General features: G+C 38.7%; 5 protein-coding genes and 2 pseudogenes across 10 annotated transcripts; 2 read left to right on the top strand and 5 right to left on the bottom strand.

Annotated features, from left to right (window-relative positions):
- Positions 1 to 71,863: 71,863 nt before the first annotated feature.
- Nln (neurolysin) lies at positions 71,864 to 156,678 on the bottom strand. Of its 2 annotated transcripts, none has more exons than XM_090331749.1 (13): positions 156,462 to 156,678; positions 131,552 to 131,811; positions 126,416 to 126,564; positions 117,878 to 117,985; positions 114,844 to 114,952; positions 114,038 to 114,198; positions 109,273 to 109,408; positions 106,872 to 107,238; positions 101,119 to 101,320; positions 87,620 to 87,806; positions 87,166 to 87,294; positions 85,605 to 85,741; positions 71,864 to 73,719 (listed from the first exon to the last, which is right to left on the bottom strand). In XM_090331749.1, exons 1-13 carry the CDS (start codon positions 156,503 to 156,505, stop codon positions 73,570 to 73,572), a joined length of 2,139 nt encoding a protein of 712 aa, XP_090187875.1. In that variant the 5' UTR covers positions 156,506 to 156,678; the 3' UTR covers positions 71,864 to 73,569. The 2 variants fall into 2 exon arrangements, with proteins under 2 accessions (XP_090187875.1, XP_090187876.1); XM_090331750.1 differs by lacking the exon at positions 71,864 to 73,719 and adding an exon at positions 80,166 to 80,743.
- Positions 156,679 to 156,910: 232 nt separating this feature from the next.
- Sgtb (small glutamine rich tetratricopeptide repeat co-chaperone beta) lies at positions 156,911 to 185,319 on the top strand. 2 transcript variants are annotated; one of them, XM_090331748.1, is made up of 11 exons: positions 156,911 to 157,055; positions 158,673 to 158,792; positions 164,341 to 164,444; positions 168,204 to 168,273; positions 172,198 to 172,297; positions 175,395 to 175,499; positions 178,950 to 179,076; positions 179,188 to 179,250; positions 181,025 to 181,062; positions 181,319 to 181,402; positions 184,409 to 185,319. In XM_090331748.1, exons 2-11 carry the CDS (start codon positions 158,693 to 158,695, stop codon positions 184,518 to 184,520), a joined length of 903 nt encoding a protein of 300 aa, XP_090187874.1. In that variant the 5' UTR covers positions 156,911 to 157,055; positions 158,673 to 158,692; the 3' UTR covers positions 184,521 to 185,319. The 2 variants fall into 2 exon arrangements, with proteins under 2 accessions (XP_090187874.1, XP_090187873.1); XM_090331747.1 differs by having other exon boundaries at positions 178,950 to 179,088.
- LOC150064331 (large ribosomal subunit protein eL39-like) lies at positions 179,522 to 179,805 on the bottom strand (annotated as a pseudogene).
- A 5,913-nt stretch (positions 185,320 to 191,232) lies between the features above and the next one.
- Positions 191,233 to 222,999, bottom strand: Trappc13 (trafficking protein particle complex subunit 13). 4 transcript variants are annotated; one of them, XM_090331742.1, is made up of 13 exons: positions 222,644 to 222,999; positions 214,053 to 214,121; positions 213,040 to 213,139; positions 210,390 to 210,474; positions 206,305 to 206,432; positions 204,194 to 204,266; positions 202,624 to 202,668; positions 199,441 to 199,458; positions 197,455 to 197,588; positions 196,128 to 196,326; positions 193,735 to 193,835; positions 191,579 to 191,729; positions 191,233 to 191,494 (listed from the first exon to the last, which is right to left on the bottom strand). In XM_090331742.1, the coding sequence occupies exons 1-13, from the start codon at positions 222,687 to 222,689 to the stop codon at positions 191,387 to 191,389; spliced, it is 1,257 nt and encodes a 418-aa protein (XP_090187868.1). In that variant the 5' UTR covers positions 222,690 to 222,999; the 3' UTR covers positions 191,233 to 191,386. The 4 variants fall into 4 exon arrangements, with proteins under 4 accessions (XP_090187868.1, XP_090187870.1, XP_090187869.1 ...); XM_090331743.1 differs by having other exon boundaries at positions 191,234 to 191,494; positions 191,579 to 191,726; XM_090331744.1 differs by lacking the exon at positions 199,441 to 199,458.
- Positions 204,984 to 205,854, bottom strand: LOC150064329 (cytochrome c, somatic pseudogene; annotated as a pseudogene).
- Positions 219,283 to 220,402, bottom strand: Shld3 (shieldin complex subunit 3). The gene has a single exon (XM_090331746.1). The coding sequence runs from the start codon at positions 220,318 to 220,320 to the stop codon at positions 219,568 to 219,570; it is 753 nt and encodes a 250-aa protein (XP_090187872.1). The 5' UTR covers positions 220,321 to 220,402; the 3' UTR covers positions 219,283 to 219,567.
- Positions 223,000 to 223,256: 257 nt separating the features above from the next.
- On the top strand, positions 223,257 to 252,383 carry Trim23 (tripartite motif containing 23). The gene is made up of 11 exons (XM_090331741.1): positions 223,257 to 223,529; positions 229,849 to 230,011; positions 234,598 to 234,719; positions 236,371 to 236,649; positions 237,345 to 237,527; positions 238,745 to 238,960; positions 242,552 to 242,686; positions 246,984 to 247,113; positions 247,603 to 247,713; positions 248,836 to 248,960; positions 250,208 to 252,383. Exons 1-11 carry the CDS (start codon positions 223,449 to 223,451, stop codon positions 250,385 to 250,387), a joined length of 1,725 nt encoding a protein of 574 aa, XP_090187867.1. The 5' UTR covers positions 223,257 to 223,448; the 3' UTR covers positions 250,388 to 252,383.
- The last annotated feature ends 2,444 nt before the right edge of the window (positions 252,384 to 254,827 follow it).

Genomic DNA, 254,827 nt, shown 5'->3' with positions numbered 1-254,827 from the left:
AAACAAGTTTTCAGATTTCTAGGTATTTTGTTTCATAATTTTCAACATGCTTTTTCCTTTTCTCTCTCTCTTTTTAAAAAATGCAAGTCCTAATAGAGATTCCCCCCTTGAACACTTGTCTGTTGAACTTGTCATTTAAAATATGATGTAAAAATCAATGTTAATAAATTCTTTTAAAAAAATGCAAGTCCTGGGGCTTGAACTCATAACTTGGGTGCTGTCCTTGGGCTCTTGTGCTCAAGGCTACAACTCTACTTGTGCTTTTTGGTTTTTTTGCTGGTTAATTGGAGATAAGAATCTTATGAACTTTCCTGCCACAATCTTCAGATTTTAGCCTCCTGAGTAGCTAGCATGACAGATCTAAGCTACCAGCTCATCATTTACCCAGCAATTCTTGTTATTTTATTTCATTTACTTGCTTTCTACCACCTTCCTACTTTATACCTCATTGATAAAGAATATTTCATCTTTTGTAGTAATTGAGCCTAACCATTAAGTTTCTTCTCATCCATATGGTCATCTCCAGAAATGGCCCTTAGCGTTTGTTAATTGATGACTTTTGATAAATCATTTCATCTCTCCATGCAATAGTTCATGATCTATAAATGGAAAAATTAATCTTACCTTATTTATCTTATTTAGGGTTATTATATCACATGAAATGAATGGACATTAGAGGACACAATAAAAGCTATACAAATAAAATTTATCTCAGTGAAAGACCCCTTGCACAACTAATGTATGCTAATGAAAACTTCATGAAAGAAATGATCTTTTTAACAACACTAGGAATATGATTTATTACTATTATCAGTAAGATATATCAAACTGTCTTAAATGTCTGTTGACTTAGATGATCCACAATATGTGTTATGATCTGATCTTTTAAATGTCCTCTGAAATCTAGTGTAATAAAGGCTTGGGTACCAGCAGCTCGACTGTGATTAGATCATGGCAGCTCCAACTTCATCAATGAATTAACCTATTGAGAGTTCTTAGCCAAATGGACTATTAGGAAGAAGGTAAAGTCCAGTTGGAGGAAGTAGCATCTACAGGATACATCTTGTCCTGTGCTTCCTCCCTGTCTCTCTCTCTGCTTCCTAGTTACTGTGAGGCGAGCATCCACAGCCCTCTTCACCATGACTGGCCTTATCACAAGCCCAAAGCAATGGAGCCAGCCCACCATGAACCCAAATCTCTGAAACTAGAAGCCAAAATTTGCTCCTTTAAGTTGCACATCTCAAGTATTTTGTCACAGTGATGAAAAGAGACTGTTGCTTACATTTATTTAATTTTAAGTGCAGTGTCTATTCTTTAGAAAAGGTGGATATAAACTCATCACATTTTATATAAACTCATCACATTTTACATAAAAATTAATCCAGAGACCCCCAAAAAACCACCCCATGAGAAATGAACTTGAATTTACACTATGAAAATGATCATAGGCAAATAAGAATGGTAAGTTATTAATGGAGACTGTTTGGCTAATATCAAGAAAATAAACTTGAATAACTAGAATCTGGGAATTTTCAATAATGGTTAAAAAAAGCAAGAAAGGCGCCCGGGAGTTTGGCCTGGTGGTAGAGTGCTTAACTAGCATCCACAAAGACCCAGGGTTCAATTCCTCGGTACCACATACATAGAAAAAGCCAGAAGTGGTGATGAGGCTCAAGTGGTAGAGCTCTAGCCTTGAGAAAGTCCAGAGATAGTGCTCAGGCCCTGAGCTCAAGCCCAGGACTGGCCAAAACAAAAACAAAAACAAGAAAGGACTTTAGAGATCATCTTGCTTCAAGTTCAAAACGGCATTTTACCTATGAGGTTTAAAGATTTGTCCGAAGCCACACAACTAATTAGTGGAAAAACCAGTTTGAACTCAGTTCTCTTCCACTTCAGTATGTGTCAGCTTTACAAGTTGCTACCACATAGCAATCCAAGCATAGAACACATAAACCACCAAGGAGAAGTTTGACAGAACTAATTAAAAATGTTTAACTCCATGGCTGTAAACATTCCATCATGGGCCTAACTGAAAAGGCCCCCATCTCCCTAAACCTAATGGCTTTTTCATTAACCTCTGTCTCCTTGCTCAGATCTCATAAAAACCCAACTCTCATCCCACTTCTTTGCACAGTCTCCAAGCCCACAGCAAGACTGTGCCCCTTGCTACTATAGCTCAATAAACAGTCCTCGCCTGTGGAAGATGGAGTTGGATCTATTTTCTTCCTTCCTCCTCCATTTTCCTAACACCAAGCCTAAAGAATTACAGTGAGGGGCTGGAGTTATGGCAGAAGTAGTAAAGCATCTATTTAGTAAGCATAGGGCCATGAGTTCAATCCCTGACATTGCCAGAAATTTAAGTAAATAATATCTTCTAAAAGAAAAAACAAAAAGAATCCTAGTCAGTTTCAAGGTAAGTTCTTATGAGCTTGTGGGGAGGATTGGAGAGGGGAAGGAAGTAAACCAATGTGATGCCAAACATGTTGGAGTTAAAATAGTTAAACAGTAGCTGGATATGGTGGCCTGTAATCCTAGCTACACAGGAGGCTTAGATCTGAGGATCATGGTTCAAAGCCAGCCTGGCCACTACAAAGCCTTGAGACTCTTATCTCCAATTAATCATTAGAAAATGGGAAATAGTACTGTGGCTCTAGGGAAGGGCAGTAGCCTTGAGCTGAAGAGCTCAGGGACAGCACCCAGGCCTAGAGTTCAAGCCCCATGACACACACACACACAAAGTTAAATACTGGTCCTCAAAACCAGACATAGAGCTTTCTGCTGCCACTCTGAATGTATTCCTGTCAAGAAGTCATAGAGCACCACTCTAGCAGTCAGGCCTGGGTTTTTCCTAGTGAACTCCTGTTCGGGTATGTGCCTCGAGATTAGACTTCTAAACTTCAGGAAATGTATTTGTCATCATTTATACAAATGCCAATGATTATATATTTTGAAAAAATAATTTTTTTGATTGTGGGGTTTAAAATCAGGGTCTTGGTGTTGTTTTTGAGCTTTTCACTCAAAGCTAGTGGTATAACACTTGGGGCCATAGCACCACTTCCAGCTTTCTGGTGGTTAATTGGAGATAAGAGTTTTATGGGGGCTGGGAGTTTGGCCTAGTGGTAGAGGGCTTGCCTAGCATGCACAATGTCCTGGGTTCGATTCCTTGGTACCACGTACATAGAAAAAGCCAGAAGTGGTGCTGTGGCTCAAGTAGTAGAGCTCTAGCCTTGAGAAAGTCCAAGGACAGTGCTCAAGCCCTGAGCTCAAGTCCAGGACTGGCAAAAAAAAAAAAAAAAGAGTTTTATGGACTTTCCTTCCCAAGCTGGTTTTGAACTGCAATCCTCAGATAGCCTCCTGAATAGCTAGGATTACAGGAGTGAGCCACTGGCACCTAATGGGAAAAAAAAAATTTAAGATGAGCTTGTACCTTCATACTCGTGCATTCCTTTAGTATCTATGGGTTCAATCAAACATGGATAAAAAAAAACATTTGAGAGAAAAAAGTACATTTGTATTGAGCACATAAGACATTTTTTTCTTGTCATTAATTCCTAAACAATATTGTATAACAACCATTTATATAGAGTTTATATCTCATTAGATAGTGTAACTCATTTAGTGATTATTTTAAAATATACTGGAGTGTATGTTTAGATTATGAACAAATTCATCATTTCATATAAGGTATATGAGCAACTGTGGATTGGGGTATTAGCAGGGTATCCTACAATACATTAAGAGACAGTTGGTTTGAGCAAACCAAAAGTATTGACATGTAATATAATGAATTTAAAGCCCTGAAAGGGATTATTTCTCAAATTCCTTCTCATCTAAAGAATTATTTAGTGTATTTCCTGGGGTTGGAAGCATAGCTCAGTTGATAAAGTGCTAGCCAATGAAGGAAAATGTCAGGTACCAAGTTCAAGTCCTGGAATAGGGAAAAAAAAAAAAAGGATGCTACAACCTAAAAGAGAAAGTGAATGTCACCATACTTGATGTAAAAATTCAAGTTACTAATCCAGATGCCAAATACATTAGTACTAGTGGATTGGGGTTGTGATGGGACCAGAGACTCCTGTGGAAAGACTGGGTGCAGAAGCTCCTGAAGGAGTGGGTGAAGAGGAAGAAAGTCTCTGCAGTTTATTCCATAGACTTGCTCATATACAAATATCATCTTGGATTTTTTTCCTGACAATTATAAAGATGACGAATAATTTTTTAACAATGGGAGCAAGTATAAGAAGAGAGAGAGAAAAAATAAAGCTTAACTTTATTTTGTTAAAGACCAAAAGATATCTAAAATCAGGAACCGAAATAAAAGGTTTGTTAAAAGACAGTATGTAGGTGGGGTGTGGCTCAAGTCATAAAGCACTTGCCTGCCATATATATCTAAGGTCTTGAGTTTAAACCTCAGTTGCGGCAAAAAAAAAAATAATAAGCTAATAAATAAAATAAAAAGACTGAACTAAGTTTATAGAAAACAATGTAAGAGCCGTGGTTGAAAGAGTTAAAAATCACTAGAAAGAAAGATCAAGCATAAGAACATGTGCCAGGCACCGGTGGCTCACACTTGTGATCCTTACTGCTCAGGAGGCTGACATCTGAGGATTGAGGTTTAAAGCCGACCCAGGCAGGGAAGTTCAGGAAAACTCTTACTTTCAATTAACCACCAAAAAGCCAGAAGGAGAACTGTGGCTCAAATGGTGAGCAGTATCCTTTGTGTGTGTGTGTGTGTGTGTGTGTGTGTGTGTGTGTGTGTGTGTGTGAGAGAGAGAGAGACAGAGACAGAGAGGGACAGAGACAGAGAGACAGAGACAGAGAGAGAGAGAGAGAGACAGAGAGGGAGAAAGAGAGAGAGAGAGAGAGAGAGAGAAAACAAACATAAAAGCTAGAAAATGAGATTGGTTTCAATATACTGTACATATGATAAAAAATAAGTCAAAATATTAAAAGGAAAATGGCATGGCATTAATAGAAGTATGGATACTTTTAATCTGTAATACAAGAAATAAAACAGGGCTACAAATATAGCTCCATAGTAGAGCATTTGCCTAGCATACCTCAGGCCCTGGATTCTATCCAGAGTACCATTAAATAAATACCTATACACATAAATAAATAAAATAGTACAGCTTTAGTTTAAAAGAAAGAGAATTGCTAGAGGCCATTCAGTTCCTAAGCTGTCTGACTTCCCCGGGAAACAAAGGTCTTGCTGGCCCAGGGACATCTTGTGAGAGAATTAGTGAAGCAGAAGGCCACTCTGAAAGTCCCTAGGACTGTCAAGTTCATGGCTGTCAGTGTTCTTCACACCCTAGGCAAGCAAGCTTCTAACATCTAAGAGCTCAAACTTCTACAACTAGTACAAACAGCATGGGCTGCCTATGTACAGTTCTTCCAAACCTTTTATGTCTTCAACATATCCTTATCAGAATAATAAGTGATGGTGCCAGTTAATAGATAACCTGCTTGTTCAAGATCATGAAGTTAGGATGCAGCTGAGCTGAAATATGAACTCAATCACCTGAAAGCCAATCGTAAACACCAACTATTAAACTATACTCTATGTCTGTTACTCCTTTTAATACCTGCACAGCAGGGTTTTCACACCAGATGTAAATTCACATTTTCACTTCTTTTTTTGTGTGTGTGTCATTTATTTGCATGTATGGAAATGGAACAAGGGTAACTGGAAATTGTTTTAAGATGGGGATGAGGGAGTGATAGAGGTGGTGAGGTTGAATAGGGTATATTGGATGCAATATCACAATTAAATTCCCTTTGGACAACTAACATGCTCATAACCAAGGAAAGAAAGAGGAGAGAGAGAATGAGAGAGAGGGAGGAAGGAGGAAAAATACAAACAGAAAGAAAGAAAGAAAGAAAGAAAGAAAGAAAGAAAGAAAGAATCTTGAATGTGATCGAATAGTATTGTGTCTTTGCCTTTCAAGTTATTGGCCGTGAATGAAAGTTATTGGCAATGAATGAATGACTGGAGGGTAGAAGGGGACAGGCAAGAGGGAAAGAGGATGACTAAGGATTAATAGCCCTAAAATACACATCTATTGTATGGAGCGGCCTCAGGGACACTCACTGAAAGTTACTGAGCAGTTCAAGTTGGGGGATGGGGTAAGAGAGCAATAATTGAGATTAATCTGACTAAACTGTAATAGATGCATGTGGGAACTATTACAGTAAATGTACCTATGAAAAATGAACAATGAAACCTGTTGAAATTGTTTTAAGAAGGGGAGAGTTGAAGGGCACTGGGAGTTGACACCTTGAATTTTATCTATTCAGGTTGGAAATCTGGGCCTGGGCGTTGTCCCTGAGCTCTTCAGCTCAAGGCTACCGCCCTACCCCTTGACCCACAGCCCCACTTCCCGTTTTTCTAGTGGTTAATTAGAGATGAGTTTCATGTTCTTTAGTGCCTGGGCTGACTTTGAACCCTGATCCTCAGATCTCAGCCTCCTGAGTAGCTAGGATTACAGACATGAATCACCTTGCCTGGCTGCTAATAACTTTTTTAAGTAAGAGAAAATGCGTAGAGAAAATGCGTATCTTTATCTCAAGATAAGCTAATGAAGAACCAAATTGAAATGGCTCATTTTTCGTTTAATCTAATAAATACAGAGGACCTGGCTGGAACATGATGATTCATGTCCAGATACTCAGAGGACAGAGATCAGGAAGATAGAGGGTGAAGGCCAGCTCAGGCAAAACAAAACAACATTTTGTAACCTTAGGGCAATCAATTAGCTGAGATGAGATAGGGACATGACCCTGAGATCCCAACTGTTTATGTGGCTTAGGTAGGAGGATCATGATCTGAGGTTGGTGCAGCAAAATAACACAAGATCCTATCTGACTAAAGCAAAAATGGAGCCTAAGTGGAGGGTAGCCTGCCTAGCAAGTGCAAGACTCTGAGTTCAAACCCTAGCACATAAAAAAATAAAATCTGACCCTAGTTATAGATGTGGCACAATCAATGATTGTGGCAGTGTCATCTTTTCTATACCATTATACTGAGGTATTTCAGCAACACTATATTCAGGGTCCTATTCCTATCTTTGTACCTGATAGGATATTTTTGTTCATTTTTTATATATTTTGTAATCTTTTTATTCCCTACAATGTGTGTGTGTGTGTGTGTGTGTGTGTGTGTGAGTGTGTGTGTATTGTCTTTGTAATGGAAGTAAAGTAATAAGAAAGAACAGAAGAGAAAGAGACTACTTTGGTTTTAAAGAAGAGGAAGATGAAGAAACACGAACTATTTCAAGATGAAGTTAAAACCTTTTTTTGTTTTTATTTGACAGAGGACTGTGGACTATAAAAATCATCAATGATAAGATGATAATCATCATATTCAAATTCTTGTAGTTTTTTTTAAGTCTCTTTAGGAGCTGGAGGTGTGGTTCAGGAGTAGAGTAGCCCTCCTACCAAGCAAAGTGTCTGAGTTCAAACCCCAGAAGTATTTTGAAAAAAGAAGGAAAGAAGGAAATCATATATTTTGAAATGCAGATGATACTTTAAAATATTGTTTTATGAGTGTATGTATTGGGAAGGGCTCACTGTAGCATTTCTATACATATATATATATATAGTATACAGTATATCTTGATCAAACTCACCTCCTCCTCTTCTATTCCTCATTCCCTCCCCCTCCTTTTTTTGTCAGTTGTGGGGCTTGAACTCGGGGCCTGGGTGCTATCCCCCTTTTGGTAGTTAACTGGAGATATGAGCGTCTCACAGACTTTTCTACCCTGGTTGGCTTTGAACTACAAGCCAAACAAGAGCCTCTTTGTGCTCAAGGCTACCGCTCTACCACTTGATCTACAGTACCACTTCCAGACTTTTCTGAGTAATTGATTGTAAGTAAGGGTCTCACAGATTTTTCTGTTCAAGTTGTCTTCAGACAGCAGATCTTAGACTCCTGACTAGCTAGGATTACAGGTATGAGCCACTGGTACCTAGCTAACTCCATCCTATTTAACTAAAAAGTATTTGCAGATAACCCCTCTTCAGACATGTGAAATGTAATATAACAAAAACAGTGTACATAGATTACTCAGTGCTGATTTTCAAAACTGATATTCTTAAGACTTGATTTTCTTTGTTTCTGTTAATGTATGTACGTCTTATTGATGTATCTCAGACCAGAGTGTAAAATAATTACTGACATAAATTTCCATACACAGACTCTACCTTTTACTTTCAGACACCATCTCAGTGAGCATCTTTTGCACTTCAAACTATGTAATAGCCTTCAAAGAAGGTATTATGTGGCTCAGCTGTTGCTCCAAAAGAAGGGAAGAACTAGAGACTGTCAACCCGCTGTTTAATCTCTGCACGGACTACAACGGCTTTCAGTGGGAAGCCAGCCTCTGCCAAAAGCAAGGGAGGATAGCAGTTTAAACTCCACAGGGTCAAGTTCAACATTTGTTCCACTCACAGAGCTCCCACTGATATCAATGAGAATTGTGTGGAGAGTCAAATTTCTCCCTCAGTTGAGCGATTCCTGAGTTGTTTTCTAGTTGCTAGAACATACTGCACAAATAATAAATAAGGAAAGTATATGTAGTACTCCTTTTTCTTTTTTCTTGTTAAAAAGTCATTCTCAGCTGGGTACTGATGGCTCACACCTGTAATCCTACCTACTCAGGAAGCTGAGATCTGAGGACTGTGACTAAAAGCTAGCCTGGTGAGAACAGCCTGTGCGACTCTTATCTCCAATAACCTACCCCCCAAAAGCCAGAAGTGAAACGGTGGTTCAAGCCTTGAGCAAAAGAGCTCAGAGACAGCACCCGGGCACTAAATTGAAGACCTTCACACACACATATACAAAAGAAATAAACATTCTTGATTTCAATAAAATGTCATCTACATCTTTCTATAGTACGTAATGTATAAGGTAACTAAGCCATTTTGCAGATAAGACTTTCTCTATAAGACTTTATCATTCCCACATTTATCTGTTTGTAATTGTTGAGATGTTTACCTGTGACATAAAGAACACAACTGAATTCAGAAAACAGTCTTTGAGTCCCTGAAATTTTACCTGATACAATACTTCATAACACACAGTTCCTGGGCTTATTAGACCAAAATATGTGGCTCTTAATAGCAATACCTCAAGTATCCTTAGATAAGTAAAGGTGGCTAACTAGGAAAAGTGAAGACACTGACACATTTTGTAATTATTGGAATGTTAACCAAGCCATAATAGTGAAGTATTAGACATTATGATGTAGTTTTATTATTGTTAAGTAATATGAGAGCATCAAAGTATTTTAGTAAAGTCTTCATGGTTTACAATTTACCCATTGTTTATATGACTAATAATTTCTAAGGAACGCTGAGTTTGATGTTGTTTTCTTTGAATAGCTAGACATGATTTAATTAACATTATCACTTCAGGATATTACATATGAATTTATATCACAAGTGAATTACAGTATCTAATAACATATTTAAGGTCAGCTGTGAGTTTTATGATTTTAAAAGAAAATCTGAGCTTCTTAGAGCCAAGGATATGATCTAGATTCAAAAATCTGGTGAATGTTTTGCTCAATTTTCAGAAACATTTTAAAAACAGATTGGATTGAAACTTAATTAGTTTTCTCTGAAAAGCTTTGGCATGATGCACTCATACTTCACATAGGAAGATGTTCCAGTTTTTCTGTTGCTCAGGAAAGTTTGAAGAAAAACTCAATGTGGGAAGGAAGAAAGCCAACAAGATCTGAAACAAAATGGAAAATAGAATAGGCAAATAGGCACTTCCAGTCAGTGTAACAACTCATTCCTTGTTCTCAGCAAGTATTTCCCTGGTGCTTCTCTTTTCCAGAGAGTCTCCATTCATCTTTCTAATTGTAACTGTGTCCGTTCTTTCAGAGAAGCATAAAAATTATACCAATTACTATTTGTTAATAGTGTGTTCAGGGAAAATTCTGGGAAATTAAGCACCCGAGATCACCAATATGTGTGGAGTGTCTATTACAAACCTAGTACCAGGCTGAGTATTTCACATATGCTATCTCATCAAGAAATGTAAAGGACATCCAGTTACAAAGTTCAAGATAAGTCTGTAAGGTATATAAGATTACCACATACCATAATTCCAGGAGGACTCAGGTATTCTATGGGTTGATTCTGGGACCCAGAAAAGTCTCCACTGATTAGTAAACATAATGGGCTGCCCATTTTTGGTGGCCTTTATGTGTGTGTGTGTGTGTGTGTGTGTGTGTGTGTCATGGGGCTTGAACTCGGCCAGTGCGATGTCCCGGAGTTCTTCAGCTCAAGGCTACTGCCCTGTCCTTGAGCTAAGACCCACTTCCCGTTTTCTAGAGGTTAATTGGAGATAAGGGTCTCAGGCCCTTTTGTGCTCTGGCTGGCTTTGAACCTTGATCCTCAGATCTTAGCCTCCTGAGTAGTTAGGATTACAAGTGTGAGCCACCTTGCCTGGCTTTGGTGGCCATTTGAGATAAACACCAGATGTGGACACCAGATGTGTTCACAAATTTTCATTTTTCACACCAAGAATGACATCATGTGACTCCTCAGGCCAAAGCCTGACAGGCAATCCAGTTTCCACTCAGAGTGTTAGAAAACTTGCTCTTGAACAAGATAATAGCAGCCTTGAGCAATTCACCTGCCTTAAGGTCACTATGTGTGAGAAAGGCCAAAGTAACTCATATGGAAAGAGCACATGGAAAGAGCCCAAGACTTCCTGCAGACTAACATAGAACTGCCCACCAGCTCTAGCTGCTCCATCCTGTCCCCCTCTAGCCTCCCTTCCCCAGTCGCTTCAGCTATCTTCACACAACAGCTTTAACATCCAAATTTGACAAGCAAGGCCTTCTCACGTGTAAGTCTTCTTAGATTAAATATGAGATATAATGATGTGATTAAAGACATTTAATCCCGTAAGTTTTTAGTGTGATTTGTTACACAGTAATAATAAATGTAACATAACACGTTTCTGTTTTTTACATACAAATACTGCTGGGAGCCTTGAATCCTAGCTAATCAGCAGGCTGAAATCCAAGAATTGCAGTTCAAATCCCATGAAGCTCTTATCTCTGATTAATTACCAGAAAAGTTGGAAGTGAAGCTGTGGCTCAGGTGGTAGAGCACTAGCCTTGAGCAAAAAAAAAAAAAAAAAAAAAAAGTTCAGCAGTGCCCAGGCCCTGAGTTCAAGCCTATTAGTAAACCTAATACGTGGCACTTAATAAGTGGAACATGATACATTCCCTTGAGGGGATATTGGGACCCTAGCCCACCATCCTCTCTGTCTTCTCTGTCTGTCTGTCTGTCGGTCTGTCTGTTTCTCTCTCTCTCTCTCTGTCTGTCTGTCTCTGTCTCTCTCTCTCTGTTTCTGTTTCTGTGTCTATGTCTCTCTCTTTTTTTTTTAGGTGTCATTTTATTTTATTTTATTTTTAATTTTTTTATTGTAATTAGTAAAAGGGTTACATGATATTTGCCAGATAGAAGGTGCATTAATTCACATACATTGATACCCTTTCACATGTCTTGGTACCTGTTTCCCTCCCCCTCACACCCCCACCCGTCTTGGTTTTCCCCCCTTCCCTATCAAATTTCAAATATCCAAATACAAATAAATTCAATATATCAGATAACAAAGTGAGATACTATACCAATATGAGATAACCAAGGGACAGCAAAGGAGATGAGAGACAACATAGTACATTAAGGACAACAATCATTCATTATATGGCTTTTGTTTCACTATCCTGGAGGTCCTTTCAATTAGCTTCACATTATATGTCCTTATGTATCAAGATTTTGCTCTATTGCAAATCTCTGCTAGTAGAGCCCAAGGTTTCTACTGATTATGACGAATGAGGGAAACCATTGAGCCTAAGTTCCTTTGAGTCTGGCTTATTTCACTTAATATGATTTTTTCTAAGTCTTTCCATTTCCTAACAAATGGGGCGATGTCATTCTTTCTGACAGCAGCATAGAATTCCATTGTGTACAAATACCACAACTTGTTGATCCACTCATCAACTGAGGGGCATCTAGGTTGGTTCCATATCTTTGCTATGGTGAATAGTGCTGCAATGAACATTGTTGTGCTAGTGGGTTTAGTATGTCCTTGTTTCTGGGTGGTTGGGTAAATGCCAAGTAGTGGAATTGCTGGGTCATAGGGGAGTTCTATGTTTAGCCTTTTGAGGCACTGCCATACTGCTTTCCATAGTGGTTGAACAAGTTTGCACTCCCACCAACAGTGTAGTAGTGATCCCTCCTGGCCACATCCCCTCCAGCATCTGTTGTCATTCGTTTTCCTGATCCTGGCCATTCTAGCTGGAGTGAGGTGGAATCTTAGAGTTGTTTTGATTTGCATTTGTTTTATGACCAGGGATGTTGAGCATTTCTTCATGTGTCTATAGGCCATTTTTGTTTCTTCTTCAGAGAAGATTCTCTTTAAGTCTTTGGCCCATTTTTTAATGGGATGGTTGTTACTTTGGAGGTTAGTTTTGGAGTGATTCAATGCCTACCATGAGAAGTACCTCCTTTGCCACACAATCCCATCATCATATTCTGCCTCAATACAAGCTGCAAAGGAATCCATTATCCAACCACCGACTCCGACCTCCACAACTGTTAACCAAAGTAAAATTTTCTTCTTTAAGAGTAAATCTTGGGCCAGGAGTTTGGCCTAGTGGTAGAGTGCTTATCTAGCATGCACAAAGACCCGGATTCAATTCCTTGGTACCACATACATAGAAAAAAGCTGGAAGTGGTGCTGTGGCTCCAGTGGTAGAGCTCTAGCCTTGAGAAAAGTTCAAGGACAGTGCTCAGGCTCTGAGTTCAAGCCCTATGACTGACAAAAAAAAGTGGCCTGGAGCCCCACAACTGACTAAATCAATCAATCAATCAGTCAATGACAGTGCCCAGAATCTGAGTTCAAGCCCTGGGACTGACAAAAAAAAAAATAAATCCTACAATTTTTGCTGTTAGGTATTTCCCGATAGTGGAAAACTAACATAAGAAAGTAGAAAATACCTTGGCATTTACCCAAATGTCCAGAAACAAGGGCAGACTAAAGCTACTAGCTCATTGCAGCATTATTTACCATTGCTAAGATATGGAATCAACCCAGATGCCACTCAGTAGATGACTAGATCAAGAAGATGTGGTATTTATACACAATGGAATTCTATGCTGCCATCAGAAAGAATGACATCACCCCATTTGTAAGGAAATGGAAAGACTTGGAAAAAATCATATTAAGTAAGTAAGCCAGACCCAAAGGAACATTAGCTCAATGGTTTCCCTCATTTCTAATAATTAGTACACATCTAGGACTCTCCTAGCAGAGAATTACAATAGCTCAAAACCTATGTACATACAGAATAAGATTAATAAAATGAACTTTAGGTTATGGAAACAAGAGGTTTACTTTTGTGATTGTTCTTAATGTACTATGTGAAGTTATTTCTTTTCTCTTTTTTTCCCACTTGTGGTTAATCTCATGTGCTTACTGTATCTGACTTTGTTACCTGGTATTCTGTGTATACATATATTTGTTTACTTGAAATAGCAAAGGGAAGGGAAAAACAGGATGACTGGGAGGGAGGGGGAGAGAAGGGGGACAAAAACATGAGAAGAGGTATCAAGATTCGAGAGAAGTAACATACACACTATCTGACGATGTAACTGTAACCCCCTACAATAAAATACAATTTAAAAAACCAACCAAAAAAAGAAAATAGAAAATAATTACTGTAGGCTAGCTGGTGTTAAATGAGTTATTGAGTATTATGATCTTGCATTGCTTTGATTGTACTCTTTAGCTAGCTTTCAAAACATTGTTTCCTGCTTGGTATATATGTGTAATCAATACATAAGTGTGAGAATTTTGTTTAGCATGCTTGAGGCCTTGGATTTGGTCTATAGCATCATTAAACAAACAAATACAAAGAATAATAACTATAAACCATTTTTTTCTTGAGGAGTTAAATAAGTATTTTATGTACAATATGTCACTTTGTACTTTCAAAAGTCCATGAGATAAGTACCAGTATTATTTCCTTTTTAGACATGAAGGAACTAAAGTGAAGAATGTTTAAGCAATCTGTCAAGAACTACTTAGCAAGTGTCTAGCACAATCAGGCCTTGACCCAAGGTCTGTTTGACATAAAATCATTGCTGTTTGCCACCTAGGTTCTAACAGTCTGACCACACCAGTTCTATGCTGCCATGTAGGGATTATTACACAGTATTTCTATGTAACAAAATTCTTTCATAACTTTCCAGCTATGAGTTTACTTAAGGGGTCTATCATGTTTACTTTTAAGCTTTTGAGTTTCTGCTATGTTTTAAAAACTGATTAGTCAGAGCTCCATGGAAATTATTCACATTCTGATTATTCATTTTATAATCATGCTAAATAATGCACATTATGATCCATTTACTCCATCTTGGAGATCTTGTCAACAAGAAGTTGTACTTTATAATACAATTTAAACATGTTTTTCCAAGATGAAACCAGCAGATTTCTGGAAATATTGGAGAAAAGAGTCATCCAATTATCTTTGCAAACAGAATTTGCGAGTCTGCAGGGTCTGGAGAGAAGATTAGGGTTTGAATTGGGCCTGAGTTTTAAAAACATAGTTTACACATTTTTCTCCCAATTTGGAAGTTTATACTGGAACCTTTTAAAATATACTCTGGTTGTAAGTCCCACTGCTCCTCACACTCCATGTTTCTTAGGAATGTGTTTCTGTTTAAACGTTGGTAGCATTCAGACCCACTGGGTCTTTAGGCATTCCTTAGAGCTCCTATAAGGATCCTGGGGTCTTTCCACTCCCTGAGATACTAGTGTAAGTTGAAATCCTGCAACAGATGTGGCCACACATTTTCTCCCTTCTCCTCCTCCCTCCCCTTCCTCCTCTCTCCCAATCATGGTGGCTGTTTCCACTTACACATCCTAGTCAAGCCCTCTTTTGTCTTGGATAAATTTGTTTTGCTTTGATTTTTTGCTTTGGTTTTGCCTGAACTAGCATCAGCCTGGCATCCCTGTGCATGCTTCCTGTGTGGCCAAAAGGACAGCTAATTTGTTGAGATGGAGTCTCCTTAAGTTACAAACTTTCATCCTCAATAGGTTTCTTTGTTACATTTCAGTAATCATCAGGATATCCACCAGCTGGAGGTACAGGAAGCTATCTAGGGTTTGAAGTGCTGATGAACAGCCATGAAATGAAAAAGGGAAGAAAACAAACAAAACAAATAGTAAGTCTGTTCACAAACTGAAATGCATTGTGAAATCATTTAAAATAAGGAATGGTGTTTCTAGAATTATTACAACAAATGAAAATTGTGAGCATTGCAAGGTCACCACTGGAAGAAATATAAAAAGCAATTAAACTGCTCAATATTAACCACACTGTTAGTATGAGGATGAGGAAGTGAAAATTGGTGCCAAGAGTTTGTGCGGTCATGCAGCACTGAGCAAGCAAGTAACTCACTTCATCAGAGTCAAATGAGGGTAATGGAATTGGCCCTTGGGATATCCAAGGAATATATGAAAACTTGGATGAACACACAGAAACCAAAGCCTGGAAGCCTGACTTTCTTATACTCCAAAAGATTAGGCATGGAGAATATTTCCAATAGCCCAGAGGGATGTCCTTCACCAGTTTCTGTTGCCTATAAATGTACAACATAAGACATTTCCTGATCTTGGGCCGGGAGTTTGGCCTAGTGGTAGAGTGCTTGCCTAGCATGCATGAAGACCGGGGTTCGATTCCTTGGTACCACATACTTAGAAAAAGTCAGAAGTGGTGCTGAGGCTCAAGTGGTAGAGCTCTAGCCTTGAGAAAGTCCAAGGACAGTGCTCAGGCCCTGAGCCCAAGCCTAGGACTGGCAAAAAAAAAAAAAAAAAAAAGACATTTCCTGATCTGAAAAATAAACACTCATTAGAAATCATGAACAGGAATAAGTGTGTATAAGCCTGCTCCTTTTTCATGTGTGTGTGTGTGGGAGGGGAAACTATAGCATAGAGATTCTAAAAGAGAAGCCTACTTCCATGTTAGTCATACTTCACATTAAAAATACATTGGGCGGGGCCAGGAGTATGGCCTAGTGGTAGAGTGCTTGCCTAGCATGCACAAAGGCCGGGGTTTGATTCCTCGGTACCACACACACACACACACACACACACACACACACACACACATACACACACACACACACACACACACAAAAACCCGGAGTGGTGCTGAGGCTCAAGTGGTAGAGCTCTAGCCTTGAGAAAGTCCAAGGACAGTGCTCAGGCCCTGAGCTCAAGGCCAGGACTGGCAAAAAAAAAAATACATTGGGCACTGGTGGCTCATGCCTGTAAGTTGCTACTCAGGAAGATGAAATCTGAGGATTGCTGTTCAAACCAGCCTGGGCATAAAAGACTCTTGCTTTATGGGCTAAGTAGCAAAAAATCAGAAGTGTATCTGTGACTCAAGTGGTACAGCACCAGCCTTGAGTGAAAAACAACAAGCAATACATGAGGCCTTGTGTTCAAGCCTCATGTGCCCCAGGATTGGCACAAAAATTAATTAATGTAATTGTTCATTGTAAAGTACTTGGAGCTTGAACTCTTGGGTCTGAATACTGTCCCTTGGCTTTTTCACTCACAGCAGTAGCTCTAGCTTTTTGCTATTTCATTGGAGACAAGAATCTCACAGACTTTTATGCCCCAGGATGGTTTTGAACAGGAATCCTCAGATTTCAGCCTCCTGAATAGCTAGGGTTACAGACATGAGCCACTGGGACCCAGCCCCTTTTATCTTTATTAAAACTAGGGTTTTTTTTTTTACTTCAATTATTTACACGATGGCCTGGGTAATTCTCTGTGGTAGGGGTTGATGTTACCAGCATCTTTGTCTTCTAGCAAATGTCCAAAGTACGTCTCACTTGTGGCAAGAAAACATGTCCATAGTGATCACTACATGTTCCCTCTGGAGATCAAAGTGGTCCTAGTGGAAAAACACAGATTTACATCAATACCAACACAACCTTTCCTCTTCTGCTGTATAGACACCATCTGGACCATAAGAAAGCTATCCCAGCCGAGCACAAGAAGACACTGGCCCAGGACAAAGAACATTTTTACAGATAATCTACAGTGTGGATAATCAACAAATAATTCACAGGAATTAAATACACGGCTGAGAGCATCTCATTAGAGCCAATTGGTAGACAGTGAGTGATTGAGGTTGATATAAATACCGGACATAGTATAATCACCTTCCGGGCACCAGATCCAGGCCACTGAAGATCAAATCAAGTATTCCTTTTATAGAACACCATGACTTGATCCACATTGTGCAATGAGAGCTTGCTTGTTTTTCAGTCATCGGCAGCTGGTGTAGCAGAAAAGCTGCCAGACATTTGGGTCATATAACCAATCGCAAAAGGCAAACTGGGCCTGAGAAGGTAAAAAGATGATGACTGAAGATTTTATGAAGCAATCACTTTGAACATAAATATAGATTGATGATATTTCTGCCATACTTAGATAACATGCGTTTTCACTCCTTTTATATGTCCACATATATTTTATAGACAAACACCTTACTTCTATGAGAATCATTTTTTCTTTTTCCTTTTTGTCAGTCATGAGCTTGATCTTGGGGCCTGGTGCTGTCCTTGAGCTCTTTTTGCTTAAGGCTAGCGCTCTACCAATTTGAGCCACAGTGCCACTTCCAGGGTTCTGGTATTTAATTGGGGTTTTTACAGACTTTACTGCCTGAGCTGGCTTAGAATTGTGATTCTCAGATCTGAGCCTCCTGATGAGATTGCATTACAAGAGTAACCCATCAGTGCCTGACTTCCATTCAGTTTTCATAGGGTCTTATACTTTTGCCCATGACTAATCTAGGACTGCTTGATTCTCCAGTCATCATCTTCCACACAGCCAGGATTGTAGTGGTGAACCATCATGCCTCAGTTGTTTTCCATGTTAGGTTTCACTAATATTTTTGCCCAGAGTGGCCTTAAACTGTGATCTTCCTGTCTCAGCATCATGAGTAGCTAGGATTACATGTATATGTCCCCACACTCAGATCTCATTCACAGAGTTTTATGGATCCACTTAGAGAAAAGCCTAACACTAAGAGATATATCCTTGAATCTCCTTTATGTAACAACTTTATTAGTAGAGCTAGTAAAAATCCCAGAAAAGCCCATGAGTTTGGCCTAGTGGTAGAGTGCTTGCCTAGTATACACGAAGATCTGAGTTCAATTCCTCAGTACCACATACATAGAAAAAAACTGGAAGTGGTGCTGTGGCTCAAGTGGTAGAATTCTAGCTTTGAGAAAGCCCAAGGACAGTACTCAGTTCCTGAGTTGAAGCCCCAGGACTGGAAAAAAAAAGTCTAGAAATGATACTTACTGTATATATGACATAGTACTTGCCCTTAGAAAGTACATATTTGTTGAATGAATGAGTAAACGAGTGGATGGATGGAAAAAATGACTAAGTTTAGGGATAAGATCATTCTGACCGGGAAAAAATGTTTTTTTTCTTTGAATTTTTGCAAGACTGGGACTTGAACTTGGTATCTCATGATTTGCTCATTGGCTGACACCATTGGCAGGAGCCATGCTTTCAACCCTAAAAATAATGTTATTTAAAAATATTAAAAAGGAGCTGGGGGTGGTGGCTCATGCCTGTAATCCTAGCTCCTCACAAGGCTGAGATCTGTGGATCATGGTTCAAAGAAAGCCTGAGAAGTAAATAATGTGAGATTCTTTTCTCCAATTAATCACTAGGAAATGGGAAGAGGGGCTGTGGCTCAAGGGGTAAGGCAGTAGCCTTGAGCTGAAGTGTTCAGGGAAAACGCCCAGGCCCAGAGTTCAAGTCCCATGACCCACAAAAATAAATACATACATGCATACATACATACATAAATAAATAAATGTTAATAGTACTAAAAGCAAGCTCCTGACCTTCAGAGGACTCCATATATATATATAATATATATGTATATATATATGACCTATAAGCAGGCATTGATGCCTCACATCTGTAATCCTAGCTATACAGGAGGCTGAGATTTGAAGATTGAGGTTCAGAGCCAGCCTGGGGTTTGTCCATGAGATTCTCATCTCCAATTAACCACCAAAGAGCTGACAATGGAGCTGGAACTTAAATAGTAGAGCATTAGACTTGAGCAAGAGTGCAGAGACAGCACCCTGGCTCTGAGTTCTAGCCCCAAAACCAGCACACACACACACACATACACACACACACACACACACACACACACACACACACACACACACACACACACACGAGACCTGATGGCTTTGGCCTTTTGGCCAACCACAATCTCAGTCAAGCCCAAAGCATGACGCCCACAGGGGGATGAACTGCCTATGGCCACATAAATCTACATGGAGAGCAGTGAAATTCCTATTAACCCCGTACCTTTCACTTCTCTCTTTCACTCCACGAGAAAATCTTGGACAGGATGTTCAAAGATTCTGTTCCTCGCGCTCGGGGGCCTGTGTTTTACTATTACAAGTAGTTTTTAGGCTTCTTCTCAGATTAAAGCAGTAACCAAGATTTTCGAACTGGTGGCCTGTAATCCTAGCTACTCAGGAGGCTGAAATCTGAGGATCAAGGTTTGAAGTGGAAGTGTGGCCCAAGCGGCAGAATTCAATGTTTAAGCAAAAAAGCCAAGTGAGACTGTAAGAGGCTGGAATTCAAGCCACAGTATGGGGCAGTGTAGATTTTTTTTTTTATTACAAACCTTTGCTTCAGGCCCAATTTTTGTCCCCTGACTATTCCCTTTATTTGGCACTTTGGAGTATTTGTTGCTTGTATATCCTGACCAAATACATTCCTAAGACTATGTCAGTGGTTCTACAATCACCCTAAAAATTAGTAATCCAGAAAGAGTTTTGGGCCATCCTTAGCTTATTCTATAACTGAATATTTTACTTGGTTGTGGGAGTCTCATTAAGATGGCATGGAGAACCAGGAGTTGTCGAATCTGTTTGTAATCTTAGCTGCTTAGGGGGCAGAGGTAGAAGGATCACATTTAAGGCAGCCCAGAGGAAAGAAGTCTAAGGGCCTACCTCGAGGGGGAGAAAAAGGACTCCGAGTGTGACTCAAATGGTAGAATACTTACCTAGTAAGTATTCAACCCTGAATTCAATCCTTAACACCAAGCAACAAACAGACAACTATTGATAACCAAAATAATGGAATCTCTAGAAAACATGCCACATGCACAGAGCAACTTAGCCAACAGATTGAGAGCTAATGTTGTATCGGCATCTTTAACTCCCATTTCCTTCTAGAGGAGCGGGAAATGTTTTTCTATCTTTTTCTGTTCCTCTCTAGCCCTGTTAGAGAGAAATGAATCTTTGCAAAAATAATTTTTTAAAGAAAATGTTATATAAGGGACAGCTAAAAAAATTGAACTAGACAAGAAAGGGGGTGAGGGGAGAAATCATGTCCAGGTCAAAGAAGCAGAAGCCTGGCTGTGTTCTATATGGGAACATCTTCTTCACAAAAGATGGAATGATAGCCTTACAGCCTGGGAAATACAAAATGAATGAGAGCTCTAAAGGGGCAATGAGAGCTGATAGTAGGAAGAAGTTAATCATCAAAAACTCTTTATTAGTCATGCAATTGCAATTCAACTCGGACTACTTCACATACTGGAAAACAAGTACTGGACTGGACTGTTTTTTCTTTTTTAAATTTTACTTTGGTGCCAGTCTTGCAGCTCGAACTCAGGGCCTATATGCTATCCCATGAGCTTATTTGCTCAAGGCTAGTGTTCTACCACTTGAGCCCACTTCCAGCATTTTGGTGGTTATTTGGAGATAAGAATCTCACAGGCTTTCCTGCCTGGGCTGGCTTTGAACTGTGTTCCTCAGATTTCAGCCTTCTGAGTAGCGAGGACTGCAGATGTGAGAGAAGATTGGCTGTAGGCTTGAGGGGGAAATGGGACAAAGTACAGAGGGAAGGAATCTGTAGATATTTTTCAGTCATCCTAATCATCTCCAAAGGTTACAATGTTTTAGGGTCAGTCTCTTTAAAGATAGTGGTTTTAAAACATTTTTTTAAAGAATAGCTGGGAGCCAGTGTCTCAGACCTGTAATCCTAGCTACTTACAAGGCTGAGACCTGAGGACCAAGAGAAGGGAAGAGTATGAAGAGTAAGGCGTTCTCTGACTAGACCAGAACAAGAAATGTGTGAAAAGCAGGGGCACTGATGGCTCACACCTGTAATCCTAGCTACTCAGGAGGCTGAGGTCTAAGTAGCATGATTCCAAGCCAGACTAAGCAGGCAAGCTTTTGAGACTCTTATCTCCAATTAGCCAAGGCTCAAGTGATAGAGCATTAAACTCTACCAAAAACTCTCAGGGATTGCTTCCAAGCTGAGTTCAAGCTCCTGGACTAACACATGCACAATCTCCCAAAACACCACCACCACCACCACCAACACCAACACAAACACAACAACTAAGAAGTATATGACAAGCTGGGCACTGGTGACTCACTTCAGTAATCCTAGCTACTCAGGAGGCTGATCATGGTCTGATGCCAACCTGGGCAGGAAAATCTGTGAGACTTATCTCCATTTCGCCATTAGAAAACCGGAAGTGGCACTGTAGCTCAACTGGTAGAGTGCTAGCCTTGAACAAAAAGCTCAGGAACAGCAACCAGGCCTCAAGTTTAAGTCCCACAACTGACCAAACCAGGGAAAAATGTATATGACAGAAAGAATAGAAAATATGAGATAATGGTAGAACAATTGATGAGTTAGTCTTATTCTAGCTCTTATGATATTTATGAGAACACTTCAGGCCCCAAACATCTCAAATGTTCTTCAAATGTAGAATGATATCTGGAAAACAATTCATATTTATAAATCAGGTTAGCCTTTTATTAGACTATCTCATGCCATTGAACAATATTGTCTATGACAATATTTATGGACTTGATATCTCTAAAAAAAAAAATCAGTTGAGTATTGATGACTCATGCTGTGGCTCTAAAGTAGTAGAGTGCTAGCCTTGAGCTGAAGAGCTCAGGGACAGAGTCCAGGCCAGAGTTCAAGCCCCATGACTGACCAAAAAAAAAAAAAAAGAAAGAAAGAAAGAAAGAGGGAAATAAATAAATAAATCAGTTGTAGTGTCTCTAGGAAGTTGTAAAGGGCAGAGGCTAAGGTAGCAAGGAAAATTTTTTCTTTTCTTTCCTTTATCAATCCTGGGCTTGATCTCAGGGCCTGAGCACTGTCATTGGGCTTTCCTCAAAGATAGCGCTCTACCATTTGAGCCACAGCACCACTTCCAGCTTTTTTTTTTTCTTTTGCCAGTCCTGGGCCTTGAATTCAGGGCCTGAGCACTGTTCTTGGCTTCCTCAAGGCTAGAGCTCTTTCACTTGAGCCACAGCACCACTTCTGGCTTTTTTTCTATGTATGTGGTACCGAGGAATCAAACCCAGGTCTTCATGCATGCTAGGCAACACTCTACCATTAGGTCAAACTCCTGGCTGGAAATTTTTCATTTTATACCTTTTGGAATCATTTGATACTCAATGCGAGCCAAATAATTGATCAAAATGATAATATTTTATCCCTGATTCTTTCAATATTAACATTTTAAACTCTCATTTAAACACTCATTCAATTGATCTTACTGTTGCTTTTAATTGTTCTCATAATCTTACAAAAATTACAACTGATATCACCTTGTTTGAAAACAGTATCTTAAACCAGGGTTATCCTGTTTTATTTGGTCATTGTGATACCTTGGTAGAAAATTTCCTGAGACATAAATGGCTGCCAGTAATTTATTTATTGTCTGAATAATTTTATTATCTTCAACTAGCTGTACAAAAGGTGTTGTCATTCAACAAGCAGTCATTCCAGTCATTTCACTGATCATTTCTCAAATGTGTTCAATATTTTGCCATTCCCACTGTCACTAACTTGACCTGGGATTATCAAACATCCTCTTCTAGCTGCTTGCACAGACTCCTTACTAATCTCTCTGTAATCCTTTTTTCCCCTAATGCTTCTCAGCATTGTGTCCAGTAACCTAATCATGTCATTCTGACAGACCCCCCGGATGAGTTTCTTTTGTCTTCAAGGAGCAGTCAAGCAGTCAAGACTCCCTTACATGGCTTTCAGAACCACTCAGGATGTGGTTCCTGCTTCTTTATCATCTGTGGCCACCCACCCTCCCTTCTCTACCCCAGGTTTTCCATTTTTTTTTTTTGGTAGTCCTGGGACTTGAACTCAAGTTCTGACACTGTCCTTGGGCTTTCTCAAGGATAGAGCTTTACCACTTGAGCCACAGTACCACTTCCAGCTTTTTCTGTTTGTTGTTCGGAGATATCGAACCTAAGTCTTTGTACATGCTAGGCAAGACCTCTACCACTAGGCCAAACTCCTGGCCCCTAGCTTTTCCATTCTTAGGACTCACTATAGCTGCTCTTACTCCTGGATCAGTTGGCTACCCACTGGGTAACTGTTGATTATACTTTATTTCTTGTAGATTTGTGATCTCTGAGGTTTCTTACCAAGTTAAGGAAAAACTCTTATGTGCATCCAAAGTACCTTGTGCTTCCTTTCCTTCTCCATTATTTCACTGTACTATATTTTGCTCCCCTGATTCCAACAAGACCCTGAGTCCTGTGGAGACATGGAACATATCCATGCATTCACAGCTGCATCCCTAGATTTTATCACAGGTTTTAGAATAGGTAAGTGCTTAAATCAATTCAAAGTATACTCTGGAGAAAGGAGCTACTTTGTCTTATAAAAAAAACAAATAATAAAATAAGCTTGCCATATTGATAATGGAGACTTGCCTGTCAGGAACTATGGAAGATTGTATCATTTTAATTTATTAAAGTATGTTAATATAACTTTGCTTATGAATATCGTCTCTACTGAATTCCTGGAAGGAAATCATTAGGATGTTTCCTTTGGATGGAGAGTTTATTTATATTCAGGACACATTAATAAGGCTTGCTCTTACATTAGAAGAGTCTACTCTACAGACATTTTAACTAGAGTGAGGGGCTAGCACATTAGTGACTTTGACTTGTATTTCTTTTATTTATTTATTTATGTATTTATTTATTTATTTTGCCAGTCCTGAGCTTGAGCTCAGAGCCTGAGCTCTGTCCTTGAACTTTCTCAAGGCTAGAGCTCTACCACTTAATCCTCAGATCTTAGCCTCCTGAGTGGCTAGGATTACAGGTGTGAGCCACTGTGCCCAGCTATGATTGTTTTTCCTATGCTTCCTTCTAGAAATGTCATAGATTCAAATCTTATGATGAAGCCCTTAACTCATTTTGAGTTGACTTTATGTGCAGGGGAGCTAACACAGGGCCTTTGGCATGTTAAACACATTGTCTATTACCAAGCTTGGTCTCTACTCCCTAGACTTCCCTGTGGACTTATAGGGACCTAGGTTCATTCTTCTGAATGTGGGTATATCTAATTTTCTTTGTGTCCTTTAGTTAGACCATCCTTCCTTCTCTGTGTTCTCAGCACATTTGTTGAAAAATCAGTTGATTGTAGGTATGCTGTCAGGGACATAGAGAAGGAATAAAGTGTTGATAGGAATGTACACTATTACAGCCTTTATAGAAAAAAATAAGGAGGCTCTTCAAAATGTTTACATAGAACGTGATGGGCTGGGAGTGTGGTCTAATGATAGCACTTGCCTAGCATACACAAAGCCCTGGGTTCAATTCCTTGGTACCACATACACATGCAAAAAAAATATAGAAGTGGAGCTCAAGAGGTAGGGCACTAGCCTTGAGAAAGCTCAAGGACAATGCCCGGGCCCTGAGTTCAAGCCCCAGGATTGGCAAAAAAGAGAGGAAGGAAGGAAGGAAGGAAGGAAGGAAGGAAGGAAGGAAGGAAGGAAGGAAGGAAGGACAAATGAGCATGTGACCCAGCAATCCACCAACTAGATTATATAGCCAAACAAAGTAAAATCAGTATGTTAAAAAGATACATGCCTTCTCATTTTATTGCGGCACCCCATACAGTAGCCAAGATATACAATTAACCAAAGTGTCAAATGAATAGATACAGGAAATATGCTTCATATATATATATATATATTTCATATACATATGGATAAATATGTGGATATATGGATATAGATATGCAATGGAATACTATTTAGCCACTGGGCACTGATGTCTTATGCCTATAGTCCTAACTTCTCAGGCAGCTGAGATCTTTGGAATATGATTCAAAGCCAGCCTGGGCCAGAAAATCCATGAGAACTTTATCTCCAGTTAATCACTAAAAAGCCAGAAGTGGTTCTGTGGCTCAGGTGGTAGAGCTCTAGTCTTGAGAAAGTCCAAGGACAGTGCTCGGGCCCTGAGCTCAAGCCCAAGAGTGGCAAAAACAAAACAAAACAAAAACTAGAAGAAAAAAATCTGAATGTTTTAAACAAAGTAGTGATGGATTTGCTAATCAGACTGAATTGGTAATTATACAATGAATACATGCATCAAAACAAACCATTGTACCACCGAAATCTGTGTAATTATTATGTGCTAATTAAAAGTAAATTTAAATAAGCTAAAATGCTACAGTATAAGTATACAATGAATGTCTAATGCTATTTGATCAGGACTTTGGTTTTTTCTAAAGTCACATTTTGATTGACCCTATTCTTTCTCTTTTAGGTCTACCTCTGTACAAAGTGCTCCTGAATAACCTCTTTCTGATTTGTAGTATTTTATCTTAATATAGACACATTACTTTCACCTCCAAATAGCATCACATGAAATTATTTTTAAGAAAATCATACATTTGATTATTCAGTTATAACCAACCACAGATTAGGGTTTTTTTCAGTGAAAAAAAAAAACATGCAATTGAATAGAATCTACAGGTTAACATGTGACACACTCCAGCAATCCCAGCACTTGGGGGGCTAAAACAGAAGGATTATGAATTCAAAGCCAGCCTGGAATACATAGTAAGATATTGTCTCAGAAAAATAAAAACATTTAACCAAAAATGTATAGAAATTAAGTATATTTCAAGATGCAAAAATCTTGTTGGGCTTGGAGTTTGGCCTAGTGCTAGAGTGCCTAGCATGCACAAAGACCTGGGTTCCATTCCTCGGTACCACATACATAAACAAAGCTGGAAGGGATGCTGTGGCTCAAGTGGTAGAGATCTAGCCTTGAGAAAGCTCAAGGACAGTGCTCAGGCCCTGGAGTTCAAGCCCAGGCCTGGCAAAAATAAAAAATCTTGTTATAAGTACTCTCACACATACATATATTTGGATAAAATAAATCAGAAACTAGTTTTAAAAAGAAATGAGCCTAGATCGGCACAGTGGCTCACGCCTGTAATCCTAGCTACTCAGGAGGCTGAGATCTGAAGGTCAAGGTTCAAAGCTAGCCCAGGTACTAAAGTCTGTGAGACTCTTATCTCCAATTAGCCACCAGAAAACCAAAAGTGGTGTTGTGGCTCAAGGGGTAGGGCAGTAGCCTTGAGCTGAAGAGCTCAGGGACAGCACTCAGGCCAAGAGTTCAAGCCACATGACCAACAAAACAAACAAACAAACAAAAAGAAATGAGTCTGTACTGGCTACTTACTCTGTACTTCTTGCTACTTAGGAGGATTGACATCTTAACATCCTGTTCAATGCCAATTTGGACAGGAAAGTCTGTGAGACTCTTATCTCCAATTAACCATCAAAAAAGATGGGAATAGAGCTCAAATGGTAGAGCACTAACCTTGCCCCAAAAAGCTCAGTGACAATGCCCAGGCCCTGACTTCAGACTCTAGAACGAGAGAGAGAGAGAGAGAGAGAGAGAGAGAGAGAGAGAGAGAGAGAGAGAGAGAGAGAGAGAGAGAGAGAGAGGACAGGCAAACTCGAATATGGCATTATGATTCATTTTATTTAGATTTTTCTTGTTTCTTCTACATGCGGAATAGTTGGCATTTTGTGATTAACAAAAACAAATAGACTTGAGGTCTCTGAGTTTTCAGTTTATGAAATGAATGGACACATCTTGCATTTAGACTATGTTCTCTATTTCCTTGACTCTGTATGAAAACTTATTCTTTTATCTTTCCTGGTGTAGAAATACTGTCTTTCCTTCTGAATATAATTCCACAAAAGCATTTGTAATGATTCCTTGTGTAACTGCCAACTTTGGTCATCGGTACTTGTATGCTTTAGGATATTCAGAAAATTAATTAGGATCTCTTAGTTAACTATGCATGCTAATACAAATGGAGTATTATGGAAATCCATTTCCAAGAGCTTGCACAATCCCCTTTAAGAGTACACTAATGACCTAAAACTTGCCAAGCCCCCTTCTTAAAAGCTCTGCCATCTCCTTATTGCACAACCTTGGGAACTAAGCCTTGAATGCATGGCAGACACTTATCTAAACCATGCTGCTTTCCTTTAAAAATTAAAAAAAAAAACATGTTTAAAACATGGCATTTCCAATAAAGCAAAGTTAATGTCAGTTTTTTTTAACAGGTTGCTTGAGAGTTGCTACCCCAGGTTATAGAAGTATTACTTTGACAGGAAAAAATAGTATAGTCAGCATTTGTACTTCTCAAGGCACTCTTTAAAAAGTGCATTAGTATCTGTGTACCAGGGGCTCACACCTGTAATCCTAGCTACAGAGAAGAGGCTGAGATCCAGAGAATCATAGTTCTTCCTTTTTTAGTTGTTGTTGGTGGTGGTGGTGGTGAACTCTGGGCCTGGGCACTGTCCCTGAGCTCTTCAGCTCAAGGCTACTGCCCTACCCCTTGAGCCACAGCACCACTTCTGGTTTTCTGGTAGTTAACTGGAGATAAGAGTGTTATGAACTTTAGTGCCCTGGCTGGCTTTGAACCTTGATCCTCAGATCTCAGCCTCCTGAGTAGCTAGGATTACAGGTGTGAGCCCCTCAGGGCCTAGGCACTGTCCTTGGACACTTTTTGCTCAAGGCTAGCACTCTGCCACTTGAGCCATAGCTCTTGCTTCTTATGTGTATGTGGTACTGAGGAATCAAACCCAGGACTTCATACATGCTAGGCAAACTCTCTACACTAGACCACACTTCCAGCCCCATCCTTTCCTTTCTTTTCCTTGATTTAGTTTTCAAGACTGGGTTTTGCTGTGTAATCCAACCTGAGATCCTCCTGCCTCAGTTTCCTGAGTGCCAGGATTATATGCACGTACTACCTGGCTTTCCTTTTTATCTTTCTGAGTGTATTTCTATTACACTGCAGCTGATCTTATTGAAGACAATCAGTTCATTTTTTCGTTTTGCCAGTTCTGTGGCTTGAACTCAGGGCCTGGGCTCTGTCCTTGGGCTTTGTCAAGGCTAGTGCTCTACCACTTGAGCCACAACACCACTTCAGGCTTTTTTCTATGTATGTGGTACTGAGGAATCGAACCCAGGGCTTCGTGCATGCTAGGCAAGCACTCTACCACTAGGCCACACTCCCAGACCCTCAGTTCAATTAAAAAACCTCATGATTATTTAGTCCAGTGGGTTTCATGCAGTCCTGTTAGAACTCATCCACTTCCACAGCTTCACTTCCGCGTCTGCCAGTGACTCTGCATTCTATGTTTTTTGCTCTATCCTGAGCTCACATGACTAACTGCCAACTAGAGTCCTAACTTGTTTGTACCAGATTATATGCCATGAAACTATCTTCTTCCCATATCCTCTTTTTGTCTTTAATTTTTACCTAGACGAATTGCCTCACCATCTACCTGAGCCACTCCGCAAAGCTGTCATCTCTGACCCATCATTCTCTTCTTCCAATGCCAAGTCTTATACATTCTGCTCACTAAGCATATTTCAAATTATTCTCTCCCTCATTGCTAAGCATCCACACAAGTATCATTTCTTTTTTCTTTTCTGCTCAAGGCTAGAGTTCTATGACTTGATCCATGTCTCCAGTTTTGGCTTTTAGCTGGTTAATTGGAGATAAGAATCTCTCAGGTGAGTCTGTTTGGATGGCTTTGAATCAAGTTCCTCAGATCTCAGCATCCTGAGTAGTTAGGATTTTAGATGTGAGTCAACAGAACCTGGCTTATACCAGTATCATTTCTTTCCTGTCTCAGTCACTGAGAGTCCTAAATAAATTCTTTCACTTCAGTATCTGTCCTCAACGATCCAGACTATATACTGTAACTCAAATGATTGTTCTAAATCAAAACTATCCTGATACCCAATATGTGTGTGCATATATAGATATATAATATATGTTATATATACTAAAATTCACAGCCTGGCTTTATCTGACTTTCGTGATCTGACTTCTGTACTGGTGTTCATGTATGTGTATGTGTCGGGGAGAGTACTGACGATTGAACTCAGAGTTTTGAGCTTGCTATGCAGGTGCACTTTCTTTTTTTTTTCCATTTTATTTTTTATTATCGAGGTAATGTATAGAGGGGTTACAGTTACATTCCCCAGATAGTAGGTGCATTACTTCTCACACACTGATACCCCTGCTTATGTTTTTGTGCCCATTTTCCTCCCCGACAAGGTCACTTTCTCTTGAGCCATAACTCCAGCCCCTTTTTCCATTGCTATTTTCAAGCTATAGTCTTGATTTGTGCTGCAGGCAATCTGGGCTGTGATCCTCCTATTTATGGTTCCCTCTGTCACTTGGGGTTGACAGGCAGGCACTACCTCACCTAGCCATTCATTAGTTGAGATGGAGTCTCACAAACTTCTAGTTTTGTTCAGGCTAGCCTTGAACTATAATGCCCTTATCTTCACCTCCCAAGTAGTTTGGATTACAGGCTTCTGTCACCACATCCAGCCTCCTGTTCTTGCAGCTTCCTCCTCTCCCTTTTCCCCTTCCCCCAAACCTTGCCACACCCACAATAAGTTTCTTTCTTTGTGCTCTGTTATTTCCTGACCTTTTGTATATATTGTGCTACACTCACACCTGGAACACTGCCTTCTCTGCCTCACCTGATACTGGTTATCAGCTACACTCTGTTTCAGATCGCAGTGTAAATGCCATGTCCTCCTGGGCAGCCTTCCAGCCCAGGTTCCTCCTGAGACCCAGGAAGGTGCCCCCCCCCCCCCCCCCCCCCCGCCACACCTGTAACACCTCTGACTGACTCCTGTGAGAGCATGGGTGACGCCGTATTTTCATTTTTTTCTGTCTCCATTATGAGATCACTAGCTCCCTCAGGACAAATCCAGCCTCTTATTTCCTTTTATGTCTCTTGTAAAGTGATACTGTAAAGGTCCTGTAAAAGACCTAGTAAAGTCCTGGAACCAGTTGGTGCTCAGTTCCCATTGGTTGAGCTAATGAATGAAGTTACAGAAATGACAGGCTCCCTGGCTGCTAGAACCTTTGCAAATAAAGCTTAAGTTACTCCGGCTGGATTGACAAGTAAACCATCAGACCCAAGCCAGATTGGGGAAAATCAGGACTTCTAGCCTCTAGACTGAGCTGACTTTTCCTGGCTATTGTTCCTTACCAGCCTAACCAAGGCTTGACTTGTAAACATAAACAAACAAGGAAAAAAATCCTTAATCCCTAATTCTGATAGAAGCAACTTTATCCTCATAAATGGGTTTCAGACTAGAGAAAGTGAATTTTTCCCTTTATTTTCACTTTATGTTATTACAGGGGCTTGAACTCAGGGCCTGGGAACTGTCTCTTAGCTTTTCTCATTGGGGTGACATTCAAACACTTGAGCCAGAGCTCCACTTCTGGCTTTTTGGTGGTTACTTGGAAATGTGAATTTCACAGACTTTCTGGCCAGGACTGGCTTTGAACCAGGATCCTCAGATCTCAGCCTCCTGAGTTTCTAGGATTTACAGGGATAGGCCACCAGCATATACCTTGTCTACTTTTCTTAGAATATTCAGCTAAGGGTTATATGGTTTCAACCTGGAGAACCCAGGGACTGTTTGGATAAATGGGTTGAATAGTTGCAATGAATGAATGAATTTAGTTATTTATTGCCAGTCCTGTCTTGAACTTGGAGCCTGAGCACTGTCTTTGGGCTTCCTCAAGGATAGAGCTTTACCACTTGAGCCACAACACCACTTTCCATTTTTTCTATGTATGTGGTACTGAGGAATCAAACCTGGGTCTTCATGCATGCTAGGCAAGCTCTCTGCCACTAGGCCAAACTCCTGGCCAAAATAGTCGGAATATATATATGGGTAAACGGGTCTTGGAGCTTGAACTTGGCCTGGCACTGTACCTGAGCTCTTAAGCGCTCAAGGCTACTACCCTATCCTTGAGCCAAGCCCCACTTCCCATTTTCTAGAGGTTAATTGGAGATATGAGTCTCAGGCCCTTTTGTGTCCAGGCTGGCTTTGAACCTTGATCCTCAGATCTCAGTCTCCAGAGTAGCTAGGATTACAAGCCCAAGCCACAGCGCCCAGCTTAGTTGAAAATATGCCAGAAACTGAGGTGAACAAGAGGCAATGCCGCTGCTGTGACCCCTCTACACATTATCCCGACAATAGAACACAATTGTTAAAAAAAGCAAAGGAAGAAAGGAAGAGTTGGACAAAAGCAAACAAATGAATCAGCAAGCTAAAATCAGAAAGCGATAAATAGCTTGATGTCAAAAAGGTGATGTGGTGGAGAGGAGTGAGGAGGCTGTCATAACAAGGAAGTCTTTTTTGACAATGAAGAGACTCATCCTGTGGCAAGGAATAGCAGAGCATAACATTGCAAGTTCAAGGAACAGAGAAAAAGAGCCATCTAAAAAGGGTGGCCCTAATGCAGAGGGTTGGGGTGGACACTGAGAACCTGAAGAGAGTGATGGACTGAACACAGGTACTTTAAATATATGGACTGAGGTGTTAGGGGGTAAAAGTAAAAGAAGAATTTTTAGCCTTGCGCTTTTAGGACTCAGAATGAATGGCTGATATATTGAAATGTACTTATGAAAGTGCATTTGTGATACATTATATTTTCTTAAGTGAAGGAAAGCTTAGAAATATCATTGTCATTAGTGATTCTGGCTGAAGAATGAAGACTCCTTGCACATTTTCATTTTTATTGCTCATTCCCAATGGGAGAGCAGAAAGTAATTTGGTTTAAGACCTAAAATTAAAGCAATTTCTAATTTTAACTTGTTTTTCTCCCAGGTGGTTATTGCAATAATTAAAATCAGAACTTGTTATAGTCACATCCAACTATATTCAGGGATCTTAAGCCATTTACCCTAGACCTTCAAGCAAATTGTTGACATTTAAAAATTTTTTCTCCATTTAACTGGAGCTTATGTGGCTCTTCCATGAGATTTAAAGATGAGTTGAGCCAGGAGCTGTTGGCTCATGCCTGTAACCATAGGTATTCAGCAAACTGAGATCTGAGATCATGATTCTAGGCTGGCTGGGGCAGGAGAAAGACTGTGGGACTCTTGTCTCCAGTTAACCTCCCAAAAGCCAGAAGTGGAGCTGTGGTTCAAGTGGTAGAGGACCAGCCTTAAGCAAAAAAGGTAATAGCTAGATAAAAGCACTAGTCTTGAGCTGAAGAGCTCAGGAACAGCGCCCAGGCCCAGAGTTCAAGACCCACAACTGGAAAAAAAAAAAAAGAGTAAGGAACAGTGCCCAGTCCCTGAGTTCAAGTTCTTGTTAGTACTGTCAATCAGTCAATGTGAGTTGACTCTGAAATCAATTAAAAAGTCTTATGCATAGCTTTCCTTGCTGGGATATGCTATCTGCATGATGTTTGTTAATGATTATAAAGTTTGGTTTGCTGTTTGTAATTCAGAACTTTTATGAGGTTCTCTGTGAAGACAAGAACTTAATGTTCTGAAAAAAAAATTTCCCCCTAAGGACCTCAAAGAATTTCACTAGTATTTTCTCATTTGTCCTCAACATTTCCTCAAGGTGAGTGGATGGAAAGTATTATGCACAGGCAACAGGTGGAAGAACCAGGCCAAGAGAAATGAATGCACATGCCCAAGGCCATGTACTACATCATGCCAGGGGAGGGATCAATCTCAGGTTTTTCAATTCCCAGGGATCTGGCATTTGCTAATGTGAGGCAGGTACCAAACTAGTTCTTGTTTGGTCTTCATGTATACTACTACAGTGAACTAATAAGAAATCTGTTCCAAGGTACATCTCTGTGTTTGGTGTTTATGTTGGCAATGGCTCCTAACTTTATTTTTAGTTTCTTGTTTTTTTGTTTCAACCTGCTGTTTATAAATGATGACATTTGAGGGGTTTAAATATGCAATAATATTAAAATATTTATCTCATCTATTGCCTGTGAATTGTCTGTCTTAGATTCTGACTATAGCAACTTTATTGTTTTGCTAAAGTGCAAGATTTATTGTCTGTTATTTAAGGGATTAGAATTATAAACACACACATACACACACACACACACACACACACACACACACCTTTCATTGTATCATTTTTCTCATCCACTACTTTTTCTCCATTGTAGGGCATTTGAAGGATATGTGGAACCTGTGTGGATTTCTGTAAAAAGTAAAAGTTGGTCCTTAGATTTGTTTTATGTTTACATGTCTTTCATACTAATATATATATATATATATATATATTCTTACTGGGCTTTTAAAAATTTGCTTTTTGTTTGTTTGTAAGAGGGACAAAACATTTTAAATGTAGATATTTACTATTTACATGAACATAGGGCCAGGACGTTAATCTGCCTTCTAGAAGATAAGTGCCAGAGTTGATATCAAGAAGGTAGTCATCTTTACACAAAGTCCATATGCTACTCTTTGTCCAAAATCAGGATGTTAACTGGTCACAGTGGCTCACACCTGTAATCCTAACTACTCAGGAGGCTGAGATTTGAGGACTGCGGTTCAAAGCCAGTCTGGGCACTAAAGACTGTGAGACTCTTATCTCCAATTAACCACTAGAAAACCAGAAGTGACACTGTGGCTTATGGGGTAGGGTCGTAGCTTTGAGCTGAAGAGCTCAGGGACAGTGCCCAGGCCTAGAGTTCAAGTCCCACGACTGACAAAAAAAAAAAAAAAAAAAGATGCTGCAGCACCCCTTCTGTGGAACTGGCTTCTGAAGAGTAATAATGTGTTTGTTCTAAGACAGCTATCCTCTTTCATTGCTTGCTCAGGAGTGAGGAGAGTGGTCAAATTAAGAAGCAGCAGGATCACAGAAGATCATATGAACAGACAGGAATCTTGTCTAGGCAGGTGCCCTGTTCAGAGGAAAAGAACAGGGAAAATGCCAAAAGATAAGCAGAACTCAGTGTTAATCAGAGTACAATGCCAAAGCAGGCCACTATCTAGGTGCCTACTGCAACTCCAGTGAAGCTACCATGAAGCTTTGATCTTAAAACCAAGGTGGACCATTAACTCTTACAACAGGGCTGGGCGATGTGGGAGATAGAGAAATTGTCACTCTTCTAACTTAAGACCTTCGGTGAGAGCATGTCATGCTCTCCTCAAAGCTGAGGTAAATTATTGTTGTTGTTGTTAGTTAAAGTACTGGGGAATGAACACAGGGCCTTATCATGTTATGGTAGCATTCTCCCTCAAGTCATGCCTCTAGCCTTGTTTGTTTTAATCTTTGCAGTACTAGGGTTTGAACTCAGGGCCTCCTGTTTCCTAGACAGGTGTTCTGCTGCTGAACTATGCCTCTAGCCCTTGCAGTTTGTTTTTGAAATAAGGTTTCCCTAATTTTTCTCAAACTTGCAGACCTCCTGCCTCCACTATAGGCAAATGCCACGGACTCAGTTCTGAGAATCTTGATTCAACAGCTCCTATGAGGTCATGGCCAAGGAACGATGCATCCAAAGAAGATAAATCAACTTATTTGATAAGAACATAGACCAGGGCCAGAAGTTTCGCATAGTGGTACAGTGCTTGCCTAGGATGCAGGAAGACCTGGGTTCGATTCCTCGGTAGCACATACATAGAAAAAAGTCAGAAGTGGTGCTGAGGCTCAAGTAGTAGAGCTCTAACCTTGAGAAAGTGCAAGGACAGTGCTTAGGTCCTGAGCGCAAGCCCAGGACTGAACAACAACAACAAAAAAGAACATAGACCAACAACATGGGTGAGTTTCCTAGACATGACAATGAGCAAAGAAGAGACACAAAAAGGATATTCAGTATGATTCCATTTATTTGCAGCAAAGCTAATTAACAAAGCTAATAAATAACGCTAATGATGAAAGTCAGGCTAGTAGCTATCTTTGGGCTTGGGGTAGTGATTCACACCTATAATCTCAGCCACATAGGATATAGCACCCAGGATGGCATCAATGCTCATAATGCTCATAATCCTCTTGTCTCAGATTCCTAAATGCTGGGATTATAGACATACACCCCCACTCTTGGCAAAAATACATATTTAAAAACCCATTTAACTTCTCTTCCTCTCCTAACACACAGACACGAACACAGAAAGACACACAGACAGACAGACAGACAGACAGACAGACACACACACAATATATATATATATACATATATATATATACACATATATATATATGCCAAATGCCTTGGCCAAGTTATATCTGCATTCCTCTTCCGCAGGAAGTGAAGTGTCAGGAGGATGACCTCATGTTTCCCCTAGTGGCAGAAGTGTCACAAATGCAGCAGCACGTAGCATGGGTACATCCAAATGGAACTTGGTTTTCCCAAAGGAAGGACTGGAAGAAAAGTCTAGAACACCAAAGCCGAGGGGACAGACAACAGTATTTATGGGGACTAAAGAAATGAACACAAAAAACAATGCCTAGAGTCCCTTTCTGCCTGGAAGGTTCAAGAAAAGAAGAGGCCACAAACCACAAGGACTTCTCTAATACACCAGTTTGTAGTGACAGAGATGGTTGTGAAGCCCAGGTTTTTTGAGAGGAGCCAAAGTAATGAGAGGGGCTACAAAAAGCCAGGGGATGCAGCCCTGCTGGGGGAGTCAACCTGAAACCTTTGGACTCACTCATATTGTGTTTGAATCAAGTGTCCCCTAAGGAGATGACAGGCCCTTATAACAAAAGCAGTATTGAAAAGGAGACATGTCGGTTGCCTGCATGGCTTCCAGCTTTGTGGTATGTCACTGGCATAGCACTCATAGTGGAATGGTAGGGTGGGATCTTTCATCTCGATCAATGGGTCCATGAATACAAGTCTAGCTTGCTGGAGATCACACATAGATACTATTGTAATCAGAAGGCAGAGCGGCTCTCAGTGCAGTCATTTAAGGATAACATTAACCATTTTTGCATGCAAAAGATTGACAATGCTGTCAGAAACAACAGCTGCATCTGAGCATTCACTGTTGTCACCAGAGGCCAGTGTCAAGCTGAGCAATCAAAAGTCCACTAATTAAGTAGAGAGATTATTTCAAGCTAGCTGGTCCTCTTTACCAATGCCATTTATTACAAGTAATTTTTTATACTCTTTGCCTGACTTACAGAACTGCAACCCCTCTGCACATAACCTTTATTATAACAATAAACAATCAAAAAGATTTTTTTTTGCCAGTCCTGAGGCTTGAAGACAGAGCTTGAGTACAGTCCTTGGGCTTCCTCAACGCTAAAGCTCTACCTTTTGAGCCACAGTATCGCTTCTGGCTTTTATTACAGATGTGGTACCAAGAAATCAACCCTGGGTCTTCGTGCATGGGAGGCAAGCATTCTACCACTAGGCCAAACTCCCAGCCAATTAAAAGGATTTTTAAAGCAAATCCTCTTTGTTTCAGTCAGTTTGAAAGTATGTACTTATGAAACTATGGATACTCTCTGCAGGGTCGTGAATGGCTACTGAGTTCAACATTCTGAAACACACCTAGGCGAACTCTCTTCCAACTGAACCTGTCTTCCTTCCCAGGTATCAGGTATGCTTTATTAAAAATAGCTTTCCAAGTCTGGTCTTGGTGGCTTTACCTGTAATCCTAACTCAAAGCCAGCCCAGGCAGAAATGTCAGTGAGGCTCTTATTTACAATTAATCATAGAAAAAGCTAGCAGTGGAGCTGTGGCTCAAGTGGTAACTAGCCTTGAGCAAAAGAAACTCAGTGACAATGCCCAAGCCCTGAGTTCAAGTCCAGAACCAGCACCAAAAAACACTCCCAAAATCATCTTTTTTTGAGAGCCTGTATTATTAGGTCCCATATGTAGTGAAATTCCTTCTGACTTGAGTCTTTCTGCTTTGGCAAGTCTAGAGGGGCTTTACAGGTTGTGCTTCACTTATCTACCTGTCAAGTCCTCTATGCTAAGCAGGCCCATTTGTAGATTCTCCTATATGACTTTGATCCAAACCACCTTCCTTGAGCTTACTCGCTATCCTTCCCTGATCAGCCTCTCCCTAGACATGTTTGCCTCTCATTTTTACAGGAGCAATTATTATGCTCCTTGTTCTGGCTTGAGGTAATTTCATTTTTTTTTTTTTTTGCCAGTCCTGGGCTTGAGCTCAGGGCCTGAGCCCTGTCCTTGGACTTTCTCAAGGCTAGAGCTCTACCACTTGAGCCTCAGCACCACTTCCGGCTTTTTTGTATGTATGTGGTACCAAGGAATGGAACCCAGGTCTTTGTGCATGCTAGGCAAGCACTTTAACCACTAGGCCAAACTCCCGGCCCGGTAATTTCATTTCTTCCAATATCTTTGAAGTACTGACATCCTTACATCTTCATGACCTTCTCATCCTTCCATCAGAAGAACCTCTAGTGTGAGTCTTTCATAAGAAGTGCTCTAGAATATATATTCAGGAGTAGATTGGAAACTGTAACTTATCTTGAGCTTCAACTTTGCTGGGTAAACTTGACTGATTCATGAAGGGCTTATAACAGCTTCCATTCTCACTAGCCATGCAAGTATTGCAAGGAGAGTTGCCCCATGCAAGGACTCTGAGGCAGAGATTCGTGGGTAGAACGTTTACTGAAAAGTAGTTTTTGAATCAACAGCTGTGGAGGGGAAGGGAATGGAACAGGATTGGAGAGGGGGATAAGCAGGACTGTGAAGGAATGGAAAAATCTCAGCTTATAAGGAGTTCTGATGAAATGGCCCTTGTGTGTGATTGTCCTTGTGTGGCAAGGACACTACCTTGCAGCCACACAAAACCAGTCATTGGTGTATAACCTTGGGCAAAGCAATTCTCTTCAGATGATTTATGGCAATTTGTTTCCCTAAGTGTGGTTTTGTTTCTTGGCTCTCTGTTCTGTTCCATGGTTTATTTGTCTATGCTTCTGCCAACACTGCATGGTTATAATCCCCATGCCTGAATTGTAGCTATGAATCAATCCTGTAAATTGAATGTGTAAGAATTGTTTTAAAACATTGAGTCTATCTTAAACTATGGCTTACCTCTCCAGATATTGAAGTCTTCTTTAATGTTACTCGATAAGGTTAATCATAATATCTTTTCAGGTCTTGCATATGTTTTGATAAATTTACTCCCAGATACTTCATGGTTTTGCTGCTATTATAAGTGGTATGTATGGCCCAATAACTTGCTGCTGTTTAAAAATACAAGTTATTTGCTGTTTCAATAAGATGGCTCCAGCAGTTTTATTAGATAGATAGATAGATATTGCTAATTACAACAGTTTATCCGTCCGCGGATTGGGTGTATAACCTTGGGCAAGATATTTTGATTGTCAGTAACATTGCACATATTGAATGGATAGAAAACTGCTTTTATGATAATTCCACATAATACAACGATGTATAAAAACAAAACTAATATGCCAAATATGGTAGAGAATACCTGTAATCTTAGCCCTCAAGAGGGAGGTAGGATTGATAAAGTTCAAACCATCCTTGGCTATAGTCAGAGATACTCTGGCTCAAAAAACGATGTATATACTAGTATCCAGCAGTGTTGATTTGTTTGCTTCTCCTGTGCAGGATTACACCAAACGTATTGCTCTGCCACTTAAATTTTTTGGTTATGTCTTTAAGTTCTATAAATCTGTTTCTTAATATTCCATGCATTTTACATCAGTGAACTTTGCGATGCTGGCTGGATTTCTTAATTGATCAGGTTGAATGCCTCAACGCTTTAGGGGAAAAAAAAAAGACAACTAAAACAACTGAATAACCAAAAGGCCTTGATTCTTCCTCAAAGGACTAAATAACTAGGGCTACGATGATACAGCATGACCCAGCCCTAGATTTAATCCCCAGCACAAAAACAAACAAAAAATTTGCTGAATCACTTCTCTTTATCCTGTGTAAATTTAAATAAAATATATAAGGCACCGTTGTATCTTTTTTTCAGTGCTACATACTTCAACGGACGTTTTGTTATTAACTAAAGAGATTTTTGGCTCTAAAACAAAGTACTGAAGGACAGTCAAACAATTTACTAAGTGGTAGATGGACACACACCAAAGATACCTCCCAGCTCAGAAAAATACCAATTGACTTCCTTCACGGCAGGGTAAGCTCCTAGATCAGGTGACTCCAGTTGTTCCAGTGGCCCTAAACCATGCTCCCTGGCTTGTGTCTGTCCGGTGAGATTGAACAAGAACAGAAACTGTTCCAAATGGGCAGAAATGACCTTACTAAGACTTAACCCAGTGAGTTACTAGTGATTTTAAGCTAGAACAAGGTGAGGAACAAAATACAAGACACTCTAGCAAGCCATGGTCAGTCTTGCTATGTCTTCTAGAAGAATATTCAATATTCTTGGCATCATTTTAACTCCCATATGTCAAAACTTGAGAACACACGGAGCCTTCTATAAAAACATGATGTGTTATCTGCCAAAAAGATATTAAACAAACCAAATTCATCTGGTGTTTTCTGTAAATAATCCACTAGACTTCCCTCGCATCTTGTAAGTTTTGGCTGTATTTGTGCAAATAGAATTCTCAGGATGGTTTTACTTTCTGTGATTTCAGAAAAGAAAGAGCATAAATGAAAGGACCTCCAGGATATAGAAACAAAAGCCATATAATGAGTGATTATTGTCCTTAATGTACTATGTTATCTCTCATCTCTTTTGCTGTCCCTTGGTTATCTCCTATTGTTACAGTGTTATCTGATATATTGTATATATGTGTATTTGGTTATTTGAAGTTGGATGGGGAGGAAAACAAGATGAGGAGCTGGGGTGGGGGCAGGGAAATGGGGACCAAGACAGGACAAAGGATATCAATGTATGTGAAGTAATACACCGTCTATCTGACGAATATAATGTAACCCTTCTATTAATTACAATAAAAATATATGAAAAAAAGAAAAGAAAGAGCGTGTTTTATTGTGGATGGCAGTGTTTTGTTATTATAATTCTGCATACATCTTTTATTCTTGGCATCATGAAGTGATAATACTATCCTAATGAAGTGATTTATTACTTCTTTTTTTCTTTCATGTTTTTATTGTAATTAATAGAAGGGTTACATTATATTCACCAGATAAAAGGTGCATTACTTCACATATATTGATACCCTTTCTCGTGTCTTGGTCCCCATTTCCCTCCTCCCAGCCCCGCCCCGATTTATTATTTCTTTGAAAGTATTTTTTATAATCTCAATTCCATCTCCATTCCAAATATTAACCTGTATTCCAGAGAGGGCCGCATCATTGAGAGTTTAGGGATATACAAAATGCAGTCCAGACATTGACTACAGATGGGGAGATAACATGTCAATAGATTTTAAATGATAACCACAGCTTTTTATGAACTACGAGTTGCTCTGCACTGGTCTTGGGCCAAATGTGTTTTACATACATCTCACTTAACCCTCATGATGGCCAAGTGAGATACATTAGTATGTCATACGTTCTAAATGACAGCATTAAATTTGACAGGATCTTGAATTTTACTGTGACAATTTGCTCCATCTGACAATCATTTCTTGAGTGTAGGACATCCCAAAATGGAAGAATTCAAGGGAAAGCAAGCGCGTGACCTAAACTTCCTATCTCAGTTGGATTTTAGTGAGTGGGGAGAAAGAAGGAACATGTTCCAAGCAAATGAAAAGATGTTCCAAAAGGCAGAGCACAGTAAAGCCAGTGTGGGGAGAAGAGGTGGGCTTCAATGAGTGAACACAGCCTGGCGAAGAGGAAAGTCAGTTCAATCAGTTAATGCTTCTAAAACAGTAGCCAAATGTCTTTTGGGATATGCTGGGAGTATGGCTTAGTGGTAGAGAGCCTGCCTAACAAGTGCAAGTCCCTGAGTTCAAACCTCAGTACCACCAAAAACAAAAAAGAAAAGACCTTATTGGGTGTCAGTGGCTTACTCCTGCAATCCTAACTAGACAAGAGGTTAAAGCAGAAGATGAAGGTTTGAATTCAACCCAGGAAAGAAAGTCTGTGAAACTATCCTCTCCAATTAACCATCCCAAAACCAGAATGGAGCTGTGGCTTAAGTGATAGAACACCCATCTTGAGTGAACAAGTTAAGGGAGAGCGTCCAGCGAAACAGTATATAGAGAGAGTAACACAAAGTTTTACCTCACATGTGCCATTGTTTACTCCTCAGCCATAACTAATTAGTTTGAACACAATTTCCAACCTTTGGAAATTCTTAACAATATAGATGTGCTTTTCACACAAGTAGAATTCTACTTAGACATCTTTCTTTGTGCAGCCTTTATTTGTATCCTCAGTGATATACTGTAATCACCTTAGCATATCAATGTATACGCTAGAGGCTTTTGCACAGGTTTAAATATTTCAAAGTGCTAGATATTTAAACTTAAATATCTAGAAAACATATCACAATATACAAATACCTTTATGTATTGGTCCAACTATTTCTTTACGTTATTCTTTTAATAGAGTTGTGGGATAAATTGGATATCTACTTTCAAATGCTACCCTGAACAATTTATCTCAATGTATACTCTTCAAGTGGAGTCCTCAGTGCTTGTCTTTCTCTCTGCATATTTAGTAGCATCAGTTCCTAACCACAAAGAGTCTTTCTGAGCTAGGCTAACATGGTCATAGCTGTAACATGTCAGATCAAAGGCTTCCTTCAGATCATTATTTTTGATGCATGACTCATTGGCTATTTCAAGTCCTAAAATCAAGGACTGGGCAGTCAAACATTAAGAAAATGAAGATATACACTATACTAGGAAGAGTGACTACACATGAAATAAATTTCACCTATCAGGAACCAGTTTGGTTGCGTTGAGCCAGTGGTTCTCAAACACTGGTGCATCTTGAAATCCTCAGCGCAGCTTTAAAAAGGATCCGTGTCAAGGTACTACCTCCTAAACATTTTTCAGTTCTCTCAAAGCTAGAACTCTACCACCTCAGCACCACTTCTGGCTTTTTTCAATGTGTGTGGTACCGAGGAATTGAACCTGGATCTTTGTGCATGCTAGGCACTAGGCCAAACTCCGGGCCTACATGTTCTGTTTTAAAAGATCCTTAACTCTGTGTCCCCCTTGCTCAGAAGCCTGTTTGATATAGTTTTCTTCCCTCCCCACCCTTCACCCCTAGGCCTTCTTAACAGAATTGAGCAAAGTACAATATATCCATACAACATAATACCATTATGAAAATATTTTGTACCATTAATATACACTAATAAAAAGAGGAATGAAAATTGAAAATATGATATGGATACTAAAATTAGGGTAGATCTCAATAGATTCAAACCATGTGCTACATATTAATAACTGAAGTGATACATAGGTGTAGAATATAGAAATAGATGATATATCAATGAATCAATGATTATAGCTATAAATAGTAGAGATTATAGAGACAGAGATGCAAATAGAGAGAGAAAGAGAGAGAGAGAGAGAGGGAGAGAGAGAGAGAGAGAATCAGGATCTTGGCAAAGACCCTGTGTTGTTTTCCCAGACTTAATTTAATTTCTGTACTTTGAATCAAGAAGACTAGGGCTTGAGTCCGATATTGTGTTAGGTCTTGAGTGAATAAAATAGAAGCCTCATCAGTCTGTAGAAAACAAATGAAATAAACAAGATGGTTCTTAAAACATTCTCTGCAGGATGAAATCAGCCAGTTAGAACAAGTCTGGCCTGGCTGCCATGCAGAGCAACAAGGATTTACACAAGCAACCTGAGTAGGGATGAGTAACTACTCCTGCAGAGACTGTTCTTCAGGTATTTCAGCTGCATGCCGTCTAATTCCTCCCATCTTGTTACTATAAAATCTTCAAACATATTCACAGTGATTCATGATATCTGAAGGGAAACCCCATCACGTTTGGAGTAATAAATGTCCCTTCGCTCCACTGACTGGCACAATGAGTCATTCACTCTCCACAGGCCTTCCGATACTTTTGGTGTTCCATGCCAACTTCAATTGCTAAGTAGCAGCTGACACTGAAGAGAACTTCTGACCTTCACAGATGAAAACTGAGCCCTGAACATCAGGATTCTGAGTTTCAGATTTGCCCGAGTTGGTGACCAAGACTTCAAGGCCTGTTACTTTCTAGGCTTGCTCATCACAAGCAGCAGAGTATCTGGCCTGGATTCGTTTTGTTGTTCATTCCGGGCAGGATAGCTGTAGCCAGGAGTATGAAGGCTCACCGGTTCTCAGGGTGGGAAGTGTTAAAAACAGGAAGAGTTCAGTGTGAAGGGGACTGATTTGTAGCATTTGCTTTCTGTGCTCTAAATACATCTGATTCCAAGCTACCAAAGCTAGCAATCAACCCACAAAATTCCTGAACACGTAATAGTCAACTCTTTCCAGCCTGTAGAGCTGGCTCTGGCACACTGCGGCTGGCCCGGCCTCATTAAGAAATAACTATCTTAGTGATATGTGATTATTAAAGCTAAAGTCATGTTATTGCTCAAAAGTCACTCTAAGTGAGCAGCTAATGCCAGCTTATAACTAGACCACAAGTTTATCACACTTACTCTCAAAGACTTGAAGCATCTAATAATGGAAAAGCTCAGTGTTAACACCTCCAGGAAATGTATTCATGAAAATCAAGGGTCTGAATTAGTTTAACTGAAAAGTTTCAACAAATTGAACTAAAAAGACATTTGATGAAATAATTAAATTGATTTACCGACAGCAGTGGCTGTATGCTTGACCACTAATCTCTTCTGTCATAAAATTCAAATGATTTTTAAAGGAGAAAACAGCCATTTTTGAATCCCAATTCATTGAGCCAAATATAAAGTATAACCTCTTTGGAAACAACGACTCTCTCCCCCCCCCCTCTCTCTCTCTCTCTCATCTGTCTCTGCCTCTACCTCTGTCCTGGGGCTTGAACTTAGGGTCTGGGTGTTGTCCCTGAGCTTTTATGCTCAAGGTTAATGCTCTACCACTTAAGCCACAGCTCCACTTTTGGCTTTTTGGTGGTTACTTGGAGATAAGAACCTCACAGACTTTCCTACCGAGGCTCACTTTGAATTGTGATCCTCACATCTCAGCCTCCTAAGTAGCTAGAATTCTAGGCATGAGCAACTAGCGCCCAACAAGACTTCTCTTTTTTTCCTTCTAAATTTCTATATCCACTAGTTGGGTGTCTTCTAAAATAAATGAGGCATTAATTGACCTGACTTTTATTTTTAAAATGTAGCCAGTTTACCTTTCCGTAGGAAAATGGACAGTTTCTGTACATGTGTATATGTGTAGTTGTACTTAGCATTATTCCCTTACAAGTGTCAAAAATGTGAATAAAACATATCAGCAAGTTACAACTTGGAATCACCAACTGCATCTACTTTTATACCATCATGTTATAAGAACTGTTTGCTCTATTATTAGCATGTAAAAACAATAACCACTTATGTTTGTATAATAGGGAAGGTGAGAGTTATCTGGATACTGAACAGATGTCACGGCACAGAGTGTATACTGTGACTCTGGGCAAGTTATGCACTATTTCCAAGAGGTAGGCTCCTCCTTGAAATTAGCATTAAGATAGTACTACTTCAGGAGGCTATTGAGAGGGTTTAGTGAGATAATATAAATATGGCAGTTGGTATAAAATCATAAAATTACTGTTATATTGTTATGCTCTTGACTCTTTACAAAGCTTTTTAATCAACCCCGCCTAATAGAATCAAATATTATAATCATGAAAAATAAGTTAAATAACAAAGAAGAAAATGTGAAGCCAGGCATGGTGGCACATACCTATAATCTATCTCAGCTACTTGAAGTTAGAGGAAGGAGGTTTGGGAGTGTGAGGCCAGTTTGGGTGATACAGCAAGACTCTGTTGAGAGAGAGAGAGACAGAGAGAGACAGAGAGAGACACAGAGAGAGACACAGAGAGGTGAAAAATTAGAATTGGCCTAACAAGGTATAGTAGCTGAAAGGTGGCAAAACTTGGACTTGCTTTTCACTGTAATATATTTTATGTATAATTAACCAAAACAGTGCTTTGCTAACTTAAAACAAGTCCAATGTATTAAAATAGCAGTAAAACTGGTATTCTAATCAGAAGATATTTTTTATTCATGGATAAGGAAATTGTTGCTCACTACTAATTTTGTAATTATTATTTGTTAAAAACAACCACAAGACTTTTGTTTCTCTTAGCAGCAGCAGCTATTTTTAAATGTTTCCTGTATGTATTGTTATTTATACATATGTTCAATATTTTATGTCTTTTGATCTTCAGAACAACCCTTTGAGGTAGGCACTCACTCTAGTCTCTTTTTTTTTTATGCCAGTCCTCGGACTTGAACTCAGAGCCTGGGTACTGTCCTTGAGCTTTCTCAAGGCTAGCGCTCTACCATTTAAGCCACAGCACCACTTCCAGCATTTTCTGTGAATGTGGTAACCAAGAAATTGAACCCAGGGCTTCATGAATGCTAGGCAAGCACTCTACTGCTAGGTCAAACTCTCAGCCCAAGTCTCTTATTTGTTTGTTTGTTTGGGGGGTCATGAAGCTTGAACTCAGCCCAGGCATAGTCCCTGAGCTCTTCAGCTCAAGGCTACCACTCTACCTCAGGGCCTGGGCATTGTCCCTGAGCTCCTTACCTCAAGGCTATCGCCCTACCCTGGAGCCAAGCCTCACTTCTCCTTTCATTGAAGATAAGAGTCTCAAGTCCTTTTTCACTCCAGGTAGCTTGGAATCTTGATCCTCAGATCTCAGCCTCCTGAGTCGCTAGGACTACAGGTGTGAGCCTCCAATCCCTGCTCATCTCTTGTTTTTTAAGTGATACTGGGATTTGAACTTAGAGCCTTGTTCTTGGTAGACAAATGCTCTACCACTTGAGTTCTTTGTTGCTTTTTTAGTTATGATGATGATGATGATGATGATGATGATGATGATGATTACTGTCATTGGCAATATTGGGGTTTGAGCTCAGGGCCTCATGCTCATTCAGCAGGTACTCTAGCTTTCTAGGGGTTTGTTTTGTTTTTCAAATTTAGTGTCATGTATTTTTTCTGGGGTTGGCATTCTGTGTAGTTGGGATAGCTTGTATGTACCGCCAATCCCAGCTTGTTGGTTGAGACAGGGGTCTTGCTAACTTTTGCCCATCCTGGCCTCAAATCATGTTTCTTCCAATCTCTACCTCCTGAGAAATACAGAATTACAGGCAGGAGCCATCATGGCCAGAATCTTTTTCTAGGTAATAGTAATTGTGCAAACATTTATGTTCTTTTAGTCTGGGCCAAATATTATGCCACCTATATTACCTGCATTATCGCATTCTAATGAGCCAATAACCTCTGAGATAGGCAATTGCTATTATTATCTTGGTGTATTAAGGGAGATCATATATACCCCTTTTTAAAGTAGTGCTGGAGTTCAAACTCAAAATAGGTATTATATAGACACATTTGCTATCATTGTACAGTAGGACATTTTCATTAGAAAGTATCTTACTCTTTAATTACATAACTTAAAGTTCCTCACAGATCATCTTAACAGAGATAGCCCTATTAGGAATAATTATTGATTACTGAGATGGGCTTAACATTTTATAGATGCATAAGAAATCATGAAAATATTGTTACATTGCTATCCTTTTGTAAAGATTAGAGACTAATGGTTGTTGAGATAAAAGTTTGCTCAGTATATGTTTGTATATTCCTTTAAAACTATCATTGATCCCAGAGCTGTGGCATAAGAAGTCACACTGTATAAAATTTGAAAGCTGGGAGAGTCCTTATATTAACTAGGTCCAGTTGAATATGAGTAAAAATAGATTCCTTTTGGCAGCTACACACTGAAGAGTAAACTATTCTTAACACCCAGTAACATGTTCTACCCTTTCCAAAGATAAAAATGGTGATGGGGTCAAAGAAGTGGTTGTTTCAGGGCATTCGCTGCTATTAATAAAGCAGTCTCTCCACAGGAAGTGTATACAGACAGCTCACAAAAACAGGAAAGTCACTCAGGAACAGGCTCCAAGATGCCTGCTCTGGATGGGTGGAACTGCCCTACCTTCCAAAGGAATAAAGACCACAAATTAGAAGTGTAAGCAAGAACACGGGGTTCTCAGACTTTAAATCAGGCCATGCTATGTTTTTAATCCTGTGAAACTGAGCTAGGGAAACAAAGATGAGAATTTTCTATACTCACTCCTTCATTTTACATCGAAGGAAACAGATCAGGGTTGGAGGTACTACCATTCTAGTGTTTTGGCCCACTCAGAATCCATTTTCCCTTCTGCTAACAGGTACCCCAGGGACTCTCCTTTCAGGACCCTTTCTAACTCATGAATCTTTTGAGTCTGGAAATAGTTGATCTCCCCAGCTCAAAAGAAACTAAGTGGATGAGACATGGACACACATGCTCCCCTCCAAGTCTTCAGCGGGGCAAGAGGCAGAATTGGGATAGATTTATAATGGAAGGAAAAGTAAGCCCCAAGTCATACAGTCATGGCAAAACTGGGACTGTCTCCTAGTCTCCTGCCTCTTGGCCCGATGCTCCATCCATTTGTGACTATGTCAAAAACCCAATCAACGGTGTTCAACCAACTTACATAGTAGTTAAAGGTTCTATTTTCTATTGAGCCAGTCTGTCTCAGAGCCTGTGAATTTTTCTTGAATATGAAACACCAGGACCATATTCATACATGTCCTTGTATGGATTTCAAGAGAGCAACAGTTTCTTCAGGGCAAAGGGGAAACAATGATAATTTACCTTAAGACCATTTAAAGTATATCGTATGCTACTCAGGTACTACTATGGAGATTTAGACCATTAATGGCCACACTACCATTTATAGTCATGTGAAATGTAAACTAACCAGGTGTGGTGGCTCATGCCTGTAATCTTACCTACTTAGGAGGCTGAGATCTGATGACCGTAGTTCAAAACCAGCCTGGGCACTAAAGAACATGAGACTTTTACCTCAAAATAATCACTAGAAAATCGGAAGTGGGTTTTTTTTGGCTCTTGGGGTAGGGTGGTAGCTTTGAGCTGAAGAGCTCAGGGACAGCAGGGCTGGGAGTTTGGCCTAGTGGTAGAGTGCTTGCCTAGCAGGTACAAAGACCCAGGTTTAATTCCATAGTACCACATACATAGAAAAAGCCAGAAGTGGTGCTGTGGCTCAAATGGCAGAGCACTAGCCTTGAGAAAACCCAAGGTCCTGAGTTCAATCTCCAGGACTGGAAATAAAAGAAGAAAAAAAAGAAGCTAAGAATCGTTAGAGTCCAAGCCCCGTGACCCACAGAAAGAAAGAAAGAAAAAAGAAAGAAAGAAAGAAAGAAAGAAAGAAAGAAAGAAAGGAAAAAAGGAAAAGAAAAAAAGGAAACTAAGGAGTTTGGCCTAATGGTAGAGTGCTTGCCTAGCATGCACAAAGGCCTGGGTTCGATTCCTCAGTACCACATACATAGAAAAAAAGCTGGAAGTGGTGCTGTGGCTCAAGTAGTAGAGTTCTAGCCTTGAGAAAAGTTCAAGGATAGCACTCAGGCCCTGAGTTCAAGCCCCATGAATGGCAAAAAAAAGTAAACTAATAGGATTATAAATTTTAAAAAATGCAGAAGTTTAAAAAATTTCACTTAAATATGAAGGGATTTCTCTTTTATAATGGATGAAAAGTCAATACAATGAAGAAAACAAGTGATAGAAAAAATGCTAAGAATTTTCTTAACTGCTGATTGTCAAAACACAATATTAATGATGAAAAAGAAAACAAGATAACTCTCTGTAAAGATCTCAAATTTTCAAACACTTTAACATAATGTTTCTGCCCAAGGTCAGGAAAAATTCTTTTTACAAATTTGATAAGCAACTTAAAAAAATGTATAAAATGAAAGGCTCTGACATGTTTTCTTGGGATACCATAGTAGCTAGGAGATAGAGAATTCCATTGTGGACAAGTGGCAGGTAGAAAAGGAAGGGTCCAGGGCAGCACTATGTAAAACAGGTTTTTGTGGTTTCACTGCGAGCAAGGAAATGGTCATCTGTAAAGTAAGACTGAAGAGTGGCCCAGCACTGGTGGTTCATGCCTGTAATCCTAGCTACTCAGGAGGCTGAGATCATGGTTAGAAGCCAGCTAGGGCAAGAAAGTCCATGAGATTCTTATCTTCAATTAACCACCAGAAAACCAGAAGTAGACCTGGGGCTTGAAGTGGCAGAGCACTAGCCTTGAGCACAAAAGCTCAAGGACAGCACCTAGGCTTCAGAGCCCCATAACCCCCTCTCCCTCATCCCCCCAAAAGAGTTTAGGGTAGTGGATATGAGGAATTGTGTGCTAAGCTGAGTCAGAATCTCTCAGAAAGCTCTCCAATGGGAGTACTCAGGCAGAAGCAGCACCTGTTAACATCTAGAAAACTTTCTGCTCAGAAGAGGCAGGTGCGGCTGGCCTTCTGCACTGAAAGATCTGGGCTTCCTGACAGGGATTTGCTCTTTTGTTTGGTCAAGATGTTCTTCTTTCAAGAAGAAAACAAAATCCTGGAGGCAAGCCAGGTGGTATAGCTCACACCTGTAATCCTTCTGAGGATTGTGGTTCGAAGCCAGCCTGGGCAGGAAAAGTCCTTGAGACTCATTTGTAATTAACCACTAAAAAAAAACAAAAGTAGAGCTGTGGCTCAAGTGGTAGAACCCTAGCCTTGAACACTGGGTTTTTGCTCAGAAATAGTGCCCAGGCACTGAGTTCAAGACCCAGACCCAGGACTGGCACGCACACACACACGCACACACTATGCCCTGTGTGTATACTTTCATCAATATTAAATTGTCCTTGCTGTTGGTGTGAGTTTTGTGTTGCATGATGGTGTTGTGCAGTAGGATGAACACTCACTAAAGTGTGTCTAAGATTCAGGCTGGGATTGCTCTGTGCTGCAGTCTCAGTTCATAGGGTGATAATGTCCTCCCCAAGCAGACAGACCCCAGCTCCACAGATCTCCACGACCAGCAAGCCCAGGATGGGCTCCTCTCATCAACAGGAGGCCAGTGCCACCGTACTTGATTGTCCTCCCACTTGGAAAAGACGAAAGACCTATTAGGGTCCTGAAATATATTCTGTGGCTATAAAACTTCCAAAATGTCTCCATAGAGGTGCAGGTGCCGATCTGCTTGATAATTCAGTTTACTGCTGTGTGAGCTAGTGGGACCTCATGGTCCTCCAGGAAATGAAGTCAGTTGCACTGTCAGGGGATGCTCTTCAGGTCCAGGGACAGCAGCCTTCACCTCACTGCTGCTCAGAGCCTTGTCATTTCTGTGTGCTCTTTTCTTCATTCTGATTGGTCTTCACTGCCATCTTTTTCATTGGCTTATAACTGCTCTCACCAATGCTCCACTCTACTGGATTTCTCCACCAAGGGTCTGACCACCTGAACATACATTACTGCACTGTGCAGAAAGATCTTTTCCTCATCTTGTGATGATGAGAGATGATACAATATCTAGGTGATGAGATAACAGGAAATGATGTGACAGGCATCAGGTCTCTGCATCAGGTTTGACGTGAGGGTCATTTGAACACAGTCAACAGTGGAGACAGCAAGTGGGTCACAGGGGAAGGGGATATGCAAGGATGAGTCACATCCTGGGCTTGTGGAGCCTGGAGAAGTGAGTTCATCATGCTAATTCAGAGTGATGTGCTCTCGTCAACTTACTTTTTCCACCTGGAAGTTTTCCATTTAGCACTTTGGGACCATAGTTGACTACTACTAACTAAAATTAAAGAGAGTGAAAATTTGGAGGAGGGGGAGACACTGATGCTTCTTATTCTTTTCCCTTTCACAGCCAAATTATTTTGTCATTTTCATTTTGCATTTCATGACTTGGAGTGTGTGTGTGTGTGTGTGTGTGTGTGTGTGTGTGTGTGTGTGTGTGTGATGTTGGAGCTGGAGCTCAAGAGCCTCACACATGCTAAGCAAGCTTTCAGCCACTGAACTATACCCCTAGCTCTCAAGACTTTTCTTATTTATCAGATTGACCTAGTCTCAAGTAAACAGATTGTCCTAATCAGTAGAATGTGAAATGTCAAAGGTAAACACGCTCTTCAGGATGTATGTCGTATTCCATTGTTTCCTCTGCACTGTTTGTGAGCCCTGGATGGTCATACAAACAATTCCCTCCACACTGTATGTTCTTCTGTTGGCCACAGAACACATCAGATAGAACTGAAAAGCAGCTGTCTAAGTTGAAATCAATTTCACATCTAAGACATTAAAAAAATAGGCTGAATTTTTCTTTTAATGGATGCTTCAGTTTTAATTTGTTTTTCCTTATCAGACTTGTTCAAAGGAATGGTAAAAAAAACTATCAGGATGATTTTGTGTTATTTAGAGATCTAAGGAATAAAGTTAAGAATATTTAATATTCTCTGTGTCTGTGCACTCCACTACCATAGCTTGAATTCAACCACTTAGCTTTTCTTTCACAAGACTGGTCCTCTACCACTTGAGCCAAGTCACCAAATCTCCAGTCCAGCCAGTGTTTTACTTGTTAACTAAAGATGAAATCTCACAGACTTTCCTGCTCAGGCTGACTTCAAACCATGATTATCTAGTTCTCAATATCCTGAATTACTGGGATTACAGGCACTAGCACCTTGCTAAGAATACTGACTATTTTTGCAATACAGTTTTCAAGGAGGGCTCAGGGATTACATGGTTATTTATGGTGAACAACCAGAACAATCACATATTAAGCAAAGGTGAAGTCTACTGGTTCACAGAGCTGGAGAGGTGGAACTAATCTAGGCAGGGTAGTTCCCAAAGGCTGAAATGTGGTCTCAGGAAGGACTGTTTGCTGCTGGTTGGCTCATCTTATCCTTTGCTAGACTCAGAGGTTGAGATGTCTAAATTGGTAAGGACTAGGCCAGTTTGCAAAAGTCTAGTGAGATAAACATGGGGTTAAACTCACCACAGATGAGTAAGGTAGGTTTTCTACAAGAAAAGGAGATCTGATATTGCTTTAGGTAGGAAGGGGTTTGAGCCCTTTGCTGCCCTTTGCTAAGCCCTGGGCTTCTGGGAACCAATGAGGATCAAAAGCCCCACATCTTTTGTGTTCCAAGACATGCTTTCCCTGTCCCGGTATGACTAAACATAGCTTCACTGACCCTCCTATTGCCTACCTGTAACAAAGCCACCATACACCTTCTTCCTCTCAGAAATGACCAGCCCAGCTGTCCCCTAGACCAATTTGCACACAACTCCTACTCACTTGACTAAGCTTAGGGAGGGCCCTCTCCCTCCTCCAGGTGTAAGAAGGCAGGCAGCCTGTCTGACCTTCCGCACTAGGACCAAGAACAAGAACCCCCAAGCAGCCCCTTCTGAGACTCGGTGGACCTCAGGGAAAACTGCCTGGAAACTCCACCCTGTCATCCCAGGCCCTCTCACCTGCTGACTTCTCACCTGGTTTCCTCCTCCTCATAAAAGAAAAGTACTTTCTACCTGACATTTGAGATGACTGCAGAGTTTATGGGCTATTATCATATCAGTCTTGCTATTCTACCGTAGAGCTGCTTCCCCACACACACTGAAATAATTCTTTTGAATAAAGTTTCTCCTTATCTTGATTCCGAATTTTTTCTAAATTTTATCCCTGGACAGACAAGACAATAGTTGTCTACCACTATTGTCCTGTCTGATGGGGATTGAGGGGACTGAAAAGTAATTACATTTTCTGTTCCATTCCCAATTGCGAATCAATTGGGAAGCAGAAATAGGAATCAGCCAGGGTTTAAAATGTCAGTTTCATCAGCCTTAAAAAGGAAGCTTTAGTATCCCCTTTTTAAAGGAAATGGTCAATTCTATGAGTAAATCTTGAGGACATTGTGCCAAGTAAAATAAGCTGGCTGAGAACAGTAATATATATATATATATATATATATATATATATATATATATATATATCAGTTATATCAGGTTATATATAAAACGAGATATATCAGGTTTCTAGAATGCCAAATTCATAGAATCAGAATGTAGACCAGCAGTTGCCAAAGGAGGGAGAGAAGACAAAACTGGGAATTGTTGATTAAAGAGTACAGGGCTTGCGTTGGGGATTTTTATTTGTTTTGGCAATCCTGTGGATTGACAGACACAAATGCAGAAGCAGGTTAGCAACACAACAATGTGAACATCACTAACACTGCACAACTAGACACTTAGAGATGGGAAGAGGGTACATTTTATGTTATATGTTTTTATCATTTTATTGCTAATAAAGTTGGTTGGAGAATTGACATTGTGGCAATTAGTGAGTAGGACTGCTGCACTCCATTCCCAAACGCCAGCTTTTCTGCAGGGTGGGGCTGAGTCCTTGAGGACAGGCAACTGTGAAAGAAAGAAGGGCCGTCACACACACGGAGGTTTTCTTCTCAAGTATTCTTTCTTCAAGATGTATCAAGGAAGGTGATTTTGCTTCAAGATAGAGAGAAGGGGAGATGCTCAAGCGTAAACCCCAATCCCCCAGCTCACTTGGTTGGTCCCTTCTAGGCAGAATGAGAGCTAAGGGATTGAGCAAGCCAGTTTGTGAAATACAAAGAAAAGAGAAGGGAAGGGGAGAGGAAGAGGGGATGGAAAGGGGGGGGGGGAAAGAGGGGGAAGGGAGGAAGGGAAGGGAAAGGAAGGGAAGATAACAGAAGAAAATTCAAGGACATAGACTGGGAAGGAATTATACTCAATATTGCCAGAATTACAGGATTTAGAGTAATCCCCCCCAATGAAAACAAGTGTTTTTATTGTTATGCCATTTAATATCATTTTGTCAACACTGGAAGTACCAAATTTATTATAATTTGATTCACTCAATTTATTAAGTGGTTAAAGAGAAACATAAAGAATATTATTAGTACAGTTCATGTTTTTTAAGTATCTTAATGAATTCTGACTTTTTGTCATGTAAGGTTCATTAATATTATGAATGAGGCTAAATAGTTTGCTTTAGATACTAATGCCCAAACCAGAAAAGTTTTCTATGATGAAACATATATGAAAAAGAAAGAGACCCTCTCCTATACAAAAGTTTAAGATTAGACATAAGTAACTAAGATATAGTTGACTACATATACCTATTATCTAAAATGTGCAAATCTATTCACTGGTAGAGCATCTGCTCAGCAAGTGCAAGAGCATGACTTCAAACCCCAGCACTGCCCAAAACAAACAAAAAACTCTTGCATAGATTTTTAAGGGAAATCTTACACTGACTGTAAATTATGTCTCAAAACAAAACAAAAACAACAAAACCATAATTGACAGGCCCTGCTATTTTGGCTGGGCTGACCTTGAAACTGAAGCTCAAATGATTCTTTTTTTTTTTTCCCAGCATCCTGAGTAGTTGGAACTAGAAGGGTGTATCTATCTCTCTATCACATGACATATTTTCACTTAGAGAAAAAATTTAATCTGGGTGCTGGTGGCTCACGCCTGTAACCCTTACTACTCAGGATGCTGAGATCTAAGGATTGTGGTTCAAAGCCAGTCTGGGCAGGAAAGTCCACAAGACTCTAACCTCCAATTATCTACCAGAAAACCGAAAATGGTGCTGTGGCTCAAAGTGGTAGAGCCTTGAGTGAAAGAGCTCAGAGATGGTGCTCAGGCCCTGATGTCCAACAACAATAAAACTGGCTCACATTCGTAATCCCATCTACTCAGGAGGCTGAGATGTGAGGATTGCAGTTTGAAGCCAGCTGGAGCAGGAAAGTCTGGTAAACTCTTATCTCCACTAAATTACCAAAAACAAACAAACAAATCCAAAACAAAATAAACCCTAGGAAGTAGAACTCAAGTTGCTCAATGCTCAGGTCCTGAGTTCAAGGCCCAGCATTGGCACTAAATAAATGTATGCATGCATGAATGAATAAATAGATGTACAACAAAGCAGAGAAAAAATTCCTCTGTGAAAATTTCAGACATGAACAAATCATGCTGAATATTCTGTAGTATATTTTGATTTTACAAAGTAACATACTTTGTATCTCTAAGTAAGTACTTAGTGTTACATTTTAAAAAAACAACCCACCAAAAAACAAGTCATATCCCCTATCAGCTCAAAGCACATTTGGTTGGAATAATTCCTGCATCCTTAGAGACATTCTCTCTAAGGAATCAATCCACTTATGAAATTACTTCCTAGAACTTGTACTTATCCATCACATTTGCTTTGAGGGGAAAATGGTGCACTTCAGATAAAACATTATGGTGACCAAAATACATCCCATGTGTCAACTTTATATTCCTCACATTTAGTTTTGCATCATATACTTTGGCAGGACTCAGATGAGAAAAGCAGACATGTATTTATTTTTACCATCATGAAAGCAAGCCAATTTGGCAGGGCATGGGGCCACAGGCACTTCTCAGACACAGCAAGAGTATAAAGGTATTCAACCTTTCTTCGAGGCAATTTGGCAAGAAGCAGTACATCACAAAATTTTACATAGGGTTAATTTTTGGCCCAGGACTCCAACTTCTGGGAATTTATACTGGTGAATGAATTGGACAAATATGCATAAAGGGCATTCATGAAGTATTGATTATAATAAGGAAAAGCTAGAAACCACCCAAATCTCTATTACTAGGTGGGATTAATTAAAAAAACATTAGTGGAGTACTTTGAATAACTATGTCTTAAAAAAAAATCCTTAAAGGGCTGGGAATGTAGATTTACTGGTAGATTGTTTGCCTAGCATGCATGAAGACCTGGGTTCAATTCCTCAGTACCACATAAACAGAAAAAGCCAGAAGTAGAGCTGTGGCTCAAGTGGCAGACTGCTAGCCTTGTACAAAAGAAGCCCAGGGACACTGCTCAAGCCCTGAGTTCAAGCCCTGAGACCCTTATCTCCAACAAACTACCAAAAAAGCCAGATGTGAGCTGTGGCTCAAGTGGTAGAACACTAGGAAAACTCAGGGAGGTGTCAAGGCCCTGAGTTCAAACTCCAGGACTGATGTGTGCACACATGCACACATACATACACATATACACTTGAGAAGTTGGCTGAAATATCCAGGTACTTCTTGGGCTTCTTGTGGCAAGTTTGCACAATGAATGATGCCATTTTGCTTCTGAGGATCTCTTTGGTGGATGTTCAGTTGTTTTCCTAGACAAGGCAGAGTAGTCCAGTGCCCATCTGACTCTCTTTTGCTCTCATGCTGTCTTAATGGAATTCAACATCTGCAGTGGCTGCAGTGCCTAAGTCAGACTCAGTCTTCCTGCTCTGCTCTGAAGCCCTGATTCAGTTCTTACTTCCTGGCTTATAGCTCCTTTTCCTCTCACTGTGTTCTTACAGAGCACAGAGATTGAGTTTTGGTGTCTTGGCCTCATCTTATAAGGGCATTAACGCCATTGGATTAGAGATCCCATCTTTATGACCTCATCAGCCTTTATCATCTTCTTTCAAGTCCTGGCTTCAAATTGGGAGTGCCATCTTTAACAAGTGAGCTGGGAATAGGGAAGGACAAAAAAACATCCAGCTGTAAGAGAGTTTCCTATTTTGAAAAAAAATTAGACTTTAAAAAAAATGTTTTTTTTTGGCAGTACTGGAGTTTGTACTTAGGGCCTCCTTTTCAATCACTACTTTAAATACCTTTACTACAGAAGAAGCGAAAGGAAAAAAAAATCTTGTTAGTTATTCTCAATGGCCATAAATTAGATATTAGTTTTTGTGTTGGAGGAAGTTGAAATTCATGACTGAATAATTTTGTAAAATTCAATTTGCTAAACATGCTCCTATTCTCATGGACAAAGGAGCTTTGAGAATTAACCCTGCACTACAATTAGCTGCACAGAATGGTTAAGAATTGTAAGTAACTGCAGGTACAGTGGTACGCACCTTTATTCTCAGCTTTTGGGAGGCAGGAAGATTGAAAGTTCCAGGCCAATCTAGGTAACATAGTAAGTTCCAGGCTGCTGGCTTCTTAAAATACAAAAACCAAAGAATAGAGGTGGTTCTACAGCAAAATAGAAATTGCAAAGTGAATTCATTTTTTGTGAAAATATTCCAGCACATTATTAGAATCACACACATGCTGAATATTTTCAAATCAAACTTTCGAAAACTGGGTCCTTGCTTATGGAAAAGGCCCTTGTCTCTCTGACTGAGGCACTTGTGGCTCATTAGAATAGGTATTTCTGAGCACCCTAGATGCCACGCTCTGGTGACTTCATAGAGAGGTTAGTTGCAGTGGTTTAAGATCTGCCCAAGGTTAGACAGCAAGATGGACCTACTGGCAGGATGGAATGGCCAAGACTGGTTGGACAGGCATGGCATCCACTAACACCCACAGGTCACACTGATTTCAGATCCAGAAACTGTAGATAATGGGTTTCTAGTGAAGTGGCCTGGCAAGTAGAGCAAAGTCCTGATGGTACTTATGACTTAGCCTACCTCAAACTAAAGGCTGAGGGACCCAGCCAGGGTCAGAGCAGGGCTTGAATCTGGGATAACATGGGAATGGAGATTAATACACACAGCCCACAGCAACATAGGCAGAGAGAAACACAGGATTGTTGTAAGCCTCATAATCACTCAGGGCCCGTCCTTGCATCTAAGTCCAGTTAACAAAGTGAGGGATTCTCACCAGACATGAGCAGATTCAAGAATGCAGTGTCTTTTGTACTTCTGTGGCTTATTCATCACATTATACACCTGTATGCACAGGTGCACACAGTGGGTGGAGAAAGAAATGGAGAAAGGGAAGGAATGAAGGATGGAGGGAAGGAGAGAGGAAGAGGGGAGAGGAAAAGAGTGGAGGCAAGTAAAGGGGAGGGGAGAGGAAAGGATGGTAGAAGAGGGGAGTGGAGTGGATGGGGAAGGGAAGGGATTTGTTGCAAGGAGTTAGTTTGTGTGATTTTGGAGGCTAGGAAGGCAGGTCTAACTTGAGCTGACCAGGGAAAACAGGCAGAAATTGGCATTTAAGTCCAGAGGCAGAATTTGTCCCTTCAATTCTGAGCTACCTGGATGGGACTCGCTAGGCCTCTGAGGGATAACCTTTTCTTAAAGTCAAACGGATGTAGCTGTTTACTATGACACCTGGTTCAGTATGTGGGTGGATGATTAGGACACACATCAGCTACCCAGGGTGACAAACAAAAGCAACCATCACACCAATGAAGAGCTATTCACAGTTAAGTATCTGATTCTAGGTTTGGAAATGGGAATCTGTTATGGGGAATAACTCTTGTGCTAGAAAACAGACCAGGCTTATCAAGTCATATCAGTCCTCCCAGGGGAGATGGACACACTCCAGTCATCTCTCTGATTTCTGGGTCCCAAGCTCCTGAAAACAGAAGACAATAACTAAGAGCACATCATCTGTCCCAGAGATAGTATAGCAGACAATAGACATGGAACTCAGACACATTAGGGTTGACTTGTAGCTTTGTCACCTTGTAAAATGATGACAACTTTGATGCAATTTGCTAATGGTTAAAAAAAGAAAAAACTTCCCACCACTCAATTTTAATCTGAATGCAGCATAATATACCTATTTGAATATCTCAATGCATTTAAAAATCAATACACCTATCTGACCATACATGTAATAAAGATATAGAACAAGTTTTTCAAATTCCTTCTTAGTCACCAGCCCAAAGTGCCCAACTCTTTGCTCTCTATTACTGCACATGAATTTATTTATTTAAATATGCATGCATAATTGGTGAGGGCAAAAGGCTGGGGTGAGAAGAAGGCTATTTACCTGGTATAGAGTCTCAGTCTTGCAAGATGAAAATGTCCTGGAGAGGGCTGCGAGTCTGGCCTAATGGTAGAGTGCTTGCCTAGCATGTACAAAGACTGGGGTTTGATTCCTCAGTACCACATACATAGAAAAAGCTGGATATGGTACTGTGGCTCAGTGGCAGACCACTAGCCTTGAGGAAGCTCAAGGACAATGCTCAGGCCCTGAGTTCAAGCCCCTGGACTGGCAAAAAAAAAAAAGAAAAAAAAAGACAATGGCCTGAGATCTGAATACACTTAGGACTATTGAGTTATACACTCACCATAGTTAAGAAGGTCATTTTTAGGATTTTATTTTTTTACCACAACTAAAATAAAATTTAATGTCATAAAAAAGAGCTTGTTGGGGGAATAATATATAAACAATATGTTAGGTAAAGTAAATAACTATGAAGAAGAAAACTCAAAGCAAGGTAATATGTTCTGAAGGGCTACTTTAAATTTCAAAAAAATAATTAGAGAAAGTAGGGCCCTATTTATAGACAGATGTGTTCTGATGTCTGCTGGCTGGCTCAACCTTGACCACTTATGACAGCTAAAATAATAGGAAGCATCTCACTTCTTTTATAACTTAGGATGTAAACCATGTTTTAAAATTATATAAAATGCTTCAAGTACTTTTTAAAAAAGTCTGCTTACGTTTGTCATCTATGGATCAAAGTTTTAAAGAAAAAATACTGTAGTTATAAGTTGTAACTTTCTCTGGATTATTCCTGGATTATCTTTCCTTTTTCCCTCACCAGAGGAAATACAGTGTCAACACTGCTTTCCCATGCAAGTACCAGCTCTACTTAGCTTCTGATTAGGTGAGATGGGGTGTGTGCAGGGTGGTATGAATGTTTTTACATGGCATTGTTTGCATACATGTAACTTTAGATGAAGGGTAATCTGAACATATCCTTCTGTGAGAGTACTTTCTGGGCTATTTGGTCATAGCTCTAATGATTGATAAATGTAGTTTTAGTTCACTCATCCTCATTGTAACAAATCCCAATTGTTCAAATAGACTCCTTGCATGGGTACCTTGATAAATGGGTGCCTTGTTATGTTTCAGTCTTTCACTATTTGTTAGCATTCAAGTAGGCATCTCATGGTACATGTGTGAAAGTTTGGTGACCCATGGCATGGCATGGAATTGTGTCCATTTTCAGCCCTGACAGTTACCAATCTGACAGAGGTGGGATAGAATCATCTTGCTGGCTTCAAAACTATAGCTATCTTTTTCTTTTTATCTTTCCTATATAGCTAAAACTTTCCAGTCTTTCTTTCATTTCTCATGGAACAATCATAGTAGCTTTATCTTTTTTCAGGGGAAGGAGTACTGAGGATTGAAATTAGGGCTTCATATGTGTTAGAACCAGGCCCTACCCTATTTTTGCTTTAGATGTTTTTAGAGTCTTATGCTTTTGCCCAGGCTGGCATAGACACACAGTCCTCCTATCTACATCTCTGGCATAGTTGCTATTACAAAGGTAAAGCACTGGACCTGACTTGTTTGAGACAGGATCTCACTAACTTTTTGCCTAGGGTTAGACTCATATCACAATTCCATCCCTGCCTCCTGAGTAGCTGGAAAACAGGCGTGTACTACCACATATAGCCCTTACTCCTCTTGATATATCTTACGTGAGTCTATTTTTGTCCTTTGAAATATATTTGAATGTATATAAATGAAATAAATGCAAATATGTAGTCCTTTTTACTACAAATGGTTAAGAGACAAGTTAATGCTTTCTTATAATTTCTTGTTCACTTGGCAAATGTATAATCTGCTCAGAACTATTTATTCTATTTTGTTTAAAGCATGGAGTTTATCTTCTCATTGGAGAAATTTCAGCATCAGAAGATTCAATAGGAGCATAGATAACCAGTTAGTTTGAGCAGTCTTTGGCAGCTCTGGCTAGTAGAAACCTTGAACTAGCACTGAAATGCAGTGATGATACTGTGGGATGATATCACTTCCGCCTTCCAAACATTGCTATTTTTATAGTGTCTACCTGGGAGACTCAACCAGGCTTAGACAAGCTTACAGGGAACATCTTGAAGAAGCCTTTCCCTGTGTTTCAGGGGAAATGCTGCTTAACAAAATAAAAAATTGTACCCCATTAACCTAGGAAATGCACAGACAATATAACAAACAAACATGAGACCACATTTCCATTTTTTTTTCTTTTTGGCTAAGGACAAAAAGTAACTTTTAACTCTGTGCAAAGGGTGACTGGAGCATATAAACTACTCGGACTTTCTCTTGTAGTTTGCTTTGCAAACTCCAGATGGGAAAGAAAACAGCATGGTCTTACACTTCCCACCCTAGTTATTTATATTTAGAAGTGAAAGCATGAAACTACATTTTCTTTGCTCCAAGAATGTCAGCTTGTGAGCAGAGGTAAGAGAGTAAGCTTTATGGACATAAAGGAAGATTCAAAATAAAAATTCTGATTAAAATGATGATTGCCAAGATTGAAGACAGAGGCATTTGATCCAGAGAGTTATTTATATGTGTTATCGCTCAGAGAGGATTGAGGCCATAATTTGACTTTTTGGTTACTGATTAACTTGGTTGTTTGGAAATATTAAAAACTGCCTGTTAAATCTGCCAAAGGGTCCCCTCCTCCTTCTTCCACTAGGGGAGGGGAGTAATCTCATGGGGGCAGCTGGATTTATTTCTAGCTGGCACAATAAGATCAAATTAAAACATTAAAACATGACTCCAAAAGTCCTCATACATTAAGAAGTAATGAAGTTTTGAGGCATTTCTTGGAACTCACACCTGTTAAAATTTATGGTTAACAAGTTCCGGAAATGCTTTGGAAGAAGTTCAACATTTTCTTACAATATTGTTGCAAAGTAAAACTTCCCTCCTTCACCAGAAATGAAAATCATTGTTTGTGGAGAAGATCCTTGAAACTGAGTATGCATCCCCTTGAACATCCATGCTCCCCTTACATTCCTGCCATGGTCCTTGTTCATACTTTCTTGACTTCAAGCTCCAGGGCTTCCATGGTGGAATTTACCTATGTGGATTTCATCATAGGCATCCTGGAGCCTCAGTTTCCAAGGCAATCAGCAATATCTAAAACATCCAGGTTCCTTATGTGGCTCCTCTGTCTCTCTCCCTCCTGGCAGCTAGTTCTGTTTTATGACCTTTACCTGGGAGAGTCAGGGTGTTCAAGGTAAGAGAACTTTGTCCTGGACCCATGATTCACATTCTAAAGTATGATTTCATTTCTCCTGCCCCAGAGGCATGCAGAAGGCTTGTTGACATTTTATCCAGAGGCACCAAAGAAAACACTGTGTTGCTGCAGTTCTAACAAGCCCTGGTTGAATTCTGGGGTACTGGGAAATCTATCAGGTAAACAGAGGAACTAATCGGGTGTTTGTAGACTTTAACAGAAAGATGCATTCCACTAGCAAAACAAGTTAGCTTTAACTAGATTCTTCATACACTACCTTAACTTCAACCTCAATGGCTTAACATTGGCTATCCTGAAACAAATTCTTCTCTTTGTTGGGGAAAGAGAGTTTTGTTGGGGAAAGAGAGTTTTTTGTTTTTTTTTTCCTTTTGTGCTAGTCCTGAAGCTTAATCTCAGGCCTGGGTACTGCCCTTAAGCTTCTTTTACTCAAGGTTAGTTTTCTACCACTTGAGCCACAGCTCTACCTCTGGCTGTGTGTGTGTGTGTGTGTGTGTGTGTGTGTGTGTGTGTGTGTGTGTGTGTGATTAATTGGAGATAAGAGTCTCACAGACTTTCTTGCCTGGGCTGTCTTCAACCAAGATCCTCAGAACTCAGCCTAAGTAGCTAGGATTACAAGTATGAGCCACCAACATCCAGGCTGGAACAAGTTCTTATTCTTCCTTAAGATTAAATGGTGGACATTAGATGCACTGGCCTGTAATTCCAGCACGCAGGAGACTGAAGTAGGAAGAGTTGAAGTTTTTCACTAGCCTGAGCCACATAATAGGACCCTCTTTAAATAGATTAGTTGATGAGTTATGAAAAGAACCACGTCTGAAAGCTTCTCTTCACAATTTTGTGTATGTGTGTGCATGTGTGCACTGGTCTAGGGCTTGAAATCAGGGCATAGGCACTGTCCCTTAGTTTTTTGTTTGTTTTTTTGGCCAGTCCTAGGGCTTGAACTCAGGGCCTATGAGCTGTCCTTGGGCTTTCTCATGGCTAGAGCTCTACCACTTGAGTCACAGCACCATCTTCAGCTTTTTCTATATGTGTGGCACCAAGGAATTGAACCTGGGTCTTCGTGGATGCTAGGCAAGCACTCTATCACTAGGCCAAATGCCTGGTCCCTCCTTTAGGTTTTTGGTTCATGCTGAAGCTCTACCACTTGGGCCACAGCCTAACTTTTGACTGTTGTTTGTTTTCAAAGCCATGCTGAGCTTTAACGATCTAACCTTGGGCCTCAGTCATGTTAACCAGGCAAGCATTCTACCACTGACCTATATGCCCTTAGGCCCAGAACTAACATTTTAAGAGGGAATTTACTTTTAGGAATGGTTATACATAATTTACTCTTATCCTGCCTCTGCCACACTTCTCCCGTAGCCTGTGGAAGTTAGAACACTGTCGTTAGAATACTATGTAGAACCTCCCCTGTAAGTCTTTGTTCACAAATTTGAGAACACTGGCCACATTTGGATCCCTGGCCACACTTTCTGCCTCTAACTTCTGTTAGGGTCAGGCAGAGAATTTCCCAGGGCCATCTATTCACCAAAATGGGACTTTTGGAAGAAAAGAAAGAAAAGGAAAAAGGGTAGGAAAAAAAGATGCTCAGGTTGGGGCACAGTTCAAGTCATATAGTACTTGCTGAGATGGGGGGGAGAGACAGAGGAGAGAGGGAGGGAGGGAGGGAGGGAGAGAGAGAGAGACAGAGAGAGGGAGGGAGACAGAGACAGAGACAGAGAGACAGGGAGACAGAGAGACAGAGACAGAGTGACAGAGAAGGACAGAGTAGGAGGGTGAGAAAGAGGGGGAGGGGGAGGGTGGAGAAAAAGGGGGAGGGGAAAGAAAGGGAGGGGAAGGGAGAGGGAAAGAGAATAAATGGAGATGCTGCCTGTATTTGGTTATACAACACGATGAACCATCTGTGTACTGGAGAATCAGTAGCATGACCATAATGCAATACAAAGATGGAACTCAATACAGAGCTGCTGCCTTTTTGTTTGTTTGTTTTTTTAAAAGAAATAAAACATTGTTAGGGTATCTTTTCTTTTTCTCACTTCTGGCTTTTTTGGGTAGTCAGTTGGAGATAAGAGTCTTACTGACTTTGTGCCCTGGGCTGGCAGCAAACCTGGATCCTCTTATCTCAACCTCCTGAATAGCTAGGATTACAAGTGAGAGCCACTGACATCAGGCTACTCTTGATTCCCTCCTTCTCCTCCCACCTCACCTTTAACTAAGGTGGGGATAGGGAAGGCTATGCAAACTTGGTTACCTCTCAAATAACTTCCTGCCCAGGGACACTACCAAGAAAGGGATATAGACATACAGGGGTGCAGCTGTAAGCATTTAGTCTCATGCACCTGATCCCAGTTGGAAATTCACTAACTGCGCTGCTGCCTGAACAAAACAGAGGATAATGGCCTCTGACTGAAGATTTTTTCATTGAAGCTGAGACAGAGTAAGCCATGTGCATGTTTGGAACAGTGATGGCATTGTGAATCACAACACAAGTCCCACTTGTCAGGCACACAAATGCTCCAGACCATAGAAAGGCATCTGATTTGGGACAGAGAGGACAGAACAGATCTTCTGGTTTTCTCCACTTTGCCATGAATACAAAGGCACTGATGCCTCCTTTGTTCCTGCATTCCTAGCCAATCATTAGGAAAGGGAGAAAATTCCCATTTGGAATCACTCCTACTACTTTCTGAAAGAAATCTTCATTCTGTGTCACTCAATAGAAAAAGAAAGCAATATAAAGAATGGCTTGCCAGCATATTTTGCTTAACTTGCTCTTGTTACTTTTCCTAATTTATTTTTACTAATTTTCTCAATATTAAATTAGTGTCCTAAACAGTATTAAGACTATTTTGGACAATATTGGTCATTTTTTTATTATGCTTCTACCCTTTGGACTAGAAATTATATTTTTAAATGCATTTAGAAGTTATAGTGGCAGAATTTTAAAAAAAAAATCTATGAGGATAATCTTTTTTTTTTTTTTTTTTTTTTTGTGGATCATGGAACTTGAACTCGGCCTGGGCACTGTTCCTGAGCTCTTCAGCTCAAGGCTACTACCCTTGAGACATAGCCCCACTTCCCATTTTCTAGTGATTAATTAGAGATGAGTCTCTTAGTCTTTAGTGCCTGGGCTGCCTTTGAACCTCTATCCTCAGATCTCAGCCTCTTGAGTAGCTAAGGATTACAGGCATGAGCACAGCGCCCAGCCTATGAGGATAATCTTGACAGCAGTGTTAATATGCCTACACATCTCAGTAGTAGAACATTTGTTTAGCATGTAAGAACCCCTGGGCTCAATCCCTAGGGTACTAAGAGGGAAAATGGGGGCAAAAACCTAACCTAAATGTTTAATAGAAGATGGATTCCTACATTTATACAACAGAAAACCAAGCAATCATTAATTGAAATACATCAAGTAACTGGATAACAGAGACTCAAGCCTGTTATCCTGTAGCTATTCAGGAAGCTAAGATCTCGGAATTGTGGCAGGAAAGTCTATGAGATGAGTATCTCCAACCAAACACCAAAATTCTGGAAGCAGAGCTGTATATAAACCTGAGTATAAGCCCCAGGACACTCCCTCCCCACCCCCTCTCATACACACACACACACACACACACACACACACACCTTTATAAATAAAGACTACCGATAAAGAAGGTACAGAACAATAATGATGTCACTTTGGGGAGAGGGCAGAGTATATTTTTTTGTAAATATGTAAAATGTCACTAGAAAAACATAAGAAATTGGTTCTAGTGGTTGTCTCTTGGAGAGCTAAGTATGTAAGATACAATGGTAGAAGGGAAACTTAATTCGTACCATCTCCATTTTTATTTGTGTAAGCAGAAGAAATATATATACAATACCTCATTAAACTTTAAATTATGTTAGTAAATAAATTACAAAAAACAGGTATGACAGGAAAAAACAAGAAATTTTATGAAGCATGTTTAAAGAAATAAAAGAAACTGGAATATAAAGTCCAGCCTCTGCCCAGCCTTGTCAGTTCACTGCTGATCTGCCTAATCAGTTCCTATGTCTGTAAAAGGAAATCACAGATAATATATAGTCAAGGATTGAAGAGTTAGGGTACATATTTGTTAGCCTGCCATGGCAGTCAATATAAAACTTGAGAGAAATAAAACTTAATGGGAGGCATGGTTTTGTTCATGGTTTCATAGATTTCTGTTCTTTATAGTGGGTAGAGCTAAGGAGGAATAGCTCCCATTCTGATGGCCAGAACCAGGAATGGGCCAGGGAAAGCTATACCCTTCGAGTATGTATCTCCATTGACTGGCTTCTTTACCTTCTAGTTTCCACCATCTCCTAATAGTCTATTCACATCTGGAATAGACTACAGATTTTAAGTCAGAGCCCTCATGAGAGAAACCTTCTGGCAACACAGACAGACTCATCAGGTGGTTTGCTTTACTAATCGGATAGACATCTCTCAGTACAATCAAGTTGACAAGATAAACTGCCTTGGGGTGTTTTTTTCATTCTTTGACTTTTGGTTTTGAGACAAAATTATGCTAAGCATGCTTGCTTCAAACTTCAAATCATGCTTTTATGTCCAAGTACTAGGATTACAAATGTGCACTACCATGTTTTTTCTTAATCTCTTACTAGTAGTAATGGAAGTTAAAACCACTAACAGGAGAAGAGGGTCAGGAGTTTGGCCTAGTGGTAGAGTGCTTGTCTAGCATGCACGAAGACCTGGATTCGATTCCTTGTTACCACATACATAGAAAAAAGCTGGAAGTGGTTCTGAGGCTCAAGTGGTAGAGCTCTAGCCTTGGAAAAAGATCAAGGGCAATGCTCAGGCCCTGAGCTCAAGCCCAGGACTGGCAAAAAAAAAAAAAAAAAAAAAAAAGAAAAGAAAAGAAAAGAAAAACTAACAGGAAAAGAAAGTGAGGAAACTTAAGTCTGAACCATCTATATAAACACCTGCTGTCACCAAATACCTGAGAGAAATGACTTAAGGAAGAGCGGACTTATTTTGGCACCTGTTTTCAGAGGTTTCAGTCCATCATGGGTAGCCAGAGTGGGGAAGAGTAGTTCACATCACGGTAGCCAGGAAGCACAGTGAGAGAATGTTTATGTGCTCAAGGCTTCCTTCTCCTCCTTTGATTCCTTCTGGACTCCTAGCCTCTTGGGTGATACCACCCATATTCAGACAGGTTTCCCTCCTTCAGTTAATCATCTCTGAAATGCCTTCATGGACACACCCAGCAGTATATTTTACTAATCTCCAAGGTACTTCTCAATACAATAAAGTTGACTGCCAAGATTGTCACACTCCACAAGGAGACTGGGCTGACTCCAGATGAACAAGAGAACCCTTCACCCTAAACAGCCTCCCTGCAACACCAGATCACTGCAACCTTCTAAATGCCCAGCTAAGACCCAGCATGCTAATGTTTTGCTTGAGTGACGGTTTTCTGATTCCCCTCATCAAAGCTGATCTGGTACAAGTAGCACTCAAGGGAGGAATACTCCCTGAAGCACTTCTGCTCACCATAGGCTATTTCTGAGTATTTATTAAGGGCAGCAGGAGATGCTTTTAATCAACACTATTCAAAACTGCTTCTTCACACTGAACTAGACTTTTTCTAGCTGGGCTCAGTAGCTCATGCCTGTAATCCTAGCTACCTAGGAGGCTGAGATCTAAGGATCAAGATTCCAAGCCAGCCCCATGCACTAAAGTCTATGAGACTCTTATCTTCAATAAATCACCAGAAACTCAGAAGTGGTGCTGTGGCTCAAGAGGTAGGGTGGTAGCCTTGAGCTGAAGAGCTCAGGACAATGCCCAGGCCTGAAGTTCAAGCCCTACAACCAAAAATAAAAGACTATTTCTCCAACAGTATCTTCAAACTGTTCCTTTGAAGCCATGATTCTCTCTCCCAGATAATGCAAGTAGTTGAAAACAATGATATCTACTTCTGAATTCACCCTCTAGGCTGAACTTCCTAACTTGCATGCATCTCTGTGGATACACAATCTCAAGGCCATCACCATCTTGTCCCTGCTCCTCCAGAGTCTGCAAGACTTGGCCAGAATTTGTTTTAAAACATGACACCTAAAAGGACAGCATTCCAGTTGTGACTGATCGTGCCACAGTGGAGTCCTGAAGACTTCCTTTTCTTCATCTGAACCACATTTTTTTTGGGGGGGTGGGAGGGTCATGGGGAATAAACTTGGCCTGTGAGCTGTCCTTGAGCTCTTCAGCTCAAGGTTACCTCCCTACTCTTAAGCCAAGTCCCACTTCCAGTTTTCTAGAGGTTAATTGGAGATAAGAGTCTCAAGGCAGTCTAGCTCGGTGGCTCTCACCTGTAATCCTAGCTAGAGATCTGAGGATCAAGGTTCAAAGCCAGCCTGGGCAATTCAAAGCTGAGAGACTCTCATTTCCAACTAATCACTAGAAAATAGGAAGTGGGGCTGTGGCTCAAGGTTAGGGCGGTAGCCTTGAGCTGAAGAGCTGAGGGACAGTGCCCAGGCCAGAGTTCAAGCCCCATGACACACCCCTCCAAAGAAAAAAAAAGTCTTAGGTCCTTTTGTATGAATGCTGGCTTTGAACCTTGATCCTCAGATCTCAGCCTCCTGAGTAGCTAGGATTTCAGGCATGAGCCATTGCACCCGGCTTGGACCACATTCTTATCAAAGCATTCTTCAAAGGCTTTTGTGTTCACTGCCAGTTGTTCTACTCAGGTTTGCTCTATTTTTCAAATTTGACGGTCAAATCATTTTTCTTGAGTACCACTAACCAGTAACCCTTTACCTCCTTTTACCATTTTTTAAATTATGTATGTCCCAGGCTGGCCTGGAATTTATGATTCCCCTGCTTCAGTCTACTGAGTGCTGTAGTTAATAGCATGTGCCATCACACTTAGCTCTAATTACACATTTGTCTCAGCATTGGTATGATTTTAAATATTAGTACAACATCACATGTGATCATTCTAGCTGTTAGCCACAAAGTAGATAACATGAAACTTTTACTGTTTTCAGCCAAAGAAAATATAAGTCCCTCAGTTTAATATGAAGCATTATTCAATTCTCTTTAATCAGCAGCTAGGAATCCACTGGGCCGTGAGCCAATATGTTTGATGCATTGTTGAACTCAGTGAATATTTTCTTTAAGCCATCATTGGGCATGATTTAAGGACTTCAAATGCTACATTTTATCACGGGAGTAAAACTTTAGGCCAGCCTCTGGACTCGAGAAATAAGCAGCTGAGATTCTTCTATCCAACTAAGTTTCTCTCTCTCTCTTTCTCTCTCTCTCTCTCTCTCTCTCTCTCTCTCTCTCTCTCTCTCTCTCTCTCTCTCTCTCTCTCTCAAGTGGCACGTGACTCAAGTGGTAGAACACTAGCCTTAAGCAAAAAAGCTCAGGGACAACAACAAACAATTGTAGATCAACTCCATGAAGGAACTCCTACAAGGGACAGGGAACCAGAAATATATGGGTATAATGAAGGGTAAGGGGAGAAAGAAGAGAAAAGGGATGTATGGAGGAAAAGGAGTTGAGAAAAGCTAAGGCCTGAAATTGGGTAAAAGCAACAAAAATGAGCACTGAAACAATAATGGCAATAAAATTTATATAAAAAAAGTATATATATGTGTAGAAAAAGAAATCAATAAAAAATTTAAAAGGTATGCAGGTATAAAGAAGTAATACTAAAATTAAGTACTGAGATTGAGATGTTTGGGGCTGAAGAATCAAAAGAATAGTCTGAGTTAGATATGTACACGATTAATGATTTTGTTTTTCCTTGCCTCATCCTTTTTCCCCTTTCTTTCTCCTTTCTCTTCTTTCCTTTACTACTTCATCATGGCTCTCTTCATTCCTAAAAACATAGCCTTTTTCATTAATCGTGTACATATCTAGCATTTTGTTGCTTGAGCCACAGCACCACTTACGGCTTTTTCTGTGTATGTGGTTCCAGGGAATGGAACTCGGGGCTTGGTGCATGATAGGTGAGTACTCTACCACAGGGGCATGCTCCCAGCCCTAGCTACCTAATTTCTAACAGAAGTATAATAATTGTATCCAGAGGTGAAAGCAGCTTTAACCACTACCTCTATTCAGATAAGTCTGGTAACATTCAGTTAGACTCAAGTTGTATTACATTATCCACTGAGTACTTCTGTTCCCTCCCAACTTTGTAAATGGAAGCTGTGACCCTTCTTGTAATGGAATTAGGAGGTGGGGCCTTTGAGCGAGGCAATTAGTTTTAATGAAGTCACTAGGGAAGGGCGACAGGATAGGACTCAAGTCCTTATATAAGGGACTTATCTAGGGCTTGTTTCCCATGGCTGGTTGTGGCAGCAAGCCAGGAAGGGGCCCTCACAAGGACTGAGTTTACAGTACTTTAGACTAGGGGACTTCTCAGCTTCCAGACTGAGAAATATACGTGTGTGTGTGTGTGTGTGTGTGTGTGTGTGTGTGTCTGTATGTGTGTATGACAGTCTGATCTCAAACTTGTGAATTCTTTTGGCCTCAGCCTCCTGAACGCTGGGATTACAGGTATGAATCACCACACCAAACTACACATCTGTTTGGTTTTTTTTTTGCCAGTCCTGGGGCTTGAACTCAGGGCCTGAGCACTGTCCTTGGGCTTTCTCAAGGCTAGAGCTTTACCACTTGAGCCACAGCATCATTTCCAGCTTTTTCTATGTATGTGGTTGTCAGGAGTCAAACCCAGGTTTTCATGCATGCTACGCAAGCACTCTACCACTAGGCTAAACTCGCAGCCCCTACACATCTGTTTTGAAACCACTTAAGTCTATGATAGGTACACTTTGTTATAACAGTCCAAACTAAGGTAATATTGTAATTACCTTGTATGGACAATTCTACTTGTACATGGCAGATAAAGAAAAAAAAGTCATATGCAAATCAAACCAGTGATCCAGTGGGGGATTCAGAGGCTGATCCAAAAATAAAATGCAAAATGGCAAAGTAGAAAATTAAGCCATTCCCTGCAAGACATTTAGAAATACCCTTGAAGAGCTTTTCTCGTTTGGCCTCCACTCAGTTCAGTATGTTGTTACAGTGAGACAGATCTTCCAAAAGATCTTTATCTTTCGTCCTCTTAGCTTTAGAAAGGCAAGAAGCTGGTGAAAGAGCTCAGGTGGTAACCCTTCAAGAAAATTCTAGGTAACATGCAATGTTTATATTAGAAAGAAAATACATTCCAGCTGGCCTAGTAGCAAAACTTTTCTTTTTCTTCTTTAAAACCTTTAAATAGTCTAGGAGTTTGGCCTAGTGGAAAGAGTGCTTGACTATATGAAGACCTGGATTCAATTCCTTGGTAACAAATACATAGAAAAAAGCCAGAAGTGGTGTGGTAGCTCAAGTGGTAGAGCTCTAGTCTTGGAGAAAAAAGCCCAAAGACAGTGCTCAGGCCCTGAGTTTCAGCCCCAGGACAGGCAAAACAAACCAAAACTTTAGAAATCTTACTTACTATATAGATTATCCTCTATATAGGCATGTTTAATGAACTTGCCTGAGAGCCTGAAGCAGGCCATAAGTCTCCTGGATCAATCACTGAAAGAGACTTTACATGATTCAGCCAATGAATTTGAAGTATAAGTTTGCCTAATTACAATGTTCAGTCATCCTCTGGTGATGTGTCATACTCTGACGGGCAGATGTGGGGGGGGGGCGGGACTGGCAAGTGGTCACCTTTTATGAAGGTTTTAAAAAGTCCTTTCTTTGGAATTATGCAAGTAATTTTGATTTTGTTATGATTTACTGGTAGATCTTAAACATTAGAGGTAGATCTTTAAAAAGAAAAAGGATACCACTATGCTTTTGCAATGTTATAAATTTGTTTTGACATAAAAGTATGAAAGAAATGTGAGCTCATTCTTGTGGATAATATGTAACTTTATTGTGTGTGTCTTCCACACAGGATCAGCTTTTGCATGTGAAGATTTCAGTCAAAGTTTTTATGAAGGACATACATTGGGCACTGGAAAAAGCTGAAGAGAATTTTTTGCTGAAAGTGGAAAACAAAAGAAATCGGGGCAAGAAAGGTATGAGAAAACTTGCAGAGGCTACTAAGACTATCAAAAAGACAGCTTGGACCCAGAGCACTCACCTAGCATGTGAGGAGCCCAGGGGTTTGGGCCCCTAGCACTGGGGGGAAAAAAATCCTTCCAGTGCTAGAACTCTTGACATGCTCTGCCATTTATAATTTAGTTCTGAGAGACTGTGCAGTTCTAGGGACCGCAGCCCCTAGCCAGCACTCATTGCTCAGGTATGTACCGGGAAACAACTGGAAGACCTTTTTGTTTTTCATTATCCTGTCTTGGTTTCCTTATCAGTAGAATAGTAGAAGGAACAGAAGTACAGTGAGTTTACAGGACTGCTGTTGAATGGAATTTAGACCCAGAGTAAAGAGAGGTAAAGAGATCCAAGGTTCACTGAAAGTAAAACCATACAAAACAGGCTGTGGAAGAGTTGCTCAGGGTTGATGACAGGACTTATGTAACAGTGCTAATCAGTGTCCCCAAACACTCGGAGTCACCCCTCTTCTGGACATCACCACAAACAGGGGTCAGCTCGCTTCCCATGGGACTCCAAGGAGCCAAAAAATTGACTTCTCCCTGCCATTCTGAAGGAGGTGTCAGCAAATCACTATACCTTAGAAAACTTGAAAAAGATGTCTGGACTTCTTTAGTGTACTGGCTGGCAACTATTCCAAAAGACTGACAATTTTGTATGCTAAGGTGCACTAAGCCTCTCATATAAGATAGAAACAGTTGCAATATATACTAGGCCAGTTTTCAGTCAACTAAAAAGTTTCTGGTACTCTGAGCCTTAGAAAGAAAACCCAACCCAGGTGGAGGAACGCAATTTAAGTTGGCAGAGAGCGAGGAATCACATGGCCTGTTGGTGAAGATAAACAGATTACTGAGGCACATTCTCCTAGCCTTGAGGTATGCAGGAAAAGGCGAGGTCATACCTGACTGAGAAAGACAGGGTCCAGCTGATGTAGGATTCCAAGAAAATGTTTACCAGAGGCACATGATGATTCATTTATCAGTCCCAAGTACAAAACTTCAATATATAACAAGGATCAAATTATATGATGTATATGATCCAATTAAAAAATCCTTAGCCCTCTTACACTGCATTCTCTAGATTATAATAGTAGAAAAATCAAATTACATTCATATGAAACTTTTATCAAAAGAAATCAAATCCATTTTTATGAAATTGTATAGTACAATTATTTTCCAGTGGGTCTTTCCTTAGGTCACAGTATTTATAATTCCATTTACATTTGTGTTAAATTTTCTAAATTAGAAAGCGAAAGCAAGTCTAGGTTTTGATTTACAAATCTCCCTTCAGTTTCCAGGCTGGTACCACATGGCGCTGTTAACTTGTCCTTCAGAGGTGCGGTGCTTTCAAAGATCCCCAGTTTCTGGAGCCTGCAGGCCTCGACTCATTAGGAATGCTTTTTGGTTTGGCTCACGTTTCAAGAAATTCTGGAGCATGTCCATGCCGTCCAGGGATCCCCCAGGTTTCAGGATTAGGTTTCTGTATTTCATTCCAACCTAATAAAGCAAAACATCATGCCTAATAACTCACGGTCATAGCAGTTCTCCAAATCTCTAGACGCAAAAGAGAAAGGGGTGAGAGAAGCAAAGGCGACCTGAACTTCTTTCCGTTCACATGTTCTCTTCAGCTATTGCCTATGCAGAAGTTACCTTTGTGGCTCAAAGATTTTTTGGAACTAAAACTTCAGATTTTCTACATTGTCTTTCTACATTGTCACTCTCAGGGGTGAGATGACAAGTAGGCAAGCCACACAAAGCTAAAAGGCATCTATGGCATGGTTTAACCAGTTACTTCATTTCAATATGACTAGCAGTGCAAGTATTCCAGAGAGCTACAAATGGGTCCTGGAGTCTGGAAACAAGACCAGAAGTACTGTCTGTCAGAAGGCTTTGGCTGTTTTTATGAGGGGCTTCAAGAAAACCAACCCAAAAAAATCAACCCTACTCTCATCCCCATTACAGGCTAGGGCTCTTCTGAGGGGTCTGCATTGGAATGCGAATCTTTGTAGTTTTATCTGGGGATAGAGGTCTGGAATTTTGTCAAGACATACCACAGTTGTCCTGCCTTTATTTATATCAACACAGGAGCAGATAAACTGAAAGAAAACAGCTGGAACTCTTTATTAGCATTATGAGATATTTTCAGTTCCCTTTCAGAGTTTTCTTTAGAGAAACAAGGCAAGACAGTTAAATGAATCATGATTCCAAACAGTTCATGTTGGATCCCTAAAGTTTGACCAATCTCACCATCTTTGCAGACAAGACAAACTATGAGTTGTCAGAGATAAAGCAATCTAACTTAGGACTTACTACTAAGATTCAGCTTAGTGTAACAGTTGGAGATAAACTAGTAAGGAAATCAAAACATGAATTAAATCAGACAAGTTGGATGTAAAATGATTTAATGTCCCAATGGTCATTAAAGCAAGACTTCACAATCATCTTTGGCCTTTACTATCAGCGTGAAATTCTGTTAGGAGTAAATAGCTAAACAAAGTCACATTCTGTTAGAATTCTTGACAGAAATAGGAGGTACACACATAATTTCAAATTGTCTATTAGTCATATTTTTAAAAGTCAAAAAATTGAATTTTTTTTGTGCACATCTTGGAACTTGAACTCATGGCCTGGGTACTGTTCCTGGGCTTTTTCCATTCATGGCCTGCACTCTATCACTTGAGCCACCCACTACTTTAGACTTTTTGGTGGTTAACTGGAGATGAGAATCTCACTGACGTACCTGCCCTGGCTAGCCTTGAACCAAGATTCTTAGATTTTAGTCTTCCAAGTAGCTAGGCTTATAGGCATGAGCCTATAAATTAAAATTAAGTTTAAGAAAACATTTTATCAAAACCCCTTGAAGATGGACATTAAGCCCATAGTCCCAGTATCTCAGGAGGCTGAGGTACAAGGATCACTTCAACCTGTAAGTTGCATATGGCTTAGGCAATATAGAAACCTCAGCCTCCTCCCAGAAATCCAGTGTCATCGTTTCCACCCAGAAAGTATAGAAATTATTGAGAATTTTGTTGTCCTCTTAAGTCCTCAAAGTCCCAAGTGTCTTTTAAAGTTATGGCACATCTCTATTCAGTTCTTCTTCCTTTTTTTTTTTTTTTTTTTTTTTGATCGTGGAGCTTGAACTCTGGGCATGGTCATTGTCCCTGAGCTCTTCAGCTCAAGGCTACTGTCCTATCCTTTGAGCCACAGCACCACTTTGTTTGGTAGTGGTTAAGTGGAGATAAGAGTCTCATGGAGTTTAGTTCTGGGCAGGCTTTTAACTGTGATCCTCAGATCTCAGCCCCCTGAGTAGCTAGGATTACAGGTGTGAGTCACGGAGCCTGGCTCCATTCAGTTCTTGGGTTGCAACAGCTTTATTTCAAGTGGCCTTCCAAGACTTGTCAGATCTTGGGCCTGCAGTGTGATCATTTTCAGTACAGATTGTAGGTGGTTCTAATATTTCACTAAAAGGGCACAAAATGATCTTATTGCGGTATCTATAAGTTTCTTTAAAAAGAGAAGGTCTGAGCTCTCAGCCACTGACCCGAACCTCACGGATCTTGAGGTCACGTGTACCTGAGAGCCCGAGCATGCCTGAATAAAGCTCGCTCTTGCTTTTGCATAAAAAAAAAAAAAAGAGAAGGTCTGGGCCAGGAGTTTGGCCTAGTGGTAGAATGCTTGCCTAGCACGCACAAAGACCTGGGCTCGATTCCTCAGTACCACATTCAGAGAAAAAAAAAAAAAGCTGGAAGTAGTGCTGAGGCTCAAGTGGTAGAGCTCTAGCTTTGAGAAAGTCCAAGGGCAGTGCTCAGGCTCTGAGCTCAGCCCCAGGACTAGCAAAATAAATAAATAAATAAATAAAATAAAAAGAGAAGGTCTGTAATCACTGATATTGGTCTTTCTGAGTTTCTGGTGATAAGGAGTAGGAACTAGCTTTAGTTTGTTTTAGGAAAAATGCCAAAAATGATACTTCATTTCCTGCATGTTTTGCTAGCAGTATTACTGCTAACCTAGATTCTAAATCAGAAGTATGGTTCACCTTGTCATAAACTTTACTATTGTAAGCAGAAGCCTATCAGAGCTCTATTCCAACAGTGCTCTAACTCCTCCCTCCTTTTCATTGCCCAGTATGTCTAAACATGACTAGTGTTTCAAATTAGTGATGGAGCTCTCTGGGTTTAAGTTAAATAAAAATTAAGTTTAGGTACAATGTTACAAAAGTATTTTAAACCTTTTATGAAGGAAAACTTAAAATATGCACTAATAGAGCACATAACGGGATGAACTCTCATACACCCATTTACCCAACCTCAATAATTATTATTGTTTTCAAGACACTAGCCTCAAACTCTAATCCTCTTATTTTAACTTTCCGAATAGTGGGATTTTAGGCTATATTCAGCAAAAATTAATACTAATCTGCAGAAATTCTTCATGTTCAAGCTTTGTATATTTTGTTACTTTTATCTATTACAAGATATTTTTCAATTCACAAATATTTCAGAAATGGAAATGTAAATTTGAAAAAAGACCTCAAATGATGAACATCTGACAAAGTATTCTCATTTTGTGCAGAAAACTGTATGTAAGTTTGGGTGGTAAAACAAAGCAGGCATTGAGAGACCCCCACGGTACTGTGAAAGACTGTGCACGCCTCCTCGGTCTGGCAGAGTCATTTCAGAGCAGAGCACTGTTTAGTCTCTTAATATGTGGCTCAGCACAGTCTTAGCAGTCCTTCCTCTGCTTCTGCCTCCAAACAAGTTGATTCAATTTCCTGAATTACACAGCAATGGTCTTTTAATAGTTTCATTTCCTTTGCAATGAAGTTTTGAGAAGAGTTTAAGAGTCATTTTGGTAACATGATCTTACTTTTGTGAAGAAAAAAAAAAGGAGTGGAAGTGAATGTTTGGAAAGTATCAGGCCCTTGGGGTGAGATGTACAGAAGATATCTGCCACAGGGGCACTGAGTGTTTACCTTTAGTTGTTAAGTCTTATCTACACATAACAGAAATGTTAATGTCAAGGAAGGCAGGGAAAAAAACCTCATGACTGTAAAATTTTTCATATCCCCAATATTTGGAGGACCTGTACATAGTCAGAGCTCCTGTTCACCTCCTGTACAGGAAAATCTATGCCAGTCACCTCTGTTGTCTTGAATCCACTTTTCTGCCCAGATTTTGCTTCAGACTACAGTTCTACAGATTTTTTTTTTGCCAGTCTTGGTCTTGAGCTCAGGGCCTGGGCACTGTCCTTGGACCTTCTCAAAGCTAGAGATCTACCACTTGAGCCTCAGCACAAATTACAGCTTTTTCCTATGTATGTGGCACCGAGGAATTGAACCCGGGTCTTTGTGCATGCTGGGCAAGCATTCTACCAGTAGGCCAAACTCCCGGCCCAGTCCTACAGATTTGAGTCTCCTAACTAGCTAGGATTATAGGTATGTATATGCCTGGCACCTAACAAGCTTACTAGCCTGCTTAATAGAGACTTTTGAAATCGTTCCTTCCATGCCATTAATGCCCTCCCAGCAGCACATACTTTGGTTTTCCATGAGGGAGGAGAGATTGTGGGTGGAAAGAAAGTAAAATCTTTGACAACAAAAGAGTGTAGTCAGAGACTTGCAAACAAGCTGAGCAGGGGCAGCTGTGGTTGGAGTAGACAGCCTTAAACAGAACTCCAATTTGTGAAGGTACAAGCATAAGCCTTTAATTATGGGGAGAGAGGAGATCAGGAGAAAATGTGCCCTGGGTAGTAGTGTGGATTAGGTCGGCAGAGCAGTGGACTCAATGGGGGAAAACTACCAGTTAGGTTCAAAGAGGTACATGTATGTAAAATAATGATTAAATCAGTTCTGAAGTAGAGGACACAAAGACAAACAAAACAGTTCTTTTTATTAGGGCTTTATGACCTACAAGGAGACCTTAAAGGAATATATAATTAGGTGACAGATGTGGTGGTATCTCAGCCTTGGAGGCTCAGGCAGAAGGATCATGAGTTTGAGGCCAGCCTACACTACACCAAATGAGAGCTGTCTAAAAACTCAACAAAACAAAAATGTCCCATTCTCCCTTTGTGAGACATTATAGCAGGAACGGGGCCTAGGATTCTGCTTAAAAGAGCAGTGCCTTTGCACTATAACTGAGTCAGGCAATTCTTCATGTTACTTAATGTAAGCTATGGCTTTTTCCTAATGGATGGAAAGACTAAAATGTAACAGCTTAAAATGTAACAGCTATATTGAACTAGTTCTTCTGAAATGACATGTGGTTGTACTTCTCATTCATGGAAGAAAGAAACAAAGCTTAGCCATTTATCTAAGTGCAAAAGAGGAAGGTAATTCTGGCTTAACAATATAATTGCCTTTGAATCCACAGATCTATTACCTCTTAGGAAATTTTCCCACAATGATGTTGCCTTATTAAAAAAAATGGCCCTAGTTAAAAATGCTTCCATCTTTTCAACCCTGTGATTAGCTGCTGGATTTTGCAATGACATTTGGTGACCTTACAGATATCCTTAATGAGCACCTAGAGCTTGCTGGAAAAGCCTGACTCCCGGCAGGCCTTCCATCATCCTTGAGATGTAGACATTATATATAAATAACTTGTTATTATATATGTTCTCCATGCTGTACTACAAAGGCTTTAGTAATATTAAATAAATCTAGTGAACAGTTAAATGTGATATCTACTTACGTGACAGTAATACTTTTCTTAAAAAATCTACACACAGATCACAGGAAACAACTTTTTTGGGGCGTGGATAGGAAAGTGGCCAATTTAAACACTTAGATATAGGTCCTCCAAGGAGAATTAAAAAAAAAAAAAAAAAACTGGGCTGGGAGTTTGGCGTAGTGGTAGAGTGCTTGCCTAGCATGCACGAAGACCCGGGTTCAATTCCTCGGTACCACATACATAGAAAAAAGCCAAAAGTGGTGCTGAGGCTCAAGTGGTAGAGCTCTAGCTTTGAGAGAGTCCAAGGACAGTGCTCAGGCCCTGAGCTCAAGCCCAGCACTGGCAAAAAAAAAAAACAAAAACAAAAAACAAAACTACTGTAAAATATTCTACTGCTACCATTTGGGATTCAGAAGTCAGAAGGCCCTTTTGTTGTTTTCCCAGTAAGCAGCATACATTGCACAGTTCAGCTTGTCAGGATCTGAAATGGTTCTCAGGGAAGAGCCCTGGGCTTTGCAGGGTGGCAAGAAGTTGCAAGAGAAGGCCTGGAGGCTCCCATCTTGACTGTGAAATCAGTAATGTCCACAGCATGTGATCTCCCAGCCTCCTCTGGCTCTGGGCACTGGTGATTGGGGACAAACAAGCACTGACTTAAGGAAGAGCCATCCTGCTATCTTCTCAAAATGACCCAAACAACACCTCAGGGAGGTAGGGCCTGGAGACAGGAATGTGCATGAGCGACTGTCATGGCTCTGATTCCCAAGACTGCAGCCCAGAGCAAGCATTACTTTATGCCACAGAAATTCTTGTATTGTTCTGGTTATATAGTTGGGAAAGTAAGCAACCCTCACATGGAATCTAAAGAAAATCTTAACACTCTAGGGAAGTGGGGAAAACAAGACGAGGGGTAGGGGTGAGGGGAGGGAAATGGGGACCAAGACATGAGAAAGGGTATCGATGTTTGTGAAGTAATGCACCTTCTATTTGGTGAATACAATATAATCCTTCTATTTATCACAATAAAAAATATATGGAAAAAAAGAAAAAAAAGAAAAAAAAAACTAACACTCTGAAACAACTCAATGTAAAGCCATCTTTTCTTGTGTCAGCTAATGCTAAAACCTTGACCATGGCACAAAACAGCAGAGTTTCTTGGTCTGAAGAACAGTCATTTTTTTTCTTAATTATCACACACAGTTGTAATAACAATAACAGATTATTATCCCAAGGATCAATATTTAATAAGGGAATTCTTGAATTATATAAGGCAAATGTTAAGAGTAAATATTTATAAAACAAAACAAAAACTAACAGTTCACTACAGAAGGGAATACAAATTTTAAAGTCTGATTCTTACCAGGTATGATGGTATATGCCTGTAAGATCAGCTGTTAGGAGGCTAAGGCAGAAGAACTTGGGATTTAAGAGCTAATCTGGGCTATAATCATGAGACCTGTCTCCACCAGCCCCTAGTGAAGATCAAATGTGTGTGTGGGGGGCGGGGGGGGGGAAGTGGTGGTGCCAGACAGGGCATGGAGAAGCTTCTTGCTGACTTTTAGAGCCAGGTCTGGTATTACTGTGACAACAAGGGAACAGAAATGACATGATTTGACAGCATTTGACAGGAAACAAAAAAAAAGAAGAAAGGATTCAAGCTAGTCTGCTGGCCCCAAGATGTATAATACACATTGTCCAAATGAATCCAGAATTTTAAGGCAACTGCAAACTGACTTTTAGTATCATAGGAAGAGCTCCAAACTGCTGGGCTCTTTCTTTCTCCAAGTCCCTCCATCTCTTCTTTGTTTGAATGAAGAACAGTACGGCTGCCACGGGTGGAGCTTGGGAATAAGCTGCATGGAGAAATAGACAGTAGGGTTGCTTCTTTGGCCTTGCAAGGGCCCTGGGATCTACAGGGGTCAGTAACAGGCTGCTACCAGGACAACTGAGGAGGAGAGGGTCCTGGGGCTGTGGAGGTGAGGAACTCAGGCAAGAGAGGGAGTGACCTCCCCAGGGAGACCTGGGAGTGTGAGTTAGGAAGGCTATGCAATTGGACTTTTGCTTTTCATCTCTTTAAAGCATTGCTTTCCAATTTCTATAATAATCTATGCACCTTGTCAGGGATGGGGTACATACAGTTAAGGTCTATGTAAACCCTGTGAAATCTTGTGGTCAGGTCCTACCAAAGGCAATTCATTGCAGGCAAGACTTGAAATTCAATAAATCTAAAAGCTTTTTTTCAAAGTGAAATCCAAATAAATCTAGGCCCATGAAAGATGTAAGTATCCAAATGGGCCTTAGCAGAAGAAAAGGTTCTCTACGTGGATCCGATGTGAACATAACGACACCTGCACAGCCATGTTCACCTCTACACTATTCACAATAACCAAGCAATGCAAACAACCCAGATGTCCCACTACAGATGAATGGATACAAAAATATGTGGTACATCTATATAGTGGGATTCTACATAGCCACCAGACAAGATAAAATAATGGCTTTCGCAGGGAAGTAGATGAAACTAGAGCAAATCATGTTGAGTGAGATAAGCCAAGAACAAAGGAACAAAAGGTGCATGGCCTCCTTGATAAGTGGATATTAGATACAAACAGTACAAGAGTAATGACTCAATACTCAGGTAATCAAGATCATTGGCATGATCGTGGGGATATAAATATAACTATATAGCCATATAAATCTATGATGGGATATATATTCTACAGACATATTGATATTCTATATAGATTGATATATATCTATGACATACAAACTCTCAGCTTAATTTAAATTTTGTTCTTAAGTTTATGTGCCAATGATTGCATATAGAGATTCTCTTCTTGAATACTTGTTTGTTAAACTTGACACTTGAAATATGATATAAAAAAATTAGTGTTAATAAAATCTTGTAATAAAAAAATACAGAGAAAAGTTTTATCTTCCAAAGGACCATGGACAACACAGTATGCTTTCTCTAAAAATTTTAAAATCAAAATTTGTATCCTATTATATATATATATATATATACATATATTTTTTTTTTGTGGGTCATGGGGCTTGAACTCTGGGCCTGGGCACTATCCCTGAGCTCTTCAGCTCAAGGCTACTGCCCTACCCCAGGAGCCACAGCCCCACTTCCCATTTTCTAGTAGTTAATTGGAGATAAAAGTCTCATGGACTTTAGTGGCCGGGCTGGCTTTGAACTTGGATCCTCAGATCTCAGCCTCTTGAGTAGCTAGGATTACAGGCGTGAGCAACCGTGCCTGGCTATTATATTTTATAAAATGCTTTAAGATTTTATGTAGTCATTACATTCAATGTTCCAGACATAGGCAAAAGATTACTGAAGCCCTTTCTTATCACATGTCCTCATTCACTGTTCAGTTGAGAGAATGGAAAGATCCATTTTGGTTGCCTTTTTCTTCTCTCCACTTTACAAAACCCCTACCTTCACTTTCTTTTCTTTCTCTTTCTCTCTCTCTCTCTCTCTCTCTCTCTCTCTCTCTCTCTCTCTCTCTCTCTCTCTCTCTTTTTTTTTAAATCTAAAGCCTTGCTGTAGAGACAGTCCAGCCTTGAACTTCAGATCAGTCTCCCTTGGTATCCCAAGTACATACTAAAAGTATGTATCTCAATGTCCATCTTTAATGATCACTTTTGTTCGGATAATCTGGATTTCATAAATTAGTTTCTTTTTTTTCCCCCCTTAGGTGGGATCTTTAAGTATGGGAGGATTTTGAAATACCCAGAAAAAGAGCATACATTTTTAAGTAGAAGAAATAGAATGGAGATAGCGGCAAGTGATACAGGGCATACTGGGAAATAAGAAAGAGGCCTAACTGCTAAGCCAAGGGCTGTGAACAAAGACAGAAATGATAAGTCAGTAGTGAAGAAAAGCCCTTAAAAGGATGAGAGGGCTATGAGCTGGGCTGGTGGGGTAAAGTTAGGAAACTAAGGCTTTTTTGTTGTTGTTTTTTTTTTTTTTGTGGGTCATGTGGTTTGAACTCGGCCTGGGCACTGTCTCTGAGCATTTCAGCTCAAGACTACTGCCCTATCCTTGAGCCAAGCCCCACTTTCCATTTTCTAGAGGTTAACTGGAGGTAAGAGTCTCAGGTCCTTTTGTGCCCAGGCTGGCTTTGAACCTTGATCCTCAGATCTCAGCCTCCTGTGTAGCTAGGATTATAGGCATGAGCCACTGCACCTGGCTAGGACACTAAGTTTTGTGAGTACTGTTTCTCACAGGAAGAAATGAAGCTGTGAGGAGAGCCACCGTGTGTCAGAGTCTGTGGAAGCACTTTGCCCAGATGGTAAGCCAGTAAGGACTGGCATTATGGGAGCTTCTGTGATGGGAGAAAGGAAGACACATGTTTTGATGTGTAAAATACACATCTGCAAACTAAAAAAAAAAATCTCAAATCTAGGATGCTTCAAAATTTGAAACTTTAAGTGCCAACATGACACTCAAAGCATTTCAGATTTAGTATATTTTTGGATTTCAATGTTTTTTTAATTAAAAATATTCACTCAGCAGAGTCTATGAAAATATTCTGGAATCTAAAACAACAACTTTAAAATCTGAGCCAGGTGCTGGTGGCTCACACTGCAATCCTAGCTACTCAGGAGGCTGAGATCTGAGGCCAGGGAAGTCCATGAGACTCTTATCTCCAATTAATCATTCTCACACTCAGCCCCAGTCCCCATCTCAAAAAGCTGGAAGTGGAGCTATGGCTTACCGGGCAGACTGGTAGCCTTGAGTAAAAAGCTCAAGACAGCACCTAGACTCTGAGAGTTTAAGAACAGCAAAAATGTTTAAAATTTGAACCCTATTTCCCCCCTTCTTCTCTTCCTGAAGGTGCTCAGGACGAAAATCAAACCTTCATGCTTGCCAGGCAAGTGTTCTACCATGGAGCTCTATCACTACTCTAATTTTTCTTTTTTCTTTTTTTTTTTTTTGGTTGGTTGGTTGTGGGGCTTGAACACAGGACCTGGGCACTGTCGCTGGGCCTCTTTGTGCTCAAGGCTAGTGCTCTACCACTTGAGCCACAGTACCACTCCAGTTTTTGAGTTGTTAGAGGTAAGAGTCTCATGGGGACTTTTCTGCCCAGGCTAGCTTCCAACTACGATCCTCAGATCTTAGCCTCCTGAGTAGCTAGGATTATGCTACTGGCTCTTAGTATCTAATACTTTAATAAAAAGAGAGATTGAGCAGATGGATGATGGAAGGGATGATACTAGTCAAGATGCATTATAGTCATAACTGACATGCTGAGTTGAAACTCCAAATAAATTTATACATATTAAAAAAAACAAGAGAATATTGGCTAGCTATTACTATAATCCCAGAACACTGGGATATTAGGGAGTTTATCTCAATAAACAAAACAAAACAAAAAAACCCTCAAAGCAAAAACAAAAATGCCAATAATAGGAAAGAATGGAAGATGGAGGAAGAAGAGGTGGAGATTGCTGACTGAGAAGAAAGGGGAGAGTACTTAGGAAAAGAATCCCTAGGGGAAATGGAAGAGGACTCCAGTTCAGTTGGAGAGCATGACTGGGTAGGAAGGAATCCTACCAATCTTCCTCAGAACACTCTGGATTCCAAAAGTGCATCTCTACATGAGATGGTAGGGCTAGGGACTGGCTGAAGGTCATGTCACAGAAGAGACTTAAAGGGACCTACCCGTAGGGTTGGAAGATGGAATTCTTGGATTGTGTGCGTAGGATAGGGGTAGCTTGATGGTCTTCTGTAGTTGGGAAAGCAGGAGGGAAATGGTGGTCTGAATACATGGCTGGTCATGGTAGCAAATGTTTATAATCTCAGTACTTGGGGAAGTAGAGGAAAGACCACCTTGAGCTCTAGAACAGCTTGGCCTACCAAGCAAGTTCCAAGCTCGCTTGAGATATATCAAGACCTTGTCTCAAAAGCAAATAATAATCAAAACACAATAACAAAAGTCACACAAAGGTATTTCCCTAACATAGAAAAGGTAGTAAGCAACTGAGAACAAATCAGTTGGCTAAAGTAAATACATAAACCCTGACTCTAGCAATTTGTCCTATTTGTGAGTCAAACACAATTTAAAAACACACAGCAGTGTGAGAAATACTGTGACAGCTGAGTCTTCCTTGAGCATAGACACTGGGGTTGTAACACAGGATGTTTTGGCTGGCAGCCACCTGGCAGTCACCTTGATGTACATGGGAAGGAATGGCTCAGGTTAATGAAGCAGCTTAAGTTACCTAGAGGCTTTTACGTTACAAACTATGTAGTAGGTGGAATACATCAGTCACAGGGAACAGGGTACCTCCCACAGAACATGACAAAGAAAGTGTATGAAGAATAGCCAAACACAGGGAGGCCATTTACATCGAACGCAGTTTACCTCTCTCTCACTGTACGGCACATGTCAAAACTAGCAGCTATAAATTCTTGAATGTGTAAACAAGGCTTTGAATTTTTTAAATCATGTAATATACTGGAATGTTAATAGACAAGAAAATGCAGTAGGGTTTGTTTTATTTTAAATCTATAGAATTAGAGCTAATCACCTGTATACTTAACCTTAATGATGTATGGCAGTTTGAGAAGGAGCAAGGCCTTGAAGTTAAAAGCTGCTACCCACACCTCTTGCTCTAAATTCTACATGTCAAGAATATGTAACTTTAGAAGTAAAAGGAGAAAGAACAATTACAAAATTAATGAAAGGAAACACACAATACCTCTGGATTCATTATTCCTTCTTTCTTAAAACAGCTGTAAAACATGTCCATGGAAAATACTTCACTCCAAAGATATCCATAATATTGGCCATCATATCCCCCTGCCAAGTGTCCAAAAGTAGCTGGCATATTTGTGCCTTTAATCAAAAAAGAGAGTGAGATAAATACATTTCAATGTGAGAGAAGATGTTAATTATCAGGTCATCAGTTAGCTCAGGTTTTTCTGCCCTAGTCCTGCTGTGGGAAGAGGGAGTGAGATAGGATCTCACCTCTAGTGCTCATGGGATTATGTGAGCCTTTGGCCAAGATGTTTACAAACTTCTCTCCTGTCAGTGGCTCAACCTCTGAGCTGGTTTCGGCCCAAGCTCTGGAATGCCTAACAATAGTCCACACCCACAAGGTAGGCCAGCACTAGCACAGTCCTTTCATATCCCTTAGATATCAATGTCTTAAAAGTAACAAGAACTCTTTTTTTCCCCTTTTTGTGGTGGTGCTGGAGGTGGGTTGAACACTCAGGGTCTTAGACATGTCAGGCAAGTCCATGTTGTACCACTGAGCATTCCATCTGGCCTTCTGCCATACTCCAGAATATTTAAAATGCCTCAGAAGAAAATGACATTTGTTTTAGGTTGTATAATTTCTGAAAAAAAGAACTCTACTTGAAAAGTGAAAAAACATTTACCAAGTTAATCTTTGAGCCATCACTACCTTAAAAAGGATTCTGGGAAAATGTCTTGAGGCACAATGTTCCTGTATGGCTGACTATAAACAGATCACCAAAGGAAGTGAACAGAGTAAAATGACTCAAATGATAATTCTTATCTTTATTATATCTATAAATGTGGCTGATTCATGTTAGTAACAATTTCCTTGCTTACAAAAGTTCACCCTAGCAATTACATATGAATGCACATGTACATGTCGACTTAGAAAAGGTACATATGAAAGCATATACTCTAATAAACAGGCTTGTCGCCCAATGCTTTCTCTGAGCTCAAAGCCAGAATCAGAAACAAAAGCAAATAAAAATCATGGGGAAGTCATGGTGGTGAGTATGGGGAGGGAAGGAGCTGGCAGGTAGGCATATTTGCTTTCGTTCTGTGGCTCTGGTCAGAGCCAAGCATGGGCGACAAGCTGTTCATTAGCAGCTATACTGCTGTGAACCAGTGCCTACGTCAGACATGATACCATAGGGCATTCCTATGTATACTGATAGGGCAGAACTTTTGTAAGCATGGAAATGAAAAAAAAAATGAAATGAGGGGGCTGGGAGTTTAGCCTAGTGATAGAATGCTTGCCTAGCATGCACGAGGAACGGGTTTGATTCCTCAGTACCACATACATAGAAAAAAGGCAGAAACAGTGCTGTGGCTCAAGTGGTAGAGCTCTATCTAGCCTTGAGAAAGTCCAAGGACAGTGCCCAGGTCCTGAGTTCAAGGCCTAGGATTGGCCAAAAAAAAGAAGAAAGAAAGAAATGAGGTCTGAGTAGCTCCCCTTTCCCCTGCCCCCAGTGTGCCTTTGCATCACAGGTACAATAAACTCAAGTAATAGCATTCCATACCTGGAGTAGCGGCAACGCCTAAAATTTCTGTGCAGTATTTAGCATATTCACTTGCAGCATCAAGCGATGTGTTGGTGTGAAGAGACTGATCAACTTTGCTTAAAACAATCTGGCGTAGGGTCAGAAGACCTAATAACGTAAGAGTGAGCATGTTTTGGAGAACCGAGACAATGAGTTCTAACATCACAAGCTCACTGATGTCAAACACTCATTCGGTAAAACTCAGAACAAAACAAGGAGCAAGACATCTATTCCACATAAAATCTCAGGTCTTTTTTTCATAGACATAATCCTAGGGTTCCCCATTCCAATGTATTTTCCATGTTGCCACTTCTACATATCCACAGGAATATAGTACTATTAAAGGGAAATTAAGTCTCTGAGAAAAAGTAGCAAGCAATAATGCATTAAGCGATTAGTGTTGGTTTTTCTTTTCTAAAATTTTGCAGTGTACCTGTGTTGACGAGTCTAGAAGCAACAAGCTTTTCAAGCATGTCATCTGTGATAGGGCTTCCATCTCTGTAATGTTTGGACAATCTTCGCAGGGAATCAATGTCCCATACCCAGTTTTCAAGCATTTGCGATGGAACTTCTACAAAGTCAGTTTCCACATTTGTACCGCTAAATCGTGCAAAATCGGTCTAGAAAACAAGCAGGTATCTTTTAAGGCACTGAAGAAAAATTATCTATATGATAATTATGTAATTATCTATATTACAATTAAGACTGACCAAAAGTTAGGTGGACTCAGAGCCAACTGTACTTTTGAACAGATAACAGAATAACTCAAGTTTAACTAACAATAAAATTTGGCAACTAACATAAAACCCAACATTCAATTTTAAAATTTACTTCATTCTTCTTGAATTATAGACAAAGCAGGATCACCAAAAAAATCCTATTAAAAAAAAAAACAGCTAAGCTAAAAACGAGCCTTAAAAAAATAAAATAAAATTTCCACTAGCTATCACCTGTGCAATATGTCAAAGGCTCTAGATTTGATCCCCAGCACAACCCTTTCTCCCTCTTGGCCACTGCCCCCACAAAAAAAGAATTTTCCATTGAAAATGAAGAGCTCACTAAAACAAGCTATTTCTTTCTAGCTCCTCCTCCTTGCTTATTCTTGTTTACTCAATACATGCCTTTCTAGGACATTCATCCCTCTGTTGCTTAACTACTCAAGTTTAAATCAATTGAAGAGTTACATTACAACATTCCACACTGATACCCTGTGTGTGTGTGTGTGTGTGTGTGTGTGTGTTCTTTCTCATTCAACCAGTGATGAAAGCCTGTGTTTAATTTCTCAGATAGTACCTTCAAAGAAGGAAATTAATAGTGTAAATTAGTTGATAAATGGGGTAAGTAAATGTTATAAGAAAAACAAGATATATATATATATATATATGTATATATATAAAAGGACTTATTCTGAGAAGCTGGGAGAAGAGCTGGAAAAGAAAAAGTCTTAGCAGAGTTTTTTGGTGCTAGTCCTGGGGCTTGAACTCAGGACCTGAGTGCTGTCCTGAGCTTTGCTCAAAGGTAGTGCTCTATTATTTGAGCCACAGCTTTACATCCTGCTCTTTTGGTGCTTAACTCAGATATTCTTGCCTGAGTTGGCATTGGACTATGATACTCAGATCTCAGCTTTCTAAGTAAGCTGACTTAAGAGGCATGATGCCTGACCTAACAGAGTTTTGGGGTGAGGATGTGACTTAAATAGAGCACATGTCCATAGTTCGAATCCCAGTAATCATCAGGAAAAAAAACAAAAAGCAAAAGTTTGATAAACTCTTGAATCAGATGCTACAAAAGCTTTGGAGCAGAAAGATGGAGATTTCAGTTTTTAAAAAATTGTTCTGTGTGCTTTACGATTCACACCATCCACAGAACACATAAACCTGTCAAGTTCTATAGAGAAAACAGCAGGATGGTCATCGGTGGAGGAGGTCGTCATTGTGTGGAGCTTCCCTGCACCTTGGTCCTGTTTTCTGCAGATGCCTTACATTCCAACCTCCTCTCCCAGCTCTCCTCCTCCCAGGCTCTGCGGCTCTGCAGAGAGAGCGAGCTAAAAGGAACTGCTGCCACCAGGAAGGCAGCAGATGGGAAGCCAAATCAGCAGCAAATAACCATTGTGCTTTTGGCCCAGGGCAGAGGCACAGATGTAAAAAACGCCATCACACATTCTGCCTTCCTCTCTTTATGCAAAAACACGTTTTGCTTGACTTCTCATTATAATTGTGCTGATTCTAGATAGGAAGAGCTGCAAACACTGAAGGGCCAAGAGAAACTGAATTCAGCAGGCACTGGAATTAGGCCACCTTTGTGGAGGACATCCCAGAGTCAGAGGCAAGGATCTTAGAAATAGAATATTTTACCTCATTTTTGAACACAATATTTTAAGATTACATCTTACATCACAGATAAAACAATCTGATGCAATAATTTTAACAGCCAACATTCACTGAAACTTTATGTCAGGCATTAGGTCACATTCATTACATGAATTACCTGATTTAAATCACAGAACTATTGTATGTTTATGATGCAAGAATTGAGATAAAGAAACTGAGGCATACAGAGATTAATGGCACAGGTAGGATTTGAAATTAGGTAGCCTGATCCATGACCTATGACTTTCACTATGAATGCTGAAATGTCTTTACTTCACAGAAAAAGGGTTAAATTATGGGTATTTAATTTTTTTAACTAGTTTTTTTTTTTTTAAATCAGTCATGGGGCTTGAACTCAGGGCCTGAGCACTGTCCATGAGCTTTTCTGCTTAAAGCTAGTGCTCTACCACTTTGAACAAAAGCTTTACTTCTAGTTTTCTGGTGATTAATTGGAGAGAAAGTCTTAAGGACTTTTCTATCCAGACTAGCTTTGAACTGTAATCCTTAGATCTCAGCCTCTTAAGTAACCAGTATTACATGCGTGAGCTATCAGCACCCGTTTAAATTACGATGCTTTGCGACGATTAAATTCTCTTGAGAAAGAGCTAGTGCCAAAAGCTGTCTATCAGGCTTCATCTTTATGTGAAAATTAGATTTCACGTACTTCTGGAGAAATCTGACTTCCTCTCAAAATGAGAAGAATTTTCAAAGACCAAACATGATAATGAAGCCAGGTGCGATAAATCCTGGCTACTCAAGAAGCTGAGATTTGAGGATCACTGTTGGAAGCCATCGTGTTAAGTCTGTGAGACTTTCCACCAAAAAGCCTGAAATGAACTGTGGCTCAAGTGGTAGAGTGCTAGCCTGGAGCAAAAAAACTCTTAAGGTCAGCACCCAGGCCCTAGGTTCAGCACAAAAACAAAGAAAGAAAATCACCATCACCAATAACAAATGATAATCAGTTGTTAAAACTGACCTTTGTAATTGTCTATCTAGAACTTGGGGTTCTATAATACTAATTAAATAATGTTATAACATGTGGTTTCAAAATAGGTACTAACAGAGCAAATAAAGGCAAAAGTTATATACAAGTTACCACAACCTAAACTCAGGATATCCTTCATGTGAAGATTTGTTTTAGTATTTGCAGTGAGGAGAGGATCTAAATCACATCTAAACAACAACAAAATGTGCTAGAGGGAATGTCCAATGTCCAGAAAAAAAATGTGAACAAATGAGTAACCCATGAGTTAGAGCTGAAATGAGTAAAGTAACAGTTGTGGCTGGTAGTTAGAGAAGAGAGAGCATATTCTACCCCAAAGCTGTGCTGTAGCGGGTAGGAGGAGGGGAGCATAGCTAATGAATGAACAGATCAACAATGTCTTCTAAAGAACAAAAGGAAATGTTTGCTAGGAGTAAACACTAAAAATAGAACTGCTGCTGGTTGATTTCCCAGAAGTCAGTCATGTTGTTTCTCAGTGAACCCTTTGGGCAACATCATTTAAGGATTATCTTTTTTCAAATAAGAAAGGCAAAAGATCTAAAAAATTCAAAAGCTCAATTTGTAGCCAATGACTAATTTCTCAAGACAAAGGATTCCTCAGTCAGCTGCCCAGTGCATCTGAATATCTACAAAGAAGGCATATGAGAAGCCTTGCCAGCTCCCCACATAGCAGTAAGGCTGCTCCACAATTCTCTATGTCTTCCATAATAAAGAATCCTAAAAACTATTTCATATCGCTCTCAATACCATCAGGACACATTGAAAACAGTAGCTTCTGAGCCATGAGAGCTGTTGATGCCAATATATCACCTAGAAAAACCTGAGTATTGCAACCCCCCCTCCCAAATAATCCAATTAACAAATCATTTTACTGGTAATTCTTCAAAGTGTTTTAGAGCATTTTGCTGCTAGCAATGTTTTGATTATAAAGCCTAGAAAACAATGTGCACTTTATATTTGCTTGGTTACACATTCTTGAGGGAATAAAGTTGTCTAAGTAGGTGGTTTTTCTTTGAAACTATTCCATCATAGACTTACAACAAATGACTTGTCATACAAATTAACTTCTGAATTCATATATTGTATTGAGAGAAGGAACAAAATGATACAACTGAAGTAAAGTGTGCTATGATGATGATTATTATTATTACTATTATTTTGGTCTTTTCTTTTTTGGTACTGGGGATCGAGCCCAGGACGTTGTACTTGCTAGGCCAGTGCTTTGCCACTGAGTTACACCCTAGTCCTATGATTTTGTTTTTTTTTTTTTAATTAGGCAGTAATGGGGTTTGAATTCAGGGCCTCACACTTGCTCAGCTTGTTTTTCCAACTGGTGCTCTACCACTTGAGCCATACTTCCAGCCCGTTTGGAGATGGGTTTAGGGAAATTTTCTGCCTATGCTAGCCTTGAATAACAATCCTCTAGATCTCAATCTCTTGGGTAGCTAGGATTATAGGTGCCAGGCTTACTTTTACAGTTTTTAAAGGCTAAAGTATGACTAGTTATTAGCCTAATTAAGAAAACACTTTTTTTTAGTGGCCATAACTATCATTTTCATGATAGCAAATGCCAGTACAAAGGTAAGGCAACTGCTGAAATCAATTGTGCATTGTGTTCAGGAAAAAGTACAGCCCTCAAGAGAACTGACCCTGGGTCAGCTAAGGCAATCTACTATTCACAGCAGTCATTCCATAGCCTAATCTGTCTGATCTACCCTTAAATCAGGGTTAATGGAGAAGTGTATTTAGCAAGGCAAGGCATTTAAACTGGCCACTATCTATTAGACTTTGCCACACACAGATGGCAAAAAGGCTCTAATTTTCTCTTCCCATGCATCTAGTGATTACTGGAAATAACAATAGTAAAGTAGGTATGAATAACACTGTGCTGACTCCCTTGCTAATCTTCACTGTAGTTTAACCAGTCAGTGTCCCACCTGTAAGTTAAAGGACATGTGAAAAAAACATAATTTAGAGACTTCTTGAATACTGCAGATTAAGTCACAGGCTTGCCTCCAAACTAGTTGTACCTTCCTATGTATTTCCTATTTAAATCACTACTTTTTGGATAACAAATGAAAGGAATGAATTCCACTACTTTCCCAGAAAGCAAGAGCTGCTCAATAAATACTTATAAAACTAACAAGGGCCCATGACCCATTAAAAAAAAAAAGTAATGAACCCACTACCCGATGAATGTAATTGTAACCCCTCTATACATCACCCTGACAATAAAATACAATACAAATTTTTTTAAAGAATTTATTATTGTTGATTTTTACATCATATTTTAAATGACAAGTTTAACAAACAAGTGTTCAAGGAGGGAATCTCTATTTACAATCACTGGGACTTAGTATTTAGAACTTAATCAAAATTAGGCTAAGGGTTTGTATGTCATAGAAACATATTAATTGAAGAAATAAAACATTATGTCTATAGAATCATAGGTTTTTATGTCTATATAGTTATGTTTATATTTCCATTACCATGTCCATAGCTTTGGGTATGCAGTTATTGAGTCCTCGCTCTTGTACTCTTTGGATTTAATAGCCACATATTAAGGATACCATGCGCCTTTTGTTCCTTAGGTCTTGACTTGTCTCCCTCAACATGATTCGCTTAGATTCATCCATTTCCCTGTGAATGCCATTATTTTATCTTGTCTGTTGGCTATGTAGAATTCCATTGTGTATATATACCACATTTTCTGTATCCATTCATCTGCAGTAGGGCATTTGGCTTGTTTCCATCGCCTTAAAATTTTTTTTTGAAAGTGAAAAAAAAAAACCCAAAACAAACAAGGGATGTTTCTTGAGGAATCTTCTAGTTGGAATTGGTGGTTCATACTCGTAATCCTAACACTTGAGAAGCTGAGGCAAGAGGATCCATAATTCAAGGCCAGCCTATCAGACTGTCTCCCAAAACAAAACTAACTGAAAGGGGGAGGGGAACATCATTTGAACATTTCTCTTTTTTCTAATTATTTTAAAAATAATACCTACAAAAATTCTGTAGAAAATTCCTACAGCAAGCAACTAAAGGATGCTCCCAACAGAAAAAAACTCTGCAGGATCACACTGGGTTAGGACATTAGTTAGCATTTATTCTATGTATGCATTCATATCAGCTTGATATGCAGAAAACACAAAATAAAAACAAAAGGAGAAAACAACTGTGTCAAGTTAAAGTCACACACTTTATACTGGATGGTAACAGAGGCTATAAGATTGCTGGTAAGTAGTTCAATGTACCTCAGGACTGTAAGCTATTGATGGTCAAGCTGTACAGAGAACATTGTAACAAGATTCTTCCATGCATGGTACTCTTAGGATGCCATTTAATAACTGAGGAGAAAGAAGTTATCCATTAGGAATGAATACACAAGAGACGAAATTTGAAACACATGAAACAGCTGCTTCTGGTATAGAGAATAGGAAGACCAAGTAGACAACAGAGTGGTTATGGCTGACAGTAGATCTCAGACAAGTTCCACGAAGGTTCTCATTTTTTTTCAGTAGTAAAATGGGAAAAATTTAAGCACCTGTTTACTTCTCTGTGTCCTTAGAATAAAATGAATGAATGAATGAGTGCAAAGCATGCACTCCATGCTGCCTGGTAATGTACACAGTAAGTATTGGCTTCCGGTTTTATTCTTAGCCTGTCCAGTCAGCTTGTCTAAGTCTTAGTGAGTCTGATCATGCTTATCCTTGGCTTCCTTGGAGTATTTTATTCCTTAGTGGTAATGCTGAAGATAAATATTTACCCACATTTCTCTACAATTAATCCCCCACTGTAACCAAAATTCTAAGATGTTCTTTCTATTTTTTTCTTTGGGAATCAAAACTGCTTTAAATTGGTAGTAATCATCAAAAGAAAGCATGAAAAAAACACAGTTCAGATGGCTTCCAATCACCTCTAACAAATCTGTACTCAAAACTCATCGAGCGTAAGTTAGCATTTTTGTTTTGAATGAAAAGTGGCAGGGAAGAGAATCATGGTAACTGGTCTTTTTTCTGTTTTATTTTTAGTTCTGAATCTTAAAGTATTGAATTATATATTAAGATGGCTATAAAAATACTTGAAATCAACAGAGTACAATTTTCCAAGTGCTTTTCTCATATTTCATTTCTTCCACATGCCAGGATAGTTGATAAGAAAATTACTATTGTCCCATTTATGAAGCAGAAAAATGAGATAACTGAAAGAGGTCAAATAACTTGTCACAGTCACAAAGCCAAGGTCACTAAGCCACATATGAGCTTTCTTTCCCTTGTGGTATTGGGGATCACATATATGGCAGGCAAGTGCTCTGCCACTGACTTATACCCCTAATGCTACACAGATGAATTTTATTATCTTTTGGCAGCTTGAATTCCATGTCTTAAGTGATAAGCAGGCACTGTACCTCTGAAGCCATTTTTCTGGCCCTTTGTGCTTCAGTTTTCAGATAGGATCTCATGTTTTTGTCTGGGCTAGCCATGGGCTGTATTCCTCTTACTATGCTCCCCTCCTCGTGTAACTAGGATGACTAGTATGTACTATCATACCTGGCTTGTTTGTTGAGTCTGAGTTCACGGCCAGGGCCAATCACGAACTGTGACCCTTCCAATCTTTGCTTCCAGAATAGATGCGATTACAGATGTGAGCCACCATGACTGGCCCTCAGATAATTCTTAATCTTGGGTTTCTGTCATAATATCAGAGTGTCCCTTGACAGGGTTGGTTTGTTTATAGTCATATAGAATTCAAATATGTAGAGCAGACAAGATGCTCTATTAAGTCTTTTAACAAAATTAACAGATTACTGCTATCATCACATAACTGGAAAATTTTCTGACTGTATGTCCTTTTCACCTTTAATTTTGGAGGAAGGATTGTGATTCTAGTGTTTCCTTTGAATAATTACCTGTTTTTAATTCAAAACTACACTTTATGAATGACCCTACAAAGTCACCATGAATCAGGTTGCTGGGAGGCATGACTGCTGTAGTTTCCAGAACTCCAGAGGCCAGAGATTACTGAGAGCTCAAAACATAAGAAAGCCATGAGACAGAACAGATCTTAGAGATACTATGTCCTAACTGCTGTCTTCCAAATTACCTACTCTGCAGTACAAATACAAGGAAACATGAGTGAAACTCAACTTTGGAGTGATGACACAGTAGCCATATTGATCTAGTGCATCTACATGTTTGGAAACTGGAAGTTCCTGCCAACACATTAACATGCTTTTGTGACAAGCTCAAACAAGCTTTTCTGGTCTCCAGATCTGCAAACTGTCACAACACAGAACTCCAACGCTGAGCTCCTTTTTCTTAAAACCAATCTATGGCAAATTTTTCATGCACTATATGCTCCTTAGTTAAGTCAGAAGTATTACTGAATCTGGAAAGTATGAATGATCTTATTCTCCAACATCCACTATAGGTCAGTACTAAAGGTTTGACCTTAAAAACTTACAAATATGTGGCTCTGTGGCCTCAACAGACAAAGTAGTGATCACTGTTTCTAAATGCGAGTATCTAAAAACATTCTTAAGATAGTACATGACATTTGAAAAGATAAATGGACAATGAGATTTTTCAAAGACAATCTCATGAAGAGATGAGCAAGCCAAGGACATTCTAGCATACCACTCATTGAGATAACCACATTTTGTGCTCATGAATGTGGGTCCACAAAACTTTAAGAATTGAATATAGCAACTGGAAAAAGAAAAGGGGAGGAGAGGAGTGAATGCAGGATAGATGTGCAGTTTAGTTATGAGTCAGAGTACTAAAATGTCATAGTACCAAGAAATTTTTTCCAAGCTAAAGTGACCACCTCAAAGGATAAAAAAAAAAAAAAGTTAAATTGCTGGGCACCAGCAGTTCATGACCATAATCCTAGCTACTCAGAAAGCTGAGATCTAAGGATTGCTGTTCAATGCTAGCCAAGGTGGGAAAGTCTGTGAAACTCCTGTCTGAAATAATTAACCACAAAGCTGAAAGTGGTGCTGCTGTGGCTTACATGGCACAGTACTGTCTTGAGCATTTTTTTTTTTGAACTCAGGGCCTGAGTACTGTCCTTGGGCTTTCTCAAGGCTAGAGCTCTACCACTTGAACCACAGTACCATTTCTGGCTGTTTCTATATATATGTGGTACCCAGGAATCAAACCTGAGTCTTCGTGCATGCTAGGCAAGCACTCTACCACTAGGCCAAATTTCCTTGAGCATTTTTGCTCAAAAATATTCAAGGACAGTACCCAGGCCCTGAGTTCAGGCCCCAAAATCAGCACACACACACACACACGCACACACACACACACACATTAATCTTAATGAGAACCTGAAAAGTTACAGAGAGCTTCACTATACATACAAGATATGAAATTTAGTATGGTTATAGGAGTATACCTGAGAAAATTTTCATTGAGAACAAAGAAGTTGGGCATTGGTGGCTCAGACGTGTAATTCTAGCTATTCAGAAGGTTAAGATCTGAGCACTGAAGTTCAAAGCCAGGCCAGGAAGGAAAGTCTATGATGCTCTTATTTCTAATCAACAACCAAACAGCCAGAAGCGGAGCTGTAGCAGAGTGTAGGCCTTGAGTGGAAAAAACTCAGGGAAAGCACTCAGGCCCCCTAATTCAAGCCCCAGGACCAGAGCAAAACAAAAACAAATGAAAACCTCATTAGAAGATCAGTATTCTTATTGGGATTTGCTGGGATTTGAACTTAAGTTTCCTACTTGCTAGCCTGGTGCCCAACTAGTGGAGACATGTAAGCTTTTTGCTGGTTGGAATCTGGTGAATTTTTCTGACTGGTGTTGGCTTTGCATTGTAATCTGGAGATCAGCTTCCTAAATAGAAGAATGAGTCACTGGCACCAACTAAGATCACTAATACTTTAGTTAAGTGTCATATCAAATTGCTCTTCCCCACCTCCACCCTCCTTTGTGTCCAAGATTGGAACTCAAACTTGGTACCTGATGCTTTTGCTCACTGGCTGGTGCTCTACCAATTCCTACCAATTGGTGTGCCTCCAATTCCTATCGTGAAGTTGTTAGAAAGTAATCAAAACTGAGGAAATGGAACCGACTCAGATGCCTCTCAGTAGATGACTGGATCAACAAGATGAGATGTGGTGTTTTATACACAATGGAATTCTAGGCTGCCATCAGAAAGAATGACATTGCCCCATTTGTAAGGAAATGGAAAGACTTGGAAAAAATCATATTAAGTGAAGTAAGCCTAACCCGAAGGAACATAGGCTCAATGGTTTCCCTCATTTATAATAATTAGTACAAACCATGGACTCTCCTAGCAGAGGATTACAATAGCTCAAAACCTAGATACATAAGGCCATATAGGATGAGGCTAAATGAAAGGACCTCCAGGATATGACCTCTTTTATATGGCCTCCAAGAGCCATATAATGTGTGATTGTTGTTCTTAATGTACTATGTTATTTCTCATCTCTTTTGTTGTCCCTTGGTTATTCTCGTATTGTTATAGTATGTTACTTTGTTATCTGGTATGTTGTATATACAATTATTTGCTTATTTGGAATAGAAAAGGGAAGGGGGAAAACAAGATGAGGGGAGGAGGTAGGGGGAAGGAAATGGGGACAAAAATATGAGAAGGGGTATCAATGTATGGGAAGAGATGCACATTCTATCTGGGGAATATAACTGTAACCCTTCTATTAATTACAATTTAAAAAAAAAAGAAACTTTCATTAAAAGTTCTTGAGATTCATTATGGTCTGGGCCTTAGGGACCCTGTAAGCACCTGGAATTCCAGGTATAGGAGTATATGTTACTCTGGAAAAGGTATATAAATCTTAAATCAGATTTTCACTGGGTTTTCAGCTAAAAGAAAATGGGAGCACTGACTATTCTGTAGTCTAGTTGCTCATTTGTGTACAAATGCATACCAGGAACTTACTTATCTAACTGATATCCTACAACTCTAAAATTGAGACCAATTTATATTTTTCTAAATTACTTAAGAAATAGTTCAAAAAAACAGAAACTAAAGTTATCCTAATTAAAGGAACTGTCAAGCCACAGAATATACACTCTTGGAAGTTCCCCCATCAGAAATGATTTTTAGAACCCAGTGTTGACTGTAAAAGTAATTTGTAAAAAGGAAGTTTAGATTATTCTGGAAATGGCTATCTATAGATTTATCTGTTTGAATAGATTCCTATCCTATTTTCATTAATTTGTTCCCTCATTCACTTATGCATTCACTCAGTTATTTAAATTAACAAAAGCATTTTTGAGGCCTGGGATTGAATCCAGGACTCTGAGAACTAAGCACATACTTGAGAACTTCACTACACCAGCCCTGTTTTTAAAAGGGGTTTGCATCAGAATGAAAAGTGAAAAAGCTGAAAGAACAAACAAATTCTGAGACAAAAGTGACAGCAACACCTAGGAAACAAATAGCTATTGCTTAGATTAATAATTACAGGCTACTCTCAAGGCAGAGCAGGCTGGACAACCAGAAACTTATCCAACATACTCTAGGAAGGCAAAATGGATGAGTTGTTCTTAACTCTTTCTCATTCAACTATTTACTCATTCAAGTAAGTACTGCTAACTATTGCTAAGGTTAAAAATTAGCAAGTTTTGTAATCCTAGCTATTGGAGGCTGAGATCTGAGGATTGTGTTTCAAAGCCAGCCCAGACAGGAAAGTTCCTGAGACTTATATGCAATTAACCATCAAGGAAATGGAGGTTTGGCTCAAATGGCAGCGTGCCAGGCCTGAGCAAAAAGCTAAGCGAGAGTGACCGGTCCCCATACTAGTATATACACCCAAATAAGATAAATAAGCCAGACACTGGTGGCTCATACCTGTTACTCTAGCTACTCAGGAGGCTACGATCTGAGGATCCCAGTTCAAAGCCAGCCCAGGCATGAAAGACCACGAGACACTTATCTCCAATTAACTATCAGGAAAGCAGAGGTCGAGCTGTGGCTCAAAGTGGTAGAGTCCTCGCCTTGAGTAATAGAGCTCAGGGACAGCACCAGGCCCTGAGTCCAAGCCCCCAAAAAAAGACAACCTAATTAAAAATCAGTATAAAAAAGATCACAGAAGGGGCCAGGAGTTTGACCTAGTGGTAGAGTGCTTGTCTGGTATGCACAAAGGCCCAGTTTGATTCCTTAGTACCACATACATAGAAAACGCTGGAAGTGGTACTGTGGCTCAAGTGGCAGAGTATTAGCCTTGAGAAAGCCCAAGGACAGTGCTCAGGCCCTGACGTCTATCCCCAGGACTGATAAAAAAAAAAAAAAAAAAAAGCCCAGAAGACTTTTTTTAAGGGAGATATACAAATAAACAATTAGCACAAGAAAAGTTTCCCAGCATTAGCAACAAAATGCAAATCCAAACCACAATGAGATGTACCTTCATACCCACTATGACTACAATTACTAAGTGAGATAACAAGTACGAACAAGGATATGAAGAAATTGGAACCCTCATATACTGCTGGTGGTAATGTTAAGTGATACAGCCATTTTGGCAGAAGATTTCCTTCTTAGGTGGTGAAAATTCGTGATAGTTGCATGTGTCTATAAATATATGACCAAATGGGTGAATTTTATGGTATATGAATTGTGTAGTTCAATAAAGCTGCTTATGTATGCTGAGGATAAAAAAAATTAGCAAGTTCATGAGGTTCAGATCAGAATAGTTTGGGCCTAGTTAAGTGAACTTCATTACAAACTTGGAAATAAATGTGTGTGTGCTTGATGATATGGCTCGAGGACTTGAGATAAGTATACTTTACCCTTTCAGTAATAAATAGTTTCAATCCACTGCACACACTTATCTTTTCCCTGGAAAATTCTCCGCATGGATATATTATCTATGATTTTAATTGGAGGGTAGTAAAGGGAGGTGTTGTTACAAAGTATATATTATTAGAAAAGGAGAAAGGGTCTGACAAGGATGAAAAAAATCACTGAACTTAACAAGGTATTAACAACCAGAAGAGGTAAATGATAGCGCTTACCTGTGAGGCTTATACCAAATTCCTATGGAGAAGAATTAAATGCAAAGAGGACAGTACTGTAACCCTTCCTTAATGATAGTCTTACTTCCTCCTCCATAAACGGGTAGTCAACTAAGTTCTTTGATTAGTGGACTAAGCTCTGAGTAAAAAGAGGCCATGAAAGGAGCCATGAAAATGAAAACTTTGGGTCTCTGAAGGCATAGGAAATTCTTCAACACATTTAGTTTTTTTTGTTGTTTTTTGTTTTTTGGGTTTTTTTTTTGCCAGTCCTGGGCTTGAGCTCAGGGCCTGAGCACTGTCCTTGGACTTTCTCAAGGCTAGAGCTCTACCACTTGAGCCTCAGCACTACTTCTGGCTTTTTTTTATGTATGTGGTACTGAGGAATCGAACCTGGGTCTTTGTACAGGCTAGGCAAGCACGCAACCACTAGGCCAAACTCCTGGCCCCTAACACATTTAGTTTTTGGAAAGACATGTTAAGGGAAAAACCTAACATCGGCAAAAAATTTAAAAAATAAAAACGAAAATTTAAAAAATAAAAACGAAATCTCTTACCTGTGCACAGATCTGATGCATGACGTGGCCAAACTCATGAAAGTAAGTCCTCACCTCGTCATGTCTCAGGAGTGCGGGCCGACTGGCTGCTGGCTGTGAGAAGTTCACCACAAGGGCGGCCACAGACATCATACGGCTGCCATCAGGGAGAAGGCAGCCAGGCTGGAGACCAAAGCAGGCTGCGTGATTGTATTTTCCTTCCCTGAGAGGACACAGCAAGGAGAAATGATGATTCTTTTTCAGCAACAATATCGACATGGCCTCTCTCAGTCATTAAGTCATATTTGACATCAAACACACTGTAACATTTAATTTGCTTTTTAGAAAAAGTAAAAATAAGAACTAAGCAAACAGTAACCCTTCCTATCAGTTTGGTGAGTTCTATCTCCAAAGTTTCTTTTGTTGAAAAAAAAAATCTTAACATAAAAAGAATGCACACAATACCCAGGTAAAAACTGAATTTCAAACCAGTTTAAACTTTCCTATATTTAATTTTTTATTGCTATTGAAAAGGTGATGTGGGCCGGGAGTTTGGTCTAGTGGTTAAAGTGCTTGCCTACCATGCATGGAGACCCGGGTTCGATTCCTCGGTACCACATACATAGAAAAAAAGCTGGAAGTGGTGCTGAGGCTCAAGTGGTAGAGCTCTAGCTTTGAGAAAGTCCAAGGACAGTGCTCAGGCCCTGAGCTCAAGCCCAGAACTGGCAAAAAAAAAAAAGAAAAAAAAAAAAAAAGAAAAAGGTGATGTGCAGAGAAGTTACATAAATCAGGTAGAGTACATTTCTTTTCTTTCTTTTTTTTTTTTGATTTGTCAACATTTATTGAGCACTGTTTCTGGGCTAGGCACAGAGCCAGGCATTGATATAACAACCATTGCAACCAAGTCTCTCAAGGAGCTCACAGTCTAATGGTAAACTACTGAGTAAACTGAGGCACAGAGTGGTAAATGACTGACCCACTGAGGTAGAAAGAGCTAGGTGCTTGCAAATTTGGGACAAGAACTGGACAGAGGGTAGGAGGCAATTCACAAGAAGAGGACCCTTCTGCTGGAGGAGCGAGGCTGCACACACACACATTCCAAAATCTGTGGGCAAAAAGCTTCACCTTGTGCCCAACTGCACCATGATTGAAATTCACTGAATTAATCTGTTCCCTTGGGACATTTCTCTATTGGCCCTAAAAGTGTCAGGACAGGCCACCGCATTACTGAGACACAGTAACTCGCAGGCAGCTGGAAATCAAGAAGGATCAGATCTCAATTGCAGCACAGAAGCCACACAAATATTTGGATGAAATCCATGGACTTAAAGGTACCAGCACACTAAGAGTACATTTCTTTTGGACAATGTCACCCCACCTAGTTCTTCTTTTCAATCCCCATTCACAACTTATATAGTTCATTTTCAACACAGTGTCTAGTAGCACTGCTATTTGGTAACTTTTTTTTTTCCCTGCCAGGGCCTTGAATTTAGGGCCTGGGCACTGTCCTTGGGCTTTCTCAAGGCTAGCATTCTTACCACTTGAGCCAGTTCCGGCTTTTCTATGTATGTGATACTGAGGAATCAAATCCAGGGCTTCATGCATGTGAGGTAAGACCACTAGACCACATTCCCCGCCCCCTTTTTTTGTCGGTCCTGTGGCTTGAACTCAGGGCCAGGGACCTGTCCTTTGAGGGACACTTTTGCTCAAGGCTAGTGCTCTGCCACTTGAGCCACAGTGCCATTTCTGGCTTTTTCTGACAATGTGGTACCAAGGAATCAAACCTAGGGCTTCATCCATTCTAGGCAAGCACTCTACCACTAGACTATGCTCCAAGTCCGACTATTTAAAAATTTTTTTAAATTATTATCTGTGTGTAAGTATAGTGCTAAGAAAGGGAACCCTAGCTTTCAACATGCTGGGCTAGCACTCTACCATTGAGCTATATCTCTAGACTTGTCCAATTCATTTTCATGAGTAAATTTAAAATAAAAGACACATACTAGGTTCCTACCCTGTTCACATTAGAATCAATAAAAAACTAAACCCAGAAGGAAAGTTTTTCATTTAATTCAGGAAGGAAGACTCAGTACTCACAATTGTTTACTTAAAAACAAAACAAAGACAGGATCAATCTTTTAAGACTTTTGGTTTATCTAGGAAAAGATATAAATTATACTAGAAAGTCATTTATTTTGGGGATACATGGTATAAGTGATAATCTCCACAAAAGTGATATGATACTATATAATAGTCTAGGATTATACTTCCTTTATTTCCCCTTTAGATAACTAAACAGGTCATTTAGCTTTGGGCTGGATAATCTGAAAATGGCAACTTCTCTGAACCTATCACCTGACACTGAAGGGCAATCAGGCAACTCTGATCTAAGATGGGTCTTTTAGGAGAGGGGAAGGAAGCATACATACACATACACACACACACACACACACACACACACACACACACACACACACACACACATGTATGTCACTCTTGACATATTTATCTATCTACATTTACATGTGTATGTATATATGTATGTATGTATGTATGTATGTATGTATGTATGTATGTATGTATTTAAAACCCAAAATAGATACTGAAGGCATCAGTAAGAAGGGAGTTTACCAAGTTGCTCAAGGCTGATGGTGGGGTTGGAGAAGCATGAGGCAGTAAACAGGGAAAATGTGCATCCAATTCTAGGCTGGCTTTCAATACCTCATTGATACACAAAATATGAAAGGCAGGGTGAACAAAATCTGTGAAGGACAGCTGCTATGTAAGAGCTTAAAGTGTGCTTAGATGCTTTTTATTTGTCTTCTATAGAATGGAAGACTCACTCACATCCCGCCCTCTCCCCTAAGGGTAATACCCCTATTGTTCTTGCAACTTTGGAGAAAACACATTGTGATCTGGGGAAGGAAAAGAGAGAAAAAGCCTGTAGTTGCTAGAGGAGGGGCAGAGCTAAGGACTAACCTGAGGGAGGGTAAGGTAGGTCATGGAAAAGGCCCCATTCCTAAGACACAATGACACAGCCCATTCTCACACAGAATTTGCATGCCTTAAACACGCTAACAGGCATCCAGTAACATATTAGTAGTCCACGGCTGGGAAGAGCAAGAGCTACCACAGAGACTTGTTCAGAGTCAGAGAACAAAGAAAAAGACTAAACTAAGAGCAGAAACTGAGCAGAACTCTGAAGATCAGTTCATATCCTAAACAACAGAAGAGTCTGTAGCTTGTAGCTCACTAAATTTAACCACAGCAGCAGATCTCTCACCCATCTGATTATCAAATGAATTAAAAGTCTCACATTAAAAGTCTAACATAAAAACGTCTAACATAAGCAAAAGTGATCATTTTTAGGCACACAGCCCTTTACCTCAGTCTTTACTGTCCTATGCAAATGTCTGGATTATTTTTTGGTATTGTAATGTATAAAGGGCTTACAGTTTTATTTGCCAGATAGTAGGTGCAATACTTCTCAGACATGGATACCCCTTCTCATGCTTTTGTCCCCATATCCCCTCCCACCTCCTCCCAATCATCTTGTCTTGCCCCCTTCCCTTTCCTATTTCAAATAAACAAACATATATACAATATGCCAGGTAACAATGTCACATACTGTAACAATATGAGATTAACCAAAGGGCAACAAATGTCTAGCTTTATGTGAGGGACATAAAGATGTAAGGAGCAACAACAAATGGTCAAGAAGCAAAATAAGCAAGGTGACCAGGTTCAGATATGACAAAAATGCTGACACTAAAATAGTATTTACAACAACCAATACTCCTATGCTATTTTTTTTTTACTTTTTTTTTTTTTTTGCCATTCCTGGGTGTTGAACTCAGGCCTGAGCACTGTTCTTGGGCTTTGTCAAGGCTAGAGCTCTACCACTTGAGCCATAACACTATTTCTGGCTTTTTTTTCTATGTATGTGGTACCAAGGAATAGAACCCAGGTCTTCGTGCATGCTAGGCAAGCACTCTACCACTAGGCTAAACTCCCGGCCCTCCTACGCTAAAAGTTTTAAAGGAAACCGAGCACAGTGGTTCACACCTGTAATTCTAACTACTCAGGAGGCTGAGATCTGAGGATCAAGGCTCAAAGCCAGCCCGGGCACAAAAGGACCTGAGATTCTTATCTCCAATTAACTTCTAGAAAATGGCAAGTGAGGCTTAGTTCAAGGGTAGGGTGGTAGCCTTGAGCTGAAGAGCTCAGGGACAAGGTCCAGGTCCAGGGGTAGGGTGCTAGCCTTGAGCTGAAAATCTGAGGAACAGAATCCAAAACGAGTTCAAGCCCCATCACACACACACACACACACACACATAATAATAATAATAATAATAAAAGGTCTAAAGGAGAAGTAGATGCTCTGTATGGACAGACTGATAATTTAGGCAGCATTAGAAACTTTAAGAAACAAATCTAGATTAAAAGGCTAGGAATGAAAAACACAGTAGAAGATGCAGAATGTCTTCGACATAGCCCAGAAAAAAAAATCACTAAATCAAAAGAGAATAGAAATTATGTTCTTTGGTTGGACATGGAGCTTAGTGATATAGATATGCCTGAGTAAGGACCTCAAACTACTTAAAGAAAAATTATCCTTAAGCTGGGTGCTAGTGGCTCACACCTGTAATCAAAGCTACTCAGGGGCTCATATCCAAGGATTATGGTTCGAAGCTGGCCTGGGTAGGAAAGGCCATGAGACTTTATCTCCAATTAACCACCAGAAACCTGTAAGTGGTGCTATGGCTCAAAGTGGTAGAGCACTACCTTTCAGCAAAATGAACCTAGAGATAGTGTCCAGGCCTGGAGTTCAAGCTACAGCATTGGCAATAAGTGAATGAATGAATAAATAATCCTCTCTGGGCCCTGGTGGCTCATCCTGTAATCTCAGCGACTTAGGAGGCTGATCATAGTTTGATCTCAGCAATAAAGCCTGTGAGACTCTTATCTCCGTTTAACCAAAAAAGCCAGAAGTAGAACTGTGGCTCAAGTGGTAGAGCACCAACCTTGAAGGAAAAAGCTAAGGGATCAACTTCAATGAAGTAATTCAGACTCAGAAAAATATTGCATGTGTACTCTCATCTGTGGATTTCTTTTCCTTAAGAAAAAAAAAGAAATATATATGGAACTATTTGGAGAAAGAACCACTGACAAACAAGTGAGAAGGAGAAAAAAATGGCAAGGGAGAACAACACAATCCAAGTATATTGTATACATGAATGAAAAGGTTATAATGGAACACAGTAAACACTTCGCATGAGCCTGTAATCTTAGTTACTTGGAAGGTTGAGATTAGGAAGATCAAGGTTTGGGTCAGCCTGAGCAGAAAAGTTCACAAGACTCATATTTCCTCAGAAGGAAGTTGGAGATAGTAACATAAAAGTGTGATTGAAGAAATGATAGGAAGCCTAAAGTTGGCTCACTGTGGCATAAAGGCATGCTACAGTGAGATGCTGTTGCAAAAAGGTGAAACTCAACTGGTAAAGTGCCAACCCAGCAAGCATGAGGCCTTGGGCAAAAAAAAAAAAACAAAAAACTTAAAAGGAAGGGGAACAAGGAAGAGTAATTCAAGTGTATAAATACACAAGGACTCCCCCACACACACATACACTGCATATTTCATATATACTAATAAAATATACCCAAAATGCAGGTAAGGAAACTGTATTCCTTTACCAGAAACTATACATGGGAACACGTAAAGGAGGCATTTTAAACTGAGCAGGGGTCCCTTCTAACACCATGGTCCTCAGTACCTTGGATAGAGGTCCAAATAGAACTGTCCCAACACTTCTCCCGTAGCTTTATCCTTCACAGTGTAAAGTGTAACACTTTCATTCCAAACGTGAGCATCTGTCACTTGCTCAAATGAAAGTCCCAACAGCTCCTGGTAAATATTCAGCAAGCCTTCTGTGACCACCTCAATGGGGAAGTATTCCTTGAGGAACTCTTGATCTATGCAGTACTTGAGTTCCTCCGTCTGAGTCATGTAGTAGGGCAGATCCCAGGCATTGATTTTCCCATCATATTCAAAATCTTTCTCTTCACATTCTTTTTTTTTTAAATTCAAAATAAACTCTCGTTCTGCCTCACCCAACGGTTTTAATTTCTGGCTTAAATCATCTGTGAGGGAAGTAGAAAGAGTTATTGATCTGGCCTTGGATCAACCTCAGAGTATGCACAAATTATATAATACATATTTATGGGGCATTTGTTAAAAGTCTTAAGTGATTCACACGCACACAAACAACACATATATTTAAGTGTGGTCATTAAGAAAGCAGTGGAGTAAATTTTGAGCTAATGGCTGATTATAGCACACTATTAATTTTGTATAGCTTATATTAGTGAAAAATATCAACAGACTAAATATTTTGATGAATTGTTCAAAGTGAATTGAGTATGGAAGAGGTTAACAAGCAAAGTAAAAAATCATAATGTAATCAACTCTAATTAGAGGTGATTATATCAAAAATTAGTACTTTCACCAAGACTAAATTTTTCAGCCATCTTTTGCTAAGAAGCCTAAGTGACAATTGGAATAATTACTTGGATTGAGAGGGGAATGGGAAAAGAATGGCAGAGAACCAGTCACTCAATATTACAGACAAGAACCATGGCTTTGAAAAGATTCATAAAAGTAACTTCAAATAGATGTGAATATATATATATATATATATATATATATATATATATATATATAAAGTGATAGTTTTTGTTTTGTCTTGTTTTTTTTTTCTCTTTTGGTGCCAGTGCTAGAGCTTGAACTCAGGGCCTAGGTGCTGTCCCTTAGCTTTTTTGCTCAAGGCTGATAGTCTACCACTTGAGTCCCAGATCCACTTCTAGCTTTTTGGTAGATAACTGGAGATAAGTCTCATGGATTTTCTGCCTCAGGCTGGCTATACACTTCAATCCTCAGATCTCAGCCTCCTGAGTAGATAGGATTACAGGTGTAAGCTCCCAGTGCCTGTTTTTAAATCCTAGTTCAGATACATATATATACATATACATATATGTATAAATTTAAAAAATTTTTGTCCGTGTTGGGGCTTGAACTCTGGGTCTGGGGGTTGTCTTCAAGCTCTTCAGCTCAAGGCTACTGCCCTACCCCTGGAGCCACAGTGCTACTTCTAGTTTTCTAGTGGTTAATTGGAGATAAGAGTCTCACAGACTTTAGTGCCCCAGCTGGCTTTGAACCATTATCCTCAGATCTCAGCCTCCAGCATAGCTAGAATTACAGGCATGAGCCACTACTTCTGGCTTGTATATTGTTTTATACTACTTTTAAATACCATCAAGTGATTTCTGGAGGACAAAGTGTAGGATTTTTGTTAATACATATCCTGCTTTGGGCTGGAGTGTGGCCTGGCGGTAAAGTGCTTGCCTAGCATGCACGAAGACCAGGGTTCAATTCCTTGGCACCAAATACACAGAAAAAAGCTGGAAGTGGTACTGTGGTTCCAGTGGTAGCCTTGAAGAAAGCCCAAGGACAGTGCTCAGGTCTTTAGTTCAAGCCCCAGGACTGGCAAAAAAGAAAAAAAAGATATATAAACATACACACATACATATATATATATATATGTGTGTGTGTGTGTGTGTGTATGTGTGTACATATATATATATATATCCTGCTTCTATTTACATCATCTAGGTAAGCTTATTTCATAAAAATTCATAAGGAGACATTCTATAACTACCAAATATCTAGTGCCAGTGAATAAAGGTAATGGAATAGGCTAACACCCTGTTAGGACCCATGATGTCATATGAGGAATCAGTGTAAATATCCCCAACAATCACCACCAGCATAGTGGGGCACATGCTTGTAATCCCAGAACAAAGGAATCTGAAGAATTTTAGGTTCAAGGCTATCTTGGAGTACACAGAAAGACCCTATCTGAACCAAAAAAACAAAGACACACACACACACACACACACACACACACAAGAAAAATATAATATAGAATAAATGGAAGACTACAGTAATAATACAATAATAGAAGAGCCAATTCAGACTAACACAATAGGTAGTCAATAGATTTATCTCGAATGAATTTAGAGGAGAGTGATCTCAAGGATGTTGTTGTGACAGTCATAGGGAATAGTCACAGGAAACAAAGAGATAGAAACTATAAATCTATTAGCAAAAGAACTAACCTAGAAAGGCTGTCACATGGCTTGTGCTCTTGGCAGTGTTCAGTTCTAGGACAAAGTCAGCGTGAGTGTTGTACCCGAGCAGTTTGGCCACCTGGGCCCGCAATGGGAGTAGCTGTTGAAGAATTACTGTGTTTTCCTAGCAAGCAACAAGGAAAGCAAGTCATTAGTTGGGAACAAGCACTAATACATTGTTACATTTTTTAGGTGTGTAAAACTTCAATGTTTTCAGAACACCTTAACTATAATGTTAAGAGATTTTTTTTTTCCAGTCCTTGGGACTTGAACTCAGGGCCTGATCACTGACTGTTCTTGGGCTTTCCTCGAGGCTAGTGCTCTACCACTTGAGCCACAACACCACTTCCAGCTTTTTTTATGTATATGGTACCATGGAATAGAACCCAGGTCTTTGTGCATGCTAGGCAAGCACTCTACTACTAGGCTAAAATCCCAGCTTGTATTAAGAGATTTTTATTTATGATCTTATTCCTGAAATAATTCATAAAATTGATGTTTAGAAGGCAGTTGAGGTCAATGAATTTAGAGAACTAATTCAACCTTAGAGGAACTTTATTTATTTATTTATTTATTGCCAGTCCTAGGGTTTGAACTCAGGGCCTGGGCACTGCCCTTGGGCTTTCTCAAAACTAGTGCTCTGCCACTTGGTCCACTTCCAACTTCCAATTTCTTGGACCACTTCTAGGTGTATGTGGCACCTAGAAATCGAACCCAGGGCTTCCTGCATGCTAGGCAAATACTCTACCACTAGACCATGCTCCTGGTCAAGGAAGAATGCATTTTAAGGACTATAGTGATTCCTTTACTGCTTCTCACTGATAGAATCAACTATATTAAATGTTAGTAGTTTAATTTTTTTGATGTGCTTATTGTAGTAAAAAAATATACAATATAAAATTGACCATTTTAATTCGTACCCAGGTATATGGCTATTTATTCTACACACACATATATACACACATTCCAAAATAATGAGGTGGTAGAGATGTAAAGAAATTGGAACCTATGTTTTTTGCAGAAGAGAACATAAAATGGTATATATTCTGTAAAGCACAGTATACAGTAGCACTATTTGTAACATCCAAATGTGAGAAACGACCCAAGTGTTCGTTGACAGATGAATGGATCCATAAATATGACACAGATATACAGTGGATTATAATTTAACCTTTAAAAGAACACTGACTCAGGATACAAGGATGAACCTTTGAGACGTTTATGCTAAATAATATGTGCCAGTTACACAAGAATAGGCCTGAGCACCAATGGAATAGAAGATCCAGAAATGAACCCACAGACCTATAACCACCTAGTATTTGATAAGGGAGCCAAAAACACAGGATAGAAGATAGCTCTTCAACAAATGATGCTGGCAGAATTGGCAGAACTGTACATGCAGCAAGCTGAATCCAGATCCTTATAAATCACCCTGCACTAGAACCAACTCCAAATGGATCAAAGACCTCAACAGACCAGATGCCCTGAAAATATTACAGGAATGGATAGGGGAAACATTAGGGCTCCTTGGCACAGGTCAAAACTTCCTAAAAAGCAAATCATAACAAATCAAACAACAACTAGATGAGATTGTATTAAACTGAGCAGTTTCTGCATGGCAAAGGACATAGCTAACAAAATAAATAGAAAGCTCACAGAATGGAGGGCCTATGAGTTTGGCCTAGTGGTAGAGTGCTTGCCTGGCATACACAAAGACCCAGGCTTGATTCCTTGGTACCACAAACACAGAAAAGTCAGAAGTGGTGCTGTGGTTCAAGTAATAGAGTGCTAGCCTTGAGGAACTCACAAGAATAGTGCTCAGACCCTGAGTTAAAGCCCCAGGACTGGCAAAAAAAAAAAAAAAAGCTCACAGAATGGGAGAAAGTATATACTACCTATGCATCAGACAAGGGCTTCTCAGCTAACATATACTCAGAACTCAAAAAGTTAAACCTTCCAAAAAAAATCCTCAAAGTCACATCCCAATTAATAAATGGGCTAAAGACTTACAGAGACTTCTCCAAAGAAGAAATAAGAATGGACAATAGACACATGAAGAAATATCTGACATCTCTGGCCATAAAAAGAATGTAAATCAAATCAACATTGAGATTCCACTTTACTCCAGTTAGAATGGCCATTATCAAGAAAACTAACAATAACAGCTGCTGGTGGGTATGTGGACAAAAAGGAATGCTACTACACTGTTGGTAGGAATGTAAACTTGTTCAAACACTCTGGTAAACAATATGGAGGTTCCTCAAAAGACTAATACAGACCTTCCCTATGACCCAGCAATCCTATTCCTGGGCATTTACCAAATAACCACAAACCAGGCTCCACTAAAGCCACGAGGACAAGCATTCATTGCAGCATTGTTTACCATATCCAAGATATGGAACCAACCCAGATGGCCCTCAGTGGATCAAAACACGCAATCTATATACACAATGGAATTCTATGCTTCCATCAGAAAGAATGGTATTGCCATATTAGTTGGGAAATGGAAAGACTTGGTAAAAATTATACTAAGTGAAGTAAGACAGACCCAATAATAATAGTAACTCTTCAGGTTCCCTTATTTCCATTTCCTGGTAAACCTGTAACTTACTTCCTAAAAAAAAGTAATTATATTCGCTTTTTTTTTTGGGGGGGGGGGGCGGCAGTGCTAAGGATCAAACCCAAATCTCTTGGCAAGAGATCTAGAGCCAAATTAAATCCCAACCACAGAAATATTTTTTCTCTTATTTGTGCTTTTTGCCAACTTCTATAAAGTTGTTTGGCCTATACCTTGACATATGGAGACTAGAAGCAAGAAAAGGGTTCTGCTATAATAAAAACTAAACAAGGTACCAGAATAGAAGACAAGGACATTAACAGAGAGAGCCAGTTTGCAAGACAGCAAAGATGGAAGGATGGAAAATGCAAGGAAATAACTCTGTTGGGTGAGGTCCTGGGGCTTCAATTGGCTGAAAAAGCCAATTGCTCTAAATTTATAACATGAGGGTCAATAATGGCACAGAATAGTTTGAGATGCTACCTTCCTTCTCTGGTCTACTTTTTCAGAGGGCCCAAAGCAAACTCCATTCATTTGAAGACAAATGAAATGAGCAAAATACAGAGGTCAATGTTTTTGCTTATGTAAGAACTACTATGGACCAAAAGCAGTGTGCAGTTATTTAATCATGCAACTGGTCAGAAGCCAACAGACAGGAAACTTAAAGTTTTAAAGGAGTTTTATTACCAATAATGACATTGGCCTATAAAATCCTGTGACTAACTGATCTGTAAAAGAACCCTCTGACTTCACACTAGTACCCACAGGAATCCTACACGTCAGTAGTTCCCTAAGATACAGTCATGTATAGTGATAGTGAAGATATCTCTGCAGGCAAAATAAGGGTCATAAAGGTGCGACTGATAAAGGAACTCTTGACCTATTTAAGTCCCAAGGGGAGTTTCCTAGAACAAGAATCCTTGTAATTCCTGACCAACAGTTTTTCACAATTGTTATGTGCCCATTATTTTTCTTATTCTTTCCTTTCTAGACGGTAGGTTCATATCCATTCCCCAGAATGACTGTTAGAATTTTTCTGTTCCTATTCTACTCTAAGGTGAATTGAAGGTATGGAAGCTTTAATGTCTTTTAATAGGCTGCTTGATTGTAAGAAGCTATAACTGAGGAGGATTGTGTGTCATTCAGAGCTTGGTTTGAATACCTACCTGGGAACTGACAAATGTTTCTAGGGAAAAAGGGGTGCTCAGAGTTGTATAGATAGTAAGAAGCCTATGATGGAACAGTGAAGTCTATGAATCTAGTTCTAATTCCTTCTCTTTATAATAAAACCCTTTAAGCTGAGCAAATGGTTGCCAACTGAAGCTCACATTTCCTGCTTCCCTTGCAGCTAGACATATCCCTATGATGGAATCTGGGTCCATGGGATAAGAATAGAGCCTACATATGCAATTTCTAGGTCTTGTAAGTAAAGATGTGAGCTTGTTGCTCCATTTCATTCCTTCCTAATGGGCTAGGACATAGTGATCTCCAAAAATAACCTTGGAAGTCACTTGTTGAGGAGGAAGAGATACTTGCTAGTCCTGGACTGCTGATGTAAGGAGAGGAATACAATTTTTAGTTTAATCTATTATAGATTTTTTCTTACTTGAACAGTTTACTTTAGTGGCCATACCAAACAGAGTGCCAATGAATAATAAAAAGCTAAAAAGTCTCAAGATCTGAGGAATTATGAGGCATAGTACATATAGAAATGGGAATACCAGTCTCTGACCTGACTTTAATATTTGCTAAAAAAATAATAAAGCAAGTCATCATGTTGAGTGAGGTAAGTCAAGTCCAAAGGAACAAAAGGCACATGGTATCCTTAATATGTGGATATTAGATCCAAACAGTACAAGAGCAAGGACTCAATATTTGGGTACCCAAGGTTATGTACATGATCTTGGAGACAGAAACATAACTACATAGACATAAAAAATCTATGATGGGATATATATTCTATAGACATAATGTTTTATTATATAGATTAATATGTACATACAAACCCTCAGCTTAATTTTAATTATGCTCTAAAATCTATGTGCCAGTGATTATATATAGAAATTCTCTTCCTGGATACTGTTTAACATTACATTTGAAATATGATGTAAAAATCAATGTTAATAAAACCTTTTTTAATAAAGCAAGTCTTCTAAAATATCATCCATTAAGAACAAAGATAAATATTTCTAGTACCTCTTTGCACCTTGTATTAAAAGCCATTTCCATCTTCCTTCTTGTTTCAGGGATACAACATTTCTTCATGACAGGAAAATAGTGTGGATATTTTAAAGTTACCTTATACTTGTCATCATCTGTCTTTTCTAAAGTGTCAATGAAATCATAGGGAAGACCACCTGCAAAAAATCATTTTCTCATACATCAATTTTTCTATTCACTGTTGGTTCATTTAGAACTGTCATGGTTTCTTTAAGTAGGTCTAGGAACTCGGTAGAGTAACTGAAATTCAAGAAAAATAATAAAAGTGGAGGGTAGCAGTAAGAGGTCCCATGGCTCAGGAAATATTAATTCAAAGTATGACTATGTTTTAGTGGATCTATGAGGATGGTGTTTTGATAGAGTAGAGAAAAATAAGTGAGACAAAGAATCCAGAACTGAGTAAGAAGAGATCAATTTAAGTTATAATATAGGGGACAGTACAGGGTAGAAAAATTGTTAAACAGCTAAAGGATGTCAAACACCAACATAAGTTACCAAAACAGCTAAAGGATGTCAAACACCAACATAAGTTACCAAGAGAAATTATGGGGAAATTAAATGAAATCTCTTCTGGACTGAATCTAGAAATACTATACACTCTTATTAGCCTAAAATCTAATTCTGGCTGTTCTGCTTGTCTATGTTTAGCTGGAGTGATGAGCTTATTTTTTAAAGGATTCTTTGAACTCTGATTTAAGTTTTACATCTGGAAATCACAGCAACCTATGAGATAACATTATTTATCTAACTGACATGAAAATGTAGCAAAATAAAATTTTTACCAAGTTCAGCCTTAGAAAATACAAGGAAGGTATCAGTATAAGCCTCATTGAGGTTTTTGTTGAAGTCAATACATAGCTCACTTATTCTTTTCTTCTTTGATTTGATTTCCTGAAAAACAAAATATGTGCAAAGCATTAGTGGTAAGAAGACATACTCTTTTTTATTGCCAATAGTCAAGTAGATTTTATATGAAGATTGGGTCCTGTTTTTCTTGGCAAGTCATTTCTAGAGACAAGCTTAGCAAGCAAATGTCTCACTTTTAAACAACTTACAGAAAGGCAAACCTACTCATGTATTAGAAAACAAATTAAGGAGTTATAGTAAAAGCAGTATCTAGCATATTGTACACACACAATAGCCACTGAGAGAATAAACAAATACAGTAGCTCATTTCAAATCAGCATATTTCTAATTTTTAATTCAAAATTTAAATTTAGTAATTACTATCTGGTGCCGAAGTAAACAAAGAAAAACTGAAAGCAGTAATGCTTTCAGCACTTTGGAGACAAGGAAGATTCACAGACTCTAATATTTGCACAGTAATAAAGTGGCAGATTGGTGCCGGGAGTTTGGCCTAGTGGTTGAGTGCTTGCCTAGTATGCACGAAGACCTGGGTTTGATTCCTCGGTAACACATACATAGAAAAAAGCCAGAAGTGGTGCTGAGGCTCAAGTGGTAGAGCTCTAGCCTTGAGAAAGTCCAAGGACAATGCTCAGGCCTTGAGCTCAAGCCCAGGACTGGCAAAATAAATAAATAAATAAAAATAAAGTGGCAGATCAAATGAAGCAATAAAAGAAATCTACAAGAAAAAATTGCATTAATCTGTCCCTTTCTTCTAGCAATGTTATTTAATGACTTTTACTTAGTCCATATTGATTGTGAAAGTGTGGCTCTGCTCAAGAAGCATCACTTGCATTTATTATAAATGCAATTTCTCTTGGGCTGGTAGTGTTGCCTAGTGGTAGAGTTCTTGCCTAGCATGCATGAAGCCTTGGGTTTGATTCCTTGGTATCACATACACAGAAAAAGCTGGAAGTAGCATTGTGGCTCAAGTGGTAAAATGCTAGCTTTGGGCAAAAAGTGTCCAGGAACACTGCCAGGCCCTGACTTCAAGCCCCAGGACTGGCCAAAAAAAAAAAAAAAAAGGAAAGAAAAGAAAAAAAAAAGATGCGATTTCTTTTATCTATCAAAATATTATTTATTTAATTTATTGTAAAGGTGATATACAGAGGAGTTATAGTTTTATGTAAGTCAGGTAATTAGTGTAACTTTCTTTTAGAACAGTGTCACTCCTCCCTCATTTTCTCCTACTTTTTCCCTCCCTTACCCACTTCCTTGAAATGTAATTTCTTAAAAGATCCTGCGAGCGGTAAGAGGAAATCAAACTTCAGATGACACTAACAGCAAAGAAGACATAGTGGAAAGTCAGGTGGCCAAAGACATCCCTGTGCATATAGATCTGACCAATCCACAAAATCTGACAACATCTGCAACTAAACACCAGCAAGTAAATCTCGTTTATTTTCTAAAGGAGATTTTGTTGGCATCACTAACTAAAGTTTTCACATTTCCAAGAGCACTGAGGACTGAGCAGGCAGATAAAGGCTCAGGCAAGAGAGATTAAACCCCTTTCTTTGGTGGCAAAGGGTACTCAGATTGGAAAAGGATACCTATGTTTTAGTGGCAACTTCAGTTCTCATCTACATGATGATATAAAATAACCAAATTAGGGCCAGTTTGAGTTTCTTTTAACCTTACTTCAGTTCTTTTTTTTTGTTTGTTTTTTTGTGGGTCCTGGGACTTGAACTCGGCCTGGGTGCTGTCCCTGAGCTCTTCAGCTCAAGGCTACCATCCTACCCTTGAGCCAGGGCCCACTTCCCATTTTCTAGAGGTTAACTGGAGATAAGAGTCTCAGGTCCTTTTGTGCCCCAGCAGGCTTTGAACCTTGATCCTCAGATCTCAGTCTCCTGAGTAGCTAGTTTTACAGATGTAAGCCACCACACCTAGCTATTTTCAGTTCTTGAGTCTAGAAGAAAAACCTGAAAATAAGTTGTAGATTCTATTTCCTGTCAAAGAGTGAAGCTAATTCTATAATAATTCTTCTACTGAACTTGGAAGACTTGATTGGCCTTCAATGAAAGCAAAAGGGTGAGAGGTACTTTTCAACAGCTACTCTCTATTCATTTAAGGGACAAACATCAATGGCAGGGTGTCCCATTTTAAAGTGCTAGCTTTGAAATTCTCCATCAGTAAGGATATTTTTTTGCCAGTCCTGGGCCTTGAACTCAGAGCCTGGGCACTGTCCCTGAGCTTCTTTGGCTCAATGCTAGCACTGTATCACTTCAGCCACAATTCCACTTCTGGCTTTTTCTGTTTATGTGGTACTTCACGTCTGTTAGGCAAGTACTCTACCACGAAGCATTCCCAGCCCCATCAGTAAGGGTTTGTTGGGATTTTTTGTTTGTTTGTTTGTTTGTTGCCAGTCCTGGGCTTGAGCTCAGGGACTGAGCACTGTCCTTGGACTTTCTCAAGACTAGAGCACTACCACTTGAGCCTCAGCACCACTGGCTTTTCTATGTATGTGATACCATGGAATCAAAACCGGGTCTTCGTGCATGCTAGGCTAGCACTCTACCACTAGGCCAAACTCCTGGCCATCAGTAAGGATTTTATTGCCAATGTCCTATCTCTGGACTACCAAGGGAGGGAGAATACAAATCAACTATGAAGACCTGGAATCAACTCTTGAAGAATATAAATAGAGCAGGAGAAATAAGCCAAGCACAAAACAAAAACCAAAACAAAAAACCCAACTTGGACAGGATCAAAGCTTTGTCCATCAGCATGAGATAAAAGTAGTTGTAGGATTTAAAGCACTGAATATCAAATATGTTGGAAATAGATTTATATTATGGCTTATTTTTATTGCAATCCATCTGCTTCCCTATTTCTTTGGTGAGTGAGTGTGTGTGTGTGTGTGTGTGTGTGTGTGTTATTTATTTTTCCCTCAGAAAGAAAAAGAAGTAAACTTACATTTTGTACTTGTTCCGGAAGGTGAAGCCCATTCCGTTTTCCCATTTTAATTGACTTTTCCAAGTATCTCCTGGCTTCAGGCTTTATCTTCTCCAAATCACAGTTTTTCTAAAATCAATAAGCATGACATCCATTTCCACTGCAACAGTGCATGGGGAACCACAAACCATGAGGCCAAAGCAAATTTATTCATCACCTCCACTGCACTACAAAACACAGGTGATTATAAGGCAGGCTCTTTTGAAGACCTAATTTCTTTTATGCTTTGGTGAGCCTGTGTTCATTTACAACAGAAAAATTAAATAAATAAAAAGCATCTAGAATTGCCTTGGCTTGCCTCAGAATTCAGAGCACCTGTGCTATTGGAAGGCGTGATAATAGATGAATTTGCATAATCTCTTTCTGAACATTCTTTATGACTGAGTGGCCTTTTTCACAAAACACATTTCTTATCACAAGTCATCTGAATTTAATTTTCTATCATTTGCCAACCTGGTTCCACTTGAGTAGCAAGAATAGAAATAAAGGGGTAAATCTACAGATGCAGAGTGGGACTCTTTTGCCAAAATGCCAAATAAGGACAGCTGGATAAAACTTCAGCAAAGGCTTCCTGTCACTTGGCAAGGGAGATCAAGGGACTCCAGCAAGCTGCATATGAACAAGCATCCGGGGAAAATGAGTCAGCAATGCAGAAAGAGTAAAGCTGCTGGTGAGTGTGAATCTGTGCAGCAGTACCACACTCCCCCAAAGAACAAAGGAGAGTGGAAAATTCCCCAGCCACAGCAAGGGAATCAAAATGCACAGTCTCTCTAAAACAGGTGGCAAAATACCCACAGCACATCTGGGCAGCTGGTCAGTTAGTGGTCCCCAGGAAAAAATGAACTCCAGACAGGCTCAGCAGGTGTAATAGATTCAGTATGGCTGGAAGCCAATGAGTGCCTTCTGTCACTGGAGCCATACAGACCTTCTATCATTTGAACACTCCATCAAAGCTTTGGGCCATCCATCTCTGATTCTTCCTACTATCCCAACTAATTACTATTATGTTTAGCTTTACAAATGGCATTTTAGCTGCTAAGTGTAGTGATCCACACCTGCAATCAGGACGTGGGAGGTAGAAGTAGGAAGATCATGAGTTGTAGGGTGGCTTGGACTATATAACAAGATCCTGCTCCCCACCCCACTCCCAAAAAAGACCTTTTAGATTTCTGGTGCTAGGCACATGCTACAGTGATTTTTCAAATTTTTCTCATTTTCCAATGAAGCATCAAAAAAGTTATATTTTAATCTTGGCACCACTTTGAACAGCAAACTGGATTTCCCTTTAATATACCAATTAACGATCGGTGCTAGAGCACTAAGACACTGTTGTACCTACATTACTCAAAGTTTCCTCAGTGGAAGCAAACACAATTAGACTTTTTCCATAACCTTCTTTTGTGTCCCTGTGGAATTTGTGAGCATGCTGGCATGACTGAAGTTGGAATTTTAACTGGTCTTGGCATCTACAGGGTTCCTAGCAGCAGGTGCCTGCAGTGGGAACAAACTCAGAATGCCCAGAGAGGACTGGGCTAAGGGCTGGCTCCCTTAGGGACAGGCAGCAGTTCAAATCACCATGCTCATGTGGATGTGATAAACTTGGCTTTATCTAGGCTGATGTTAATTGTGGGGAACGTCACATTAGGAAACTGGGCCAACCTGCCTGTCGCCTTGTTGGGAGGTTTGGCTGTGGTTTGTGATGTAAAATAAGGCTCCCTCGAACCCATGGATTGGCCCGGCCACCCTCTCTGACAGCACCTACCTCCCCCTGTGATAGACTCCTGCTTCTTACTTTAGCCCCTTGTCCTTTCCCATTAAATGAGTTACTGCTGTGACAGTCTCCCTGGAGCTTCTGTGTCTTCCCTCTGGAGAGGGAGGGCTGGGTGAAGGCGGCCAGTCGGCCCTAACCTTTCTCGGTCTCGTCTTAGTGGGGGGAGTGTTCTTCTTGTTGCTCCTGCGGGTCAAGGGACAAGAAGCGCTAAAAACCCCGACAGTTAATAGTACCAAGAAGTCTGTTTTAAAAGTTAGGCATGGCAACAGGAGTTTCCAGATGGTATAATACTGCAGGTTGTAAGGCTGAGAGAATTCAGGAAGTTGGAATTGGGCAGCTGATTGGATAAGTTGTTAAGGACCCAGGTTGGAATTGGGCAGCTGATTGGATAAGTTGTTAAGGACCCAGGTAAGCAAGTAGAGATCCAGAACAGAGGGCCAGTCAGTGAGGAGCTGAAGCATATAGCTGGATATTTTCATAAGCACTGGGGTTCCAGGAACACATCTGACCCCAATCTAAGAATAAGACAGGCCCGAGCTGAGGACAAAGCTTCATCAGGTGACAAAAGCAGAGTTTCTAGTCCATGGCTGTGCTGGCTGTGGACAGAAGTAGACTTGCCAAACCTGTAGGTAGCAAAGCTATTTCAGAAAGCCCAGAAGTATACTCAGGATAGCAGAGTCAAAATTCATAGTGTAGATTAAAATTAAAACTATTTACTATCAAATTAGGTGATACAGGTAAACAGGTAGCAAGATATACATTCTGAGAAAAAAAATCAGCTCTGCATTGGGCCTCATTAAAACATTACTAATTAACATACTAAAATATTTAACTTGTCACAAAAAATGACAACAAAGCAGGTTACAATGTATGCATGTATAGAAAGGTAACACTAAATTAGTAGGCTAATAAAGAAAAAGTAAAACCCCAAATCTGACTCAGTTACAACCAGACAGTACTTGCTAGCCAGACTCTAAGGTCTCTGTGTACTCTGGAGGTCTGCAGTGGAGGAGAGTACTTCTAAAACATGCTTATTAAGCCTGTTGTAATATACTCCTTTATAATCACCAAACAGGGTCAGAACTACATAGTCCAAGGGTTTTCTAAGAGTGAAGCGCCAAATCTCTTAGCCAGCTTTGCTGTAATTACACCTTCCTTCCTGAACAAAAATTTCTCCCCTGGAGTGAACCAGGCCACCTGGGGTGAAGTTTCTCCTCTTTAAAGTGAGGAGGGTCAAAGTAATTCCTCAATTTATAGGATCTGGCAGTAGGCACCCTTATCTTAATCTCTGTGGTGACAAGATTTATTTTCTTTTTAACTTCCTCCTGGAACAAAGTGCTTTTATGTGAATATATTAATATGCTCCTTCCCTACCACAGGTATGCTTCTATAGAATAGAAACTTGGTTAAATGATCTTTCCAAGATTACATGGAATTGTCTGTGTAAAGTACCAAGAGAAATAAATTCTTTACTCTCAGTTTACTGTTCTTCCCTACTATATACCATTCTTAATGTATTATTGTTCTTTAAAATTTCTTACTACTAACAGGACTTTGTCCTTTCCTGTCCTATATCCCCTTATATTTCCAGTTTCTAATATACGTACGTTAAAATGTTTCTCAGTGGGATTTTGTGTTGTGTATACTACATATACAAAGTAGAAACCATCATGCCGATGAAAAAAACTTTGAAGATTGAGATTGTATCTTGCTTTAAATATCATTTACAAAGTAGATTTGCAAATTATGAATTTGCTAAGGAAGTACACAGAGTCATTAAAATGTGTTACTGGAACCCATTTTTTTTTTGGAGGGGGGAACTGGTCATGGGACTTGAACTCAGGGCCTTGAGTTCTACCACTCTACCACTTTGAGCCACAGCACCATTTCCAATTTTCTAAGGATTAAGATAAGAGTCTTACAGATTTTCTTGCTTGGGATTGCTTTAAACCATGATCCTCAGATCTCAGCCTCTTGAGTAGCTAGGATTACAGGCATGAGACACCAGCACCCAGCTACTAGAATCCATTTTACAAGCTAAAATAGAGAAAATAACATGGTGTACTTGCAGTTTAGTTTTCTTTTTCCTCATTCCCTACAACTCATGACCTATTGCTAGGTTTTCATCAAAGGCTGTTGAGGGTGCTCTAAAAGGCCTGTCCAAAGGATAACCGCTCAATATGCCAGCATAGGATGTGTGGCTTTTATAAGGCCATGGTATGAAGACACCACACTGAGCAAGGCATTTTTATGTGGGACTAGTTCAATTCCACTCAGCACACTTATGGAGGGAAATGGGGATGAAAATCCTTGAGAAGCTTTAAGTCCTCAGAGAGGAAAAAGTGAAGATCTATTAATAGATGTCAATATTACGTACTGTGAAGAGAAAGTCAAATAGTTGGACAAAAGAAAGGCACATATTGATGTCATTTTTTATGGAATAAAACAAATATGAAACTATTTTAAAAAAAAGGCACTTAAAGGGCTGTCTGGTCAACAAGGAAAATAAGCTACAGGAGATAATGTTTTATATATTTAGATCCCAAAGCTTTTCCCCCACTCTTTGTGAGCCTGGGTATCACTAAGTACTCCAGGCTGCCTTTCAACTCACAATCTTCCTACTTCAATCTCTCAAGTACTGGGATTACAGGTGTGCATCATCCTACCCACCTGGATCCCAAGAGATTTAAAGGCCCGAAAAAATTTACACACTTCAGATTATAATGAGATGTACAGATTTCCCAAATCCAGAGAACATGATAAACACATAAAGCAATTTTGAGCATAGTTTTTAATGTGGTAATGTTTATTTAAAATAAAAATTTATTGTTATGATTCAAATGTTTATAAGAGGGGTTACCATCTCATAAGTCAGGTAATGGGTACTTTTTTTTTTTTTTTGACAATGTCAACTGTGGTCATGGTTTTAAAGCACTGGTTCCTGAGTTTTAATTTGGTACTAGTATTGTAGGAGAGTTAATTTAACTTGACACAGATATTGTAGGAAAATTATGTAGGCTTAAACTCATATGCATGGTCTGAGAGAGGGGCTCAGTTGGTAGACAGGTGCATATTAGGAAGGCGCTGGACTGAACTTCCAGCACAAGAAATAAAATTATGTAAAGACCCATTTCTCAGTATAGCACCATTAAAACTTCCCCTTCTAAATCATTCTTTGGTGAAGATGAATTGATAAGACCAAAGCCCACTGCTCTGAAAAAGTATAAACAATATTACAATAGGCTACTCTATTTCTCAAGTCTAGCTTGCATAATTCAACCTCTTTCATCCAAGACTTGCCTTCCTCTTGTGCATTTATTACTTAGCAGACCACTGGGGTAAATATGCCTGTATTGCTTTATCATCAACAAACTGTACATTTTTTCTCAGCAAGATGACAAGAGTGTTGTGAAACCTTCAATTATTGCTATTTATTGAATTTTGAATCACTATACATGTGTAATATGAGAGGATCTTATAGTATTTCTATACATGTAGCAAGTGTATTTTGAACAAATTCACTCCCTGAACCATGCTCCCATTTCTCCCTTTCCCCCTCCTTTCTTTTCCAAACAATGCTTGGTTTATTTCATTATACTGTATCTACACACACACACACACACACGCATGTGCGCGCCCGTGTAATGTCCTTCAATCCTCTTCATCTCTTCTTTTCCCTCCTTCTGCTCATTTTGTTAGTACTTTTACATTCAAATTCCATTACTATTACCACCATCACCACCACCATTTTAGATGTATAGCCCATAAGTTAGAATATGCAATGTCTAGGTTTCTGAGGTTTGGCATATCTCATTCAACATGATAATCATCAGTTCCACACAATGATGATCTCATTTTCTTTATGGCCGAGTAATATTCCGTGATGTGTGTGTGTGTATGTGTGTGTGTGTGTGTGTGTGTGTGTGTTTGCAATTGTACCAATTTACATTCTGACCAACAGTGCATGAGGGTTCCTTTTCTCCACGGCATCTGTGGTAGCATTTGTTGTAAGATTTATTTGAAAATTGCTATTCTGGCTGTGGTGAGATGGAAGCTTAGTGTAATTTTGATTAGCATTTCCTATGTTGGACATTACATGTATTTATTAGCCATTTGTATTTCTTTTTCTGAGAACTGTCCAATTAGTTTGCTTCTTTATTAACTGCATTATTTGTTCTTTTGCATAAGTTACCTACTGCATGTACCAATGTACCTCTGCTGTTACTGTCTGATTTCGTAAATGAGGGTGAGTTTAATTTTATCCTTACATATGTAGTTATCCTTATAGTGTCTATCAAATATTACATGAAAATTTAACAAATTAAATGTATATTTAATACGAGTAAAAGAAAAGGAGAATTTCTTTACCCCATTATCTAGAAAATTAGCCAAATGTCAAAAGCCAAGCAGCTATGGCCTGGCATTTCTCAGTTCTGACAAAAACAACTTGTTCATTAAAAAAAATTGCTCAGCCAGGCATCTGGGGCTCAGGCCACTGGTATTCTGCATCTCCAGCAAGGGAAGTCCTAGCACCCTGAGGAGGTCAAGCCATGAAGAATCACCAGTTAGCCACATAAGGAGATTATATGACTGAGCTTGTGCTCTAAAAATTCATTTGTTGAAGTCCCAAATCTCAATGGGGTGGAATTCAGAGACAGGCTTTTGCAAAGGTTATTTAGGTGGAATGAAGTCAATAGGGTGGCATCTTAATGTGCAAGGTTCGGTGGTTATATAATAAGAGGAACAGATCTTTACCACCATTCCCCATGTAGAGTGAGAAAGGCGAGGTGAATGCAATCAGTGTCCCAACCAGGAGGCTCTCATCCAAACAGGATCATGCTGGTTTTTGTCTCACACTTCCAGCCTTCAGAATAGTGAGAACATAAATTTCTGCTATAATGCCACTCAGTCTATGGTACTTTCTTATGATAGCTGACCAAGATATGCAGGGATTACAGAAAACAAATGGTTAGTCCAGTCTGCTTCAACTCCAGTTATCTATGCCAAACATAAATCCTAACCACCAGAACCTCAGAAAATAACATGATTTTTGCCATTTCTGGCTACTAAGTTTTGGTGAAATAAGTTAAATGTCAACAGAAATAAGTGGAAGTTTACTGGGCCCAGATCTGTACAAAGAACCATGAAATGAAATTTCACATTTCTATTCATTAATCCTAAGTAAAAAATGACTGAGAGGTAAGATATTTTATATCCAATTTGGAAACTATATTTGATTACTGTCTAAATTGGTAGTATCTTGGGACCTCAGTATTATTCACTTTAGTAAGACATGCCTGACATTGCATACTTTGTATTGCTTAAGATCTTATTCTCCAGTGTAAAGAAGAATTCATATGATACTTCATGGTGGTCCTGTTTCTCTTATACAGCAGTACAGTAATATAAATATTTGGAGTATATTTGCCATTTTATTGAAGTGTCCAGTTCTAACAGAAACTAACATTATTTAAAAGCTAAAAAAAAGGGTCGGGAGTTTGGGCTAGTGGTAGAGTGCCTGCCTAGCACGCACAAAGACCTGGGTTCAATTCCTCAGTACCACATACGTAGAAAAAGCTGGAATGGTGCTGTGGCACCAAATGGTAGAACAGTAGTCTTGAGAAAACCCAAGGACAATGCTCAGGCCCTGAGTTCCAGACCCAGGACTGGAAAAAAAAAAGAGCTAAAAAATACTATCTAAACAAACCACTATTTTTTTTTTTTAGAGATTCCCTTCTTTTTTTTATTGTAATTAGTAAAAGGGTTACATGATATTTGCCAGATAGAAGGTGCATTAATTCACATACATTGATACCCTTTTACATGTCTTGGTACCCATTACCCTCCCCCCCACACCCCCCACCCGTCTTGGTTTTCCCCCCCTTCCCTATCAAATTTCAAATAACCAAATACAAATAAATTCAATATATCAGATAACAAAGTGAGATACTGTAACAATATGAGATAACCAAGGGACAGCAAAGGAGATGAGAAACAACATAGTACATTAAGGACAACAATCATTCGTTATATTAAACAAACCACTATTAAGGAACGTGTTTAGAAGTAACTAAATTCATCCAGGAGTGTGGCCTACTGGAAGTGTGCTTGACTAGCATGCATGAAGCTCTGGATTTGATTCCTGAGTACTACATACACAGAAAAAGCTGGAAGTGGTGCTGTGGCTAAAGTGGTGGAGTGCTATCCTTGAGAAAGCTCTAGGATAGTGCCCAAGTACTGAATTCAAGCCCCAGGACTGGCAAAAAAAAAAAAAAAAAAAAAGTAGCTAAATTCGTCTATTGAGTTTCAATTCAAACACAGAATAACATAGAATACTTGGTTTTGTTATTCTGATATTACCCTAACAGACTTTGTAGAAGACACTAAAGTGTTTACACAATAATCTACATGTATGAGAGTAATTGTTTCATGGGAATAAATCTGAAACTAATTTAGATTGTTGTAACAATGTCCTAAATGAACAGCCCAAATACCTAAACAAATCTTAAGAATATATGAATGGACTGGTGTCTATGGGTTCAATAACATCTTTTTTTTTTTTTTTTTTTTTTGGCAGTACTAGGGATCTAGCCCAGCGCCTAGTGAGTGTAAAGCTTGTGGCTTGTGCATACTCATCACTAAGCCACCTTCCAGGCCCTTGGAATTTTTTGTTTTTCTTGTAGGTTCCCCACCCCCTCCCTGTTAAAGGTATTTATAACAACTTTTACCTGTAAATGAATGATTCTATGAAATATATCTTCTCTCATGCTCATCTCAATATCAAACCGAGAAAGTCTCTTGTCTGCTTCTGTGCTTGCTGCCCTTACTTCTTTGTCAGAGGACACGTGCTGTGGGAAGTCCAGCATAGTTCTTTCCACTGTTGATAGAAAGAAGAACTATGAACACCACAGGACTCATCAGAGCAATATGCAGCCAAATACCACTTTCCAGATGAATGACACCCTGATGTACATTCTTTGCTATGCAGACTTTTCTAAGACTATCAAAAGGCAGAAACTAATGCAGAACTTGGCTGTCCCACTTGGCATCAATATGAACAATAAGGGTGTGCGACCTCTGAGCATTTATCAAAATGCTCAGGCTATTAGAACAGCCAGATGGCACAACTTGTAATCCCAGCACTTAGGAGGTACGGGCAGAAAGATAGTGGGCTCAAGACTGACCTGGACTACACAGTAAGACCCTAACTCAAAAAAGCCAGAATACATTCAAGGTGTAGTTTCTTAACCATCTTAAGATAAAGATACTAATCAAAGGCAGAACTCCTAAGGGCAGGGGCATGAGGTTCTGCTATGGAGAAGGTTAGACCTTGGAGAAGGAGGGGCTTGGTGCAGGGTTTGAAAAGTAGAGGCTGAAAGCCTGGCAGATGTAGATGCAGCTACAGCTACAGCTACAGCTACAGCTACAGATACAGATACAGATACAGCTACAGCTACAGCTACAGATACAGATACAGATAAGATCCAATTTTTATGCTGTCCTGGGGCTTGAACTCAAGAGCTTGGATGCTGTCCCTAAGTTTTTTTGCTCAGGACTAGAACTCTACCACTTGAGCTACAGCTCCACTTCAGGCTTTTTGGTAGTTTATTGGAAATATGAGTCTTATAGAGTTTTCTGTTTGAGCTGGCTTCAAACCAGCAATTCTTATATCTCAGTCTCTTGAGTATCTAGGATTACAGGTGTGAGCTCCTGTACCCAGAAAGACAAAGGATTTTTAAAGAAATAAACAGATTAGCTGGGTATTGATGTCTCATACCTATAATCCTAGATACTCAGGAGACTGAGATATAAGGATCATGGTTCAAAGCCAGCCCAGGCACAAAAGTCTGTGAATGGACTTCCACTTGTAAATGAAAGTGAAGCTATAGTTCAAAGTGGCAGAGAACTAACTTTTTTTTGCTCAGAGACAGTGCCTGGCACGGAATTCAGCCCCAGGACCAAAAACAAAACAAAACAAACAATAAACCCAAAGAAACAAGCAGATTAATTTAGTAGGACTGGGTTTGTTTAGAATAAAACTTCTTATATTTTCTATACACAGAATCTATAAATTTTAATCAATATTATCATGGATCCTGCCTTAAATAGATAACATATATTAAGTAATAATTTTATTGTTATTAAGGTATTGTAGAGAGGGACTACCATTTCATAAGTAATGAGTATATTTCTTTTTTTGTACAATATCACCCCTCCTTTGCTTTTCCTTACTTTATCCCTCCCATCTCTACCCACAAGTTACATAGGTCATTTAATAAAATATTTTCATATAAACATAAAACAATCTAAGAATTGTCATAAACATAAGTAGACAGAGTTTGGCCTAGCAGTAGAGTGCTTGCCTAGCATGCCTGAAGACCTGTGTTCAATTCCTCAGTACCACATACATAGAAAACAACAGAAGTGGTTCTGTGGCTCAAGTGGTAGAGCTCTAGTCTTGAGAAAGCCCAAGGACAGTGCTTCAGGCCCTAAGTTCAAGCCCTACGACTGGCAAAAAATAAATAAGTAAGTGGACATAGCCAGTAAACAGCTAAATACTGAGGATGTTTCTGTTACATACTTTAATACAAGTATGTTCTAATCTTCACTAAAGTTTTTTCTTGAGTTTTTATTTATTTGTATTTTGACTTTAATTGGTCAAAATCTTGAATTAGTTAGATAATCAAGATTATACAATGAAAATCAGATTTCAGCTATGATTATGCCTGTTCTGAGACAATGAATGTATTTTCATCTTCCCATCTTCAGCGTTTTGAAAGTATTCAACTAGATAAATTTACACAAGTAATACACTGCAGAGAAAATAGTTGCCTCTTACCAAAAAATAGAAGTTAAGAGGAAGGAAGGACAAAAGAAAAAGAAATAAAAATCTTACTCCAAGAGGGATTCTTTTCATTTTATAAATTATATGTTCTTATTTTCGGTCTTAAAAACTTCTGGGGTTATCCATTTATTTTGATCTATATGACCAAAAGGAAAAAGGATAAATAGGATATCGATGTAATAGCATAGGCATCAGTATAGATGTCTGATAAAACCAACAGAATTCATTGGTGGTTATTAGTAGCTAAGTTTGTAGCATTAGATTGATTATATGAAATTTCATCAGAAAAACAAAGTACATTTAAACAAAAGATTTCTCAGGTTCTTCCACATCTAAAAATGTTGAGTTCTGCCTAGAAATCACTTCATTTTTAAATAGAAGTTGTATGTTGGAATCATTCATGAAAATAGGAGTTGATTGTACTAAAAAATATAAATATTTGTTGCCATCCTATCTCCCCAACTCCTGTGGACCTCTTGATATGGAATACAGGTAGATTATGCTTATATTTCAAAGAACCATTTTTTTGTGATGAAGGCTATACTTGTGATATAGTACAATGGCTTCAATTAACAGTGGCACAGGAAAACAGATAAACATATTGGTATGAGATAAATTTTGGAATTATAATTGATGTGAATGGGTGATGAATAGAATATAAGTTAAGAAAAAAACGTAAGTCAAGAAAGCATACTTCGAATTTTGTATTGTTATTATTAACTAGTTGTACAAAGGGTTACAATTCCATAAGTATTAAATAACATAATATATGTAAAGTGGCTGTGATGTTTGTAAATACTTATCCATAAAATTAGCTCTCTTTACTAAAAAAAAGTTATGCAAGCTGCCTTACTTCCTGAACTACTGCTTCAACAAAACTTGTTAAAAACTGTCAGTTATTAAAATAAATCCAGGGCCGGAAGTTTGGCCTAGTGGTAGAGTGCTTGCCTAGCATGCACGAAGACCTGGGTTTGATTCCTTGATACCACATACGTAGGAAAAAAGCAGGAAGTGGTGCTGTGACTCAAGTGGTAGAGCTCTAGCCCTGAGCAAAAAAAAGTCCAAGGACAGTGCTCAGGCCCGAGTTCAAGCCCCATGACTGGCAAAAAATAAATTAAAAAAATAGAAAAAAATTATTAAAAAATAAAATAAAATAAAATAAATCCATATGGTAGATTTTTTAAATAATGCATCTAATAATGTATCTAATAATACATGAAATGTTATGCCTGTTAGTGAAAGAAAAACATGGAAGAGAAGTTTTAAAATGTAATACATGCAGAATTTGTTTAAGCTAGAATTAATAATATGGTTGCATTTTCTTTTTTTTTTAAAATTAGCTCAAGAGCTAATTTAACTACTAAAAAATGTTTAAAATTAGCACAAAAAGATACTACGAAGAACTCAAATGAGTAATAAAACTCAGAAGCCTAAAACTAGAAACACATTATTAAACAAACAATAATGCTGCAAACCATTTCCTTTCTTCCTTCCTTTGCTTCAAAGTTCTGGAAGCAGAGTAGAGCTTTCCCTGTGAAGCTATCAACAAGGCTGATGCCTGGGACCTGCCACTGGACAAACAAGGCTTTAGCAGCTACTGACAGATGCAGAAGGTACTCCCACAACATTCACACATAAAAGGAAGTGAGTCTTCGGGACCGGGAGTTTGGCCTAGTGGTTAAAGTGCTTGCCTAGCATGCATGAAGACCCGGGTTTGATTCCTTGGTACCACATACATAGAAAAAAGCTGGAAGTGGTGCTCAGGCTCAAGTGGTAGAGCTCTAGCCTTGAGAAAGTCCAAGGACAGTGCTCAGGCCCTGAGCTCAAGCCCTGGACTGGCAAAAAAAAAAAAAGAAAGAAATCTCCCAAACTCAACAATTTGAATGACTAATTCACAAAGATAAATTTATGGGAAAGCAGAAGCAAATATCACAAATCTTAAAGTATGTTTAAAAGATCCATTATTGAGAAAAATCAGAACCTTAAATAATTACTTATTTCATTTTAAATTAAATATTAATTACTTAGGCATAAGGCCCTGAGTCTGAGCCCCTGTGCTGGCTAAAAGAGAAGGAGGGGAGAAGAGAATGAGGGAGGAGAAGGAGAAAGTGAGGGGAGAAAGTGAGGGAAGAGAGTAAGGGAGAGAGTGAGGGAGGAGAGGTTGAGAGTAAGGAGAGGAGAGGAGGGGAGGGAGGCAGGCAAACAAACAAGCAAGCATTTTTAGCTGAGTATGGCAATGTGTGTTTGTAATGCCAGTATTTGGGAGGCAGAGGATGGAGAAACAAATTTAAGGCAAACTTGGACTACCTAAAACTTGTCTAAAAAATAAAAAATAAAAAAACTAAGAAAAGCTGGGCTTGAATGGCTCATACCTGTAATCCTAGGTACTCAGAAGGCAAAGGTCTGAGGACGGTAGTTCAAAGCCAGCCTGGGCAGAAAAGTCTGTGAGATTCCTATCTCCAGTTCACCTCCAGAAAACCAGAAGTGGCGTTGTGAGTTAAAGTGGTAGAGTGCTAGACTTCAGCAAAAGTGCTCCATGACAGTGCCCAGGTCCTGAGTTCAAGCCCCACAACCAACAATAAAAAACAACACCAAGAAAAATAATTTTCCTCCACTGATTTTGTTTCTTTCTTTATTTATTTATTGTGGGTGATGGGGCTTGAACTCCAGGCCTAGGTGCTATTTCTGAGATTTTCAGTTCAAGGCTACCACCCTATCCTTGAACCACAGCCCCACTTTCATTTTCTAGTGATCAATTGGAGATAAGAGTCTCATGGTCTCATGGCCTGGGTTGGCTTTGAACCACAATCCTCAGATCTCACCCTCCTGACTAGCTGGGATTTTTATATGAATTAAATGTATTAGCTAGCTTATCAACCTGCTCATGAATGATGGAAGAAAAGCACCTGAGCTAAACATGAAGCACGTACAGAGTGGAACACACATATGAAGTCACCTATGGAATATCTCTGCCAAATAACGAATGACTTTCGTTCGTGTGCTCAAGCATCCTACTCACCTATATACTTTACTTCCACATCTGCCAGCACCTGCAAACAGTTCTCGTAAGTTACTTCCTCTAAGTCCAGCATTCCAACTGTGTCGTACACCTGTTTGGTCTGCAAGATGAGCTCCTCTGTCCTTGTTTTAATTTGTTCTGGTGAAAGATCCCATCTTAGAACATTTCTGCCAGCTGCAGTGTAGGAAGATATTTCCTGGAGAGGAGATGTCATTCCTCTTCCCAAAGTCATTCTGAGTAAAATCCTGGAACCACCAACTCTAAAAAGAACAGTAATAAAAATTTTGTAAAAAGAATAGAGATGACAGTTTCTGTTGGTCCAAAACAAAGAAAAAAATATACATTAAGAAAGCAAATTTCATGGAGAGGGAAAAATGGAGAAAAAAAGGAGGGGGTATCAATGTTCAAGAAATCATGTACTCACTACCTATAATGTAACTGTAACCCCTCTATACATCACCCAGATAATAAAATACAATTTATTTTTAGAAAAGCAAATTTCAATTAAAAGTAACTTTTCAAAAAATACAGGGAAAAATTTCTCAGTTGACCACATATTATTTAAAACTAAGTTCTTTTTCATTTTAAAATTTTTTCTTGCATCAAGGTTTAATGGAATGTATGCTATCCAAACACTGAACTGTTAATGTAATGAAACCACATAGAGAAAGTCAAGTGTCAGAGATATACAAATTATTCTTTATAAATTAAACTAATAACTTTTCCTGTGTTAATTTCTAGCAACCATGTACAAGAGAGTTAAAAAATTAGGCTGGGAATGTGGCTTAGTGGTAGAGTGTTTGCCTAGCATGCATGAAACCCTGGGTTCGATTACTCAGTACCAAATAAACAGAAAAAGACAGAAGTGGCACTATGGCTCAAGTGGTAGAGTGCTAGCCTTAAACAAAAAGAAGCTCAGGGACAGTGCCCAGACCTAGAGTACAAGTCCCAGGATTGCTCCCCCCCCCAGCAAAAAAAATGGTAAGTTTAGTAAGAAATTATTTAAAATATTCTTTTATATAAAATGCTAATTTTCTCCCCAATAGCACAATGATTTACATTCATTTCTGAAAATAATCTCTGGTATCACTTTTACATTGCCATAAAAGAAAAGGGAAAACAAATCTTTTAAGAATCAGGACACCAATCTCTCCCTCATTCGTTACAGCAGTAAGGAATCTTTTTTGCCAAGAGTCATTTGGTATATGGTGTTTGGTGGTATCAATTTTATGTTGTCATGTAAAAAGCTCCTACATGTATTAAATTTTGATTCCAAATCATTTCTCAAATCATATACAGTCCACAAGTCATCCCTTATCTTGGCCTTAAAACAGTCAAAGTAGTAATAATCCTATGTTTAAAAGTCTCTCTTTCTCTCTCCATATGTATCTCATTCCTTCCTAATTTTCCCCAACTCATTCTCCAATTTTAGAGCTATGCGTTTTTAAAAGCTACATTTCCTAATATCTACATAGTGGATGTTTAGGCACTGTGAAAATGTTTTCTATACAGAAACTCACTAAAGTCCTTCAACAATAAACAATGTAAACCAGTTTTCTGGTTTTATCATGAACAACTATGAATTATATAATGAATAACCACAACTACAAGTGAATATCCCAGACTACACACTAGTGATACTGTGGGAGCTATGATTAAAAATTCATGTCATTGGTGGCATTTACTAGACACTATGTAACTTGTGAGTGGGGATGGGAGGAAAAAATTGCACAAGAGTGAGGAAAGGGATGACACTGTCCAAAAAGAAATGTACTCTTTTCTTGACTTATATAACTGTAGTCTACCCCCTCCTACCCCCCGTACATCACCTTTGTAATAATAAAAATAAAGAATAAAGGTGTAAACCTAAAAGCAGAAACAAACAAAAACCATGTTGTCAGGTGGGCTCATGCTCATATTCTAGCTTTTTTTTGGGGGGGGGGGGCGAGATCTGAAGATGTCAATCAGAAACCACTAGGGGTAGGAAAATGTTTAAGACCTATCTCTAATTAGTAAACAAAAGGCCAGACTAGAAGTGGAAGTATGGCTCAAACAGAGTATGCCAGTAGTTACATCAAAAGAGCTGAGAGCACCACACACACACACACACACACACACACACACACACACACACACGCACAGAACCATCAACCAAAGGATTTGAATAAAAGAGAGGACCAAAAATGTTGGGAGAAGACATCAAATGCAGGGAACATAATGGTAAAACCAGATTGTGAAACTCAGTTGATTTTTGGTTTTGTGTGGGGGATGCACTCAGGGCCAGGTGCAGTGCATGTGCTCTTCCCCAGCGCTATACTTATACCTGCTCCCTTCAAAGATATTTTACACAGTGGTAGAGATGCTGGTGAGGGTACATCACTGCTGGTGGAGGTGGCAGCTAGGGAAGAAAGATGTTGATGCTTCCTTCTTTCTTTGTGGAATGGGTGTAGAAGGAGAAGAATGTGGATTTTAGAAAAGGTCAGCAGAAAGAAAGATCTAAGAAAAGGCCCGGGAATGTGGCCTAGTGGTAGTGTGTTTGCCTCGCTTGCACAAAGCCCCAGGTTTAAGTTCTCAGTAACACATACACAGAAACAGCCAGAAGAGGCACTGTGGTAGAGCTCTAGCCTTGAGAAAGCCCAAGGCCAGTACTCAGGCTCTGAGTTCAAGCCCCAGAACTGGCAATCGATCAATCAATTAATCAATCAAATTGGTCTTTCTGATTCCAGCCCCAGCTCTTTGCAAGCTGTTGTGGCCCAGATGTTAATGAATGGCTCTCAGCTGCCAAGTAGAAACCACATTGTTGATGACCACAGGGACTGGGCTGCAGGAGTTGTCTCCTACTTTTATAAACCATCCAGAGTCCTTTTTTCCATAGTATCATAGGTGAAGAAATGATTCCTATAGTTCTCTAGATCTTTCCCAGGCTCAAGGCCAGAATTTCTGTTTTGCTGTCATGGGAAAGGACAGCTAGTCACCCACTTAAAAACCAAAAGATACATAGATAGATCTAAGACAGTATTGAACTGTGGAGTTTTATTTCTCAAGGGAATGGTCTAGAAACAATAGAAAAGTCTACGGTGTGGTAGATGATTAGATATACATAGGTCGTACAGCCATTCATCTCTTTTCCCTATATAATTTCATATGTATTCCTCCCTTTTTGCATGGACCCCCTAACTCAGTCAGTCCATTTGTTCTAGAGGTGGCTGCCTCTCATCACAGGATTCAGGCATAGGATGCTGCTGACAGAAAGAGGTCTCATTCCCAGTCGATGCAACTGAGGTAAGCTTGCGTCCTTGATGGCAGCTGGCAGCCATCCTATGAGAAAAAATGGAATGTGATTTATGATGAAATATATGCTATGAATGGTAGAATAGAGAGGAAACTGAATATTTAATATCATTGAGCTCCTAGACTAACTCTGAAGCCTGACTCAGAGCCAGCTTTCCCAGTTGTGTGACTCAATAAATCCTCTGCAGTGTTCAAGGCAGTTTAAATGTGGTTTTTTGGCTTCATAGATAAAGGCTTTTTTAACAATAGAAACTAAAAAGGGAATAAGCGTAAGGGAAAAAAAGCCTCCTGTGGAGGTCAGAGTACAAGAAATGATGGATGATTTAAGGGGGCTTATAATGTTGATGTTGGCGCAAAATGTGAACTTCAGTATGTGCCGTTAGCTAAAAATTTCTATTATTCCTGCAACCTTTATGGACACAGACCTCTAAGGAGCCTCTAAGAGAGTCAGCTACGACTATGACTGATTGTGCTGCCAAGAAGTTCTAGAACAGATGAAAAGCCTGGGCCAAGTACTGCTGAGTTAAATGAACAGTAAGTATAAGAACAATGTCTGAAACATTTTTACCATCCACGTACAGATGACTATAGGAACATTTTCATTATTAATAGCTTTAAAGTAAAATAACTTCAAGCATTTCACTAAGATGATCACTCCCAGTTTTTTTTATTTCCAAATGATTATATCAAGGTTGATACTTGTTCATAGCTAATCTGATTTTAACTCAGTTAAACTGGAAAGTGTCAATACCTCTACCTGGCCCACGGGACTCAACCTTCTGTATACTTCCACTACTACTAGAGAGGGCAAAAGGCATCAATATGGAAGGAAAGCCTCAACAATGAAAGAAACAAAAGTTAAAAATCATGATATGAGGCCACGAGTTTTGCCGAGTGGTAGAGTGCTTGCCTAGCATGCACAAACACTGGGGTTCAATTCCTTGGTAACACATACATAAAAAAAGCTCAAGTGGTAGAGCACTAGCCTTGAGGAAAGCCAAGTACAGTGCTCAGGCCCTGAGTTCAAGCCCCAGGACTGGTAAAAAAATATATAGATAGATAGATAGATAGATACATATTTTTATATATATATCATGATGTCATGGGTTTATAGGACATATTAAATTTTTATGTTAGTATTTGTTTTCTCATGTTCTGGGATTTTATCTTAATTTCTTCCAGTGCCTATCAACCTTGCTACCAAAGAAGGAGAATCAAGACAGGAGACTGGCTTATACTTCTAATGAAAGCATGAGATATGTAGAGTATTTGCTCTCAGAATTCTCTCTCTTTTCTTCTTTCTTCCAGTTTAAGCTTCTGAGTATTCCTTCTCTGGTCCTTGGTTACGTTTCTGAGCTCATTCATTGCTGGCACATGAATCTCTTCTCAGTGCCTCTGCACCTCCTGTAAAGCCATTCTGCCAGCTGTGCTTGTTCATTTACAATTCTAGTGAGAACTTTTTATTGATGTTTTGTGACAGATAGCTACCACAGTTGGAAGAGGCCAGGCCAGAGTGTGGTCCTGATTTTATAGAAGTTACTGTGTACAATTTGAAAATGAAAATAAAAATCTAGCTGAATTACAGATTCATACAGTATTAATTTAAAATGAAATCTATTTTTTCTTTCACAAAATCCCAGGCTTTTTTGGGGGGATGGGGGCAGTCATGGGGTTTGAACTCAGCCTGGGTGCTGTCCCTGAGCTCTTCAGCTCAAGGCTACCATCCTACCCTTGAGCCAAGCCCCACTTCCCGTTTTCTAGAAGTTAACTGGAGATAAGACTCTCAGGTCCTTTTGTGCCTGGACGGGCTTTCAACCTTGATCCTCAGATCTCAGCCTCCTGAGTAGCTAGGATTACAGGCATGAGCCACCGTGCCCCATCCAGGCCTTTTATTATTTGTCTGAAACACACTTTCACTGTCTCTTGTGTCTTCAAGATACTATTCAAAATATAAACCTGTGAAACTTCTAATCAGAAATCATACAGAATACTATACTGTAAATGACAGGAAGGTGCATTTGTGAAAGATTTTATGGCTTATGTCCTCATACCCAATAAAATGCTTAGGCAAAGGAGGTAAACTGTGTAGACATGGACAGATACCACAGCTATCAAGCAGGTTGCTCTGCTTCATTTGGACAAATGAACATGCCATGGTTATTCTGAGTTAATATTTACTTTTGCAAAATATTTTGTATAAGGGGCTGGGAGTGTGGTAGAGTGCCTGCCTAGCATGCACGAAGACCGGGGTTTGATTCCTCTGTACCACATATATAGAGAAAAAGCCAGAAATTATGCTGTGGCTCAAGTGGTAGAGCTCTAGCCTCGAAAAGGTCCAAGGATAGTGCTCAGGCCCTGAGTCCAAGACTCAGGACTGGCAAAAAAAAAAAAAAAAAAAGTACAATCTATTTTCAGATATGCTGTGATGTTCTAGATTTTTTTTGGGGGGGGGGTCAGTCCTGGGGCTTGAACTCTAGGCCTGTCCCTGACCCTCTTTGTGCACCAGGCTAGCACACTGGAAATAAGGATCTTACAGATTTTTCTGCCCAATCTGGCTTGGAATCTCGATCCTCAGATCTCAACCTCCTAAGTAGCTCAGATTACAGATGTGAGATTTATCTCCAATTAACTGCCAGAAAACTGGAAGTAGTGCTATGGCTCAAAGTGTTAGTTTTGAGTAGAAAAAGCTCAGGGACAGAACCCAGGCCCTGAGTTCAAGCCCACAAAGCCAACAAAAAGAAATGTAGCCAGCACCACACTGACAATAATACAAAATGCCATGACTTCCATGTCTCTACAATTTTTATTTTTCCTTTCATTCCCTGTAGAGGATTGCTATGTAGTATATATTATAAGGTTTGCATACTTCCTGAAAATTTCTCCACATTCTCTAAAATACTTGGCAAATCCTTCTAGTATATGCCTTGGAGTTAATGTTTCTTTATAGGCTGCCACTGAGGTCTGCATTCAATCAATCCCCCTCCTCACCAGTCTGGAATGCAAGTACGTGCTTATTTTAATTATTTCTCTTGCCTGGCTATTTCCTCAGAAACATTACCCTCTAATCTTGATTCCAACTGTCTACAAAGTTGGCTTTTTAATCCATTGCTTTGATTTTGTGTTTTATTTATTTATTTATTTATTTTTGAGCCAGAGTCTCACTATGCAGCCCAGACTGGCCTGGAACTCATTTTCCTCCAGAGTGCTGAGGCTAAAGGTCTGTACCAGCACACTTAGCAGCCTTCCCTATTTTTAAGCTCCTCAGTCATGCTGGGCGATCTCAGGATAGGTAAATGAGTCATGTCACTCCATTAACTTCAGTTTTATGACCTACTTCACTCTAAGAATCTTTACTACTACTTGGTGCTGCTCCTTAAGTGGTAACAACAGCAGACCCCTCCACTCTTTAGCCACAATCTTCTGGCTTTTTGTTTATTTTTTTCAGCTCTCACTCCTATATTTCCCCGATTAATGGTCCACTTCCTTTTGAGCTTCAGTCTTCGATTGCTCTTATTTTCTCTAATTGGCTTCTTCTGGAGCTTCATTCTTGGATCCACATTGTTTGGCCTTCCTAAGACTAAACTCAGCACAAGAGAGATCTTAGCCCATGTACTCCTTGCCACCTATATTGTGCAACTGCAATTCAAGTTTGTAAGACCCAACATTTCTTGTTGAAATGGCTCTGGGAACCTGTGTGGACCTCTTCTCTGGTAATGATCAGTATTACTGGTATGCACACACCTCTGAGTGGTTGGTTGGGGCATGGACATACAGGTGGGGTCAGTATATGTGAAACCCTCATGGACTATGAGGGGTCAGAGGTAGGTCTCCAATGACAATCTTAGCTCAGGTTGCACAAAATGTTAGACATGAACGGCATCTATTGGTTATCAGTCAAAACAATCTTGCATAAAAACCTCAGGTGTGGTGGCTCATGCCTGTAATCCTAGTTACTCAGGAGGCTTAGATCTGAGGATCGCGGTTCAAAGTCAGCCTGGGCACTAAAGAACGTGAGACTCGTATCTCCAATTAATCACTAGAAAACTGGAAGTTGGGCAGTGGCTCAAGGGGTAGGACAGTAGCGTTGACTTGAAGAGCTCAGGAACAACACCCAGGTCCAGGGGTCCAGGGGTAGGGCAGCAGCCTTGAGCTGAAGAGCTCCGAGACAGCGCCTGTCAGACCAGAGTTCAAGCCCCATGATCCATTAAAAAACAAAAAAAAAAAGCAAAAAAAAAAACAAAACCTCAGCATACCTTTCTACTCCTATTATAGTAGTCACAAGACTTCAAGTTCTACCCAGAACAAAAGAAAGAGGAGAGGGAAAGGGAAAGAGAGGAAGGGAAGAAGGGAGGGAAGGATGGAGGGAGGAAGGGAAGAAGGGGGAAGGAGAGAAGGAGAAAAGGAAGGAGGGAAGGAGGGAAGGAGGGAGGGAAGGAAGGAAGGAAGAAAGAAAGAAAGGAGGGAAGGAAGGAAGGAAGGAAGGAGTGAGTCAGCATTGGTGGCTCACATCTATAATCCTAGGTACTCAAGAGACTGGGATCTGAGAACCATGGTTCAAAGCTAGTCTGAGTAGGAATGTCCATGAGACTCTAATTAATCACCAGAAAACCAGAAGTAGAGTTGTGGCTCAAAGCAGTAGAGCACTAACCTTGAGTGAAAAAGCTCAAGGACAGAGCCCAGGCCCAGAGTTCAAGCCCCATGATCAAACAACAACAAAAAACAACCAAAGAGAAGAAAATAGAGGAAGAAAGGAAAGAAGGAAGGATGTAAGGAGGGAATGAAAGGGGGAAAGCAGGAAGAAAAAGAAAGTAGTAAAAATACTACAAGGCTTGAAAAGAGCTTAACATATAAAGGTGATATGAAAATAGTTTTCTGATTTGGAGCACTGAGTGAGTGTATTGGTAATCTTCACTGATACACAGAATAAAAGAGAAAGACAGGGCCAGGAGTTTGGCCTACTGGTAGAGTGCTTGTCTAGCATACATGAATACCCGGGTTTGATTCCTCAGCACCACGTATATAGAAAAAAGCCAGGAGTGATGCTGTGGCTCACATGGTAGAATTCTGGCCTTGAGAAAGTCCAAGGACAGTTCTCAGGCCCTGAGCCCAAGCCCAGGACTGGCCAAAAAAAAAGAGAGAAAGACAGTTGAATTTTTGACACTATTGGATTTCAGGTGGCCACTGACACCTCAGTGGAGCTATCCTATAGGTTTTGCTGGGGACTGAACCTAGGACCTTGTGCAGGGCAGGGAAGTACTCCACAATTTGAGAGACCTAGTCCTATTTAACTTTTCACCTTATGACAGGGTATTGATCTGTAGTCCTGGCTAGCCTTGAATTCATAGCCTCAGACTCCAATAAACACTGGCATGTGTTATATATTTGCAAACTCTGTTATAAATTTTCAAAAATTTAACTTTTGATCTATTATTTATTTGTCCATTATTTAAAGCATTCCATTTGAGAATGTTTAGATCCACAGTGTACCATATAAGACACCGACCTGAGGTTTCCTCAAGGCTACAGCTCTACCACTTGAGCCACAGCACCACTTCTGGCTTTTTGCTATGTATGTGGTACCGAGGAGTCGAACCCGGGTCTTTGTGCATGCTAGGCAAGCATTCTACCACTGATCTTCACCAACCATACAACAGACAAAGGCCTCATATCTAAAATATATCAACAGCTCAAAAAATTGAATCACTCCAAAACTAATCTCCAAAGTAACAACCATCCCATTAAAAAATGGGCCAAAGACTTAAAGAGAGTCTTCTCTGAAGAAGAAACAAAAATGGCCTATAGACACATGAAGAAATGCTCAACATCTCTGGTCATAAAAGAAATGAAAATCAAAACAACTCTAAGATTCCACCTCACTCCAGTTAGAATGGCCAGCATCAGGAAAACTAATAAAAACAGATGCTGGAGGGGATGTGGCCAGGAGGGATCACTACTACACTGTTGGTAGGAGTGCAAACTTGTTCAACCACTATGGAAAGCAGTATGGCAGTGCCTCAAAAGGCTAAACATAGAACTCCCCTATGACCCAGCAATTCCACTACTTGGCATTTACCCAACCATCCAGAAACTAGGGCATACTAAATCCACTAGCACAACAATGTTCATTGCAGCATTATTCACCATAGCAAAGATATGGAACCAACCTAGATGTCCCCCAGTTGATGAATGGATCAACAAGATGTGGTATTTGTACACAATGGAATTCTATGCTGATGTCAGAAAAAACAACATTGCCCCATTTGTTAGGAAATGGAAAGACTTAGAAAAAAATCATACTAAGTGAAGTAAGCCAGACTAAAAGAACTTAGGCTCAATGGTTTCCCTCATTCATCATAATCAGTAGAAACTAGCAGAGATTTGCAATAGAGCAAAACCTTGATACATAAGGCCATATAGTATGAAGCTAATTGAATGGACCTCTAGGATATTGAAACAAAAGCCATATAATGAATGACTGTTGTCCTTAATGTTATCTCTCATCTCTTTTGCTGTCCCTTGGTTATCTCATATTGTTACAGTATCTCACTTTGTTATCTGATATATTGGATATAATTGTATTTGGTTACTTGAAATTGGACAGGGAAGGGGGGAAAACCAAGATGGGGGGATGGGGGAGAGGGTAATGGGGACCAAGACATGTGAAAGGATATCAATGTATGTGAATTAATGCACCTTCTATCTGGCAAATATCATGTAACCCTTTTATTAATTACAATAAAAAATATTTTTTAAAAAGACACTGACCTGAATTAGAGAAGATGATGCAGAGAGTATAATGGCACATATTGAGTATCCTCAAGCATCTATGATGTGGTTAACAACTGTTTTTTGAATGGGCTGCTACACTTGTAATACAGAGTAGTGCTTAGTAGTTGAATTTTCCAGTGTAGTTAACTATAGCCCCTAAACAGTGTTCTCCCTAAACAGTGTTCTAACAACAGACCTTTTTTTCTTTCTTCCTTTTTTTTTGCCAGTCCTGGGCCTTGAACTCAGGGTCTGAACACTGTTCTTGGGCTTTCTCAAGGCTAGAGTTCTACCACTCGAGTCACAGCACCACTTCTAGCTTTTTTCAATGTATGTGGTACCAAGGAATAGTACCTGGGTCTTCGTGTATGCTAGGCAAGCACTCCACCACTAGACCAAACATTTTATTTAAACGTCTTTTTTTTTTTTTTTTTTTGCCAGTCCTGGGCTTGAGCTTAGGGCCTGAGCACTGTCCTTGGACTTTCTCAAGACTAGAGCTCTACCACTTGAGCTTCAGGACCACTTCCGGATTTTTTTTCTATGTATGTGGTACCGAGGAATGGAACCCGGGTCTTCATGCATGCTAGGCAAGCACTTTAACCACTAGGCCAAACTCCCGGCCCTTAAACGTCTTTTTTCTTTTCTTTTCTTTTTTTGTCAGTTGGGGAGCTTTAACTCTGGGCCTGGGCACTGTCCCTGGGCTCTTCAGCTCAAAGCTACCACTTGGAACCACAGTGCCATTTCCAGTTTTGGGGTGGTTAATTGGAGATAAGAGTCTCACAGACCATCCTGCCTGGGCTGGCTTTGAATTGCTATCCTCAGATCTCATCCTTCTGAGTAGCTAGGACTACAGGCGTGAGCCACAGCACCTGGCTTCAGACATCTTTTTTTTGTTTTTGTTTTTATTTTTGTGGGTCACTGGGCTTGAACTCGGCCTGAGCACTGTCCCTGAGCTCTTCAGCTCAAGGCTACTACCTTACCCTAGAGTCAAGCCCCATTTCCCATTTTCTAGAGGTTAATTGGAGATAAGAGTCTCAGGACTTTTTGACTGGGCTGGCTTTGAACTTTGAGATCCTCAGATCTCAGCCTCCTGAGTAGCTAGGATAACAGGTGTGAGCCACTGTGCCCTGCTGGTCATCTTTTAATTTGGTTTAGAACTGAAGTTTCTGAAGTGAAATTAAATACCTTGTCATAAGACAACTTTTACTAGTAAATACAGATTCACATCTTTAATCAAAATTGTTATTAATATTATTTGTGGGACTGGGAATTTGAACTTAAGGCTTTACAGCTGGCTAGGCAAGTGGTCTACTACCTAAGCCACATCCCTAGTCTTTATCTTGATTTCCAAGTGAACAAGAAGTACAACCATGGGGCCAGGAGTTTGGCCTAGTGGTTAAAGTGCTTGCCTAGCATGCACAAAGACCTGGATTCAATTCCTCCATACCACATACATAGAAAAAGCCGGAACTGGTGCTGAGGCTTAAGTGGTAGAGCTCTACCCTTGAGAAAGCCCAAGGACAGTGTTCAGGCCCTGAGTTCAAGCCTCAGGACTGACACCAAAAAAAAAAAAAAAAAAGGAAAAGAAATTCAACTATGTATGATAAAATGCCCATTTTCCCTATCATATATAAAGAAAACACATGTAAGTCAATCTATAGTTCTTGGCTTTTACTCCCTGAAAATTTCCCAGATACATCCCTTCCTTGATGGCACTGATGGCTTTCTTTTCCCCCAGGTCTCCTTTCTAGAGCTTTTAATCAACCGTTATTATGTAATCAATAAAACATTCTCGTCTTCCAATTACTCAAGCAAATTGTCTATACTTCTTATCAAAAAGATTTGGCAGAGGTATTCTGAGAAAAGTTTTCCTGCAGTAAATACTGTTCTTTATTCCATTGTGACTCCTCAGGTACTAACTTGGGGGCTAGGAACTCTGTGGTAAACCACTTGCCTAGCATGTACAAGGCTCTGGGTTTGATTCTATGAACCCAGGGGGTGTGTTAAGGGTAAGAAGCATAGGCAAGAGATTGACTGGTTACCATCATCTGGAATTATGCAAACTAAATACAAAAGAAAGACTCATTATAAAGGGAGTTTTGATGAAAAAAATCACTTCTTCAGTCAATATTTTATTTACAAAAATGAGAAAGCCATTTCAGAAGGCACACCAGACTTGTGAAAAGAAACACCAACATACAGACTATATATTAGATAGCAAATTTTATGCAATAAAATTATCTCATAATGCAATGATAATGTAAAGGACAGAGCAAGAAACTCAACCTAAGAAAATCTCCACAAGCCATCCAAGAGTGATTTCTGAGCTGGCTGAGACTTTCAGGACAGCTAGGATGATGGGTATATGGATTTAATGGTGGTGTGGAGGGAAAGAGGGAAAGAGGGAAGGAAGGAATGGGTCAGGCCTGTGCTGTGTATATTCTCAGAGACCTTCATAATGAAGCTAATGAGGAAAACTAAAATCCTTTAATTGGGCTGGACATTTCTGGAGCACAATGGATTATCTTGGGGCTTAAGATAGTACTAAATATTGGCGGCTATGAAATCTTGCAAGAAATTCTGGCACTATTTTTTTTTACTATTTTGTGTAATCAATAAGTTTTTCCTCTATGTTGTACTGGACATTTTCTCTCTCTGAACTTAGTCCTCTTTTATAACCTTCATCATTATTTTTTTCTATTATGGCTATGAATACATAGCTAACATAATTATCCTAAAGCATTGCACTTTTACTTTAACCAGCACTTATGGGAGGTCTAAGTGTATTCCAGCAAATATTATTCACACTACGTTGAACTGAAAATTCCTCAAGATCAGTGTTCAAGGGTCTCTACACAGCTGCAGTGAAAAAGAAAACATTAGAAAACAACAGTCCTTTTCTTGAAGACTTTTTCTTTTCTTTTTTCTGCCAGTCCTGGAGCTTGAACTCAGTGCCTGGGCAATGTCCCTTAGCTTCTTTTGCTCAAGGTTAGCACTCTACCATTTGAGACGCTCTGGTTTTTTCTGTTTATGTGGTACTGAGGAATCAAACCCAGTGCTTCATACACGCTAGTACTAAGCTTTAGTACTAAGCCACATTCCCAGCCCTTGAAGACTGTTTCGGCCTTTTTATCTATCAGGAAAAATACCACATATGTAAATTAAGCTCCATATGTGTGGTTTTTTTTTTTTTTTTTTTTGCCAGTCCTGGGCTTGAGCTCAGGGCCTGAGCACTGTCCTTGGATTTTCTCAAGGCTAGAGCTCTACCACTTGAGCCTCAGCACCACTTTCGGATTTTTTCTATGTATGTGGTACCGAGAAATAGAACCCGGGTCTTCATGCATGCTAGGCAAGCACTTTAACCACTAGGCCAAACTCCCGGCCCCCCTCCATATGTTTTTGAACAAGTGCCTAATGCTCTCATAGCTGTTGAATGGCTTGAGCCTATGAAAACACTAATCTCTGCCAATGGCCACGCCTACCACTGTTTGCTTGGAGACACCCCTGAAACACTGACTGACCTACTATCTGAAGTCAGAGAGAGAAATAGTTCTACTAGAATGTAAGCTTCACATCTGTCATATTTGTATTGTTTGGTGAATGCAGAAGAAGGCATTCAGCATTTATGTGGTAGATATTGAATAAGTAAGCATAGAAAAGAGATGAAGAACCTAAACATGTCCACTTTAGAATGATTTCCAAGTTCACTCAGAAAATAAAGCAGGCAATGAAATAAGCAAAAGAAGATGCTGAAACGTGGGAGCTTTTGATGACAAGCAATGATGTGAGGAATATATCACCAGGATACATTGAGTCACCAATAATCCACAGAACATTTAGTCTATGTGTGCAAGCAAAGCACAATTTTATTGCTCTTGCTTCCACCTGCTGGTAGAGGAGAGTAATTTTTTTTAGCAAAATGGTTAGCATTATCAGAAACAAAAAATGAAACAAAACAAAACAAATGATGAACACATTGTGCTTCCCAAATTCTCTTGCCAAAGTGACATAACACTGTTCTGGTGAAGACATTCACAAAGAATTTTAATCTACCATGAATTTGGCTACAGATTTTTAGAGGGTAGAAAATTATTGTCCTAAATATGGAAACATTCCGGTGTTCATTTTAAGTGGCCCAAAACATCATTGGAAAAACTGTTTTTTGGATACAAGATCTTGTTATATAGCCAAGATGGCCTGGAACTCTGTGTGTAGGCTGGCCTCAAACTTGTGGTACTTTTTTTTTTTTTTTTTTTTTGCCAGTTGTGGGCTTGAGCTTAGGGCTTGAACACTGTCCTTGGACTTTCTCAAGGCTAACACTCTACCACTTGAGCCTCAACACCACTTCCAGCTTTTTGCTATGTATGTGGGGTACCGAGGAATCGAACCCAGGTCTTCGTGCATGCTAGGCAAGCACTCTACCACTAGGCCAAACTTCCAGCCCCAAACTTGTGGTACTTTTGTCTCAGTCTCCCAGTGCTGTGATTATAGGCATATGCCACCACACCTGGTCACACTTAATTTTTCTTTCATTGTCCTTTTTTTCACCCTCTTTTTTTTTTAACTAATAGAGTACTATGTAAATCTGGTGATAAAAATCACCACTGGAACTAGTAGACCAATCCTGATCTCATACAGTAAAAACAAACCTTATTTTATTTTTGGTCAATTGTGGGGTTTGAACTCTGGGCCTGGGTGTTGTCCCCGAGCTCTGCAGCTCAACTCTAGCGCTCTACTACTTGAGCCACAGACCACTTCTGGTTTTCTGGTGGTTAATTGGAGGTAAGAGTCACACAGACTTTGTGCCCTGGCTGGCTTTGAATTGTCATCCTCAGATCTCAGCCTCCCGAGCAGATAGGATTACAGGCATGAGCCATTAGCACCTGGCTACAAATTTTCCTTTTAAAGCAATGCCACGTACAACTTTCTGCATCAATTAACACTGAAGATAAAGCTGAATGCCAGGCTCTACTCTACTCTAGTGGTAGAGTGCTTGCCTAGCATGCACGAAGACCCAGGTTCGATTCCTTGGTACCACATACGTAGCAAAAAGCCAGAAGTGGTGCTGTGGCTCAAGTGGTAGAGCTCTAGCCTTGAAAAAATCCAGGGACAGTGCTCAGGCCCTGAGCCCAAGCCCAGGGTTGGCCAAAAAAAAAAAAAGCTGAATGCCAGTGGCTCCAGGCTATAATCCTTCTTGGAGGCCAGAGGTCTGGAGGAGTGCACCTGAAAGTCTAACTGCAGATTCCATCTCTAAAATAAGCAGCAGAGAGCAGGGCTGGAGGCACAGCTCAAATGGTAGAGCATCAATGGAGAAAGAAAGCAAGAAAGCAAGCATGAAGTGTTGAGCTCTCCCATACTCAGAGAAAGCCAGCCCAGGCAGGAAAGCATGAGACTCTTTTCTCCCATTTTCCCACCAAAAAGCCAGAAGTGGTTTTTGTGGCTCAAGTAGTACAGCACCAACTTTGCATGAAAAAAAAAAAAAGAATCCCAAGAGTTAGCACTTGGCCCAGAGTTCAAGCCCAGTACAGGTACGAAAAATAAAGGTTCATATCACAAAGGTATAAAGAATAAAACAGAAAATTCAATCTCTGAAAAGATAAGTAACACAAGGAAATTATGTGTATAACACAATTGATTATTAACTACATGTTTTAGATGCATTTGTTATAAACAAAAACATTTCTATTTAAAATCTTGTACGTAGATTGGGTGGAAAACTTAGCACCATGCCAGTTAAACAAATGAATGCTAAGTTCCTAGATAATTAATTAGTCAAAGGTCTTCTATAGAAAACCATCACATCCAACTGTATTTTCTCTAGAAGCCAGAAGGAATCACTCTGGGCACATTTAATTTGTGTGTGGGACATACTTTTCAATGGAAGTCCTCACTCAGAAGAGAGAGACTCTCCTCCTTTAGTTCCTTATCTCATAGTTGGGCGGGTTCTCTCCTTCTCCATCCCCCAGGCAGTAATCTATGCATAGATACTAGTGTGGAAAACACCAAGCTGATAATTAGTTTGCTTTTAAGACAGATTCAACTGCTGTTGTTTGTTGCTTTTACCTGTGACAATGACATTGTAATTAGATACTTTAGAAAAAGTATTGACTATGTTATGATTAAAAAAATAGGAAATGACCTGAGATCTCAGGGGGGAAAAAAAGAGATGATTACATGTCCCATCATACTAATTATGAAGCCCCTACTTGTAATTTGACAACTGTCAACATAAGCCCTAATTGATCCCAAGGTTCAGACAGGAACTCTTCACATAAAAAAATACAAATGCTTTTGCCTCAGTTATAGCTTAGAGTCAAGGGAATGTTGAAGATACGTCTGGTAAATATATTAGAAATTTATTAGTGCATTTCAAGAATTAAGTGTACATTTTCATACATTAATATATTTATAGAGTGTTGTGTTTTGACTGTTAGCAAGCATAATCTCTGAGGAAAATCACCAGCAATATGTTTGAATATTTATCTCAAAAAACATTTTCATGCATACCAACTGTATTATTTTCAGCTTGTGTTATAAACTAGCTGTTTTTACTTACTAGTTTTAAATAGATATTCCACTGATAAAAAAAACAATAAGTTCATATTGTTACAGTATCTTACCTTGTTATCTGATATATTGTATACATGCTTATTTGTTTATTTGAAATAGGATAAGGAAGGGGGAAAACAAGATGAGGGGAGGAGGTGGGGGGAGGGAAATGGGGACAAAAACATGAGAAGGGGTAGCAATGATTGTTAAGTAATGCACCGTCTATCTGGCAAATATAATGCAACCCTTCTAATAAGTACAATAAAAATATATTAAAAAATAATAAGTGGTAGGCATGTCTCATGTCCTAGGCCACTTTCTCCCTCTGGTTACCTTGTTTTAAGTGGAGGGCAAGATAATGGGAGGGAGGAAGTAATTATGGAAAAGGATGAGCTGTGAGCAAACAACTGTGAAGCCTGGGGATAGGGAAGCTCATCATACCATTTCTTTTGTTTATAGTTGAAAAGTTACACAATAAAACGTACTTTCAAAATGTAATTAATAACTATTCACTCTAGCTCTAGCTGCTATTCTAAATTTAGACATGTAGCTAAAAAAAGGTCTGAACTCCATATTAAAGCACACTGACTGAAAAGCATATTAAAAAGGATAGGAAGTGGGGGGAAGAAACCCATAAGGAGGAAGTTAGAGCACCAGCAGGAGAAATACTTGGCAAGTGAAGCTTCATAAACACATCCTTTACTTTGGGTGATATCCAGTGATGTTAAGTCACAAATTCCTACAGGCCCAGACATAACCATGCTACTTTAGTGCATACACAGTGAAAGTGATGTCAGAAAGACAACACTTAACTAACAGCAATTTCTGGTGTGTCAAACATTTACGTAGCAGGTGCTGTTCTAAGCATTTTACACGTGCTCACTTAATCTTTCTAACACTGACATAGACCCTCTATTACTATCCCCATTTTCAGAGAAAGTTACATAACTTACTCTAGGTCACACAGCTAGAAATATCCAGTAATTCAGCCAGTGAATCCACTAAGGACTATACTCTGTAGCTAACTACACTATCACTTTTGCAATTCTACCCTTCTCTTTAAGGTGATCACCACTTCAAAGCTAACCCATCATTACTGTCTGCTATTTTCCTTTAGTCTCTCCTGACCTTGAGAGGTGGGCTGGGATATAACCAGAGGACCTGGCCTTTGTGACGCAAGTCTTGTCCCACTTCTGTGGGTCTGGCACAGAGGACCACCAGCTGTCATTACTTATGTGAGTATGCCAGCAACAGTCAACAAGAGAAATGAAAGTAAAGATGACACCCCATGCCTTCGTTCTTGGCAAATGTGACCTCAACATGATAAAAATGATTTCAACACCTTTGATGGTCTGTATTTCAAAAGCCTTCTTTTTAAAGTAGGGAAGAGAGTCCCTTCACCATAAGACATTTAAGAAAAGGCAGCCTTTAAAAAGTTCCTAATAAAGATGAAAGAAGACTAATTATCAGCCTTATTTGAATTTAGAAGATAGAAGACACATTGAAACCAAAGGATAGCACCTACTTAAATGTAACTCAAGGCCATTTATTTATGAAGTGCTCATTATGGCCGTGTACTGTGCTAAGTGCTCTCTATCCACCATCTCTCTATACTCCTCACTCTACAAATAAAGAAACCCAGGCTGAGAAAAGCAGGCTTAACAACCCTCTGTAAGTGAGAGGGAGATTTCAGCTGGAATTCAGGCAACCTCATCCCAGATCCTACTTACTAAGCTGCCAATTTCACTCTAACAATTTTATTTTATAAAAGCAAAGCTTCTTTCTGGTTTCTAATAAAATAACAGAACTGCAGAGCTGGAGGTCTCATCTAATTCTGCTTTCTACAGCAGCCCCCAAACTATGTGGTGGGTGAGGGTGGGATAAGAGGGCAATTTAAGATGATGGCCAGGTTTCTGCTTTGCCAGGATATGAGCGATAGTGCCAATCACCAAGCAAGAGGATTCAGCAAAAGCAGGATAGGATGGGCCCTTTTTTTTTTTTTTTTAAGAGATTGGGGTAGAAGTGGGGTAGGGTAGGGGAGGTAGGGAAAATTTACATGTATTCAGTCTTATGTGTAGTTTGTGACTCCAGTGATACCCAAGTAGAACTATGTGCCAGGTATCTGGAGCTCAGGGCTAGTTGCAAAGACAGAAGATAATAAGGTCTCAAGGAAATTTCTGACTATCATAACAGAGAAACATATTGGAATTCATTTAGCAAATACTTACTGATCGTGTATCCATACCAGATACGTATAAAGACAACATACTGTTATAAATTAAATTATACAGTTACACAAAAGATATAAATGGTTGGAAAAAGAGACAAAAGGGAAGTCAGCAAAGGTCCTCAGGGGAGGGTATAGGTAGGAATTACCCAGGAAGAGGTGGAGTGGGGAGGGGAAGAAGCAGCAGAGCAAAATGGAGAGGTGATTACCATTGGCAAAGACCCATTTTCAACCACTGCATACGGTGTTCAGGAATTACAATCAACCTGGAGTTGGTAGGTGAGAAGTGCTGTGAGCTGAGGCTCAGAAGGCTGCTGAGGGTGTGTGGGGGGACTCTTTCCATACCATGCTAGAGCCAAAGTTTCATGTGGTAGCCAGCAGAAACCCTTTGGTGAAATGCTGAAGCTAGGCACCATATTTGAACTAGGCAGGAGGTAGTTGTGGGAGGGCTGAGAGGATCATTTTAGGGGGAACAGAAAACCTGTGAGAACAAGTACTCAAAAGTATGTTTTCCTTTCCCTTCTGTCTGAATGATTGACAAGAAGTGTACTCATTACCTTACATATGTAAGTATAACCCCTCTGAACATCACCCTGACAATAAAATTAAATTAAAAAAAAGAAAATAAAATAATTTTAAAAAAGGATTTGGCCTCTGACTCAATGCCGGGTGAACACTCACTGCCTGTTCTCTGGCAGCACCTGCTGACTCAGACTAAACTAGGAAACAACTCAAGGTTTTGAGAGGTGTTTTTTGTTTTTGTAGCTGCCACTCTTAGGTTATCCTGGTCTATATAGGTAGTTTATTTAACATAGGTAGATTATTTAGCATAAATGTAAGACTTCACATTTAATGTGAATCAGAAGCACTTTACTGGACTGGTGTTCCAGTTAACAGAAACCACTGGAACTTTAATTTTTGATCTTTTCTTGGCTTTATAATCACTGGAAAATTTTATCAGTCGGTCATCTTTCCTTAGTCATTAAGCTCGGTGACTTCTGAGGGTGGTGCACTGGGGACTGAACCTAGGGCCTGTGTATGCTACACAGGTGTTCTTCCACTGAGCTACATCCACAAGTGAATTTCAATACGACAGGAGGCTTGTTCTTAGTACTACTGCTTTCTACCTTGAATGGAAGCGAAGAAATTATAAATTACAATGATACACTTGACATCAAGCACTGTGCTGGGTGTTTTCCTGCACCAGTTCCTGTGGTCTTTAAAAAAAACAAAATGAAACAAACAAACAAACTACATAAAGTGTTTAGCGTTAACTCTGTTATGGTTGTAGAAACTTAGCCTATTTGAACCCAGGTGGCCACCTTCACAGTCCATGTGGTTTGCAGTACAGTACATTCTTCTTTATGGTCCCTTTAATTAGTCTGAGCTGTCTGTGTCTTGATGGCTGAACTGAATGTGATATTTTTTAGGTTCTAGTAAACAGCTGGGAGTATAGAACACCCACCCCTACGCCTTTACTGTCCAGATCTTAGTATCCTTCAAGGCCGAGTTGTGACACATAAATTATGTTCTTCCCCCACTTTTTATCTTTGAAGTAATCTTTCTTCTTTGAACTTTCCCCCTTATCAATTTCTTTACTTCTGTCTTTGGAATTTATCACTTTCAAGCTTACACTCTCAACTGCTTAAATATGTGCCTTTTAACCCTTATCATGTTGAATTCCCTAGGCCTTTTAACAAGTAAAATAACAATAAAAGAACTAGTTCTATGAAGTTTACTGTATATTCTTTAGGATATTGTTCATTACATTATTCAATCTCTCCTATACCATTTATCACACAAACTTTGTTTCTGATAATTCACAGATAAATGTGTATGTATATATATGTATGTATACATCCACATGTAAGCATATATACACATACATATACATGTATCTTTCTGAAATTGACCAAGCATGTGTGTTTTTCTCAGGACTCTGCCCTACCCAGTGCCATGTGTATTCTCAGTCCCAAATAATACCTACGTCATAAGCATTTAGAGAGCCTGACTTTCCTGCCCTGAGCTGTCCCCAGGCACATATATGGGTTGCTTGCCTTCCGTTCTCTCTCAACTTGAGTGTTTCTGACCCAATATACAAACACTGGCGCCTCTTTCAGTTTTGTTCAAATCTAGACCACCTTATTTAGTTTGGCTTCTATATTACTCATTAATTTAGGTTATTGTTCTACATAACTATCAACCTGGTCTGTAAGGCACAGCACCAAGTGACTTTGAATACCTTCAGGGATGATGGGAGAATATGACAATGTTCGGATCTTTTCATATATGGCTTTTCCTCTGCCTCATGCAATCTTGAATACATACTCAGAATTCCTCTGTGGGTGAAGCATAACCTTGTCAATGTGCGTATTTGTATATTAGTGCTTTGTTTTCTATAAAACAACTAGGTCTAAGTTGGCTCACTTACCACAGACATAGTAATTTCCTCTGGCAAGTGGCATTTTGCTGAAAAAACATTATAACCATTCCATCATAGAGTTTAAAATACTATTTTGTACTAAAAGGTATACCTATATTGTCAATAACAAAGTGACAAATCTTGTTCTATACTCCTTACATATTAGCTTCTACTTCAGAAAAATTTACCAACTGGTATCTGTGCTCTGCAAGTCTTTCAGGTGTCAGATTGAGTGGATTTTGTAGTGATCAGCACCTCTCACACTGTAACCACATTGAAGGTATAAACCCTTTTAGTCTTGCCTACAGCTGTTGTCCCACAGTTTACTTAAGTGGCATATATTGAATACTAAAACACAGATAAAAGGTATGTTTTTGCTTAACCTGCTCACCCACCTGTGTGTGGCTATGATCACCTGGGTGTAGTTTCATCCTTGTGGATATTGACTGTGGGTATCATAACGTGACATCATACAATGACAACCACCTATGTATAATTTTAATTACCTATGTGTGGTGTTGACCTTTAAAAGCTCAGCCCCACTGAAGCTTGGGGTGAATCAGCCTGAAGGTGAAGAGTAGCCATTGTGCTGCTATTAAATTGACTTCTGGCTCAGTTCACTGAATGCTGGTGACTATGGATGGGGGGTTTAGGCCCCGCTCCAAAGTGGCTAGGAGATTACAATGATCAGATCTCAAGTACTTTTGGAATAAACATGAAAATAATCGGTGAATAAAGAAACCAGTCAATCAATCCTCAATTTACTGGCGGGGAAAAAAAAAAGACACAAGTAACTTTACCATAGATCACTTTGCTGATGAGTTACAGAGCCAACATTTAAGGTCAGCCTGGATCTAAGTCTAGACATGGCACTGCCATGCAGGCTGTGGCATATAAGCATATAGTTGATAAACATCAACTTCCTTGTTTCATTATGATTTTAGTGGAGCTGTTTCTCCCCCAAAGAAGTTCTATGCTTTCTCCTAACCAAAAATAAACAATACATAAATTTGAGAAAATATTAGGATGTTCCTTGATCCAACCCTCTGGTAAAAGCCAACATTCCCCCCAAAATATATAATGTCTTACTGCCATTCTTGTTGCTGTTTATGCCACTAGTTCTTGGACTTGAATTCAGTCAGGGCCTGGGTGCTGTCTTTCAGATTTTTCACTCAAAGTTAGCACTCTACCACTTGAGCCACAGCTCCACTTCTGGCTTTTGGTGGTTAACTGGAGATAAGAGTCTCATACTTCCCTGCTGGGACTGGCTTCAAAGAAGATGAGTATGATTTAAATATACCACATTTGTGTATTAAATTACAATAAAACATTTTACTTTGTACAATTACTATTCCCTAGTAAAAAAGTTCCATGAAAGTAGCTGGGCACGGGTGGTTCACACCTGTAATCCTTGCTAGTCAGGAGGCTGAGATCTGTAAGTTGTGGTTTAAAGCTAGCTCAAGCAGAAAAGACTGAGACTCTTACTAGAGGTGTAGCTCAAGCAGTAACTGCCAGCCTTGAGTGAGAAAGCCAAGTAAGACTGTAAGGTCCTAAGTTCAAGCCCCAGAACACTTTTATCTCCCTCCCCCCGCCCTTTGTGGGGCACTTCTATAAAGCATTTCTATAACCAAATTGTGTTTCATAAACATCATTTATTTTTAGGTAAAGTCTTACTATGTAGCCCAGCTATTCCTGAACTTGCTCCGTGGCCTAGACTTGCTTCAAAATTATCATCCTGCCTCAGCCTCCAGTTCCATATCTGCCTGGAATTCCATTTTTACTTGGTCAAACTACTCATAGGCATATTAGTGACATTCTGACTTAAATATATGGCAGAAACTGTCAAAATTGTAATGAAGTATGTTATTTCAAGGAAAACAGTTGATAGAATGTGTTAGTGATGACATTCCATCTTTAAAATGAAAATCAGAATCTTGGCTGCTTTCCAAGACTTTTCTAATGGGATAAAGACATTAAGAAATGTAATTGTTTGACATTATATCATACAATATGTCAGTGTCAGGAAGAACTATATAATACAGTGCAACATTAATTTTCAAATGACTTCCTTCATGTTTTAAAGTCATGTATGAGTAGAAGACCTATTGAAAAACACAAGATGCAAAGATTTTGCAACTAGACTTTTACTACTTGTCAAACACTAGTGTGATATCAAACAATGTCCATGATGGTCTATAAAAGTTATTAAATATTTCTCTTTGTGCTGATTCCGGGCTTGAACTTAGGGCCTACTTGCAGTCTCTGAACTTGTTTTGCTTAAGGCTAAGACTCTACCAGTTGAGCCACATCTCTACTTCCAGTTTTTTTGTTTTTTGGGAGTTTTTTTTGGTAGTTAAGTGAAGATAAGAGTCTCCTGGCCTTACTTACCCTGCTGACCATGATTCTCCGACCTCAGCTTCCTGCATAGTTAGGATTACAGTTGTGTGCCACTGGTGCCCTAGTTTTAAATTATTTTATGGTATGAACAGATACAACATAAATATAAACTCTTAGGTTGTCAGCAATTTTCAAGAGGTACATTGGCTCTGGGACTAAAAAGTTTGAGAATAACTGTCTTTCCCAAAGATTCATTCTCTTCTTTTGCATATTCATTAAACAAAGTCCTTTAGTGCTTCATTTGATAGCAATAGCTATTATACCAACTTGCAGCAGTGAGGCTAGCCAAACCTTAAATGACAGACTAAAAGATGGTCACAATCACCATATTTAGTCTTGTTAATTACTGTTGTCACCTGGATTCATAAGAACTACAAAGACTCAGAAACACAAAGCTCCTTTCAGGGGTGGCCATATACAATAGAGAACTATAAAAAAAATTTTTTTTAAAAAAGCTTAAATGATGACGTGTTCCAAAGTAGTTTTGTAGACATCAAGGGAAAAAAGAGAAACCTCAACACATTTGTTTTCTTCTGTCGAGCCTTCAGTTTGAAGTAGATTTGGGAAAGAGGGGTGGCAGCGTCATTGTTTCCCCAAACCAGTGCCTCTGTGCCAAGAAATTTCATTCTCTCACCATCTTGCTACTGGTGGGTTGCAGAGGGGTGTGGTTAAGGGCAAGGAAGCAATCTACCAGCCTGAAACCATGTTCAAGCAGTAATTCTGGGACAACCAAGTCAACGTGCCCCGGGAAGAGGAGGAACGAAAACCCCAAACGGAAGTTAGAAAGCACAAACGGAAATAAATAGCAAGACCAAAGCAGTTTCCTGCACGGATACGAACGGCTAGCGTGCTGACACGGTGCGCGAGGGGTACAGGAGGATCCGTCGCTCCTGAGTCCACCACAGCTGCGGCATTTTGAAAGCCAGCTCTGCTGTGGTGGGGGTGGGAGACGGTGGGAGGATTTTCGCATCCCGCCCATCTTCCTGCATTCTGTGACGGGTCTCCCAGACGGCGACCCAAACAAAGGGGAATGGACGTCCTCCGGAGGGACAGGGAAAGGAGGCCCCAGGTGGCCGCGCCAGGTGTTCCGAAGGGGCCGACCTGCAAGCAGGCAGCCGGGAAGGGACGGTCTGAGGAGCGCGGTCTGAGGAGCGCGGCCTGGGTGCGGAAAGGCCGGGCGCGGCCGCCTGGCGTGGCCCAGGCCGCGCAGAAGACCCCGCTTTGCCCACAGTCAAGGTTAACGCGCGCACCGGAGGTACCTGTGGAGGCCTCGCACAGCTGCTGAAAGGCACCTGGTGATCATGGGCACACCGAGAGGCCGGCAGCGGCGGACTCGAGATCCTTCGGTTTAGGGGTGTAGCAAGAAGGCGGTGCAGTCCGGGCTCCGGGGTGACCACAGAAGGCCTAACAGAGGAGGCCACAGCGACGGAACCCGGCGGCGGCCAACCCAGCCAGCGCCCTCCCACGTGCGGCAGCCCCACGCCGGCCCCCACGGAGGCCCCGCCTCCCCACACGCCCCCCGGCGACGGTCCACGCCCACAGACCCGCCTCCATGCTGCGAGCCACGCCCATGGACACGCCCCGGTGCATCCGGCCACGCCCCAGGGGCGGAGCCGGCGAAACCCTCAGCGTCTGGGAACCTTGCGCGCAGCCTAGTGGGCTGAGGGGGCGGCGGCGGCGACGGCGGCGGTGGCGGCGGCGGAGGAGCTGCGGCGTGGGAGCTGGAGAAGTTTGGGAGGTCGCAGGCAGTGCAGGAATCCCCAGCCAGGCTGAAGCCTTGAGGACGAGGGGGCGGGCGGGCTCCTCCCGGACGCTCCCCGACCCTCAGCCGTCGTCTTGCATCCCCTCGCTTGGTAAGGGGTTTCTGTCAGAAATGGTGCGTCTCTCGCAGCCCAGGACGCAGGCCTGGCACTGCGCACCGGCTGCACGCCCCGTGTGGGTTGAGGCTAGGCCTGGGTGCGCGAGGGAGGGAGGGAGGCCGGCCTGGAGTGGGAGGTGGGTATGAGGAAGAAACGCCTGGAAGAGGTTGCGAGGCTCATTTCTCCTCCGCACCCCATCATCCACCTCCCTCCTACCCCCATGTCTGTTTTCACCTTCTGCCCTGAGGCCTTATTTAGTATTTGTAATTATGCTGTGGCCTAGAGGTTGGGCTGGCCTTCACACAACTAATAAACATCCTAGCGGCCAGCACCACACCCTGAATTAGGGAACCCGGGGAGTAGATGGATGATGCGATTTAGTGGAAATAAGCCATTAATGCCTGATGGCCCTGCGCCACAGTTTGGATGCGATAGTATTCCATGTGAATGAACCTGACTTCTAGCTTGTCCACGAAGAGAGCGCAGCGACTGCAGAGCCCTGGTCCGTTTGTTAGTGTCCAGGGGCTTAGGCAATTGTTTCCTGACGTGTCAGGATATGCTGTTTATCAATAAGACCATTCTGTGATTAAACAACCTTTCTTGAGTGCATTGCCTTATCCAATCCCTCAGCCTACAAAAGTAGGTGCAGTATAAATTATTAATACTTTTTTTTTTTACAAAAATCTCTTGAAATAGAAGCCTATCTTCTGAGTCAGCAGTATGAAGCCTTCCTCAAGTCAGTACTGAAGCCTTGGGGGTGAATTTCTGTGTTTTTATGTATAGTCTTAATCCTTTTATGTATATTTGTCATATATTAAGAGTTAATGAGAATCTAAGCTGATCTTACGCATGTTTTGAAAAAAATTACTGATGCAGGATTCAACACAGACAAATACTACTGGGTTCAAATAAAAATACATAATAAATGTCAGTAACATTAACTCTCCAGAATCCCAAGAGAAAGATTAGGGTAATGAAAGGGTTTCCTTTGTTGTTTGTTTGCTTGTTTCAGGTTTTTTTTTTTGTATGTGTTTCTTTTTTGGGGGGGGGGGTCCATTGTGGGACTTGAACCTAGAGCCAGGACACTATCCCTGAGCTCTTTCTCTCAAGGATAGCATACTTTGGAGCCACAGTGCACTTCCAGTTTTCTGGTTGTTAATTGGAGACAGAGTCTCATAGACTGCCCTGCCCTGGATTCCAAAGGTGATCCTCAGATCTCAGTCTCCTGAGCAGATTTTTAAAAAATAACTAAATAAATAAACTTTTCTTCTTTTTTGTTTTCTTATGCTAGTTCTGGAGCTTGAACTCAGGGCCTGGGAACTGTTCCTGAATCTCTTTGTGCTCAAGGCTAGAGCTCTATCACTTGAGCCACAGCATCACTTTCAGCGTTTTCTGAGGAGTTTATTGGAGATGTCTCACAGACTTTTCTGCCTGGGCTGGCTTCGAACTGCAATCCTTAGATCTCAGCCTTCTCTCACTAGGATTTCAGGCTATTTTTTTAGACTTTAATGTAACATATAGTCCTTGCTATTAGTTACATTTATATTTTCTAACTTTCTTGAGTTATTCTTTGAAGTGTCTCAGTCAAATTTGTTCATTTTTCTTATCAAGGAAGTGTTTAAGGTTCTAAAATGTCATCTATCAAGCACCTGGTTTATGCAGTGATTCGGTTCTTGCGGGAACAAAGTCAGATGGATACATATTCTTCTGATGAACAAGAAAGTTTGGAAGGTAGTTATTTGTTTTTTGTGTTCATTTGTGTTATAAAGACCAAAACAGGTACAAGCCTAAGCTTATACTCCATTATAATATATTCTGAATATTTGTTGATATTTCAAGCAGAGAGGCCTAACTGTACGTTTTATTTCTGTTTTTGAAACATGCTTTGTTTTAAGTAACAGGACTACTCATTAACAATTGACAGTTACTATATCAACAGTATACCATTCATAAAATAGAGAATGTCTTTTTTTTCTGACAGCAACTAGGCAAGTATTATTCCCTTTTAGCAGATGAATAAATGAAACTAGATGAGTTAAGTAGGGCAACATTATAGCCAATATGTGACAATTTTAAGATTTAAATCCTGGTTCCTGCTCTGAAAATTTTGTTTTCTCCTTTTTCTGTAATAACAATGCACGTAGTTTAGAAATAGCACATGAAAATACCTTAGCCATTGTAATAGCACTGTATAAAAATATAAATAAATAAATCATTAGTGTGCTCTGACACGTATCTGTTTTGAGACTTGAAATGAAATTCCACCCATGTTTTATGTGAACTTTAAATACTGGATTTGGTAATCTATGAAGTTTAGCAAGACTTGGATGATAGCGTCATGTGTTTCCTTGACACTATCTTTATGCTTCATGTTTATGCATTATGAAATTCAAGTGCAGCATAACCAGCAAAAGATATAATTCTGCAGATGAGCTGTGGTGGTTCAATGAGGCTAGCTTTCTTGTGGTCTAGAGACTTAATTATTGCAATGAGAGTACATTTGGGAGAACTTAGCAAATAACAGTGCAGTCTGAATTCCCCATCTTGAAACATCTTCTCCTATAAAGGGAACACATACTTCCCTTGTAAATCTGCTTGAAGGAGGTGGGAATAAAAATTGAGTATTTGCTCTAAATCTGCTAGCAGTCTGGTGGGATGATGTTTTTCTAGGTGGCAGTGAGAGGAGCAGGTGATGCACTGTTGGGGAACATTGCAATCAGTCCCTTTCATGTTTTATCTTTTTGTTCTTCACTGTGAGACTGGAGATAAAGGTGATTGGTTATTTAAGGAGATTTTTGGTGATAGTTACTCTGTTGCAAACAGATGAATGCAATCATTTATTAAAAAGATTTTAAAAGATGTAGCTTTTCTAACCAAAGGCAGTGTATTTTTAAGGACAAAAAAAAGAGTTGAGAGTATTTTTAAAAACCAAGATGTTATGTCCTATTTTTAGGATGTTATTCAGCCAAAAGTATATGCCTTCAGCTATTTGTTATCTATGACAGTCAGAAATTGTGCCAATTGTTTGTGACTGACCCCTATTTTTGACTAAGTCTAATTTAATTGAACATGAAATCATGTGGAGGTGTCTGCCCACCTTCTAGACATTTTTAAGAAGTCCTAGAAAAGAAGCATCTGTTCCAACACCAGATTTGCCCTATTATAGAATTTGTGTGTCATCAGCTTTGAGTCTTTTTATCATTGTATATCATCCATATGGGGCATGGTGTGTATATCTGTAATCACAGCTATGTGGGAAGTAGAGAGTGTAGGATCTTGGTTTGAGACCCACTCTGTCAGAGTTAAAACTAGAAACCTTATCTGAGAAACAAAAAAAGCTAAAAGGTCTAGTGGTATGACTAGTAGTAGAGTTCTTGCTTAGCAAGCCTGGGGTTCTGAGGCCTTGAGTTCAGTCCTCAGTATTGCCAGAGAGGTGGGGGAAAAGAAGAAAGAGAAAGAAAAGGAATGTCATGGGTTCCTCTTCATTGTTAATGTGTATGACATCTACTTCACTTCTGACTGTTGAGGTTCTTACTCACTGGACTTAACTCTTGACAGGTCTTCCTGTTCCCTTGGCTCTGGAGTTCTTGACTTTTTCTTCGTTAGTGATTTTATATTGGTTCTAATCTTCGGGTGCTTGTGCAAAGCCTGGAGACTTTGTGGTTGGAACTCTGTGGAGGGAGCTGGTATTGCTGGCATGTAGTGGGTAAAGGTCATGGGGGTGCTAACCATATTACAATGCATGGGACAGTACTTGCAACAAGAAACTATCTGATCTAAAATGTCAGTATGCTGAGGTTGAGAAACCCTTCCCTAGACCTTATCATTACCAAAATTGCATTTTTCCCCAAATCTCTACCTTAAACATTTCACTTCCTCACTATTACCATCTATCTTTCTAGACTACTCCCTTCTAGAATCCCGGCAAATCTTTGAACCTTCTAATACCTCCTGTCTGTTGATATCTTATTACTCCCACTCAGATTCTAAACCATCCTAACTTCCATGTTGATTATTATGTCATTTTCTTCCCTTTCTTTCAAAACTCAACCTGGCTTAAATCCAATTCCACCTATTCTGTGCCCACATCCAGATGGTTGTATGTTGATAGAACAAAATATATAACTTTGCTAACTGTTGGTATTTGAATTCTTGACTATGAAACTCTAGCAGATAGATTTCTTTCTTTCTTTCTTTCTTTCTTTCTTTCTTTCTTTCTTTTTTTCTTTCTTTCTTCCCTCCCTCCCTCCCTCCCTCCCTCCCTTCCTTCCTCCCTCCCTCCTTCCCTCCTTCAAGGGGCTTATCTCAGGGCCTTAGCTCTGTTCCTGAGCTTTTTTTTTTTTTTTTTTTTGCTAGTCCTGGGGCTTGAACTCAGAGCCTAGACACTGTCCTTGGGCTTTCAAGGCTAGTGCTCTACCACTTAAGTCACAGCACCACTTCTGGCTTTTTCTGTGTATGTAGTACCCAGGAATCGAACCCAGGGCTTTATGAATGCTAGGCAAGCACTCTACCCCTAGGCCACACTCCTGGCCCCCCTGAACTCTTTTCCTCAAGGATAGTAGTGTACCACTTGGAGCCACAAGTCCATTTCCATTGCTTTGGCGGTTAATTTGGAGATAAGAGTCTCACAGACTGTCTTGCCCCAGTGGCCTTGAACCACAATCCTCGCATTTCAACCTCCCAAGTAGCAAGATTTGCAGGCATGAGCCACCAGTGTCTAGCTCTAGCATACTTTCGATGTTGCCAGGTAATCATATTATGTGTTCTATTCCTTCATGCTTTCAGTACCCTAGATGATCAATTGTATACGTTCTCATGGCTTTTTAGAACACTCTACCTACATAAACACACACAGAAAGAAAGAGGAGGAGGGGAGTAGAGAGAGTGAAAGAGGGGGAAAGGGAGGAAGGAAATAGAGACAAAGAAACAGAAGAAGAATGAGGAACTTTGGCTTTTTGACAGCTGTAATGAGAATTGTTCTAGTGACAGTAGTATTTCTTTTATGACATGGGGAATTTTCTCAAGTTCACAATGATTACATAATGTATTTTGTAGAAGTCACATAAAATGCAGAGGAATCTGTTTTATACAATCCGGAATCACAATGAGCATGTTGGCAACATTCTTGGTTCCTTTCAAACTAGAACACTATCAGGATGAGAATCCTGAGAAGACTGGATCTGCACTATTCTGTCTGTACTCTCCATCAGGCTCCTCACTTGTCCATCTCATTTAAGTGGGAACCTATGTAATTTTCTGCTTCTATTTTTCCATATAGCTTCCTGTTTTGGGGGTTTTGGGTTTTTTTTTTTTGATCAGTTGTGGGGCTTGAACTCAGAGCCTGGGCACTATCCTTGGACACTTTTTGGTGAAGGCTAGTGCTCTGCCACTTGAGCCACAGCACCACTTCCAGCCTTTTCTGTCTATGTGGTACTGAGGAATGGAACCCAGGGCTTCTTGCATGCTAGGCCAACACTCTACCACTAGGCTATGCTCCTGAGCCCTAGCTTCCATTTTTAATCCACCCCAATGTTTCTAGCAGTCTTCCTTCACTAAATCCTAAATGCTGCTTCATTTGCATGTTGCATTAAGTCCATATGTTTTTCGGTTTTTTTGGGGGGGGGTTGGTATGGTACTAGAATTTGAATTCAGGGTTTTAAACGCTTTAGCCAAATCCTCAATCCTTTTGCTTTGTTTGTTTTTCAGATAGGATCTCAATTAAACTTTGAACAAATTGTTCTCAAACCATGGGTCTTCTGTCTCTGCCTTCAATGTACTTAGGACTATAGACATTTGCTACCATGCTTGGTTCTCTATCCCCATAAGACTAGCAGTTGAATTTAGAGCTTTACGCATTTCAGTAGGTGTTCTACCACTTGAACCACATCTCCAGTCTTTTTTGCTTCAGTAATTTTTCAGGTAGGACATCTATCCTCCCTCCCACCCACTCCGATCTGTAGTTCCGATTTTAGGCAAATGCCAATGTGCCTGACTCCAGATTGTTCTTTTTAAAATTTTATTATCAGGGTAATGTATAGAGAGGTTACAGTTACATTCATAAGGTTCTTTTTTCTAGGGTTTTTTGGGGGAGATGTAGGGGTGGTTGCTGGGTTGGTCTTGGACTGCAGTCTCCCAAATAAGTGGGATTATAGGTATGAACTGTCCCAAAGTCCAAATTATTCTGAAATGCCAGATAAACTACCTTAGGTCTAATGACAAACTTCCTAACATAATTTCCTTATACTTACTCTTATATTATTCCCTACCAACTACTTACCTTTTTCCTGCACCAAAATTAGAGGTGGCACCCATCTCTTTTTAGCATGCTATACATGTTACTCATAGCGTTAGTCCTCTTTTTGTTGACCATCGATGCTATCATAGGGACAGTGATTTTTTTCCTATGAGGTTGACTATTCTTTTCTACCACTTTAGAAAAGTGTAGTATACACAGGCACTTGGAAATCAGCATGCATAAATGAATTTTTAAATACTAACCTACCTTTATGTAAGTGAGTGTGCCAGGATTAATATTTAGTGTTTCCTTTATGCCAGATACTTTGTTTCTTTATTTTTAAAATAAGAATCCTATTATATCTATCTATCTATCTATCTAAATCTCTATATATATATTATTTTGTTTGTTCAAAGGATTAAAACATTGGTGGTTAATTAATTAGATGTTCAGGAGTAAGTTAATGACTTGATTTTCTTTTTTTTTATTGTAATATATAGAGGGGTTACAGTTATATTCGCCAGATAGTAGTTGCATTACTTCTAACACATTGATACCCCTTCTCATGTTTTATTATTTTTTTTCCAGTCCTGGGCCTAGGCTCAGGGCCTGAGCACTGTCCTTGGGTTTTCTCAAGGATAGAGCTCTACCACTTGAGCTACAGCATCACTTCTGGCTTTTTCCTATGTATGTTGGTACCAAGGAATCAAACTAGGCAAGCACTCTATCACTAGGCCAAACTCCTGGCCCTCTTCTCATGTTTTTTCCCCATTTCCCTCCCTCGACCTGATTTTCTTTCTAGTAACCTACAATAAGAATTTTTTAATACATCCAAAAATTATATTCTGTATAACATTTACCTTTTTGGTGAATAAGAAACCATTGTCTTTCCATCAATATTTTGTTTGTAAACAAAATCTCTGTGAATCTGGGCTAGATTTCCTGATATGTGTTCAAGAGTACTGACAGATTACAATTCTGCTAGAGAAGACATTATTCTTTTAGTTACTAACTTTTCTTTCACGCAAAAAAATTTGTTTCAAGTTGCAATTCAGTGCTTGGAGACAGTTTTTAAGATCAGCCCAGAAGATACACACCTGGCAGTTTCACAGCCTTTGACAGAATTGTTCACCAATTCCATCCATAAGGTATGTTGGTATTGTGATGTAACAATGATGACAGTTTTATGTTGGATTTTTAATACTTGAGGGTCTAAGTCTATAATAAGTAATTAACTTCTTCCTGGGTGTAAGATAGTTTGTAGGATACAATTGTGGTCTAAAGTATAGTTTATCTTTTGTATACTTTATATCTTTATATTAGTAGCATTTCTTTCTCTAACTTTCTTTTATATTCAACAATATATCTTTGTCAACATTTTAAGTCCTGTATAGTGTGACCATTTTCAGATTTCTGACATTTATTTGATATTCTTCTAAAACATGAGCTAACTTTAAAAACAAAAGCTTGAAGTCTAGAAAGTAAACTTGCAGTGATAGGCTCATCTGGAGTTGAATTGTTTCTCAAGTGGATTTCATCAATTTAGTTATTGAATGGACTCAGGGAAAAACACAAGTGTTCAGGATGAGCATGAAAACCCAAATTTTCTCACCCCTCTATTCAAGGACTGTTTTCATGGTCCTGATTTCTGCATTTTTCAAAAATCTAGACTTAGGCCAGGAGTTTGGCCCAGTGGTAGAGTGCTTGCTTAGCATGCACAAAGACCCAGGTTCGATTCCTTGGTACCATATACTTAGGAAAAGCCAGAAGTGATACTGAGCCTCAAGTGGTAGAGTTCTAGCCTTGAAAAAATCCAAGGACAGTCCTCTGGCCCTGAGCTTAAGCCCAGGACTGGTTTAAAAAAAAAATTTAGACTATGGTGCAATCTCAGTGTTGAAGATGTAGCTCAGTGAGAAAGTAATTGCCTCCTATGTGCTCATGGCCTCAATAGGAATCCTTGCTTCAAGAGTTGAAGCAGACCTTTACTTGCAGATTTCTGAGGCTGAGATAACACTTGAACTTGCTTATTCTTTAGTTACTTTTGCCATTGACTTTGTACTGATGAGATCTGAATTTATTTTCATTTTTCCTTCCAGGATACTGTAATTGACTTTTATACTCTTCAGTAAAACACTTTCCGCTCTTTACTGTAGCTCTCTGGTTGCATTTATTTGTAAGAAATTTGTTGCATATATTTTTTTTGGCAGTCATGGGGCTTGAATTCAGGACCTGAACATTGACCTTGGACTTTTCTCAAGGCTAGTACTCTACCACTTGAGCCACAGCACCACTTCCAGCTTTTTTTTTATGTATGTGGTACAGAGGAATCGAACCTGGGTCTTCATGCACGCACTCTTCTACTAGGCCAAACTCCCGGCCCTTTGCATACAATTTTTAACATATAGTTGATTGAAACTGGCTCCCTAGGGCACCCACAACAGCAGTGTTAGTCATGGTGTTGTCATCTTTCTGGAGTCCTCCCATGCAGCTATGGGTTTCCTTAACAGACTGTTAAGTAGTTTAGAATGTGTCTGAAACAGCCTCTATGTTGTATAATTAATGAGAAATTATTTGTCTCACTTAGTGTGCTTAAATGCTTTTTCTTTTTTTTGCCAATTTGGGGGCTTGAACTCAGGGCCTGAGCGCTGTCATTAGGCTTTTTCCTCAAGGCTATGGCTCTGCCAATTGAGTCATATCACCACTTCCAGCTTTTCTTTTTTTTTTTTTTTTTTTGTCAGTCCTGGGCTTAAGCTCAGGGCCCGAGGACTGTCCTTGGATTTTTCTCAAGGCTAGAACTCTATACCACTTGAGACTCAGCAACACTTCTGGCTTTTTCTAAGTATATGGTACCAAGGAATCGAACCCGGGTCTTCGTGCATGCTAGGCAAGCACTCTTCCACTAGCTCAAACTCCCAGCCACACTTCCAGCTTTTCTATGTATGTGGTACCAAGGAATCAAACCCAGGTCTTCATACATGCTAGGGAAGCACTCTACTACTAGGCTAAACTCCCCCCCCTTGAATACTACTTTTTTTTTTTTTTTTTGGTCAATCCTGGGTCTTGAAATTGGGGCCTGAACACTGTCCATGGGTTTTCTCAAGGCTAGAGCTCTACCATTTGAGTCATAGCACCACTACCAGCCTTTTCTATGTATGTGGTACCAAGGACTAAAACCTGGGTCTTCATGCATGCTAGGCAAGCACTCTACCATTTGGCCATGCATGCTATTTTTTTCATATATTTTTTATTGTAATAAATAGAAGGGTTACATTACATTCGCCCGATAGAAGGTGCATTACTTCACATACATTGATACCCTTTCTCATGTCTTGGTCCCCATTTCCCTCCCCCCCCACCCTCATCTTGTTATCCCCCCTTTCCTATCTAATTTCAAATAACCAAATACGCATATATCCAATATATCAGATAACAAAGTGAAATACTGTAACAGTACGAGATAACCAAGGGACAGCAAAAGAAATGAGAGATAACATAGTACATTAAGGACAACAACAATCACTCATTATATGGCTTTCACGCATGCTATTTTTAATAATGCTTTTCTAACACTGATTTTCTATCTCTACCCCACTTCCTCAATTAAGAAATATATTAAATGGACCCATTGCCTTTATTCAAAGCATGTAACACTGTCTTTATTCAAAGAATGTAACACTTGCCCCTATAGTATGAGCTGCTCCAATATATCCAATGAATATGAGACTTAGTTTTCAATTTATAATTCGTTTTAATGTATACTGGGTTTTTCCCCCCTTATTCAAACAGGTTTTAAAAGAGGATAATGTGGCATTTGGTCCATGACAGACAAACACAAAACTCTTCTTATTGGCTGCCTCAGACCATCTGCCTGTACTGATAATTTTGTATGGTTTTGAGTGATCTTATAAGTATCCAAATACTCTGAGCAGAAAAAGCTCCCCTGAATTTACCTAGAAATTTTAGAAATTTAAAATGGAAGAAACCCTAAAAGCAAGTACTGTAGGATAGTAATATGTCTTTGAACTATTGTATTATGTAGTGAGCCTCTTGAAGTTTCTCATTTCATTTTTACACTCTCCCCACCCCTCTCTCTCTTTCTCCTTCTCTCTTTTTGTGGGTCATGGGGCTTGAACTGGGCCTGGGTGCTGTCCCTGATCTCTTCAGCTCAAGGCTACCACCCTACCCCTGGGCCTGGGCACTGTCTTTGAGTTCTTCAGCTCAAGACCCTGCCCTTGAGCCAAGCCCTACTTCCCATTTTCTAGAGGTTAATTGGAGATAAGAGTCTCAGGTCCTTTTATGCCCAGGCTGGCTTTGAACCTTGATCCTCAGATCTCAGCCTCCTGAGTAGCTAGGATTACAGGCGTGAGCCACCGGCGTCCAGCTAAGTATGTTTTTTTTTTAATTTATTATTATTATTGGTAAACTGATTTTGACTTTGTGTATCCTTTGTTTTTTGGCCAGTCTTGGGCCTTGAATTTAGGGCCTGGGCATTGTCTTGTGCTTTCTCAAGGCTAGAGCTCTACCACTTGAGCCATAGTACCACAGCTGTTGTGTATCTTTTAGCTAAGATTAGTGATAATGATTTTTCTTTAAAAAGTTTCCCTAGTAGAAACAAATTTAATTCTTTTTTCTTAAAGTGGAACTGCTGGGGTTGGAAAAGGCAGATTAAGAAATCGATTCACAGTTGCCAATTCTTACCTAGAAAAACTTGACAGGATCATATTTCTAATAAAAATATGTAGGAAAACTCATTTCTTGTTAACATTTAGTATTTAGGTGTTAGATTTATATGAAATGGAAATATAGGTAAGTTACTAAAATGTGGCAAATTACTATTACTTCATTTATTGTATTCTAGGATGACTTTGTAATCAAATAGAAGTACATTAACTCTTATTTAATTTCAGAATGATATTTTGCCCCTCTCCAACTCAGTGCCTGAAGATGTGGGAAAAGCTGATCAATTAAAAGATGAAGGTAAATGCTTCATGCAGAAAACATTTATTTAGTAAAACCTTCTGGAGAAAGTAATTGTTAGTTGATAGGTTGCTTTATATTCCCAAGACAGGCCTATCACAAGTTCACATGATATTAGTGTAGAGAAAATGAACGTTATGGCAAAAAAAGCCTTGGAGGGCTGGGAGTATGGTCTAGTGATAGAGTGCTTGCCTAGCATGCATGAAGACCCAGGTTCAGTATTTATTTATTTGTTTGTTTATTTATTTATTTTTGAAATAGAGTCTTGCTATGTAGCCTTAAACTCATGATGCTCCTGCCTCAGACTCCTGAGGATTATAGGTATGCACCACTGAACCTGGCTCAGAGTCTTCTTCCTTCCACTACTTTGTGATTATCATTTAAGGATGACATTGTAAAGTGCTGTGTTCCAATAAACAGATTTGTTTTAGTTTCCATTTTATTTCCTCTAAAAACTGCTACCACTACCGTATCTGGCTATGACTTCATAAATTTCATACAAAATAAACAACCAAATCTTATCAATGTTCCCCAAAGAATTTGGACCTAACTATCCAGACACAAATGCATTTCTTGTGTTAGTCTCTGATTGCAGATCTTAATATGATATTTTTCCACTCAGGTTTTTGTGTGAAATCTTCAGTGATGAAATATGTTTTTGACTATTATGTGCATACTATATATGTAGTATGTATATATACATATACAATATGCATATATGCTTATATATAGTATACTATTAATGTAGGTATATAGATATGGCATATTTTTGCAGTTTGGTTTACTTCTAGTAATAATGTTGAGTAAACATTAAATTGAAATTGTATTTTTTTACACCATAAATATATGCCAGTTTTATTTGTTAACAATGCTTCAAAGTTGGAGGAGGAAGATGGAGAATTTTAAAAGATGTATTTTTTTCTTGTTTTTCCATATATTTTTATTGTAATTAATAGAACGGTTACATTATATTCACCAGATAGAAAGTGTATTACTTTACATACATTGATACCCTTTCTCATGTCTTGGTCCCCATTTCCCTACCCCTCCCCAGAAATTGTATTTTTGTCTCTCATCTTCCTGTATGACAGAATGTTGAGAGAGTGCTTTCCCTTTGGAATATTCTTTTTGACATCATGTATGTTAGTAAGGTAAGGGTTAGACTCACTTAATGGGACTACATAAATAGACTGAATTAATTACTGATTTTATCTTTAAATAAAAGCTTTGTTTTCTAAGACATGTCATCTCATACATGTTACATGTAAAGTTAAAATGATTAGCATTTCATCTAAATTTTTTATTTGTGTAATTGACTGGTAGATTGTCAGGCATAAGGTTATTCCAGGCCATATGTTATATTTATCAGACTGTGTTAATTAAGGATTATAGCTATAGCCAGGCACCAGTGCTCACCCTTATAATCCTCGCTACTCAGTAGGCTGAGATCTGAGAATCACAATTACAGGCTACCCAGGGCAGGAAAATCTGTGAGATTATTATGTCCAATAAACCACCAGAAAACTGAAATTAGAGTTATGGCTCAAAGTGATAGAGTGCTAGCCTTGAACAAAAGAGCTTAGGGTCAGTACCCACACCCTGAGTTCAAGTCCTGTGACAAAAAAAAAAGCAAGCAAGAAAGAAAATAAAAGGATTATAGCTAGGTAATACCTTCCTGGAACACTGCTTTCAAATATTTCATGTACTTGGCTTCTGAAGAACTGCAGAAAGATCAGAAGAAATCAGGAAGGGTTTCTTGCTGTTATTCTCTGACAAGTCACTGAAAGTATCTCACTGGGTTGTGAGAATTAGATACAATTTTTATAGGAGAATCAGTATAAATTTCAACACAAATGCTTCATTGTTGTACTTACTTTCTTCACAGATTGCATTTGTGTCACTTTCTTTTTTTTTTTTTTGGTCCAGTCCTGGGGCTTGAAGTCTAGGCCAGGCTATTCACTGTCCCTGAGTTTTTTTTGCTGAAGACTATGCTCTACCACTGAAGCCACAGCTCCACTTCTCAAACTTTTCTGTTTATGTGGTAATGAGGAGTTGAACCCAGGGCTTCATGCATGCTAGGCAAGCACTTTATCTGTAAGGCACACTCCTAGCCCACAAATTATTATATATTGAGTATTTTGTGAATTGAAGCTTTTAAGTTATTAAATTACATTATACATATATTTTAACACATATGTATCTTATAGTAGCTACATTTCTAAAGTAATTTATAGGGGAAAAAAACAACAAATATTAACTAGTAATAATGATAAGAAGAATACAAGTGACCCCAAACTAAAAGGCACAAGAGCAACAATAATCTTTTTTTTTGGGGGGGGGGGTTCATGGGGCTTGAACTTAGCCTGGGTGCTGTCCCTGAGCTCTTCAGCTCAAGGCTACCACCCTACCCTGAAGCCAAGCCCCACTTCCTGTTTTCTAGAGGTTAATTGGAGATAAGAGTCTTCAGTCCTGGGCTAGGAGTTTGGACTAGTGGTAGAGTGCTTGCCTAGCATGCATAAAAACCCAGGTTCAATTCCAATTCCTCCGTGACAGTGCTCAGGTCCTGAGCTCAAGCCCAGGACTGGAAAAAAAAAAAAAAAAAAGGACAGACCCTATTGTGCCTGGGCTGGCTTCAAACCTGATTCTCAGATCTCAGCCTCCTGAGTAGCTAGGATTACAGGTGTGAGCCATCACTCCCTGCTATTAATTTTAATGACTCAGAAAAAAATAAAACATGGAAATGTAAGTATCCCAGGCTAATATAGCTAACTTTTTGCTTAAGGAAAAAGAAATTGCATTTATTCCTCTCCATTCCTTTAGAAGGCTTTATGGTCATGTTTGTTTTTGTTGTTTTTTTTTTTTCTGGAAAAAAAGAGACCCAAATTAAAATTTGTAGTTAGAGAAAACAGATCTCTTGAGGTATAATTTACATACCTTGAATTTTATGTACACTTGCAGAGTTACACAGCTATCACCAAAATCAATTATAGATAACTTTGTCACTGTGAAAGGAAATTAGGTACTCATTCACTGTTATTCTTTATACTCACTCTTGTTTCCTAATTTACAGTAACTTTTCTATGATTTGAGATGTTTAATTCACCTTCAAATTTTCACCTCACCCCTTGTTAAGAACAGAAAAGTGGGAAGAATTATAGAGGCCCCTGAGTTATAAGTCCTTTTCCTAATAGCAATTGTTCTGTGTTTCTAATTTTAAGCATTGGCTTTTGCAAAGACAGATGACACTATTTTCCTCTCCTATTTAATGGTATTGAGGAGATAGTCACAGGAAATCCCGTATTTTGCTGACCAGTTGCTAAATTGCTGCCAGATGTATCTGCAGATGTCCTTCCTGACTATCAGTAATCTGTAGGCTTGCCTAGAGGTTCTGCCTTTTTAGAAATTAATCTCCTAAAATCCCCCCTTTAAAAAGATTCTATCTCTGGAAAGACAGCTCATAAAAATATCATCTGCCAATATAACCTATTAGCAGGATTAGTTTCACCAGCTTATTCACAGCGCTTTCTGAGAGCTTGACTATAAGGACAGGGAAAATTAGGTCCAGATTAGATGGTGCTAGGGAGGAATGTGATAGGGCTGCCCTGCAAAAGAGATTAATAAGGAGAGGAGTATGGGGAAGGGAGAAAAGATCTTTTGACTTGGTGAGTATATTTCCTCACATGAGGCTGTAATTGAAAAGATATGCAGACTTTCATTTGTAAGGCATTGCATAGTTAAAATGATCCAAACACACCAAAGCTAGAGATACGTGCTCAACATAAAATCTTCCTTCAGTGTGACCAAAAGATATTCTGGTAGACTGACCTTCATATTATTATATGATCTATTCTGTGGTTAGAATTTATTTGACAGACTGTATTTTTGCTATGCAATGTACTTTGTATATCACCTACTTTATTCCAGGCAATAACCACATGAAAGAAGAAAATTATGCTGCTGCAGTGGATTGTTACACGCAGGCCATAGAATTGGATCCCAATAATGCAGTTTATTACTGCAACAGGTAACTGGGCACATCATGGTAGGTTTTCCATTCTTAAAAATTGGGATCAATGGGCCCAGGAGTTTGGCCTAGAGGTAGAGTGCTTGCCTAGCATGCATGAAGACCCAGGTTCAATTCCTCGGTACCACATACATAAAAAAAGCCGGAAGTGGTGCTGAGGCTCAAATGGTAGAGTTCTAGCCTTGAGGAAATCCAAGGACAGTGCTCAGATCCTGAGCTTAAGCCCAGGACTGGCAAAAAAAAAAAAAAAATTAGGATCAATAATAGTTCTGAAGGAATTGAACATCTTATTGATTTAGAAAATTTTGAAAGTTTAATTAAAAAAATAGCTGCAAACAATTGCAAGCTCAGAATTGCAGTTCTACTCTTTGCTTCTAATATTCATTTCTACACTTATTACTAATCAAAATATTTTTCATACATACCTAAGTTGAATAGTACTGTTGTTTTATTAAAATGACTGTTATGTATTAGAAAATGATCAGCTGGAGCCGGGAGTTTGGCCTAGAAGTGATAATATATACAAAGTCCATGGCTTAGCTCTAGACTTTCAATGTTTTTTGTTGTTGTTGTTGTTTTTTGTAGAAATAGTAATTTTTCTATAACTTGTGGGTGATGAGGGAAATATGAAGTTTCTGTGACTTTCTGCCTTATTTCCTGTACCAGTAGTACACAAACTAGAATCATGATTTTGTTCTGATAAAGAAAGGGTGTCTTGGCCAGGAGTTTGGCCTAGTGGTTAAAGAGCTTGCCTAGCATGCATGAAGACCCGGGTTCGATTCCTCGGTACCACATACATAGAAAAAAGCCGGAAGCGGTGCTGAGGCTCTAGTGGTAGAGCTCTAGCCTTGAGAAAGTCCAAGGACAGTGCTCAGGCCCTGAGCTCAAGCCCAGAACTGGCAAAAAAAAAAAAAAAGAAAGGGTGTCTGAAGATCTGGTGAGTGACTGCATTGTTCACAGGAGGCTTCATTAGTGATGCTCAGTAATCAGCCTTCAGAGGCAGAGCATATAGTCTGCTTTCTTACCAGTGTAGACTCCAGCATGTTTAGCTTCATCTCAGCGGATTCGTATTCAGCTCGAATTCTCTGCTTTTCCTTTTGTGAGCTCATAGATCTCCTCTCATTCAGCTTGCCATTTGTTACCTAAAATTGTTGAACTAAAGACATAGCCATCTTCTTTTCTCCCACCTACTCTGTTGCTAAGTTTGATCTTACGGCTTATTGTTTATCTTTTTGTTAGTATATGAAGCTGAAATCAGGGAGCTTCTTTTATGCTTTCCTTTCCAGTTTTCCTACTTTTTTTTTTTTTTTTTTTGCCAGTCCTGGGCTTGAGCTTAGGGCCTGAGCACTGTCCTTGGACTTTCTCAAGGCTAGAGCTCTACCACTTGAGCCTCAGCACCACTTCTGGCTTTTTTCTATGTATGTGGTACCGAGGAATCGAACCTGGGTCTTCATGCATGCTAGGCAAGCACTTTAACCACTAGGCCAAACTCCCGGCCCCCCAGTTTTCCTACATTTTAGTCCAAGTTCTTGACTTGCTAAACTGAGCAGTTGGGTATTAAATTGGCCCTTCTATCCCCCCCCATAAATTGTATCTTGTACAGTGAGCACCCATTGCTGCATTTGTTCACCCTGTGTCCCTCCATTTCTGTGGCTCCCCTTATACTCCCAAAGACATACAAATGACCAAATGGAACCAAAAGAGAGGGAGAGGGAGGGAGGAAAAGGGGGGGGAGGGGGGAAGGGAAGGAGGGAGGAAGGAAGGAAGGAAGGAAGGAAGGAAGGAAGGAAGGAAGGAAGGAAGGAAGGAAGGAAAAAAGGAAAAACAGCACAAAAGTAAACACCTCCTGTTACCATTTCCTGGAATTCATTTCAATAAATATTATTTTGTAAGATCAGATGCATATAGGTATTGGTGCCTTTCTGTTCCTCTTTCTGTTTAAAAAATCTGCTATTCAATGTATTGTAAGTAACTACAATAATAGTTAATAGTTTCTTTTGACAGTTAAATTATCCTACATTTGGATGGGATTGATCAGGTTATCTTTTTTTTTTTTTTTGGTGGTACTGTAGATTGAGTTCAGGGCCTTATGCTTGCTTAGGCAGGTCCTCTATACCTCTAGTCTTATTGATGAGTGCTAAACTCCTGTTTGTCCCTCTTTTCTTTCTTTTCTTTCCTACTACATGTGATTAATACTTAGAGTAATTTTGTTAGATCTAGAGTTCCATTTAAAACCTCAAGAATTGATCATTATTTTTAACAGCTTCTAGTCAGGTGTTATATTAATACTTTGAGTTATATTAACACTTTGTGTTCACAGATCTGTAACAAATAACTGATCTCTTATTATGCACTTCAAATATGTAGGAAGTACAATGATAAGCCTAGTGTGGTATAGAAAGTAGCATTAGCTATTCCCAATCCACAGTTGGATGGATAGAAGGTGAGAAGCTTATTGTTGGGCATGTAGCCACTGGCATCTAAGTATCTGTCACAGAGTTGCCTTGTTTTCTTCTTTGTTTCTCCTCTGAGTTACATTTTCTTGCTTAGTGTTATTGAAGAGAGGTTACATTCAGAAGGCTTTCAGTCTAGGCAAATACTTTTTTTTCTGGAGTAGGCTTTTTTGAGTTTTTTGCTGAAATACAAGATTTGCTGAAGTAGGTTATGCAAACTTATGGGAGACTAAAAGATGTAGCTTATTCTGCCTCTTAAATGAATTAATGGAAGAGAGTGACAGTGGATTTGAATGTAGCTTTTATCTGTACTTTACTATTAAAGTGGCCAGTTCACAGTGACCTCTCACCTTTTGTGCCTCCCCTGCATTCCAGATCCTCCAGTGTTTTCTGTTTGGTAAAATTAGAAAGGTAGGTAGATCCACTGCATAACTTGCATATGTTTTTTTATACTAAAGCAAAAGTAAAAGGAAACCTATACTTTTTCTGAACTAAAGTTTCTGGGGTTAAAAAATTGTCTTAGTTTTACTTAGAAATTTACTAGGAATGATTTCAAAATTTGTGCAAGAAATACATAAATTCATTAGGACTTCAAGATCAGTACTTTGAAAATGCTATTAATATATCTCTTTGCTTTCTCTTAGGGCTGCTGCCCAAAGCAAATTAAGTCACTACACTGATGCAATAAAGGACTGTGAAAAAGCAATAGCAATTGATTCTAAGTACAGCAAGGCCTACGGGAGAATGGGGTAAGTTCTGATAGAATGTTCAGTGTAGTACCAAGTAGTATGAAGTACAAATTTTAATGACTTTTGATTTTGAATTCCTGCTTAATATTGCACCCTCTTAGCTAACCGTGAAGTAAAGACAATACAAGGGAAGAAATGACTACAATGTCTCTGACTTCGTAGTGAGATGACTAGGTATTTTATAAGTGGCTGTTAGAGAAAAGTCATATAACTATGAGTCAATTCATTTCATGGCTATGACCATAAATCTCAAGCACTAATACCACCAAATAGTAGTAGTTTTTCTCTTTCTGAGTTCATTTTTCCATTTTTGGTATAATTTCAACTTTTTCTCCCATTTTTATTATCTGTCCATGATGACTCGGCTGATGATATTACTTTATGCTTGAGAAAATAGACCCATTTTGAAGAAGGCTGTTGTTGTTCCTACTTGTAAATTCATTGATCTATCTACATTGGTATCTATTTAGAGTGCCCCTTTTTATGCCTGTTAAAATAGAGGGCTTTATTACCTAAGACTATAATCTCTACCTTTGTATGTGTGACTTTATACCATTTTCTCCATTTCTAATAGATAATAATACCAAGCATGTAAATGATAATTGAAAAAATCCTTAGAACCATCCTTTTACCCAGTGTTTCTCTCTAACTGCCATCTCACCTCTCAGTTCCTTTTTTTATAAACACCTGAGCCTGTCTCATTCTCATAATCTAATGTATTTTCAGCTCACTCCATACACCTTTGTCTCTATTACTGTGATGATTTATTTTGTCAACCTGACTGGGCTAGGATATGCCCAGATTGCTAGCAAAACAGTATTTCTAGGTGTGTTTGTCATTGTTTCTAGAAGAGATTAGCATTCAAAGCTCTAAATTTGAGTAAAGATAACCTTCCCCTACATGAGTGAGCATCATGCAGATCTTTGACAATCTGAACAGGCAGAGGGCCTAATGAGCTTACTCTTCTTGAGCTGGTGCACCTGTCATGGACTCTTGGCCCTTGGAATTCCTGGGTCTTGAGTTTTTGGATTGGCCTGGATGTAATACTGTTAATCACAATGGTTTTCAAGGTTCTCAAGTCTTCGAGTATGGATTAAAGTTGTATCAGTTTTACACATGGGAACTTCTGAACAGTGTCATCCCTTCCCTGTCTCTGTTTTTCCCTCCCATCCCCGTCCACAAGTTATATCATTTATTTATTTTTTTATTTTTTTATTTTTTTATTTTTTTTTTTTTGCCAGTCCTGGGCTTGAGCTCAGGGCCTGAGCACTGTCCTTGGACTTTCTCAAGGCTAGAGCTCTACCACTTGAGCCTCAGCACCACTTCCGGCCTTTTTCTATGTATGTGGTGCCGAGGAATCGAACCGGGGTCTTCATGCATGCTAGGCAAGCACTTTAACCACTAGGCCAAACTCCCGGCCCCTATATCATTTATTTTTTAATTTAATATTTTTTGCCAGTTCTAGGACTTGAACTCAGGGCCTGGGCACTATCCTTTGGGTTTCTCAAAGCCAGTGCTCTATCACTTGAACCACAGCACCACTTCTGGCCTTTTCTGTACATGTGGTACTGAGGAATTGAACCCAGGGCTTTGTGCATGCTAGGCAAGTACTATACCACTAGGCCACACTGCTGGCCCTATATCATTCTTTCTTTCTTTTTTTTCTTTCTTTTTTTTTTTTTTTTTGCCAGTCTTGGGGCTTGTACTCAGGGTCTGAGCATTGTCGTTGGGCTTTCTCAAAGTTAAAGCTCTACCACTTAAGACATAGCACCACTTTTAACTTTTTCTGTGTATGTACTACTGAGGAATCAAACCCAGGTCTTTGTACATACTAGGCAAGCACTCTACCATTAGACCAAACTCCCAGCCCATATCATTCATTTTTAATGAAAGGTCTAGTGAGTCTCACTGTTGTATTTGTTCACCTTTTGTCCCACCATTTCTGTACTCCCCCCCCCACCATTCACCCTCCCCAAAACAGATAAATGTACAAACAAGGCAAAATGCACAGAAAACAAAAACCAGCAACAAAGGATAAGAAATTTGTTTCCATTTGTTTGAGTTCATTTTGATAAGCATTATTATATATGATCATATGCATATAGTTATTGAGCCTTTGTGATCCTCTCCTAAGAATATTTTCCTTTGGTCTCACTGTGTGAATATCTACAAACCTATATAATTTATCATGTCCTGGTGTATTTTTGTCTTTTACCATCCATTGTGTTTACTTGCAGATTTATAGTTACCACAAAATGAGGGCAACCATGTAGCCTATCATTCTTTGGGTCTGGCTTACTTCACTTAATATAATTTTTCCCAACTTTTTCTATTTCCTTACAAAGGTACACTATCATTCATACTGATGGCGTAGAACTCCATTGTATATACTCATTAGCAGACTTAATGTAACTGTAACTACTCTGTACATCACCTTTACAATAGTAAAAATAGATATTAAAAAGTTTTAAATATCAGAATAAAAAGATTCCATCCCTAAAAAAATTAAATAGTATTAGCATTATGGATTTCCATGCCACAGAATTGTTATTATCAAAAATCTCTATGGATGGTCCGAGAACATGGCCTAGTGGTAGAGCTCTTTCCTAGCATGCATGAAGCCCTGGGTTTGATTTCCTGATAACTGCATACATAGGAAAAGCCAGGAGTGGTGTTGTGCCTCAAGTGGTAGAGCACTATTCTTGAGAAAGCCTAAGACCAGTGCTCAAGCCCTGAGTTCATGCCCCAGGACTGGCCAAAAAAAAAAAAATCTCTGTTTCTCACTACTCACTGTAGCCATTCATAAAGTAAATTACTTCACATATCAGGAAAATGGAAGGGTATATTGTTGGGGTTTTTAGTCCTCTGTCCCTCTCAACCCACAAGAGGGATAGAGGGAACATGCCCGGACTAAGACGAGGCTGAGAAAGGAAAGGGCCGGCTGGCCGCCCGCACCCAGTCCTCCCTCGCCAGATGGAGGACAAACAGAGGCGCCAGGGAGACTCGTCAAGGCAAAGACTGGTTTATTTGGAAGTACAATGAGTTACTATAGGATGCAGGAGCCTATCAGCATAAAAGTGGGCAGGGCAGGGGAGGATGCAACCACAGCCACGCCTTCCAACCCAGCGCAGGCACCATCTCAGCCAGGTGCAGTCCCAAGCCATTTCCCTGATGTGATGTGCCCCACAGTATATATAAGTGAAGGTTATCACATTAAGTTCATGATCCACATGGGAAAACCAAATTTGTCAGCAAGGAGAATGGAAAGAATTCAGATTTACAAGGTCTTGGAATTAGAGGGAATTTTAGACATATTTCTGTCAATTACAGCACAAGGAGTAAATTATAACGAGTTAATTATAATCATAGTTGAACAGTAGATACAGATATCTGACTTTGTGACATTCTAATGTTCTTTAGTGTAACATGTATACTGTATATTTCCTCCAGGCTGGCCCTCACCGCCATGAATAAATTTGAAGAAGCAGTTACAAGTTATCAAAAGGCTTTAGATCTTGATCCCGAAAATGATTCTTATAAATCAAATCTAAAAATAGCAGAACAGAAACTAAGAGAGGTATCTAGTCCTGTAAGTTGTTATGTGAAATGAGTAAAATATTTTCTTTCATTTATAATTTTCTGAGATTAAATTGTGGAGCTTGGAGTGATTCTCAGAACTCTTTTACAGACAGGAACTGGATTGGGCTTTGACATGGCTAGCTTGATAAATAATCCAGCTTTCATTAGTATGGTGAGTATATTTCTCTTTTTGGTCTACTGTTTCTCTTTCTCATAGAAGTATACATTTCTAATAGCATTTCCCCCATACTTTTTAAAAATTCAAATTTAAGGTTCACACATTTATTACTATGACCATTCTTGAAGTAACGAAAGAAAAAATTGGTTTAAATGTCTAGCTGTCAGTCAGCCCATGCAGTGTTGACATTGCAGCTTGACTGGTTCACAGTAGGACATAAATACATGGGTATTTGGTACAATTCCTTACAAACACAGCTTCTCCTCTAGTATCTTCTCTTGGAGTTATACATGATTACCAGTTTTCATCTGAATCCACTGGGGCCTGGGATGATTTTGCTTTTGTTTCTTGGCTAGGAACTGCTCGATTCTGAAAGTCTTGTGAGAAGATGTAGTGAGAACCCCAGCTGAGCTTAGGAACCATGATGGTGGACCTTTCGCCATACTTTTAAGAGATTTTGTTTTACTATGTTTGTCTAGCTGTCCCCAAGAAATTGGGCTCAAGAAATTCTCTTGTCTTAGTCTACAAAATACCTGGGACTTTTTTTTTTTTTTTGTGGGGCTTGAACTCTCGACACCTGGGTGCTGTCCCTGAGCTCTTCAGCTCAAGGCTTAGCTAGTACTCTACCATTTGAGCCACAGCACCACTTCCATAGACTCCAAAACTTTTATGAATAAATGTGGTAATAGTGGTAGCAGAATGCTCATGTCAGAGGCTAGGATAGAGATTCTTCATCCATAAACCTTCCTCTGAAGAAAGCCAGGGATGGACCTGAGGAAGCAAGTAGGATCCTCAAAATGAACTATAAAAATCAGCACACATGTGGATATGTACAGTTTTCATAGTGAAAAACCATGTTTCTGATTAGACATCCATCGGACCCTGAAAGTATATGAAATGTTGAAATCCACTGGATTATATGAAACTGACCCTAGGAGGATATATATCTAACAGTTAAGATGGAATTTGGGCTGTAACGGTTCCTATGCTTGTCCTCAGCTTTGCCGGCTCTGTTTTGTTTTGTAAGCATTTATTTGGGGCTAAGAGTATAATAGTTCAAGAGTAGATTGATTGAAAAAGATGAAAAATGGGGTTTTGGAGAGCACTAGTAGAGTTCCAGAACTGCTCTACATGTCTAGTAGTAGTAGTACTGTAGCCCTATAAGAATAGGCTTTTCTGTCTCAGTCAGACCATGAAGCAGCCACCTCTCCTACTTGGAGTGGAGCCTCTCAAGTGCAGCAGAGCCCTTAATTCTCTAAAACTTGTTATTTTTCCTCTTGGCTTAACTGATCTAGTGGTAAATGCTATTTCATTTTATAGAATTTGTAGTATTGATATGTGATCTCCTCTTTGTCTGTCTGCTAGTGTTTGCTAGTATGTGCCAGTATCAGAGCTTGAGCTCAGGACCTTCTACTCTCAGCTTTTTCTCTCAGTGCTAACCCTCTACTACTTGAACCATATCTCCAGTCTGGCTTTTTTTTGCTGATTAATTGGAGATAGAGTGTTTTGGATTACTTCAAACCACAGTCGTCAATTTTCAGTTTCTTGAGTAACTAGGATTATAGGCATGAGCTGTTGGTACTTGTCTTGTTTTTTCTGTGCCAGTTTTTCTAGTGCCACCACATCTTTACTTTCCCTTGTACTTTGTGTGGCACACAAAACATTACAAATGTTAGTATATACATCCTTTCAGTCTTCTACCTTTAAAAAATTTTTGCTAAAGATCCTATTACTACTTTTAATGGGAGATACTATTTTTCAATTCTAGGCAGCAAGTTTAATGCAGAACCCTCAAGTCCAGCAGCTGTAAGTTGAAAGAGCTCATCTACTTTCCCTTCTCCTTGCCAGGCTTCTAATTTGAGCACACCAGCTCAAAATGATAAAAACTACTCTGAATCAGAGAAACTTAAAGCCACTCACATTTAGTCTAACTTCTTTCATAGATAAATTGTCCACCTATATTATCTATCTGTATCTATCTATCTCTAAAACAGACGTTCTACTTTTCCCACTGGTTATGAATATATTCTAATTTCAGTGATGTATGTCTTGCATGACCTAGGATGTCAGGAATGATGACAAACGCCATTGGAGGACCTGCTGCTGGAGTTGGGGGCCTAACTGACTTGTCTAGCCTCATCCAAGCGTAAGTGTTAGTTAATAGAACTAATGAAAACATATTTTCTTTTTTAAGTTTCTAAGGTGAGATACCAGAGGTTTATTATTTTAAATCTTTCACTGTTAATATGATTGGACAATTAGCTTCCCTAGAGTTAGTAAAACTGAAAGTTCATAGTTACCACTTTTCAGACAAAACAGCAGAGATTCAGATCTGGGTGGTTTTTCAGCTCTTCCATGAAAAGAGCAATCATGTGTGTTCAATATATACATCCCCTCCCCGAAGGACTCCCATGTACCTTCTTAGTAGAAGAAAAGATCATTTTTTTTAAATACATAAAATAAATGAATTTTTAAAAAGTAAAGAACGTTTTTACATCCCTATTCAAGGGCTAAAGAAACTCAGAAACAAGTTAGAAACTTACCCAGAGTTTCAGAACTGTCTACATTTAGTCTTTTGACTAAATTTAATAAATACTTGATTTTGTTGCTATTAGGGTCATTAGTTTTTTACCTGGGGATAGCAACACTGTCCTCACTGACAAAGACTGATCACATGCTACTACTGAAGACAGATACATTGCAGTCTCATGTATAGCTATTTTCCATGTTACCAATGAAATATAAGGACTTTGTTTTTCTGGCCGAATTAAATAACTACTGAAGTTTGTAGATGGAAGTCAAATTTCTTTCTTTTTTTTTTTCCCTGTGGGTCATGGGGCTTGAACTCGGCCTGGGCGCTGTTCCTGAGCTCTTCAGCTCAAGGCTACCCTTGAGCCAGACCCCACTTCCTGTTTTCTAGAGGTTAATTGGAGATAAGAGTGTCAGGTCCTTTTGTGCTGGGCTGGCTTTGAACCTTGATCCTCAGATCTCAGTCTCCTGAGTAGCTAGGATTCTAAGCATGAGCCACCGTGCCCGGTGGAAGTCAAAGTTCTATTTTAAATATATATCCATATTTTATAATCATATTTACTTCAGTTATAGGGCACTTGCTCATCATTCTTTTTTTTTTTTTTTAGCCAGTCCTGAGGCTTGAACTCAGGGCCTGGGCAGTGTCCTTAGACACTTTTGCTCAAGGATAGTGCTCTGCCACTTGAGCCACAGCACCACTTCCAGCTTTTTTCTGAGTATATTGTATTGAGGAATTGAACCTAGGGCTTCATGCATGCTAGACAAACACTTCACCATTAGGCTACGTTCTCAGCTTTGCTCATCATTCTTGAGCCACTGGCATTGCAACGGAATAAAGTTACTTTATGTATGTATATTAATACCATTAAGAATACTTGTTAAAACTCATCACTGGATGGACAACTTGAATCTTATTACTTTATCAAGTTACCTTCATTTCTTTTCTTGTTTAAGACATTTCTGATGCTGTTACTCTATTATTATTTCTATTATTTTTACTTTTTTTTTTCCTTGGGGGACTGAGCTTGAACTCAGAGCTTTGGGTTCTTGTTCCTGGCTGTGCTCTTCCATCTGAATCATGCCTCCAGCATGCTGGTTATTTTAGAGATGGAGTCTTGTGAGTTTTTCTGCTAGTTCTTTGAACCACGATCCTCAGATCTCAGCTTCCTGAGTAGCTAGGACTACAGGCATGAATCACTAGTACCTGGCTTATTATTATTTAATTAGAATACATGTGTAATATGTTTCTCTAAGATATTTCCATGTATGCACACAGTACAATGTAATAAATTTAACTTCTCCATATTCCCATTCTGTCACTGGAAATTTTTATATAAAGCCACAAATATATTTGCAACTTGTGTTCATGACTTTGTAAGCATTTTTAGAGTGATCTTTAAGTGACATGACTGTCACATCTAACATATGCAACTGAGGTCACAAACTCAGGGATTTGTGTTAAAAATTCATTGCCTTGGACTGGGAGTTTGGCTTAATGGTAGAGTGCTTGCCTAGCATGCACAAAGACCCTGTTGAATTCCTAGGTACCACATATATAGAAAAAAAGCCAGAAGTGGTGCTGAGACTCAAGTGGTAGAGCTCTAGCCTTGAGAAAGTCCAATGACAGTGCTCAGACCCTGAGCTCAAACCCAGGACTGGCAAAAATAAATAAAAAAATTCATTGCCTTTAAAAAATTAGTTGTTAGGGCTGGGAGTTTGGCCTAGTGGTTAAAGTGCTTGCCTAGCATGCATGAAGACCCGGGTTCGATTCCTTGGTACCACATATAGAAAAAAATCCAGAAGTGGTGCTGAGGCTCAAGTGGTAGAGCTCTAGCCTTGAGAAAGTTCAAGGACAGTGCTCAGGCCCTGAGCTCATGCCCAGGACTGGCAAAAAAACAAAAAAAAACAAACAAAAAAAATTAGTTGTTAATTCATCTCTATAAGCTTCTCCTGCCTTATAAAAAACTTATAATCCTTGATCCATAAGAGTTCAACTTGTAAGACTTGAGCATATACAACAAGCATGTATGTTTCTTTGTCTTTTGTTTCTTTGTGATTAACAGTAGAAGGGTAGATTTAACCTAATTCAAGTACTCATTTTATAGTTTGGGGTTTGTTTCTTCATTTTACCTGAAGGTTGAGAAGCAGTGGGTGTTGTTTCTTATAAACAACTCTGTGCTGTAATGATGCTGTCTGGAAGCACTAGTAAAGTCATGGTTTGGAAACTTGATTTTATAGAAGAGCTTTCTTTGGAACGCCTTTATCTTACAAGCACCCCCCCCCCCAGCTCCCTTCAACAAATCTTTACTTCTTTCCAAAGAATATAGGACATGCATACCATCCTATTCTTCCCTTGTCCTTTTTTTTGTCTTTCTCTGGAAGCCAGTGTTGCTGTAGCCCTGGGTTCTGGGGAATCTGAATCTGGGGGCAGTTGGATTTGTCAGCTGTTAGCTGAGCTCCAAATTATTTCCATTGTTTGAGCTGGAGGTCCCCATACCAATGTAAGCTACAGATGGTTTCGACACTCCTGCTGCTCTTCTCTGGAGATTCCAGATTACCTGAAGGTCTTTTTGCATAGGTATTATGTGAATGGCAACTTCCTAACTCTGCATTTTTACTTTAGGGGACAACAGTTTGCTCAGCAGATACAACAACAAAACCCTGAACTTATAGAGCAACTGAGGAATCACATCCGGAGCAGATCATTCAGCAGCAGCACTGACGAACATTCCTGATCTGACCAGGAACCCCTAGTCCTCAAAGGAAATGGTTTATCACTATGAAGTATCCACTGTATATAGTATAGAAAAAAAACAAAACAAAAACAAAAAGCACCATATCTGATATTTGAAAATAATAGAGGAAAGCCTCTTGTGTATATTCTTAAAGAATATATCTGTTTAGACAATAGGTTTAACACAAATACACTTGAACATTACATGACTTTTTTGGAAAGAAAATGATCAACAGACTTAAGTGCTAATGCAGCACTGGGACAAGGGTCCATCCATTTTCAAACTTTTATCATTTTATTTGTTATTAGACTTCATATAGGAGTATATTTATTAAACAGTAGGGCTATTTACTGGTGAGTTCTTTAGCTCCAGGTTCCCTTCAGCAAAGCTCTTTTAGAGGGACAGTGACTTAAGTGGAAAGGTTTTTTTTGTGCTGGTTTAAAGAAAAATAGTTGGCATCAAGCATGTCAGAAAGAAGCTTATTATCCAGGTTTAGCTTTGCTATGTGCTGCCGGTAATGATTATGTGTCACAGGTGCCAGTACTGTCATTAATGTTGCTTGTTCAAATGAGTGACGGGTAATTTTAAGAGCTAGTGGAAGCGGGTGTGATGGCTCACGCCTGTAATCCTAGCTACTAGGAGGCTGAGATCTGAGGATCAAGGTTCAAAGCCAGCCTGGGCACAAAAGGACCTGAGACTCTTATCTCCAACTAACCTCTAGAAAACACGAAGTGGGACTTGGTTCAAGGACAGGGTGGTAGCCTTGAGCCAAGAGCTCAGAGACAATGCCCAGGCCCAGGGGTAGCTGAAGAGCTCAAGGACAGCACCCAGGTCGAGTTCAAGCCCCGTGACCCACAAAAAAAAAAAAAAAAAAAAAAAAAGAGCTGGTGGAAAGCAGTATTGGTGGAGAGATGTTTTGAAGAGGAAAAAAGTATAAAGAGGAAATAAAGATAGGGTGCTCAGGTTTTTCTGTCGTTCTTTACTGAAGTTGAACACTAGCATGGCTCGTTATGCTTAAGTATATAATAAAATACATTTGGGAATCCTTAATAGTACTGGTTAGGTCAGTGATTTCACTGTTCAACTTAATTACCACAATTTCCCTGGTGGTAAATTTACCTTGGAAATATCAAGTATACCTATATTTGAAAAAGCCAATGACTTGACTGTAAATTAAGGCTTTTCTGAATGGAATTTAATTATGTATACTTTTTTAAAAAAAACTTTAGTAGCTGGATAACAAAGAATACTTGTCATTCATATTGGTTGTTCATGTGATCCTCTGCTGCAATTTAGCCTGGTGTGCCAGTCTTCTACTTAACTTTGTTACAGTGTAAATCTAATAGACATAAAATATTTTATTATACACATACTAAATGCTCTATTCATGTAGTGTATGGTTAGGCAGTGAAATGTTGGTACTACCATATAGCTTTACATAGAGTGACAAATGAGACAGTTCTAACTGGGATTTTGTTTTCTAATCATGAAATTGGCAATATTGGGACGATAGAATCATTTTGCCAGTGCTGCGAGGGTAAACTGAAAAAAAATTAATTTTAGTAAAGATAATGTAACTTGGGCTTCAATGGTCCTATTCTCAAAAGACTTACTTGGTTTCTGGGCTGGGAGTTTGACCTAGTGGTAGAGTGCTTGCCTGGCATGCACAAAGACCCAGGTTCTATGTATGTATCACATACATAGAAAAAAAGCCAGAAGTGGTGCTGAGGCTCAAGTGGTAGAGCTCTAGCCTTGAGAAAGTCCACGGACAGTGCTTAGGCCCTGAACTCAAGCCCAGGACTGGCAAAAAAAAAAAAAAAAGAAAAAAGAAAGAAAAAGAAAGAAAAAAAGACTTGGTTTCTTAAAGTTTAAATCCTTTTTTTTTTAATCTTTTGTGTGATAGTGGTTTTATGATTTCACTATAATCATCAGATGAGGGAAACTCATTAAAAAATGCAACTATAGGGCTACAACCTTCAATTCTGATGTAGTATTAAGACCTAGGAATGAACCAAGTGGTTAAGCTTGGCCCAATCAACTAATGTAGGTCTAAGGACTCAAAATTTCAGCAATATTATGTTAAATCCCCAACTAGACCAGCAAATACCAAGAACTTGTATTTGGGACAGAATGAAAACCTATATGAACCTAAGGTCCTGTTTGAGAAGAGCAGGGACTTAAATCTGAGGGCCTCTGAAATCAAACTATGATTAATTTTCATAAAGTTACACTCAGCTTCTGGTGTTTACGTATTACAAAAATGAAGAACTAATCACATGAAAGTTATACTTGTGATTTACAAAAAAAGGCATAGCTGATCTTGATCCCTAATTAAATTTATCCAGTGTTGAATAAAAAATTAAAATTTCTAGTGTTGACTACTTTAAATGTACTGAACATGCTTTTAAACCATAAATTGGTAAGTCTCTAATTGACTGACTAGAGAAAAAGAAAAAAGAAAATGCTGATTAATGGTATCAGCAATGAAAGAGTGCTGGGAATGAAGCTCATTTGTCTAACACTCAGGAGACCCTGGGTTTGATGCCCTGTGCTGCAAAGGAAAGGAAATAATTGACACATTACAGAACCGAAAGATAATAGAAGGATAACGTGAACAAAGACTGTTATTAATTCTTACCACTAAGGTGAAACACAAATGCTTGATAGGATAAAAACCAACAAAACTCACTGACCAGACCTTTATTAAGAAAAATTTTTCAGAAAAAACTATTGGCAGGATGACTACCAATGGTGAATCTACTAAACCCTTAGGGAAGAATAATACCAAATCTAGAGTCCATAAAAGAGAAGAGGAGGGCTGGGAGTTTGGCCTAGTGGTAGAGTGCTTGCCTAGCATGCACGAAGGCTCGGGTTTCGATACCTCGGTACCACATGCATAGCAAAAAGCTGGAAGTGGTGTTGAGGCTCAAGTGGTAAGAGTGCTAGCCTTGAGAAAGTCCAAGGACAGTGCTCAGGCCCTGAGCCCAAGCCCAGGGCTGGCAAAAAAAAAAAAAAAAAAAAAAAAGAGACACTTCTGAGATCACTTTATTTGGCAGTAGTACTCTAATGACAAAACAGATAGTGTAAAAAAAATACATGTTAACACACTTTTTTCATTTGCTGACATAAAGATACCCATGCTTTTCATATGAAATTATAGGAACTGGTGTACTCCCATTTCACTTTTCTATTTTGTTTCTCTGGAAATACCACCTATAATAAATTCAGCTCCATGACATTGGTCTACTTATGTGAGCTTCCATTCTAGTCAAGCCATTTTTGCTCTTCAGATCCCTTCAGCACTTTGGATCACTGGATTGCAGTTATTTCAAGATACTTTTCTATAGTTTGATTGTACTAGCTACTCTTAAAATTTTAAGGAAAATTCCTCTAATATTATTCTTTGTCTAGAAAATAAAGTAGGTAAGAGGGCATTAGAATGAATCTTACATCCTAATTAGGAAGGCTTGATTTGATTAACCAAATTTCATTGCAGTAGCTGTAACCCAAATGTGCTCTTCATGCGAATGACATTTTCTTTTTACTGTACCAACTATTAATGGAATTGGTTTTTTTTGTTTTTGCCAGTCCTGGGCTTGAGCTCAGGGCCTGAGCACTGTCCTTGGACTTTCTCAAGGCTAGAGCTCTACCACTTGAGTCTCAGCATCACTTCTGGCTTTTTTTTCTATGTGTGTGGTACCAAGGAATCGAACCTGGGTCTTCGTGCATGCTAGGCAAGCACTCAACCACTAGGCCAAACTCCCGACCCTATTAATGGAATTTTTATAATATACTTTACGCAGATCTTTTATTAGATGGTATTATCTAATGTATTTTAAAATATAAACAATATGTGTTAGGTCACTGCTAATTAAATCAAAGTATGTAATATTCCAAGTGACTGTTATTAAAACTTGAAAGAGATTAGGTCTTGAGAAAGTGATTGGAAAACAAAGTCGCAAATGTAGTGGCTATATCACCTTATTTAATAATTTTATGTAACTTAATCATTGTAGAGGAATGATAAACTTACTCATTATTTGCAGACATTTCATTATTTCTCTAGTTTAAAAACAACTTCTGAGTATAGTTTTTGTTGTGGACCAAATTTGTCATGGCAATAAATTATGCATCTAAGAAAAAGTATTTGCTTAATGTATTCTTACATGTAAGAAATTACATATTGTGAAGTTTCAGCTCATCAAAATAGGATTCTTATTTAACAGCATAAGCTTTTATTTTCTTAGTAAAATAGTGAGTATTTTGTTATATTCCTGTAGCAAAGCTGTTTATCACAACTTTGTTTTATTAATGGCATATGAGTATGACTACATGGAAAAGTTTATAATATTAGTATATAACTTGAATTTAAAATTAAGTATCAAGATAGGAATCCTTTAAATTATTGTTAATAAAACAAATAATTTATTTCTCACTGAGGAAAAGAACAAGGCTTTTATTTAAAGTAGCTATTGGTAGTTTTTATTTCATTTTTTAAAATCGTATTTTATTGTTGGGTTAGAGTTACATTTATCAGGTAATAGGTGTATTACTTCTCTGACCTTGATATCCCTTCTTATGTTTTTGTCCCCATTTCTCTCCCTCCGTACACTCCCAATCATCTTGTTTTCCCCCTTCCCTTCACTATTTCAAATAAACAAACAAACAAAAAAAAATATATATATACAATATACCAGGTAACAAAGTCAGATAAAGTGACCACATGAGATTAACCATGAGGGGGGGGGAAGAGAAAAGAAATAACTTCATATAGTACATTCTGATCAACAATCATAAAGATAAACCTTTTGCTTCTATGTCCTAGAGTTCATTTTGCTTAGTCTCATCCTATATGATCATATGTACATAGCTTTTGAGCTGTTGTGATTATCTGCTGGGAGAATCCTAGATGTGTACTAATTATTACAAATGAGTGAAACCATGGAGCCTATGTTCCTTTGGGTATAGCTTACTGTACTTAATATGATTTTTTCCACATGAGACGATGTCATTCCTTTCTGATGGGAGCATAGAATTCCATTGGGTATAAGTACCACATCTTCTTGATCCATTCATCTACTAAGGGGCATCTGGGTTGGTTCCATATCTTAGCTATGGTAAATAATGCTGTAATGAACATCTTTGTGCCAGTAGCTTTAGTATGCCCTTTGTTTCTGGACATTTGGGTAAATGCCAAGGATTGGGACTGCTGGGTTATAGGGGAGCTCTATTTTAGTCTTTTGAGGAATCACCATACTGCTTTCCAGAATGGTTAAACGAGTTTACACTCCCATCAACAGTGTAGTAGCAAAACAAGGCTTATTTTAGGATTAGAAAATTATTATTATTTATTTATTTATTTATTATTATTATTATTTTTTGCCAGTCCTGGGCTTGAGCTCAGGGCCTGAGTACTGTCCTTGGACTTTCTCAAGGCTAGAACTCTACCACTTGAGTCTCAGCACCACTTCTGGCTTTTTTTCTATATATGTGGTACCAAGGAATCGAACCCAGGTCTTTATGCATGCTAGGCAAGCACTTTAACCACTAGGCCAAACTCCTGGCCCTTATTATTATTTATTTATTTTTTGCCAATCCTGGGCTTGAGCTCAGGGCCTGAGCACTGTCCTTGGATTTTTCTCAAGGCTAGAGCTCTACCACTTGAGCCTCAGCACCACTTCCGGCTTTTTTTTTTTTCTATGTATGTGGTACCGAGGAATTGAACCCGGGTCTTCGTGCATGCTAGGCAAGCACTCTGCCACTAGGCCAGGATTAGAAAATTATTATGCTTCTTGGTTAAGACTTAACTGAGTAATCAATTCAATGTAAGAAAACATTCTATCTGCTGCTCAGTATTTTAGGTTAGATGCATTGTGTGTGTGTGTGTGTATGTACACCAACAGACACATTTGCATATAATAATTATGAAAAGAGCTACAGCTGTTTATCCTGTGTTAACTAGTAATCAGGTTCCATGCCCAGCTCAATGGTTTTATTTTTTATTTATTTATTTTTTTGTGGGTCATGGGGCTTGAACTCAGCCTGGGCTCTGTCCCTGCCTGAGCTCTTCAGCTCAAGGCTACCACCCTACCCCTAGGCCTGGGAGTTGTCCCAGAGCTCTACAGCTCAAGGCTACCACCCTACCTTTAAGCAAAGCCCCACTTCCCATTTTCTAGAGGTTAAATGGAGGTAAGAGTCTCAGGTCCTTTTGTGCCCAGGCTGGCTTTGAACCTTGATCCTCAGATCTCAGCCTCCTGACTAGCTAGGATTACAGGTGTGAGCCATCGCGCCTCGGCTCCCAGTAGCTTAAAGCAAATCATTCCTGTTGACTGAGGAACTAGGAAAAAATTGGAGTTCACTAGTTATCTGAGTATTTCTAAAGTGTTATGAGAATTCTGAAATCTTAAAAAAATAACTACCTGCTGACGGAGGCCAGCAGACTGGCTTACAAGTAGATCTGACCAAATGCCTGTTACAAACTTTGCTGCTCTTGCCCTCAGATGACAAAGTTTATTATTTGTTTGCAAAGCCTAAGATATTTTTCATCCTGTCAAAAAAGGCTGCCAAAAAAAAAAAGCCTCACTAAATTTTAACTTGCTAGGGACAAAGTGTCTTAAATACAGAGCTGTTCTACAATGAAGCCCAATGACCATGTAAAATGAAACGAAGTGTAGAAAATAGACATTCTACACCTAGAATATAACTCACAAGATAAAACCAGTAGTTCTGTTTTCAAAACAAGTATTTAATATTTTCGTTGTTTTACAGGGAGAAATTTAAATAATATATACTTATGCTTTGATGATCATTTCACAAAATGAACAAAAATACAGACACTAAATGAAAAGTGGAACATTAGAAATGCTTTAGCTTTCCACTTCAATGGCTGAAGATACCACACACACTTGTGCTATGTCGTCATATTCGTATGTTCTCTTTAAAAACGTGTCTGTTAGTCTTAAGCCGGAAACACTCTAATGAGAAAAAGACAGAGGCTTCAGTTTTCATTCACTGATCATTACTAAATAGCTGTGAGGTAGTCTGAAAAGAGAACATACCTGTAGTCCCTGAACTGAAGACAGTAGAGTAAGGGCAAGGCAGAGAGAAGAACTCGGAAGTAGCTTTCCCAGCTGTCTTCCTGAGATACCACACCAGTGGATAGAACTGGTATTGCACATTTCTAAAACCAGATCCATGGTCCTTTCACTGCTGAAGGAATCAGAAAAAGAATAAATCTTGCTCATTTTACAAGGAGGTATTATGATGTTTGTCAATATTTTTGTTTTCTGGTCTAGAGAATTAAAAACCAGAGAGTTGAAGAAAGCTACTTTGCCATTATTTTACTTAACACAGAACCAGGTGCCAAGTGCTGTGGCTCCTAGTTACTTGGGAGGCTGAGATGAGGAGGATCACAGTTTGAATTCAGCTCAGGCAAAGATGTGTGAGATTCTCCGCCCTCCCCCCAACCCCAGGCCCCAACCAATGAAAAGCTGGGCAAAGTGCTCATGCCTGTTACCCCAGATATGGAGGGAAATACAAATAGTATAATCACAATAAAGACTGACTCATCTGGGCAAAAAGTAAGACCTTAACTCAAAAGCAACTCCAGGAAGGCCAGGTGCCATGGTTCATGTCTGTAATCCTAGCATACCTATATGCGCAACGTGCCTAACTACTTACTGGGCTCCTAAAATGTGGCAGGCAATGCATTTACAAAGACATGTGTCTTGTTTCTTGAATAAATCACAATCTGCTGAGGAAAAAACTAATAATTATAGCAATATGAGGGTGTTACAAACAACCTTAAATTAAAATTTGCTGAAATAGCTTGAACAACTGATGAAGTTTGGAAGGATCTAGATAGAGAAGAAGGTGTTTCTGGGATTCTGAAGGATAAATATATCTTAATCTAATACCAAAAAGCTAGAATGGACATTGTTATAAAAGAATTACAGAGACACACTATTTAGGGACTGAGATTCATCACTGCAGTATTATCAAACTATCCTAATTTAACACACAGCAAATAATAATACAAGTATTATAAAAAGAGACAGAACTGGGATTTAATTCTAGGTTTCCTTCCTTTCAAAGTAACGTGTTGTTTTCCAGCAGTTACATTATTCTTTTTTTCTGTTTTCTATCAGAACTCTTTCAGCCTGTAACTCCAGCACTAGGGAGACTGTGTCAGGAGGATTATGAATTTGATCCCAGCTGAAGTACATATTGAACAAAATGTCAATTTTGACTACACAGCAAGATGTCTCAAAAAATAACAATAAGCTGGGCACAGATGGCTCATTGCTTCTAATCATGGCTACTTAAGAGAATCTAGAAGATAAAGGTCCAAAGTTATCCAAGACAGAGAAGTCCTTATAACTTCACCTTCAATTAAACACCAAAATACTGGACTAGAGATGTAATTTAAGTGAAAAACCAATTGAGAGCTTAGAGTCCTGAGTTCAAGCCCTGGTACTGGCACAAAAATTAATAATAATAACAAAACAAAATGAAACATTGTTTTCCAAGCTATGATTCCTTTAGTTCAAAATAAAGTGGTAACTTTTTAAGTTTTACTAATATAGCTTAATTCCAAGGCTGCATCAGAGAAATTCACCTTGCTACTTCAAGTGTACTTTATTCCATAAGAACCTGTTCATAAGCTGGGAGAGGTGGCTCATGCCTGTAATGCTAGCTACTCAGGAGGCTGAGACTGATGATCACAGTTAAAAGCCAGCCCAGGCACTCAAGTCCATGAGACTCTTCTCTCCGATTAACCACTAGAAAACTGGAAGAGATGCTGATCTTTGAAGAAAAAAAAACCAAAGAGAACCTATTAGTTCATGATTGAGTAATTTCATGGTGAAGGAAGTATCAACCATGACAATAATATGGTATTTAAAGTCAACTATGCCTCCTTTGAAATTGTGCCCCCATACTTTCTAACTGTTTGAGCTTGGAAAAGTCACTGAACTCTCTGAGGGGGGGGGGGGCGTTTTTTCCATAGAATGAATAATTAACACCTGCATGGGTTTTGCTGCATGAATGAAATAAAAATACAAAAAAAATATCCAATACAGTAAGACCTGAGACTATGTAATACCCTGCTAACATCAAAGAATCCTATAGGTCATGTAGAAAGTTTATAGAGATTTTCAGTTTCTCTTAGGTTGGTGAAGAGGAAAGGAAAGTCATCCAGAAACACTGGCATTACCTGCAGTTTGTTATTTTACAGGTAATATGAAAAGGTTCTTCTAAGTTAACAGTGTCTGGGATTGCCTCCAAAGACAGCCTGACATCTCCATAACCTGGAGCCTACAAGCAAAAGCAAGCAAAACAGTTAACATATGTTACAAAATCTTCATATTCAAATGAAATTACACTTACTCAAAAGACTATGAATCTTCAAACTGATGATCCAAGAAAACAACTGATTCATTTACTGTGTCTTCACTTTTGCTGCTACCACCACAGAAACAGCCTGCAGACTTGCAGACTCGTTATGTCTTACTTATAAGTTTCATGGTATTCCATCTCAAAGGGCAATTTTTCAGAAATACTAGTTTCTGTAGGCATCACTCTTTTTTTTTTTTTTGGCCAGTCCTGGGGCTTGAACTCAGGGCCTGGACACTGTCCTTGGGCTTTCTCAAGGTTAGCGCTCTACCACTTGAGCCACAGCACCATTTCCAGCTTTTCCTGTCTATGTGGTACCAAGGAATCCAACTCAGGACTTTATGTATGTTATACAAGCAAGCATTCTACCACTAAGCCATGCTCTCAGCTCCAACGTAACTCTTTTTTTTTTTTTGCCAGTCTTGGGCTTGAGCTCAGGGCCTGAGCACTGTCCTTGGACTTTCTCAAGGCTAGAGCTCTACCACTTGAGCCTCAGCACCACTTCCAGCTTTTTTCTATGTATGCGGTACCGAGGAATCAAACCCGGGTCTTCATGCATGCTAGGCAAGCACTTTAACCACTAGGCCAAACTCCCGGCCCTTCCAATGTAACTCTTAAGCAAGGTTACTGCCTAATGAGACTGAGGCTCTCAGTTGCAAACTATCTAGAAACAAAATAATGATTTTTTTATCAAGACAGGCAAGAATAGACTTTGGAAAAATCAAGGTTTTGGTCAGCATGGCAGGGTAAGAACCAACTGTGGCTTGAATTCAGGGCCTGGGCACTATCCCTGAGATTTTGTGCTCAGGCTGTCATTCTACCACCATAGCTCCATTTTTGGCTCTTTTGCTGCTCAATTGGAGATAAGTGTCTCACAGATATTTCTGCCCTGGTTGGCTTTGAACTGTGATTCTAAAACATCAGCCTCCTGAGAAGCAAGTATTACAGGCATGAATCACTGGCGCCCAGCATCAATTGCCACATTTTAAAGTTGGATGCGATCATTATATTTTGTAAAGTACTGTCTCAAACAGTGAAAGAAAAATAAATTTTAGGGCTGGGAGTTTGGACTAGTGGTTAAAGTGCTTGCCTAGCATGCATGAAGACCCGGGTTTGATTCCTCCGTACCACATATAGAAAAAAGTCGGAAGTGGTACTGAGGCTCAAGTGGTAGAGCTCTAGCCTTGAGAAAGTCCAAGGACAGTGCTCAGGCCCTGAGCTCAAGTCCAGGACTGGCAAAAAATAAATAAATAAATAAATAAATTTTAAAGTATACCAGTGTATTGATCCTATACCAAATTCTCACTAGCATAAGACTTAAGACTGATAGCTATTCCTACTTTAAGAGCAAAAGTTAGGTAAAATATTCACTGGTTTCAGATGGCTTAGATATTTAACATTTTTTAAAAGTATAAATAGAAGTCAGGTGAATAATAAGCATGCATTACTGAAGAAAGGAAACTGGATGAGCAAAGTTTGGTACCAATGGCTCGCAGCTGTAATCCTAGCTACTCGGGAGGCTGAGATCTGAGGATTGCAGTTCCAAGACAGTGTGGGCACGAAAGTCTGTGAGACTCCAATAAACGACTCAGAAAAAGCCAGAAGTGGTGTTATGGCTCAAATGGTAGAGTACTCACCTTGAGCAGAAAGGCTTATGAACAGCACCCAAGCTCTGGGGTTCAAGCCCCAGGGCCAGCAAAATAAATAAATAAATAAATAAATAATAGAAAATGAAAGAAAAATTGATACAGATATCTTAATTTGCTTATGAAACTTAAAAATATACATGTATTAACCTTCTTCCTTTGCTGTTGTTGTTAGGGGGAGGGAGGCGCTGAACTCTGGACTTGGGCCCTATCCCTGAGCATCTCAGCTCAAGGCTACTGCTGTGCCACTTTGAACCACAGCACCACTTCCTGTTTCCTGGTGGTTAATTGGAGATAAGAGTCTCTCGGACTTCCATACCTGGGCTGGCTTTAATTTGAGATCCTCAGATCTCAGCTTCCTAAGTAGCTAGGATTACAGGTGTGAGTCACCTGTACCCAGCTTGTTCATTCATAATACCAATTTTGTACTGAAAGATTGATGGAATTTCTTCTCCAGGATGACTTGAAACATACAGTATTTTCATTCTTAGCAATAAACCTAAGAAAAGTTTTTCTAACTACTTGCTCCTCTACTTCTCCATTTCCACTGAAGTTTTTCTAGACTCACCATTCGTTGCAGCTGGCTGGTTTGTAACCTTCCCCTTTCACCCAGATTTGTTTTCCATACTATATCCAGTTTTCCAATTACTGTTACTCCCTTAATGATGCCTGCTTTTTCTGCAAATTCCTTCTTGGGCTTTAGACAGTATAAGTACTGGCGTGTATCCATTGGCTGCAAATATGCTCTTGATCCAAATGTAGATACACTGAGAGGTACAGAGATAAAGACATATACAGAGATGGAGACAATCCTTTATCATCTTTTAAAGAAAAGGTCATAGCTGTGATTTATTCTTTTAAATAGGAAGTAGATGATTTACCACTCACAGATTTAGATGAGGCTAAAAGTTGCTACACAAAGAAAACAAAATTGTACTGGCAGATTTACTGTGTGTGTGTGTGTGTGTGTATACACGTACATACATGTGCGGGAATGCTTGAATTCAAGACCTTTGTGCTTTCCCTGAGCTTTTTGTGCTCACCTGACACTCTACCATTTGAGCCACAGCTCCACTTCTGACTTTTTGGCACTTAACTGGAGATTAAGAGTCTGAACTGGCTTTGAACCCTGACCCTCAGATCTGAGCTTCCTCAGGAGCTAGAATTACAGGTGTGGGCCACCCACACCCGACTAGCATTTACTTTTTTTTTTTTTTTTTTTTTTTTGGTGCCAGTTGTGGGCTTGGGCGCTGTCCCTCAGCTGCTTTTGTTCAACATCAGTTAGTGCTCTACCACTAGAGCCACAGCTCTACTTCTGACTTCTTGGAAGATGAGTCTCACTGACTTTTCTGCCTGGGTTGGCTTTAAACCACAATTCTTGGATCTTAGTCTCCCAAGTAGCTAAGATTACAGCCATGAACCACTAGGGCTCAGCTGGCATTTACTTTTATTTTCAATTAACATAAACCTTGAAGTTCTTTTCTTTTTCATTTTTTTGGGGGGTGGGGTAGGGGGGGTGGAAACTCAGGGCCTCAGGTTTTCTTGGCAAGTATTCTATCACTTGAGCCAGCTCTCCAACCTGGATTTTTGTTGATTATTTTAGAGATGAGAACATTTCTGCCTAGGCTTACTTCAAACTGCAATTCTCTGTACTTTCCCCCTAAACAGGTAGGGTTACAGGTGTGAGCAACTGGTACCTAATGACCTCTATTTTCACATTACCTATTTCTGAGAACGTAAATCTTTTCTTTAAAACAAAGTAAAACAAAAAGTCTATTACATTTTTTAAACACACACACACACACACACACCCAAAAAAAAACATCAAGGTAAGTAGATGATAAAAAAAAGCATGTATCTTTCAAAGCAAAACCCAACATTCCATAATTATTTACCATTCTCCGGATTGGTTGACTGAATTTAATTCTGTTACATTGTACATTACAGATGGCTCCAATGAGACTTTCTCCATAAACATGGGTGAGGTTGTAATATTTTGAATTTGGGCTTCAAGAAATACTTCATCAGTCTGAGAATATGAAAAAAATCCACCAAAATATGACAGAATTTAAAATATGCACCTCAATGAGAATCACTTATCTATATGAAGAAAAATATTAACCACAAATGTGATTAGTTCATGCCTGCAAATCAAAGTTATCATAATTAATACCAAGAAAAAACTTCATCCTAACATAATTAACAGTGGCAAAGTCAAGTGTTAGTCAACTGATAACCCTGCCAAACAATGGATGTGGGATAATCAGAATATATTTTGTATTAACAAACAAAAATATTTACGTAACTGGAATTTCACTCACAAGTTTCAAGTCTGCTGTTAGTATGGTGTTAAAACAAACTAGTATGATGAGTATACTTACATATCTACAATTTCAGTGTTATGATAAGATGTTCAGATCTTTATTATAATACTCCAGCATAGTATACTTTCAATTATTATGGTATTATTTCAATTTAGATACTCTACTGGCTACTAGGATAAAGAATAATCTATTTTATACCCTTATAGAACCTAACTTTTTCAAATTAAAACCATGTACAAGTGGTTTTTAATGATTTCTTAGTTCATTTGAAATGTACTCTGAGGGCTAAAAGAAGCATATGTGAATTATACCTGATATTTTAAATCAGGCAAAGCATTTTTTATCCTGAGTGTCAGATTTCAAAATTGATGTCATTCATTAATATTTTGGTTACTAGGTGATTTTTATTAAAATAAAAAACTTCTAATTCTCCAGTTACATGGGATAAACACCCTTATTTTTATACCATTTGGTTATTATCATTTTATATAAATGAAAAACAAATATTGATATACCAAAGGTTTCAATAATTATTGATTTCAAGTTTATATTTGTATAGTATGTTTAAATATATAATATATATACACACATGTATATATACATATATATATAAATATACTCGGAAGTAATATAAAATATTGGGAAATTATGAGCTTTGTTGAACACTAAAGTCCAGAAAATGGAAATCATTTGCACAAAATACCATGATGAAGTTATAATTTAATGAGTCTAATATAAGACATATTCATCTTTGGGGCATCTAATCAAATGAAAACAGAAATATAATGATTTATCAAAACACTGTACTATTGAAGGGCAGTATTCTTTTACTTTTTCTCAAGAAAATAAGTAAATATATCCCATAAATCCATTGCTTTAAAAAAATAGAACATTTCAATTTTTAAAATGAAATTATCTGTATAAAATTTATGAAGAGCTTAGATGACATGAAAGGAAAACAAGCAGCATAATGGAAAATCAAGTTAGTCTGAATAGTTAGTATAAAGTAATTTGACATTTGAAAAATTCAGACAAGAATTTAGTGCTAAGGCTGATGTTATTACAAATGTAATGAATAGAAGCAAATGCTGCTTACTGTGAGTAGATAAATTTCAGCCAACTTGGGAAGATTTGCTTTTTTTTCTGTTTACTTTTGTCAAAAGGCCATCTTTATCTGACCTATACTTCAAAGTAAAAATACTATATCTGAAAATAAATTTCGATTGTACATTCTACCTAAAGGACAATAGGGTGTTTGACAGCATGATGATGAAAATGCCAGGGTTAAAATATACAAGGTTAATATGCCTCTCAAAAAAATTAAAAGACATAAAACTCTTCCAATATGGCAATATAACCTTTGACCTAATTTTTCCTACAAACAAGACAGATATAATATTAAAAGTACATTTAAATTATAAATGTCTTTCTGAAGTCAGAGAACTGGTATTCAAAACTAACTGTTTTTCCACTATGTTTTACAGAGAGATTAATTAGGCAGAGTCAAAAAGTGTTAAGTAACAAAAGCAATAAATTTATAATAAAAAATCAAATTACCACAGAACTGAGGTCACTCTAATGGAAAAATAAAAAAGAAAAATTAGAAAAATCAGAGTTAAATGTTAAAGAAAAAGAATAACTTCAAAATGAGATGCATCTCTGCATTTCTAAACTTACTAACAAGACAGCATTAGTATACAAGAAAGTAAATAGGAAGCAACATAAATATGACAAACTATTTCTCTAAAAAAGGTGACATTACTAAGGATTAAATGACAAAGCACAGAAAAGAACATTATAGCTGAATACTTAAACAAGAGCAAATAGCTAAGGGTACATCTTGGGGAAAAGACATATGTCTCATGCCTTTCTGGTTTTATAAATCATTTATCTGTATTATAATTCCTAATAGATACTTAAGGATGGATATACATTATACTCAACATTGAGAATAGATAACACTCATAATAGCATCTCATTTATCTAATCGTGCAATCCTTTTGTAAAAGAAGGTCTTGGTTAAGAGTTCCATGGAACACATTTCAGGAAATGCTGAACTAGACCCTTGCCTCAATAAATTGAAAACTTATTATTTTCTGTTAACAAATAGCTATTTTTATTCCTATACATATTTGTGCTATTCATTTATTAAGGATAATGTCAAATGTCATCTCCTTCATCAAAGGCATAATTGAAAATCATTTTTCATCTCTCTGTTTCCAAGGTTTAGGAATACTTCATGACTTAGGGTATATGAGAGATGCTTATATTGCACCTGGGTCATGTCAGTTTCCTCCACTAGAATTAAGTTCCCAGAGGATTAGTACTGCCATGAGAATCTGTACCTAGCAGGTGACCAAATGTCTGAACCCTACCTTCTGATTTCACCAATCATCTTACATGGTTTTCTTTAAAAACTGTAACAAAACGTTTCATAAAAACTTGTTTTCCTTCAGAGATTCATAAATTAATAAGAACATCATGAAAAGTGTGTTTGAGATTTATGGGGGGGCTAATAACATCACTGCAAAGGACTACAGTGCAGAGAAAGAAGAATCAGCTACTGATAATAGTGTTGTTTACTATTCCTACAACCTAACTGCAATATAGAATATACCCTATGGCAATGAACAGTATTTGTTTGCCTAACCGGTATCACAAATTCTAGAGATCCTACATGCTATTTAGTTCTATCTAGGTGTTTTAGAGATATATGTTTCAAGCATTCATAATTTTGGATTGGAGTATGGCTTAAGTGGTAGAGTACTTGCCTACAAGTACAATGCCCTGTGTTCAATCCCTAGTTATCACATACATACAAAAGTTAGGTGCAAAATTGAAATGTTATGTCATATATAAGGCTAATTGAAGGAAAGCATGCAAAATTGTCACTATAATTCTCAAAGTTTATAAATTCATAGAAACTGAAGGAATGTCGACTAATGAAAAAAATCTATTACTTTATATGATGGAAATGTGATTAGTTTTCTTTTTTTATAGGGATTATACCACTTCTGTAGTCCTAGTTATTTGAAAAACTATTTGCAAATTACTCTAAATAAAACTACTCATCAAATATCTTAATATAATCCTATTTTTTTTGTTGGTGTTGTCCCAGTCCTGGCGCTTGAAGTCAGGGCCTAGCTGCTGTCCCTGAGTTTTTATGCTCAAGGCTAGCATTCTACAGTTTTAACCACAGCTCCAACTTCCAGATTTTTTGGGTGCTTAATTATAGCTAAGAGTCTCATGGACTTCTCCTGGGCAAGATCTCAGCTTCCTGAGTAGCTAGGATTATAAACATGAGCTATCGATCTGGCCATACTCCTATGTTTCTAATAAAGAAAAATTTAATAAGCATTTATGGGAGTCGAGTATTATGAATGAAACCTTTCACAGAAAGTAAGAGACCACTTAAAATGTACTAAACTGAATAGCTATATTGTAATTAATAATTATAATTATTTTTTTATTTTTTTAAAAAGTAAAATGTACAGTATCTCAACTTAACTATCCCCCAAATGGAAACTCTTTAAGCATCAATGTGAATGAGGCTGTACCCTCATATGTATATACACTCTTCACTATGGACTTTAAATAGACTATCAATATATCTATCAATACATTTAACATAGTAAGTTGGCCTGGAATGTGTTTATCTCTTCCTAGTTATCTTTTCCTTCTAGACTCTTCTCCAGTTCCCCTTCTCTTCCATAAAGCATTTTTAGACTATACTTATTCTCATCCCAAGATATTACAGCATGTTTTTATATCATTTAGATTTGTTACTTACTGTCCTTAGAAGTTTTTGTTACCTATATTTTCCTTTTATTCCAATAGATCTTTGCTACTGATCAAGTTACTAACACTGACAGCTAAGTAATTCAGGTGGAATACAAACTTTATACTGGATGCTGATTGTAAAAAAATGCTTGAAAAAATAGACATAAATTTATTATAAATACATTTGTAATCACGTGGTATAGCATAATATAATCATTACAAAATTCTGCATTTAGCTATCTTTGAATTCATTCCTCTTTTAGAAAAAAATGATTTTGAGGAATAAAAGGGCTGTGAAGAGATCTTTCTAAATTTAAAGTCTTCATTTATTTATTTATTTTGATACAGGATCTTCTATGTAGCCCATAGCCTCCTGAGTGCCAAGGAAAAAAAAAATCCAAAACATCAACCCTTTCTCCTAAAGCAAATTGTATTTTATCTCTTATTAGGTTAGAAGATAGATTATCTACATTATCTACTATTCTTTACATTTTTCTCTATTTTTGTCAAATTTGGTTTTCCCAAGGAACTTTCAAGCCTTTCATCAAACACAGAAATACTAACTCCCAATTCTGGCTGGTAAAAGGTTAGTCTGAAAAAGGCTTAATATGCTAAGTTTTACCTGTCATTTACCTACAAATATCCAATAGACTACCATTTTTAAGCAATAGCATCCTCATCAAACGGAATGTAAGGCCATCACTAAATGAGAAAGGTGAAAGTCTTACAAAAGTAGTAGGGAGAAAAGAAATTAAGACATACTGATTATATGTAGGTTAAAAATAGCTGATTAAGACACATAATGAAATCATTTTTAATTAAAATTTATGCTCATTTTTGGTAATTCAGTCATATCAGCAATTACTTCAATTTGATAAGAAATGTAATACCTCACTCAAATTTTCAGCCAAACAAATTTTAATGTTTAATGCAAAGTCCTAGTAAGTACCTAATACTTACCTCTGCATTGTAAAATTTGGTTTTCACATCCAGTGGTTTGAGAACCTGGTTAAACAAAGTATATTAATTAGGAAATTATTGCTGGATTACTTTATTAGGTTTAAAGAACATGGATAAATGTCAAAGCCATTGTCAAAAATTGTCAAAAGACTTAACAGATATGCAATATTCCTGCAAAAAAAAACAAATAATTTCTCATTAAACATTTCTTTTTGTGTGTGTGGGGGCGTGTTATGGGGCTTGAAGTAGGCCTGGGTGCTGACCCTGAGCTCTATAGCTCAAGGCTAAAGCTCTACCTCTGGGCTTGGGCATTGTCCTGAGCCTCTTAAGCTCAAGGCTATCACCCTCCCTACCCTTGAGCCAAGACCCACTTCCCGTTTTTTTAGAGATTAATTAGAGATAAGAGTCTTAGGTCCTTTAGTGCCCTAGCTAGCTTTGAACCTTGATCCTCAGATCTCAGCCTCTTGAGTAGCTAGGATTATAGGTGTTAGCCATCGTGCCTGATTCATTAAACATTTCTTTAGAAATTTAGTACTATTTATACTCATTTGGAATTTGCACTCATTTTATCACTCTTCCAGATTTTGGTGTGTTCTGTCAAATCATGAGACAAATACTCTTCAAAAAAAATGATTAGCAGGGCTGGGAGTTTGGCCTACTGGTATAGTGCTTGCCTAGCATTCACAAAGACCCAGGTTCAATTTTGATTCTTTGGAACCAAATACATAGGAAAAAGCCAGAAATGGTGCAGTGACCTCAAGTGGTAGAGCTCTAGCCTTGAGAAAGCCTTAGGACTGTGCTCAGGACCTGAGTTTAAGCCTAAGACTGGCCAAAGAAAAAAAAAAAAGGATTAGCCAGGTGCCACTGGCTCATACCTAGAATCCTAGCTACTCTGGAAGCTGAGATCTGAAGATCATGGTTTGCAGTTCTAAACTGGCCTGGACAGAAAAGTTCCCATGAGACTCTTATCTCTAGTTAACCACTCAAAAACTGGAAAGTGCTAGCTTTGAGCAAAAGCTCAGGAGCAGTGCGCAGGCCCCAAGTTCAAGCCTCACAACAAGAAAAAAAAAAAAAAGTCAACTTATGGTATAATACAACTTGTTCCATGTCACTTCTTCCATCCTCCAAGTATTATTATTATTTTTTTTAATTTTATTTTTAACCAGTCCTGGGCTTGAGCTCAGGGCCTGAGCACCGTCCTTGGACTTTCTCAAGGCTAGAACTCTACCACTTGAGACTCAGCACCACTTCTGGTTTTTCTCTATGTATGTGGTACGGAGCAATCGAACCCGGGTCTTCATGAATGCTAGGCAAACACTCTACCACTAGGCCAAACTCCCAGCCCCCCAAGTATTATTTTTAATAAAAAAAAAATCTTCCTTTGCAAAAACATGACACTGACAATAATAATTTCTCTGCTCTTTAACTTTTGATTGACTTTAGCCTGCTAAACAAGCCTGAGTAGTGACTCTTTTGATCAATATGGAGTTTGTTTCCCAAACAGATCAACAGAAACAATGCATTTTCAGGAAAATAAAAGGTATCAAAAAACTACTGTTATATTTAGTACCTGAAATTTGAAGAATTTTCTAAAGTACATTTTTTCTCCACCCTGAGTTGTATAACTCACAGCACACACCAAGCTGAAATAGAAAGATATCTTAATGACTGGGAAATATGTTTGCTTTCATTTCTTTTCTTTTTTTCATGTAATATTTATCTTTAATTACCTTAAGTCTTATTGCCATATCATTTACAATCCCTTTCGCTAAAAAGTTTGCAAAAAAGCACCACTATCAATCACACAGACACAGTAGTTCCACCATTTAGTGTTTCTGAATAGCTGCATAAAGAAAATCCTGAATTATAACTTTGTTTTAGTAAAGAATTAAAAATAAACTCAGTATTGTATCTAGCATGGTCACTTTTACAAGCATCTGAACTTAACAGACCAACTATAAAATGTGACAAGTATTAAATATTATTTATTCGACATTTATACATAAGCCACACTAAAATGCCTTTCAATGAGTAAAAGGCAGAAGGTAGATTTCAGAGATGGGGAATTCTAATTAAATTGGTATAGTCAAGACCAAAAATGTAGACATTGCCTCATCTTTAATCATTGCCTCTAACAGGCTAATGATCACATATTTAAACAGGTTGATTTTTCTTGATGCTGAAACAGTGAAGGGATTTTGCCAGTATTTAAAGATGTTCTCATAATTAGCTATATAAATCTGACTATAAAACCAATCTTTGACACATGGGGAGAAGGTATTACTCCATATCATATCACAGAATGAGGGTTTGGGGGAGGGAATCTTTTAAAGATCATATTCACTTAACCACAAGCCAGTTTTACTTAAATCGGGACTGTCCAAAAATATTCAGTCAGCCATTTATGATTTGAAATCTGATTATCAGAGATCAATTGAATTATGGTACACATTAAAAAGCCATGAGACATTTGTTTTGCAATAAATACATATGGCAGTGCTATTACTCATTTGTAGCTTTTTTGAGATAAGCTATCAAATCTGCCCTTTCTCCCTTTTTCCTAATGCCAGTGAAGATCATTTTGTTCCAGGGAAGTACTTTTTGAGATTCTCCAAGTACTCCATCAGTGTATCCTCTCCCCAGGTGATGCCTTTGTTCTTGCCATCTGTGTAAATAAATCCAGCTGCTTGGCCTGTCTTCCGACCAAACAGACCATGGAGGTTAGGCCCAGTCTTGTGCTTGCCTCCCTTTTCAATGATGTGGCACTGGGCACACTTCTGAACAAAAATCTTAACTTTTTCAACATCACCCATTTTAAATTCACTCTCTCGTCGCTATCACAAAGAGGATACTGGATACAAAGGCAGACTTCCCGCTCTCTCTTTTCTTTCTTTCTTTTTTTTTTTTTTTTTTGGTGGGTCATGGAGCTTGGACTCAGCAGGGTGCTGTCCCTGGGCTCTTCAGCTCAAGGCTACCACCCTACCCCTGGGCCAGGTCCCTGAGCTCTTCAGCTCGAGGCTACCGACTTACCCTTGAACCACAGCCCCACTTCCTGTTTTTTCTAGAGGTTAACTGCAGATAAGAGTCTCAGGTCCTTTTGTGCCCAGGCTGGCTTTGAACCTTGGTCCGCAAAATCTCAGCTTCCTGAGAAGCTAGGATTACAGGCGTGAGCCACCGCATCTGGCTTGTTTTCATTTCTTAAGAGTAAATCTAAAACACTTCAAGTCTACTTACAAATATTAATAATGTGAAAATGATCAAAGATTTGAGTATAAACAGATAAATTAAAAGCTCTCTTAGCCGGGAGTTTGGCCTAGTGGTTAAAGTGCTTGCCTAGCATGCATGAAGACCCGGGTTTGATTCCTCGGCACCACATACATAGAAAAAAAAAAGCTGGAAGTGGTGCTGAGGCTCAAGTGGTAGAGCTCTAGCCTTGAGAAAGTCCAAGGACAGTGCTCAGGCCCTGAGCCCAAGCCCAGGACTGGCAAAAAAAAAAAAAAAAAAAAAAAAGCTCTCTTAAACCAGGCACCAATGGTTTGAGCCTGTAATCAGCTACTCAGGAGGCTGAGATCTGAAGATCATGATTCAAAGCCCACCTGAGCAGAAAAGTCCCCATGAAACTCCAATATAAAAAATTTTAAAGAGCCAAATTTTTTGAGAGGTAGTAAAATTAATGCTTACATGTGTGTTCCAATTTCTTTTACTTCATGGTGAATAACATCATCAATACAACAATCGGGTTTAAGTTCAGTCACTGCAGCATTGGAGCCTGAAAGATTTAAGCGCTGAGAACTTGTCTGAAGATCAGCCTTGAAAGAAAGTTGAAAAGAAAAAAAGTAGCCACATCTGACTATTCTCTACAGTGTGTTTATGATATTGGTAGAAAGAATAGGAGACATTTAGACTATTTGGGCAACAGAACCAGCAGGGGCAGGGAAAAGAAGGTGAAAGAAGAACGTTATACTGGCTCATGCCTGAAATCCTAGCTACTCAGGAGGCTGAGATCTGGTTCAAAGCCAGCCCAGGCACAAAAGACCTTGAGACGCATATCTCCAATTAATCACTAGAAAATGAGAAGTAGGGTTGTGGCTCCAGGGGTAGGATGGTAGCCTTGAGCTGAAACAAGAAAGGGAGAGCAGTAATTCTCTGGGTAAACCTTTCTATGCTTAGAATCATGACATGGGTAACACATGTATACACACAATCCCAAATAAACTTGCTGGGCACGATGCTTCACTTTTGTAATTCCAGCTATATGGGAGGCAGAAATAAGAATACCATTCAAAAATAACTCAGACAAAAAGGCAATCCTATGGTACATGTCTGTATTCCCAGCTACATGAGAGGTATTGATAGGAGGATCAACTGTGCTAGACAGTTTTCTGAAAAATAACTAAAGCAATAAAGGTTGGAGGTGTCGTTCAAATAAAGCTGAAGTCCCAAGGCTAAATCTTAGTATTACCAGAGAGAGACAAGGAGACAGACAGACAGACAGATAGACAAGAGAGTCAGACAGGAACAAGACGCAGAGGAACAACAACTACATTAGGGGGAAAAGAAAAGGAAACCTTGATGATAAATCTGTACACAAAAATAATAAGACAAAACATTGTACTTAATGTCTTTATTTTCACAGGGATACAGGTTATCAATTCTGATACTGATTTTTGTTTCTTTTTTTTTTTTTTTTGCCAGTCCTGGGCTTGAGTTCAGGGCCTGAACACTGGCCTTGGACTTTCTCAAGGCTAGAGCTCTACCACTTGAGCCTCAGCACCACTTCCGGCTTTTTTCTATGTATGTGGTACCGAGGAATCGAACCAGGGTCTTCATGCATGCTAAGTAGGCCAAACTCCCGGCCCCTGTTTTTTGTTTCTTTTTGCCAGTTTTGGGCCTTGAACTCAGAGCCTGAGCACTGTCCTTCGGCTTTCTCCAGGCTAGAGCTCCACCACATGAGCCACAGTACCACTTCCAGCTTTTTTTCTATGTATGTGCTACTGAAGAATCAGACCTGGGTGTTAGTACATGCCAAGGAAACACTCCACCACTAGGCCAAACTCCCAGCCCAATTCAGATATTGTTTTATGTGTAGTAACTCCCTTGTACAATTACTTAAAGATGATAAATACAATTTTTTTTTTAAAGAAAAAGAAAAGCTGAGTAGTGGTGGCTCATACCCATCATCCTAGCTACCAAGGAGGCTAAGATCTGTGGATCACGATTTGAAACCAACCAGGCATGAAAGTCAGTAAGATTCTCATCTCCAATTAACCACCAACAAAAACAGATGTGGTGTTATAACTCAACATGGTAGAGTACTAGCCTTGAGCAAAAAAAACTCAAGAACTGCACTCAAGCCCTGAGTTCAAGCACCACAACTGACAAAAGAAAAAGAAAAAAGCTACAATAAAACCTTTCCTGTCATACTGGAAAGTGAAATATCAGTATGCACATATGTTTATTTATTTGTGTGTGGGGGGGTGTCATGGAGCTTGAACTCAGCCTGGGTGCTGTCCCTGAGCTCTTCAGCTCAAGGCTACCACCTGACCCTTGAGCCAAGCCCCACTTCCCCTAGAGGTTAGTTGGAGATAAGAGTCTCAGGTCCTTTTGTACCCGAGCTGGCTTTGAACCTTGATCCTCAGATCTCAGCCTCCTGAGTAGCGAGGATTACAGATGTGAGCCACCACGCTTGGCTGCACATGCGGTTTTTTAAACTTACATATACAGATGTAATTTTTTTGAAAACATATAAATTTATGCACATAATACTAAATGATAGTAAATTATACAGAAATATCATTACACGTTAGAGACCAATTCACTGAGAACTAGAGAAGGACATTAAAGTCACTAAGATATTATTACCTTTTTCTTTTTCTTTTTTTGCTAGTCGTGGGGTCTGAGCACTGTTCTTGTGCTTTTCTCAAGGCTAGTACTCTGCCACTTGAGCCACAGCACCATTTCCAGCTTTTTGTATGCATGTGGAACCAAGGAATCAAACCAGGGTCTTTGCGCATACTAGGCAAACACTCTTACCACTAGGCCAAACTCCCGGCCCAGATAATATTACTTTTTCTAAAGTGACACTGTCCCCCACTATATATTCACCCTTTTTATATCTCTCTGAACATACATTACCCTGTCACAAATAGTGGCCTCCTCAGTTACTGTCTATGGCATCAAATTTTACTTGCTTGGAAACATCTATCACAATTTGTAATTTCCTCATTTATGCTTTTATTTATCTGCTTTTATTTGTCGCTACTATCAAAAATATCTATGGATATAAAAACTTTGGTTCTCAGTCTCCTGACTAGCTAGGATTACAGGCATGAGCCACTGGAACTTAATTTACATGACTTTTTAAAAAATCCCTACAATTTGGAAGTAGGTAGTGTATTGACTTCATTTTATAGAAAAATGAATAAAAGGCATAGAAAACAAAAATTTCTAAGTCTGCATAAGTAGTTGTATAAGCCAAGGTTGAAAATGGCTACTTTATTTTGAAAATAAGAAAAAAACTCAACTGATATCTACCTAACATATTCTTCTGCAACTTCTGCCAATTAGTTCTCCTGTGACATTGTTAACATTACTATCAACTACAATGTATAATACGTATTATGTGTCTTTTTCCTTTTGGCTACTATAAATTGTATTGTATAAAACATTTATTCCCTAATTACCTATTCCATATGCCAGTACCTGTTGTAAAAGTTAGAGATAATAGGGAAATAAAATGGTCTATGATTCTTGCCCGCCCTTGTGGAGTTAACTGTCTCCAGAGAAGAGAAGGAAGACAAGCAACAACATACAAATAAATACATTATTAAAAGCTAATAAATGTCTTGGGAGGAACACAGGCAAGTAAACAGGTAATGAAGGGATGGCTTGAAGGGAAATGAAACTGTAATTGCAGGGAAGACTTTCAACTATAAATTTGTATTGGGGAGAGAAATAATCAGAGAAAAAGGAAAGCCAAACTAATAAAATGACGTGTGAAAACTCAAGACATCTTTTTTTTTTTTTTTTTGCCAGTCCTGGGCTTGAGCTCAGGGCCTGAGCACTGTCCTTGGACTTTCTCAAGGCTAGAGCTCTACCACTTGAGCCTCAGCACCACTTCTGGCTTTTTTCTATGTATGTGGTACCGAGGAATCGAACCCGGGTCTTCATGCATGCTAGGCAAGCACTTTAACCACTAGGCCAAACTCCTGGTCCAACTTAAGACATCTTTAGAAGCTATCATGATCTTAGCATAGTGAAGTGGATTCTGTCAAAGAGTACAGAAAAAAACAAATCACCTAGAATTATGCCTGGTACTGGTGAATACTCATTTTGTCATGCAAGCTACCATGTTTTGAAGATAAGGAAAAATGTTTTTCTTATAATGTTTTGTACCTTTAGGAATATTTGTTCATTATAATTAAGAATTTCCGTATCAAGCCAAGTGACTCATGTCTGTAATCTAGCTTCTCAAGATACTGAGATCTTAGAATTGTGGTTTGAAGCCAGCTTAATATGAGTCTGTGAGACTCATCTACAATTAATCACAGAAAAAGATGGAAGTAGAGCTGGGGCTCAAGTGCTAGAGCACAAATATTGAGCAAAACGATCTCAAGGACAGAGCTCCAGAGGTAAAGCCTCAGAATCAGGGGGAAAAAAATTTCCAGTACCAAGCATGCATTTCAGTAAGGCTTCAAAACATAACAGAAAGTTTCAGAACATGCTTCTTTTTAAAACTAATACTTTTAAACAACAATGTCACTTACTTTTACCAATATATCTTTGACAACTTGGTTGCTATCATTGTGAACGCTGATATAACTGGAAAAGGTTTCTCCCAAAAATATATTCCTACAAAAAAAAATAAAATCTTAAGCAGAAATTCAATCAAGTTTTATCATAAATATTCGGTTTGAGTACTACTAAGAATATCAAATGGAAAGCTGGGAGTGGTGGCTCTCACCTGTAATCCTAGCTATTCAGGAAGCTGAGATCTGAGCGTCAAGGTTCAAAGCCAGCCTGGGCACAAAAGGACCTGAGACCCTTATCTCCAACTAACCTCTAGTAGAAAATGGGAATCAGGCGGTAGCTTTGAGCTGAAGAGCTCAGGGACAGTGCCCAGTCCTAGTTCAAGGCCCACGACCCAGAAAAAAAAAGAAAAAATATTATCAAATGTAAAGTTGAGTGTGGTGGCTCATACCTGTAATCCCAGCTACTCAGGAGGCTGAGATCTGAGGACTGTGGTTCAAAGCCAGCCCAGGCCCTAAAGAACATGAGACTTATCTACAATTAACCACCAGAAAATGGGAAGTGGTGCTGTGGCTCAAGGGGTAGGGCAGTAGCCTTGAGCTGAAGAGCTCAGGGCCAGAACATAGGTCCAGAGTTCAAGCCCCATGACTGACAAAAAACAAACAAACAAACAAACAAAGTAAATCAAATGGAGAAAAATTTATTAAAGTATAGAGACAGGGGAAGGAAAGAATGGTTCAATATTCCTTCATTTAAATTGTTCACATAATTTAGGGCATTTCTCAATAAAACCATACAATATTATCTTGGCTCTCAACTGCTGCAGAAATTGCCGGCATCCCTAGAAAAAATAGTCACTGCCATCAGAGCCATGCTAAGCGTCTTCAGAATTTTATCTAAATAGCTAGAAAATGTCAACTTTCTATTTTCAAAATAATTTATCCTCTGAATCCAGAAGACCAAAAATAATTCATCTTGGAGTATTTTTTTTAACAATTTAATGATTTTCCAATTTATTCTAATAAGATGTCTAATGACTTCACTCTATCTAGTTTTATATATTTTACATGAATGTATTTTCAAAGTTTTAAGATATTAACTAGTCAGTTACCTCAATCTGTAAGAATTAAAAAAGTTGAGGTTGGGAGTTTGGCCTAATGGTAGAGTGCTTGCATAGCATGCACGAAGATCCGGGTTCGATTCCTGGGTACCACATACATAGGAAAAGCCAGAAATGGTACTGTGGCTCAAGTGGTAGAGCTCTAGCCTTGAGAAAGTCCAAGGACAGTGCCCAGGCCCTGAGTTCAAGCACCGGGCCTGGCAAAAAAAAAAAAAAAATTAAAGTTGAAAAGTTACTTTTAATTATAAATTTTCTCAGCTGCAAAAAAAAAGTGGAACCAGGGTTTCTATCTCATTAACAGGGTAGAAGAAAACAAAAGCTAACAACAAAAGAAATTAAAAATGGAAAGTTATTAATTAGCCACCAAGTCTGATAACTTCTGTTAAGAGAGGGCTGTGAGCTCAAATGAAAAGTTTATTAATGCAAAAGACATTTAGAACAACTTAATTCAAATAAAAGAATCATGGTTGTTTTAATATATATATATGTATACACACACACACACACACACATATATACACATATATAATATCTAGGAGCCAGGTACTGGTGGCTCACGCCTGTAATCCCAGCTACTCAGGAGGCTGAGATCTGAGGATCACAGTTCATAGCCAGCCAGGGCACAAAAGTCTGTGAGACTCTTATCTCCAATTAACCATCAGAAAATTGAAGTGGCACTGTGGCTCAAGGGGTAGAGTGCTAGTATTGAGCTTAAGGACAGTGCCTAGGCCTAGAGTTCAAGACCCATTACCAGAAAAAAAAAAAAAAAGATCTAGGGATTATGAATATAGTGCTATGGTACAGCCCGTGGCAAGCATGCTCAAGGCCCTAGATTCTAGCCTTGGGGAAAAAAAAAAATCTAAAGAAAAAAAAGTTAATCCTTAATATGTGGCTATTAGATCCAAACAGTACAAGAGTAATGACTCAATACTTGAGTACTCAAGGTCATTGGCATGAATTTGGAGATATAAATAGAAATATAAACCTATGATGGGATATATATTCTATAGACATACTGATATATAGATTGATATGTATCTATGACACACAAACTCAGTTTAATTTTAATTTTGTTCTTAAATTTATGTGCCAGTGATTGACATTTGAAATATAATGCAAAAAAAATCAGTGTTAATAAAATCTTTTAATAAAAAAACTATCAGGCTGCAAACCACTGTTACTTTATTCATAGTATACAAAAACAAAACTAGAATCACATAATCCTTATTCACTCATTTTACCATTTAAATGTTTCATGATCATTTTCCCATTCTATAGTAACTTTTTTTGGGGGGGGCCAGTTATGGGGCTTGAACTCAGGGCCTGAGCACGGTCCTTGGACTTTTCTCAAGGCCAGAGCCTTACCACTTGAGCCACAGCATTACTTCTGGCCTTTTTTCCCCTATGTATGTGGTACTGAGGGATCAAACCTGGGTCTTTGTGCATACTAGGCAAGCACTCTACCACTAGGCCAAACTCCCAGCCCATTCCATAGTAACTTTTGAAACATTATTTATAATAGCTTTATGTGAATGAATCATTCTTACCCAAAATTTTGAGGTAAAGTCAACATTTCTCCCAACATTAACGTTTCTGCACCACTTACAGTTGAAGGATCATCTCTCATCAGTTGGTTAAAGAGATCTCCTGTAGCAAGGGAAAAACAAAAAATTCTAAAACTTCCTTCTTAATGAAGTTTACTCACATAAAGACATAGGGGTAGGTGTGTAGGGATTTGAACTCAGGGCCTAGGAACTGTCACTGGGCTTTTTTGCTCAAGGCTAGAGCTCTACCACTTCAGCCACAGCTCCATTTTCAGCTTTTGGGTGGTTAATTGTAGTTAAGAGCCTCACAGACTTTCTTCCCAGGGCTGGCTTCAAACAACAATCTTCAGATCTCAGCCTCTTGAGTAGCTAGGATTACAGGTGTGAGCAACCAGTGACCAGCAAATCTAATTTTTAATCTTTCTAAATCAACATAAAATTTTTACTTACAAGACATAGCATTGCAATTCAATATATACATACAATATATACATACTGCCAAGTTTTATCCTTAAGTATTTAAAAATACTTCTGGCCAGACAAGATGGCACATGCCTGTAATCCCAGTACTCAGAAGGACAAATCAGAAAGATTAAGAGTTCAAAATCACCTAGGATAAATAACAAGATTCTTAAAACAAATAAAAAACAAAAAAACTGATCTTGTAGAGGAAGAACATTTCAAAAACAAAAGAAAATGCAGGTCATGTAATATATAGACACCAATAATTCTAAATAAAAAGAGTATTAATATATACACTGATGGATAATTTCAGGACAAACTAAACTAAAAATCTCGCTGACATGGGATATTAACATTATCTTGACATCTTAGATTATAAATGGGGACTATAACTCAAGAGTGCCACCCCAAGTGGTATAAATACCAAGAATAAGGAAATCAAAAAATAGTCTGCCTAAGATTAGCAAGACTGAGCTTATTCCACAATAATGTAACCAACTCACATTTCAACTTTATCCTAGGTGCTACAAGAGTAAGTACACACTCATACATACCAGGCAAGTCTTTCTCTTCACATGTAACCGGAATGTTGGTGAATAAAGTAGGCTTAGTCAAACGCATCACTAAGAATTAAGAAAGTAAACAAATTATTAACATTTCTTTGGATTTATAATCTCAAGTCTAGTGTACGGTAGTCATCAACATTATACAAATATGAAATTTAACCTAAATATAATACTAATTATTTCTTAAGAATATCTCAATAATTATTAATATATAGCATATGATAACAGGTAAGGATTAATGATTTGTTAATATGTAATAAACATCTTGAGAAAATTTTTGCCTTAATTTGAAATTTCTACATTATAAAAATTAAATGCTGGGGCCAGATGCAGTGGCTCACACCTGTAATCCTAGCTACTCAGGAGGCTGAGATCTGAGGATCAAGGTTCAAAGCCAGCCAAGGCACTAAAGACCATGAAACTCTTATCTCCAATTAACCTCTAGAAAATGGGAAGTGGGACTGTGGCTCAAGGGTAGGGCGGTAGCCTTGAGCTGAAGAGCCCAGGGACAGTGCCCAGACCAGAGTTCAAGCATCATGACATGCCCCCCCCCATACACACACATAAATGCTGGACCGGGAGTTTGAACTAGTAGCAGAGTGCTTGCCCAGGTTCTATTCTCCTAGTACTACATACATAGAAAAAGCTGGAAGTGGTGCTCTGGCTCAAGCTCTAGCCTTGAGAAAGCCTACAGTGCTCAGGCCCTGAGTTCAAGCCCCAGGACTGGCAAAAAAAAAAAAAAAAAAGAGTAAAGTACAAATAAAAGACATTAATTATAGCAAAATTGGAAAAGATTTTTTTTTTTTGCTGCCAGTCCTGGGCTTGAGCTCAGGGCCTGAGCACTGTCCTTGGACTTTCTCAAGGCTAGAGCTCTACCACTTGAGCCTCAGCACCACTTCCGGCTTTTTTCTATGTATGTGGTACCAAGGAATCGAACCCCGGTCTTCGTGCATGCTAGGCAAGCACTTTAACCACTAGGCCAAACTCCCGGCCCATGGAAAAGATTTTTAAAGATTAAGGTATGTTGGTCACCAGTTGATAAATAAGTGTACTTTTAAGTAATATAAACTACATAAAATATCATACAAATATCAGCTGTTATGTAGATTTGTATGGTTTCAACCCTAATTAGACTTTTAGATTACGACAGAAAGTAACCAAACCTTATCTGAAAGACAAATGAAAAAAAATCAAGGAATTAACAGGGGAAAAAAGGAATTATAGATACTATATGCTAATGTGCTCAGCCGAGTACAATGTTTACATTTTGGCTGGTGAACACATTAAAATATATTAGAATCTTCTTTAGGCTCAAGGTTTTACCACATTCTACAGCTTTAATACTTGAAGGCCCTCAAGCTGTAAATACTAAATTACTTTTTTGGCATTTTGTGCAGGTTAAGTTAAAGTGAATCATGCATCTTGGCAATTTTCAAAAAATATGAGTTCTACATTTGATAAGTTAGCAGGTAAAGTTAAATGTGTCTAGGATGAGGAAAAAAAGTTTAAAAAAATCATAGGTTGAACAAGTGCAGCAGTAATATTCACTAGACACTATGATGAAAATGAATTATACAACTTATGGATGAAGTAAAAACTGGGAGAGTGAGGGAAGGGATGACATTGTCCAAAAAGAAACATTCTCATTGCCTGACTTACTTAACTATAACCCCTCTGCATCCCATCTTAATAATAACAATAAAAAATGTCTTAAAGAATCAAAACAAAGCAAAACCCTTATAGATTGGAGGCTTCCACATTTTAGTGGGTTCTAAATTTTTAGGCCTGATTATTAATTATTAACCTGGTGGATGACAAAGTCAAATCCAATCTTTAATGTCCCAGTTTCTTTCTTTCTTTCCTTTTTTTCTTTTTTTTGGCATTCATGGGACTTGAACTCCGGGCCTGGGAGTTGTCCCTGAGTTCTTTCAGTTCAAGGCTACCGCCCTAACCCTTGAGCTACAGGGCCACTACTGGTTTCTGGTGGTTAACTGGAGATAAGAGTCTCATGGACTTTAGTGTCCAGGCTGGCTTTGAACAGCAATATTCAGATCTCAGCCTCCTGAGTAGCTAAGATTACAGTTGTGAGCCACTGCACCTGGCTTTTCTTTTCTTTTCTTTTTTTTTTTTTTTTTGCCAGTCCCAGGCTTGAGCTCAGGGCCTGAGCACTGTCCTTAGACTTTCTCAAGGCTAGAGCTCTACCACTTGAGCCTCAGCACCACTTCCAGCTTTTTTCTATGTGTGTGGTACTAAGGAATCAAATCCGGGTCTTCATGCATGCTAGGCTACCACTAGGCCAAACTCCCAGACTCCGGCTTGTTTTTTGTTTTTTTTTTATGTTTTATTTATACCACAAGTTACCTGTAGAAAGGAATTTCATTTTGACCTATAATATAGTTTAAGAGACATGTAATATAGTTTAATCTAATTGATTTCCTAACTTTTAACCCTTGATTGACAACCCTGTAATATATTAAAGTCCTAAAAATTAAAAATTCTTCCATTAGTTTATTTTTGCTGGTACTGTGGTCTGAATTCAGGGCTGTGAGCTTGCTAGCAAGCACTCACCAGCACTTTTGGATGACCTTATTTTTCCAGTAGAATCTTGTAGGATGGAATGGACTGCTATTCTCCAACTTATATTCCTTATGCATCTGGGCTAACAGGCATGTACCACTACTGGTCTTGAACCTCATCCCTACTGATCTTGCCTCCTGAGTCGCATAAGTGTGCCCAGCTCCAGTGTTCTTCTGTTTTTGTTTTTTCTCCTTGAAGCATTAATTCACATAATTAGGTCTTATTTGAGACAGTAAAAAGTGAACTAAAAAGTATTTGGGCGTTGGGAGCATGGCCTAGTGATGAGTGCTTGCCGAGCATGCATGAAGCCCTGGGTTTGATTCCTCCCTACCATATATGCAGAAAAATGCCAAAAGTGGTGCTGTGGCTCAAGGGGCAAAGTGCTAGCTTTGATAATGCCCAAGGACATTGCTCAGGCCCCGAGTTCAAGCCCCAGGAATGGCAAAAATTTATTTGGGACTGATAATGTAGCTTCATGGCTGAATACTTGCCTAGCCTACATGAAGCTCTGGGTTTGATTTTTCAGTACCACATTCAATAATAATAATAATAATAATAATAATAATAATAAAATACTTGGGGCCATAAAAGAAATGCGAATCAAAACAACTTTGAGAATCTATCTACCTTATTCCAGTTAGAATGGCCATTAATCAAGAAATCTAATAATAACAGATGCTGGTGGGGATGTGGCTAGAAAGGATCACTACTACACTGTTGGTGGGAGTGTAAACTCGTTCAGACACTCTGGAAAGCAGTATGGTGATTTGGCAAAAGACTAAACATAGAACTCCCCTACGACCCAGCAATTCCACTCTTTAGCATTTACCTAAATGTTCATAAACAAGGGCATACTAAAGACACTAGCACAACGATTTTACTGTAGTACTATTTACCATAGCGAAGATATGGAACCAACCCAGATGCCCCTCAGTAGATGATTGGATCAAGAAGATATGGTACTTATACACAATAGAATTATTATTATTATTATCATTATTTTGCCAGTCCTGGGCTTAAGCTCAGGGCCCTGACCACTGTCCTTGTTGAACTTTCTCAAGGCTAGAGCTTTACCACTTGAGCCTGAGCACCACTTCTGGCTTTTTTTCTATGTATGTGGTACCAAGGACTCGAACCTAAGCCTTTGTGCATGCTAGGCAAGCACTATACCACTAGGCCAAACTCCGGGCCCTACACAATAGAATTCTATGCTGCCATCAGAAAGAATGACATTGCCCTATTTGTAAGGAAATAGAAAGACTTAGAAAAAAATCATATTAAGTGAAGTAAGCCAGACCTAAAGGAACATAGGCTCCATGGTTTCTCTAATTTGTAATAATTAGTACACATCAAGGACTCTCCTAACAGAGGATTACAATAGCTCAAAACCTAGGTACATAAGGTCATATAGGATGAGACTAAATGAAAGGATCTCTTATCTTGTGTGATTGTTGTTCTTAATGTACTATGTTATTTCTCTTCTCTTTTGTTGCCCTTTGGTTAATCCCATATTGTTACTGTATTTGACTTTGTTACTTGGTATATTGTATATACATTTGAAATAGGAAAGGGAAGGGGGAAAATAAGATGATTGGGGGGGGATATGGGGACGAAGACCATGAGAAGGGGTATCAATGTGTGAGAAGTAATGTACCTACTACCTGGCGAATGTAACTGTAACCCCTCTATACATTACCCTGACAATAACAAAAAAAAAATAAAAAAAATACTTGGATAGAATGAAGCCTATTTAGGAAAAGATGATCTCTAGTTAAAAGCTGGTGGGCTCCATGTATTATCAGCTAGCTCAGGCTATGAAGAATTCTTCCAAAGAAAGCATTTATTGTGTATTATCAAGTTCCTTCTAAGTCAGACATGTAGTACAAGACAAATATGTGTCTGTCTTCCTAGTGAGTCTAATGTTACTGGTTTTTTTCTTGGGAAGCCAGTTTAACTGTCTAATAGCACACTATGTAAGTTCTGTGAGCTAAGGTTCCATGCTGTCTTCCCTCCTATATCCTAGCACCTAGCACAAAATGCACATTTAAATTTGTTAAATACATGCTTCTACAAAACTTACAACCTTTCTGTATCGTTGTTGGGTGATGTGTTAACCTAATTAACATTTTGTTTATAAGAAACTTGCAATGATCTAATAATCAGCTAACAACAGCATTAATAGTCGAGGACTAAATTACTAGAAATAAGAAACATAGCTCAGTGGTAGGACACTTGTTTGAAGCTCTAGACTCCAAGCCCAATATCACAAAAAGAAGCACTGAATTATTTGTAATAAATAGAGAACTTGGCCTCTTATCCATAGATGATACTTTCCTTCAGAACAAGTTATAGCATATAGATACTTCATAATCTTGGACAAATTCTACTTCTTGTCTCTTGGTTTTACTATAACACATTCACAGTTATAAATCATTGGGAACATCCATAAGAGCCCGAATAGCACTTCCAAAAGAATGGCTTTTATTTTTACTTTTAAACAGTTATTATACTTGAGTAAAGAAAAAGCATAGTCAAACTCAAACTAGATTTTAGATTCATCAAAATATACTTTCAATCACTAGAAAAGTAACAGAACAAAAGGACAGAACATTTTACCATATTCATATCAACAGTAATTTATCATAATTCCATTTAAAAGAATTCTGTTAGTAAACAGAATCCATACTTTTTTTACTTAATTGACAAGCCTAGGAATTTACCTTGTACTTATCATTTCTGAGACACAAGTCATAAATATATTACTACAGTTATTTCTTCACAATGTAAAGAATATCCTACATTATAGAAACATTACATTTTATAAAGTCTTGAAAATGTATTAGCCAATGAAAATGTATTTATCTCACTATTTCAGTCCATACTTGGTTCATTCAGAATATTCCCTTTTTGAAATCAATGGAATTCATTACATACTAAAAATAACACCATATTTATGTACAAACAAATTAATTTTTCCAGTAAGAGCTAATTTAATTTTAAGAAGATTTCCCACATATTCACAGTAAAGAAGATCACAGAACACCCATATTTGGCCTAAATGTCTCTGAATTGTAGCATTAGAGGAAGGAAGTTCATTGTGTCTAATAATTCGATTGAGTTTCACCCAAATGTCTTCTAGAGACTGATTACTGCAAACAGTATGTTCTATTGTCCATCTTGCTCTATAAAATGAGTGCAAATTTAGTGCCTTTATGCTTTCTTGTAACTTTTTAGACAAAGGAAAAATCTTTTTGGTACAATTGTTACAGGCAATTGAAACACTCCAAGATCTCCTCTTGTGTTGTCTTCTTTGTTCTGATTTTTCATCCAAATTTCCTGAATTAGTCTGTTCAGTCAGTGTGTGTGACTGGATTAGGTGCTGCCTCTTCAAGGTCGGTTGAAACTCCAAAAGATCTACTGTGCAATCATAACTCTGTGTTTTAACACCATGTTCTGAAATGGTCAAGTTCTGTTTCACATGTTCAGCTGCCTCTCCAGAAATAACAGGTGGTAATTCTTTGGGTCTGAGTGGAAGTTTGGACCCATCATGAGGAAACCAAGGTATGAATCTTGATAATGGATGAGTGGGAAAGTCTTGAATTGCCTTTTCTGCAATTTTTGGCAGTTGTGAGCAATCATACTCATATGGTCGATAATGCAATATTACTTGTGTGGTCATTCTGCAGTAATTCAATAACTCTTAATGAAGAGAGAATTTCTTAGCTGAATTCCTCAGAACTAGAATGCAATTTATTATTACAAGACTGCAATTTATTATTACAAGACTGTATCGCTTGTCAAATCAGAGGTAACAGGACCTGAAGTGGAAGTATTGCAAAAAAAATAAGATATAGTACAGAAAGCCTGTATACAAACAGGTAGGGAGAAAAATACAATTTTTTTAAAAGTCCCAGTATATAATTTTAATTAAATACCATTAGTAAATGTAAATGTAACTGACAAACTTGAAAATCCTTTCTCAAAAGAATAGGGGCTCTGAATTGAATGCTAATAAAGACACTTTCAGCTCAAAATCTCAGTAGTCAACATGTTTAACTCAACAGAAATAAAACAATTCTAAGTATTAATACTAATATATTAAGCTATCTTAGTCTTAAGCCTATAGCACAGGCCAGCACCAGTGGCTCACTCCTGTAATCCTAGCTATTCAGGAGGCTAAGATCTGACAATCACTCCTCTAAGCCAGCCTGGGCAGGAAAGTACTTAAGACTCTTATCTCCAATTAATCAACAGAAAACCAGAAGTGGTGCCGTGTCTTAAAGTGACACAGCACTAACTTTGAGAGAAAAATCTCAGGGACAGTACCCAGGCCATGAGTTCAAGCCCCACAACTGAGGAAGGAGAAAACCCATAGCAGAAACATAGAGTATACTAATGATTCTTTTTTCTTTTTTCTTTTTTGCCAGTCCTGGGCTTGAGCCTTGGACTTTCTCAAGGCTAGAGCTCTACCACTTGAGCCTCAGCACCATTTCCGGCTTTTTTCTATGTATGTGGTACCGAGGAATCAAACCCGGGTCTTCATGCATGCTAGGCAAGCACTTTAACCACTAGGCCAAACTCCTGGCCCACTACTGATTCTTAAAATATTGGAGTCACATAATGTAGTACTTGAAAAAATGAGACATCTGAAGTACAATGAAATTAGTGTAATTTTTAAACTATATGGAAGAAAATGAGTTTCCTTTATTTTTGTGAATTCTACTAAATACATACTTATGTATGATACATCATTCTCAGAAATAAATTCTGAAAACATAAATATGGTTTATTTAATTCTGCATTATAACCAGACAGGAACTGGTTATAAACAAAGTCTTCTCTGTGTAACTTGAGTACTTTCACTGCATTAGGATCCTGAATCTCACTTTGGAGGAAGAGTAAGAACTAGACCCCCACTCCCTCCTAACTATCAGTTACCTTCAACTTAAGCCATTGAGTGTAAGTTTCGGCACACCTAAGCTCAAAAATAAGGCACTCCAGGATCTGACCTTCAAGTTGACCTTCCTAACTAAAGCTGTAAGATGCAAATCTTTTCTTATCCTAACCTACTATTACAGGAAAAACAAACAAACAAAAACAAGGATGGATCTCTTCCCACCCCAAATCATTAGATAGCTAATTAATGATAGATACACTTGTCATATATCACAAGAGATCCCAAGTCTGATTATGAAGAGTTAAGAAGAAACTGATCAGATAATCCTGTCCACTAACAGGTATCCCTCAATATGGATGCCTTCAGAAAGGTAAGTGCAATTCAAACCAATTCAAGTATCTAGTATTTTTCCACCTCAATGCAAGAAGGTATTGATGAGCAGAGCACCCAAGAAATAAAAAGTTGTGTTTGTGGTAAAAGACATGAAGTTGAAAACACGTGAAACAAAAAGAAATGGGAAATCTAGGAAAAAAAAAAAAAACCTGTCCTGATGATTTTTCCTAACTAAAGATTCTGTCAAATCAAAACTGTGGCGTACAGAAAAAGAAAGCTTTGATTCTGGACATATTTCCCACACACAGTATGTCTAATTTACATATCATAGTACAATGTGTTTCTAAATCCTTGGCAATGCCAGGCAATACTAGTTCTGCATATAAAAGATAAAAGTCCGGGGACTTCGTGTCACACAGAGATACATGGCGGCTGTAATTTAATCTGGTTCAGAGAGCTCCCCATTCGGGTCAAAACATCAGTTTTCTGAGGCTACTATCTGGAGAATACAGACAGCAGTGTGGACCACGGCCGTGGATTATCAGGTTTACACTTTATTTTAGGGAACCCCCCCCCTTTTTTTTTTTGCATGTTGGTGTGTATGTGTGTGCGTGCGTCAGTCCTGGGCTTGAACTCGGGGCTTTTTTGGCCGTTGGGATAGCATTTTAGACAAGGAGCACGTCCCGGAGGCCGGGGTACGCCAGAGAGTCCCCGAGAAACCCTCAGCGAAGGGAAGAACACAGAGGGGCGGTCCACAACCACCACAGTTTACCTTTCAGCGCCAGAAGGTGCTCCTGTTTGGGGGGATTCACTTCCATGTTGACCGGCACTTTGCCCGACGGCCTACGGCGGCTGACGAGATCCACGGTGGCCCGGAAGAAACAGAAAAGCGCACTTGCCGGAAGGCCGCGTCCGACGCCCTCCCTGCGGCTTCCTTTTGCTGGTAATCCCTTAGATTCTCAAATTCTGCTATGTCCTTTACAGCTATAACGGCTTCTTTCCTCCGAAGGCCATCCCTAATGTCTCAGAGACATTAGGCATTAAGAGAAGCTATTTTATATAAAATAATCACACCTAAGGCCTTCAGAAAACCAACGCAGGGTGGTAAGCCAGCAAAAGCCTACGAAGCGGAGGGGCGGGGTAGAGAAGAAATTAAAGACAGTGGCATGCTGGGATTTGTAGTTTTTATATGTGCACACCACCGCGTGCAGGGAGATGTAGTCCCCTCTCATCTCTTCCCCGCTGGTTTGCAGTTTGGGGAGGAAATCTTTCCCAAGTAGTAGACACATCTAAATGTTTACTTCTACTCCTTGTTTAACCCTTTTTTTATTCTTATTTTTCCATCCATGACTCGCAGACTTTCTGGAAAATGAGAGTGCGCGTGCGCACTTTGGCTGTGCCGCCAACCGGCCTGCAACTTCGGTGGGGGAGTGGTAAGAGCGGAGAGTCGCGCCTCAGCTGAACTGCGCCTGTGCACCAGCCGCGAGCGCGCGGGTGCCTCTGGGTAACCGGTGGCTGAACCCCGCCTCACAGTTGAAGGCTCCGACGGCTGCATCTTCGCCGCCCCTCCTTCCAGGATGGCTACCCTGGTTGTAAACAAGCTAGCAGCCGGACTAGACAGTGGCCGGCAGGGCAGCCGGGGTATGACTGTGGTGAAGGTGAGCGACCTTGCGTGCTCTGTTCTCCACCATCGGCCTCCCTTTGGTCCATCCTGGAAATCTGGCTGCGTCGTTTGAGACCGGGTCTCGGACGGGCGGGATGCGCGACCTCGGGCCCGCCCCTCCCTTCTTCCCACTAGGCCTTATTGATCTTCCCCTCCTTCCCGTGACCCTTTCCCTTCCTCCTCTGGGCCTGCTAGGTCTGTTCACACAGATGCCAACCTCCGTCACGGGCGTGTTTGTAAGAAAGGACCTTGTAGGCCTGTCAGAGAGATCTTGTTGCTCTTTCGCTAGGTCCTTTGCTTTTAGCAAAGTTCAGCAGGCATTAAAAAAAACAAAAAAAGGACCAGAATTAGGCTGAGCCATTGTCATCCTTAATATATGCATGTGTAGGACATGTTAACTAGTATTTTACATGGAAAGAAACTCCGGTTTACAGTATGTGGCAAAAGTTCTGAGTCTCTGAACTTCAAGTCTGTGCTTTTCATGACTGTCCTTTATAATGATACATCTGTTGTTTGTTGAGCTGCCTTTTAGTATTCTCAGAATTTTGAGATGTCTCCTACTGCAGTGTAACTGGTCATTAACACTGTGATGTATGAATTGCCCTATGCTTGAAGTTGGGCTTTCTACAATGTATAAATAAATGATCAAAAATGCATAGACTAATGGTTAAATTAACATACCTGAAGCTATTTTTCTCTTACATTGAAATACGGAAAGATATGAAGAGGAGGTTTACTGTGTACCTTCAAGGATCATACATAGTCTTAAGAGACTGATAATTCTCTTTTGTAACTATGTGTCGGCATAACTGAGAACTTTCCTGTAATTCTGCTTATATTGACATCAGTATAATTTTTTTTAATTCCCACAAGTACTTTAATGTGCAATCAGAATTGACTTCAGAAATATCTGAAGTTCTTTTAATGTCTTGAATTTCTCCCTAAAGTTTGGTTTTATATGACAACAAATGAAATATTTATGTCTATCACTTAGTATTAGTCAATATTTGTGAACACTGATAGGTGTATTGTATGGTTAAGAGTTTCTTTTTTGAATTGTGCTTTTGCTAAGTAGAAGATATTGAAGACTTTTTTGTGAACTTGTAAGTTTTAGTCCAAAATTGGAGTGGGTGTCATAGCTATTTCCATTTCTGTTAAGCTGTTTACCTTACAATCTCAAAAGTGAACATAAGTCTGTTGTAACCCTGCTTTGTTAGACCACTGAATTATAGATAGAAAAGGCACACTTTCTTGTTCATTTTCATCTTAGTGTGTAAAATGTATCTAACTGCAATATGAGAGCCCTTTTTGAGAAAGCAAGAAGTGTTTGTTGGAAGAAAAAGGTCAAAGTAAATAATGCTAATGTGTAAGATGGCTTCTTGTTAAATAAGTTGATGGTGACAGTCACTAGAGAAAACAAAAATCACAGAATTTTCAAAATTATGGTTTAGTCTTTTAAATTGTGGTTTATTAAATTTGATTTATATATAAGTTTGAAGATTGTAATATTTGCAATGTAATATTTGCCTGTAATCCTAGCTACACAGGAGGCTGAGATCTAAGGATCAAGGTTCAAAACCAGCCTGGGCACTAAAGGCCATGAGACTCTTATCTCCAATTAACCACTAGAAAATGGGAAGTGGGCTGTGGCTCAAAGGTAGGGCGGTAGCCTTGAGCTAAAGAACTCAGGGACAGAGCCCAGGCCCAGAGTTGAAGCCCTATGACTCGTTACAAAAAAAAAAAAAAAGTTTGTTTAAAAAAATCTATCTGGGGGCTGGGGATTTGGCCTAGTGGTAGATTGTTTGCCAAGCATGCACAAAGACCCAGGTTCGATTCCTCAGTACCACATACATAGAAAAAAGCTGGAAGTGGTACTGAGACTCAAGTGGTAAAGCTCTAGCCTTGAGAAAGTCCAAGGACAGTGCTCAGGCCCTGAGCTCAAAGCCAAGACTGGCAAAAAAAAAAAAAAAAAAATTATCTGGGGTTGTGCACTGGTGATTTGCACCAGTAATCCTAGCTACTCAAGAGGCAGAGATCCCATTCAAAGCCAGCAGGGGCAGAAAAGTCCCCATGAAACATTCATCTTCAATTAACCACTCCAAAACTGGAAGTGGAGCTGTGACTCAAAGTGGTGGAGTGCTAGTTTTGAGCAAATGAACTCAGGGACAGCCCCCTGAGTTCAAGCCCCACAGCTGACAAGAGGGAAAAAAAGTCTTATCGCGGCTTAATTCATTAGGCTGTTAGCTGCAAGTCCCATTCATAAATACCGAGAAAAAGATTTCTTGCTGTTTACTTGCCAAGCAGAAGTTTGCATTCTTTTTGAATCTGTTTTTTTCCCTAATCAATAGGATTTTTTTCTCATGCTGTCAAACAAAATTTTGATAGCAGTGTAAGTTCTCATGCAGTGATTGGATTAAAGAAGTAAGATATAAATGAACTAAGATTTAATTTTTTACTTTATTGTCCTGACTTTATTATATAATCCCAATGAGAACATTTATAAGAATGTTGAATTTATTTTATAATATTTAATTCAGTGCTGAATTGAGTTTGGAAAAGTGAAATTTCTTTTAAAATACAGGCTAAATTAAAATGTCTACATCAGTATAATTTATGCAAAGCTTTTCTCCAGCAGTTTGCCTTTCTCATAGGAAACCAATGTTTTAAGTTAATTGGTTTCCTATGTACCCTTCCAGGAAGACACTAATATAACAACTTTTTTTTTTTTTTTTTTTGTCAGTCCTGGGCTTGAGCTCAGGGCCTGAGCACTGTCCTTGGAGTTTCTCAAGGCTAGAGCTCTACCACTTGAGCCTCAGCACCACTTCCGGCTTTTTTTTCTATGTATGTGGTACCGAGGAATCGAACCCGGGTTCTCATGCATGCTAGGCAAGCACCTTAACCACTAGGCCAAACTCCCGGCCCCTAATATAACAACTTTTTTTTTTCTTTCTTTTTCTTTTTTTTCCGCAAGTCCTGGGCTTGAGCTCAGGGCCTGAGCACTGTCCTTGGACTTTCGCGAAGTTAGAGCTCTATCACTTGAGCCTCAACACCACTTATGTATGTGGTACTGAGGAATTGAACCCGAGTCTTCGTGCATGCTAGGCAAGCACTCTACCACTAGGCCAAACTCCCAGCCCAACACCTTTCTTTCTTTTAACACCTTCACACATAAATAAATATGTTTATCATTTTTACTTTGCTTTATTCATATGGAATCATTCTCCCTCATTATACCTGTCCTCTAAAGGTCTTCCTAAGGCTTTCTTACTAATATGGGTAATTTTATAGCATATAAATTTATAATTTATTTTCCAATTTGGTATTGATGCATATACTTTGTTTTCAGTTTTCATGTTTTGAACTCAGGGCAGGTATGTTTTAAATTTTTAGATGACTCAACTAGTCCTATAATGAATAGTATACAGATCTTGTCATATGTGTTTGATATATTTATAGTATAAATTCTTTTAACTAGAATTATTGAGTTATTTAAAATATTAGTATTGGCAAGTTGCTTCTGCAGAGGCTGTTGACAATGAATACTGTACAGCAATCAGCAGTATATGACATTGATCTCATATATTGTCATTAATACAGACTATTACCCAACTTTTTGAAATAAAGGTATCTTGAGGGGCCATGAGTGTGTCCTAGTGTTAGAGTGATTGCCTAGCATGCTCGAAGCCCTAGGTTCGATTCCTCAGTACCACCTATGCAGAAAAAGCTGAAGTGGTGCTATGGTTCAAATGGTAGAACAATAGACTTAAGAAAGCCCAAGGACAGTGTCTAGGCCCTCCCAGAGTTCAAGCCCCAGGACTGGCCAAAAGAAAAAAAAAGTACCTTGATACAGTTTTACTTTACATTTCTCTAAGAGGTAGGCTGAACTTACATATTAAATTTTTTACCCATTTTCTATTAACTATGTTACATTTACATTTCTTTTGAAATCATACTGTAATGAAAGGCAATTATGAATTATCTATTTATAATTACATTTTCATCTCACTTGCTTATTAGACAAAATTAATTTCTAAAAGTTTAATGAGGGGCCAGGAATTTGGCTTAGTGGTAGAGGGCTTGCCTAGCATGCACAAAGACTCAGGTTCAATTCCTCAGTAGCACATATACAGAAAAAGCCAGAAATGGTGCTATGGCTCAGGTGGTAGAGTGCTAACCTTGAAAAAGCCCAAGGACAGTGCCTAGGCCCTGAGTTCAAGCCCCAGAACTACCCCCCCCAAAAAAAAACTTTAGTGAATCCAGACTGAGTTCTGGTGGCTTATGCATGCATGTAAGCCTAGTTACTCAGGAGGCTGAGACCTGGAAGATTCTAGTTTGAGCCAACCTGGACAGCAAAGTCCTCCAGACTCCATCTCCAAATAACCAGTAGAAAGGTAAACTAAAAGCCAGGTGCCCATGATTCATGCCCAAAGTCATAACTGCTTAGGAGGCTGAGATCGGAGGCTCACAGTTCAACGATGGGAAAGACTCTTATTTCCAATTAACTACCAAAAAGCCAGAAGTGTAGCTGTGACTCAAGTAGTAGAGCAAAATAGCTCAGGGATAGAACCTAAGTGCTAAGTTCAAGCCCTGGGACTGGCAAACAATGGAAGGAAGGAAGGAAGGGAGGGGAGGGAGGGAGAGAGGGAAAGGAAAAGAAAGGAGAAAGCTGGATTGGAGCTGTGAAGCACCTCACTTAAGCAAGAAAACCAACTTATAGTTTGAGTTCCTGAGTTCAAGTCTTGGTATCTGAAGACTAAAACAAGAACAAAAACAAAACAAAAATACCCCAAACCATAATATATCCAGTCCGAGTTTTCTACTCTGATGTTTCTTTTATGTGCTGTGTTCAGTGGTGAGTTGAATTATTTTCTATTTTGTTTTATTGGACTTTGTTTATATACACACATAGATACTTGATATTTGAAACACAAGCCTTTACTGCTCTGTCTAATGGAAAGATAGGCTAGAAAGTCAAACAAAAGGTGTTAGTAACGGATGAGAGTCTCTACTCATAAAGACCCATTATTTACACAAACTGCTTTGTCAAATGGCAAAAAAAAAAAAAATACAACCCATATCCTAAGATTTTAAGAAAAGTAAGGGAAGAGGTAGGTTGGGAGGGGGTAGATGAAACTGTGGAAAAGGGTTACAGTGATCAAAGGACACTATTCATACACTTTATTAAGTGCAGTTTCTTTGTACAACTATTTAAAGATAATAAAAATGTCACAAATGGAGTTACCACTTTACCAATAAAACAAAAAAAGATGTTAGGAGTATTTGAATATTACAGTAGACACATCCAGAAAATATGGAGACCCAAAAGATAGTATAGTCATTTTAGTTGGACTGAGATATAGGTAGAAATAGAGAGAAAAGTTACTCGGGAATTGTTAATTAATGTGACAAAAGAACATTTACGGAGAAAATATTTGTTTAGTTATTTTTTAGTATAAAGGAAGTTAAGAAGTATTTTTATCACATAAAAGCTATATGATACACTCAGAATCAAGAGTTCTAAAGTGTATGGCAGGAAAGCACTGTGGACCAAATTGTAGCAGAAAAATAGAAGCAGTAGTTTGTAGTACAACAGAAAAGTTTATTGTATGTATTTCAAACTGAATACTGTGAGACACTATTGTTAGGCATGGAAGCATTGAAAATGTTTTACTGGTAGAAACGTCGTTTATTCAGTAAGGCAATTACATGGTCCTGAGAATCAGAATATGCTGATATGTGTGGCTTTTGGCAAATCATATGCCTGTAATTGAACCTAAGGGGATAAAATAGTTTTCTAACTCAGGGTTATATTTATTAGTGAAGAACGGAAATCTAAGTCTTAGCTGATTTATTGGACTTTATTTGCTGTAAGTCAACAATTGAAAATATTTGAAAACAACTTGTGGTCTTTTCTGACAAGTTTTTTTTTATCATTTGGGAAAGTAACAACTGTAGATTGTTTTTATTTAAATTAATGATGAGTTATTGCCATGAAGTAGTTGTACAGAAATTGCTTTCAGTAGCATTCATTATACAGATACAGTTTTCAGAAGAAACAGTGATGTCAGTTAATAACTTTATTTTGGTCTTTAAAACTTATTATTTTAAGGAAATATCATTTATCATCTAGTTTTGACAAGGTCTTTCGGATGGAATGACTGAAAAAGTGATTTAAAGTTTATAACCCAGACCATTTTTTTTCATGAAGGAACAAATAATAAGTTTGAATCATAGTAGTTCAATGTTTTTTAAACTTAAAATATGTATGCCTTTAAAGTTGTTTAAAGAACACATGTTTCTATTCCCAATTCTAGGTTCTGGAGTGTGGAGTTTGTGAAGATGTCTTTTCTTTGCAAGGAGATAAAGTTCCTCGCCTTTTGCTTTGTGGACACACAGTCTGTCATGACTGTCTCACTCGACTGCCTCTTCATGGAAGAGCAATACGTTGCCCATTTGATAGACAAGTAACCGATCTGGGTAAGAAAATTATTCATTTGTATTTAAGACTGAAAATTAGCTGGATATTAGTGACTTCTGCCTGTAATCCTAGCCACTTGGGAGACTCATTGCTGTCTGAAGCCAACCCTGGGCAGGAAAGTAAGTGAAACTCTTATCTCTAATTAACCATCAAAACACCAGAAGTGGGGCTGGGAGTTTGGCTTGGTGGTTAAAGTGCTTGCCTAGCATGCACAAAGACCCAGGTTCGATTCCTTGGTACCACATACATACAAAAAAGCCAGAAGTGGTGCTGAGGCTCAAGTGGTAGAGCCTTGAGAAAGTCCAAGGACAGTGCTCAGGCCCTGAGCTCAAGCCCAGGACTGGCAAAAAAAAAAAAACAACAAAAAACAAAACAAAACAAAACACCAGAAGTGGAGCTATGGCTCCAAGTGGTAGAGTGAGCATAAAAAGCTCAGAAACAGTGCCTTCAAGTTTAAACCCCACACTCCCCCCACACACATACAGAAAAAAAAGACTGAAAAATTACATAAAACAAATATTATAGAAGTAATGTCTTTACACTTGATATTTTAAATTGTAAAATTCTAAAGATCTTTCAAAAATGTTTGAGTTTCTGTTAAGGTTAGTAATCTAAATGTAAACTAGCGCTCTCTTAAATTAGTAATATTCATCAAGCATAGAGATGTTTATGTTCAATATGTATCTGTGAAAACTTTACACCTGGGAAATATTTACTTCCATTATTTAAAGAAATGAGAAAAATACTTATCATAGATTAAATCATTTGTCTGAACCTACTAATCCAACAAAACAATATTTTCTTGCAAATAATGAGCCAATAAGACATTGCAGTCTCAGTATATTTTTACTTACTCGTATCAGAGAAGAAAGGTATTTCTATTTGTTATGACTGTTCCTTCTTGTATGTGCTTGTGTGACTGTGTCTGTCTGTGTGTTATTCCTGGTGCTTGAACTCAGGGCGTAAGCACTGTCCCTGAGATTCTTTTTCTCTGGCTAATTAATGTTCTACTCCTTGAGCCATAGCACCACTTTCAGCTTTTTTGGAGTAGTTCACTGGAGATAAGAGCCTCATGGACTTTACTGCCAGAGCTGCCTTAAAACTTCAGTTCTCAGATCTTAGCCTCCTGGGTAGCTAGGATAGCTCCTGTTGCCTTAGAAGGTTTTATGAACTTGTCAGTTTCTTGCACATATTTAAGCATTGTCTTTTTATATTCCAAATTAAGTTGTTCATTTTAGATACTATATTTGTATATGAGAACCTTTATTAATAATTGAATTCTTGATTATAGAAGTTTTTTGAAGTTACTATTCTTGATAATAAAATGTTGCTAAAGACTGTAAGGGTGAGTTTTTTTATTTTCAGCTCAGCAGCATTATTTATCATTATCTTTATTTATTAGGTAGTATGTTAGTCATGGGGCTCAAACTCAGGGCCTGGGCACTGTCCCTGAGGATTTTGGGCTCACTCTACAACTAGAGCACCAGAATCTGTTTGTTTGTTTGTTTGTTTTGCTGGTTAATTGAAGATAAGAGTCTCATAGTCAACCTGGGATGGCTTCATGCTCCAATCCTCAGATTTTAGTCTCCTGTGTAGCTAGCGTGACAGACATGAGCCACTGGTGTTCGGCTTTTATTTTACTATTACATATCAAATAGAACACATTCAGAACAATGTACTGACCTACAAAAAGAAACAAGAGTATTTATCTGTTTAGACTTGAAATATTTTAATATGCTATGTGGTTTTAAACTGTTATAAGATTTGGAAGCCAGATATGTGGCCCATGGCACAGCACCTGCTTTGTGTTTTTCTTTTCACTGGATAAATTTTATTTTGGGGGGGGGGTTGTGGTGCTTAAATGCTGGGCCTTGGCACTGTCCCTGAGCGCTTCAGTTTAGTTCAAGGCTACCATCCTACCCCTGGAGCCACAGTGCCACTTCTGGTTTTCTAGTAGTTAACTGGAGATAAGAGTCTCATGGACTTTAGTGCCAGGGCTGGTTTTGAACGGTGATCCTTAGATCTCAGCCTCCTGAGTAGCTAGGATTAAAAGTGTGAGCCACCACACCCAGCTGGATAAAATGTTTTTAATTCTTATTATAATGTATAGATGTTACATATGCCAGGTAATGAGTACATTTCTTTTTGAACAATGTCACCTCTTCCCTCCCTTTCTCTCTTTTCCCCTCCTATCCTCATGCAAAAGTTGTATAGGTCATTTTCAACATAGTGTCTCATGAGTACTACTGCTGCCTTTGTTCATCCCAGGTGGAAGGTTTGTTTTTTGTTTTTTGGGGTTTTTTTTGGCCAGTTCTGTGTTTAAACTCAGGGCCTGAGCACTGTCCTTGGATTTTCTCAAGGCTAGAATTGAACCCCAGTCTTTGTGCATACTAGGCAGGCACTCTACCACTAGGCCAAACTCCTGGCCCCCTGGTGGAAGTTTTTAAGAGGCTGTGTATGATGAATCAGGAGACATTTTCTTCCTTGTACAGTGAGCGGGGCAGGTTGTTTAGAGGCATTGTGATAGGTATCCTTCCCCATGAAATATGGGGAACAAACTTGTCTTTCTCAATGGCAAAGATTCTCATGCTCAAATAAATAAATATTTGTTGTTTTTAAGCCATCAAGATCTTAAAGTTGTATCGACAGTTACAGAATTCTTAAGTTGGGCCAGGAGCATAGCCTAGTGGTAGAGTGCTTGTCTAGCACACATGAAGCCCTGGGTTTGATTCCTTGGTACCACATACACAGAAAAAGCCAGAAGTAGCATTGTGGCTCAAGTGGCAGAGCACTAGCCTTAAGCAAAAAGTGTCCAAGGACATTGCCTAGGAGAATTATCCCTAACTGCTAACTGGCTTTTATGTAAAAATTCAGGAGCATTGTGTGTATGTGTGTGTGTGTGTGTGTATGTATCTGTCTGTCCGTGTGTATGTGTCTGTTTCTGTTCTGTTTGTATGAGAACATGCACATATGTTTGCATATGTAAAAGTAACACTAAAAGGAATTGATGCCAGTTACTAATGGCTCATGCGTATAATCCTAGCTACTTAGGAGACTGAGATCTGAGGATTATAGTTCAAAGCCAGCTCAGGTAGGAAAGTCTGTGAGACTCATCTCTAATTAACCACCAGAACACCAGAAGTGATGCTGTGACTCAAAGAGGTAAAGCGCTATTTCTGAGCAAAAAGAGTTCATTGGCAGTGTCCAGGCCCCCAGAGTTCAAGCCCCATGACCCGCAAAAAATAAATGAATAAATAAAATGGATTTATTATCCTGCTTTGGCATAAAGCTCTGGATCTTTGTGTAAAAAGGAATTTATACAGTCATTAACAGTTTTAAATTGAATCTTTAGCTCCTGTCATTCCAGGGTTCTTAGAGATGGATTTTTTTTTATTTTTTTATTGGTTGTAGGGTTAGAACTCTGGGCGCTGTCCCTGAGCTCTTCAGCTCAAGGCTATGGCCCTAGCCTTGGAGCCACAGCGCCACTTCTGGTTTTCTAGTGGTTAATTGGAGATGAGTCTCACAGACTTTAGTGCCCAGGCTGGCCTTGAACCAAGATCCTCAGATCTCAGACTCCTGAGTAGCTAGGATTACAGGCATGAGCCACTGTGCCTGGCAGAGATGGATATTTTTATGCAGGTATATTATTCATATAGTAAGTTACAAACATGAATCTTATATTTTATTTGTGATCATAAATATTTTTAATTGGATAAGTTTTTTGCTATGGATTCAATCCGTGCTTTGCACATGCTAAGTATGCACTCTGCCACTGAATTTCACCCCTGTCCCCAATAGCATATTTTTTTGCCAGTCCTGGGGCTTGAACTCAGGGCCTGAGTACTGTCCTTGGGCTTTTTCTTCAAAGCTAGCACTCTGCCACTTGAACCACAGCACCTCTTCTGGCTTTTTCTTTTTCTTTTTTTTTTGCCAGTCCTGGGCTTGAGCTCAGGGCCTGAGCACTGACCTTGGACTTTCTTAAAGCTAGAGCTCTACCACTTGAGCCTCAGCACCACTTCTGGCTTTTTTTCTATGTATGTGGTACTGAGGAATTGAACCCGGGTCTTCATGCATGCTGGGCAAGCACTTTAACCACTAGGCCAAACTCCTGACCTCAATGTGGTACCGAGGAATTGAACCCAGGTCTTTGTGAATGCTAGGCAAGCATTCTACCACTAGGCCAAACTCCTGACCCCCCTATAGCTTTAAAAAATAAAATCTGCCAGTCATAAAGGTATTTCCTTGTGTAACTTTTGTTTTAATTATTTTCAAAGTACTTATTTTAGAAGATACAAGATAAGTAATAAAATCAAATTTGTTAAGTGATATAAAATAGAATTTTGAAGTATATTTCTAATTGGAATGGTTGGAGACTCCTATTTTGTAAGAAAATACTAACAAAATAGTTGTTTGGGCATGAAAACAGAAGTAGACAAAATTTTGAAATGTAATTGTTTAGCCCTGTAATAATTTAGCCATTATTTATGATTAAACTATATGACTTAGAAATTACATTTGAGATATAGAGTAAAATGGTTAATATTCAACTTTGTTATAGTTAGTATTTGTTTTATGTTTATCCTAGGAGATTCAGGTGTCTGGGGATTGAAAAAAAATTTTGCTTTACTGGAGCTTTTAGAACGACTGCAGAATGGACATATTGGTCAATATGGAGCTGCAGAAGAAGCCATTGGGATATCTGGAGAGGTACTGGTCAAACTTAGTGAAATGGTTATTACAAGATGCACTTTTCTTTCATTGTAAAGCATTTGCCAGCACAATATAACTATATTTGTTTTAGTAGCTCAATTCTAGAAACACAGCTCATTAAATTATAGTTCTGATTACAAAACTAGTTTTAAGAAAACTAGTTTAAACTGATATATAATTCTTTGAAAATGCTATGCCTAGCTCTTATCATTGAATGTTAATTCTGTGTTGACATTTTAAATTTGTCAGTTTTAGTAAATCGAAAATACGATTATTTCATGATACATACACACATTTCTTGTAATTGAGAAGCAAATTCATTTCAATCTTGGGTCTATGTTTAATTTAACAGTGAATGATAACACTAATGTATTTTCTAATTTTTAGTTGTGAAAAATTAACTAAATCTCTCCTTCCAGTTATGGCCTTTTAATAATCCACAAGGTTCCAAAATATTCCTAATTATCTGATATGTTATATTTTACCCACTTGAATGCTTCTTACTCAAACCCTTGAGTGTGTTGGTGGTTCACTTCTATGATCCTAGCTATTCAGGAGGCTAAGACTTGAAGATTGCAGTTCAAAGCCAGCCAAAGCAGACAGATTTCCTGGGACTTTTATCTCCAATTAACCAATAAAAAGGCAGAAGTGGAGCTATGGCATGAGTGGTAGAGTACCAGTCTTAAGCAAAAAAGCTAAGCAAGTTGGCAAGGCCTTGAGTTTAAGCCCCAGGACCAGTACCAAAAAAAAAAGCAAAATATAGGCATACAGGTCTCACTCAAACGTGTTTTTAAATAATCCTGTGTTGAATCTGAGCATCTCTGTTTTCAAAAGCTTTATAAGAAATTCTGCTGTATCAGATTATTTAAAGAGAATTATATTGAAAAATAAAACATTGGAAATGTCTTTAATGGGTACTGTTTTTTAATCTTTATAATAAAAAGACATTTAACCATGCTATATAGAGCAGTTTTATGTGTAAATTTGATGGAAGAGATCTTTGCTCTGACTATAAATCCATGAGAGCTAGGAAATGTAGCTTCATAACAGAGCACTTGTCTAGCAATGCAAGAGGCACTGAGTTCAGTCATACAATTGAGAGAGAGGAAGAGGTAGCTAAGTAGAAGAAAGGGGAAAAGAGAGGACAAAACATAGATACTATATTCATGAAAATTGTTAATTTGGTCTCAAATTAGTAATTAGTCTTAGAGTAGTTTCTTACTTACCTAAGAGATGAAAACTTTCTCAAGTTATCCTAGTATTTAATCACTAGTTCATTTTCATTGTTAAATAAAATTTGCAGGAGCTTTTGATCCAGCTGACCAGTTAACATAGAGTTTAATGGTAGTTTATTAACCACAGAAACTAAACTTGGACATTTTGCAGACATCCCTATGACCAACCAACTAAGCTATGATCCTAATTAAATTAATTAAATTTGATTAAGCTGTAGCCAGTTGAGTTGTTTCTATGCTTTACTTCCATTTTCCTATACTTGCTCCTGGATTATAAAGTGAAATGTTTTGTTTTGCTCAGATAAACTTTACATCGTATGTTTGACTTAAGGAATTTCCCCTTTTGATATCACATATAAAGACTGTTAAGAATTTTCCATGTTTTAATGAATGGGTCCAATTTTTTTTATCAGAGCATTATTCGTTGTGATGAAGATGAAACCCACGTTGCATCTGTATATTGCACTGTATGTGCAACTCACTTGTGCTCAGAGTGTTCTCAAATTACTCATTCCACAAAGACATTAGCAAAGCACAGGCGAGTACCTCTAGCTGATAAACCTCATGAGAAAACCATGTGCTCTCAGCACCAGGTACATGCCATCGAGTTTGTTTGCCTGGAAGAAGGTTGTCAAACTAGCCCACTTATGTGTTGCGTCTGCAAAGAATATGGAAAACACCAAGGTCACAAGGTAGGAATTTAATTAAATTGGAAGGATGTTTACTATCTGAGCACTCATTTTCACAGACCTGGTTCTTTATGATGGGTAGAAGAGTTAAGTGATATGAATTGGGCTTGGTAGTGCAGAAAGAAATAAGAATTTAACTTCTGAGTTGATAAAAATTTCAGAGCAGGAATTTCTTTTGAGCAGGAAATAAAAATTCTCGTTTCTGCACGCTGGTGGCTCACACCTGTAACCCTAACTATTCAGGAGGCCAAGATCTGAGGAACACACTGTGAAGCCAGCCTGGGCAGGAAAGTCTGTGAGACTCTCATCTCCAGCTAGCCACCAGAAAACTGGAAGTAAAGCTATTGCTCAAAGTGATAGAACACTAGTCTTGAGTCAGTGCCCAGGCTCTAAGGTCAAGCCCCACAATGAACAAGAAAAAAAAAGTCTCTCCATGTGCATGTTTTCATATCATGGTGCAGTGTTTAGTCTATTTTATCTGTTGATGAACTATTACTTGTAATATAACTTTAGGAATAATTTCTTAGTGATAAATGGATTTCTAAAATTTAAATTATTTGCAATCTTTTTCTCTTACAGAGGGAATTAAAATTCAAATTTTTAAACTTATGTTATATTTTTTAATATGTTGTCAACCATGATGGAAAGATTTAATCAATGCTATGAATTGTTTTCTATAATTACATTGTATTTTATAGCATTCAGTATTGGAACCAGAAGCTAATCAGATCCGAGCATCAATTTTAGATATGGCTCATTGTATACGGACCTTCACTGAGGAAATCTCAGATTATTCGAGAAAATTAGTTGGAATTGTTCAGCACATTGAAGGAGGAGAACAAATAGTGGAAGATGGAATTGGAATGGCTCACACAGAACATGTATGAGTTTTTTTCTTCCTCCTTTGTTTTACCCTTTTTCATTCTCACCTTTATACCTTCTAGTAAACTTTGCACAATTATAATGTACCAGTACATTAGTAATGTTTAAAAAGTTTTCATTTCAGCTTGGTGCTGGTGGCTCACACTTATAATCCTAACTACTCAGGAAGCTGAGATCTGAGGATTGCAATTGAAAGCCAGACAAGGCAGGAAAGTCAGTGAAACTCTTAGCTCCTTTTAACCACCAGAAAAGTGGTTGTAGAGTATTTAACTATTTATATTGATTGAAGTGGAAACTAGGAGGCATTTATACCTGTTAGAAGGTTATTCATCTAATTAGGTCCAACTTGTAAGAAAAGATGATGAGGCATGACAGATTCCAGATATTTTTTGTTGTTGTTGGTTGTGGGGCTTGAACTCCTGGCCTGAGCCCTGTCCCTGAGCTCTTCAGCTCAAGGCAAGTGCTCTGCCACTTGAGCCATAGGGCCACTTCTGGTTTTCTTTTCTTTCTTTTTTTTTTTCACTTCTGGTTTTCTGATAGTTAATTGGAGATAAGACTGTTCATGACTTTTTGAATTGCGATCCTCAGGTCTCAGCTTCCAGAGTAGCTAGGATTATAGGCATAAGCCACTGGAGCCTGACATCCAGATATATTTTGAAAACCAGAATTCGCTAAGGGACTAGTTGTAGAATATGAAGTGAGAAATATAGATGATATATACATTCATTGTATCTATGTGTGTTTTGTTTTTATATTTTCACTTCAGCAACATAAATAGAGGTCCCACTTATTGAAATGGAGGTAACTTTGGTGAGAAAGATTTTTTTTTTGCGTGAGACATAATTTATAAACAGTTGGATAATAAAAGATTTGTAGTTGAAGGAGAAGATCTAATGTAAAGATAAATATTTGGAATTGTTGGGCTGGGAATGTGGCATAGTGGTAGAGTACTTGCCTAGCGTGCATGAAGCCCCACGTTTGATTCCTCAGTACCACACAAAAAAAAGCCAGAAGTGGTGCTGTGGCTCAAGTGTTTGAGTGCTAGCCTTGAAAAGAAGCTCAGGGACAGTGCCCAGGCCCTGCGTTCAAGCCCCAGGACTGACAAAAAAAATATTTTGTTTTGGAATTGTTAAAGACATAAATGTATTATTTTTTGTATTTTATATATAACATGTTCATTAGAGCTATAATTGGTTGAAAACTTTTATTTTCTTAGGTACCAGGTACTGCAGAAAATGCCCGATCATGTGTCCGTGCTTATTTTTCTGATCTACATGAAACTCTGTGTCGTCAGGAAGAAATGGCTCTAAGTGTTGTTGATGCTCATGTTCGAGAAAAACTGATTTGGCTTAGACAGCAACAAGAAGATATGACTATTTTGTTGTCCCAGGTTTCAACAGCATGTCTGCATTGTGAAAAGACTTTACAACAGGTAAGTAGTTTAAAGGTGGTTAGGGTTATACTTGTTAGACTTAAGTAGCTAATTATCAGAGATACGCAATATTCTTTTTAGATATGCATGCTATTAATTTTAATGAATATTTGGGTTTTGCCACATGTATTAACATTATCTTAGGATATGGTTTTTAATTTCAAAGGCTTCCACTTATTATATCAGTATCATATTCTCCCTATCATAAAGCTCTGGATTCTATGAGCTCTCTAACTTGTCATTCCTTCAATCATGATTAGACTTCTTGGTCTCTTTTAGTAAGCATGTCTTTTTCCTCTCTGTTCAAAAATGTTTATATCTCTGCTTGTAGAAATTTTCCTTTTTTTTTTTTTTTTTTTTTTTGGTACCAGTCTTAGGGCTTCACCTCAGCGCCTGAGGACTGTTCCTGAGCATTTTGCTCAAGGTTAGCACTCTGCTACTTGAGCCACAGCTCCACTTTTGGCTTTTTGGTAGGTAATTGGAGATAAGATTATTTATACAGTGATTCTTAGATCTTAGCCTCCTGATTAGCTAGGATTACAAGTGTGAGCCATTAGTACCTGGCACCAATTCCATTTAGTGTTTCTTTTACCTAAAACTAGCAAAATTTTACCTTTTCTTTTAAGGTCCTGCTCAAATATTTGATCTTTGAAATTTTCTCCTCCTTGGTCTTTTTTCATGTCTTTCTGAATGTACTACCTATCTCTGTTCTAATTTAGTGATTCTTCACTGCATTGTCACAGAAAACTTGTATTTTATAATGGTTGGGGAATCCCAAGCACTATGTTGCCTTGTTTGCACATTTACTTTTTAAACAATTGAGATTCAGGGTCCACAGATGCCAATATTTTGTTGTTGTTGTTTTTTTTTGCATCTTCTTTCAGAAGTAAGAGGTATAAAAATAATTATAACTTTAGGAATTTGGTAAAGCTACAGTCTATCTTATATTTACTGACATACTGCCAACAAATAAGCTGATTTCAAATTATAAATCTCTTACTATCTCTTAACCAGCTGACTATACTTAGATGAGTGTAAATGGTAATTGCATCAGTGTTGAATAGTTCATTATTGAGTCTTTCTCACATTTCATTGGAACAGTGATAGTAATGCCATTAATGTGGTTGTTCAGCTCCAATCCTGCTCTGGCTTCATCTGCTTTGCAATACTGGGAATAGAACTATACAGTCTACTTATCTGTATTGCCAGCAAGCTTTATATTAGGTATTGTCAAGTTAGAGTTTCTACAAATACAGAAAACTTAACAAGGGAACCATATTTTTACTTTTCAAGAAAAATTCTTCCCCTCCAAAGAAATTATGTGCCATCCAGATATGATACTGGCTGGTCAGTATTTGTTGACTTATTTATATGTATTGTGTATTTTATGCTCAGAACAGTTTTAGGTACTTAATATAACTGTGCTAGGAGATAGTGAAGAACTGACATTGTCCAAAAAGAAATGTACTCTTTTCCTTACTTATGTAACTGTAATCCCTTTGTGTTTTACAATAACCAAACATTTAAGGAAAATATAACTGTGAACAAAATAAACAAGTCAACTAGCATATGTTCAGAGACTAGCAAAAAACATCTGGAATAAACAAAAGAAGGGATACGAACAGTTGAAATTAGTGATTGTAGGAATTTTATGCAAGGAATGCCCTGTTGACCATTGTAATAATTTCAGGGGCAACTATTGTAGGTTTTGAGCAACAGAGTGACTTGATCATACTTGTTAGAAGGACCACTCTAGGTAACATGTGAAAAATAGAAAGAATTGATTAGGAGACTATTGTAGAATTCTAGGTGAGACATAAATATTGGATGTTATAAGTATCAAGATTATAGCTAGGTATTGGGATGCATGTCTGTAATCCCAGATACTGATAGGTAGAGATGGGAGGACTACAGTTCAAGGACAACTCAAAGAGAAAAGTGAGACTCAGTCTTAAAAGCAGTCTTGGAGTAGAGGTATGTATATACATTCTCACCTACTTGGAAGGGTCAAGAAATAGGAGTATTGTAATCTGTGGTAAGTCTGGCAAAATCACAAGAACATTCTCTGAAAAACAAACTAAAAATAAAACGAACAAACCCTAGCTGGGAATTGGTGGCTCATGCCTGTAATTCTAGCTACTGAAGAGGCTGAAATCTGAGGATCATGGTTCAAAGCCAGCCCTGGAAGGAAACTGTAAGACTCTTACCTCCAATAAACTACTCAAAAAGAGCCAGAAATGGTGCTGTAGCTAAGTGGTAGAGTGCGAACATTGAGCAAAAGAAGCTCAGGGAGTGCCCAGGCCCAGATTTCAAGCCCAAGGACTAACATGGCAAAAAAAAAAAAAAAAAAAGAGTATAAAAAGCAGAGAGAAGGAGGAGGATGAGGACGGGGATGAGGACAAGGACAAAACACACACACATACACACACACACACACACACACACACACATACACATTCAAAAATTACCAACACACACACACACACACAAATTACCAACACACAAACGCACATACACACACACAAATTACCAACACACACACACACACACACACACACACACACACACACACACACAAATTACCAAAAGATTGGGGCCACTGCTTAAGAGGTAAAATGCTTGTCTAGCAAAGCAAATCCAGTACTACAAAAATAAGAATGATGAATATTTGCTAGGGTTTGTTAAGAGATGGGATTATGGAGAAAGAAAGCAAGAATTACTTCAAGGGTTTTATTCTGAGCAACTGAACAGTAGAACTGTGATTAACTAAATAGGGTACTTAGCAATAATTAAAGCAGATAATATCACTGTTTTCATTGAACTTACATATTTAGAGTCCTTTTTCACATGAAGGCTATATTAATATGTACTGATATGTACATAATGTTCTGAAATAATAATATAAACTGGAAATGCTTAATTTTAAAGAGAATATAGAACTCTAAGATGAAATTTCACAGTTTAAATGTTAGTATTTATTGAAATAATATATGCAAATTTTAAAGTATATTTTAGACCTTTTGTAGAGTGAAGTAGTTACACAGAATAGGTGTAATAGGTAATAGGTGTTCAGCTGCCTGAAATTTCAGGCTGATCATTATGTTTAATCAAGCACCCAGATCAGGTAATAGAAGTGTCATTATCTTATTCTTTGTGTTCATTACCTGACTTCTCCCACAAGGATAGACTTTCTTACCTCTAAAGCATGTTTCATCTTGCTCATTTTTTAAATTAATATTACATTTGCTCTTAATCAAAAGGCAAAGAAGCAATTGCCTTGGTAATTAGAATAAATGGAATTTTAAAGTATAAACTTTTCTTTTATACTCTACATTGTGAATTCACATCATCATATATGGTTGGTTATGTTTTCATTCTAAAGTAGTGTTAAATTTATGAATATACCACAATTTTATCCATTCATTTGTTGAAAGGAACTTAAATTATGTATTGTTACTTAGTTACTATTACCCTAGTAAAATTTATATTGAAATCAACTTTGAATTCTGTACCATTAATTCACTTTTATTTTAAATCAATATTGGTATTTTTCTATGGAAAAAATTCATGAAATTTATATCTCTTTTCTAGGATGATTGTAGAGTGGTTTTGGCAAAACAGGAAATTACAAGATTATTAGAAACATTGCAGAAACAGCAGCAACAGTTTACAGAGGTCGCAGATCATATTCAATTAGATGCTAGTATTCCTGTCACTTTTACAAAGGTAATGCAGTTTAATTTTTGGTGTCTTTTCTTTATCTTTTTTCTTTCAATTTGTAATATTGGAGTTGAACCTAGGGCTTAAAACATACTGGACAACCACTTTAATACTGAGGTATAGCCCTAACCCCTTCAGATATATTTTTAATAAATCACAATTAATGTATATTGAACAATTATCTCGAGACAATCAGAAAATTCATGAATCATATATTCATGAATTATTTTTAAGAAAAACTTTTATTAGTAGAAAACAGGAACAAATGACAATGAATCTTCTTGTTCAAATCAGTTTTAAGATTATAAACTTATTTCCTTTTTCCTCTTCTTATCTGTTGTTTCCTATATTATTTTAGAACAAGTCCTAAAGTTATCTCATTTCATCCTAACATTGTATCATTTCATGTCTGAGATATTTTAATGACATCTCCCCAAACTGGGGATTTTGAGCAAAATTAATCACTCATACCCCAAAATTTGAAATTAATTTCTATTATCTTCACTAATATTATCAACTAAACAGTATTCTGTTTTCTCTGTTTCGCTCAAACCTTTGCGCACGCGCGCACGTGTGTGTGTGTGTGTGTGTGTGTGTGTGTGTGTGTGTGTGTGTGTGTGTGTGTGTGTATGTGCATGTGCCAGTACTCTGGCTTGAATTCAAGCCCTGGATGCTGTCCCTTCACTTTTTTGCTTCCTCAAGGCTGGCACTCTACCACTTAAACCATAATGTCACATCCAGCTTTTTGCTGGTTAATTGGTGATAAATGTCTCACAGACTTTCCCACACAGACTGGTTTATTTGTTTGTTTATGCCAGTTCTGAGGCTTGAACTCACAGCCTGGGCACTGTCCTTGGACATTTTTTTACTCAAGACTAGCACTCTGCCACTTGAGCCACAAGGCTACTTCCGGCTTTTTCTGTGTGTGTGGTACCAAGGAACTGAACCCAGGGCTTCATGCATGCTAGGCAAGCATTCTACTACTATGCCACATTCCCAGCCCCACAGGGTTGTTTAGATGATCCTCAAATCTCCGTTTCCAATAGGATTATAGACCGGTGCTCATACTTGATTGTTATATTTGTTTGTTTTTATACTAGGTTCCCTAGATTTGGAAAGGCTCATGATCTTCATCTTGTTTTTCTTGCTTTTCGTTTCTAGGGACACTTTAGTGTTGTTTTTTTCTTTCTAACTGTATGAAACATTAACATAGTTTAGGGTCAAATCCGAAAAGTAAGATTTTTTTTTAAATTTTTTGTTTTGTTTTGTTTTTTGCTAGTCCTGGGGCTTAAACTCAGCCTGGGCACTATCCCTGAGCCTCTCTGTGTTCAAGGCTAGCACTCTACCACTTGAGCAACAGTGCCACTTCTGGCTTTTTCTGTTTATGAGGTACCAAGGAATCAAACCTAGGGCTTCATGAATGCTAGGCAAACACTCTACCACTGAGCCACATTCCCAGCCCAAAGTAAGGTGTTTGTTATTTTTTTTTCCCAAAGAAGTATAGCTGCTATTGTATCTTTTTCCACCTCTTTTTATAGTGTTCAACATAGAAAACTGCATAAGTTTTAAGATCTGCATATTGCTACTCAAATAGTATAAATATATTTATGGCTTCTTTCTACATTTAAATATAAAATACATGCTTTTTTTAAGTTATTGCCAGAATTTGAGTATAATGAAGTTAACTAGAGAGAAATAGAAAAAGAAACATTTGCTCCCTATGCATGAAATGAGAGTTGAAGAAGGGACCAAATAATGGCTTGTTTTTGAGGCCTTTAGGCTTTCTGAGTTGAGCAAATAAACATGGTCTTGTCACACAAAACCCAGGTAACCTTCAGGACTTCCTTTTGCTAGAAATGGCTTTCATTCTCCCCATCTCTACCCAGATTTTTACGTTTTCAAAGGTTGAGTCAGATTTACATATTTATTCTTAAATTTTAAAAGAGAAGGTATGCCTCCTACTCTAGTGATTTAAAATTAAAAGGAAGAGCCAAAGGGGCCCATACTTATACTTCTAGCTAGTTTGGAGGCTGAGATCTGAGACTGTTATTTTCAAGGACAACTGTGGCTTAAATGGTTGAGTAGTCTTTTTTTTTTTTTTTTTTTTTTTTGCCAGTCCTGGGCTTGATCTCAGGGCCTGAGCCCTGTCCTTGGACTTTCTCAAGGCTAGAGCTCTACCACTTGAGCCTCAGCACCACTTCTGGCTTTTTTCTATGTATGTGGTACCGAGGAATCGAACCCGGGTCTTCGTGCATGCTAGGCAAGCACTTTAACCACTAGGCCAAACTCCCGGCCCTGGTTGAGTAGTCTTAAGCACAAACCACACACACACACACACACACACACACACACACACACACACACACACACACACACACACACACACACACACACACACACACACACACACACACACACACACACACACACACACACACACACACACACACACACACACACACACACACACACATTAAAAAGAGTTAACTTACAAGCCTGCCTTTTCGATTTTGGTTAAAAATAATAAGTAATTTCCCCGTCTCATCATCTATTTTGTATCATTTCCCCTTAAAAGACTTGGTTTCCTTTTAATCTTATTTTTTTCATATATTTTTTATTGTAATTAATAGAAGGGTTACATTACATTCGCCAGATGGACGGTGCATTACCTCACATACTAATCTTATTTTTTTTATAGCTGTTTTGTTATAAGAATGAATTGTTGGCCCTATCTGGAAAAAGGGGAACCAAAAAGGCATTTCCCTCATATGGAAGGTGACATAAGAAATTCAGTTGTCAGAAGATTAAACTATAGATGACAAAAACTTAAAGAGACGTAGTTAAAATTTAGCAGTTTACAGAAGTCTCACTGTTTTCATTGCATACAGCATTTAGGATTATGATTGAGAGCATTCCATGAGCACCATCAAATTCTCGTTGTTCTATACTATGGGACAAATCTCTGACAAGGTAAAATAAAGAAAAGGTATATTATACATGGCTTAGCTTTATGTTTCTTTCAAACTTATGGGATAGCATATGTACTTTTTCTATCTTGTTTCTTTTTTAGTACACATTCTAAAGATCACTCCATAGTAGTTTACAGGACATTTTTATTAGTGGTAGGATTATAGACAAGTGCCACAATGTCAGAATTCTTTGTAAGGTGAAAAAAAATCAGAAATTATCTAAAATATAACAATCATGGGTTGGCTAAATTATGATTCATGAACTGTAACAAAACCATTAAAGAAAAGTTTGGTTTTTATATATAGAAATTAAGATTCTATTGTACAATTTTGACTGGAAAATATTAGCATTATTTCTTTTTTAAGTGGAATAATCAGCCAGGTGTCCTGGTGTATGTCTATGATCTCATCAAATTGAGAGGTAAAGTTAAGAAAATAGTGGTTCAAGCTGGGCAAGTGGCTCACACCTGTAATCCTAGCTACTCAGGAGGCTCAGATCTGAGGATCAAGGTTCATAGCCAGCTTGGATACTTAAAACCATGAGACTCTTATCTCCAATTAACCACTAGAAAATGGGAAATGGGGCCAGGGCTCAAGGGATAGAGCTGAAGAGCTCACGGACAGCTCCCAAGCCCAGAGTTCAAGCCCCATGACCAGCCACCACCACCCCCCCCCCAAAAAAAAAAAGAAAACAGTGGTAACGGTGGTTCAAGGCCAGCTCAGGGGAAATTATTGCAAGCCTTAATCTAAAGAAAAACAAAACAAAAACAAAACAAAAAACAAGCTAAAGTGGTAGAGTATTTGCTAGCAAGCTTGAGGCCCTGAATTCAATCCTCAGTACCATAAAAAGAAAAAAAGAAGCACGGGGTTTTGTTTTTGTTTTTGTATATTAGTGTGTGCCTTAGGGAAATGTGTGGAGGGATATGCATTCCAAGTATTAACATTAGCTACTTCTGGGGATCGAGGAGCAGTTTGTATCTTTAACCATTAGAGTCTTATTTTAACATTTGAGTACAGAATAAAACAACATTAAAAGAAGATCTGATTGAACTAGGGTCTGGAAAAAAAATAAGTAGGTATATGTCTTTTTCAAAATTCATGCCAGAGATGAGTGGTTCATTTTACTAAGGAATTTGTTAGTTTTGTTAAGAAATTCATCTCCTTAAGATGATAAGATTTAGAAGATTTCTAGAACTCCAACTCAGATTGCAGTGGACTGAGGATGCATAGGGAGACATGGAGCTAAACTAAGGTGCTTTGTAAATGTGTGAGTAATGTCACATTTTAAGTTCATATCAAAATTATAAAAAAGTTTAAAATTTTCTAAATTATAGGACAATAGAGTTCACATTGGACCCAAAATGGAAATTCGAGTTGTTACATTAGGTTTAGATGGTGCTGGAAAAACTACTATTTTGTTTAAGTTAAAACAGGATGAGTTCATGCAGCCCATTCCAACAATTGGTAAGTATGAATACAGCTTTTTTACCTTCTTGGACATTGTGTAGATAAACTCTACCTTACCAGCTGTATGCTCTGGGTCTTCATGGATATTGTTGTGCCAGTGCTTTTTTGTGGCTCTTAGACACCAGCATTTAAGAGAAAAAAGATTCTGTGACTATGTGACTTTGGCGGAGTAGTGAGAAAGAACTGAGCATCTGTGGGTGGGGCAGTTAGAAGAAACAGATGATTGGTAACCTTGACTGAAAGTTAGGGGTGAGAAGAATGCTATAGACCTGCAGCATTCCAAGGTGCTGTGAATTCCAAGATCCTAAGGATCCTGGTGGGTATAGAGTACAGTAGGGGTAAAGTTGGTTGGATGAATGCTAAAGTTGCTATTGATGAATGCAGAAAATTGCTATGTCACAATTTTAAACTGGGATGCCTGTGTTTGATGTGTCATTCATTGGAAATGTAAGTAGAGTATAAAGGTAATTTATTTTTGCTAAACAGGTTTTAATGTGGAAACTGTAGAATATAAAAATCTAAAATTCACTATTTGGGATGTTGGTGGAAAGCACAAATTAAGACCATTGTGGAAACACTATTATCTTAATACCCAAGGTAAGAGTCAACAATAACATCATTTTTTTAAAGGTTTCAGGATGTTAGTTTTCAGCAAACTAATTTGACTAGCAAAACTAATATTTGGACAATAAATACACATCAAGGATAGCCTCTTATTTTTAAAGAAATGTTGATAGTTTGACTAAGATATATATTTTGTGTATATTTATGATAAGTCATTATTAGAATGACAACCATATTTACTTAGGTGTGCAGATAATTTAACAGCACTTGACTCTTGGTTATTCTTAACATGTAAAGTATATTGTTATTCATAAGGGTGTGATCACTGACAATAGAGTAGTGGTATAGAATTAAATTTTTGGTGTGTGTTCTTGCTATGTTCTGTCTATTTCTCCATTCTACACTTTGGCCTCCTACACCCCAACATGAAGTGTGTGTGTGTGTGTGTGTGTGTGTGTGTGTGTGTGTGTGTGTGTGTGTGTTGATACTGGGGCTTGGATTCTGTTCCTTAACTTTTTTTTTCCCTTCATATATCAATCTCCTGAGAAACTAGGATAATAAGCATGAACCACTGATTCTTTGGTTTAAATTCCATATGTCATTCTATTTCAACCTAAATATGCACCTACCTGTTTGTTTTTACTTTGGCATTTTTGAATTGTGCTTAGTTTCAGTTATAAGTGAGGAAAAATGAAATTTTGAATTTGAAGAAATGTTCAAAGCCTAGGGATGTTTTGCATAGGGGAGTATTACTTTGGAGAGGAAAAGATGGTAACAGTATTTTTTAAATACTTTTGTAAAGATTATTTGTAAAAGTAATCAAAGAGCAAGTAGCATTAGTCAGTGGAAGATCTTAAGACACACATGTTCACAGTCTTTGAGAGAAAAGTATTGATGTACAAAACAATTTGTGTTTGAAATAGTAAAATGTCATCAAATCTGTCATAGATGGGGAAACTAAGCCTGCAAAATTATGAGAACTATCCAAGATTATATTTTGATTATTTTAGGTGCTCCAACCATTAAACAGGCAGGCTTTGTATGAAAATAGAGATAGTAAACAAATGTAGTTAGTATACAGTGATTACATCATTAAATATTTGAATAATTTGCTGAAACTTAACAAGTAACCACTTTTTTTTTTTATTTTGGTAGCTGTTGTATATGTTGTTGACAGCAGTCATAGAGACAGAATTAGTGAATCACACAGTGAACTTGCAAAGTTGTTAACGGAAAAAGAACTACGGGATGCCTTGCTCCTGATTTTTGCTAACAAACAGGTAATAAGTTTTTCTAAGAGAATACTTATATAGCATTGGATGTTTCATAATGCAGCTGGATATACTTCAAAGACAATCGGTTTGATAGATATTTACAAACTTTCTGCTAGTTTACTATCATATAATCTACATGGAAAGGTCTTTGTTGGGTACCCTAGTATGTAAAATTATATCCTAAGTATACAAAAAGAAATAATAGTTTAAAGTTCACTTGTGTACTTACAGGATCAGATGTAAGATTCTGAGAGAAAATTAGAAAATGATTTCAGTAATACTCTAATAGGGAATAATGAGAGAAAAGTTCCAAAAGTTCCAAAATTATCTTCAAAGATTTAAAAAGTAGGATTTCAAGAGGTAGTGGCAGAGCCAGGTACCAGTCATGCCTGTAATCCTGAATACTTTTACAAATGACTTATCTGTAGATTATTACACATATTTGACATATAAAAGCATGACTTTAGTATTCAGTAGATTGTGTAAATCACATTTCTTTGGTACAATAGAAGGTAATTTTGATAGTCAAAATAATATGGAAAGCCAGGCACAGTGGCTCGCGCCTGTAATCCCAGCTACTCAGTAGGCTGCAATCTGAGGATCTTGGTTCAAAGCCAGGCTGGGCACTAGCGTCTATGAGACTTTCATCTCTCATTAATCACCAGAAAACCGGAAGTGACACTGTTGCTTAAGGGGTAGGGCAGTAGCCTTGAGCTGAAGAACTCTTCAGTGCCTAGGCCCAGAATTCAAGCCCCACTACCGACCAAGAAAATAAAAATTAAAAATAATAATATGCGAAACCCATACATGTGGATTAAAAAAGATATCTACTCCAATTGAAATGGTCATTTTTAAAAAGCCTCTAAACAAACACTGAAAGATGGAGAAAGCGTAATGTATATTTTTTTCTTCACATGAATATAGGAATTTTTGGAAAATTATGTAAGAAATTGTTATAGATTGTTGCTCCTGAAAAGTACAAGTAAGGAAGAGTGGGAATATAATGAACTCTTCATGACTTTCAGTCATGCTGCGCAGCCTTCATTCATTTCATTGTAGATTACTCTTTTAATACTTATATGACACAGGGTCATATAAATAATTTTAATCAAAACAATTTTTTCTGTTTATCTCAGAATAATTATTAAAGATGCATCAAGGTTTTAACTTAAACTTCAATATATTTCTACATAAATAATAACGAGAAAAATGGTCATCTGAATGAAAAATTTTGTTGTGTGAATATCTTTCAGGATGTTGCTGGAGCTCTGTCAGTAGAAGAAATCACTGAACTTCTGAGTCTCCATAAACTCTGCTGTGGTCGTAGTTGGTATATTCAGGGCTGTGATGCTCGAAGTGGTATGGGGCTGTACGAAGGGTTGGACTGGCTCTCACGGCATCTTGTAGCTGCTGGAGTATTAGATGTTGCTTGATTTAAAGTGCAGTTGAAGATAAGAGTTATTTTGCACACACTATGTTATAAGTAATTCTTCATTCCAAATATGATAGTTAATTTAGAATGTGTATATAAAAAACACCTTTAATGGGGAACTAAGTATGCTATTGCTTTTTTAAAATTCTGTGAAAAATTTAAATGAGACTGGTTTAAACAGATTTTTCAGATACATCTTTTTAAAAGTACATCTGTTATTTAAGTTTTCAGATTATAATGTGACCCATATATTGGAAGGGGAAAGTATTCACAGAGGAAGGGTAAGTGAAAGTCTGTTTTTTTAGTGATAAAAGAATAGCGAAATGAGTATCTAGCAGATCCTTTGTGGAGCAAGTAAAATATAGTTTCTTTAACCTGCCTTCTCACTGAATTTTAGTGGTACCTAGTAGTGGACATTGCAGATGCTCAGTAGAATCTAAACTACATATTTGTTTAATGGGATTACTTTATGTTCATTATAACAACACCTTGATGAGTAACAACCATAAAGCTATAAAAATTAGTATTCTCATTTTATTGAAACTTTCTCCTAAAGTATTTGTATAAAAAATATTACCTAAGTAGACTGGGTCGTTAGATTAATACTAAACTGAATAATAAAAAAGCTGTGAAAGTCATTTCAAATTAACTTATGAAAGACTCATTTTCTAGACTGAATCTAGCTAGATCAGCAGTCTATTTGCTCCTTCTGTGTGGTTTTTAACATATTAACTTTTCTTGCTAAAATAATACTGCATTCTTTTTAGAAATGTCTGTAGAAAAGTCCAGAAAGTCACACAAAGAACCAGGTACAGTTTTAGGTACAAGGTAAAAAAGAGAGAGCGATGCCTATTATTTTAGATATTTCCTAAAGTAAGTATGATTACTTCACAATAATACACAATCCAAGCTGTTTAGAACAAGGCCTCAATTATTTAAGAGGAAACATATGTCTAAAGGAGGAAAGGAAACATTGACAAAGTTTACCGGTTACAGTGTTGTGAATAAAACTTTTAACAATTTTGTACTCTTTACTAGTTCTCAGTTCTCATTTTTTAAGTGATAGTCTTATTATGGAAGCTCAATTTATTTAAATAGTTCCCTTTTTTTTAATGCTCTTTTTGTGTTAGGATGGAGTCTTAAATCTCACTAGTTGAATTGTTTTAAGGACAATGATGTTCAGTGACAGGATGTGACCTTTTAAGGAGGTACTGTTCTGGTTCAGTTTTTTTCAAATGTACTTTTGTTTGTTTAAAAAAATAACAATAAAACTGTTAGAAAACAAAGCATTAAAAAAGCCCACCAGTGTAATGGGAAAATGTAAATAAAGAAATATAGTATTTTGTCCTTTATTTTTCAAGTAAAAGGTCATGCTGTTGCAAGTAGTCTGTGTGTATAAGAAATACTTTTCAATTAAGTTATTTAATATTTGACTGATTTTGAATAACTGTGAAAATAAAGGTGTTGCATTTGCCTGTGAGCCCTTGAACTATTTTCTCTACTAGTTAACTGAAAAAACAAAGTATAACACTAACATGTGAACTTTCCTTGTGAATTATCATTTCATTAATTTTTCTAAACTTTGTAATTTACATTCTTAGCATCTAACCTGACACTATTTAAAAATTGTGCATAGGCCTCAATCATGTATATATCATGTAGTGTTTGTGACTTTTCTTAATGAAATATTTTTGTCAGATTCCTGTTACTGTTTATAGTTGTATTCTTTTATTAATCATTACTTAAGATTGTGCTTGCTTCCACTGAAAAATGTCAAATTTAAGAATCACAGAAGTTTTAAATACAGTATATTAGGATTTGCCCCGTCTCTGAATTTCTGTATTGTTTGAATATTATGTATGGATTGTGTAAAACAGGTTTTGTTAAGTGCATAGCCTGGTTATAATTCAGGAATGCTTTATAACTACCCAAAGCCGTTATTTATACTTCATATATGATCAGTATGGTCAGAAATAAAATGTTAAAATTATAAAGAAGCACTGTTATTCTAAATAGTCTGTTCCTTAACCATCCATCTAGTAATGTTGCTGGTAACAAATTTCAGAAGTCATTATTCTGGCATGGGGATTTAACACAATAGTACCATGCACAAAGCCCTGTGTTTGATCCCTAGCACTGCAAAGAAAAAAAAGGCATTATTTGCACTTTGGTTAAGTGAAGCAATAAAAGAAAAGGGGTGAGAATTGAGGTATAATTTATTAGATTAAGGAAAAAGATTTAGGAATAACTTATTTTGTATTTGCATTGTAGGTCAAATTTAAAAACAACTTTTTTTAGGGGTTCTCATTTTTGCAGTGAACCAAATAAAATGTTTATTTTTTAAATTTCACATTCAATCTTGTTTCAAATGAGAACATAGCATTTTAAATGATCATTTGAAAAATAATAGTTTGCTTGGAAATGTAGCTCAGTAGTAGAGTGATAATTTAGCCTATGTAAGTCTAAATTTGATCTCCTTTGGGGGGAAAAAAGAAAAACCTGAATTGTGATCACTGTGAGCTAAGACTGCTAAGAAACTTTTTTTAATTTAAATTTTATTTTATTATTTTATTTTCATATTTTTATTGTTATTATAAAACTGATGTACCAATGGGTTACAGTGATATAAGTCAGGTAAAGAGTACATTTTTTTTTACTAAGAAACTTTTTATGTAACATTGGGCTAGTTCTCAATTTATAAAACTACTATAAGAGGAAAGAAGGTCCTAAAGTATAAAGAGGAATAAGGGTTAAGTATGGGATAATATTATCATGCCTTATAATGCAACTTAACTTCAGAAAAGACCATTAGGATCTATGCATAATCTAGAACCAGTAGGACCCCTCTGTAATCCTAGCTACTTAGGAGGCTGATTTGCAGGATAACAAATAATAATTAAAAAAAAAAAAAGGCTGAAGGCATGGCTCAAGTGATCAAGTGCAGGCTGAGTAAACATGAGGGCAGTGCCCTAAATTCCCTCAGTATCTCTCTCTCTCCCTCTCTCTCTCTCTCTCTCCCTCTCTCTCTCTCTCTCTCTCTCTCTCTCTCTCTCTCTCTCGCACGCTCTCTCTCTCTCTCTCGCACACTCTCTCTCTCTCTCTCTCTCTCTGTGTGTGTGTGTGTGCATATATATGTATATATATACACAGAACAAAACGTGGCTATATGAAATTAGTAGATATAGCAGTAAAATTAGTTCAGAGACTTCACTGATTTCATTTCTTCTTCAGTTACCCTTTTTATAATTTACTTTATAACTAGAAAGAAAAACATAACAAGTATGTCTTTTAGGTCCATCAACAAATTAAAGTTTTAACATGTAATAGAAAAATTTATGTGATCGTTGCCTGACTTATGTAACTGTAACACCTCTGTATATCACCTTTATAATACCAATAAAATATTTTAAAAACAAAAATGCACTAGTCAAATAGGATTTTTCACTCAAATCAAAATAGTTGTACAGGGCTGGGAATTTGGTCTAGTGGTAGAGTGCTTGCCTAGCATGCATGAAGGCCCAGGTTCGATTCCTCGGTACCACATACATAGAAAAAAAGCCAGAAGAGGTGCTGAGGCTCAAGTGGTAGAGCTCTAGCCTTGAGAAAGTCCAAGGACAGTGCTCAAGCCCAGGATTGGCAAAAAATAAAAAGTAAAAATGTAGTTGTACAGTATTTTGTGGGAAATGAGGCATCACCACCACTTGGTGTCAGTGTAGCCACAAATTTACAGTAAGGCTGTAGGACTGAATAAATCTAGGCAGTAACACCTGAAGTTAGAAAGGGTAAAAGCTACATTTAAGATATTTGCAGCTTAGTCAGGCATTAAGTGGTGACTCATACCTGTAACCCTAGCTACTCAGGAGGCTAAGATCTGAGGATCATGGTGCAAAGGCAGCCAGGGCAGAAAAAGGCCCCTTGAGAGTCTTATCTCCAATTAACCACTCAAAAAACTGTAAACAGGGCTGTGGCTCAAAGGCACTACCCTGAGCAAAAGAGCTTAGAGACAGTGCCTACACCCTGAGTTCAAACCCCACAGCTGCCAAAATATATATATATATTTTTTTTGAGGCTTAAGTTTACATTCTTTAAAGAGGACAGAGAATACACAGTATTCATCTATCTGAATTTTTCTATCCCTTATAGGGACTATGATACAAAAAGCAAATATAGTAAGTAATTCTAACTCATTGTAAGAACATGAATTCCTGAAATAATTCTGTTTGCATCCTATTGGTTTCTGAAAACCTCTATCTAGAAATAGTCATAGTTCAAATAATCTGATCTGAGCCTACTGGTAGCTTGGTTTAAAGGCCCTAGCCACTGGTATAGAGCTAAATGTCTTCTATTTCTTGTGGCAATCTAGGGTTTAAATCCAGAGCACCCTGCTCGATTGGTAGGCACTCTACCATGGAGCCCTGCCTCCAGCCTTTATACATACTGG

The sequence above is a fragment of the Megascapheus bottae genome, chromosome 4 (assembly GCF_031878675.1).
Source record: "Megascapheus bottae isolate mThoBot1 chromosome 4, mThoBot2.hap1, whole genome shotgun sequence".
In the NCBI taxonomy this organism is placed as follows: Eukaryota; Metazoa; Chordata; class Mammalia; order Rodentia; family Geomyidae; genus Megascapheus; species Megascapheus bottae.
This window is presented reverse-complemented; position numbering and strand designations above follow the sequence as displayed.

Coding starts and splice junctions, on each gene's coding strand:
- Nln (XM_090331749.1), bottom strand. CDS start 156,505: ATGATCACCAGGTGCCTTTCAGCAGCTGTGCGAGGCCTCCACAG. Junction 114,953..117,877: donor TTCCGGAACAAGTACAAAAT/GTAAGTTTACTT, acceptor TTTGTTTTTCAG/GAAATCAAATCAAAGAAGAA. Junction 87,807..101,118: donor TGCATCAGATCTGTGCACAG/GTAAGAGATTTC, acceptor CTTGTTTTCTAG/ACCGATTTTGCACGATTTAG.
- Sgtb (XM_090331747.1), top strand. CDS start 158,693: ATGTCATCTATCAAGCACCTGGTTTATGCAGTGATTCGGTTCTTGCGG. Junction 158,793..164,340: donor TGAACAAGAAAGTTTGGAAG/GTAGTTATTTGT, acceptor ATTTGTTTCAAG/TTGCAATTCAGTGCTTGGAG. Junction 168,274..172,197: donor TGATCAATTAAAAGATGAAG/GTAAATGCTTCA, acceptor ACTTTATTCCAG/GCAATAACCACATGAAAGAA.
- Trappc13 (XM_090331742.1), bottom strand. CDS start 222,689: ATGGAAGTGAATCCCCCCAAACAGGAGCACCTTCTGGCGCTGAAAG. Junction 213,140..214,052: donor TGAAGAGAAAGACTTGCCTG/GTATGTATGAGT, acceptor CCCTTGCTACAG/GAGATCTCTTTAACCAACTG. Junction 210,475..213,039: donor ACTTTACCTCAAAATTTTGG/GTAAGAATGATT, acceptor TTTTTTTTGTAG/GAATATATTTTTGGGAGAAA.
- Shld3 (XM_090331746.1), bottom strand. CDS start 220,320: ATGACCACACAAGTAATATTGCATTATCGACCATATGAGTATGATTGC.
- Trim23 (XM_090331741.1), top strand. CDS start 223,449: ATGGCTACCCTGGTTGTAAACAAGCTAGCAGCCGGACTAGACAGTGGC. Junction 223,530..229,848: donor GGGGTATGACTGTGGTGAAG/GTGAGCGACCTT, acceptor TCCCAATTCTAG/GTTCTGGAGTGTGGAGTTTG. Junction 237,528..238,744: donor GAATGGCTCACACAGAACAT/GTATGAGTTTTT, acceptor TTATTTTCTTAG/GTACCAGGTACTGCAGAAAA.